The sequence below is a fragment of the Saccopteryx leptura genome, chromosome X (assembly GCF_036850995.1).
Source record: "Saccopteryx leptura isolate mSacLep1 chromosome X, mSacLep1_pri_phased_curated, whole genome shotgun sequence".
Taxonomy (NCBI): Eukaryota; Metazoa; Chordata; class Mammalia; order Chiroptera; family Emballonuridae; genus Saccopteryx; species Saccopteryx leptura.
In genome coordinates this window covers 30,177,236-30,465,593 of record NC_089516.1, presented here as the reverse complement: position 1 = coordinate 30,465,593, position 288,358 = coordinate 30,177,236, and the positions used below count along the sequence as shown (strand labels likewise).

The 288,358-nt window shown below is 39.3% G+C and overlaps 1 protein-coding gene and 3 pseudogenes across 3 annotated transcripts; 2 read left to right on the top strand and 2 right to left on the bottom strand.

The window, feature by feature from the left end:
* LOC136386280 (dnaJ homolog subfamily B member 6-like) overlaps window positions 1-4,577 on the top strand; it is a 6,801-nt pseudogene extending 2,224 nt beyond the window's left edge.
* A 31,240-nt stretch (window positions 4,578-35,817) lies between these two features.
* LOC136385551 (dnaJ homolog subfamily B member 6-like) lies at window positions 35,818-36,502 on the top strand (annotated as a pseudogene).
* A 29,806-nt stretch (window positions 36,503-66,308) lies between these two features.
* LOC136386279 (ferritin heavy chain pseudogene) lies at window positions 66,309-66,848 on the bottom strand (annotated as a pseudogene).
* A 20,938-nt stretch (window positions 66,849-87,786) lies between these two features.
* On the bottom strand, window positions 87,787-208,659 carry PRRG1 (proline rich and Gla domain 1). 3 transcript variants are annotated; one of them, XM_066356579.1, is made up of 4 exons: window positions 208,558-208,659; window positions 163,645-163,698; window positions 105,223-105,383; window positions 87,787-91,930 (listed from the first exon to the last, which is right to left on the bottom strand). In XM_066356579.1, exons 2-4 carry the CDS (start codon window positions 163,652-163,654, stop codon window positions 91,445-91,447), a joined length of 657 nt encoding a protein of 218 aa, XP_066212676.1. In that variant the 5' UTR covers window positions 163,655-163,698; window positions 208,558-208,659; the 3' UTR covers window positions 87,787-91,444. The 3 variants fall into 3 exon arrangements, with proteins under 3 accessions (XP_066212676.1, XP_066212677.1, XP_066212678.1); XM_066356580.1 differs by having other exon boundaries at window positions 208,549-208,627; XM_066356581.1 differs by lacking the exon at window positions 208,558-208,659 and adding an exon at window positions 168,875-168,953.
* Between the last annotated feature and the right edge of the window lie 79,699 nt (window positions 208,660-288,358).

Below are 288,358 nucleotides of genomic sequence, written 5' to 3'. Positions count from 1 at the left end.
TGCTAGACCAGCAGTGCTCAAAACAGATGTCAGTAACAGGGTGCTGGAGAAAGGAGAAAGGACAGCGCTAGGAGCCCCCGCAGTGCAGGAACCAGGAGACTGGGACACCGGGCAGCCTCCTCGTCTGCCACTGGTTCCCTTACCTCAACCCCTTGCAACAGCTGGTTAATTCTTGGTTCATTGCTATGAAGTTGTAAGCACTAAAAGATCTGTCTCAGCCAAGCGTATTTAAGAGGTACCACAAACTGGCACTGAAGTGTCGTCCATGTGAATATCCAGAGTATAAGGTAGAAGCAGAGAGAAAATTCAAAGCCTTCAAGGCATACGAGGCGCTATCAGATGCTAATAAACTGGACATCTATAAAAAAATGGCAAAGAATGATTAAGTGGAGGAGGTGCAAGTCATTTGGACAACCCAATAGAATTCACCTTCACAGTCCGGAAGCCAGATGATGTGTTCAAGGGAATGTTTTGGTGGAAGGGACCTGTCTTCATTAGACTTCTTCAAAGACACGATTGACAACTTCCTTGGGAATCTGAGAGTCCCCCAAGCAAGCAGGGGCCGTGGAACAGGCTATTCTTCTCTGCCTTCTGTCTTTTGCATCTTTTGCAGGAAGGTTTTTGTTGTTGTTGTTGTTGTTTTTTTGAGTCAGGATTTAATGCTCTTGGGTCGTTAGATCATAGAAGCCTCACTTCATTTTCTTCCATTGCAAATGGTGGTATTGGGTTGGGAAAATTCAAATCTGTTTTGTGCTATCACAATAGTTAATGGCAGGAAAATCACTACAAAGAGAATTAGCGAGACTGGTCAAGAAGTAGGGACATTGAAGACGGCCCGTTAAAATCAATGACAAATGGTAAGGAGCAGCTGCAGTGCTTACATATCAATAATTTGAGGCAGGAATCTATCAGAAATGTTAACTGGAAGAAGTCTCATTTGAAGATTCATAGGAACATTTTTTTTTTTTTTAAGATTTCAAAGGGACTTGGATTTCCAGATAGCCATACCCAATCTAGAGTGCTTAAACACAGCTCATTGAAGCCAACTGTCATAAACATTTAAGTTGATCGTTGGGACCAGAGTATAGAATGTTTTTTTCTTCTTGTCTTTAAAGTACTAAATCTCTTGCATGACTGGGCGTTGGCACAGTGGATGGAGAATCGGACTGGGATGCGGAGGACCCAGGTACAAGACCCCGAGGTCGCCAGTTTGAGTGTGTGCTCAATGGTTTGGGCAATAGCTCACCAGCTTGGACCGAAGGTCACTGGCTTGAGCAAGGGGTTACTCAGTCTGCTGAAGGCCCATGGTCAAGGCACATATGAGAAAGCAATCAATGAACAACTAAGGGGTTGCAATGAAAAACTGATGATTGATGCTTTTCATCTCTCCCGTCCTGTCTGACTGTTCCTATCTATACCTCTCTCTGACTCTCTCTCTGTCTCTGTTAAAAAAAATTGTAATCTCTATATTCCCTTTGCCTTTTTATTAACTGTATTCCAAGGTGGGCATTACATCCATACACTAACACCAGCACGGACCTTCTTTCTATGGTGTCTGAAATGTCAGCCATGTAGTGTCAGCCTTCTGTAAAGTTCATGTTGTGGGGACAAATCCTCTACAAAAGTCACTTCAATTTTATATCAATATTTATCCATGAAACATATTAATGCATCAACACTGGTACATGTCTGCTTTAATCTAAATCAGGGGTCCACAAACTTTTTACACAGGGGGCCAGTTCACTGTCCCTCAGACCTTTGGAGGGCTGCCACATAAAGTGCTTCTCTCACTGACCACCAATTAAAGAGGTGCCCCTTCCGTAAGTGCAGCAGGGGGGCCTGATAAATGGCTTCAGGGGGCTGCATGCAGTCCACAGGCCGTAGCTTGGGGTTGCCTGAAAATTGAGGATGTTGTCTAGATGTGCATGAAGCCAGCTGTGGGGAAAGAAGCTGTGAGGCTTGCTTGCTTGCTGGTTTACTCGCTGCAAGCACTTTAGGCAATTAGTGTGTGAGCATGTGGCAAAAAGCCACGTGTGTGTCTCTGAAAAGCTATGGGTGCTACAATCAGGGGTCATTCTCCCAGACCACATTGCCGCCCCTGCGAGGTGCCGTTTTCCTGATCCATTGCCCTCCACTGCAAAAGCAGGTTTTTCTTTGTGTATTTGTTCATCTCTCTTTGTAAGCCTCCAATAAATGGATATATCCCTATACTTTCCATCTAAACAGCTCCTCTATCATCTACCAGAATTAAATGTGAACCTGCCTGACCTTAACCACCCACACTACATCTGGCTACTTAGTAAGTTTTGACAATTATTTGAATATAGAATGTTAATCTTAGGTTTAAAAGGTATAGCTGATAAACTGGCTCTTAGTCCAGAGCCAGTTTACCAGCTATACCTTCCTGAAACAAAGGAAGGAAAAAAAAGAAAAAAGAAATCATAGTGACAATGGAAGTGTTCTACATTTGTGCAACCCAGTACAGAAGCCAATAGCTATGTGCTGCTATTGAACACTAGAAATATGGCGAGTGCAATGGAAAAATTACATCTTAAACTTCATTGACATTTATCTAATTTAAATCCACAAAGCTACATGTGACTAGTGCCAACCCTATTGATCCATTTTGCTTTGAATAATCAAACATACTAATGCTTTGGTTATGGACCCACCTCAATTGCAGTACTACCTCTGTTACTGCCCCCACGAGACTTCAGATGGGGTACTTGGTTTTCCTAATCCTCAGTATACTCATCTGTAGAATGAGGGATGATAAGAGTCACTTCTTAATCTTGATTTGAGTATTTTACTGAATTAATGAATGCAGACCACTTATCACAGATTCAGACAGTAGTTGATATTCAAGAAAGGTTTCTTTCCTCCCAGCCCTATGTGGTCATCTTTAAATTTTGTGACTTCCAAGCAAGGACTGGGTTAGAGATTTCAGATGATTTAGTAAACTGTGCCCTGCATTTCTCACTGCAGTTCAAAGGACCTATTTCAAGGCAGCAGGACCATCATTGCTACTATCTGCAGAGTTTTTTTTATAGTCAAACTCAGAGAAATATTCATGACCATGTTTCCAAGAGGAATGTGTATCCAAGCACTGGCTCAGCCCTTATAAATATAGATAAAGACCACCTACCCACACTCAATGTTTTTGACTTGTTTCTTAGAATCAAGTATATAAATTTGATCTTTAGGGAAAAGTATGCTTTATTTTTATCTTTCCCCCCAGTGAATAATTCATTGGTTTTCCTCTACTGGTATCAATATTACATTGTATTGTTACATATTATTTGTTACTTTAACTTATACTTTCTCTCAACATTTTATACTTCTGTATGTTTCTAATATGTCTTAAGATGTGAACAGAGTGGTTTCCCAATATGGCCATGGAGTAGGTGGACATTCCAACTCCCACATCCCAGAACCAAAGTGGATTACATCTTAATTTTGAGAATAGTCATCTTGAAAGACAAAATATGGACTAAACTAAGAGGATTCTACAGCCAAGGACCACCAAAGAACCCACACTGAGACTGGTAGGAAAGGTGAAGTAGTGGAAAGTGCTGCCCATTCCCAGCAGCGCGCAGCAGCCCGGAGGGACTCTTGTCATGGGGAGGATTGCATAGCCAGTTGTGGATTGTGGGTTTTCTACCCCAAAACTGGAGTCCCAGCCTAGAGCCCTGGAGCCCGGAAGAGGCAAACAAACTGTATTTGACAGAGAAAGGAGCCTAGATACTGAATGAGAGGAGACAGAACCCTCAGACCAGGCTCCATATTAAAGGGACCACACGGAGTACCTTTCTCACAGCTATCTGTCCAGGGCTCTGGGAGTGGGGAACACTGGGTGGATGGAGTTGCCTAGGGAGAATGTAGTCTTGGAAACAGAAGGGGAGACACTGAGAGGGATGGACACTCTAACTCCTGGGATGAATCACTCCCACATCTAAAGAGGACATTTTTCCTTGGAGCAGCAACACCAGCAAAAGGAATAAATTACCACTCCCACCAGAGGCTCTCCTGCTCCAGTCAGAACAGAGAGGTGCTTAGAGGCATGGCAGCACTTTAGGGACAAAGGTAGTGACTCCTGAGGTCTGAGCTATACCTTCCCCCACACTGCTGAGTGCCTGCTGGGGCGGGCGGGCCAGCAGTGGCGGGGCACGGTAGCAGAAGTCAGGGCAGTCCAAGTGAGTGCATGCCAGCCCTCCCACAGAAGCAGAGGCCACAGCAGGTGCTGCGGAGGTCTTAGCTCACATGCATACCTGCCTGTGGCGTGGGTCAACCCCTGGTGGCACCTGAGGACTGGGTGACAGTGAAAGTGGTCTGAATAGGTGTGCATGGGTCTGCCTGTGGCCTCTGGAGGGCCACTACGGAGTTCAGAGCTCACACGCAATCCATCTGCTGTGTGAGCCCACCTTTGCTGGCAGCTGGGGCACAGGCGTCCTCAGGGGTGGTCCAAGCAGGAGCACGTGAACCCACTAGGGCTGGCGAAAGCAGCAGAGGTCTCGGAGGTGGGCTTTCACCAGCAGCACCTGAGCCAGAACAGCCAGAGGTGGCAACAGCCATGGTGAGGGGCCAGTGGGCAGACTACACATTGCGAGCACAGAGACTACACTCACTGGACCCCTGAGAACACACTCTTCTGATTGTGGAAAAGAAGGAAAAAAACCAGAATAAAATAAAATAAATAAAAAGTCTGGATAGAAAGACATCTGAGGTGAAGGGGCAAACCACCTCCAATATTGTTCCTGATCACTGAATTACAGTACTAAGACCAACAAGGAACCAGCAATAATAGGCAGCAGAAAGAAGATCTCAGGGGAACTTGAACTTTTAAAGGAACTTCCCCCAGACAAAGAGTAGATAAAAGCTAGCCTATGAGTCCAGCTACTATTTACAATGGCCCTTTGCCCCAGCAATGGCCGTCAGAAGATCTGGATCACCTGTGGCTTCAAAAACATTGATAAGAGCAAGTCATAGGCAGTGACACCCACTGATCTGTGCCAGCATCTGGCCAGGGAGGTCCAAGGAAGGTACATCCAGTGGCCAGATATGGAGAGCATCAGTTCATGACCCAACAACCCTTGTTAGAGTGGTAGCTTAAGGAAGGGCTCTGTACACCTGACCTAGCTAAGACATAGACAATGGCAACACAAATAGCAAAAAGAATAGTGATAGCAGATAAGTAGCCCACAGCAGATTACAAACAACAGCTAATGCTAACCCAAGAAGACCTAAAAACAACACAACTGAAAATTGGAGACAGACAGTACCAACTCTAAACTGAACTAGCTACACAAGCAAAATAACCAAAGGAAAATTGTATACACAGACAAAATGGGAAGACAAAAAAATGTAATCCAAATGAATCAACAAGAGAAATCCCCCCCAGATGACGTCAGAGTAATGGCGGGGTAGGAAGCGATACCGATAAATCTCCCCCAAACCTCAACAAGATCTTCAACCAGAAACAGAAAAACCTATCCTTGGAGCCTCCAGATGTTTCGCAATACACCCAAAGGTATGATCGAGCAAAAAATTGGCTAAATATATAACCAAACCCCGAAGGAAATAGGGAGTAAGAAATGCTCCGCCTTCCTCACTAACCTAAACAGGGCGATTTTCACTGGAAACTGAGAATATAGAAACTAAGGCGGGCAAAGGGGGTGAATAGATCCAGGCCGCAGCACAGACGGCCGAACCAGGCTTTGGCACGGAGATCCAAGCCAAGGAAAAACTGTTCCTGTGACAACCCGGGCAATACAGCTAACACTCGCGCCAAACTCAGACAAAGAAAGACAAGCGGGGCAGCCATTTTACCTGATCCCCTGGTAGGCGCATAGTGGGCGAGAGATTCCTTCCAAACCCCCTGAGGGTGCGCCCATGTTACTCCACAGAGAGGCAGAGTCAGAGGCCTTTGTGTGGGCCGAAAGCCTCCGGGCTGCCCCAGCACCCGGGGAGAGCCGCACACGGGGAGGGAGCGAGAGCTAATTCCAACACTGGAACTTTTCAGTGCGGGCGGGAGGTTTCACTCAGAGGGCGAGACTCCAGCCTCACATCCTGGTCTGCGCGCACAGAGAGTGGGCAGGAAACTCCTCCCAGCACCTCGGGAGTGGGAGCCCGTGTTGTCCCACGGAGGGGCAGAGTCGGGGGCCTTTGTATGGGCCGAGGGCGGAGTCAAGGGCTGCCCCAGCGCCTTGAAAAAGCCGCACATGAGGACGGAGCGTGAGCCAATTCCAACACTGGAACTTTTCAGCACGGGCTGGGGATTTCACTCAGAGGGCGAGACTTCCGGTCTAACATCCTGGTCTGCGCGCGCAGACCCGCCCGTGTTACCGGACAGAGTGGCAGAGCCAGAGGTCTTTGAGTAGGCGGAAGCCCCGGCTGATTATGCTAGCGGCTCTGACTGACTGAGCCTTACCCAGAGCCCTGTGCTGAGTGGGAATAGAGTGGGGAGTTGCCAGCTCTTTGAGCCTCTTACTATCCAGGCAGAGGCAGCAGCAACCCCATAGCTGGATTCTCAGGCTACTACTTGAGGAAGGAAAGAGTAGGAGAGAGGCTCCTGGAACACGGACTCTCTCACTGTCGGAGCCTATAAATGCTAATGAGCCTCAACTGCCAACGAGACTGAAGCACAATACATGACATTGCCATAGAGACTTATCAACTGCAAACCTCTACCTGAGCGTGCCAAAGGGGCAGAACCCGGGGTACAGAGTCACCGACCAGGAAGAGGGAGAGAAAAGAAAAAGCAAGAAGATAACCTCTCAAAATCAGAATAATCCGCAGACTTTATAACCTATCCCATTTTATTATATTTGTTCGTTTGTTTCTCTTATCTTCATCCTTGATTTTTTTTTCTTTTTTTTTTCCTCCTCCAATTTGGTCGTTTAACTCCCTACCGGTCTTACTCTCTCCTCTCCTTGAAATACACTACCCATAAGTGTTACATCTCCCATTATCTTTTCTTTCCTCTTCCTTTCTCTCTATGAGGGTTGCACTCCAAAACCCTTAACTTTCTCTCTCTCTCCTCTTTTTTCTTTTTTCTTCTTTTAGTGGTTCCCTCTTTTTTTCTCTCTCTCTCTTTCTTTTCTCCCTCTATATTAGTTTCTTCCTTTCTCCTTTACGTCTCCTCTCATTCAAAACTCAATAACAAACAAATTATTTTATCTGGGACTCAAACTTATGTTTGTGGCATTTTGGGGGTTTTTTACTTCACCTTTTTAACTCACTAGCAGTGCTGCCATCCCTGGCTCTCTATTTTATCAAGCTCTTGTTCCACTAAATAAAATAGTAATTTTTTAATTTGTCCCCCCATTTTCCTGTTTCCCTCTTACTCCTCTCATCATAACTCTTAGTCAACCAACACCTAAAAGCAAATCATATTTTTCTTGATCCAAATTTTTTCATTATTTGCTTTTTGTGGGTCCATACTCGCCCCCTTTTTTAATTTATTGTTTATTTTTTTATTTTTTTTCTTGCCCCTTTATTACTTTTCCCCAATTCAGGCCCTCCATTACAGGCATTGTTTGTTCTATTAAATACAATATAATTCACAGTTCACAACAAGATTTTCTCAGGAAAGAGGGAAGAGGAGAGGAGAGAAAAAAAGGAGGGGGGGAATAATTTCCTTTTTTTTAATTTTTATTTTTCTTTATTTCATTATTAATTTTTAAAAAAAAACAACTTTTTTGATTTTTTATTTTTTTAACTTTTTATTTTTTATTAAATCTCATTAATACTACCAACAAAACCACCCTCAGATGCCATTAAGGAAGAGAATATCGAATATCATGGATACAAAAGAAAGAGAGGTAACACAGATAGATGAGGAAAAATCTATGGAGAAAAAATTTAATATATTGGAAACCTTGGAGTTAAATGACAGAGAATTCAAGATAGAAATCCTAAAAATACTCAGAGATATACAAGAAAACACAGAAAGGCAATTTAGGGAGCTCAGAAAACAACTCAATGAACACAAAGAATATATGTCCAAGGAAATTGAAACTATAAAAACAAATCAAACAGAGATGAAAAACTCAATTCACGAGCTGAAAAACGAGGTAACAAGCTTGGCTAATAGAACAGGCCAGATAGAAGAGAGGATTAGTGAAATAGAATACAAGCAACTTGAGGCACAACAGAGAGAGAAAGAAAGAGACTCAAAAATTTAAAAAAATGAGATAGCCCTACAAGAATTATCTGACTCCATCAGAAAGAATAACATAAGAATAATAGGTATATCAGAGGGAGAAGAGAGAGAAAATGGAATGGAGAACATACTCAAACAAATAATAGATGAGAACTTCCCAAGCCTGTGGAAAGAACTAAAGCCTCAAATTCATGAAGCAAACAGACCTCCGAGTTTTACTAACCCAAACAAACCTACTCCAAGGCACATCATAATGAAATTGGCACAAACCCATGGCAAAGAAAAAATTCTCAAGGCAGCCAGAAAAAAGAAGAATACAACATATAAAGGAAGGCCCATTAGATTATCATCAGATTTCTCAGCAGAAACTCTACAAGCTAGAAGAGAGTGGACCCCAATATTTAAAGTCCTGAAAGAGAGGAACTTTCAGCCACGAATACTATACCCATCAAAGCTATCCTTCAAATATGAAGGAGAAATAAAAACATTCACAGAACAGAAAAGATGAGGGAATTTATCATCAGAAACCCCCACTCCCGGAATTACTAAAGGGGGTTCTCCAATCAGATACAAAGAACAAAAAAAAAATAATAAAGCCACAAGTAAAAGCTCCAGGAAGAACACAATAAAACCAAATTTATACTGTGACAACAACAAAAAGAAAGGGGGGAGAGGATGGAGATTAACAGTAGCAAAGGACGATGGAGTGCAAAAGTACTCACAAAATAGTGCGCTATAATGAACAGGGTAGGAACCCTTTTCATTACCTAAAGGTAACCACCATTGAAAAAACCACCACAGAAGCACATGAGATAAAAAAGATAGCAACAGTGGAAAGATGTATGGAATGCAACCAAATAAAAACAAAAGATAAAAAAACGAAAGAGAAGGATCAAGCAAGACACAAAACTAACAGAAAGCAATCTAAAAAATGGCAATAGGGAACTCACAAGTGTCAATAATTACACTAAATGTAAACGGATTAAACTCACCAATAAAAAGACACAGAGTAGCAGAATGGATTAAAAAAGAAAATCCAACTGTATGCTGCCTACAGGAAACTCATCTAAGTAACAAGGATAAAAACAAATTCAAAGTGAAAGGCTGGAAAACAATACTCAAAGCAAATAACATCCAAAAAAAAGCAGGCGTAGCAATACTCATATCTGATAATGCTGACTACAAGACAACAAAAGTACTCAGAGACAAAAATGGCCATTTCATAATGGCTAAGGGGACACTGAATCAAAAAGACATAATAATTCTTAATATATATGCACCAAACCAAGGAGCACCAAAATATATAAGACAGCTACTTATTGACCTTAAAACAAAAACTGACAAAAATACAATCATACTTGGAGACCTCAATACACCGCTGACAGCTCTAGATCGGTCATCCAAACAGAGAATCAACAAAGATATAGTGGCCTTAAACAAAACACTAGAGCACCTAGATATGATAGACATTTACAGGACATTTAATCCCAAAGTGACTGAGTATACATTTTTCTCCAGTGTACATGGATCATTCTCAAGAATTGACCATATGTTGGGCCACAAAAACAACATCAGCAAATTCAGAAAAATCGAAGTTGTACCAAGCATATTTTCTGATCATAAAGCCTTGAAACTAGAATTCAACTGCAAAAAGGAGGAAAAAAATCCCACAAAAATGTGGAAACTAAACAACATACTTTTAAAAAATGAATGGGTCAAAGAAGAAATAAGTGCAGAGATCAAAAGATATATACAGACTAATGAAAATGACAATACAACATATCAGAATCTATGGGATACAGCAAAAGCAGTGATAAGAGGGAAGTTCATATCACTTCAGGCATATATGAACAAACAAGAGCGAGCCCAAGTGAACCACTTAACTTCACACCTTAAGGAACTAGAAAAAGAAAAACAAAGACAACCCAAAACCAGCCGAAGAAAGGAGATAATAAAAATCAGAGCAGAAATAAATGAAATAGAGAACAGTAAAACTATAGAAAAAATTAATAGAACAAAGAGCTGGTTCTTTGAAAAAATCAATAAAATTGACAAACCCTTGGCAAGACTTACCAAGGAAAAAAGAGAAAGAACTCATATAAACAAAATCCAAAATGAAAGAGGAGAAATCACCACGGACACCGTAGATATACAAAGAATTATTGTAGAATACTAAGAAAAACTTTATGCCACTAAATTCAACAATCTAGAAGAAATGGATAAATTCCTAGAACAATACAACCTTCCTAGACTGAGTCAAGAAGAAGCAGAAAGCCTAAACAGACCTATTAGTAGAGAAGAAATAGAAAAAAACCATTAAAAACCTCCCCAAAAATAAAATTCCAGGCCCTGACGGCTATACCAGCGAATTTTATCAAACATTCAAAGAAGACTTGGTTCCTATTCTACTGAAAGTCTTCCAAAAAATTGAAGAAGAAGCAATTCTTCCAAACACATTTTATGAGGCCAACATCACCCTCATACCAAAACCAGGCAAGGATGGCACAAAAAAAAAAAAAAAAAACTACAGACCAATATCTCTAATGAATACAGATGCTAAAATACTAAACAAAATACTAGCAAATCGAATACAACAACATATTAAAAAAATAATACATCATGATCAAGTGGGATTCATCCCAGAATCTCAAGGATGGTTCAACATACGTAAAACAGTTAACATAATACACCATATCCACAAAACAAAGAAAAAAAAAACACATGATCTTATCAATAGACGCAGAAAAGGCCTTCAATAAAATACAACACAATTTTATGTTTAAGACTCTCAACAAAATGGGTATAGAAGGAAAATATCTCAACATGATAAAGGCCATATATGCTAAACCATCAGCTAACATCATATTAAATGGCACTAAACTGAAGGCTTTCCCCCTTAAATCAGGAACAAGACAGGGATGTCCACTCTCTCCATTGTTATTTAATGTGGTACTAGAGGTTCTAGCCAGAGCAATCAGACAAGACAAAGAAATAAAAGGCATCCATATCGGAAAAGAAGAAGTAAAGGTATCACTTTTTGCAGATGATATGATCCTATACATCGAAAACCCCAAAGAATCCACAAAAAGACTACTAGAAACAATAAGCCAATACAGTAAGGTCGCAGGATACAAAATTAACATACAGAAGTCAATAGCCTTTCTATATGCCAACAATGAAACAATTGAGAATGAACTCAAAAGAATAATCCCCTTCACAATTTCAACAAAAAAAAAATACTTAGGAATAAACATAACAAAGAATGTAAAGGACTTATATAATGAAAACTATAAACCATTGTTAAGAGAAATTGAGAAAGATATAATGAGATGGAAGAATATTCCTTGTTCTTGGTTAGGAAGAATAAATATAATCAAGATGGCTATATTACCCAAAGCAATATACAAATTTAATGCAATTCCCATCAAAATTCCAATAACATTTTTTAAAGAAATAGAGCAAAAAATCATCAGATTTATATGGAACTATAAAAAACCCCGAATAGCCAAAGCAATCCTAAAGAAAAAGAATGAAGCTGGGGGCATTACAATACCTGACTTCAAACTCTATTATAGGGCCACGACAATTAAAACAGCATGGTATTGGCAGAAAAATAGACACTCAGACCAATGGAACAGAATAGAAACTCCAGAAATAAAACCACATATATATAGTCAAATAATTTTTGATAAAGGGGCCAAGAACATACAATGGAGAAAAGAAAGCCTCTTCAATAAATGGTGCTGGGAAAACTGGAAAGCCACATGCAAAAGAATGAAACTGGACTATAGTTTGTCCCCTGTACTAAAATTAACTCAAAATGGATCAAAGATCTAAACATAAGACCTGAAACAATAAAGTACATAGAAGAAGACATAAGTACTAAACTCATGGACCTGGGTTTTAAAGAGCATTTTATGAATTTGACTCCAATGGCAAGAGAAGTGAAGGCAAAAATTAATGAATGGGACTACATCAGACTAAGAAGTTTTTGCTCAGCAAGAGAAACTGATAACAAAATAAACAGAAAACCGACTAAATGGGAAATGATATTTTCAAACAACAGCTCAGATAAGGGCCTAATATCCAAAATATACAAAGAACTCATAAATCTCAACAACAAACAAACAATCCAATAAAAAAATGGGAAAAGGACATGAACAGACACTTCTCCCAGGAGGAAGTACAAATGGCCAACAGATATATGAAAAGATGCTCATCTTCTTTAGTTATTAGAGAAATGCAAATCAAAACTGCAATGAGATACCACCTCACACCTGTTAGATTAGCTCCTATTAACAAGACAGGTAATAGCAAATGTTGGAGAGTCTGTGGAGAAAAAGGAACACTCATACACTGTTGGTGGGAATGTAAAGTAGTACAACCATTATGGAAGAAGTATGGTGGTTCCTCAAAAAGCTGAAAATAGAACTACCTTATGACCCAGCAATCCCTCTACTGGGTATATACCCCAAAAACTAAGAAACATTGATACGTAAAGACACATGCAGCCCCATGTTCATTGCAGCATTGTTCACAGTGGCCAGGACATGGAAACAACAAAAAAAAACCCGTCAATAGATGACTGGATAAAGAAGATGTGGCACATATACACTATGGAATACTACTCAGCCATAAGAAATGATGGCATCGGATGATTTACAACAAAATGGTGGGATCTTGATAACATTATACGAAGTGAAATAAGTAAATCAGAAAAAACCAGGAACTGCATTATTCCATACGTAGGTGGGACATAAAAGTGAAACTAAGAGACATTGATAAGAGTGTGGTGGTTACGGGGGGAGGGGGGAAAGGGAGAGGGAAAGGGGGAGAGGGAGGGGCACAAAGAAAACTAGGTAGAAGGTAACAGAGGACAATCTGACTTTGGGTGATGGGTATGCAACATAATTGAATGACAAGATAACCTGGACTTGTTTATCTTTGAATATATGTAACCTGATTTATTGATGTTGCCCCATTAAAAAAATAAAATTATAAAAAAAAAAGAGAAATCCCCAGAAAAAGAACTGAGTGAGATGGAAATAACCAATTTACCAGACGCAGAGTTCAAAATAATGATTGTTAGGATGCTCAAAGATCTTAGAGCAACAATGAATGCACATAATGAACACCTAAATAAAGAGATAACAAGCATCAAACAGGACATTGAAATCATAAAAAAGAACCAGACAGAAATGAAAAACACAATATCAGAAATGAAGGAATGAAGACTACACTAGAAGGAATTAAAAGCAGGCTGGTTGAAGCAGAGGATAGAATCAGCGACTTAGTGGACAAGATAAGTGAAAGCACAGAAGCAGAACAGCAAAAAGAAAAAAGGATGATAAAGTCTGAGTAAATTCTAAGAGAGCTGTGTGACCACATGATGAGAAACAATATCTGCATAATAGGGGTTCCTCAAGGAGAAGAGAAAGAACAAGGGTTAGAGAACTTGACTGAAGAAATTATAGCTCAACATTTCCCTAAATTGATGGAGGAAAGAGTCACACAGGTTTAAGAAGCAGAGAGAATGCCATTAAAAAACCCCAAAGAAACCCACACCAAGACACATCATAATTAAAATACCAAAGCTAAGAGATAAAGAAAGAATACTAAAAGCTGCAAGAGAAAAACAGTCAATCACCTACAAAGGAACCACCATAAGGATGGCATTTGACTTATCAACAAAACACTTGAGGCCAGAAGAGAATGGCAGGAAATATTGAAAGTAATGCAGAACAAGAACCTACAACCAAGAAGGTTATCCAGCAAGGCTATCGTTTAAGTTTGAATGAGAAATAAAAAGCTTCCCTGACCAAAAACAAAAACAAAACAAAACACACACACACACAAAATAACAACTCAAAGAATTCATCACAACAAAATCAATGCTGCAAAACTGTTAAGGGGCCTGCTATAGACAGAACAAAGCAGGAAAAAAAATCTAGTAAAAAAAGAATTTACATTTAGAGAAAAATATGGCAATAAACAACTACATATCAATCATAACCTTAAAAGTATGACTAAATGTTCCAATCAAAAGAAATATGGTAGCAGAATGGGTAAGAAAATGGGACTTGTACATATGCTGTCTACAAGTGACCCACCTCAATACAAAAGATACACATAGACTGAAAATAAAAGGATGGAAACCATATTTTATGTAAATGGAAATGAAAAAAAGCTGGGGTAGCAATACTTTAATCTGACAAAATAGACTTGAAAACAAATACCATAGTAAAGAATAAAGAAGGTCACTATATAGTGATAAAGGGAGCAATCCAACAAGAAAATATAACCATTATAAATATCTATGCACCTAATAGAGAAGCACTTAATATATAAAGCAGTCTTTCATGGATATAAAGGGCGAGATCAACAGCAATACTATAATAGTAGGGGATTTAAATACTCTACTAACATCACTGGAAAGATCCTCAAGAAGGATAATTAACAAAGAAACAACAGAATTAAGGGAAACACTAGATCAACTGGATTTAATAGATATCTTCAGAACCTTTCACCCTAAAGCAGCAGAATATACATTCTTTTCAAGTGCTCATCATACATTCTCTAGGATAGATCGCATGTTAGGGCACAAAAGTTGTCTCAACAAATTTAAGAAGATTGAAATCATATCAAGCATTTTCTCTGACCACAATGGCATGAAACTAGAAATCATCTGCAATAGTAAAACTGAAAAACACTCAAACTTGGAAACTAAACAGCATGTTATTAAATAACGAATAGGTGAAAAATGAGATCAAGGAAGAAATAAAATTTTCTTTGAAACAAATGAAAATGAACATACAACAATTCAAAATCTACGGGATACAGTAACAGACCTGAGAGAGAAGTACATAGCATTATAGGCATACCTTAAGAAGCAAAAAAGAACTCAAATAAACAACTTAATCCTGCAACTAAAAGAACTAGAAAAAGAACAGCAAGTAAAGCCCAAAGGAAGTAGAAGGAAGGAAATAATACAGAACAGAGAAAAAATAAATGGCGTAGAGTAAAAAAACAATACAGAAGATCAATGAAACCAAGAGCTGTTTCTTTGAAAAGGTAAACAAGATAGATGAACCGTTAACCAGACTCGCTAAGAAAGAAAGAGGATTCACATAAATAAAATTAGAAATGAGATTGGAGAAGTACTGAAGTACTGACACAGCAGAAATACAAAGGATTGTAAGAAGATACTGTGAAGAACTGTATGCCAAAAAATTAGACAACGTAGGTGAAATGGACAAATTCCTTGAAAAATATAATCTCTCAATAATCAATCTGGAAGAATCAGAAAACCTACATAGAGAGATTACAACAAATGAGATCAAAACAGTTATCAAAAACCTTCCAATAAACAAAATCCCTGGGCCAGAGGGCTTCACTAGCGAATTCTACCAAACATTCAGAGAAGAACTCACTCCTATCCTTCTAAAGCTATTTCAAAATATTCAAGAGGAGGGAAGTCTTCCAAGCTCCTTATATGAGGTGAGCATAATTGTGAATCCAAAACCAGGCAAAGACAACTCAGGAAAGGAAACTATAGGCCAATATCCTTGATGAATTTAGATGCTAAAATCCTCAGTAAAATATAAGCAAACCAGATCCAGCAATACATGAAAAAAAGTATTACATCATGATAAAGTTGGATTTATTTTAAAGAGGCAAGGTTGGTTCAATATTTGCAAATCAGTCAATGTAATTCATCATATAAAAAAAGGAAGGAGAAAAACCATATGATAATATTAATAGATGCAGAAAACACATTTGATAAAATCCAGCACCCATTTCTAATCAAAACTCTCAGCAAAGTGGGAAGATAGGGAATATACCTCAACATAGTAAAGACCATCTATGACAGACCCACAGCCGGCATCATACTCAATGGACAAAAGTTAAAAGCAACCCCCTTAAGATCAGAAACAAGGCAGGGGTGCCCCCTTTCACAACTCTTATTCAACATAGTTCTGGAAGTCCTAGCCACAGCAATCAGACAAGAAGAAGAAATAAAAGGCATCCAAATTGGAAAAGAAGAAGTAAAACTATCATTGTTTGCTGATGATATAATACTGTACATAGAAAACCCTAAAGACTTAGTCAAAAAACTACTGAACCTGATAAATGAATTCAGAAAGGTGGCAGGATATAAAATTAATACTCAGAAATCAGAGGCATTTTTATACATCAACAATGATCTGTCTGAAATAGAAATTAAGAAAATAATCGTCTTCACTACTGTAACAAAAAAAATAAAGTACTTACGAATAAATTTAACCAAGGAGACTGAAGACTTGTACTTGGAAAACTATAAAACATTGATTAAAAAAATCAAGGAAATTATAAACAAGTGGAAGCATATTCCATGTTCATGGGTAGGAAGAATATACATCATAAAAATGTCCATATTACCCAAAGCAATTTATAAATTCAATGCAATTCCTATTAAAATACCAATGACATACTTCAAAGATATAGAACAAATATTCCAAAAATTCATAAAAAAACAAACAAACATTAATAGCCTCAGAAATCTTGTAAAAGAAAAAGTGGGTGGTATCACACTTCTTGAAGTCAAGTTATACTACAAGGCCATTTTTCAAAACAGCTTTGTACTGGCATAAGAACAGGCATATAGATCAATGGAACAGAACAGAAAACCCAGAAATAAACTCACACCTTTATGGACAGTTGATATTTAAAAAGGTGGTACTAGAAGACACTAGATTAAAGACAGTCTCTTTAACAAATGGTGTTGGGAAAATTGGACAGCTACCTGATTAAAAATGAAAGTAGACAACCAACATACACCATTCACAAAAATAAAACTCAAAATGTATAAAAGACTTAAATGTAAGTCGTGCAACCATAAGCATCCTAGAGGAAAACATGGGCATGTAAGCTCTCTGACATCACTCACAGCAATATATTTGCTGATTTATCTCTATAGGCAAGGGAAATAAAGGACAGGATAAACAAATGGGACTATATCAAACTAAAAACTCTTTGCACAGCTAAAGACAATATGAACAAAATAAAAAGTCACACCACACAATAGGACAACATATTTGAGAATACAACTGATAAAGGTTTAATAACCAAAATTTATAAATAACTTGTAAAACTCAACACCAGGAAGATAAAGAACCCAATCAAAAAATGAGCAAAAGAAATGAATAGACACTTCTTCAAAGAGAACATATAGATGGCCAATAGGCATATTAGAAAAATGCTCAACATCACTAACCACTAGAGAAATGCAAATTAAAACCACAATGAGATATCACCTTACACCAGTCAGAATGGCACTCATTAACAAAACAACACATCATAAGTGCTGGCAAGGATATGGAGAAAAGGGAACCCTCCTGCACTGCTTGTGGTAATGCAGATTGGTTCAGCCACTGTGGAAAACAGTATGAAGATTCCTCAAAAAATTTAAAATGGAACTGCCTTTAGACTCAGACATCCCACTTTAAGGAATATATCCCAAGAACACCACATCAATGATTCAAAAGGAGAAATGCACCCCCATGTTAATGGCAGCATTGCTTACAATAGCCAAAATCTGGAAGCAGCCCAAGTGTCTTTCAGTGGACAAGTAGATTAAAAAGCAGTGGTACATATACACAATGGAATACTATGGGACCATGAAAAAGAAGGAAATCTTACTTTTTGCAACAACATGGATGGATCTGGAACCTATTATGTTAAGTGAAATAAGGCAGGCAGAGAAAGAAAAATACTATATGAGCTCATTCCTTTGAGGAATCCAATGAACAATATGAACTGAGGAAAAAAATTGAGACAGAGGTGGGGTCAATGTGTCCAGAGAAAAGCTGACACAGGGGAAAGGGATGATAGCAGAAAAACAAAACCAGCAAAAGAGCTTTGCGGGGAGGAGGACAAGGGGAATGTGGTGGGGAACACGGTGTTGGTGGGAGGTATTCGGGAGGACACTAGAATCTATGTAAACCCAATAAATTAAAGAAAAAACAGATGTGACCAGAAGCTCTGAGAAAACTATAGTCTTTTACCAACGAAATTCCTTAGTTACAACTGATATGGGCTGAAAGGGTCCCTCCCAAAATTTCTATGTTGAAGTCCTTGAAGTTTTTTCGCCCATTTCCTCAGAATTAAATTAAAATGAGGTGATGCGTGTTAGCCCTAATTCAATATGACTGGTGTCCTTATAAGAAGAAGAGATCAGAATACAGACACACAGAGGGGAAAGACCTTGGGAAGACAAAAGAAAAGATGGCCACGTACCAACAAAAAAGACAGGATTAGAACGAAACCAAACCTGCTGAAACCTTGATCTTTGTCTTCTAGCATCCAGAAGTGTGAGATAATAAATTACTGTTGTCTAAGCCACCCAGTGTGTGGCTCTTCATTATGGGAGCACTAGCAAACTAAAACAGCAATTTTTATTGCCATGTGGAATCTCAGTTTATATGTATATCATATATATAATGTCCAGGTATAATTTATCAGATACTCTAACTCAATTTCTGAAGATTAAATTAAAATGTACTGGTTGTGGAAGTTGATTGCACACTTCTGTGTGAGCCAATAATGTGAGGAAAAAATTAAAAACTATAGCACAACCTGTCAGTAAATGTGCCATAAACACTTTATCCTCACAATATAGGAAGCCAAGACACCTCTCCTTTCTTATCCAGTCAGACCACACCAGAACATCATCTCAGGTCCATGGACCACATTTAAAAAGGGAGGTAAACTCATGCATCATGCAGGTACCCTGTCAAACACTGTATTATATGCATTGAGTACCATTCATCATCCCACCACCAAAAGAAGTAGGTATTAATACATCTTTTCCATTTTACAGATGAGGAAACTGAGACTAAGAGAGGTTAAATAGGTTGCCTGTAGTTAGACAGCTGATAAGTAGAGAGTCTGTATTCAAACAAATTCTATGTAACTTAATTAAACCTCTTTCGAAAGATAGGAGAGTTTTCCTCCTGGGTAGCTTAAGAGGATCCAGAACTATGCCTCACCTCCTTTGCTTTTTCATTCAGGAATCTTCACTTCTGCCACCCTCTTCCATAGCCATCTTGTGGACTCAGTCATCTCTCAGAAGTGCATATATTTAAAATCTTCACCTCAAACACGCCTCTTCAGATGACTACCACCTGTTCCACTCTTCTTCATTCACTTGTGTGCCAGATAAGTGTCCAGCCTCATCAAGAACTTTATAGTTTCTTTTTGACACTTCAGATAAATACAAAAAATAAAAAGTGTTCTTTTGGTATATAACAGAAGGTAAAATGATTGCTCAGTAAACAAAAGTCTGCAATATTCTTTCTGCTGAGATAATGGCCTACGTCATTTGTAGCTTAGGGTAAATTAATTAAAGGAATTCCTTTCTCTCCTGACAAAGGATTGTGGTGGTAGAGAAAATGAAGGTAAAAGTGTAATGAGTATGCATAACATATAAAAATAATTGATGTGTTAAAATATTTGGTATTTTAGGAAAATTAAGTCCATGTTAGTATAGACAATGGTCATCTCAACATTTCAAGAAAAGACAAAATATTAAATATTTTAGGCTTTGTGGGACATATGAACTTTGTCTCACCTACAAACTGTCATTGTATTGCACACTCAGCAACAGAATATATGTAAATATGTGGTCATGACTCAGTTCCAATAAAACTTTGAATATTTGCTAGTTCAATAATCACTATTGAAGAAACAGTAAAGTTTTATCATGTTTTCTTCAGAACTCACATGAGGGTACAGATGAGTGAGTGTTTATGTGGAGCCATCTGTGTTATTTTCCAGCGACCGAGGTGATTCCAAGCTGCAGACCTATTTGACAGCCAGGATGTCTAAAGCTTGTTTCTCAGAATGCAGTGGCCGTATTCACAACTTGGAGTCTTCTTAAATGTACATTCTGATTAAATAGGTCTGAGGTAAGGCTTATGACTATTATTTTTCTAGCAAGTTTTAAGTGAGGTTGATGTTGCTGGTTCACTCAACCCACCTTCTGAGGCCAGTTTTAAATGCTGGACATGTTTAAGTCCTGCCATACAGATTGATGTAATTGTTCTGCCATATGCTCAAAGCATTGAGAGTTATAAAAACCCTGCAGGTGATTTTAATTCACAGTAAAGTCTGAGAATCTCCATGCAAAGTGCACGGTTATTTATCAATTTTAATTATTGCCTCATAAGTAGCCCCTCTGTATCCTCTTCCCATTTCTCCACACTCTGACTGACTCATCCTTTTACTGGGTCCAAACATCTGGATAATTTGGGGGTCAGGATTGGCATTTTATCCTTTCACCCTTTCCCACCTCTGAGGAGTGCAGTGTAGTTCAGGATGGAAAGAGGGGCTCAGGAACTGGGTTTGGGAAGAATAAGCAAAAAGCGTTCTGGGGGCAATTTAACGGGAAGGCTGGTTGAGAGAAATGGGCGATTGCACGGACAGACAGCTGTCACAGGAAACTCACCTCTAGACTGAGGTTGGGGCAGCAGAAACAGCAATGTGCCTGAGTCCTGGCAGCACCTGACAACCAAGCAGCTTGGAAGGGTTTTTCCTTCTTAAGATGCTTGGTGCAGAGTTAGGTGAAATACAAGGGATCCCTCTAGTGGCAAAGTGTAGACATGAACTCTCCCCCAAAAATAGACACCACAGAGGAACCTTAGAAGAGAGTCGATGATGATGATGATGCTAATGAAGATAAATGATGGCTTACAAATGATATGTCTACTACTATATGTGCCAGGCACTGGGATTAATTAAAATTTAAAAATATTAAACTTTTTAATCTTCTCAGCAACCAATGGTATTACCAGTTTTATTATCCCTATTTTCTATGTGAGGAAACTGAGGCAGACAGTGGCTGAAGAACATGTCCAAAGTCACCCAGTTTAAGAAGTGATTAAACTGGGGATTGAACCCAGGCAATGAGGGTTAAGAAAGATCATCACTGTGTAGCTAAGCTTTTCTACATATTAGTAAATGTTCAAAGCAATCTGAAAATTATAAAGAGACCCAAGCTAGCCAACTATCATTGATAAGTTATGTAAATCTGCAACTTTTAACTTTACCTTTGTGTCCATCACAGGTATAGAACAAACATGTGTTTATTATTTTTCCCAGGCCAGGACAGCCTTATGGTTTACTAGGTAGACATTTAATATGGTCAAAAACAGTGGGCTGAGAGAAATGCTAAGTTTTTAAAGAGAAAATTAAAAAAAAACACTAGAATTATAATTTCCTTAAGAAAATTAAAAAACAAAAACCTGGGAAATCATTTCTTTCTACCCATGACCATGAAGACAAGGTAATAGGCTAACTCATGCCCACTCATCCTGCATGGAGAAACCAAAGCCCACATTGTGGTTAGAAACTGGCTGGTTTTGGGAAAGACTCTGTGGAGACACAATCTAGAATGATGTCATGGTCCAGGTGGGGCCAAGAGCAGCCTGGCTGTTCCAACACCTCAACCCATCCTCTAGGCTTGGGGCTGGTTGGGCTGTACTCTCTCTACACTCTCTTTCTGGTGAAATTATCCAGTTCCATAACCTCAACACCATCTATTAATATAGCTGATGTCTCCCATGTGGGCATTACCAAACCTGATATCCAACCTGAGCTCCAGATTCCCTTTTCTGGCTACTTGCATGCCATTTCCACTGGCATCTTTATTATATGCGGCTTAAGTGTCTGTTTGTCACTGATAGCTTATTGGTTGCTTGCGTAACTGTACTAGCCAATGGGGTGAAGTTGCCACAGCATTCAAATAGTCCCGCCTTCTGGCATGCCACCTCACAAATTGAGGTTAAAGATTGGAGCAATTATTATGCTGTTAAGAAATCTTAACATCAGAAGGGGTCTTTGCAATGGTACAAGACTAGAGGTTCTCCAATTGAAAAATAATGTCATAATAGCTACGTATTTGACTGGCTCCTCTAAAGGTGAAATACATGTCATTCTAAGAATTGATTTGGCTCCATCTCAAACAGGGTTGCCATTTCAATTGAGACGTAGACAATTTCCTGTAAAACTTGCTTTTGCTATGACCATCAATAAGTCTCAGGGCCAAATACTTAAGCGTGTTGGCATTTTTTTACCTGAGCCTGCATTTGGACATGGTCAACTTTATGTTGCCTGTTCAAGAGTTCATGAAAGAACAGATGTAAAATTAAAAATAATTGATGGTCCTCTGCAAGGTGAGCTTAAAAATGATGGAAAGATCTACACAAGAAATGTTGTGTACAAAGAGATTTTTGACATGTGAATTAACATTTTATTATTTAAATCACCTTTATTTATTGAGCTAGTGGTGGCTCTTAAGAAATGTACCGTCAGTGGTTTCCTTCATTGCACTCTACTTTAAGCAATTAAGCAAGTAGAAGGGGGAAACCCCGTGGGGCAGTAAGCAAAGGGGCGTCTTCGTCGCCTGCCCTGGGTAATTCAGTTTGAATTAGACACCTTTGCACAAATCATTTTAATTACAATTTATAATATCTAGAACAGCGGTCATTTCGTATGACCGCTGGGCTTTCTAGTATCTCATAGGCATCTCAGATTTTACATACTATGCTATTCGCACTCGTCTGCTCCTCTGGCCCAAAGTTCCCAAATTAATAAATATCACTGCCATCAATTCTGGTATTCAATTGTAAACATTAGAACCTAAATTATTTTCTCATTTCTCATTCTTCACCTCTGGTCTGTGAGCAAGACTTTTCGGCTCATCCAGTGCATCTGGAATTTGTCTGCATCTCTTTCTTTTCTCAGTCATCACCACAGTCCAAGCCAGCACTGTCTTTTATGAGGACTAGCTACAAGATCTGTTTACTGGTTTCCCTGCTTCAGTTGTTCCCCAACCTTACATTCTTCAAAGTAGTGTGTCACTGGCAATATTCAGGGGAATTTATTCTTCTTAATAGTCAATATCAAAATTTGACCTTGAGCCTTGACCTCATATTCAATTGTTTTAGTGAGATAATTTGGGGTTTAGGGTACCGTGATACCTCAAAGAAAGAGTATAATTGAAGCAAAAAACTATACAAGGATATTTTCTAAGGGCAACATGCATGTTCAGCATGGTGACCATGGGAAGTCATTCCCAAGTTTGTGGGAATGGGAGCTAGCCTAAGTCTCAGCTATGGTGATCAGTGTTGCTGAGGGTGAGGTTGTCAAAGAGGTACTATGCCAAGATGTTTTCAGGGGTCTCCATCTTGTAACCCAGAAAATGTTAAGAAACATTAATATTTGCATCTTTTAGTAAACAAGGAATTTTCAGGTCAAATGTAAGAACCCTTTATTTTAATCATTGCCTCATCCCATTCTCTTTACTCTTTCTCCAGAAGCATACCCACTTCTGATTTTAAGGCCACGTTTTATAATTTTAGCATGAATGTACACCCACATTCACCAGGGCCACACATCATCCACCTCACCCCATCCCCATATACCATTGTTTATAAGGGGAGATTAATTTTGTGTTTTCTGAGCTCACAGGGAGTACCTGCTCCATAAATCCAGGGTCCCATAGAATACCTCCATTCTCCAATCAGGGTTCCACACAGTAACTCTATCCTACTTCCAGGGTCCCCACGATAACTCCTCCTCCTTCCAGGGTTGCCCACAAAAAAATAATAAATAAATAAAAATTAAAAAAAAAAACATGGTTGACCAGGCGGTGGTGCAGTGCATAGAGCATTGACTGGGATGCCGACCTAGGTTCGAAACTTCGAGGCCGCCAGCTTGAGCGCAGGCTCATCTGGTTTGAGCAAAATCTCACCATCTTGGACCCAAGGTCGCTGGCTTAAGCAAGGGGTTACTTGGTCTGCTGCAGGCCCGTGGTAAATGCACATGTGAGAAAGCAATCAATAAACAACTAAGGTGTCGCAATGCGCAATGAAAAACTAATAATTGATTCGTCTCATCTCTCCGTTCCTGTCTTTCTGTCCCTGTCTATCCCTCTTTCTGACTCTGTCTCTGTAAAAAAAAAAACAAAAAACAAAAAAAAACAACCTCCTCCTCCATCCAGCGTCCCGGGCAATACTTCCTCTGCATTCCAGGGTCCCCCATAATACTTCCTCTTCCATCCAGGCTCCCCCACAAAACCTCCTGCTCCATCCAGCTTCCCCCGTAATACCTCCTCCTCCAAACAGGCTCCCCCACAAAACCTCCTCCTCCATCCAGGCTCCCCCACAAGACCTCCTCCTCCATCCAAGGACTCCCATAATACTTCCTCTTCCATCCTGGATCCCCCACAATACCTCCTCTGCAGTCCAGGGTCTGTGCTAAAACTCTCCCTCCATCCAGGGTCCCCCGCAATACCTCCTCCTCCATCCAGACTCCTGCGCAATGCTTCTTCCTCCATCCAGACTCCTGCGCAATGCCTCCTCCCTCCCACCAGTCCCACACAATACCCCGTCCTTCCCTCCCACCAGTCCCACACAATACCTTGTCCTTTCACCCATGCAATTCCCGAGCTGCACGTGGTTGGAGTATGGATGGTTGCAAGATTCCTGGAAACCTGTTTAAAAACTTAAAAGATGAAGGTTTTGCACACACAAATCAATGAAAGACCTTTATATTTACGAACCAACAACTTTATTAGAAGAAATGTTAAAACTTGAACATAAAAACTTCAGTAAACTTTTAGCAAGGGTAATAGAACAACATGCATGCTCTCATGGTGAGGAGGAACTGTCTCTCCATGACTATCGGGAAGGCAGTCCAGACTCAGTCCTTGCTGTCATCCAGGGTGAGCTTGCCAAAAAGGTGTTCCTCCAGGCCGGGTTCTGGGGCTCCCATATTGCGCAGGCTGGTGATGTGGTCCTCCAACTCTTTGTTGAACTTCTGCTGTTCCTGCAGGCAGTCGCTCTCCAGGAAGTCGCACAGAAGGGTGTCCTTCTTCTCGGTGGCCAGCTGGTGCAGACTGAGAAGGCTCTGCTTCACCTTCATGGACAGACGCAAGGCGCTCTCCAGGACCTTCAGGCTGTTCCCACAGAAGACTCTGTGATTGCTACGGAAGTCGTGCAAGCGGGTGTTGCTACCGCGCCAGTTCACCAGCTGGATCAGCCAGTCAGCAGTTGCCCTCTCCTTGCCTGACTGCTCTCGGAAGAACTGGGAGAAGGTCTTTGAGAACAATTTATCAAAATAAAAAGCCATGGAACCGTAGACGTACGCTGCGTAGAGCTCCAGCTGGATCTGGTCAGTGATGGCGGCCTCACAGTCAGGGTGGTAGGTCTCGCTCACTAGTGAGGGTAGTGAGGTCGCCATGTTTGGAGGTGCCGGCGTGGGTGGGCAGCACTGAGGATAAGGAGGCGCGGTGGGGGCTGCAGGACAGGCAGCGGCAGGACGAATGCGTAGGTTACCGGGCGTGAGAAGGTCCCCGGAGTAGGTGGCCAGGGCTGTCAGAGGCTGAGTCAGCAGCAATGGCGGTGGGACCTCCTTGTGCCCCCAGAATTGAAGAGGAAGACAACACTGTTGAGTTCCGGTTCCGGGGTGAAACGGAAACTCTGTAATAAAAGAGGAGGACCCCTGCTGGTGGGTTTTGGGGCTGGTGAAGCTGGGTGACGGCACCGGAAATGAGGTCTGTTACTAGGTCAAGGGAAGGGTCGGAGTCAGTTAACATGCAGGTGGACTGGGAGGAGGAGGGGGGCAGGGGAGGGGAAAAGGGGGAAGGAGGGGGAGTGGAGGGGGAGAAGGGGTAAGGAGTGGGGAGGAAAGGGGAGAAGAGGAGAGGAGGAGGGGGGAGGAGGGGGACAGGAGAAGGGAGGAGGAGTGAGAGAAGCGGGAGCACTATGTTTTAGGTGCCATCAGAGCCTGGTGAGGCCAAAAACTTTGCGCTGAGCACCTGACATGTTCTGAGTCTTTAACTTGGCAATGTTTCTACTTTCAAGAAGTTTCTATTGTTTTCTACTTCCCTTTAATAACACCATGTTCTCATTTTATTTCATTTTTATTTTTTTATTTTTTGGATTTTTCTGAAGCTGGAAACGGGGAGGCAGTCAGACAGACTCCCGCATGCGCCAGACCGGGATCTACCCAGCACTCCCACCAGGGGGTGATGCTCTGCCCATCTGGGACGTCGCTCTGTTGCGACCAGAGCCACTCTAGCGCCTGGGGCAGAGGCCAAGGAGCCATCCCCAGCATCCAGGCCATCCTTTGCTCCAGTGGAGCCTCGGCTGCAGGAGGAGAAGAAAGAGACAGAGAGGAAGGAGAGGGGGAGGGGTGGAGAAGCAGATGGGCGTCTCTCCTGTGTGCCCTGGCCGGGAATCGAACCCGGGACTTTTGCACACCAGGCCGACACTCTACCACTGAGCCAACTGGCCAGGGCCCATGTTCTCATTTTATAAACCCATTTTCTTCCTGAAAATCTTGAGAATATTAATTCTTATTTCTGATACATGTATCATTTTATTTAAAGAAATGTTTTTTCATCATCATGATCTCCTCTTTCACTTTCCTGTAATACTTAAAATGTTGTGCATTCATATTGAAGTATAAGGGGCACATTTGTTTAGCTTTGGTAATTAGTATACTGTACATCTTATCTATATTTCTGATGGCAGGTCACTAATAGACTTCCGGGAGGGCAGAGTATGTCAATTAGGGAGCACTTTTCTCTTCGAAATACAGGGTATAGGGCTTGTAGATAAGGTAAAGACCATCCCAAATTTCAAAAGCTTGGCAATTTTCTGAGGTTTTTTTTTTTTTTTTTTTTTTTTTTTGTATTTTTCTGAAGCTGGAAACGGGGAGAGACAGTCAGACAGACTCCCGCATGCGCCTGACCGGGATCCACCCAGCAAGCCCACCAGGGGCTACGCTCTGCCCACCAGAGGGCGATGCTCTGCCCCTCCGGGGCGTCGCTCAGCCGCGACCAGAGCCACTCTAGCGCCTGGGGCAGAGGCCAAGGAGCCATCCCCAGCGCCCAGGCCATCTTTGCTCCAATGGAGCCTTGGCTGCGGGAGGGGAAGAGAGAGACAGAGAGGAAGGAGGGGGGGTGGAGAAGAAAATGGGCACTTCTCCTATGTACCCTGGCCGGGAATTGAACCTGGGTCCCCCGCACACCAGGCCGACGCTCTATCACTGAGGCAACCGACCAGGGCCGGCATTTTTCTGAATTTGAAAGACTTCTGTGTATTCCTCTTCTAGGAGGATGTATCCATTTGTTTTATTTCCCTTCTCTTGTGCAGGTGTGCAATTTTCTCGAATCTGCTCTAATATAGGTTCCCTCCTTGAATCTTTGAATGAATGAGTAGCATGTCCTCCATCACCTGTACCAGCAATGTGCACGGGAGCTGTGAAAGTACAACAAATAGTAATGTCCTATGTTAAGCCAGTAAATCTCAAATGCTTGTCACAGCAGTTAGTCTACCCTGACTAATTACCCAGTGAAAGGAGTTCTGGACCACTACAGGTTAACCTCCCCTAAACCCCTGTGCTCTTGTATTATATCCTCTTGGTAGAAATGCATATTCAGAAGAAAAATATAGATAGCTAAATCATTATGGTCTATTTCTTTTGCTAAATTTATCAGTAATATATATCAGTATTGCTCCCTTTTTTCCTCATGGAGAATGAAATGAAAAATCCCTCAAGCACATATAAGGACAAAGGAACAAATTTTTCCATTTCTCTCAATTCTGGAGAACAAAATCAGGCTGGTTCTTAGGTGCCTGACTATAGCCAACAACAGAAGTCACACAAGGAAAAGGGACCATGACTGGCTGAACTGGGAGACTTGATATCATCTCAATATTTCCAAAAGAAAATTAATTTCATGTGAAAATATCATCTCCTTCAATAGGAGTATGATTTGATATCTAATACTAGTAAATGCCATCATGTACTAAACTAGCACTGTCTATTAGGTGGCAGCAACAAAGGACATGTGAGTACTGAATACTTGAAATGATCATAGTTTAAATTGAGATGTGCTACCATTAGGAAAATAGCTGTCTTAGCCTTGGTCGCTTGCACTTTGCATGATTAGTGCATGAATACATGGCACAGCCACGTGTGTATAGCTTCTGTAAGGCTACAGGTGTTTTCCTTTGGTGGAGATTGCTTGCCCGCTTTCCTGCCACAAGGAGGGGCCATTTTCCTGTTACTTCAGCTTCTGCTGGGATGAGTGATTTTGCTCCTTGCTCACTCACTGATGTGAGAAGTGGTTGTCCCCTGTTGGTTTGCTAGCCCGATGTCGCAAATCTCTAATAAATGAGAATATCCCTATGCTTTCCGGCTCCACAGTTCCTCTAGCATCCGCTCAAATCCAGAGTGAACCTGCCTGGCCTCGGCTACCCGCTGTGCTCAGGGGGATTGTGGATGCGTGGATCGCCTGCCCACCACTTTGAGGGGCCAGTTTGTTGTTTCTTTGCCTGAGAGGCAGTTTTCTCTCGCTGTGTGCTTGTCTGCCATTTTGAGACTTTATTAAATGGAAAGGCCTAACGCTTTACACCTCTGCAGTGTTTCTACCAACTGCCAGAATCCAGTGTGGACCTGCCAGGCCTTGGCCACCGGCATTACACAGCAACAAAACACATGATTTTGAGAAACTAGTGCCAAAATATCTTATTTTTATATTGCTCTATTTAACAATATGTTGGATATATAGGTCTAAATAGAGGGGTGGGAAAATGAAGGGTAAAGGGGTCAAGTATATGGTGATAGAAGAAGATTTGATTTTGGGTTATGGCACATAATGCAGTATTCAAATGGTGGATCATAGAATTGTATACTTCAAACCTATACAATTTTATTAAAAAATGTGACCCCATTTAATTTAAAAATTTGGTCACCTTTTTAAATCACATTTTAAATGTGTCTATTAGAAAACTTAAAATGTCATTTGTGGTTTGTTTTGTGCTAGAGAGTGCTACGCTGGACACTTGGATGGATAGACCATGAACACATACTCTTCTACTGAGAATACCAAGTGCCTCAAAAAAATGCCTTGCTTTTCATATGGCATTTCTCTCCCCTCACGTCAGGTAAATTGTATTCATAGTAAGAACCTGTACTCCTCACTCCATCATTTCTGTATTCAGAGTGAATATCCTGAGCAATGGGAAAATCGTTTTTATAGAGAGTGGTTCTGATATATTTCTTCCCATTAGAATCACCTGAGGGGCTGAAAAAGCTTTTGAAGTGTGCCTACACCCCAGACAAAGTAAACAGTAATGTGTGGATGTGTGACCCAGGTGTCTGGGTATTTTCAAGTTCCTCAGGTGATTACAATGTACCTGGGTTCACGAGGATTCCAAAATCTCACTTTATAAGCAAGGGCAGGTGCTAGGGAACTAACAATAGGTGAATGTTTGATCAAATACATTTCTCTTAAGGAAGCAGGGCCATGGATTTCCTCCGTTGTGCTCAGGTATCTGAATAAAATATAGTTTCTTTATATTCTATAATGGATTTAAACTTCCTCATGATTTTCTATCACTGTTCTGAAAAACAACAACAACAACACCAAAACCAACCAACCAAACAAACAAAAAGACAAAAACCAACTTTGTTAAGTGTGGTGTTTCCATCTCGGCTAAACAGAATAGTGTATATGGAAAAAGTGCACATCTTAGACTTAAAATGCTCTTTTTTAGAATGCTTTGCCACCATATTCCCTCACCTGAGTGTGGCACAGGGACTGTGTATGACCTCATGGCAAAGGAGGAGGTGGACCTCCTTGCCTGAGGCTGGTCTTGGGGCCATGTCAGGCCAGTGTTCACTCACCTCTGAGCTCTACACATCCTGCTGGAGTCTGCAGCCAAGGTCTGCAGCTGGTGCGTCCTGTCCTCAGCTTGTCTCCTTGGCCTTGCTCTGCTCACTGCCAGCTGCAGAGGGCGGAGCCCACACTGTTGTCTCTTGGGAGAGGGCACAGGGAAGGTTTTCGGCCCAGCCACACATGGCACCTCCCCTAGGTAACACTGGGCTTCTTGATCCCTGCCCTCTCTCTGTCGGCCCTCTCCTCCTCTTTGGTTATGAGTGATTCAGTGTGGCCCTAAACAAGTGTCCCTCTGAGTCCCAATGGGAGGATGGGAAAAGTCCCTGAGCCTTTGGTATTCTCTCAGCTCATTGAACATGATCCTCTTCAGGCTTAGGGCAGGATGCAGGGGCTCCCTCTCCCCACAATCACCCACGACCCACTGCCTACTTCCTCTCCCTCATGGCCAACCTTTATCTGGGGCAGGAAGTCTCCTGTTCCAGATGCCCCATGCGAAAGGGTGCCCTCTCTGCTCTGTGAGAGCAATGTGCTCTCAACGCTCGAGATTTGATTTTAATGTGAGTCAAAGGAACTTTGAGAATGGTTCTCCCACAGCAAAGCCTGGCATGCAACATCATGGCTTCAAATCAGAAAGCCTTCTTTTAGCTAACCTCAAATGGAAACACAACCTTCTCTCGGATTTAATTCAAATTACAGCCCTCCATTCCCTCTTCCAAGGTTGATGCTGCCTCAGGGTGAGTAGGGACAGGGTCAGCCACATGGAAATGCAAAAGAGAAAAGCTCATAAATATGCATTTAAAGGTGTGCTTATTAGTCTTATAAGTGTACAGGAACAGTTTACTGAGTTCCAGTAGCAATTCTGTGTGCTTTACATGAATTAAATCATCTTAATCCTGATAACGAACTAATGAAGAAGCAGGCACAGAGAGGTTAAGTAAGTTGCCCAAAGTCACACAACTGGCAAGTGTACAAGGGATTTTATCTAGACCAGCTCCAGAGTCTGTGGTCTGAGCTCTTCTCTCCTCCCACAAGGTGCTTTCCCCTGCATGCTCCCCACTGCTCTTCCTGGGGGTCACAGGGATGAACTGCTGCACGAGGAATTCTTTTGACATGTGATTGCCAGGAGCTCTCACTACTGAAGAGCTCTATGGAAGGGGTTGGAGTGCAATATTTAAAAAGCAAGTAACTGTGCAGGAAGAAAACTACACGAGTTTAGTGCTAGTCATTAGAGCTTCCCTGCCACACTGAGTAATTTCTCACTGTGGGGTTCAGGTACTTTATTTCAGGCTCACTTGTATTCTGGGCATTTACATTAACTCAGTGTGGCTTGTTAAAGACTGAGCCCAGCCCCACACCTTAGCCTTGCTGATTGCTGCCTACTATTTTCTTCTCTTTAGCAATATTACTCAATCCTGCACAATTCACACCATCTTTGGATGCAGTTTTATGTTTCTTTCTAATTCTGTCCTACATGTGTGCTTTATTTCCTCAACCTCAGTATGAACTCTCTTTGGGAGGCGACTGTGCCCCATATTAGACTCTCAGCGCCCACAGGTCCTAGCACAGCAGGGAGTGCAAAGTTGTCGCCTAGGAAATACTTGTGGAGTGATTCACTTGGGGAAAGATACATTACCGTCTCCACGTCTTCATTATTAATTCATCTCTTTTCCCTACTTACTTGCTGCACAAATCCTAAAAACTTACATTCAATCGTTGGCTTCCTTTATATTTCAAATACGTGCACTGGGCTCTAGCTGCACTGCCAGGGTTGAACTTAGAGCAGCAATGTGTGTTCCTTGCTGACTGACTTTGGGATATGTGCATTCACACCTTTATGCCTTGGTCCCCACAAATGCACTAGGGGAATATAATTGTACTATTTCATAAGGAGGGTGTGAGGACTAGATGAGATAAATCACATTCATGGTTAGACTAATGCCTGGCAGGTTGTAAACACTCAGTAAATATCAGCTACAAAGAAAGGATGCGTGTTCCTCTTGACGTTTGAATCTCTTCTAATACCGCCTGGTTTTTATACCTAAATCACGTTTACACAAACATGGAAAACACACATTTCACGTCTTTTCTTTTTTATGATTTTATTTATTCGTTTTACAGAGGCCAGAGAGAAAGAAAGGGGGGCCTGACCTGTGGTGGCGCAGTGGATAAAGCGTCGACCTGGAAAGCTGAGGTCTCCGGTTCAAAACCCTGGGCTTGCCTGGTCAAGGCACATATGGGAGTTGATGCTTCCTGCTCCTCCCCCCTTCTCTCTCTCTGTCTCTCCTCTCTCTCTGTCTCTGTCTCTCCCTCTCCTCTCTAAAATGAATAAAGTTAAAAAATAATTAAAAAAAGAAAGGGGGGAGGGAGGAGCAGGAAGCATCAACTCCCATATGTGCCTTGACGAGGAAGTCTGGAGCTTTGAACCGGGTACCTCAGCATTAGAGCTCAATGCTTTATCCACTGCGCCACCACAGGTCAGCCCTCAAATATAGTCAATTGTTTATCCATTCACTCATTTCCTCACATTGTTCAGAGATATGACTTCCCATCTGACCCTTCGACAGTCACACTCTCTTAGGACACCAGGAGGCAGTGTTTGCTCAGCCAAGTACATAGTATTGTCAGTTTGCTTTGCCCTGGGGTCCAGCCTGAGTTAAGGATGCTGTTTTGAGAACTCGCACTTGTTCTACTTTACTCCCTCTCCTGTTCTTTCCTTATTCTGTGACTGCCTGTTTCTTTCTTACCACTTCTTTCTCCTTCCAATCTTGACCCAACGCCGTTATACATCTAAGCTCTTCCTCAAATATGCCCCTTGCAGAAATGCGGTTGAGGTTTCTGAATCATTCTCAACAAAACGTTCCATGAAATTCCTGGTAGCTAACAAGCCAGCAAGACAAACCTGTGTTTGCCATCCCAGGCACAGCAAGATTCTGGGTTCGAATGTGGCTTGACTGTCCTCCATTCCCACGGTTTTGATTTCCATGATTTATTTCACTTACTCCTGGTCAACAAGAGTCTGAAAAAATTAAACAGAAAATTTCAGAAACAAACAATTCAAAATCTATTTTGAAGAGAGAGACTATATTCAAATAATTGTAATAAATGTTCTATTTAATTATTAATTATTGTTAATCTCTGAATGTGCCTAACTTATAAATTAAACTTCATCATAGTTATGTTTATAAAGGGAAAACATAGCATACATAGGGCTCGGTAGTATCCATGGTTTCAGGCACCCACTGGGGGTCTCAGAACATATCCACCGAGGACAGGGAGGGACTACTGGCTATGGGTGCTCCCCAGGCTTTCCATCCTGCGTTTAGCTGCTTCCTAGAGGCACTGCCCAGGACTCTCCACCATTTCCTCTTCCTGGATATGAGAACAATAGCCAAGTGTAAAAAGCAAACAGGAGCTATCCTCAGAGAGCCCATTCTGAGTGCTAGGCATTTTGTGATTCACGTGCATCCTCTCATTTCATCTTCAAAACAGGGCTGAGAAGTAGCAGTTACACATGTGGAAACCATGGCTGATGTTAAATAATCAGTCAAAGTCAGGCAGCTAGGACGCCGAAGAGCTGGGGTTCAGAACTGGCCCTCTGATTTTAACACCCTTGCTCTTAACCTCCCACTCCCTTGAGGCCCTCCAAAACATCACATGTCCTTGCCTCAGCAGCTAGAAAGAGAACAATGCCATCACCCTCTTGGCCACCCACACCCACAGTTCCCAGGTGTCACTCCCTCTCAACACCCGCCAGTCCCAACTCTGCTGGACAATCAGAGTTGGAGACTTGACCTGCCAGCCTGTCAAAGCTGTGGTCCTTTCCTCTGGGGTCCCATCTCCAACAAGCAGGGAAAGGCCCCAATAATACCCAGATAGTCAAGTCAACCCAATGGCCATGGGCAGTTGAGCATATGGTGAGGTAGGTGACTCAGGCTGTCTGCAGTGCTGAGCAGCCAGATGAACATGGGCATTGGGGGAAAATACACAGCGTGACTTAGGAGGGAGCGTGTCCTCTGATTCAGAGCTGAGGTTTGGTTTCTCCCAGTCATCAGCAATTCCCCCACACTGCGGGGAAGGGCCAGCTCAACAACTCAGAAATAAAGAACTTCTCCTTTGAGCAGCTGTGGAAGTAAGTATAGGGGCCAGCTCTTATGTAGCCTGGGTGAGCTACATGGATAAACCATTTCTGGGACATAAGGCTTCCTGCAGAGACAGGTCGATATTCTCTCTGAGAGCACTGGAAACAGATCCGACATTTCAGTTGTTTCAGTTTTTGTTGCGTTTACATGCCCTTCCAATGAAGAAGAGAGGACGGAGCTGATTGCCCTGATAATTCTGGTTCTCTGCATGGTCAGTTTTGTTGGACTGAAAATGGGTAGTCCTGGAAACCGTGGGAGGCTTTTCCTGGAAGGGTCCCACTAATCTGGTTCTGGGATACATGATTTTCGTAACCCACATGTGTATTCCATCAACTGTGGGTTACAAACTGTTCATGGGTTCCAAAATTAATTGAGTGAGTCACAAGCATAATTTTCTTTTAAAAAGGAAGTAGATTGAAGTTGAATACAATGGAAAATACCAGAGTTCCTTATATATATCACGTCATTATCCCTTAGGAATTTTTTTCAGTTTTATACATTTATGGCTGTATTGTGTCACAATGTAAGATGTCGTCAAATTATGGCTGAGAACAAATGTTTATAAACCACTGCTAATCCGAGTCTCATTTTGACAGAATGGAAAAATCATCTTTTTCTCACAGGGCATTGGAATTAGTCAAACACTGATCACAACTCAAATAGCCATCAAGAGCAGAAGAGAAAAGTAAAGTGAAGCATAATTATACGATGGACATACTATATATTGTATTTCCCCATGTATAAGAAACACACTTTTTCAAAAATTTTGTGGTCTAAAAATACAGTGGATCGTATACAGCAGTTGTAGATTTTTTTTACTTGCATTTCCTGCTTTCTCAGACTTGTTTTTGAGCTGATTCTTGAAGACAGTGAATCTTCATCAGACACAGAGGAGGACAAGCTAATGGGATGAGAATTTTGACAGTGGTGAGGACTTGTATGAATTTTATGATGAATGAAACTCAAGTATGTAACTTTATGTAATATTTTGTTTTCCAAAATTAAGACCCCAAAATTAAGGTGCGTCTTATATGTTGTAGCGTCTTATACATAAGGCAGAACGGTATACATAATACAGCAAAGAAAGTGAATGAACTACAGTTATATGCAGCAACATAGATTACTCTTAGTAACATTGTTTTGAACATAAGAAGCAAGATGAAAAATTAATGCCTCATCTATGAGCAATTTATATAAAAATTTAAAAGGCAAAATTAAACTCTATGACTTAGTTATGAACCCACAGTTGGTAAAATTTGAAAGGAAAGTGATAGTTACCTGAACCCAGGCTCATGGTTACTCCTGGAAGGCAGAGGTGGGCGAAGAATCAGGAAGGAACATGCCAAGTGGAGGATACAAGGGAACTGGCTGTGTTGTTTCTTAACCCTGCTGGCGACACATGGGTTTCAGTTTAAAATCAGTAGTTAAGTTACAGTCTATGTTATATGGACTTCCAGCTATGCATGTTTCATAAGTTTCAAGATTTTAAAACACAGTTATCAAGTTTGTATCTATTCTCCCATCTACATTTTTATTAGTTGCTCCTAATCATCCCCTCAAGGAAAGGTTCAGAGAAACGATTATGCAAATGAACTGTCACGGCCTATTACTGCTAGACCAGCAGTGCTCAACACAGATGTCAGTAACAGGGTGCTGGAGGAAGGAGAAAGGACAGCGCGAGGAGCCCCGCAGCCCAGGAGCCAGGAGAGTAGGACACTGGGCAGCCTCCTCTTCTGCCATTGTTTTCCTGTCCTCAACACCTTGCAACAGCTGTTTAATTCTTGGTTCATTGCTGTGAAGTTGTAGGCGGGCAGAGATCTGCCTCAGCTGAGCATATTTAAGAGGCTATCACAAACTGGCACTGAAGTGTCGTCCATGTGAATATCCAGAGTATAAGGTAGAAGTTGGGAGAAAATTTAGAGTCTTTCAGGCATATGAGGCACTATCAGATGCTAAAAAAAACGGGAACATCTATCAAAAAAATGGCAAAGAATTATACAATGGAGGAGGTGCAAGTCATTTGGACAGCCCGTTTGAATTCACCTTCACAGTCCGGAAGCCAGATGATGTGTTCAAGAGAATGTTTTGGTGGAAGGGACTTTTCATTATACTTCTTCAAAGACACGTTTGACAACTTCCTTAGCAATCTGAGAGTCCCCCAAGAGAGAAGGGGCTAGTCCTTCTCTGCCATCAGTGTTTTACATCTTTTGCAGGAGGGTTTTCTGAGTCAGGATTTAATTCTCTAGGTCATTAGATCATAGAAGCATCGCTTCATTTTCTTCCATTGCAAATGGTGGTATTGGGTTGGGAAAATTCAAATCTGTGTTTAGGTCTATCACAATAGTTAATTTCATAAAAATCACTGCAAAGAGAATTAGGGAGACTGGTCAAGAAGGAGTGGATGTTTAAGATGGCCAGTTAAAGTCAACTACAAATGGTAAGGAACAGCTGCTGTGCTTGGATATCAAGTAATTCATCCCAGGCGTCTATGAGAAATGTTAACCTTAACAAGTCTCATTTGCAGATTCACAGGAACATTTTTTTTGGAAGATTTCTAACGAACTCAGCTTTCAGGATAGCTATACCCAGTCTAAAGTGTTTATACAGAGCTCATCGGAGGCCTTTGTCATAAACGTTTGAGTTGATTTTCAGGACCACATTATAGGAGTTTTCTTTGTCTTTAAAGTTGTAAATCTCTATATTCCCTTTGCCTTTTATTAATTGTATTCCAAGGAGGCCATTATTTCCATACACTAACACCAGCACGGACGGGCTTTCCATGGTGTTCGAATTGTGAGCCATGTAGTGCCAGCATGCTGTAAAGTTTGCGTTGCTGGGACAAATATTCCACAAAAGTCACTTCAATATTTTTTACAATATTTAGCTATGAATCATATTAATGCATCAACGCTAATACATTTCTGCTTTAATATAAATTGAGGGTGTTGTTTAGATGTGCATGAAGGCGGTTTGGGGAAAGAAGCTGTGAGGCTTGCTTGCTTGCTGGTTTACTGTCTGCAAGCACTTTGTACAATTAGTGCGTGAGCAGGTATCAAAAAGCCACGTGTGTGTCTCTCAAAAGCTGTGAGTGCTTTCAATCAGGGTTGGTTCTCCCAGACTGCTCTACTGCCACAGCGAGGTGTTGATTTCCTAATCCCCTGCCTTCCACTGCAAAAGCAGGGTTTCCTTTGTGTATTTGCTCACCTGTCTTTGCAAGCCGCCAATAAGTGGTTATAGTCCTACACTTTCCAGCTCCCCAGCTCCTCTATCCTCTACTGGAATTAAAAGCGAACCTGCTTGGCCTTAACCACCTGCACTATATCTAGCTACTTAGTAAGTTTTGATAATATTTTGAATATAGAATGTTAATCTTAGGGTTAAGAGGTATAGCTGGTAAACTGGGTCTTGGTCATTTGCTGAAATAAAGAAAAGAAAAAAAAGGAACATTCAGTGGCAGAGGCAGTGTTCTACATCGGTGCAATCCAGTACAGAAGGCAATAGATATGTGTTGCTATTGAACACTAGAAATATGGTGAGTTCAATGGAAAAATTACATCTTATACTTCATTTACATTTATCTAATTTAAATCCACAAAGCCACATGTGACTAGTGGCAACCCCATTGAACATACTGGTCTAGATCCATTTGCTTTGAATAATCAAACATACTAATGCTTTGGTTATGGACCCAACTCAATTGCAGTACTACCTCTGTTACTGCCCCCCAAGACTTTAGATGGGGTATTTGATTTTCCTAATCCTCAGTATACTCATCTGTAGAATGAGTAGTGAGAATAGAGGCTTCTTAATCATTTGTTTGTTTGTTTTTGTTTTTTTAATTAAGTATAATGGGGTGACATTGATAAATCAGGGTACATATGTTCAGAGAAAACATCTCTAGGTTATTTTGACATTTGATTAAGCTGCATTCCCATCACCCAAAGTCCAATTGGCTTCCGTCACCTTCTAAGTGGTTTTCTTTGTGCCCCTCCCTTCCCGCAACCTTCTCCATCTCCTCCCACCCCACCCTGTAAACTTCATACTCTTGTCCATGTCTTTGAGTCTAATTTTCATGTCCCATCTATGTATGGAATCATATAGTTCTTAGTTTTTTCTGATTTACTTATTTTTCTCAGTATAATGTTATCAACGACCATCCATGTTGTTGTAAACGATCTGATGTCACCATTTCTTATGGCTGAGTAGTATTCCATAGTATATATGTACCAAAGCTTTTTAATCCACTCATCCACTGACGGACACTTGGGCTGTTTCCAGATCTTCACTATTGTGAACAATGCTGCCATAAACATGAGGGTGCATTTCTTCTTTTCAAACAGTGCTATGGTGTTCTTGGGGAATATTCCTAACAGTGGTATAGCTGGGTCAAAAGGCAGTTCGATTCTTAATTTCTTGAATAATCTCCATACTGTTTTCCTCAGTGGCTGCACCAGTCTGCATTCCCACCAGCAATGCAGGAGGGTTCCTTTTCTCCACATCCTCGCCAGCACTTATTCCGTGTTGTTTTGTTGATGAGCGCCACTCTGACTGGTGTGAGGTAATATTTCATTGTGGTTTTAATTTGCAATTCTCTAATGATTAGTGGTGTTGAGCATTTATTCATATGCCCATTGGCCATCTGTATGTCCTCTTTGGAGAAGTGTCTATTCATTTCTTTTGCCCATTTTTGATTGGATTGTTTGTATTCCTGGTATTGAGTTTTACAAGTTCTGTACAAATTATGGTTATTAACCCCTTATCAGACGTATTGTCAAATATATCCCCCCATTGTGTAGTTTGTCTTTTTATTCTGTTCTTATTGTCTTCAGCTGTGCAAAATCTTTTTAGTTTGATATAGTACCATTTGTTTATCCTGTCGTTTATTTCACTTGCCCATGGAGATAAATCGGCAAATATATTGCTGCGAGAGATGTCAGAAAGCTTACTGCCTATGTTTTCTTCTAAGATGCTTATGGTTTTACGGCTTACATTTAAGTCTTTTATCCATTTTGAGTTTATTTTTGTGAATGGTGTAAGTTGGTGGTCTAGTTTCATTTTTTGACAGATAGCTGTCCAATTTTCCCAACACCATTAGTTGAAGAGGCTGTTTTTACTCCAATTTATGCTCTTACCTCCTTTGTCAAATATCAGTTTTCCATAAAAGTGTGGGTTTATTTCTGGGTTCTCAGTTCTGTTCCATTGATCTATATGCCTGTTCTATGCCAGTACCAGGCTTTTTTGAGTACAGTGGCCTTGTAGGATAACTTGATATCCGGAAGTGTGATACCTCTCACTTTATTCTTCCTTTTCAAGATTGCTGAGGCTATTCGTGTTCGACACTACTTAATCTTGATTTGAGTATTGTATTTAATTCATGAATGCAAACCACCTATCACAGATCCTGACAGTAGTTGATATTCAAGAAATATTGGTTTCCTCCTAGACCTATGTTGCTGTCTTGAAACTGTGTGACTTCCAAACAAGGATGGGATTAGAGAATTCAGATGATTTAGTAAACTGTGCCCTGCATTTCTTTTTTTTATAAATAAATTTTTATTAATGTTAATGGGGTGACATCAATAAATCAGGGTACATATATTCAAAGAAAACATGTCCAGGTTATCTTATCATTCAATTATGTTGCACACCCATCACCCAAAGTCAGATTGTCCTCTGTCACCCTCTATCTAGTTTTTTTTTGTGCTCCTCCCCCTCTTCCTTCCCCTCTTCCTCTATCCCGTCCACCCCCCCCACCTCCAGTAACCACCACACTCTTGTCAATGTCTCTTAGTCTTGTTTTTATGTCCCACCTACGTGTGGAATAATGCAGTTCTTAGTTTTTTCTGATTTACTTATTTCACTCCGTATAATGTTATCAAGATCCCACCATTTTGTTGTAAATGATCCGATGTTATCATTTCTTATGGCTGAGTAGTATTGAATAGTGTACATGTGCCACATCTTCTTTATCCAGTCTTCTATTAAAGGGCTTTTTGGTTGTTTCCATGTCCTGGCCACTATAAACAATGCTGCAGTGAACGCGGGGCTGCATGTGTCTTTACGTATCAACGTTTCTGAGATTTTAGGGTATATACCCAGTAGAGGGATTGCTGGGTCATAAGGTAGTTCTATTTTCAGTTTTTTGAGGAACCACCATACTTTCTTCCATAATGGTTGTACTACTTTACATTCCCACTAACAGTGAATGAGGGTTCCTTTTTCTCCACAGCCTCTTCAACATTTGCTATTACCTGTCTTGTTGATAATAGCTACTCTAACTGGTGTGAGGTGGTATCTCATTGTAGTTTTGATTTGCGTTTCTCTAATAACTAATGAAGATGAGCATCTTTTCATATATCTGTTGGCCATTTGTATTTCTTCCTGGGAGAAGTGTCTGTTCATGTCCTCTTCCCATTTTTTTATTGGATTGTTTGTTTGTTTGTTGTTGAGTTTTATGAGTTCTTTGTATATTTTGGATATTAGGCCCTTATCTGAGCTGTTGTTTGAAAATATCATTTCCCATTTAGTTGGCTGTCTGTTTATTTTGTTGTCAGTTTCTCTTGCTGAGCAAAAACTTTTTAGTCTAATGTAGTCCCATTCATTTATCTTTGCCTTCACTTCTCTTGCCTTTGGAGTCAAATTCATAAAATGCTCTTTAAAAACCAGGTCCATGAGTTGAGTACCTATGTCTTCTTCTATGTACTTTATTGTTTCAGGTCTTATATTTAGGTCTTTGATCCATTTTGAATTAATTTGCGTACAAGGGGACAAGCTGTAGTCGAGGTTCATTCTTTTGCATGTGGCTTTCCAGTTTTCCCAGCACCATTTGTTGAAGAGGCTTTCTTTTCTCCATTGTGTGCTGTTGGCCCCTTTATCAAAAATTATTTTACCATATATTTGCGGTTTTATTTCTGGACTTTCTATTCTGTTCCGTTGTTCTGAGTGTCTATTTTTTTGCCAAAGCCATGCTGTTTTGATTGTTGTGGCCCTAAAATATATTTTGAAGTCAGGTATTATTATGCCCCAGCTTCATTCTTTTTCCTTAGGATTGCTTTGGCTATTCGGGGTTTTTTATAGTTCCATATAAATCTGATGATTTTTTGTTCCATTTCTTTAAAAAATGTCATAGGAATTTTGATGGAAATTGCATTAAATTTATAAATTGCTTTGAGTAATATGGCCATTCTGATTATATATATTCTTCTTCTCCAAGAACAAGGAATATTTTTCCATCTCATTGTATCTTTTTTGATTTCCTTTAACAATGCTTTGTAGTTTTCGTGATATAGGTCCTTTACATTCTTTGTTATGTTTATTCCTAGGTATTTTTTTGTTGTTGTTGCAATTGTGAAGGGGATTAATTTTTTGAGTTCATTTTCTAATATTTCATTGTTGGCATATAGAAAGGCCATGGACTTTGTATGTTAATTTTGTATCCTGCAACCTTACTGTATTGGTTTATTTTTTCTAGTAATCTTTTTATGGAGTCTTTGGGGTTTTCGATGTATAGGATCATATCATCTGCAAAAAGTGATACCTTTACTTCTTCTTTTCTGATATGAATGGCTTTTATTTCTTTCTCTTGTCTGATTGCTCTGGCCAGAACTTCTAGCACCATGTTAAATAAGAGTGGAGAGAGTGGAAAACCCTGTCTTGTTCCTGATTTAAGGTAGAAAGTCCTCAGTTTTATGACATTTAATATGATGTTGGCTGATGGTTTAGCATATATGGCCTTTATAATGTTAAGATATTTTTCTTCTATAAACATTTTGTTGAGTGTCTTAAACATAAAGTTGTGTTATATTTTATGGAATGCCTTTTCTGCATCTATTGATAAGATCATGTGGTTTTTGTTCTTTGTTTTATTGATATGGTGTATTACGTTAACCATTTTACGTATGCTGAACCATCCTTGAGATTTTGGAATAAATCCCACTTGATCATGATGTATTATTTTTTTAATATGTTGTTGTATTTGATTTGCCAGTATTTTATTTAGTATTTTAGCATTTGTATTCATTAGAGATATTGGTCTGTAGTTTTCTTTTTTTGTTCCGTCCTTGCCAGGTTTCGGTATGAGGGTTATGTTGGCCTATAAAATGTGTTTGAAAGTATTGCTTCTTCTTCAGTTTTTTGGAAGATTTTGAGTAGAATAGGAACCATGTCTTCTTTGAATGTTTGATAGAATTCGCTAGTATAACCGTCTGGGCCTGGACTTTTATTTTGGGGGAGGTTTTTAATAGTTTTTTCTATTTCCTCCCTACTAATTGGTCTGTTTAAGCTTTCTGCTTATTCATGACTCAGTCTAGGAAGATTGTATTGTTCTAGGAATTTATTCATTTCTTCTAGATTTTTGAATTTGGTGGCATATAGATTTTCATAGTATTCTACAATAATTCTTTGTATATCTATGATGTCTGTGGTGATTTCTCCTCTTTCATTTTGGATTTTTGTTTATATGAGTCCTTCCTCTTTTTTCCTTGGTAAGTCTTGCCAAGGGTTTGTTAAATTTGTTGATCTTTTCAAAGAACCAGCTCCTTGTTTTATTATTTTTTTCTATAGTTTTTCTGTTCTCTATTTCATTTATTTCTGTTCTGGCTTTTATTATTTCCTTTCTTCAGCTGGTTTTGGGTTCCCTTTGTTCTTCTTTTTCTAGTTCCTTAAGATGTGAAGTTAAGTGGTTCACTTGGGCTCTCTCTTATTTATTCATATATGCCTGAAGTGATATGAACTTCCCTCTTATTACTACTTTTGTTAAATTACAGAGATTCTGATATGTCGTATTGTCATTTTCATTTGTCTATATAATATCATTTGATCTCTGTGCTTATTTCTTATTTGACCCATTCATTTTTTAAAAGTATGTTGTTTAGTTTCCACATTTTTGTGAGTTTTTTTCCCTCTTCTTTGCAGTGGAATTCTAGTTTCAAGGCTTTATGATCAGAAAATATGCTTGGTAAAATTTCAGTTTTTCTGAATTTGCTGATGTTATTTTTGTGGCCCAAAATATGGTAAATTCTTTTTTTTTTTTTTTTTTGTATTTTTCTGAAGCTGGAAACGGGGAGAGATAGTCAGACAGACTCCCGCATGCGCCCGACCGGGATCCACCTGGCACGCCCACCAGGGGGCGACACTCTGCCCACCAGGGGGCGATGCTCTGCCCCTCCGGGGCGTCACTCTGTCGTGACCAGAGCCACTCTAGTGCCTGGGGCAGAGGCCAAGGAGCCATCCCCAGTGCCCGGGCCATCTTTGCTCCAATGCGGCTGCGGGAGGGGAAGAGAGAGACAGAGAGGAAGGAGAGGGGGAGGGGTGGAGAAGCAGATGGGCGCTTCTCCTGTGTGCCCTGGCCGGTAATCGAACCCGGGACTTCTGCACGCCAGGACGACGCTCTACCACTGAGCCAACTGGCCAGGGCCCATATGGTCAATTCTTGAGAATGTTCCATGAACACTTGAGAAAAATGTATACTCTGTCTCTTTGGGATGAATTGTCCTGTAGATGTCTATCATATCCAGGTGCTCTAGTGTTTCATTTAAGGCCAATATATCTTTATTGATTTTCTGTTTGGATGAACGATCTAGAGATCTAGAGCTGTCAGCAGTATATTGAGGTCTCCAAGTATGATTGTATTTTTGTCAGTTTTTGTTTTTAGGTCAATAAGTAGCTGTCTTATATATTTTGGTGCTTCTTGGTTTGGTGCATATATATTAAGGATTGTTATGTCTTCTTGATTCAGTGTTCCCTTAATCATTATGAAATTACCATTTTTGTCTCTGAGTACTTTTGCTGTCTTAAAGTCGGCATTATCAGATATGAGTATTGCTACACCTGCTTTTTTTGGGGGGTGTTATTTGCTTGGAGTATTGTTTTTCAGCCTTTCACTTTGAATTTGTTTTTATTCTTGTTGCTTAGATGTGTTTCTTGTAGGCAGCATACAGTTGGATTTTCTTTTTTATTCATTCTGCTACTCTGTGTCTTTTTATTAGTGAGTTTAATCCATTTACATTTAGTGTAATTATTGCCACTTGTAGGTTCCCTATTGCCATTTTATAAATTGGTTTCTGTTAGTTTTGTATCTTGTTAGATTCTTCTCTTTTGTTTTTCTAACATTTGTTTTTGTTTGTTTGTATTCCATACTTCTTTCCTTTGTTGTTTCCTTTTTTAAGTCATGTGCTTCTGTGGTGGTTATTTGAAGTGTGGTTACCATTAAGTAATGAAAAGGGTACCTACCATATTCATTGTAGTACCCTATTTTATGAGTGTTTCTGCACTTCATTGTCCGTTGCTACTGTTAATCTACATCCTCTCACCTTTTTTTGCCTTTTTTGTCACAGTTTAAAATTGGTTTTATTGTGTTCTTGGTGGAGCTTTTACTTGTGGTTTTGATTTTTGAATCCCCCTTTAGTATTTCCTGGAGTGGAGGTTTTCTGATGATAAATTTCCTCATCTTTTCTGTATTTGTGAATGTTTTTATTTCTCTTTCGTATTTTTTTTAAGTTTTTTTTATTTATTGATTTTTTTTTTTTTTAGAGAGAGGAGTGAAAGAGAGAGAGAGAGAGAGAGAGAGAGAGAGAAGGGGGAGGAGCAGGAAGCATCAACTCCCATATGTGCCTTGACCAGGCAAGCTCAAGGTTTCGAACTGGCGACCTCAGTGTTCCAGGCCGACGCTTTATCCCACTGCGCCACCACAGGTCAGACCTCTCTTTTGTATTTGAAGGATAGCTTTGATGGGTATAGTACTCTTGGCTGAAAGTTCCTCTCTTTCAGGGCTTTAAATATTGGGGTCAACTCTCTTCTTGCTTGTAGAGTTTCTGCTGAGAAATCTGATGATAATCTACTAGGCTTTCCTTTATGTTGTATTCTTCTTTTCCCTGGCTGCCTTGAGAATTTTTTCTTTGTCATTGGTTTGTGCCATTTTCATTATGATGTGCCTTGGAGTAGGTTTGTTGTGGTTAAGAAAACTCGGTGTTGGCCCTGGCTGATTGGCTCAGTGGTAGAGCATCAGCCTGGTGTGCAGAAGTCATGGGTTTGATTCCCGGCCAGGGCACACAGGAGAAGCGCCCATCTGCTTCTCCACCCCTCCCCCTCTCCTTCCTCTCTGTCTCTCTCTTCCCCTCCCGCAGCCGAGGCTACATTGGAGCAAAGATGGCCTGGGTGCTGGGGATGTTCTCCTTGGCCTCTGCCCCAGGCGCTAGAGAGGCTCTGGTCGCAACAGAGCAACGCCCCGGAGGGGCAGAGCATCGCCCCCTGGTGGGCGTGCCGGGTGGATCTCGTTCGGGCGCATGTGGAGTCTGTCTCACTGTCTCTCCCCGTTTACAGCTTCAAAAAAAAAAAAAAAAGAAAAAAGAAAACTTGGTGTTCTGTTTACTTATTGAATTTGAGCCTTTATTTCTTTCCATAGGTTTGGGAAGTTCTCTTCTATTATTTGTTTGAATATATTTTCCATTCCATTTTCTCTCCTCCTTCTGATATACCTATTATTCTTATGTTATTCTTTTTTATGGACTCAGACAATTTCTGTAGGGCTTTCTCATTTTTTTTTAATTTTTGAGTCTCTCTCTTCTCTCTGTTGTGCCTGAAGTTGCTTGTCTTCTATGTCACTAATCCTACCTTCTATCTCGCCTGTTCTATTAGCTAAGCCTGTTACCTCATTTTTCAGTTCATGAATTGAGTTTTTCATCTCTGTTTGATTTGTTTTGTTTTTTTTTTCTTTCTTTTTTCTTTTTTTTCTTTTTTTGTTTTTTTTTCTTTTTTTTCATTCTTTTTTTATTTTAGTTTTTCTTTTTTATCTTTATTCTTGTTTGATTTGTTTTTATAGTTTCAATTTCCTTGGTAATATATTCATTGTATTCGTTGAATTGTTTTCTGAGCTCCATAAATTGCTTTTCTGTGTTTTATTGTATATTTCTGAGTATTTTTAGGATTTCTATTTTAAATTCTCTGTCATTTAGCTCCTAGGTTTACAATATATTAAATTTTTTCTCCATAGATTTTTCCACATCTATCTGTGCTAATTCTCTATCTTTTGTATCCATGATATTTGATTTTTTTTTTCTTAATGGCATCTGAGGGTGGTCTTGTTGATAGCATTTATGAGAATTAATAAAGAATAAAAAGTAAAAAAACAATGGAAAAATTTGGAAAAAAATAATTTATTATTTCCACCCCCTTTTCTTTCTTCTCTTCCCCTCCTATCCCCTCTTCCTCAGGGAAATATCATGATGAACTGTGAATTATATTATGCTAAATGGATCACAAACTGCCTATAATGGAGGGTCTGAGTTGGGGAGAAGTGTTCAAGGGGCAAAAAAAGAAGTAGGGACCCACAAAATGCAAAAAAGGAAAAAATTTGGGTCAAGTATAAAATGATTTGCTTGTACGTGATGGTCGATTAAGAGATATAATGAGAGGGATAAGAGGGAAACAGGATAAGGGGGAAAAATTACTATTGTATTAAGTGGAACAAAGACTAAATAGAATGGAGATCCTGGGTTGGGAGGAATGCTAACGAGTTAAAAAATAAAGTAAAAAGGCACCCAAAATGCCACAAAAAAAAATTGAGTCCCAAATTAAATAATTTGTTCGTGATTGAATGAGAGGAAAAGTAAAAGGAGAAAAGAAAAAACTAATAGACAGAGAGAGAGAAATAAGCAAAAAGGGAAAAGGAAAAGAAGAAAAAAGAAAAAAAAAACAAAGAGAGAGAGTTAAGTATTTTGGAGTGTTAAGGAAGAAGAAAATAAATAAAGTGTAACACTTATGGGTAGTGTAGTTCAAGAAGAGGACAGAATAAGATGGGTAGAGAATAAAAGTACCAAGGTGGAGGAAGTAATAATAAAGGCAAGAAGATGAAAGAAACAGAAAAGTAGTGAAACAAGTTATAAAGTCTGTGGATTTTTCTTGATTTTGAGAGATTAACTTCTTCCTTTTTCTTTCCTCTTCCTCTTCCTGGTCGGTGACTCTGTACCCCAGGCTCTGCCCCAGTGGCATGCTTAGGTAGAGATTTGCAGTTGATGAGACTCTATGGCAGTGTCATATATTAGGCTTCAGTCTCGTTGGTAGTCAAGGCTTGTTAGCGTTTGCAGGCTCTGACAATGAGAGAGTCCGTTTTCCCGGAGCCTCTCTCCGAGTCTCTCCTTCCTGAATTAGCAGCCTGATGATCCAGCTATGAGGCTGCCGCTGCCTCTGCCTGGGGAGTAAGAGGCTCAAAGAGCTGGTAAATCCCCACTCTATCCCCACTCAATGCAGTGCTCTGGGTAAGGATCTGGCAGTCAGAGCCGCCAGTGTAATCAGGCAGGACTGGGAGCCATTTGCTCTCAAGTTGACTTTCTATGAAACTCCAGGCCTGTTCAGCATGCCTAGCACTCTGTGGGACCACTCGCCCCAGGATTTTTGCACTTTGTAACCTGTTTTGGCTGGTAAGAAGATGCCCTAGTCGCTGCCTGCAGTACAGGAGGTCTTAACATCTGCCAAGTCCCTCTTTTTAGCATATATCCCTGAGTATGAAAGCTCTGCCAATCAGAAGTTGCCCCCACCCCTTTATCAAGAGGCACTAAAACATCATGCCTTTTGTTTTAGATCGCTGAACTGAGAGAGATCTTGTCAATTAGAGCCATATAGGTCAGTTGGGAGGTGAGCAGACTGTGAGTTAAGCTAATTTCAGTGATTGGATCCGATGATCTGCTCCAGAAAGGACTGCAAGCTGCCCGTGCGCCCCTTCCACAATACTCGATTGTTAGCTTGAATGACTGGGTGAGGCACCCCGCCCGTCCAGAGAAGCTCTAGCGTAGGGAAGTTTGCTTTGGCGCACTCCCCGTGCGCCACTGGCAACTGCTGCTTGCGGCGCAGGCATTTGCTTGCGTGAGCTGATTCACCACAGGCACACTCGTTCCTCACCTTGAATGAACATCGGTGCTGCAGCCTAGCTTCCTCCACACCCTTAGCCCCCCCCCCCACCGACTCTCAGTTCCAAGTAAAAGCAGCCTTTGCTCAGGTTAGAGGAAGGCAGAGTGTTCCTTTGTCTGACTTATTTTCTTCAGGGTTGATTATATATTTAGTCAATTTTTCTCTCGATCCTATCTTCGCATTCAGTGTGTGGAACTACCGAACGCTCCAAGGATAGATTTTTCTGTATCTGGTTGAAGAACTTGTTGAAATTTTGGGGATATTTGTTGATCGTGCTCCTCATGGTGACATTTCTCCGATGTCACTGCCCTGCATTTCTAACTGCATTTCCAGGGACCTATCTGAAGGCAGCAGGCCCATCATTGTTACATTTTACCAGAGCTTTTCCATAGTCAAACTCCAGAGAAATATTTATGACAATGTTTCTGAGAAGAAATGTGTATCCAAGCATGAGTTTAGCCCTGATATATGATATATAGATAAAGACCACCTACACACAGCCAATGTTTTTGTCTTGTTTCTGAGACTCAAGTTTATACATTTTATCTTTAGGAAAAAAGTTGCTTTATTTATATATTTTCCCAGTGAATAATTCATCAGTTTTCCCCTATTGGTATGAATATTATATTATATGTTTCTGAGACTTATACTGTCTCTCAACATATTTTACTTCTGTATGTTTCTAATGTGTCTTAAGATTGACCAGAAGCTTTGAGAAAACTACAGTCTTTTACAACTGGAATTTCTTAGTTACAACAGATATGGGCTGAATGGGACCCTCCCAAAATTTCTGTGTTGCAGCCCTGAAGTTCTGTGTCTCAGTTCTGCAGAATTAGTTTAAAATGAGGTGATGATCGTTGGTAATAATTCAATATGACTGGTGTCCTTATAAGAAGAAGAGATTAGAACACAGACACACACAGGAGAAAGACCTTGTGAAGACAAATGAAAAGATAGCCATGTACCAACAAAGGAAACAAGCTTCAGAACGAAACCAAATCTGCTGAAACCTTGATCTTGGACTTCTAGCATCCAGAACTGTGAGAAAATAAATTACTGTTGTCTGAGCCACCCAGTGTGTGGTTCTTTGTTATGATAGCACTAGCAGATTACTATAGCACCCTTTCTTGCCATGAGGATTCTCAATTTATATGTATATCATATATATAATGTCCAGATATTTTTTATCAATTACCCTAACTCAGTTGCTGAAGTTTAAATTAAAATGTTCTGGTGGTGGAAGTTGATTGCACACTTCTGTGTGAGCCAATAATATGAGGCAAAACTTTAAAAGGTAGCACAACCTGTCTGTGATTGTGCCATAAACATGTTATCCCCACAATGTAAAAAGCCAAGACACCTCTCCTTTCTCATCCAGTCAGACCACACCAGAACATCATTCTCAGGTCCATGGACCACATTTAAGAAGGGAGGTAAACTCATGCGTCATGCAGCTACCAAGTCGAACACTGTGTTATGTGAATTGTGTACCATTCATCATTCCACTACCCAATGAGATAGGTATTAATACACCTGTTCCATTTTACAGATGAAGAAACTGAGACTAAGAGAGGTTAAATAGGTTGCATATATTTAGACAGCTGACAAGTAGGAAGTCTGGATTCAAATAAATTCTCTATAACTTCATTAAACCTCTTTCCAAATATAGGAGGGTCTTCATTTTGGGTAGCATAAATGGATCCAGGATCTTGCCTACTTTTCTTTGGTTTTTCATTCAGGAATCTTCAGTTCTGCCACCCTCTCCCACAGCCACGTTGTAGACTCAATCATCAGTCAGAAGTGTATCATTTAAAATCTTCACCTCAAACGCCCCTGTTCAGACCACCACCTCTGTCCCACTCTTCTTCATTCACTTGTGTGCAAGATGAGTATCCAGCCTCATCAAGAACTTTAGTTTCTTTTTGACCCTTTGAGTTTGCTTCATTCTTGTGTTCACTTCTTGGTCTTGTATCCACGTTAGACTACCATTCATTACTGCTGCCATTCTCTTGCACATTTCCCAAATTCCCTCCCACACTGTCCTTCTGTACCCTCTGCCAGGTGCATCCCGGCCGTGATCACTTCAACTGCCTCCTTCCTCTGCATTAGCACATGGGTAGCAAAGGGTAGCTAGGAAAAATATGCATAGATTTATAGCACCACTGAGTTATGATCTCAGTCTCAAATGGGTCCTTAGGTCTGTTTGGAAATCTTTTGGCTTCTGCAGCCAAGCCCCACTTCCCAAAAGCAGAAACAAAACTGAAAACTTTCTTCCTTTTCCTGAAATGTTCAACAACCAATTCATTTTTAACAAATGACCTTTTCTGCTCTCTCATAAAGAAAATGGAAACCACAAAGAGGAAGTTCCTCAACCTCTTGCCACCAGCCTTACAAACTTTCCTGCATCTGCCCTCTCTGTGCCTTATTTTACAGGAGAAGGGGCCCTCCTCCTGTCTAGGGCTCCTTCCAATTTCTTCCTTCCATGTGCTCAGGAAGCATGCTCTATCAAAGGTCCTGCACGCTTAGCCTCTCCCTTTGTCATAGCTTCATCTCAATAACATTTACAGACAATTATTTAAAAAAAAAATGAAACCAAATCCTTCTGGTGCCTGTATTTTTTATTCCAGCCAAGTTCTCTTTTCCCTATCAAAGCCAGTCATATTTTGATAACTGCATTCCTCATATTACCCCATTAACTTCTGGCTTCCCTCCCTGTTGTCCACTGGAATCTCTTTCTGAGGTTACTACCTTCTTTTTGCTGAACCCAGACGCCATTTATGAGTCTGTCTCATACTTAACTCTCAGCGTCAGATGACTGGTACCTGAGACTGCAGTGGCCGCCATGCCCCGTCATTGCTGGTCACCCTCTTTTCTTGGAATGGTTTTTTTTCCTTTTCATATCAGGCTCTCCTTCTTCCTCTGTCCCTCAAACCATGGTCTACAGAAACATCTGCCCCAAACCGCCTTCTTGCCACTGCACCCTCCCATGACAGTTTACCTTCTACCCACTGATGACACCTACACCTGTGTCTCCTGCGAGGCTTCATTGTTGAGCTCCACATCTGTACACCCAACTAACCAGCCAACACTTGTTCTCAGAGATTTCACCTTCATAACGAACCCAGAGTCAGTCCTGTGAAAAACCTAATTCACCACCTTCCTCCACATAATGGTTGTTCTTCCTGTGCGTTTTCTCATGACGTTTCATTACCATTAACGCACCTGCCCAAGCCAGAAACCACAGGTCAGCCTTGACTCCTTCCTGTCCCTCATCTCATCCTACCTTACTCCTCAGTCACCAAATTCTGGCAGTATTATTAATTTTATATACCTCTTTTTTGGAATTCTCTCTAGTTGATTGTAGTCTAGTCCAATTCACATTACTGTGCTCTCTCAGAGTGGTGGTATAATGTATATTTGATGTATTGTTTGAGAATATTCGATTCTGCAGTAAAAGACAAGGAAAACGGGAAGCATGGAATTAATGTGTGATAGGCCTAGAGAAATAATTTATTAACATAGAAAACGTGTAAGCTAAGAGAATGTGTAGATCAAAATATGTGTAAACATGAAAAAGGATGGAAGGACCAAGAAAACGCAAATATATATATATTTTGCGTTTTCTTATATATATATAATATATAATATATATATAATATATATATATTATATGAGGCACGTGAGGATTATGAGGCACTCTAGTTTAAGATGTCTTACTTCAGCCACCACTGGTGATACCCATCCTGGTCCCATGGGTCCTCCTCCTAAGAAATACACTAAAACCCTCAGCTTTTCAACTAAATTATTAACAAACAGCAGCTGTGCCCAGGTATATTTGTCTCTGCATCTGTCAGAAGAAGTTTGTGCCATTGTTAGATCCCTGGCTCAGATCTCAACTCTTCTGCTTATAATCACACCATCAGCAAGGAAGGGTGATAAAGGGAGGCCAGCCTACTGTCTATTCAAGGATTCAGGCAATGTGGTCCTTCTACTTACTCGCACACTGTCTTTAGTGTATAAACCTACCTCAAGTCTTTCCTTTACTTTGTGCTGTGTGTTTTAAAATGTATTTGATAAACTCTGGGATTTAAGTTTTTCATATTCTTTGTGGGTCTTTTCCTTCAGACTTCCTATATAGTATGCCTGGTAGTGTGCTTGGATACCACCATTGTTTCATGAGGGATAGAATCTTGAAAGACATATAAGAAGCACTAGTGTCCTTAATTCTTCATCCCTCCCTATATGCATAACCTTTGTTATGTGGCTTTACAGCTGCTCCCATTAAGGGACAAAATGTTTTGTCTTGCTCTTTGAAATGGAGCTCAGCAAGATGGTGTGTTTTGCCCAATGGGGTGTTAGCAGACATGATGCTAGCAGAAGCTTGAAAGAGCACTTATCTGTTTAAGATGTGTCTGAGTTTGCTTTCTAGCTTGTCTGGAGGAGGGTAAAAGAGACAGAATGGCACCATGGCAAGTCAAATCCAGTCTAGGTCGCTTGAGTCCCAGTGGCTGTAGATGAGTGAACCCAGCTAAGGCCAGTGGATCTGTTTACCTCAACTCAGCTTAGATTATCCAACATCCAACCGACCTGAATACTCATGAAAAATAATACTTAGATTTATTGTAAGCCACTAGGTTTTGGGTAATTTGTTCCACAGTAACAGTCAATATATATACTTATTTAGATACATTTAGTAGCCTTCTAACTTGTATTCCTGACTGTAGTACTTTTTTCCAATACTTTTCATACTGAGGTCATAGAAATCTTCTAATCTACACATAGTTGGCCCCATGGTTATTCATCTAATTACACTGAAATATTTACAGCTCACTCACTGATTCATTTTCTCTCTCGCCTCCTTTCCTTTCCATGTGCTGTTTTCTCTACAGGAAACAGTCTTATAGCTGGCCTTTTCTAGACATAAACTCTCCTCATTCATCAGATTATAACCTTGAAATCAGTTATTCTAAGAAATCTCTTGTTTTCCAAACTTAGTTTAGTGCCACATACAGGTAGTACCACATTGTTCTGTGCTTCCCCTATTATACCAATTAATTACATGTTAATTGCCTGTAAACACATCTGCACCATCTGACTATAAGTTCTATAGAAAATGGTAAAATGACGTCACTATTGATTCCATAATACTTTATTTAGTATATTGATTGCATTAATGGTAACAAGTAGTAGTGTCTTAGTTGTTCAGTCTGCAATAAGAAAATAAAATAGACTGGGTGGCTTTGAAACAACAAATTTATTCTCACAGTTCTAGAGGTTGGGAAGCCTAAGATCAAGGTATCAGCAGATTCAGTGATAGATGATGTCCTGTTTCCTGGTTCATAGATGGAGCTCTTTTTGCTGTGTCCTCACATAGTGGAAGGGAAAATGGAGCTCTCTGGAAATTCTAGTCCTAGTCTGCCCTCGTAACCATGATAACCACCTCTCAAATACCTCACCTCCAAGTGCCATCATATTATGAATCAGGTTTCAACATATGAATTTTGGAGGGATGCAAACATGCAGTCCATAGAAAATGCTTTCCATATAGCCTTACCTTCTGCATATAACTCTGAAGTCTCCTCTTACTCTAGCTTTGGACCTGGCCAGGTGACTTGATTTACCCGAGAGAATGTTCGTATAATACAAGCAGAGCCTGAACTGGTGGTGGCGCAGTGGATAGAACATTGGACTGTGGTGTGGAGTGCCCAGGTTCGAGACCCCGAGGTCCCAGTTTGAGCATGGGCTCAACTGCTTTGAGCAAAGCTCACCAGCTTGGACCCAAGGTCAATGGCTTGAGCAAAGTGTTACTCGGTTTGTTGAAGGCCCACAGTCAAGGCACATATGAGAAAGCAATCAATGACCAACTAAGGTGTCACAATGAAAAACTGATGATTGATGCTTCTCATTTCTCTCCGTTCCTGTCTGTCCCTATCTATCCCTCTCTCTGACTCTCTCTCTCTGTCGCTTTAAACAAACAAACAAACAAACAAACATAACATTAAAAAAATAAAGCAGAGTCTTGGAAAGTCTGTGCATATTTCCATTTGCCCTATTGCATGATTGGTTTTGCTCACTCATTCACCTTTTCCTCATCATGAGAGACTGTCCAAGTTAGCTTGCTGGAAAGTTAAGAGAAGCACATGGAGAAGAGGTAAAGGCATCCTACATCAGCCAAAAGCTAGATGACATTCAGACATGTGAAAGAGTCCAATAAAGGCCAACATAATGGCTTCCCAACTCAGAATGACTACAGATACATGAGTGATCCTGGTCAAGACCACATGAATCACTTAGTCAATTGACGGACTTAAGAGCAGTAATAAATGGTTGTTATTTTAAGTCATTGATTTTTGAAGTAATTTGTTATGAAACATTTTTTTAGCAAGAGACAATAAATAATGTATCTCTGTACTTCCTTCATGCTGCTATTTTTTTAAAAAAATCTTTAAAATGAGATTTATCAGCCAAAATTGAAAGTGATAACTTCTGCTTGTTTTTTTATTTTCAAGACATTCTTTACTTCATTTATTTTAGTCCACTTTTCTCTTGATCATCTCCCAGAACTTTTCAACTAATGGGCCTTGAAACTCTGACTCTACCTTCATTCGTTCCTACTTTTTAAATTTCTTACCTCTTTTCAAATCATTTTGGCAAATATCATTTGGCCATTTTAATTTGCATCTTACATCCTTTTTCTTTCCTTTTTTTAATATATATATCACCCCTATTTATTGAGTGGTATCCTAGAGCCAAGGTGTACTGACTTGCAAAAGCTAATGGTTACATTTTCAGGAACTTTGTGAGGCAATTATTTTTAAAAATGTCTTTTAAATCAGCCATGGTAGAATTATTTACACCACAGAAATCATCAAACTACAAATCAGACCTCTTTTCCCACCTACAGAGATTTGGTTGTTAAATATTCATTAGCACACCATATTTTATTGCTGGAACTCACTGCTTCTAATCTCTGTCAGGGGGTAGATACCGTGCCTATGGGTCTGGCGTTCTAAGGGGAGACAGGTAAAGGTGCTCAAGTCTCTAGCCTTTGTTTTCCTATTCATCTGTGTCCCATAAATGCAGGGATTTCTATAGCACTCTTTCTGTACACTATCTTCTCTTTACTGGAGAAGGCAAACTTAGTTGGATGTGACTAAAAATCTAGCAAAACCTTTTCTTCCTTGATGCTATAATGAAAATCAGTGAATCCGTAGCTGTGCAGCCTTCAAAGACCTTTTTAGTTAAAGAATTGACTAGCAGTATACCAGAAGATGAAAAACTGAAATAATTATTTTCTTTTATCCCTGGAAGCTGGAGAAAAAAAAAAGAATAACAATAGCAACAACAACAAAAACAACTTCAAAACAATGAAATGGTCTCAGGACTTTATATCTGGAGGTAGTGATAAGAAGAATTAGAAGAATTTAGAATTTATTTTACTGCCAGTGTTGGTGGGAAACACCACTTACCCAGATGCATTCCTTTGGCATCACTTTGGCTTTCTGACACCCCAGGTTCTCCCTGATTTTCCAGGCAGGGGGCAGCCTTGAAGACAAATACCACTGCCACCCTCTTCGACACTGCCAGCTGATCTGAGGCAAACTTTTGCCTTAGTGGACAAGTCCATTGTGCCTGTTCAGTCTTTGTGGTTCATTGTGAAGTAGTGGCCGGCACAATAGCACGTAAAATACATTTTTTCACACCTTTCCTTGCCTATTGTATTTTTTATTTCTCTCCCTTATTGCTTTGGGTTCACACCTTCTAACTAAATCAACATTTTAACAACAATGAAATTGAGTCTCAAGCTCTGTCTTCTAAGGATGAAGGCTAAAATTTACATATTAGTTCTCAGAATTTTCCAATCTATTACATTCTTTGCTATATATTACTTATATTTTTGCACATATTTTCTATTTGTTACTTTTTTGAGAATTTCCTCTCCTCTATATTTTATTCTTTTCAATTACAGTTTATATGTGATATTATTTTTATTAATTTAACGTGTACTATATAGTGGTTAGACACTCACACTTTATAAAATGTCCCACTGATATATCTCCTCCATTTTTCTGAAAACCTATTAACATGTTGCAATTTCTGTAATCTCTTAGTCCTAGTTTAGTATGTTTTGGGAGGATTACTTTATTTAATTTTGAAGCTGATTAAATTGCTCTTCAGCAATCTCATTCAGTTATTCAGTCCATTGATTGAACATTTTATTTCCAACAATTAATTTTTTAATTTCTGTGATCACTTATGATTTTGTGGATGCAATATATTTTTACTGAGGGGATGTTAAATATGCTTATTCCAAAGTTGTATTATTACTCTAATAATGCTTTATCTTTGGTTATAAGTGGGGGTCTTGGCATGCTGGAAAATCAATAGTCTACTGACTAACACGTTATTTTCTTTGTAAAAATAATTTAAGGAAAGCAAACATTTGTTTTAAAGGATTAAAAACAAAGCTTAGGCCAAAATGTAATGACAAAACTAATTTGTTATTCTGTTGGTAGTAATTCAATTAGTCCACAATTAACTCAGTTATTTGACACCCAATAGTGAAGGTATTAATTACCATCCCCACTTGCAAGTGAGGAAAGAAGGTACAGAGAGATTATCTTATAATAAACTCAAGGCCACTTAACTTGTAATTGTGGGAGCTGGGATTTAACCTGAGAGTACTGGCATCAGAGAAAACCAAAAAGCATACGGAGTGAAATAAGTAAATCAGAAAAAAACTAAGAACTATATGAACCCATGCTTAGATGAGACATAAAAATGAGACTCAGAGACCTGGACAAGAATGTGATGGTAACAGGGAGTTGGTGGAGGGGTGGGGAGGGGGCGAGGAAGGAGAGGGAGGGGGTGGGGGGAGGGTAGGAGCACAAAGAAAACCAGATAGAAGGTGGCGGAGGATGATTTGACTTTGAGTGAGGGGTATGCAGCATAATCAAAGGTCAAAATAATCTGGAGATGTTTTCTCAGAACATATGTACCCTGATTTATCAATGTCACTGCATTAAAATTAATAAAAGTAAGAAAAAAAAAGCAATCAGCCTTGATGTATAAGACATCTTGAACCTGTTTGGCTCCTTTCCTAGAAAATTCTCTCTTCCCATCATGTTAAATGTGTAGTCAAAGGTAAGCTGGTTCATTTTACAGATTAAATTAACAATGATCTGAGTAAGATAATGACAGATTTACTTCTTTGGGAAATAGACTACTTTTCGCCCGGAAATCAGTATGTCAGCTGAAAATTCACTTGAATATTATAATTAGCATTCAAACAAATAAATCCAGTTTATGTCACTGTATGCCATTGAAAGTGTTCTCTATCTCACTGAAAAAGCAGCCAAAAGAATGATGATTTCAAGACTTGGTAGAGCAGTGCTTCAGAGGGAATAAAAATTAGCGGTTGACTATTATGCTCACACTGGTGCAAATTTCTATGTGCCTAATCAGTTACTTCTATAAGCATTAAATCACATTTTTACAACAAGTGAAGCATAATATAAAAGGTTTGTTTAATGAAGAAAGAATCATTAACAGATCTCACTCGTTTTCTATCAGAGTAAAATTATACAAATGATAAACATAAACTGAACTGCCAGAGAGGTCTGAGAGTTGATTCAGAGGTCAGTCTTGAGAGGTACTATTTTCACACAGTAGGTGGGTTTTAGAACAAAAATCAGTGTGTACCAGAATTTATAAAATTATGCATTGCCCTCTTATCAAATTTTGGATGTTCTGTTTCATGTTTTCTCAACAAAATTTATGAATAGAATTTGAGTGACTCAAGGCCTGAAGGACACTATGCATAATTCAGAGTAAGGCCAAGAATGTTTTATAATCTTTGATTAGTTAGTGTAGAACCCTGCAAAGTTTGGAAGTGGGTAATGTTTCTAGTTGTGTTGCTGAGAAGGGCCCAGCAGCATTTATGTTCAGCACTCATGTGGCTTCTTTCTTTCCTCCAACAACTATGACAGGAAAGGAGCAGAAAAACTACCAGGCAAAGATTAAGAACCACCATCTTAACTCCAAAAGCTGCCTGCATTGTTCAGGGACAAAGGTAGAAATACCTGCATGTTGAAGCACTCAACTGAGAGGTAATGGTATATGTACATCTTCAAGAGGAAGTTGTTCAATATCAATAAAATTACCATCCACTTGGATATTCCTGTAAATAATGGCTGTGTTAACATACAACACACTTAATATCTTTAATTTCTTCATCTGTATAATTTTATTATCCAGTGTCACCCCAATAAATTCAATAAAAATTTTTTAAAAATCTTCAATGATAAAGTAAGAATAGGAAGCTCAAACTTCTGGAGAAAATAAAGAGAACATATGCAAATTGGAAAGTGCTATACTAGAAGTGAAGTATTATATTGAAAACTGTCACTAGGGGATGGATGCTTTGCTGAGGAACAATATTTATGCTGTGCATTGCCAGTGCTAATTTAATTTATTTTACTACCAGTTGAAGATGATATAGTGAGGGGAAGAAGAAGAGGGCAAAGTCTGGTTGCACATTGTTATCTCAGATACTATTTTTTTTTGCAAGGTGGCACACAGTTTATATAAAGTAAAACCTCTTTAGGTGAAATTTATTGTAAAAATGTTAAGGTTTTTATTATAAACATTTAAATGAAGCCATCCAAGTAGTCATGAATTGGTAGCTTTCTTGTCATAAGAGGCAATAAGGAGAATCTCAAATACCAAAGTACCCTAGTGACCAGTTGTAGAGGCCCTGAATAGGACCATAGAACAGGCACAGTTCAGTGCTCTGAGGCAAAACCACAGTTGAGTCACTGACAGAAAGTACTGAGCACAGTACCATACTGAACACAGCACAATAAGAATGGAATTAGCAAATCTGATTAATCAAGAAGTGGTGTAAATATCACAAAAGTGAGCTACTTCCCTTGCCCTTTTGTCTTCTCTAAAGAACTTCGCTTTCCTGACTTCCTCATTCTAGTCCCTCCTATTTTGTCTGTATCCATAAATATTTATAATGACTGGGGGTCAGGTCCATCTCATGAACTCAGTATAGGGGGTTGTGAGGTGAGCTCCCCTAGGGCCCTTGTGCACTCCATGTGGTCTCTGAGAAGTTATTGTCTCCACGACAACCAATATGTAAAACTGACTGTTAAAAAGTTGTTATTTCATGTTGCTAAGGAGAATAAAAGCAAAGTAGAAGATCCTAAGTATTATACTATATTTAGATAAAGGTGTTATATATCTATATATGCTTTCTATACATTAAATGGGTGTTTGTGAAGATATGCAGAAAACTTCCAGGAAGTTACCTTTTAGAAGGTGGAGAAAATTGAAAAACTAAAGAACAGTGTTAGGAAAAGGTTTCATCATAAATTGTTTTATATGTTTTGATTTCTGAACCATGTGGATGTTATTAGTAATTTAAAAACTTAGCATCCCTTTCTAGATAGAAGTCTGGCTACAAATTTAATGTGAGAGAGCAACAGGATTGATACGGATGAGATATAAGGACCTGCATACTTAGTGAATATAAAAGGGAAAACAGGTCATTTACTGCTGAGCACAACAGAGAGAGCTTGGACTCCGGGTCTGAATACCAGGAGGAACACGCAAGCACCGCCCACAAACATAACTGCCAACTATTTACAACATTGGAATAAAGGAACACATCTCACAGGTCTGTAACTTAAATTAAATCACCTATGTAATGTGGATCACATACTCCCTGAAAATGAGATGACAAAAGAGCAGAAGTCATGTAAAGATATCACCTCCTCTGAAGCCAGATGATTCTGACTTCATCACTTACTAGCTATGTGTTTTCAGACAGTGACACTACTCTAAAACCATTTTGTTCGAGGTAAATTAGGAAAGATTCATATCTCACAGGGTTGTTTTCAAAATGACACAGAAAATATCTAGAAAGAATCAGAAAGAGAACCTCACATATAGCATGCATTTGACAAATACTAGGTATTTAAAAACAGGGGGAAAAGATAAATTTAATTGTTTAATTTTTTTAAACTCTAGTTTATATTCAATACAATTTTGTATTAGTTTCAGGTTTAGAGCATAGTTGTTAGACAATCATATACTTTACAAAGTATTCCCCCTGATATTCAGTATGATATAGAAAATTTCTTTTTGTCTTTATATATCTGTTAGATATCAAAAGTATGACTAACAGAATGTTTAAAAAAGTGCTTAAGCAATAAGATTAACTGTATTAATTAATCAAGAAACTAGAGATGGGTTAGCGAGGAAATGTCATAGTTCATGCCTCTCATTCAGTTATAACTGGCTCTATACTGGGTAATATAATTCTTTTGGCTCTATCTTCATGGTTATACAGTGGCTGCACTAGCACCTGGCATCACACCCTCATACCAACATCACAGCCACAATGACAAGAATGAGGGCAAAATGACTTCTTTTCACAAAGCTCATCATTTTATCAGGCAAGTAAAATTTTATTAGAATTTCCGGTTACTTCTACTTATATCTTAAGTCAAAAACCAGTCACATAATCAATACTATCAGCAGGAGAGACTACAAAAACAAGCATAACAGTCCCTGGATGGTTGGCTCAGTGTTAGAGCATCAGCCCAACATTTGGATGCCCTGGGTTCGATTCCTAGTCAGGTCACACAGGAGAAGCGCCCATCTGCTACGGCACCCTTCTCCCTCTCTTCTCTCTCTCTTCCCCTCCTGCAGCCAAGGCTTCATTGGAGCAAAGTTGGCCCGGGCACTGAGGACGGCTCCATGGCCCCCACATCAGGTGCTATTATGGATCCAGTTGCAACTGAGCAACGCCCCAGGTGAGCAGAGCATCACCCCGTGATGGGCTTGCTGGTTGGATAACTGTCGGGTGCATGCATGAGTCTGTTTCTCTGCCTCCCCCATTCTCAATTCAGAAACATACAAAAAAACTAAACAAAACAAAACCCAAAAAGTAAAACAAGCATAACATTCAATTTTCTTAAATAAGAAAAAGAAAACTTTCATGATTGATTCAGACTAATTATGTCTTGTACAAGGGAACTAGACACGTTGTCAAAACACAAATTTAGTGGCCCTAGCCAGATGGCTCAGTGGTAGAGTGGCGGGCTGGTGTGTGGAAGACCCCATTTGATTCCTGGCCAGGGCTCACAAAAGAAGCACACAAGAAAAGTGCCCATCTGCTTCTCCAACCTTCCCCACTCCTTCCTCTCTATCTTACTCTTCACCTCCCACAACCAAGGCTCCATTGGAGCAAAGTTGGCCCGGGACCTCATGGTCTCCACCTCAGGTGCTAGAATAGCTGGAGTTCCAATGGAACACGCCCCAGATGGGCAGAGCATCACTCCCCGGTGGGCTTGCCAGATGGATTCTGGTCGGGCACATGCAGAGTCTGTCTCTCTGCCTCCCTGCTTCTCACTTCAGAAACATACAAAAAGGAAAATATGTAATAGAAGGTAAAATGATTGTTCAGTTAGTAATGAAAAGTATGTGGTACTCTCTTTGCTGAGACAATGGGCTAAGTCATTAGTAGCTTTGTGTAAATTAATTAAAGGAATTCCATTCTTTTCTGCCAAAACATTGTGGTGGTACAGAAATTGAAGGTAAAAGTGTAATGAGTATATGTAACATATAAAAACAATTGAGATGTTAAAATATTTGGTATTTTAGGTAAATTAAGGCTGTGTTAATATAGACAATGGTCATCGCAACATTTCAAGAAAAGACAAAATATTAAATATTTTCAGCTTTGTGGGACAAACAAAATCTGTCTCACCTACTAACTGTCATTGTATTGCACACCCAGCAATAGAATATATGTAAATATGTGGTCATAGCTCAGTTCCAATAAAACTTTGAATATTTGCTAGTACAATATTCACTATTGAAGAGACAGTACAGTTTTATCATGCTTTCCTCAGAACTCACATGAGGGTACAATAAGTTAGTGTTTATGTGGAGCCAACAGTGTTATTTTCCAGCACCCGAGGAGATTCCAAGCTGCAGACGTGTATGACAGCCAGAATGGCTCAAGAGTGTTTCTCAGAATGTAGAGGGCATATTCACAACCTGGAGTCTTCTTAAATGTACAGTCTGATTCAGTGGGTCTGAGATAAGGCTTATGACTATTATTTGTCCAACGAGTTCTAAGTGAGGCTAGTGTGGCTGATTCACACAACACACATGGTGAGGCCAGCTTTAATTGCTGGACAAGTTTAACTCCTGCCACACAGACTGATGTAATTGTTCTGTGATATGCTGAAAGCATTGAGAGTTTTAAAAACTCAGCAAGTGATTCTAATTCATAGTAAATCTTGAGAATCTCCATGCAATGTGCATGTTTATTTATCAATTTTAATTCTTGCCTTATCAGTAGCCCCTCTATATCCTGTTCCCATTCCTCCACACTCTGACTGATTCATCCTTTTTCTGGGTCCAAACATCTGGATAATTTGGGGGGTCAGGATTAGCATTTTATCCTTTCACCCTTTCCCACCTCTGAGGAGTAGAGTGTAGTTCAGGATGGAAAGAGGGGCTCAGGAACTGGGTTTGGGAAGAATAAGCAAAAAGCGTTCTGGGAGCAATTTAACGGGAATGCTGGTTGAGACAAATGGGGGATTGCACGGACAGACAGTTGTCACAGGAAAATTCACCTGTAGACTGAGGTTGGGACAGCAGAAACAGCAATGTGCCTGTGTCCTGGCAGCCCCTGACAACCAAGCAGCTTGGGAGGATTTTTCCTTCTTAAGATGCTTGGTGCAGAGTTAGGTGAAATGCAAGGGAGACCTCCAGTGGCAAAGTGTAGACATGAAATGTCCCCCAAAAATAAACACCACAGAGGAACTTAGAAGTGAGTACATGATGATGATGATGATGATGCTAATGAAGATAAATGATGGCTTACAATGATATATCTACTATATGTGCCACAGTCTGGGATTAATTTAAAATTTTAAAATATTAAAACTTTTAATCTTCTCAGCAACCAATGGTATTACCAGTTTTATTATTCCTATTTTCTATGTGAGGAAACTGAGGCAGACAGGGGCTGAAGAACATGCCCAAAGTCACCCAGTTTAGAAAGTGATTGAACTGGGTTTGAACCCAGCAATGAGGGTTAAGAAAGATAATCACTGTGTAGCTAAGGTTGTCTACATATTAGTAAATGTTCAAAGCAATCTGAAAATTATAAAGAGACTCAAGCTAGCCAACTATCCCTGATAAGTTATGTAAATCTGCAATTGTTAACTTTATCTTTGTATTCACCCCAGGCACAGACCAAACACGTGTTGATTATTTTTCCCAGGCCAGGACAGCCTTATGGTTTACTAGGTAGACATTTAATATGGTCAAAAACAGTGGGCTGAGAGAAATGCTAAGTTTTTAAATAAGAAATTAAAAAAAACACAGATATATAATTTCCTTAAGAAATTTTAAAAACAAAATCCTGGGAAATCATTTTTTTCTCCCATGACCATAAAGACAAGGTAATAGGCTAACTCATGCCCCTCATCCTGCATGGAGAAACCAAAGGCCATATTAAGGTTAGGAACTGGCTGGTTTTGGGAAAGACTCTGTGAAGACACAATCTGGAGTGATGTCATGGTCCAGGTGGGGCCAAGAGCAGCCTGGCTGTCCCAACACGTCAACCAATCCTCTAGGTTTGGGGCTGGTTGGGCTGTACTCTCTCTCTACTCTCTTTCTGGTGAAATTAACCAGTTCCATAACCTCAACACCATCTATTAATATAGCTGATGTCTCCCATGTAGGCATTAGCAAACCTGACATTTAACCTAAGCTCCAGATTCATTTTTCTGGCTATTTGCGTGCCATTTCCACTGGCATGTCTCATAGGCATCTCAGATTTTACATACTATGCTATTCGCACTCGTCTTCACCTGTGGCCCAAAGTCCCCAGATCAATAAATATCACTGCTATCAATTCTAGTATGCAATTCTAAACATTAGAACCTAAGTGATTTTTCTCATTTCTCATTCTTCACCTCTGGTCTGTAAGCGAGTCTTTTCGGTTCATCCAGTGTATCTGGAATTTGTCTGTATCTCTTTCTTTTCTCAGTCATCACCACAGTCCAAGCCAGCACTGTCTTTTACGAGGACTAGCTACAAGATCTGTTCACTGGTCTCCCTGGTTCAGTTGTCCCCCGACCTTACATTCTTTAAAGTACTGTGTCACTGGCAATATTCGGGGAAATTTTTTCTATTTAATAGTCAATATCAGAATTTGACCTTCAGCCTGGACCTCATATTATTCACTGTTTTTTGTGAGATAATTTGGGGTTTAGGGTACCGTAGTACCACAAAGAAAGAGTACAATTGAAGCAAAAAACTATACTTCAATGTTTTCTAAGGGCTACGTGCATGTCCAGCATGGTGACCATGGGAAGTCATTCCTAAGTTTGTGGGAATGGGAGCTAGCCTAAGTCTCAGCTATGGTGATCACTCTTGCTGAGGGTGAGGTTGTCAAAGAGGTACTATGCCAAGATGTTTTAAGGGTCTCCATCTTGCAACACAGAAAATGTTAAGAAACATAGGCCCTGGCCGGTTGGCTCAGCGGTAGAGCATCGGCCTAGCGTGTGGAGGACCAGGGTTCGATTCCCGGCCAGGGCACATAGGAGAAGCGCCCATTTGCTTCTCCACCCCTCCGCCGCGCTTTCCTCTCTGTCTCTCTCTTCCCCTCCCGCAGCCAAGGCTCCATTGGAGCAAAGATGGCCCGGGCGCTGGGCATGGCTCTGTGGCCTCTGCCTCAGGCGCTAGAGTGGCTCTGGTCGCAATATGGCGACGCCCAGGATGGGCAGAGCATCGCCCCCTGGGGGGCAGAGCACCGCCCCTGGTGGGCGTGCCGGGTGGATCCCGGTCGGGCGCATGCGGGAGTCTGTCTGACTGTCTCTCCCTGTTTCCAGCTTCAGAAAAATGAAAAAAAAAAAAAAAAAAGAAACATTAACATTTGCATCTTTTAGTAAACAAGGAAATTTCAGGTCAAATGTAAGAACCCTTTATTTTAATCATTGCATCAACCCATTTTCTTTACTCTTTCTCCAGAAGCAAACCCACTTGTGATTTTTGAGGCCACGTTGTATAATTTTAGCATGAATGTGCACCCACATTCACCAGGGCCACACATCATCCACCTCACCCCACCCCATATAACATTGTTTAATGAGAGATTAATTTTGTGTTTTCTGAGCTCACAGGGAGTACCTTCTCCATCCACCCAGGGTCCCACAGAATACCTCCACTCTCCAATCAGGGTTCCACACAGTAACTCTTTCCTACTTCCAGGGTCCTCACGATAACTCCTCCTCCTTCTAGGGTTCACACACACACACACACACACACACACACACACACACACACACTCTCTGTCTCAAACACACACACAAAAGCCTAACCAGGCGGTGGCGCAGTGGATTGAACATCGGACTGGGATGCTGAGGACCCAGGTTCAAAACCCTGAGGTTGCCAGCTTGAGTGCTGGCTCATCTGGTTTGAGCAAAGCTCACCAGCTTGGACCCAAGGTCGCTGGTTCGAGCAAGGGGTTACTCATTCTGCTGAAAGCCCACAGTCAAGGCACATATGAGAAAGCAATTAATGAACAGCTAAGGTGTCACAATGCGCAATAAAAAACTAATGATTGATGCTTCTCCTCTCTGTTCGTGTCTGTTTGTCCCTGTCTATCCCTCTCTCTGACTCTCTCTCTGTCTCTGTGAAAAAAAAAACAACAACCCAAAAACCTCCTCCTCCATCCAGGCTCCCCCATAAACCTCCTACTCAATCCAGCATCCCCCGCAAGACCTCCTCCTCCATCCAAGGCCTCCCATACTTCCTCTTACATCCAGGTTCCCCCACAAAACCACCTCCTCCATCCTGGATCCCCCACAATACCTCCTCCTCCGTCCAGGGTCTGTGCAAAACCTCTTCCTCCATCCAGGGTCCCCGGTAATACCTCCTGCTCCATCCAGACTCCTGTGCAATACCTCCTCCCTTCCACCAGTCCCACACAATACCCCGTCCTTCCCTCCCACCAGTCCCACACAATACCCCGTCCTTCCCTCCCACCTGTCCCACACAATACCTAGTACCTCCACCCATGCAGTTCCGAGCTGCACGTGGTTGGGGTATGGATGGTTGAAAGATTCCTGGAAACCTGTTTAGAAAATTAAAAGGGGAATGTTTTGCACACACAATTCAATGAAAGAACTTTATTTACGAACTAACAACTTTATTGGAAGAAATGGTGAAACTTGAACATAAAAACTTAAGTCAACGTTTTGCAAGGGTAATACTGCAACATGCATGCTCGCAAGGTGAGGAGGGGCTGTCTCTCCATGACTAGCCGGAAGGCAGTCCAGACTCAGTCCTTGCTGTCATCCAGGGGGAGCTTGCCACAGTGGTGTTCTGCCGGGCCGGATTCTGGGGCTCCCATCTTGCGCAGGCTGGTGATGTGGTCCTCCAACTCTTTGTTGAACTTCTGCTGTTCCTGCAGGCAGTGGTTCTCCAGGAAGTCGCACAGAAGGGTGTCCTTCTTCTCGGTGGCCAGCTGGTGCAGACTGAGCAGGCTCTGCTTCACCTTCATGGACAGATGCAAGGCGCTCTCCAGGACCTTCAGGCTGTTTCCCCAGGGGACGCTGTCATCGCCACTGAAGTCGCGCAAGGGGGTGTTGCTACCGCGCTGGTTCACCAGCTGGATGAGCCTGTCAGCAGTTGCCCTCTCCTTGCCTGACTGCTCTCGGAAGAACTGGGCGAAGGGCTTTGAGACCATCTTATCAAAATAAAAAGCCACAGACCCGTACACGTAGGCTGCGTGGAGCTCTAGCTGGATCTGGTCAGTGATGGCGGCCTCGCAATCGGGGTGGTAGGTCTCGCTCACTAGTGAGGGCAGTGAGGTCGCCATGTTTGGAGGTGCCAGTGTGGGTGGGCAGCACTGAGGATAAGGTGGTGCGGTGGGGGCTGCAGGACAGGCAGCGGCAGGACGAATGTGTAGGTTACCGGGCTTGGGAAGGTCCCCGGAGTAGGTGACCAGGCCTGTCAGAGGCTCAGTCAGCAGCAATGGCGGTGGGACCTCCCTGTGCACCCAGAATCAAAGAGGAATAAAATGCTGTTGAGTTCCGGTTCCAGGGTCAAACGGAAACTCTGTAATCAAAGAGGAGGACCCCTGCTGGTGTGTTCTGGGTCCAGGGCGAAGTTGGGCGATGGCACCGGAAATGAGGTCTGTTGCTAGGTCAAGGGAAGGGTTGGAGTCAGTTAACTGGCGGGTGGCGGGGGGGGGGGGCGGGGAGAGGGGTGAAGAGTGGGGAGGAGGGGGAGGAGTAGGGGGAAGCGGGAGCAGTATGTTTTAGGTGCCATCAGAGCCAGGTGAGGCCAACAACTTTGCGCTGAGCTCCTGATGTGTTCTGAGTCTTTAGTTTGGCAGTGTTTCTATTTTCATGTAGTTTCTATTGTTTTCTAGTTCTCTTTAATAGCACCCTGTTCTCATTTTTTTTCATTTTTGTATTTTTCTGAAGTTGGAAATGGGAGGCAATCAGACAGACTCCCACATGCGCCCGACCGGGATCCACCGGGCACGCCCACCAGGGGCGATGCTCTACCCACCAGGGGGCGATACTCTGCCCATCCTGGGCGTCGCTCTGTTGCGACCAGAGCCACTCTAGCGCCTGAGGCAGAGGCCATCTTTGCCCCAATGGAGCTCCGGCTGGGGGAGGGGAAGAGAGAGACAGAGAGGAAGGAGAGGGGGAGGGGTGGAGAAGCAGATGGGCGCCTCTCCTGTGTGCCCTGGCCGGGAATCGAACCCGGGACTTCTGCACGCCAGGTCGATGCTCTACCACTGAGCCAACTGGCCAGGGCCCCTGTTCTCATTTTATAAACCCATTTTCTTCCTTAAAATTTTGAGAATATTTGTATTTTTTGATATATGTATCTTTTTCTTTAGAGAAATGTTTTTTTATCATCATGATCTCCTCTTTCACTTTCCTGTAATACTTAAAACTTTGTGCATTCATATTTAAGAATAAGGGGCATATTTGTTTAGCTTTGGTAATAAGTATACTGTACATCTTATCTATATTTCTGATGGCGGGTCACTAATAGACTTCTGGGAGGGCAGAGTATGTCAATTAGGGGGCATTTTTCTCTTTGAAATACAAGGTAAGGAGTTTGTAGATAAGGTAGAGACCATCCCAAATGCCAAAAACTTGGCATTTTTTTCTGAATTTAGAAGACTTCTCTGTATCTCTCTTCTAGGAGGATGTATCCATTTGTTTTATTTCCCTTCTCTTGTGCAGGTGTGCAGTTTTCTCGAATTTGCTCTAATATGAGTTCCCTCCCTGAATCTTTGAATGAATTGAGAAGCCTGTCCTCCATCACCTGTAGCAGCAATGTGCACGGGAGCTTTGTAAGTACAACAAATAGTGATGTCGTATGTTAAGCCAGTAAATCTCAAATGCTTGTCACAGCAGTTAGTCTACCCTGACTAATTACCCAGTGAAAGGAAGTTCTGGACCACTACTGGTTAACCTCCCCTAGACCCTTGTACTCTTGTATTATTTCCTCTGTGTAGAAATGCATATTCAGAAGAAAAAATATAGATAGCTAAATCAGTATAGTCTATTTTTATTTGCTATATTTATCAGTAATACATGTCAGTACTGCTCCCCTTTTTCCTCATGGAGAATGGAATGAAAAATCCCTCAAGCACATATGAGGATAAAGAAACAAATTTCTCCATTTCTCTCAATTCTGGAGAACAAAATCAGGCCGGTTTTTAGGTACCTGACCTTAAGCCAACAACAGAAGTCACACAAGGGGAAGGGACCATGACTGGCTGATCCCTGAGCCACTCAGCTGTGGTGACAGAGATGTGGGTCATGCCAGAGCAAGGAGCGCCCACTGAATCCACATAATTGGAGTGAGGACAGTTCCCCAGAAAAGGAGATGCCATTTGAAAACTGGTAAGAGGGCTAAGAAGATGGTACAAAGAATAGTATTATTTAGTTTTCCCTATTGGACTGTGAAGTCCATAAAATTAACCTGAGACCCATATCTGTTTGTGTTTGCCACATCATACAGTATGCCAGGACTTTAGACAGAAAGGGGCAACCTAAATGGGCATAGACAGCAGAGGTACAGCCTGTTTGAGGCATCCTTGGGGAATGGAAAATGGCTTCAGTTTCAAATACAGACGCCAAATGCCTTCAGGCACAGTTGTCTGGCAATGCTGTCCATGAAGCTCAGGGTTCTGAAGCCTGGCCACAGTGAGCAATGGTTAATAAAGGTGACCAGGGCGCCAGTCCCAGTTCCCTCACCAGATAATAAATGAAAGATTTAATCAGTCCTTAGCAGACTAGGGGATTTCCTGTATTGCTGCTAATCCTCACAATTCTGTGAGATAGGTACTGTTTTTATCACCTCTTATATGAGGAAACTGAAATACAGGCTATAAATTACTTGCCCAAGATGGTATAGAACCTGGATTAAAGTCAGATCCTGACTCTTAACTCTACCCCTAGTGAACTCAGTCACCTCTTTCATAAAATTGGGTACAAACAGGGCACCGGGTCATGTAATTTCTTGAGGTCTCTCCCAGCTTTAAGTAAAGTGAGAACAAGAGGTGCAGGTACAACAGCAGAAGGTGTTATCATTGTGGAGCAGCACAGTGTTTATTCCCAACCCCTAGCTTCCTTGGCACAGTCTTAAACCTTGGCAAGGCCAAGTTTCTCCTGCCGAACTACACAGAATACTCTGTCCTTGTTCACTTTCTACTAGAAAATGAATTTAAGTAATTTTTTTTTAAGTCACATAGGGCCACAGTTTGAGATTGAGCAAAACTTTTCCTCAGTGGATTGCCAAGCCTCTGAGCGTGGCTGGGATGAAGGAGTGTTAATTCCATGTCACTTGTCTGATGGACTGGCTAACTCCCTTCCACTTGGGTTGCTTTTATTTAAATTCTGCTTTTCTGATTTATAGGTGACATTTCCTCATAAGGTTGTGGTCTCTTGTCCTTTTTCAATGGGAGTAATCAATAGAACAGGTACTTGGATTGCCTTTCCTCATAGCATTAAAATTAATTTTCTAGAAAGTTATTTAGCACCCCTCTCTTCACCAAAATATTGTCCTTTGGTCAGTGTTCAAATAACCATTGATATTTGTTCACTCTTATTTCCAACTAGACTGTATTTTGTGAGGTTTGTAAAGATTATCTCCCCTTTCTATCTTTCATATATATATGAAATAATAATTCCATTCCTCATGGAGAATGGAATGAAAAATCCCTCAAGCACATATGAGGATAAAGGAACAAATTTCTCCATTTCTCTCAATTCTGGAGAACAAAATCAGGCAGATTTTTAGGTGCCTGACCTTAAGCCAACAACAGAAGTCATACAAGGGAACCAATTATATATATTAAGTATATATATTCTGTGGCTTAACTAAACTTAACTTCTCAAATGTGGACCATAATTGTTCAATTGCTCATCCTAGATTTTTTAATCTGGGGTGAGTAGTGGGGTGGTATATCAGATAATTTTCAGGGTTCATGTTCTGTATTTAGTGGTCAGCAACAGGCTCACACCTGTTTGTTGTACTAATGCAGAAAGCAATGCAGATCATCACTGATCCTTAATGCTCTCATAACAGTTATTTTATGATTGAGCACATGTGGTATAAAATCCTCAGTTGCAATTTTTATTCTAGAAAAAGTTCAAATTATTTATCTGTTATATGTATCCAAAGACTGTGACTCTCTTGCGGAGAGTTTTAGTCTATCAGTGGTCCCAGAGACTACTTTCTACTGATCAAAGTACTAGATTCACCTAAGGAGGAGTATGGAAGAACCATTACAGGAGGAAGGTGAATAGTGGAATTCTTTGTGTTGTGGGCTGCTCTCTGTGGGTCTCAGCCTATATATAGTGATGCTATTTCCTACAAATGCCTGGGGTACTCAGGTATTCTACTTGTGGCAAGCCCCTCAAACATTTCCCCTTTCAGAACCAATGCTGTGTCTGGACTGTCCTTTGTTGTTCTTGCTATGACCTCATGATGGACCTTAGCAACAACCATCAGGCAAATGAAAAGAAAACGAAAACACACAAATTTTATTACTCTCAGGTCCTGTAGGGTATGTGCCATGCCTAAGGACACACAGGGAGATTGTGGGTGATAAGGGAGAGAAAACAAGCAAGAGAGTGCATGCACATGAGCTTGCGGTTCTATTATTGGGGCCTAGGGTGGGGTGCCTAGAGTTTCATGGATTCACTCTTTATTGGTGAATTTAAAGCCTAAGGGTAGGAATTAAAATGCAAGAAGGGAAAAAGACTGGTCAGATGGCCAGTTACCTAGGCTAGCCAGAGATATTTGAAACAAAGAAACTTCAGGGGTGGGGAGGTGTGGTTCTTTATGTAGTCTTGTAGCTGGCAGTGTGTTTATTCTAGATAGCTGTCTTTGAAGTAGATTCCTTGGAAATTAAAATCTTGATGTCAGGTATTTGTGTTACAATAAAAAAAAAATCAGGTGTTTACACGACAATCCACCCTGTGATGCAGAGGCATCAGAGTTAATGGTGAGATTATTAACAGCCTGCAGTATGTTTAGGCAAGGGAGCTATGTAGTTTCCAGTGCACATTTTGGCCTACCAGGATGGGGAAATATGCCATAATGCTGCCCTGCAGTGTAGGGTAAGAGTCAGCCAGCAAGCACCTGGCAGATTCAGCAGAATAATATTCTATCAGGGCAGTATATTTAGTCCATTATTCCCAGAAAGTCTTAGTTCCCATTGTGGCATTCTACCAAGTTTGCTGTAAACTGGGAAGTCAGGCTATATGGATGAGTGGTGAGGTATTTGACATGGTGATATGTCCCTGGGATATCATTTCCAGTATAGGAAGGTGTAGGCATCTCCAGTGGCAAACTCTTAGGCTGGGGCAATGTTGTTTGATATAGTGTCTTCTCCAGCAATGGGTCCATATGACTCAGGGATAAGGTCTTCTGGAGTGATGGACACCCAGGGGAAGGTAACCCTCTACCACTGTTCAGGTGGGGTATTGGTCACTGGCTGGGGGAAGACTAGCCTGACATATCTTGGTGGCTTCCCTGAGGACTGACCTGCATATCTGATGACTGCTTGTAGTGGAATTGTTGAGTGCTCTCTCGTCAGGGTCATCAGGGGGCATATTTAGCAACAGAACAGGTAGCTTCCCTTTCATTCACCAAGAGTCTCATCCAAACATATACACATTTGCATCCCAAGCTAAGGGAGAGCTTATGGATGCTATTTAGTCATTCTAGGGACTGACCTGTGAGGGCAATGGACAAATCATGGAAGTATAGTTCCTGTAACAAATGGGTTTTATTTATGAGCAATCATAAGGCCGGGTAGCTTATAGTATTATTTCATGTACAGAAATTGGGGGGCAATATCATTCAGACATTGCTTCCAGAGTGCACACAGGTTATAAAGGGATTTTATCCCTTTACTACCCAGACTTGGTGCCATGCTGACCTACAGCCTTCTAACAGGGCTCTCCAACATTCCCCACTTTTCCACCCTGTGGTGCAATTGTGGGTTGGATAGTGTTGTTACAGCATTGCATCTGTGTGACAATTAGACCCAAGGGATTTACCAGTAACCCGATCACCCAGGCTGTTCAAAACAATAAGAATAACCATAGCCATAAAAAACATTGACATTTGTTTATTTCCAAGTTCCCAACCATTTTATTTCCTTACAGTTATTGTTATATTGTTTATAATATTTTTATAAAAATAGTGTTATGACAAATAGTTTATTTTAATAAGATTATTATAATAATTAAAAATTTTATATTACCAGGTTTTTAAATTTTTTTCTTGATTATTTCCCCTGTGCTGTACTTTACATTCCCATGACTATTGTGTAACAACCAATTTGTGCTTCTTAATTCCTTCACTTCCCCCCCCTCAACTCCCCTTTCATCTGGCAACTGTCAAAATGTTCTCTGTATTTATGAATCTGTTTCTGTTAAGCTTGCTCATTTATTTTTTTTAGATGCAATTGTCGGGTTTTTTTTGTGTTTTTTTTTGTATTTTTCTGAAGCCAGAAACGGAGAGACAGTCGGACAGACTCCCGCATGCGCCCGACCGGGATCCACCTGGCACGCCCACCAGGGGGTGACGCTCTGCCCACCAGGGGGCGATGCTCTGCCCCTCAGGGGCGTCGCTCTGTCTAGACCAGAGCCACTCTAGCGCCTGGGGCAGAGGCCAAGGAGCCATCCCCAGCGTCCGAGCCATCTTTGCTCCAGTGGAGCCTCGGCTGTGGGAGGGGAAGAGAGAGACAGAGAGGAAGGAGAGGGGGAGGGGTGGAGAAGCAGATGGGCACTTCTCCTGTGTGCCCTGGCCGGGAATCGAACCCAGGACTTCTGCACGCCAGGCCGACGCTCTACCACTGAGCCAACTGGCCAGGGCCTAAATTTTTTATTAATTTTAGTTTATTGTTTACATGGATTCAAGTGTCACCCTAATATATAATATAACTCCTTCACTCCCCACCCCATGTCCTTCTTTATACCCCCCTTGCCTTTCTCCCCTCAAAACCCTCCCCCCTTCCATCTAGGATTTGCTGTCCTGCTATCTATATCTCTGTGTTACGTATATATAATTTCATGAATCCCCTTACCTTCTCTGATCCCATCCTCTCATCCCCCTTGTTGATAGATATGTATTTATCACCATTTTATTGTTCACATTTTTGTTCTTCTTCTTCAAGAAGACCCTTTAACATTTCATATAATACTGGTTTGGTGGTGATGATCTCCTTTAGCTTTTTCTTGTCTGGGAAGCTCTTTGTCCTTCGAGTCCAAGTGATAGCTATGCTCAGTAGAGTAATCTTGGTTGTAGGTCCTTGTTTTTTAGCACTTTGAATATTTCTTGCCATTCCCTTCTAGCCTACAAAGTTTCTATTGAGAAATCAGCTGACAGTCTTATGGAAGTTCCCTTGTAGCTAACTGCTTTCCTCTTGCTGCTTTTAAAATTCTCCTTTTTTTGTTTACCTTTTGCATTTTAATTATAATGTGCCTTGGTGTGGGCCTCTGAGTTCGTCTTGTTTGAGACTCTCTGGGCTTCCTGGACTTGTGTGTCTGTTGCCTTCACCAGTTTTCTGTCATTATTTTTCAAATATGTTTTCAATTTCTTGCTCTCTGTCTTCTCCTTCTGGCACCCTCATGATGCGAATATTTGTATGCCTGAAATTGTCCCAGAGGCTCCTTACACTATCTTCATTTCTTGGGATTCTTTTTTTTTTTTCCTTTTTGCTGTTCTAATTGGATGGTATTTGCTTCCTTATATGCCAAATAACTGATTTGATTCTTGGCTTCATCTACACTACTGTTGATTTCCTGTAAATTATTCTTCATTTCAGTTAGTGTATCCTTCATTTCTGATTGGTTCTTCTTTATGATTTCTATGTCATTTTTTAATGCTTATTATATCTTTGTTGAAGTTCTCTCTAAGTTTCTTGAGCATCCTTATAATTAATGTTTTGAACTCTGTATCTGGTGGATTGCTTACCTCCATTTTATTTATTTCTTTATCTGGCTATTTCTTCTGCTATTCAATTTGGGACATGTTTCTTTGTCTCCACATTCCCTTCTGCTGCTTACCTCTGTTTCTACATATTAGGTTTTCTGTGTTTTTTTCTATTTATTAGGTAAAGTTTCTATGTCTACCAGATTTGGTAAAGTGGCCTTGTGTAGTAGGTGTTCTATAGGGCTCAGTGGCACAGCCTCCACAGTCACCTGAGCTGGGTGCTACGGGCCCTGCGTGGACTGTGAGCACTGTCCTGCTGTGGTTGAGCCTTGACTGCTTTTAGCATTAGTGGGAAAGATTGATCTCCAGGCTGCTGACCTTTGAGGAATGGCTGCAACAACAGAAGAAGAGCTGTTGTATAGGAGTCTACCCTATGGAGCAGGATTTGCTTCAGTGGGGCTCTGATGCTCAGTAAGTCTGCCCCTTGAGTTTGTACTTATGGAGGTGGTAGAGTTGTAATTCAGCATGATCTGAAGCTGTCCACTGGGCGCACTGACTCTAGGATCTTCCAGGAAGAGCAAGGTCAGCCACTGCCTTTATCCTACCTGGGGTCACCTGGCATGGGTTACAGAGTGATATGCAGATGGCAGCTGCTTGTAGTGAGCTTGGAGGTGCCCCAGAGAGTCCAAGCTGTGAACCAAAGCTGGCTGGTGCTAGTGCCAGGCCTGAGACCACTTAGCAGGAGGTAAGGGGTATGAAGAGGCCACATACTGCTTGTTTGAGATTTTAGCAAAGTCCAATGCATGAGCCAACACAGACCATTTGTATAGAAAAGCCACTGGAAATGGCTTAGGTGAGCTTGCAAGTTGGGTGAGATGTGATCTCAGGTAATCACCTGAGTGGGTCAAACAGTGTGAGCCAGGTTGATGGAAACTCAGCTATGGCACCTGCCTGCAGCTCTGTGTGTGAATGTAGGGGGCGGTGGTCTCAGAAAAGGAACAATGGCCTCTGCTAGCGTTTTTGTCTGATAGATAGCTACCCACCTCCATAGCTCTTGCCATGATATTCAGCAATCCAATTCCTCCCTGTTATATCACTGGTGCTTTTCAAGCTGCTCTTCCAGCGCTGGAGCTCAGAGGGAGCAAGTCTGAGTATGTCCACACACAAGCCCTTTAAGAGGAGCTGCCTGGGACTCTCACACCTCTCCCTCTCACTCAGCCACAATCCTGCTGGTTTTTACAGCCAGATGTTATGGGGACTTTTCTTTCTGGCACTGCAACCTTGGGCCGGGGGCCTGGTATGGGGCTCGGACCCCTCACTCCTTAGGGGTAATCTCTGCAGTCAAGGTATGCCTCCTGATTTTAATCCCGCACATATGGGTGTGGGATGAACCCGTTCTCATTTCTGCCTCTTTTAGCAGTCTCCATGTGACTTCTCCTTTAAATCCCTAGTTGTACTTTAAAAAAAAAATCCCTAGTTGTAGGACTTCCATTCAGCCCAATTTTAGGTGGTTCTGAATGATGGTTGTTCTGGAGTTTAGTTTTAATTTTGATGGGGTTGTGGGAGGACTCAAGCAAGTACCATGTTTACCTACAATACCGCTCTTGTCCGGAAGTCAGAACACTGACATTAGAATGAGCTTAGATGGGATTCCTTCTGGCTGAGCTCTTTGTATATTGATTAATGGCTGAATGGGGTTGATTTCCTCAAGAAAGTAGATTATGTCATCTAATGTGAGGTAAGGCTAAGTATGAATGGAGCTTTCTCACCATACTATCATTGACAAAAATGTCCTGTGTCTACCAAACAGAGAATTTCTTTCCCTCTTATAGGCACCGAAACTCTGCTACTGACTAGTCCTGGTCCAATGATTTCTACTTCCTGTAAATTAGTAAGGGTATTAGTTTTTTTTTTTCTTTGTTTGTTTTTTGGGGGGTGTTGTATTTTTCTGAAGTGAGAAGCAAGGAGGAAAAGAGGCAGACTCTCACATGCGCCCAAGGAGGATCCACCCAGCATGCCCACTAGAGAGTGATGCTCTGCCCATCAGGGGTGTTGCTCTGTTACAACCGGAGCAATTGTACCACCTGAGGTGGAGGCCAGTGGAGCCATCCTCAGTGCCCAGTCCAACTTTGCTCCAATGGAACCCTGGCTGCAGGAGTGGAAGAGAAAGGCAGAGAGAAAGGAGAGGGGGAAGGGTGGAGAAGCAGATGGACACTACTCCTGTGTGCCCTGGTCTGGAATTGAACCCAGGATTTCCACATGCCAGGCTGATGCTCTATTGCTGAGCCAACTGGCCAGGGCCAGTAAAGGGAATTAGTTTTATTAGGCAGCTCTGTCGTCACTGGGCTCAGGGAAAAGAGCCAGCATGAAGATGGCTCTTTTTGGAGAGTCCTCACTATTATCAGGGTTTTCAAAGAAATGATCTTGCACTAATGTGGTGGGCATTTAGCCTAAGAGGCATTCAATGATGAGGGGATCATACTGGACCACCAGCCCTCACTCAGATCGCCAGTTTAAAGCAGATGGTGAGATGATCAAAAAATAATAGCAGAAGGGGGAATCTGAGTCAGAAGACAATAAAAAGAACATTGTCTTGGAGGGAAAAAGCTTTAGAATTCCAGAGATGGCAAAAGTGGAATTTGGAGGGGGGACGGGTGTACAATAATTGGTATGTGGGGTATGAAGGCCTAGGGATGTGAGAATTAAGCAAGATGAAGGTCTGGGGCAAGAGTTATATCCATTTGAGGTACCAATTGTCTGAAAATAAATAGTATATTTTTTCTTCTCTTTTAAGTGAGAGGAGGGAAGATAGACAGAATCCTTCATATGCCCAACCAGGATCCACCCACCAACCCCCATCTGGAGCCGATGCTTACAACGAGCTATTTTTAGCACCTGAGGTGGAGGTTCTATGGAGACATCCTCAGTACCTGGGGCTGATGTGCTCAAGCCAATTGAGCCATGGCTGCGGGAAGGGAAGAGAGAGAAAGAGAGAGAGAGAGAGAGAGAGAGAGAGAGAGAGAGAGATAGGGATAGGGGAGCGGGAGGGGTAGAGAAGCAGATGGTCACTTCTCCTGTGTGCCCTGACCTGGAATCGAACTCAGGACATCCTCACACCAAGCTGACACTCTACCACTGAGCCAACCAGCAAGGGCCAAATAGTGTCTCTTTAAAAAGGTTATTATGATGCTCAATGAGGCCAGCCACCTGGGAACAGTAACCTAGATGAAAAGTCCAAAGATTACAGTATTCCCCTTTAGCTGTAGTTTTGCATTCTGAGATTTCAGTTGTGATAACACAAGGTTTGAAAATAAAATATTAAGTGGAAAATTACAGAAATAAACACCTAATAACTTTTCAATGGTGTGCCCTTCTGAATAGTGTGATGAAATCTTGCACTGTCCAACTCTGTCTCCTCTGGACATGAATCATCCATTTGTGCCACATATCAATGCTTTATACACTCCCTGCCTGTTAGTCATTTAAGAGTCATCTTGGTTATCAGATCTTATCATATTGACTGTCCTGGTATTGCAGGGCTTATGTTCAAATACCACTTATTTTACTTAATACTGCCATGTTCACATGACTTTTCTTAGAGTATATTGTTTAATTGTTCTATTTTATTATTAGTTATTGTTGTTAGTCTCTTACTGTGCCTAACTTATAAATTAAACTTTATCACAGGTATGTATGTACAGGAAAAAACAGTATATATAGGTTTTGGTTCTATCTGCTGTTTCAGGCATCCATGAGAATATTGGAATGTATTCCCCTGTATTCCCCTGTAGATACAAGAGACTAGTATATTATGTTGGAGCACCCATTGTTGAGTCTACTGAGAGGTAAAGTGGGCACCCTGTTCAGAGTTATTAACATCTGATTATCTAAAGGGACTAAGAATATATTTAGTAAAGAAAGAGATTACCTATTTTGAGCAGGAATTGTGGGTAGGAGTCACCAAAAGTTGTCCTGTGTAAATCAAAGATTGTAAAAAAAAATATGTATTGAAGATTGTGATGGCAATCTGGAATCCCCAGCAGAAGGGGGCAGTAGCCGATAAAATCAATCTACCAGTGAGAACATGGTAGGTCTTTCAGGAAATGTGTTCCCATCTGGATAGTCTCTGTTCAGTTTGGGATGAGAGAACATGCTCATCTATCACAACATTGGTTTCCACTGAGGAGAAGAAGTCACCTTGTTTGAGCCCAAGTTATTATATTAAGGCATGAATTCCCCAATAAACTGAGGTTGTGTGGGGCCATTTTGTGAACTGGTGGAAAAAGCCAGTATTTTGAAGTGTCTGTACTGAGCACTTCAGGGCTGCATAAGGGAGTCTGCAACATTGCTGAAAATGCTTTAAGGTGTAGAATGGTTTGTGTGAGTGGAAACATAATGATGAGAGGAAATGGGGACTGTGCTAATTCCTTCCATATCTGAGCATCCCAGATGGGCTTGCCTTGTATGAGAAAATTAACCCTTAGCCATTGACCAAACCGAACTGCAAGGCTGTTAGTAATAGTCCAGGAATCTGTGAAAATGTGAATCTGTGATAGGCCATCTCATGGCTTCTTTAAGGGCTAGGTGAACAGCTACATGTTCTGCCAGTTGCACTGAGCCAAGAGTGCTGTCCTTGAATAAAGACATGCTTAAGCTAGATGGAATGTTGTGGCTTTCCAGGAGGCAGCTTTGTGTATAATAGTGGCATTGGTGAAGAACGGAAATTATCTGTCTGTCCTCACGTAGTTGGTCCCAAGTGGTTCTTCAAGTAGCTAGGGGAGAAGGAAGCAGGAGCACCGTTATCAATTCCACAAGGCTCTCAGGCCAGGAACTGAGCATGCAGGAAGCCACATCCTTCTGTAATTTGGAAAAGTCTTTGATATCAGGTTTAGTGCTCTCTCTCTCTCTCTTTTTGTGACAGAGACAACAAAAGGGAGCTAGAGAGAGAAGGACAGACAGACAGGAAGGGAGAGAGATGAGAAACATCAATTGTTCCTTGGGGCACCTTTGTTGTTCATTTATTGCTTTCTCATATGTGCCTTGACTGGGGAACTACAGCAGACCGAGTGACCGACCCCTTGCTCAACCCAGCGACCTTGGGATCAAGCCAACAACCTTGGGTTTCAAGACAGCGACCTTTGGGCTCAAGACAGCAACCATAGTCATGTCTATGATCCTACACTCCAGCTAGTGACCTTGGGCTCAAGCTGGTGAGCCTTGCTCAAACCAGATGAGCCTGAGCTCAAGCTGGCGACCTTGGGGTTTTGAACCTGGGTCCTCAGCATCCCAGGCTGACTCTCTATCCACTGTACCACCTCCTGGTGAGGCTGAAGTATCTTTTTGATATTCTGCTGAATATTGTTTGATACTATTTTACTGAGAATTACACTTCTAAATGTATCATTGATGTTGGCCTGTAATTTTATTTTATGATAGTTTCCTTCTGTTTTTGGTATCAGGGTAATGCTGGCCTTATTAAGATGAGTTTGGGAGTTTTCTTTGCTCTTCAATTTTTTGAAAAATTTTGGGAAATATTGGTGAAAATTTCTTAAATATTTGCTAAAATTCAACTGTGAAGCCATATGGTCCTGGGCTTTTCTTTGGGAGCTCTTTGATTAATGATTGAATATCCTTACTAGTAATTGATCTGTTCCAATTTTATTTTCTTCCTGATCAGTCATGGTAGATTGTATGTTTTCAAGAATGTTTCCATTTCTTCTAGGTCGTCCAGCTTGTTGGCATAAAGTTGTTTATAGTAGCCTCCTATGATCCTTTGTATTTTTGAGGAATCAGTTGTAATGTCTATCTTTTCATTTATAATTTTGTTAATTTGGCTCTTCTTTCTAACTTGGTTAGTCCAGCTAAAGATTTGTTTATTTTGTTTGTGTTTTCAAAGAAACAAGTCTTAGATTAGTTTATATTTTGTATTGTTTTCTTTTTACTGAATTTCTTTTATTTCTGAAATAATCTTTATTATTTCCTTCCTTCTGCTAACTTCAGGCTCAGTTTTTCTTCTTTTTCTAGTTCCTTAAGGTAGAGTAGATTGTTTAATTGAGATCTTTCTTGTTTCTTAATGTAGGTGTTGATTGCTATGAACTTTCCTCTTAGAACAGTTTTGCTGCATCCCATAGGTTTGGGTATGTTGTTTCTACTTTTGTTTATTTCAAGATATATAATCATCTCTCTTTTAATCTATTCTTTGCCCCATTGGTTGTTTAGGAGAGTGGTTTTTTTAATTTCCATGTATTAAAATTTTCCAGTTTTCCTCTTGTTATTAATTTTTAGTTTTGTACCATTGTGGTCAGAAATGATACTCAGTATAGTTTAAGTCTTCTTAAATTTAACACTTGTTTTGTGGCCAACCATATAGTGTATCCTACAAAATGTTTATGCATGCTTGAGAGGAATATGTATATAGCTACTTCTGCTTTTTTTCTTGTATACCATTTACTTGAAAATTTTTTTTACATCATTTACTTTCAGTCTATGTATGTCTTTAAAGTTAAAATGAGCATCGGGCCCTGGCCGGTTGGCTCAGCGGTAGAGCGTCGGCCTAGCATGCGGAGGACCCGGGTTCGATTCCCGGCCAGGGCACACAGGAGAAGCGCCCATTTGCTTCTCCACCCCTCCGCCGCGCTTTCCTCTCTGTCTCTCTCTTCCCCTCCCGCAGCCAAGGCTCCATTGGAGCAAAGATGGCCCGGGCGCTGGGGATGGCTCTGTGGCCTCTGCCTCAGGCGCTAGAGTGGCTCTGGTCGCAACATGGCGACGCCCAGGATGGGCAGAGCATCGCCCCCTGGTGGGCAGAGCGTCGCCCCATGGTGGGCGTGCCGGGTGGATCCCGGTCGGGCGCATGCGGGAGTCTGTCTGACTGTCTCTCCCTGTTTCCAGCTTCAGAAAAATGAAAAAACAAAAAAAAATTAAAAATGAGCATCGAGTAAGCAACATATTGTTGGATCTTGTTTTTTAATCTACTCAACCATTTCATTTATTTTGATTGTAGAATTTATTTATATTTGCAGTAATTATTGATAAGTAAGGACTCACTATGGCCATTTATTCATTCATTCATTTTTTTGTTCATTCATTTATTTATGTGTTTGCTGATGTGTAGAACCATTATTTCTTTATTCATAACCTGCTCTTTTTTTTTTTTAACCTGCTGTCTTTTTTATGTGTGTTTTGATGTCTTTGGGTATCAGTGTAATTTGACTTTTTCAAATCATGCTCTTTTGTGTAATTACTGGAGGTTTTTCCCTTGTAGTTACCATGAGGCCAACATAAACTATGGTAAAATTATAATATCCTATTTTAAACTGGTAACAACTTGACCTTCAACAGAATTCCTAAATTTTATTATTTTACTTCTCCTACCCCTTATATTTTATGGTATTGACATTACAATATATATTTTAATATTGGGTAACTAGTAACAAATTATTTAATTTAAGGTAATTGTTATTCCATTTGTTTATTAACTTTTACACTAGTGTTGTTAGTGAATTACATACCACCATTACCATATTACAGGATCTAATTTTGACTATGTATTTACTATTACCAGTGAGTTTTACACTGCCTTATGTTTTTTATGATACTAGCATCCTTTTACTTCCATTCAAAGAATTCTCTTTAGAATTTCTTATAAGATAGGTCTAGTGGTGATAAACTCAACTTTTTTGTTTATGAATGATTTTTATCCTTCCTTCATTACTGAAGGACAGTTTTGCTGGGTATAGATTTCTTAGCTAAGTCAGTTTTTATTTCAATATTTTGAATATACCATCCCATTTGCTCCTGGCTGAATCAGAAATCTGCCCATAGTGTAATGGAGATATACTTGGGTGTGACTTCTTGCTTTTCACTTTGTGCTTTCAAAACAATTTTTTTAATTTTTATTTATTGATTTTAGAGAGAGGAAGGGAGAGAGAGACAGAAACATCAGTCTGTTCCTGTATGTGCCCTGAACAGGATTAAACCTGTGTGTATTAGGATGATGCTGTAACCAACTGAACTATCTGGTCAGGGCACAAAATTCTTTGTCTTTGACATATGACAATTTAATTATAACATGTCTCAGTGTAGCCCTATTTAGATTCAACCCTCTTGGGATTCTTTGGCTCTCATAAATCTGTATATCTATGCATTTCTCTTCCCTAGTTTGGGACTTTTTCAGCCATTATTGCTTTAAATATACTTTCTGACCCTTTGTCCCCCTCTTTTCCTTCTAGAATTCCCCTAGTGTAGATATTGTTTCTTATTATTGTGTCCTGTATGTTCTATCGGCTTTATTCATTTTTTCATTTTCACTGGGTAATTTCAAATATCCCGTCTTCTAGTTCACCAATTCTTTCTTCTGAATATTGAGTCTCCTTTTGAAGCTCTGTATTGAATTATTCAGCTCAGTCACTGTATATTTTAGATCTACAATTTCTGTTTTTCAAATTGTTTATATTTCTTTGAACTTCTCATTTATGTATTGTTTTCCTAATTTTATTGCCAGTGTCTGTTTACAGTTCACTAATCTTTAAAAAAGGATTATTCTGAATTCTTTGTCTGATAGTTCATAGATCTCATAGATCTCCCATTGCTATAGGGTTAGTTGTTACAGGTTTAGTAGTGTCCTTTGGTAGTGTCACATTTATTTGATTTTTTTATGATCCTTCATTCCTTTTGTTAGTGTCTATACATTTGTGTAAGTAGTATCCTCTTCCAGACATTCCAGGTTTGCTAGGTTTGCTTTGGAAGAAACAGTTTTTCATCAGGAAGCTCAGTTTGGATTCCTGGGTACATCTACTGGTAATGTCCTTGGGCAGGTGGGCTTGCTATCTATCAGGGTCTATTTTTTAGGTATGTCCACTGCCTGAGTGCTGAGGTTGGGAGGTGTGTCCTGCTGGTTGAGTACAGTTGAGTAAGACTACTGGCATAGTTCCCTGCCTAAGTAAACACTGTAGGGTGGGCTCAATGGTTGCCTGGGTTCTCTGGTCAGGCTTCCTATATGTTCAGGAGTGGGACCTAAGCAGTAGGTAGGGCTTTTTATTAATATTATAGAATCTCAACTTTGGAAATCAGATTCTCCCTTCTCAAGATTTATTTTTACTACTTGTTCTAATTGTTTTATGTTGTTTTAATGACTTTTTAACTCATTTTGTAGTCTGTATTCCCTGTTATGTGTGGCTACTGAAGTCTTGTTTCTATTATTGTTGTTGGAAGCTAGTGGTCAGAGTTCTTTAAACTAACCCCCCCCAATGATATCCTAGTTTTTGCAGATGGTTTCTCTGTGTTGGGGAAAATCTTCAACTTCTAGCCAGACAATATGCAATTCTACCATAACCCTTACTTCCTGTTTATGAGGAATCTGAAGATCAGACAAAGGTGAGAGTTTAGAACCTTAGGTATTTCTTTAGAGCATGTGCCCAGCTCTAGATATGTGCTTGGCCTTCTTGATTCCTAAGACTATGTGGGAGCTTTTCAAGTCCTTATTCTCTGTATTTCCCAGTATTTCTTCCTAAGATTTTCAATTTGTTCATTATTTACCTCAACTGTTATCCCTTGTCTAGGTGGTAGAAGATAATATAATACATTTAAGTATTTTTAACACCCCTCACCCCCATTGGTGGTTGCCTCCAACTTGGGAAAGTTCCAAATAAGGCAAAATGGAGGAAAGCCCTTTGTTATGGTACTTCAGAAAACCAAAATACTGGACTAAACAATCTACCTCAATTCTTGGAATAAGGTCCATTTTGCTCCCTCTAGTACTAGAAACCTATACCTTGGAATGTAGAGTGTTTCCAAGATGCTACTGAGGATGAAATGGGATAAGGCTGGGTTAAGTAAAAAGTTTTCTATTTTCTTTTTTGTTTTTGTCTGGTTGCTATAAAGTTTAGTTTCCACAGTTCTGATGAAGTAGATTCTGAGAGATTTGCATATTTATTTGCTGCTTTTGTGGAAGAATATATTTGTCAAATTCCCTACATATTTTCATTGACATCATTTTATGCTTAGCTTTAAATATAATTTATGAGTATATTAAAACCATTCCCTACAAATGCAAAAGGTTTAAGAATTGAAAATGTAGCAAGGCCCTGGCCGGTTGGCTCAGCGGTAGAGCATCGGCCTGGCAGGCGGGGGACCCGGGTTCGATTCCCGGCCAGGGCACATAGGAGAAGCGCCCATTTGCTTCTCCACCCCCCCTTCCTTCCTCTCTGTATCTCTCTTCCCCTCCCGCAGCCAAGGCTCCATTGGAGCAAAGATGGCCAGGGCGCTGGGGATGGCTCCTTGGCCGCTGCCCCAGGCGCTAGAGTGGCTCTGGTCGTGGCAGAGCGACGCCCCGGAGGGGCAGAGCATCGCCCCCTGGTGGGCAGAGCTTCGCCCCTGGTGGGCATGCCGGGTGGATCCTGGTCAGGCGCATGCGGGAGTCTGTCTGACTGTCTCTCCCCGTTTCCAGTTTCAGAAAAATACAAAAAAAAAAAAAGAAAAAAAGAAAATGTAGCAAGAAGTATGGTGATGATGGAAACGATGTAAACCGGGGTAGTCAACCCTTTAATACCTACCACCCACTTTTGTATCTGTTACATTTTTAAATGTATTAGTAACATTTTCTAACCGCCCACCGGTTGCACAGTAATGGTGATTTATAAAGTTGGGAAGTAACTTTATAAAATTTATAAAGCAGAGTTATAGCAAGTTAAAGCATATAATAATAATTACTTACCAAGTACTTTATGTTGGATTTTTGCTAAGTTTGGCAGAATAAATCTTTTTTTTTTTTTTTGTATTTCTCTGAAGCTGGAAACGGGGAGAGACAGTCAGACAGACTCCCGCATGCGCCCGACCAGGATCCACCCGGCACGCCCACCAGGGGCGAGGCTCTGCCCACCAGGGGGCGATGCTCTGCCCCTCCGGGGTGTTGCTCTGTGCGACCAGAGCCACTCTAGCAACTGGGGCAGAGGCCAAGGAGCCATCCCCAGCGCCCGGGCCATCTTTGCTCCAATGGAGCCTTGGCTGCGGGAGGGGGAGAGAGAGACAGAGAGGAAGGAGGGGGGGTGGAGAAGCAAATGGGCACTTCTCCTATGTGCCCTGGCCAGGAATCGAACCTGGGTCCCCTGCCCGCCAGGCCAACGCTCTACCGCTGAGCCAACCAGCCAGGGCCAGAATAAATCTTTATAAAACAACTTACTATAGTTCAATCTATCTTTTTATTTATTCTTTGGTTGCTCTGCTACCGCCCATCATGAAAGCTGGAATGCCCACTAGTAAGCAGTAGGGACCAGGTTGATTACCACTGATCTTAACATTCCATGGTTCTTTCTTCAAATATAATTTTAATAGATAGTGTATGTTGGTGGCCAGTATGTTGTACTTATAAGTTAAGAAAAATTGGGCTAACAAGAGCATTTTTCACCCTGAAGTATTCTGTTAGTGGAGGAGATCTGGTAGGTGTGTCTCTGTGTGTGGGTGTGTGTGTAAAGATGAGTGACTATGAAGTTGGACTTCAATAGATGTTATATATTACAGTCGTTTCCCCAAATATGTTTATCAAATTTTAATGTTTACAGAGGTGACTTGGACTAGGGATTGATTTAAAAGGTCACAGATAGTGAGATTCTAAGTTTCCCACTTTTTAAGTTAACCACCACAGTCTCATCTGTTTAATATATGTATTAGGTATTTATGAAAATAAGGTTTCCATTGCTAAAAACTTATAAAAAATCACAACATAGACTGATATACACAACAGATTGTAAATACCATTGGACTCTGGACAAAAAGAATCTCTGTGCCCTAGAGTGGAATTAGGGTTACACTAAATTAAATTAGGTTATCCCAGATTAAGAAATCCCTAGGGACAGGGCTGTAGGCACCATTGTTTTCTAATCCACAGAATTTAAGCACTTGGTAAATATCTACTAGGCTATGGAAGGAAATATGACCAGATAAACCTGTGGGACCAGATTATGGTGAGTTTTGAAGTCTAAAAAAAGAGAGAAAGTAATAAAGTGATTAAAATTACTCTGAACAAAATGTCATCAAAGTTTAAAGAAATAGCAGGTGGCAAGACTTACAGCATAAAGAAAAGCATTATGAACATCAGCCAGAAAACTGATGTTTTGGTGAATTCAGTCTTAAAAAGCCCTCACTTTCAAGTATATAGTTGATATATTTGGGAAATGGAATTTAAATATTAAACACAATTTTTTTTTAGATTTTTATTCATTTTTAGAGAGAGAAAAAGAGAGAGAGAAGGGGAGAGGAGCAGCAAGCATCAACTCCCATATGTGCCTTGACCAGGCAAGCCCAGGGTTTTGAACTGGTAACCTCAGCATTCCAGGTTGACGCTTTATGCCACCACAAGTCAGGCCTAAACACAATTATTGCCCTCAAAAAGCTTCAGGTATGTACAAAAGGCCTAGAGAGATGAATAGGTGATTTCCAGGGGGGTCAAGAGATGAAGAGCAGCTCTGGACTTTCTAGCTTGAACTTTTCTGAAATTCCTTAAGAATGTAAAAAAAGGAAAAGAAGCCAGTCCATATGGCCACAGCCAAGTATGAAATGTTAAAAACTGAGTTATTATATGTGAGATTAGTGTTATCTTTAAGGATGAGGAATGAGGGAGCATTTCTGGGGTACTGGAAATGTCTTGATCTAGGTATTGGGTTTCACAGATATATTTAGGAATATGTAATTTATATGTTTTAGAAATTGCTCTTTTTTACAGTACTTATGATATTTTGGAGAACTCTCAGAGGACTAATGCTTACAAAATAGATACTTAAGACAATTTATACTGAAAATTCCTCCTTAAATATAATAATTTAAATTTTTATACCATAAAAATCAAGTCATATTTACATTTGCTTGGCTAATGACAAATGACATCAGCTTTTGGTTTTGAGGTAACTACACTTAAGAAACCTCCCTGTGGTTACAAGTGTTTCTATCTTGTGATTTCCTTCCCAATCTTCTAAATGTCAAGTGCAAGCTATTCTGCTAAGTAGGAAAAATCAGCTGCTTGATACCTGCAGACAATGTCATTCCCAGTACTTGACAAACTACCCTATTTCAGCAAGTTCAGTCTATCCCTGTGGAGCAAATACGCCATTTTGTGTCATGCCAGCATCATTCCAAAGTAGTACAGAAAGTTCTTTCTTGCTGAGAACACCCTGAGGTTATCACCAGATAATTTCTGATTTATTTACTGAGCAATATTCCCAAAGAAAAATAGTAAAATAATTTTACCGTGTTAAAAAGACCATAATTAATAAAAACTTATGCTGAATTTTTATCAACTAATCATAATATAAATAACACATGGTAGGAGAAATCTCTTGGGTTTAAAAATAGCTTTATTTAGCATACCAAAAACATAGAAACATAAGAAAAACCTTACCTAGTATAAACATAAAAATAGTTACATACCATAATTTAATGTAAACCAAGTGTTTAAAAATGTGAAATATTATAACAAAAATACATGCTATTTACACAGAACCAAGTTAAAACATCCTCCACAGTTATCAGATCATCAATCTTGAAGTCATAATTAACAGTGAATCAAGCACAGCATCAGTATTAGTATTGTTCAATAGGAAAAAAGAAATCATCTAATTTACTTTAAATGGGTACAATTCATTGTTATATTTAAAGCAGGAAGGCAGATAGTCCTAGTTCTAGGATTCCAGACACAACCACTGCATGTGGAGGTTTGGAAACCATTCCACTGGAAAACCTACCATTAAGCCCATTTTTCCATTTAAATGCAAACTGGTTGATTCAATTTAGTTACTGCTTAAGAAAGGTACTAAATATATTTGCAAAAATAAACATTTATTAAAAATGATCAAAAGTGAATGTAATATCAATCAGGTAAGAAAGCCAAAAGCATACAAATATATATCATTCCAGACAAGCCCCTTTAATTATAACAAATGTTAAGAAACTCAGTTTATAAAACCAGATGGGGTAGCAAATGGGTTTTTAAAATTGTATAACCCAAAGCAAAATCAAACTAAACCAACCAAACAAACCTAAGAGAATGCTTCTTGAAGAAAGCAGTAATTGGTTTATCCTGTTATCATGATGTCAGTGCTGCCAGGAGACCAGTGCTAGATGTCAGTTATCACTATGAAGTAAATGCTGTCTGTTTGACCAACAGTCTAAACAGCTGTGGTCATTGATGAAGCATTTGGCTTTTGTTTCAAAGATCAACATTCATTCATATACTGCAATCCAGGTGTCTCTAAGAGGCAGAATTAAAGTCAATATCAGGAATTTAAAATTAAAAATAAAGTTGCAAGAATATAAACTTAGTAATAGAACATTCTGCTCCTTTGTCTAATATTGTAATTCTCAAACTTTTGGTCTCCAGACCTCCTTATACTCTTAAAATTTACTGGGGATCTAGATGCTGAAAAGCTTTTGTTTATGGAGGTTACATCTATCCATATTTGCCATATTAGAAAATTAAACTCAAAATTTATTAAGTATTCATTTAAAATTTAAAAGTCCTTTATATATTAGCATAAATAATATTTTTAAGAAAATAGCCATATTTTCTAAAACAGAAAAAAAGATCTGTGAGAAGATGGCATTGTTTTACATTTTCAACTATTTTGAGAAAGAGAGTGAAAAGACAAATATGTCTTTATATTATAATGAAAATAGTTTTGATCTCACAGATCCCCTGAAAGGCTCCCAAGGACTCCCAGGAGTTGATAGGCCACACTTTTGAAAATTGCTGGTTTAATCTAAGGCCTGATATTAATGACCTAATTTTTTTTCCACAAAAGGAGCCTTAATTTTCATTTTAAAATAAACCAAAATATCCACACAGAAACACATAAGTCACTGTATGAAACACTTCCACTTTAAGCTTTAACTAGAAGGCAAAGATCATCGTGTACTCATGAACAAATTCAAAACAATATTGTAATTTCTGCTGAGTTCAGGGTCAAGATTTATTAATTTTTAGTCCATGAAAGCTACACAAAAACTGTTAACTAAATACACACATTTTATTTACCTTTATAGTATTTGCTTAATCCTGTTTGTGCTGAATTGGCTGTCATTGTTAACTTGGCACAGTCCTGGTACAGACCAGAAAATGACAGGAGTTTAACTAAAAGTCTTGACCCTCAGATTAGGAACATGTTAGCCATTTATGGAGTAGCTTACTCTATTTCTATGTGAAACTTTTGATAAATTTTAGGGAAATGGGAAAGTTCTCCCTTAAGCACAATAAAACCAATGCTATAATCTTACTGATAGATAACTCTTCACATCTTACAAATTACTTTCATGCACATCTCATCAGATCCTTTGAAGCCACCAAAGGGAAGCATGAATGATTTTACTGCTTCAGAGTTAAGAAATTTGAGTTAGATATGGGTCTTTCCCAACATATCATGGCAACTATATTGCAAAAAGTGATTAGAATTCATGTCACCTGACTTCTAGTTCAGGATTCTCCCCAGCATTCCCTCTTCCTTTGGTTCCAGGGCAAGATTGAGGGAGGGGTCAGAGGGGATGGAGATGGAGGCAGCAGTGTATGGCACTTCTGAAATCTGGAGTCCATTACCTCATGCACTATTTTACCCTACATCAAGGAGGCTTAGGAGTGGCAGAGGCATCTTTCTAATGGATATAATGAATTTTCCACCAGTGCATATATATGGAACTTTATACAGAAAACAAGTCTTACTTTTTCTTTCTCAGCCAGTTTATTTTGGCAATTCATTCATAGCCTGTTTTCTCTTTTTAAGTGAAAAATAAAAATCCTGTAGTTAAAAAAAATGTGATGAAAATACAAAATGAGATAGCAATAATAATGAGATATCTAGGAAGCTACCATAACTACATTTATTGTGCACCTGGCACAACATAGACTTTGTAATCTTCCTCCACCAACTGGAGAGCAGTATAAAAATCACAGTTCTTAATTTAATGGAAAGTTGCCTCAATCATCTTGAGGCAAATACTTCAGTCTGTACAAAAACATTAAGAAAATAATTTTAAGAATTTTATTTCAACTAAATTTTTAGGTGCTTGAAGATTCTGTGGTAGTAGGTGAGGGAATAGACAGTAGAGTAAAAGGCAATGAAAGAGTGAGAAGAAAATAATTGTCAGCAAAGAGCAAAAGAGAAATCTTTATCTATTCCCTGTCATTAATATATATATATTAATATATATTAATATATATATCTACTTTAGAAATTATTCTGTTGAAAGGAAAACCTCTCCACCAAGATATTAATATAAATAGCATGAGACTTTCAAAGACAGTAAGCAAACACTGTTTAATTGGGGGGGGCAGTCACCATAAAAAATACTCCCTTCCTACAAAGCTAGACAAATGTCGCTAATGACCAATAATTTTCTTGCTATACACTATAAGCAAGTTATTGTTTACTGTGCCTTCCCTCTGTCTTTCTGAGATGTTCTGAAAATCAAGATGGACTACATGCATTTATTTTTATTTTAAGGTAATTGAAGAAAAAGTGTTAATAAAAGCCAGTAAGAATTAGAAAACATCCTAAATTCATCTTATTTTCAAAATTTAACAGCATACTGCTATCTGTTACACAAATTGATGGTGCCATTTCTCCCCTCCCCCCAATTTTGGTAAGTAATATTCTCTTTACAGGTGATTTAGACAAAAGTTAATGGCTTTTTAAGAGAGTTGTACAAATGCTGGGCTAATGTACACACATGTGTATATGCATATATGTATATATACATGAATATGCACACACAGATATATGTATAACTTATCACATTACATCTTCATGTTTTTCCCTCTTCACATTTCCCTTAGCTAAAATGAGCATGGATAATGATTTTATAGTAGGGAAAAAACTAATGAAAAATCAGAAAACGTGAAGTGGTATGCCATCAGAGTCCAATAAAACAAGTCAATGCACATTTATGTAGTGGTAAAGTGCTAGAAAGTTCTTTCATTAGTATTCTAAAAACAATTATAGTAAAAAGAAGTTTGCAGTTTCACTTGATGGTGGTGACCACAGGCACCATAGCAATGGCACTGGCTGAGTTGGAGTTGATGATGTCCTCATACTCTGGGGGTGGATCTAAATGAGGTTCTGTTTCACTCCTCTGAAGGTTCACCTGGCCAGTGGCTTCCTCATAGGTTGGTGGAGGGTCACAGTTGGACAGGCGAGTGGAGACAGAATCTGAGCGCCCAACTACATATTCGAGAAAGCCTGGTGACATTCCACTGCTATCAAACACTTCATCTGGTGGGGGAGGTGTAGTAATAATATTAAGGTGCTGAGGGAAAGGAATGTGACCTTCAGTCACTGTCTGTCTGCGAGTTTTGTTTCTTAGAAAACATCTCCAGATTAGGAAAATGACAAGGAGGATAATAAAGAGGCCAAAGATTAATGGAAAGGTAAGGTAAAATTGAAACCAGTCACTTCCTCTGTTACTCTCTCCTTGTTGTGCTTTTGTATAGGTGTTCCAAAACTCTTTCTGAAAATAAAAGACAGAAGAAATTTAAAATAAGTATGATCAAAAGATATGAAATATCAAATGAACAAATGTCTGGGTTCTATTAACATAATGAACAAAAACCCAAAACCAGATTTCTTGGCTTAAATGACGTACAGCCTACATTCCCCATGACAAGAAATTACAATTAAACCATGGTGCTCACTCTGGATCCTCCCCTAAAATAGTCAGAACATGAGTCTTTTTCAAGACTTGGAGTTATTTATATTTTCAGCTATGACATTTTTTTTTTTTTGCTTACAAGTTTTCAAAAAAAATCTTTCAGTTACAGTTGACATAAAATATTTTATTAGTTTCAGATGTACAACATAGCAATCTGACATTTATATAACTTACAAAGTGATCACCCCAATAAGGTTAGTACTGATCTGACCTACCACATACAGTTATTACAATATTATTGGCTATATTCTCTATGCTGTATTTTACATTGCTGTCACTGTTTTTATAATGGAAATTTATACTTCTTGATCTCTTCATGTTTTTCATGCACCTCCACCCCCCTCCCATCTGGCAGTCATCAGTTTGTTCTCTAAATCCATGACTTTGTTTCTGTTTTGTTTGTTCATTTATGTTATTTTCAGATTTCACATATAAATGAAATCATGTAGTATTCGTTTTTCTCTGACTTATTTCACTTAGGCTAATACCCTCTAGGTCTATCCATACTGTTATAAATGGCAAGATTTCTTTCCTTTTTCTGGCTGAGTAATATTCCACTGTATATGTATACCAATTCTTCATCTGTTTGTCCACTGATGTACATTTAGGATGCTTTCATATCTTGGTTATAGTAAATAAAGGTGCAATGAACATAGGAGTGCATATAAAATTTTGAATTAGTGTTCTGGATTTTTTTCAAATACCTAGAAGTGGATGTGCTGGGCCATATGGTAGTTCTAGTCTTTTTTTTTTTGAGGATTATTCATACTACTTTTCATAAGGGCTGTAATAATTTATAATTTACATCTCCACAGTGTATGAGAGTCCCCTTTTCTCCATATACTCTCCAACACTTCTCATTTCTTCCCACTTTGATGACAGCCATTCAAACAGGTGTGAGGTGATATCACATTGTGCTTTTCGTTTCCATTTCCTATTAACTCATGATATTGACTATCTATTCACCTGCCTGTTGGCCATGTGTATGTCTTCTTTGTAAAATGTCTATTCAGATCCTCTGCTCATTTTTTTTTTTTTCATTTTTCTGAAGCTGGAAACGGGGAGAGACAGTCAGACAGACTCCCGCATGTGCCCGACCGGGATCCACCCGGCACGCCCACCATGGGGCGGCGCTCTGCCCACCAGGGGGCGATGCTCTGCCCATCCTGGGCGTCGCCATATTGCGACCAGAGCCACTCTAGCGCCTGGGGCAGAGGCCACAGAGCCATCCCCAGCGCCCGGGCCATCCTTGCTCCAATGGAGCCTTGGCTGCGGGAGGGGAAGAGAGAGACAGAGAGGAAAGTGCGGCGGAGGGGTGGAGAAGCAAATGGGCACTTCTCCTGTGTGCCCTGGCCGGGAATCGAACCCGGGTCCTCCGCACGCTAGGCCGACGCTCTACCGCTGAGCCAACCGGCCAGGGCTCTGCTCATTTTTTAATCAGGTTTTTTGTTTTTGAGATGCATGAATTCTTTATATCTTTTGCGTGTTAACCCCTTATTGAATGAATGATTTGCAAATTATATTATCCCATCATTTTAATGATGGTTTCCTTTGCTGTGCAGAACCTTTTTAGTTTTGTGTAGTCCCATTTATTTTTGCTTCCCCCCCTTGCTATAGGAGTCAAATCCATACAAATATCATTGATACCAATGTCAAGAAGTTTACTATGTTTTCTTCTACGTATTTTATGATTTCAAGTCTTCTGTTCAAGTCAGCACCATGTATTAGAGACTCCTTTCTCTATTGTATGCTCTTGGCTCCTTTGTTGTAAATTAGTTGTCCATATAAATGTGGGTGTATTCCTGGGCTCTTAATTCTGTTCCATGGACTGGTCATTGTGTTTCGTTCTCTTCCAATACCATACTATTTTGGTTTCTGTAGCTTTGTAGTATAGTCTGAAATCAGGGAGTGTGATACCTCCTGCATTGTTCTATTTATTAATTGGTTTGGTTCAAGGTCTTTTATACTTCCATAATATTTTAGGATTTTTTGGTTCTATTTCTCTGAAAAAATGCCATTGAGATTTAGACAGGAATTTCATTGACTCTGTAGATTGCTTTAAGTAATATAGACATTTTCTAGGAGCGTGGGTTATTTTTCCATTTATTTGTGTCTTCCTCAATTTCTTTCAACAATCTCTTATACTTTTCAGTGTACAAACCTTTTACCTCCTTGGTTAAATTTACCCCCAGGTATTTTATTCTTTTTGATGCAATTGTAAATGGATTTGTTTTAATTTTTTTATGATTTTTTGCTTTAGTGTATAGAAACACAACATATTTTTATACTGATTTGGTGGCCTACAACTTTACTATATTTGTTTATTATCTCTAACAGTTTTTTTGGTGGGGTCTTTTAGGGTTTTCTAAAGGTAAAATCATGTTATCAGCAAACAGTGACAGCTTTACTTCTTCCTTTCCAATTTGAATGCCTTTTATTTCTATTTCTTGCCTGACTGCTCTATCTCAGACTTCTACTAAGATGTTAAATAAGAGTGCTGAGAGTAGGCATCTTTGTTTTGTTCCTGACAGGCGAAACACTTCTTTTTCACAGTTAAGTATGATACTAGCTTTGGGTTGGTCACATATGGCATGATTCCACTTCCTCTAGATTCATAGTTTGTTGGTGTATATCTGTTCATAGTAGTCTCTTACGATCTTTTACATTTCTGTGGTATTTACTGCACCTTCTCCTTTGTTTCTGATTTTAGTTATTTGACCCTTCTAGGATTTTATTTTTCTTAGTGAGTCTATGTAAAGGCTTATCAACTTTATCTTTTCAGAATACCACCTCATAGTTTCATTGATATTTTTTATTGTCTTTTTGGTGTCTATTTTATTTATTTTCACTGATTTTTATTATTTCTTTTCTTCTACTGGCTTTGACCTTTGTTCTTTTTTCTAGTTTCTTAAAATGAAAGGTTAGATTGAAGTTTTTCTTGTTTTGTTTGTTTGTTTTTGAGGTGGGTCTGTACTGCTATCAGCTTCCTTCTGGGTACATTTTTTACATCTCATATTTCATAATTTCACCTTCATTTGTTCAGTATATTTTTAAAATTTGTGGTTTTATTTTCTTGTTGACCCATTAAGTGGTTCAGCAGCATGTTCTTTAATATACATATATATATATATATATATATATATATATATATATATATATTAATTTTTTCAGTTTTCTCCACACAGTTGAATATAGTTTCATACTATGTATTATGGTCAGAAAACATGCCTGAAATTATTTCATTCTTAAATTTGTTGAGACTTGTTTTGTGTCCTAACATCTAGTCTACCCTTGAGGATGTTCTGTGTGCACTTGAGAAGAATGTGTATTATGTTGCTTTTGGATGGAATGTTCTATTAGGTACCTCTGTTCTAATTACCACTTAAGGCCACAGTTTCCTTGTTGACTTTCTGTCTAGATGATCTATCTACTGATGTAAGTGGGGTGTTAAAGTCTCCCTACTATTATTGTATTCCTGTGAATCTCTCTCTTTAGGTATGTTAATAGTTACTTTATGTCTTTTTGTGCTATGTTGGGTATATACATAATAAATATTATGTGTTGTTGATGGATTGTGCCTTTTATCATTATATAATGTCCATCTCTGGCTCTTGTTACCTTTTTAACTGAAGTCTATTTTGTCTGTTGACTATCATTTGCTTGGAGTATCATCTTTCATCCCTTTGCTTTGAGCCTATGCTTGTTTTTAGAGCTCAGATGAGTCTCCCAAGGCAGCATATAGTTGGGTATTATTTTTAAACCATTCTGTGACTTCTAATTTGTCAGTTCATTCCACTTGCATTGAAGGTAATTATTGATATATGAGGTCATTTGTACTGTCATTTTGTTTTGTTTGCTCTATATCTCCATTGTTTATTTTCTCTTGTGTTTCTGTCTGCTATTTTAGTTTGGTGACATTCTATGATATTTTTCAGTTTCTCTTTTTTATCTTTTTTCCGTCTTTGTGCTAGATCTTTGTTTTGTGGTTACCATGTGTTTTGTATAAAATGTCCCATAGATAAAATAGTCCTTTTTCTGCTGATAGCATCAGATCTTATTTTTAATGTGTTTCTGTCTTTAACCTTTATGTTAAATGTTAGTGATTACCATCATATTCTGAAGTAGCTTTGCATTCTCTGATTCCCTCTATTACTCAAAATTTTGTGTACTTTTGCTTTTTCATTTTATGTGCAAGAGGTACTTTCAACATTTCTTGAAAGGCTGGTGTAGTACTGGTGAACTCCCTCAGCTTTTGTTTGTCATAGAAAGTCTTTATTTCTCCTTCATAACTGGAGATTAAGTTTGCTGGATATTCTTAGCTGGTGGATTTTATCTTTCAATAGTTTGACTATGTCATTGCTTTTTCTCCTGGCCTGTACATTTTCTGCTGAGTATCTGCTGATAACTTAATGGGGGTACCTTTGTTGGTTACTGAATTATTTTCCCTGGCTCCAGTTAAAATTCTTCATCATCAACTTTTGACCATTTTATTATAATGTGTATTGGAGATCTTTTTGCACTGAGACAATTAGATTTTCTGTTAACTATTATTTCTCTAAATAAGCTCTTTTCCACCTTTGCCCTCCTTTTCCTTCTGGGATACCCATTATCTTTATGTTGCTTTTCCTAGTGAAGTTGAATACTTCTCTTAAGAGATTCTTCATATTTTTAAGATCTTAGTTCTCTCTTCTCTTCCACCTGAATAATTTCTAGATTTCTATCTTTGAACTCACTAATTTTCTCTTCCTTATGGTGAGCTCTATTTCTATTACTTTCTTATTCATTCTTCATCTCATTTATTGAATTCTTCAGCTCCATAATTGGTTTGGTTCTTTTTAGAGTTTCAATCTCTTTAGTAAAGTAATCTTTATGTTCATTAATTTTATCCCTGGGCTCACTGAACTGTCTTTCTCAATTTTCTTGTGGTATGTTGAGTTTCTTCATAACAACTATTTTGAATTACATATCAGTTAGATCACAAACTCCCATGACTTTAAATTTAGTTTCTGGAGAATTGTCAACTTCTTTTGGTGGCACCACATTACTATACTTTTTCATGGTGCCTGATGAATTGTTCCTCTTCCCGCACATCTGAAGTAGTAAACACCTTTCTGAGTTGAGTCTAGCTATATTTTAGAGCCAGCACTTTGCACCCTCCACTGCTTTTGCCATGGGAATCACTGCTGCCCTCATTCCTGCTTGTGCTGCCAAGGTTTCTGGTGCCTTGCTGCTGTCACAGTGTTGTGGATGTCATGCCTGCTCCTGTAGCCTCAGATCATAGACACAGTTGCTACTGTGGGCACCAGGGCCTTAGATGCAGCCCCTACAGCTGGGATAGCTGAAGTTATAGGAGCTGTCACCATGGGGTGGAATCTGGGTTGTGGTCACTGCTATAGTTAGTAGAAACTCAGGTCTCAGGTGCTGCTGCCGCCAAGGGTAACAGGTTCTTAGATAGAGACCCCAGTGCTAGGAAGAGCTGAGGTTGCATTTGCCACCACTGGTGTATGGGAGCATGGATCTTGGGTGCCACTGCTGTTCCTGGGGCCCACAGTCATGAGCTCTCCCACTACTATTCCTCTGGTTCCATTTCCTCCCATGAGGTTCAATCCACCCACCTTCAGATGTATGGATTTTTCAGGCATCCTGGTGTGTTGTGCAGAGGGTCCTATGTTGGACTATGGATATCCTACTTGTTGTGATATAAAGGGAAAAGACAAAGGAATGATTAACTTCTCCATGATGCTGACATCACTCTGGGGAAGGTAATTTGTGATCATGTACTTATGGAGATCTATCAAGTATTTCATTTGTCCTTAATTTTCTTTTATATGCTTTAATGTATAAGACATTTCAATCTATTATGTTAAATTTTAGTCAAAAGTGAGCTGGCTCAGTTTATGAATTAAATATTTTCAATTAAAGTAACATTGATCTGATAAAAAGGTACTTACAGATTTTCTTTGGGAACTAGACTTATTTTGTTCTTTAGTGCAGAGAATCAGCTGAAAATTCATGTGAAATCAAGACTATTATAAAAGTCATTCAAAAAAATAAACAGCTATATCTCCACAAGCTATTTAAAAAGGTCTTTAGCCTGACCAGATGGTGGCACAGTGGATAGAGCATTGGCCCGGGACACTGAGGACTCAAGTTTGAAACCACAAGGTTGCTGGTTTGAGCGCAGGCTCATCTGACTTGAGCAAGGGGTCACTTGCTTGAGCGTTGGATTATAGACATGACCCCATGGTCAGTGGCTTGAACAAGGGTTCACTGGCTCAGTTGTAGCCCCAGTCAAGGTACATATGAGAAAGCAATCAATGAACAACTAAGGTGCCGCAACTACAAGTTGATGCATCTCATCTGTCTCCCTTCCTGTCTGTCTGTCCCTCTGACGCTAAAACAAATAAAATAAAATAATAAATAAAATAAAATAAAATAAAATAAAATAAAAAGTTCTTTAGCCTGACCAGCCAATGGCGCAGTGGGTAGAGCACTAGTGTGCAACACTGAGGATAGCCCCTTGGAACCTCCACCTTGGGTGCTAAAAATAGCTTGGTTGTGAGCATGGCCCCAGGTGGGAAAAGCATCTGTCCCAGACAGGGTTTGCTGGGTGGATCCCTGTTGGGATGTATGCGGGAGTCTGTCTCTCTATCTCCCCTCCTTTCACTTGAAAAGAAGAAAAAAATAATAAAAGAAAATAAATAAAGTTCTGGTACAGTACTGCCGTGGCTGAAGGGAAACTTCACATTTGGCTCCTCCCCCAGCAGGTTCTGGGATGGGTGTAGGGAATGGAAGGTGTGGGAAGATTTGAATGGAGATGCATAGAATATGGCTGAGAAATCATCATAGTGCCATCCAATGATCACTTCACATATGTCTATGCCCATATCAACTCCCAATTCCCTTCCTTCCTGATTTCCCTCATCCTTTAAAGGGCAAAGTACTGAATCAGTGGCTAGTGCCATCAATGGTCTTGGGAAGCTAAGTAAACTAGGAGTTTCCCTAACAATGCCAAAGAATCTGAGTTTCTGCCTGTACAAATGATGAATAACCTGCAGAAAATTAATGACCAAGTCTTAAATACCTTGGACATCTCTTGTATCCACTTGTAACCACTCTCTACCCACAACTGTCGACATGCTAGTTCCTGCCATGGGCTCTGAACTCAGAGATTTCCAACATAGATTTTGTAACATATCCTTGTATGAAGGGGCACACATATCTCTTTCTTCAATTTCTCCTTTAATTTCCACAATAAACAAATTTAAATAGTAATACTGTGGAATGATAGGTATTATCTAAAAAGGAATCTCTGGACTTATATCTAAAATCTTTGGCTATCATTAACTCAGCTTCTAAAATACAAGCACACCTGGGGGTAGACTAGAGCACAGAGTGCACAGGAAATAGGATAAAGATTTGGGATGATGCACCTGACATACCACCCACTGCAAAGCTACTTATTTACTTATAATTGAATTTGTCAGGGTCCAAGTCTAAGTGTGCAACTCAATAAAACATCATCTGCTTTTTGAGTATTCTAACTAAGCATTTTAGTTAAACCATTTGCTTTACAATTTAACAAAATATTATCTGCTGATTATCTACATTAAAATCCCTGAGACAGGTCAACAAAGCAGATTCCCTGGCTCCATAGAAATCTGTAGACCCTGGACTGTGCATTTCTAAAGTAAACATTTTAAAAATTTTGGAATAAGTTTGGATTTACAACAAAGTTACAAAGATATTACAGATCATTCCCCTGCCCCCCCTCACCTAGTATCTCCTAATTTTAGTATTGTACATTGGGATGGTGCATTTGTTATAATTAATAAACTAATAATGGTCCATTACTATTAACAATTGTCATGAATTTTCTCACTAATGGCCTTTTGTTCCAGAATTCAATCCCTATTGCATTTAATCATCATGTCTCTTTAGTGTCCTCTGGTCTATGACAGTTTCTTAGTCTTTTCTTCTTTTTCATGGCTTCGACAGTTTTGAGGTGTCAAGTGTTTTGTAGAATGTCTCTTAATTTGGCTGTCTTTGGTGATTTTCTCATGATCCACCTAAGATCATAATATAGGGTTTGGGGTGGGGGAATACAACAGAAGTGAAGTCCCTTCTCATCACATGACATATATGACTTTATCACAGATAATACTAACATTAATCGCCTGGTCAAGGCAGTGTTTTCCAGTTATCTCCACTGTAAACTTATTTCCCCCCCACTTTCTGCACTCTATTCTTTGGAAGCAGATTTGTTAGTCCAAACCTCACTCATAAGAAGCAGGTAATTAAGTTCCTCCTGGGGAGAGGAGTATGTACATACATAATTTGACATTCTTGTTTACTGTAGACTCTCCTCTCTCATTCATTCATTCATTCATTCATTCATTCATTCATATCGTTATGGACTTGTATATTTATTTTATGATTTAGGTTATAATTCAATACTATACTACTATAATCCAATGCTCAAATTGTTCCAGCTTTGGCCATTGAGAACTCCTTCAGGATGGCCTTCCTCTCTGGTACTACATTATGCTCCATCTCATCTTGTATTCTTCTCAGCCCAACCTAGAATCAGCTGTTTTCCCAAAGAGTGTGGGTTTCTTTTATTGTGCAATGGTATTGGAAACCCAGATCTGGCACTATGCAGTTTTTAAAAAGATTTTATTTATTCATTTTACCGAGGAGAGAGAGAGAGAAGGGGGGTAGGAGCAGGAAGCATCAACTCCCATATATGCCTTGACCAGGCAAGTCCAGGATTTTGAACCAGCAACCTCAGATTTCCAGTTCGATGCTTTATCCTGCGCCACCACAGGTCAGGCAATGCAGGTTTGATAAGTGGGACTGAGTGAAACTATGCAGTTTTGGTAAGTTTTGACAGCCATTTTGGAGAGTCAAGTACAAAAAATAATAATTTGTAAAGAAAAGTTCTGAAATAGTTGTCTTTAAGGATTACTATTATTTGCTTCATGTTACTTCAAGATTAAGTTCCAAAATGCAAAAGAAACCCTCATGAGACCATTGAGAGGAAGAGAGAGAACAATGTTAGAGATCAAAAAATGATTCCAAAATAAAGTAGCTCTAAATTTAGCACCTAAAAACTAGAACAAAATACATATATGTATTGAAGGCTTCTGTGAAAGGCATTAAAGTGCCCAACCCCAAACCAAATGCTGTAGGTTTAATTTTCTCTTTTAAAAGATACAAAATTTGAAGCTTAGAGAGGTGAAAAGTTTCACAAGCAATACAATCAGTGGGTGGCAGAGCTGAGAGACCAAATCAGGTTCATCTGATTTTCAAAGCAGAGGATTTCGTCATGGTATTCTGATTACTTTGGCTTACATAAGCCTTTGTGTGTAGGTCTGCTGCCTCTACCAGATCTCAGATACCATGAGGAAGCGTCAGCTTATTCAATGTTGTAGTTCCTGTGTGTGTTATAGTACTCAGTAGATAATATCTGAAATCTGACCAAATTTCTATGTGGTGAAAAGGAGACCTACAAAGTACAATACATTTTCTCCCACCATATAATGTAAATTAGACTTCTGTTCCAAATTGGGTAAAAAATTACAAAAAAACACCCCAACACATTATACTGGAAGCAGACTTCTAAATTCACACAATCTAGATTTAGGGATGATGAACATGTACATGTTTCAGTAAAGCTCTGTGTAATAAATTTTACTGAACAAAAAATTAATAAGTACTCTAAGAGTTGAAATAAAATACGAGAAGCCAATCACTTTCTTTACTGCCAGGATTAATCAAGCATGAACTTCAAAGATGAAACTTTGTTATTCATTGAGTCTTAACACACAGCCAATCCTTTTTAATATGTAGCAAATACAATTCTGAAATATTTGTTATGAAATAGATCAAGTATCAGAATGGCATTTCTTTTTTCTTCCTTTAGAGAGAGACAGGGAGAGAGAGACAAAAAGGACATTGAGCTGTCTCTTTATGTGCCCTGACTGGTGATTGAACTGGCAACCTCTGTGCTTTGGGATGATACTCCAACCAATTGAGCTATCCATTCAGGGCTCAGAATGTCATTTCTATTACACTTATGAAACCAAAAGCCCTTGGTCACACCTTTCTTCAATTATATGGATTTAATGGCATAAAGCAAACTCAGATGATAGGTTTTAAACCATAAATAAATAAGTAACATAAAAATAATAAAAAATTAAGTCTACATCTGTCAGCTAACTTGTGAACAAGTTTTGAATCACTTCTTCCCATGAATTAAATATACTTTGTAATATGCCACTCCATTCTATCATTCTTCATTGATTCATCAAATATTTAATTCCTATTATGTGCCAGTACTGTTTTATATGCTAAAGACCATAGCTATGAACAAAACACACAAGAAATGCTGTTGTCATACAGCTAACAGTTCTTGGAAGAGAACAACAATGAACAAATACAACAAACAGATGTCAGATGGTGATACATGCTGGAAAGAAAAATAATTCACAAAAGGGGCAAAGGTTGCATTTAAGGTAGGATAGATGAAAGAGGCATGGTGGCCTGGATTTAAAGTGGTGACAAGTAGAGAGACTGATAGGAGCCTAGATTCTAAATATACTTTCATGTTACAATCAACATTATTGTCAGGTAAGACATGGAGTATGAAAAAGGGGATAATCAGGGATGACAACAAGGTTTAGGCTTAGCAAAGAGAGGATGAACAGTTACCACTATATCAGGCTGTGGTAGGCTCAGAGTTTTGGAGAAGGGTTCCAAATTGGTCTATGTTTAGATTGAGAACCATATTCAATTCAAACAGTAGATACTTAGTGAGCAGTTAGTCTACAGGTCTGCATTTCAGGGTAGTCCTCCAGGATATAAATAAATCTTGAAAATACTAGCATTTCAGGCCCTGACACTAAGAAAACTCACCATTGTATGAGTATAGAGAGAACAGTTTGAAGAAATTAGGTGGCTGCTGGAGAGGGGTGTGAAGTCAAAAGTATTTTCTTTATTTTTATTTTTTTCCCTAAACAGTGTGTCAGATATTGAGAATGAGTCTATACAGAGGAAAAAGTGAGCTGAAGAATGCAGAGAATCACATGAACAATTGATGAAGTAGTTTTAAAGACTACTGAAATGCAGCATCCTGTCTCTGCCAGTAGCAAAGAATACATAGAAGCATTGAGATGCATAAATGTCAGAAAGGTAAGCATTGAAAACACTATTCACCTTGAGAGTCAATGATTATAGACTCTATACTCTTCATATAACATCAGGGTGGTTAAGTCTTTTGCAGACTGCCATGAAATTTCTGAAGGACCATATTGGTCCATGGACTGGAGGTTGAAAAACATTGACTTGGACTATGGGATATTTTAGAATTCAAGTCAAAATAAATATATGGCTCTTTAATTTAAGAAATTAATAGTGGTCATAGCAACTTTTTAATAGCCCCAAATTGAAAACAACCCCAATATCCATATATATGCAGGTACAGTGATACACTACTCAGCAATAAAAACAAATGAACTGTTGGTACATGCAATATGGATGCACCTGAACATAGTTATGCTGAAAGAGGGCAGATAAAAGACAATAGATAATATATGACTTCATTTATAGAAAATTCCAGAAAATATAAACTAATCTCTAGTGAGAGAAATCAGATCAGTCATTGACTGGGAGTTGCTGTTTGTGGGAAGAGATGAGAAGAGGAAATTATATGGGGCAAGAAGGAATTTTGGGGGATAATGAATTTGTTTACTATCTTGATTGTAGTGATGGTTTCATGAGTATATGTATGTCAAAACTTACCAAATTGTATACATGAAATATGTATGGATAATGGTATGTCAACTTTAATTCAGTAAGGTTTAAGAATTCAGTAGCTTACACAAATAATAACCAGTCAGAATATATCATGGAAAAAAACACCTCATTTACAATAACAAAAGAGCAATACTTAGGAACCAAACTAAGAAATGTATAAAACCTTAAAGTCTTAAACTCTGAACTCTTTCTTCTTACTACTGGGTCCATCTCTATCAATTAAGAGGTCAAACCCCTTTTATTTTTTTAAAAAAAAATTATTTATTTATTTTTTTTGCATTTTTCCAAAGCTGGAAACGGGGAGGCAGTCAGACAGACTCCTGCATGTGCCCAACTGGGATCCACCTGGCATGCCTACCAGGGGGCGATGCTCTGCCCATCTGGGGCATCGCTCTGTTGCATCCAGAGCCATCTTAGTGCCTGAGGCAGAGGCCATAGAGCCATCCTCAGCGCCAGGGCCAACTTTGCTCCAATGGAGCCTCGGCTGCAGGAGGGGAAGAGAGAAACAGAGAGGAAGGAGAGGGGGAGGGGTGGAAAAGCAGATGGGCACTTCTCTTGTATGCCCTGGCCGGGCAAACCCCTTTTCTTTAAAACTTCTGAAAAAAAATTTACTTCTTTAATAAAATTTGATGCTCCTCTAGCACATCTGACATCCCTTGTTTAGCACCTAGTGTTATTTTTTTGGTACAGAGGAATGAGTCTTTATATAATGTCTGCCTCTGCTAATGCAATTTACAACTGCAAAGCAGTTCTGTAGAACTTTTACCACTGTCTTTTGCTTTCCGATTCCTGATCTTCTTGAATAGCATGCAGACTAAAGAAAGGTGAAGAAGACTATTCTCAAGGAGGGTGAGAGGGTTCAGGTATGTCTTTTCTTTTATAGGAAAAGTAAATCATTTTAAAGTAGTCTCAACATCTATTAGCTTTCTCCACACTTTCTCTCTGATTAGGCAGAGTAAGGGCATAAAGTTATCATAACATTCCCTAAACAAAGTTTCCTATGAAACAAATGCTTCCCCTTGCTAACATGACAAATCTCACTTCAGCAGACTCCTATGGAAACGGGACCCACAAAGACAGACCAACACACAGGGACATGAACCTAGCCCTCTTATCCACATGGACTTTTTAGTTAGATGCCACTTTCAGAGTTCTTCACAAGGGTAATTTTCAATTGATAGCAATACACACCATTTGGGAATGCAGATTTCAAACATACATCAAAATATGTAGGCAAATCTGTAAAAATTTTTCAAAATTATCAATATACTTACAGTTTTTTCATTATTTTCAAAAGCCTCTCTTGCTTCTTCGAATGTGCATCTTTCTTCTCTGCATTCACGCTCAATGTTGCCCTGTCTTATTTCTTCAAAAAGCCCATTGGCTCTTGGGTAGCGTTTTAGTACTGAGTTGGCTTTTTCTCCAGTGAGGAAAACTAAATAAGACATACAATAATAAATATAAAATTGTAACAAAAATATATGGAAAGTTCATATACAAGATGAAAACTGCTATATGCTCTTTATAAAACAGAGCCAACATCCTAAACCCTTTTCTGTGAGTCAGCAATGAAGTAACATTTACATTTAGCTCCAAACCACCACATGTGCCATCTTCCTCATCACATGAGCATGTATGAGCTTTTAGTAGCAATTGCCCTGGGCAGGGACAGTGACATAATTAACTATGTTATATTCAGACTTCAGCACATTCCTTCCAAGTGTGAGTGTTTAAATATAGTAACAATGATACTGCCACTTATACCTATTATTATAAGTGAATACCCCTAGGCATTCTGCTTTTGGACTGCAGCAAGCAAATCAAAATCCAGTCTCTAGGCCATCAGTCTTTGTCCCCTAACTGAAAACAAATAAACTCCAAATAACCTAATAGTATAAACCCAGAGGACCCTAAAAAGAAGAAGTGACAAAACAATATCAAGAAATTAAGATAAATTTGGTCATAATTCATTTCAAGGAGCACTAATAATAATTTTGTTCTAAATTCACTTAAATATATTGTAATACTTTAATATATTTAGCCTCATTTCACTGCCCTTCAGAAAAAAAATTCTGCATGACTTACAGAGGCATTTCATATAAATATTCAATATGCACATTTATGATACCCAATAAAATAAATAAGTTATATGCAGTTATAGGAAATTATTTTTATCTTTACATACAGAATTCATTTTAAACTCTACTTCAGTTACATTTTTTAAAAAGTGTCCTGCTTGTTTGCAGAGATAAATATAAAAGTACTAGAAATTAATCTCTATTAATGTAAAAAAAATAGAAAATTCCCTAATCTGCTAGACTTCTGGCATGGACAAAGGCACATTATAAATCCTTCAAGTTGTTTTTAAAAATCTATATCTTGCAAAGAACATTTTGAAGTAAATGAAAATCAGTAAATACTCTTTTAAAAATGGCAACAATAGCAATAAATTTAAGGTTTATCTCATTATAGAGATGTGTCTTTCACTTTATACAAGATACGGATTTATTACTGAGGATTCCTTAAAGTATCCAAACTGACACCAGCTATATTCATCTGTATTAGGTTGAAAACAATGGTGGCCTTCCATAAGTGTTTCCTTCCTTTTGTACCTCAGAAGGGTAATCATCTATAAAAAGGAATCACAGAGGGATAAAATATCATTAGAAAAAATCTTAAAAATAAAAATTGTGGTAAGTACTATGAAGGAAATTAAAAGGGTACAATTGAGTTGAAGAATACCACTGGGATTTTCTAGCAGTGCTTCTCATAGTTTAGCAGCATCAGAATACCCTAGAGCAGGGGTCCCCAAACTGCGGCCCCCTGAGGCCATTTATCCGGCCCTCGCCGCACACCCGGAAGGGGCACCTCTTTCATTGGTGGTCAGTGAGAGGAGCATAGTTCCCATTGAAATACTGGTCAGTTTGTTGATTTAAGTTTACTTGTTCTCTATTTTAAATATTGTATTCGTTCCCATTTTGTTTTACTTTAAAATAAGATATGTGTAGTGTGCATAGGGATTTGTTCCTAGTTTTTTTATAGTCCGGCCCTCCAACGGTCTGAGGGACAGTGAACTGGCCCCCTGTGTAAAAAGTTTGGGGACCCCTGCCCTAGAGGACTTACTATCACATAGATTGCTGGGCTCAGCTCCCACAGTTTCTGATTCCATAGATCTAAGTGGGCTAAGAAGTTGCATTTCTATTAAGTTCCTAGGAAATCCTGGTGCTGCTGGTCCTACTACCACAGTTTGAAAACCACTACTACTCAAATGTGAGTTCCTTAGAAAACTAGTGCTGAGGAAAGTATTTATAGACTGCTGGGATTAACATATTTAAAAAGATATTTTATTATATGACTTTTTAGGGTCCTTAATATATATATATATAATATATTTGTAAATATCCAGAAAAGAAACATTACACATGCATTTGTCATATTTATTTGACTGTAGCACCCTTTTTTGAGGGATATTTTACTGAATCAACTACCTCGCCATTAATCTTATTTATGCCCTCTGAAATGACAGAAAAGTCTCCTCTATATAACAAGGCCAACTAATAAAGATAGTAACTGATTTCCCTTGAGTCTTCTATTTCCCAGGATAAGCACATTTAGCTCCTTCATCTATTGGTCATATAAAATGTATAGGAGTCTTTGCATCATCTTTATCTCATAAAATACAGTGTCCTACATTGAGTGCAACAGTCTTTAAGTATGGCCTGACAGGTGCAAAACTGAATGGGAGTATCTGCTTCCTTGTTATAAAATACAATAGATATGTTAAGATACCTGTGGCTTTTGGGACAGTTTTCTTGAAGATGAACCAAACAACAATAATGTATTTTAAGTTTTTAAGAGAAAAAAAATGGAATTCTCCTAAGAGAAAGTAATTTTCTTATATGCTATCTATAAGGAAAAGGGGAATCAAGGAATGTAGCCAACTCTTATAACCAGAAAGCAGACTGATTTAGATTAAGCAACTATAAGATAATGTAGCATGCCACACATCTTTTCATCTCAGCCTAATCGCATTAACAAGAGCGTGCCACAGACACTTTCAGTGTATTTCTCCTACTGGGAGGCAAAGTAATCTAGGTAATGTAATAGTGAGAACTCTACTTAGATTAAGCTGGCAAGTAGATTTTGTCTTATTTGCCAAATCTGGTCAATTAGAAGACACTACCTGGAGTAAGACTATGGCCAGTAGGAAATATATTGTTATAGATTAGTTATGTCTGCTATATAATAGGAAACAGAAAGTATTTACCAGTGTTTATTGAAGTATTTTATAAATCTAATGGATGATAACAGAATTAGGGTATTTTTAATGTGGAAACAAAATAAGGGGGTAAGTGGCAACTTGGAACTATAGGATAAGATTATGCTATCTCTTTGTAAAACACTAGGTAATTTCCATGATGTAAGAGCTTCTTTTTGACTTCTAAAATTAAAGCAATGATGTTTGAAACTAAAGTTCATCACTGCCCTCTGCTTCCTTTTAATCAAATTGTGTGTTAGTCTACAAAATGTGGTCCTTTGGCCACTACACCCACCATTAAGAATCATGTGTATGCCTTCATCAGAGATTACACTTTATACTATATACATCAGAGTGAATATACTTTGAGAACACAACACTGAGGTTTTATTAAAAACATGTACTTTTCTCGTTAAAGGAAATAAAGACAAAAGTAAACTTTTCTTTAGATACAGTTAGAAAACATCCTTATTAAGTTAGTTATTTAAAATCTAAGACTGATGCACACACATATACCCACAAGATAATTATATTTACTCAAAAATATTACTACTTTTTCATAATTTCAAAATAAATAGCTGTCACCTATGCTTTCTCTTCAAAACAAAAGAATAAAAAGAATAAATAAAAATGGTTTCTCATCAAGGAAATCCCTAAATTACTGCCTTACACCAAACCATGCAGTTGTATAATATATTTTTAATGTGTTGCAGGATACAAAAACTCATATTTTAATGAAAAAATCTTTAGCCAAGTGAAATCCATCCTGTCCATACATTTGCTGAAAAACAGCAGATGATAAGGTCTGAAAATAAACAGCTGACTTGGAAAACTCTCTACTATAATTATCTAATCAGTTTTCTCACCTTGGGTCTTAATTCAATAAAGCAGCAGTCATTATTTCAAGTTGCACCTGTTTACATTTTTCTTTCTTGTAATTTATTTTTATTTAGACAATTAAATTTAACAGGGTGACATTGGTTTACGTTTTTCTTTTAAGTGAACAAAATTTTAAGAGGACTGTGTACAATGAGATCCTGACAAGTCACAAAGGTGAGAAGCAGATGGCCTCTGCCCTCAAGGTTCTTAAGTGCAAGAGATAGTGAAGATAAATGATACACAAAGAGCTCTAATGCAAAATGAACATGGTAGATGCTTTCTGAGGTCAAAAGGCAGGCATATTTCTACTGGATAGGTGTGTTTAGGGGTGGGAGAGAGACTTAAAGAAAAGCCCCTAAAAAGGGCATTTCAGCTGGCCTTTTAAAGATTGGCAAGATTAAGACGAGGAAAACCATTTTAGGAAAACAAAACAGTAAGTGAAGGCTTAGAATTGAATAAAGGAAGAGTCATAAATAAGGAACAGTGAGCTGGTTGGTAGGTGCAAGATTCAAAATAGGAAGAGTGGGAAATTAAACTGGAAACAGGCCAACAGCCATGTCACAGAACCACTTAATGCCAGGGTAAGATATTTAAACTACAGCATTCAAGATTTCAGGCCAATTCTTCAGTGAGAATAACCTAGAAAAAAAAATATATCCCCTCATCCTAACCCCAAAAGGAGGGGAAAAGGCCTGGTAAAAGGCCCCTTACAATAGACAAGATTATGAAATAATGAGATCATGCACTACAATGGTGGCAACAGGAATGGGAAGAAAGGGACAAACGTGAAGGATGCAGATATTGGGTAATTTCTTTGGTTACTACATCCACCGTGCACCATATTCCTCAGTCAAATCAGAGCTTACCATCCTCAGAACAGACTCTTTAATGCCTCTATAATACTTCTTCTGTCTAGTGATTCTTATTCCATTCAGATGTAACATCCCCAGTGTGTACTCCCCACTTCATTAGATAGAGCTGCTGTAGACTCTCAATATTTACATATACTTAAATTATAGCAATTAATTAAACTGTATTTGATTCTTGGTATGCCTATCTGGGTTCCCCCCTCAAGAGTAAGCTTCTTGAAGGCAAGGCTCACGTATTGAAAGATAACACCTGGCAAAGAACTTGATACAGAACAGGATTTAATAAGTATGGAATAAATGAAAAAGCAAGCAGAATGGGAGAAACCTGAAGACTGGACTAGGAGCTGGGAAGCAGTAGACTATGCCTCTAATTATGAAAAAGCACTACAAACTTACTATATTATTGTGATATAAATACATTGGCAGCAAAGTCTTAATGATGAAACACTTGCATATCCTATTTTTTTTGCAAAAGAAACTACCTTTTTTATTAATTTTAATGAAGTGACATTGATAAATCAGGGTACATATGTTCAGAGAAAACATCTCCAGATTATTTTGACATTTGATTATGTTGCATACCCCTCACCCAAAGTCAAATTGTCTTCCGTCACCTTCTATCTGGTTTTCTTTGTGCCCCTCCCCTCCCCCACCCCCTCTCTCTCCTTCCTCGCCCCCTCCCCCCACCCCACCCCTCGTTACCATCACATTCTTGTGCATGTCTCTGAGTCTCATTTTTATGTCCAAGTGTCCGTCAGTGGACAAGTGGATTAAAAAGCCTTGGTACATATATACTATGGAATACAATTCAGCCATAAGAAATGATGACATCGGATCATTTACAATAACATGGATGGACCTTCGTAACATTATACGGAGTAAAATAAGTAAATCAGAAAAAACTAAGAACTATATGAATCCATACATAGAAACTACCTTTTGAAATTAGTAGAACACTGCTATTTGTGCTCCCCTTGGAACAGATATATTTTTGTTCTGTAAGAACCATTTGATTTCATGTTTTTCAATTGCTGGTCCATCAGAAATTTCATGCCAGTCTGTGAAAGAGTTAACTACCCTGATGTATGAAGACTATAGTCTATGGTTAACATTCGTGGACCAACACAAAATTTCTGTTAACTTTTTTGCTGATCAGCACAAAATTTCTGGTGAACAGGCACTGATTCACAGAGCTGTGGTTGAAAAGCAGCTGTACAGAGGTAGACTAGCTGAACACCTACTGTTCTGGGAAGAGGACAGAGCCAGATGCATTTTTGGCTTAGCAAGGAAATAGCACTTTGATCCCCAAAGTGTGTAACAAGCTCCCTCCCCGAGTGCTGCAGCAAACTCATAAAGAAAGAGCAGGATATTTTACATTTTTGAAGGGAATGCATTGGTATTCAATATCTGTTGGACACCATACAAACTACTAGCCTAAGGTAGCTCACAGTGTGAAAGAAAAACAGCAAAATGGAGTTGATACTGTTTAGAGAGATATCTAAAATGAAACCAGGAGGCCTCTGGGAACCTAAGCTAACTCACCCCCCCTTTCCCACGTGAAACTGAACTTTTAAACTGTGCTAAACCAAACACCTACATCCTGATACAGTTCCTGGAACTGGTTTTGCCTCACTAAACTCTGTTAAAAAATAAAATTTTCACCTAGTAGTAGACATAAGGAATTAATCATGTAGAGCACAGCATTAAGTCTGCTTGCCAGTTTCAATCACATATCTTTCAAAGCAACTTATGCAGCCCTTTTGAAAGCACTCCTTTTTCTGCCTTTATAAACTCTGTCCTTTTCTCTGTGTCCCCCTTGGAATACAGTTGGGGTTTCTACCAAACATTGTTTCCAGGATTGCAGTTCCTAAAAAGGATCCCCCCAAAAGCTTTTATTTGCCTTGAAGTTCTTGGTCAAAATTGATTGACAACAGTTTAGTCATTAGATAATTCTATATTCATTTCCTTTGTGAAGCTGGATTTTTAGCTGTGATTAAAAAAAACTGTGGCAAATAAATGTAGAATAGAAAATGAAGGTAGTATCCTTCTATAACTAATATTCTCCACTATCCAATTGGATCCCAAGGTTTGAGAAGTTGTGCAGTGCCCATTAGGCACATACATCCTATTAGTAAGTAACTCCATGGCTACTTAAGGTTGAAATAAAAATATTGCTTTCTTGCAATTTGTTTATATTATTTTTCAAATGGCTACTAAGGTATCAGGATATAAATATTTATTAAGTTGTTTAGACAACTACTTAATAAACAGAACTATTAAGTATTTCTTTTGGTCTATAGCTGCTTTGAAAACAAATCACTGTGACAACTAAAGGTACTGTAAACTCAGAAAGTTTGAGAACTTCTGACCCAGGGGTTCTGGAGACAGATGTTGTCTTGCTACTCTTTCCCAAATATGGACTTTTGGCACATCAAGCTTGAATGGGCTATGAAAGTCCTATGAGAAAGGAGACCATGATCCCTTTTGGAAGTTCCAAGTTACCAAAACTTGTCAGGAGGATTCAGGTGGGTTAATCCTGTCCTGATTATTAAGAATACTAGGAAAAGAACACAGTATAGTGTGCTACACTATCATGTTACATCACTCAGTTGTTGGTTACACTCAATTAGCTACTTTAGTTCTATGAGCTTGGGGAAGAGACCAGAAATATGAAAACTAAAACAACAGGGCCACCAAACAGCTGAAACATTGGGAAATCAGGCCTAATTATGGAGTGAGCACAGGTGAGTGAAATGCTAGGTACAAATGTGCCCTCCACTTTTCAAAGCCCAGCTGAGGCAACTTATGACTCAAGTTACTGTAGTGATTCCTTTAGTGTCTTTGACACTGTCTGGGTACCAGAAAGCCTAGTTTGGGCTCTGTAATACCAGTGGCCAACACCAGGCAGGTACACATGGATTTGGGCAGATGGTAGAGGCACTGTGGAGCCAGAAAGCATTGGACCATTTCTGTTTAATAGATTCTCCCAACGACAGATGAGCAAACAGGCAGGGGAAAACTGCTTCTTATGGCAGCAGGTGAACAAACAGCAAAATGGTCCCTCACAGTGGCAGACAGGCAATCCACAATCTTCCCTGGGAGCAAGCACCCATAGCCTCATATAGAGCATACACACATGGTACTGCCACGTGCTCAGTCACTGATCTAGTGAAGTGCAAGTGAGCAAGCCTAACACAGCTGTTTTCCAAACAGGCTTACTAGTTTTGATGTAAGACGATATACCAGCAACAGTGGCAAAAATATCAAGAGCAAGAAAGAATGTGGATTTTCTAGAAATTAGCTGAGCATTTTATTATATTTTCTTTCATGCAAGAGTCAGGGCCTACTCCTCTAGACTTAATATGCAACCCTAAAGTACTTTGTATTTCTCATAGGAATTGGCTTGGTCAGGGAAGGAAGAATGATATTCTTGTATTTCCAAGGGCTATGGTTCTTTAACTTGAGAAACAAATGTAATCTCTTTGGTATTCCAAGCTTGTTAAGTGATGCATGTCAGTTATACATTTTAATAGTAAGAAAAAGAGTTGCTAGAGCATGAGTCCACCAAACAAAGACTGGGAATCATAGTAGATCCATCTAATACAATGAAACAAACACAAAGAGAAAGCCAAAGTGGGAAAAGAAACAGGCCCCAAATGACAAAACAGAAGAAATCTCCAGAAAAAGAGCTAACTAATAGAGTTCAAAGTAATGGTTATATGGATGCTCAAGGATCAAAGTGAGAATATCAACAAAGAGATAGAAAGCATAAAAAAGGACATAGAAACCATAAAAAGAAACTGGTCACAAATGAAGAATGCAATATCCAATGCCAAGGAAAAAAATGAAAGGAATAAATACTAGGTTGGATGAAGCAGAGGATCCAATCAGCGATTTGGAAGAAAAGGTAGGGAAAAACACACATTTAGAGAATAAAAAGAACTTAAAAAGAATGAGGAGCATGAGCAGGTAGTGGCAAAATTGAAAGAGCATCAGCCTCGGATGCTGAGGACCCAGGTTTGAAACCCCAAGGTTGCCAGGTTGAGTGCAGGCTCACCAGGCTTGAGTGTGTGGTCACCAGCTTGAGAATACAGTCACCAGCTTGAGCATGGAGTCATACATATGACCCTGTGGTTGCTAGCTTGAGGCCAAAGGTCACTGGCTTGAAGGTCGAGTTTGCTGGCTTGAGCAAGGGGTCACTGGCTCCAAATAGATGCCCCAGGTCAAAGCATATATGAGAAAGCAATCAATGAACAACTATGACTTGATGTTTCTCATCTCTCACCCTTTCTGTCTGTCTCTCTTTCACTGAAAAAAAAAAAAACCAGTATGAGACATCAGAGTAATGGTGGTGTGAGAGATACTCTTAAACTCTCCCTTTGAAATTTCAACAAATTGAATAGCTATAACTTAGCAATGGAACCCTAGCTGGGCCCTCAGACTTGCCTGAAAGATCTGTGCATTAAATTGACTAAAGGTGGGAAGGGTAGAGGCAGTGGTAAAAGATAAGAAGCACAAATGGTCATGCTCTGAAGAGGAAAGAAGCCCAACTGTCTGGATATTTTCCTGCTGTGGCTCCAGAGAGAGAAAAATCCAGAGTCTCTGGGTCGCCTTCTGCCAGGAGGAGTGAATAGATTGGGGAAGAACACTTAAGAAGTAATAAACCAGGGCACGGCAAGATGATGATGTAGTCGGCAGATGTACCAACTTCCACCTCCCAAAGTGGATTACAACTTAATTTTAAGAACCATTATCTGGAAAAACAAACTCTGGACTAAACTAAGAGGACTGTTTAACCAAAGAACACTGAAGAAGCCACATTGAGACTGGTAGGAAAAGCTGAAATGTGGAGAGGGCTGCCCAGCTGCCAGGAGTGAACGGCAGCCCGGAGGGACTCGCATGGCAGGAAGTGAGTTTAGTGGAGAGGGGAGGGTCCTGGGCTCCAGGAACAAAGCCCCAACCTGCAGCCCCAGAGCCTAGAAGAAGCGTATGGACAGCATTTAGCTGCGAAACAAGTCAGGATACTGTTTGTGAGAAAGAGACAGATTTCTCAGACCCAGGATTCTTCTTAAAGGGACTGCACAGAAAACCTCTTTCACAACCACTCACCCGGGATTCTGAGAGAGTTGAGAGGACCGGAATAGCAGGAAGAGAGTGTAATCTAGGAGGCACAGGGAGAAACACTTTGAGTGACAGCCACCCTAACTCCTGGGCTGAGTAACCCCTCAAATCCAAAGTGAACATTTTCCCTGGAACAAGCAATACCAGCAAAGGGAAGCAGGACACCAGCCAAACAAGCTCTCCTGTTGCACTCAGAGCAGAGTCGCTTAGAAGAAGAGAGCATTCAGGAATACAGTATTGAGTGCTTAGGTCTGAGTTGCAGCACCCCCAAACAAACTGCTGACGGCTCACCGGAGGGCTCGCGGGGGTGGGATGTAGAATCATGGTCCCATCAGCGGGGGCAGAAGCTGGGTGGGCCAAGACTGAGAACTGCAGTGAGCTCAGTCTCCTCCGGTGGGGGCAGAAGAGGCACATGCAAGCAGTCCAACCCAGCTGTGGGCCAGGTGAGCAAAACTGGTCCTGCCTGCAATCCGCCCACAGGGGAAAGGAAAAAGCTGGGGAACTACAGAGACCCGCAGCTGAGCACCAGAGCAAAGCCTCACCCAGCCCGTGGAGCTCCTGGAGCTTGTGGCCTGATGCATGAGTACAGCTCCGCCCAAAGAGGTGGGGCAAAAACTGGGGAACAGGTGGAGATCCGAGGCTGAGCGCTGGTGCACGGACCCGCCCAGCCTATGGAGGCAGTGCTTAGGGCCAGCACACGAGTGCAGCTCCGCCCACAGGTGTGGGTCGGGGAATAGGCAGAGACCTGAGGCTGAGCATAGGAGTGCAGCCCTGATCAGGGTGCCAAGGAGTGCGGCAGAGGCGCAGCCCCACCCATGGGGGCAGGGCAAAGGCCAGCCCCAAGGCTTGTAAACCTAGACATGTGAACACAGCCCCTCCCATGGAGGAGAGGTGGAAACCACAGTGACTGCTGCAGCAGGACGGCCCCAGCAATGCCCATACCTGAACTGCTGAGGCAGCAGCAAACGGGGTGGCAGGCCTGCAGACAGACCACACCTAGGGAACACAGAGGCTACACCCATTAGATTCCAGTGGCTACACATTTCTTATACACAGAGAAAATGGGAAGGCAGAAAGATGCAACCCAAATGAATCAAGAGAAATCCCCAGAAAAGGACTTGAACAAGTCAGATATAACTAAATTACCAGATGCAGAGTTTAAAATAATGATTCCTAGGATGCTCAAAGATCTTAGAATAACAATAGATGGACATAACAAACAAATAAAGAGATAGCAAGTATAAAAACAGACATTGAAATAATAATAAAAGAATTAGAAATGACAAATACAATATCAGAAATGAAGACCACAGTGGAAGGAATTAAAAGCAGGATGGATGAAGCTGAGGATCGAATCAGCGAGTTAGAGGACAAGATAAATGAAGGCATGGAAGCAGAGCAGCAAAAAGAAAAGAGACTCAAAAAGTCAAAGGAAATTCTAAGAGAGCTCTGTTGACAACATGAAAAGAAATAACATCCACATCATAGGGGTATCTGAAGAAGAGAAAGAACAAGAGATAGAGAACTTGTTCAATCAAATCATAGCTGAAAACTTCCCTAAATTGATATAGGAAAAAGTCACATAAGTTCAAGAAGCACAGAGAATTCACTTAAAAAGAGAATCAAAGAAATCTACATCAAGACACATCATAATTAAAATATCAAAGCTAAGTGATAAAGAGAAAATATTAAAAGCTGCTAGAGAAAAAAAGGCAGCTTTTTTTATTTTCACCTACAAACGAGCCCCCATAAGGATGACATCTGACTTCTTCTCAACAAAAACACTTGAGGCCAGAAAGGAATGGCAAGAAATATTCAAAGTAATGCAGAACATGAGGCTACATCCAAGACTAACTTATCCAGCAAGGCTTTCATTTAAAATTGAAGAAAAAATAAGCTTCCCAGACAAAAAAACAAAACAAAAAACTCAAGGTATTCATTACAACCAAATCAATACTGCAAAAAATGTTAAGGGGCCTATTGTAAACAGAGCAAAGAGGGAAAAGAATATAATAAAAGAGGAATATAGATTTAAAGAATAAAATGGCAATACAAAACTATATATCAATAATAACCTTAAATGTAAATGCATTAAATGATACAATCAAAAGACATTGGGTAGCTGCATGAATAAGAAAATAGGACCCATACATATTCTGTCAACAAGACACACACCTCAAAACAAAAGATGCACATAGACTGAAGGTAAAAGGATAAAAAAAATATTTCATGCAAATGGAAATGAAAAAATGCTGGGGTAGCAATACTTATATCAGACAAAATGAACTTTAAAATAAAGGCTATAATAAGAGATAAAAATGGTCACTACATAATGATAAAAAGAGAAATGCAACAGGAAGATATAACCATTATAAATATCTACACACCTAATATAGGAGTACCTAAATATATAAAGCAGACTTTGATAGATATAAAGGGTGAGATCAACAGCAATACTATAATAGGAGGGGATTTCAATACCCCACTAACATCACTAGATAGATCCTCAAGAAAGAAAATTAAAAAAAAAAAAAACCCAGCAGACTTAAAGGACACACTAGATCCGTGATGATGAAACCTTTTTATACAAACCATCCACTTTTGCAGTGCTGGTCAACCTGGTCCCTCCTGCCCACTAGTGGACATTCTAGCTTTCATGGTGGGCTAATCATGGTGCCGTTCATTGCTTCACTACTGCCCACCATGAAAGCTGGAATGCACACTAGTGGGTGGAGGGACCAAGTTGACCAGCACTGCAAAAGTGGGAGGTTTTTATAAAAAGGTTCGCCATCATGGCACTAGATCAACTGGATTTAATGGATATCTTCAGAACCTTTCACCCTAAAGCAGCAGAATATACATTCTTTTCAAGTGCTCATGGTATATTCTCTAGGATAGACCACATGTTAGGGCACAAAAGTGGTCACAACAAATTTAAGAAAATTGAAATCATATCCAGCATTTTCTCCGATCACAATGGCATGAAACTAGAAATCAACAACAGAAAAACTGAAAAATACACACTTGGAAACTAAATAGCATGTTATTAAATAAGGAATGGGTTAACAATGAGATTAAGAAACAAATTAAAAATTCCTAGAAACGAATGATAATAAGCATACAACAACTCAAAATTTATGGGACACAGCAAAAGCAGTCCTAAGAGGGAAGTTCATAGCATTACATTCATACATTAAGAAGCTAGAAAAAGCTCAAATAAATAACCCTTCATCCAAAAGAACTAGAAAAAGAACAGCAAGTAAAGCCCAGAGGTAGTAGAAGGAAGGAAATAATAAAGATTAGAGTGGAAATAAATGACATAGAGGCTAAAGAAACAATACAGAGGATCAATAAAACCAAGACCTGGTTCTTTGAAAAGGTAAACAAGATCGATTAACTTTTAACCAGATTGAACAAGAAAAAAAGAGGACTGAAATAAAATTAGAAATGAGAGTGGAGAAATATTAATAACAACTGACACACAGAAATACAAAGTATTTTAAGAAAATACTATGAAGAACTGTAAGCCAAAAAATTAGACAACCTATATGAAATGGACAAATTCCTTGAAACATAATCTCTCAAAAATCAATCTGGAAGAATCTGAAAACCTAAACAGACAGATTACAACAAATGAAATTGAAACAGTTATCAAAAGACTCCCAACAAACAAAAGCCCTAGGCCAGATGGCTTCACATGTGAATTCTGCCAAATATTCAAAGAAGAACTAACTCCTATCCTTCTCAAGCTATTTCAAAAAATTTAAGAGGAAGGAGGACTTCCAAGCTCCTTTTATGAGGTGAGCATAATTCTGATTCCAAAACCAGGCAAAGATAACACAAAGAAAGAAAATTATAGGCCAATATTCCTGATGAATTTAGATGTTAAAATCCTCAACAAAATATTAGCAAACCGGATCCAGCAATACAGTGTGTTTGTAAAGTCATGGTGCACTTTTGACCGGTCACAGGAAAGCAACAAAAGATGATAAAATGTGAAATCTGCACCAAATAAAAGGAAAACTCCCAGTTTCATACCTATGCAGTGCAGTTTGATGTGGGCTCATGCACACATTTTTTTTTTAATTTTAATAATTTTATTTTTTTAATGGGGTGAAATCAATAAATCAGGATACATATATTCAAAGATAACATGTCCAGGTTATCTTGTTCAACTATGTTGCATACCCATCACCCAAAGTCAGATTGTCCTCTGTCACCTTCTATCTAGTTTCCTTTGTGCCCCTCCCCCTCCCCCTTTCCCTCTCCCTCTCCCTCTCCCCCCTCCCTCCATAACCACCACACTCTTATCAATGTTTCTTAGTCTCACGTTTATGTCCCACCTACGTATGGAATCATGCAGTTCTTAGTTTTTTCTGATTTACTTATTTCACTTCGTATAATGTTATCAAGATCCCACCATTTTGCTGTAAATTATCTGATGTCATCATTTCTTATGACTGAGTAGTATTCCATAGTGTATATGTGCCACATCTTCTTTATCCAGTCATCTATTGATGGGCTTTTTGGTTGTTTCCATGTCCTGGCCACTGTGAAAAATGCTGCAATGAACATGGGGCTGCATGTGTCTTTATGTATCAATGTTTCTGACTTTTTGGGGTATTTACCCAGTAGAGGGATTGCTGGGTCATAAGGTAGTTCTATTTTCAGTTTTTTGAGGAACCACCATACTTTCTTCCATAATGGTTGTACTACTTTACATTCCCACTAACAGTGAATGAGGGTTCCTTTTTCTCCACAGCCTCTTCAACATTTGCTATTACCTGTCTTGTTGATAATAGCTACTCTAACTGGTGTGAGGTGGTATCTCATTGTAGTTTTGATTTGCATTTCTCTAATAACTAAAGAAGATGAACATCTTTTCATATATCTGTTGGCCATTTGTATTTCTTCCTGGGAGAAGTGTCTGTTCATGTCCTCTTCCCATTTTTTATTGGATTGTTTGTTTGTTTGTTGTTGAGTTTTATGAGTTCTTTGTATATTTTGGATATTAAGCCCTTATCTGAGCTGTTGTTTGAAAACGTCATTTCCCATTTAGTTGGCTGTCTGTTTATTTTGTTATCAGTTTCTCTTGCTGAGCAAAAACTTCTTAGTTTGATGTAGTCCCATTCATTAATTTTTGCCTTCACTTCTCTTGCCTTTGGAGTCAAATTCATAAAATGCTCTTTAAAACTCAGGTCCATGAGTTTAGTACCTATGTCTTCTTCTATGTACTTAATTGTTTCAGGTCTTATGTTGAGATCTTTGATCCATTTTGAGTTAATTTTAGTACAGAGGGACAAACTATAGTCCAGTTTCCTTCTTTTGCATGTGACTTTCCAGTTTTCCCAGCACCATTTATTGAAGAGGCTTTCTTTTCTCCATTGTGTGTTGTTGGCCCCTTTATCAAAAATTATTTGATTATATACATGTGGTTTTATTTCTGGGTTTTCTATTCTGTTCCATTGGTCTGAGTGTCTATTTTTCTGCCAATACCATGCTGTTTTGATTGTCGTGGCCTTATAATATAGTTTGAAGTCAGGTATTGTAATGCCCCCAGCTTCATTCTTTTTCTTTAGGATTGCTTTGGCTATTCGGGGTTTTTTATAGTTCCATATAAATCTGATGATTTTTTGCTCCATTTCTTTAAAAAAGTCATTGGAATTTTGATGGGAATTGCATTAAATTTGTATATTGCTTTGGGTAATATGGCCATCTTGATTATATTTATTCTTCTTAACCAAGAACAAGGAATAGTCTTCCATCTCATTATATCTTTTTTGATTTCCCTTAACAATGGTTTATAGTTTTCATTATATAAGTCCTTTACATTCTTTGTTATGTTTATTCCTAGGTTTTTTTTTTTTGTTGTTGTTGCAATCGTGAAGGGGATTATTCTTTTGAGTTCGTTCTCAAATGTTTCATTGTTGGCATATAGAAAGGCTATTGACTTCTGTATGTTAATTTTGTATCCTGCAACCTTACTGTATTGGCTTATTGTTTCTAGTAGTCTTTTTGTGGATTCTTTGGGGTTTTCGATGTATAGGATCATATCATTTGCAAAAAGTGATACCTTTACTTCTTCTTTTCCGATATGGATGCCTTTTATTTCTTTGTCTTGTCTGATTGCTCTGGCTAGAACCTCTGGTACCACATTAAATAACAGTGGAGAGAGTGGATAACCCTGTCTTGTTCCTGATTTAAGGGGGAAAGCCTTCAGTTTTGTGCCATTTAATATGATGTTAGCTGATGGTTTATCATATATGGCCTTTATCATGTTGAGATATTTTCCTTCTATACCCATTTTCTTGAGAGTCTTAAACATAAAATTGTGTTGTATTTTATCAAAAGCTTTTTCTGCGTCTATTGATAAGATCATGTGGTTTTTGTTTTGTTGATATGGTGTATTACGTTTACCGTTTTACGTATGTTGAACCATCCTTGAGATTCTGAGATGAATCCCACTTGATCATGATGTATTATTTTTTTAATATGTTGTTGTATTCGATTTGCTAGTATTTTCTTTAGTATTTTAGCATCTGTATTCATTAGAGATATTGGTCTGTAGTTTTCTTTTTTTGTGCCATCCTTGCCTGGCTTTGGTATGAGGGTTATGTTGGCCTCATAAATGACGCACAGATTTTTTAGGGCTCCTTAGGTAGCTATCCCATATAGCCTCTACATGTGGGTGGAGCACAGAGCACATTCCTAGCAGCTGCAGCTGATGCAATGTTGTGAGAATACTCCAGCTCCCAGAATACTCCTGGGTATATCGAGGAAGGAAGCTCACCCGCTATAAGGAAGTGACTTAGCGCCAACCATGCAGCTCCCTGATCTTTTTAGCCATTGGCTTTGAGGACACACTGTAACACTGTATAGGCTGAAGCTGTGTATACAAGCTAGCATACTTCCTGAATAAAGTGGATTTGCATCACTGAACCTGGTCCCTGGAGTCAGGTCTTTGAGTCTCTGTCGTCCTCACCCCCAGCAGGACTTGTCCACAACTGGTGCCCAATGTTGGGCTTGTCCACAACTAGCGTCTGAACGTGGAGCAGGGATCTAACCAGCATCCAAGGGACGGGTGAGTGACCTGCTGCAATGGGAAACCTTCTTCTCCCCCACTCTCGAGCCCCGCAGGCTCAAGCCCTGCATGCCCTATTGCATAGTAGGTGAGTTAAAGTTTGTGAAAAGGATCTCTGTATTTACTGGGAGATTCTCTCTGGTCTCAATGCCTGGATTGAAGATGTGCTGCTCTGGGACCCGGGGACTTGGGCCCGAGCTCTTTGACGCGTTTGTTGGGCTGAGGTGCATGGGGGGGAAAACCTTCCCTCTTCAACTCACTCCTGCCTAATTGGCAATACGCATCTGTTTGACTGGTGCTCCTGCTGGGGACCTTCCGTCAGTCCCTAAGGTCCTACAGGCTACTCCTCTTTCAGAGGAACCCCTATCTTCCTATTCGCCCCCCTCCACTGAGGAGGAAAGTAGTTTAGCCTCCAAGTTTGCGGCTGAGCGCGCAGAAATGAAACTAACCGAATTGCTAACTGCCCCATGAGCTCCACCACCGGGAAAAGCAGAAGCCTCTACTTCTGCATTCCCTGGTGGGGCTCAATGCCCCACCCCAGCCTCTCGGACGCCATTTTCTCCAACACGTGTTCATGCTGCAGACCCATGGGCCAGCCTATATGTCCCCATGTGTCAATGAAGAGACATTTCCCATGCAGCATTAGGATTAGAGCCCCTTCACCTTTTTCCGGTCAATATTAACCCTGCCGCTGCAAGACCTCAAGCATGGTATCCACATGACCAAAAAACAGTCGTTACTCTCAGAAAAGCTATCCAGGAAGATGGCCTTCATTCCTCCTATGTTCAGCAATTACTTAAAAATATCAGTGTTAATTTAAATTGTCCCCATAACTGGAAAACGTTAGCCTGAGCAGTCCTTACCATGGGTGACTTAATACAATAGAAAACTTTATACAATACGCAATGTGAAATAATAGGTGAAAGAAATCAAAGGGTTGGTATTCTCTTCCCCCCAGAAGCCCTCAAAGGAGAAGGGCAATTTGCCTCCCCTGCCGTACAGGCTACTGGACCCCCTCAGTATTTTAATCAAGTACGTCTATGTGCCACTAGAGCATTTACTCAAACTAATGCTCATGGAAGGTCCTTAAAGCTTTCCAAATTGCTTCAAGGTCCCAATGAACCGTTTTCAGATTTTCTAGGAAGGGTCTAGGAAGCTATAAAGCGTAAAGTTACGTACACTGATGCGGTCGATGCTCTAACTAAAGAATTGGTGTGGGTGGCCCTGGCCGGTTGGCTCAGTGGTAGAGCATCGTCCTGGCGTGCAGAAGTCCCGGGTTCGATTCCCGTCCAGGGCACACAGGAGAAGCACCCATCTGCTTCTCCACCCCTCCCCCTCTCCTTCCTCTCTGTCTCTCTCTTCCCCTCCCGCAGCCGAGGCTCCATTGGAGCAAAGATGGCCCGGGCGCTGGGGATGGCTCCTTGGCCTCTGCCCCAGGCGCTAGAGTGGCTCTGGTCGCAACAGAGCGACACCCCCTGGTGGGCATGCCGGGTGGATCCCGGTCGGGTGCATGCGGGAATCTGTCTGACTGTCTCTCCCTGTTTCCAGCTTCAGAAAAATACAAAAAAAAAAAAAAGAATTGGTGTCGGAAGGCACCAGTGGACAGGCAACAGGGCCAATTAGAGCTGCAGCCCTAGATGATTGGGTCCTTGCCTGCCGAGATGCAGGCAGCAACTCAGCGGCGGCCCTTGCTACCGCTCTTGCAGCCCAGTTTAGTGTCTCCCATCAGGGAAGCCAGCTGACACAAGGATCCTGCTTTGACTGCAAGGGCAGAGAACATTTTGCAGGGCAGTGCCCTAATAGGAAATGAAAGAATGATAAAAAGCCACCTTCTGTGCCCCCATTGTAGAAAGGGATTTTACTGGAAGCGAGATTGTTGCTCAACCACCACCTCGGATGGAAAGCATCTAGAGTCTTTAAATGAAAAGTGCGGCAGCTCTCAGCCCTGCCCAGAAGAGAGCAACTCCACACAGGAGTCTACTGGACCTTACCCTTAACCCAGAATAAGGCCTTTCTAACCCTGCGAGTAGAGGGCCATTCCATCCTTGGGCTCGTAGATTCTGGTGCTGATGTTTCTGTAATCAGAGAGGAAGATAAAAAGGAAGGCTGGGCCACGCGGCCTGGACCTTTAGTACAAGGAGTTAGTGAAGTACAACTGGTCCAACAATCCATCCGGCCACTCCATTTGACAGATCCTGATGGGGTGACTGGAGTTTTCTGTCCTTTATTTATGACTGAATTGCCACATACACTTTGGGGATGGGATATGCTGTCTTTAACTCGTGTCTCTATTACCAGCCCCCCCCCCCCAATTCTAAAGGCCACTGCTCAATTAAAAACTCTGGAATCCATCAAACTTACATGGGATACCAACCAACCAATTTGGGTTAAGCAGTGGCCTTTAGCCTCTAAATTAAGAGTCACACAAACTAGTTCAGCAACAATTAGAAGCCAAACAATATTGAGCCTTCCACTACTCCTCATAATTTGCCTGTTTTTGTAATTCAGAAAAAGGCATCTGGAAAATGGATATTCCTTCATGATTTAAGGGCTATTAACAAGCACATTGCAAAGATGGACACTTTACAACCAGGCTTGCCACATCCCTCTGCAGTGCCACGGGCTGCCCATATTAAAATTCTAGACATCAAAGACTTTTTTCTCAATCCCCTTCCATCAAGAGGACAAGCCTTATTTTGCTTTTACTGTGCTTTCTATTAATCATACCCTTCCAGCTCAAAGGTATCAATGGGCAGTCCTACCGCAAGGCATGAAAAATAGCCCCACCGCCTGACCTGTGGTGGTGCAGTGGATAAAGCGTCGACCTGGAAATGCTGAGGTCGCCAGTTCGAAACCCTGGGCTTGCCTGGTCAAGGCACATATGGGAGTTGATGCTTCCAGCTCCTCCCCCCCTTCTCTCTCTTCTCTCTCTCTCCCTCTCTATCTCCTCTCTAAAAATGAATAAAAAATTAAAAAAAAAAATAGCCCCACCATTTGCCAGAACTATGTAAGCACATCAACATCTACCATTATATGGACGACATATTAATAGCTCATGTCAATCCTATGATCTTAGAAGAATGTTACCAGCAGCTCTTAACTAATCTGAATGCCATTAGGCTCTCTGTAGCACCAGAGACAGTACAGACCTTGCCGCCTTTTAATTTAATTTTAATTTTTTAATTTTATTTATTTATTCATTCTTTTAGAGAGGAGAGGGAGAGACAGAGAGAGAGAGGAGAGACAGAGACAGAAAAGGGGGGAGGAGCTGGAAGCATCAACTCCCATATGTGCCTTGACCAGGCAAGCCCAGCGTTTCGAACCGGCGACCTCAGCATTTCCAGGTCGACGCTTTATCCACTGCGCCACCACAGGTCAGGCCAGCCTTGCTGCCTTTTACTTTCTTAGGGTACTGCACAGGGAAAGAAATTACACCTATTTCCTCTATGCCTGCAATGCCTCAACAATGCTCTTTACATGAATTATGAGAGCTATGCAGCCAAATAAACTGGATACGTGGATACCTATCTATTTCTACTGCTGAATTAGATCCACTATTCTTCCTCCTTGAGGGCGACATAGAGCCTACTAGCGTCTGCCATCTAACTACAGCAGCAAAACAGGTTATAGCAAATATCAACACTGCTATTGGCTCTGTGTCAACAGCTAGATTAGAACCTGATCAGCCAATCTCAGAATTGTCTTAGCCACAAAAGACACTCCTACCGGTGTCCTGTTTCAAAACAAACCCCTTTATTGGGTACATTTAGCATATAGTCAGCTATTTAAATCACCTACAGCAAGACTGCAATCTGCATTCTTGGCTGGAAGCTGCAGCAAGCTTGTGTCACCTTGTATGGCCAAGAGCCTGATGTACTTATTCTGCCAATTTCTCTTGACCATATTCAATTTCTCTTAGCCGATGATTTAGAAATACAGACACTGTTAGCTAACTAAACTGGACAAGTAGACAATCACCTCCCCAACGATCGATTCTTACAGACCCTACAAAGAATCCCCCTACAAACCACCCCTCATTCGTATCCAGCATCTACCCCTCTTCTGCACAGCATGTTTGCGTTTACAGATGCCAGCAGGTCCTATTGTGGAATAGTGTTCAAAGCACAAACAGAAGGCACTAAATTCCACAAATTTAATTATGAGGGATACGTACAAGTAGGTAAACTACTAGCCATTTACTATGTGCTACGCCTTTGGCAACATGGCCCCCTTAACATATTTTTAGATAGTGCTTATGCAGTACAAACGGTTAAAGGTCTTGCCCATTCCACCTTCCGGCCCAAGCAGACATTACTAGATAGGGCTCTCAGCAAGCTTAAAGAACTTTTAGAGGAGCGTCAACACCCTTGGTATATTCAGCATCTTCACTCCCATTCTGGCTTGCCTGGCCCCCTAGCGGCAGGCAACACACAAGCTGATCGTCTAGTTTTAACAGTCTCCCCTATTGAACAAGCCAGACAACTTCATGCTCGGTTTCAGATGTCTGCCCATTCTCTCAAATCTCTCTTTCCCCATCTCACTCATGCAACCTGCAAACATCTTGTTTTCATACGTAAACAGTGCGGGTCCTTACTACCCTTAGGCCCCCTACAACCACAGGGTATCAACCATCGAGGCTTATAGCCTAATGCTGTATGGCAAATAGACATCACTTATGTCCCCCAATTTGGCAAACTCTGCTACATACACGTAGCAGTAGACACCTTCTCCGGAGCCGACTCAGCCACGGTCCTAGCAGGAGAAAAAACTACACATGCAATTCGTGCACTTTGATAGGCCATACTTTGCCTTGGTGTACCTTGGAAAATTAAAACTGACAATGGGCCCTGTTATACCAGCAGCCAATTTAAAGCCTTTTGTTCCCAACGGCAAATCACACACTGCCTTGGCATTCCTTATAATCCCCAAGGACAAGCCGTTGTAGAACAGTGACAGAGACATTAAGCTTCAAATTCAAAAAGAAAGGGGGGATATGCCCCAGGCCTCACCCGGAGAAGTGCTCCTCAGTGCTGTATTCACTCTCAATTATTTAACTTTTGATTCTGAAGGAGTAACTTCTGCTTATAAACATCAGGGAGGCCGTCATAGCCACCCAACCCCTTTACCGTTAGTACGCTAGAAGGACCCAGCCATAGCTCAGTGGCAGGGACCGCACCCTCTTCTAACACAAGGGAGAGGTTATGCCTGTGTTTTTCCAGAAAATGGCCCACATCCAATTTGGATCCCAGGAAGGAACGTACGGGCCACTCCCGGTGTCCCAAGATGACCCCACCAACAATGCCTCCAACACCTGTGAACCCTCCAGTTTTGGAAGCTGAGAGACGGAATGCAACTATATGCAGTATGCAGTCCACGGCAAGCCAACCGTTCCGTGTTTGGACTATGGGACTTTTGAGGGAAGGGGGCGTGCATGGACCTATGTCCATTTTTTACAATCAAAATGGAACTGTGTTTAACAGCACCCAGAAGGTCTCTGAACACAATGGAAGGGAAATGACATCCCGACCCCTAAGAGGAATCCCCTGTTTAAGACCTCCATTCTATTTCCTAACTAGCCAAACATTACAGAAGCTTGCCTCATTGTTTAATCCAGCTAATCTATTAGCATACAGTATAATAGGTATTATAGTTGTTTCAGTTCTACTAGGGTTCCATTGCATAATGTGTAGCGTTCAGAAGCTACAACAGCAAGCTGTCATTCATCAAGACCAATTGGCATTAATTAAAAGAAAAGGGGGAGATGTGGGTGGAGCACAGAGCACATTCCTAGCAGCTGTGGCTGATGCAATGCTGTGAGAATACTCCAGCTCCCAAAAGCCTCCTGGGCATACTCAGGAAGGAAGCTCACCTGCTACAAGGAAGTGACTTAGCACCAACCAGGCAGCTCCCTGATCTTTTTTGCCATTGGCTTTGAAGGACACGCTGTAACACCCTATAGGCTGAACCTGTGTATATAAGCTAGCTTACTTCCTGAATAAAGTGGATCTGCATCACTGAACCTGGTCCCCGGAGTCGGGTCTTGTGTCTCCGTCGTCCTCACCCCCAGCAGGACTTGCCCACATCTGTAAACTCGTCACTGACTGATAGCCTACCAGAACAGGGTTTCTCCACCGACCTGCCGGTTTCCTTCACTGCTTATCCCACTAAGTAATGTTATTCCTATATGGTGGCCCTTTGTTATAAATGCGCCAATATTCACATTGCACTTTGTTCACGAATTCGAATTTAGCGAGCCACAGAACACACTGAATGTTCCTCTGTACCGTCTACATCTTGACTGGTATGGCCATGGGCTGCTCCGCTGTATACACGGTGTTACGTCATCATCCTACATAAATTGGGAGGGGTTTCCTTTTATTTGGTGCAGATTTCACATTTCTATCGTCTTTTGTTGCTTTCCTGTGACCGGTCAAAAATGCACCATGATTTTACGGACATACTGTATATGAAAAAAATCACATACCATGTTCAAGTGGGATTTATTCTGGGGAGGTAAGGCTGGTACAATATACAGAAATCAATCAATGTGATTCATCACATAAACACTAGGAAGAAGAAAAACCATATGATAATTTCAATAGATGCAGGAAAAGCATTTGATAAAATCCAGCACCCATTTTTGATCAAAGCTCTCAGCAAAGTGGAAATACAGGGAACATACTTCAATATGATAAAGGCCATCTATGACAAACCCACAGCCAACATCATGCTGAATGGGCAAAAATTAAAAGCAATCCCCTTAAGATCAGGAACAAGGCAGGGGTGCCATCTTTCACCACTCTTATTCAACATACTTTTTAGTCCTAGCCACAGCAATAAGACAAGAAAAAGAATTAAAAGGCATCTAAATTGGAAAAAAAGAAGTAAAACTATCATTATTTGCAGATAATATGATACTGTATATAGAATACTCTAAAGTCTCAATCAAAAAACTATTGGACCTGATAAATGAACTAAGCAAAGTATCAGGATATAAAATTAATACTCAGAAATCAGATACATTTTTATACACCAGCAATGAACTGTCAGAAAAAGAAATTAAGGAAACAATCCCCTTCACTATTGAAACCAAAAAAATAAAGTATCTAGGAGTAAATTTAACTAAAGAGATTAAAGACTTGTACCTGAAAAATTATAAAACATTGATAAAAGAAATCAAGGAAGATACAAACAAGTGGAAGCATATTCTGTACTCATGGTTAGGAAGAATAAACATCATTAAAATGTCTATATTACCCAAAGCAATTTATAAATCAATGCAATACCAATTAAAATACCAATGACATACTTCAAAGATATAGAACACATATTCCAAAAATTTATATGGAACCAAAAAAGAACACGAATAGCCTCAGCAACCTTGAAAAGGAAGAATAAAGTGGGAGGTATCACACTTCCTGATATCAAGTTATACTACAAAGCCATTGTACTCAAAACAGCTTGGTACTGGCATAAGAACAAGCAAATAGACCAATGGAAAAGAACAGGGAACCCAGAAATAATCCCACACCTTTTTGTGTAGATAGAGCACAGAGTGCATTCCTAGCAGCTGTGGCTGATGCAATGTTATGAGAACACTCCAGTGCCGTAAACCCTCCTAGACACACCCAGGAGGGAGCTCACCCACTGTAAGGAAGTTACTCAGTGCCAACCAGGAAGCTCCCTGATCTTTTTAGCCATTGGCTTTGAAGAACACGCCGTAACACCCTATAGGCTGAACCTGTGTATATAAGCTAGCATACTTCCTGAATAAAGCAGATCTCCATCACTGAACCTGGTCTTCGGAGTTGGGTGTCTGCGTTTCTGTGTCCTCACCCCCGGTGGGCCTTGTCCACAAGTGGCACCCGAACAGGGACCCAACCAGCATTCAAGGGATGGGTGAGTGACCCTCTCACCCCCGAGCCCCACAAGCTCGAGTCCTCCATGCCCTATTGCAGAGTAGGCAAGTTAAAGTTAGTGAAAAGGATCTTTGTACTTACTGGGAGATCCTCTCTAGTTTCAATCCCTGGCTTGGGGACTTGCCTCTGTGGGACCCAGACACTTGGGCCAGAGCTCTCTGACGTGTTCATTTGGCCTAAGTACATGAAGGACAAACCTTCCCTCTCGGCCTCACTCTTGCCCCATTAGCAATACATGCCTGCCTGACCGGTGCTCCTGCTGAGGACCCTCCACCGGTCCCTAAGGTCCTACAGGGTACTCCTCTTTCAGAGGATCCCCTACCCCAATATTCACCTCCCCCTGCAGAGGAGAAAGGTAATTGGGCCTCTGAGTTTGATAAACTTGTGGCTGAGCATGCAGAAACAAAACCAACTGAATTAATAACTGCGCCATCAGCTCTGCCGCCTGAAGAAGTGGAAGTCGCCACTTCCGCAGTCCCTGCCAGTGCTCAGTGTCCCACCCAAGTTCCTCAGACTCCATTTTCTACCCCAGCTATAAATCCAACCTGTGTCCCCACTGTAGACCCATGGGCCAGACTATACACCCCTTTGTGTCAGCAAAGAGATATTTCTCATGCGGTATTGGGATTAGAGCACTCTCACCTTTTTCCGGTCAACATTAACCCTACTGCTGTGCAGCTACAAGCTTGGTATCCTTATGACCAAAAAAGTCGTTACTCAGAAAAGCCATCCACGAAGATGGCCTTCACTCTCCCTATGTTCAGCAATTCCTTGAGAATATCAGTATTGATTTAAATTGTCCCCATGACTGGAAAACGTTGGCCCGAGCAATCCTCACCGTGGGAGACTTAATTCAATGGAAAGCTTTGTATAACGAGCAATGTGATAGTAGGTGAAAGGAATCGAAGGGCTAGTATTAACCTCCCCCCTGAAGCCCTCAAAGGAGAAGGGCAATTTGCCTCCCCTGCTGTACAGGCTACCTGACCTCCTCAGTATTTTGATCAAGTACACCTATGTGCTACTAGAGCATTTACCCAATGAGCCTTTTTCAGACTCCTTAGGAAGGGTCCAGGAAGCCATAAAGCGTAAAGTAACGCACGCCAAAGCAGCAGATGCTCTAACTAAAGAATTAGTGTGGGATGTCGCCAATGGAAAGTGTAGACAGGCAATAGGACCTATCAGAGCTGCGCCCTTAGATGATTGGGACCTTGCCTGCCGAGATGTGGGCAGCAACTCAGCAGCTGCCCTAGCTACCACTCTTGCAGCTCAGTTAAGTGTCTCCCGTCAGGGAAACCAGCAAACACAAGGAGCCTGCTTTGAATGTAAAGCCACAGGACATTTTGCATGGCAGTGCCCTAACAGGAAAAGGAAAAATGACAAAAAAACCCTCCTTCTGTGTGCTCCCATTGCAAAAAAGGGTTTCACTGGAAATGAGACTGATACTCAACTATTACCGCAGATGGAAAGCCCCTGGAGCCTTTAAATGGGAATCGGGGCAGCTCTCAGCCCTGCCCAGAAGAGAGCAATTCCACACAGGAGTCTATTGGACCTTACCCTTAAATCAGAATAAGGCCTTTCTGATCCTACAAGTAGAGGGCCATCCCATCCTTGGTCTCAGAAACTCTGGTGCTGATGTTTCTGTAATCAGAGAGGAAGATAAAAAGGAAGGCTGGGCCACATGGCCCGGACCTCTTGTACAGAGAGTTAGTGGAGTGCAACCAGCACAACAAGCTGTACAGCCACTCCATTGGACAGATTGTGACGGGCGACTGGAGTTTTCAGTCCCTTATTTCTGACTGAATTATCACATACACTTTGGGGACGAGACGTGCTATCTATTCCGTGTCTCTATTACTGGCCAGCTCCCCCCAATTCCAAAGGCCACTGCTCAGCTAAAACCCCCAGAACCCATCAAAATTACATGGGATACCGACCAACCAATTTGGGTCGAGCAGTGGTCATTAACAAAGACAAAACTAAAAGAGTTACACAAGCTAGTCCAGCAACAGTTAGAGGCCAAATATATTGAACCCTCCACCAGTCCTCATAATTCACCTGTTTTTGTGATACAGAAGAAGGCATCCGGAAAATGGAGATTCCTCCATGATTTAAAGGCAATTAATAAGCATATGGCAAAAATGGGCACTTTACAGCCAGGCTTACCACATCCCTCTGCAGTACCACGGGCAGCCCATATCAAAATTATAGACATCAAAGACTGTTTTTTCTCAACCCCCCCCCCTCCACCCAGAGGACAAGCCTTATTTTGCTTTTACTGTCCCTCCACTAATCATGCCCTTCCGGCTCAAAGTTATCAGCGGACAGTCCTACTGCAAGGCATGAAAAATAGCCCCACCATCTGCCAGCAGTATGTAGGCACTGCAAACCTTTACGGAAGCAATACCTCATATACCATTATATGGGTGACATATTAATAGCTCATGTCGATCCTACGATATTAGAAGAGTGTTACCAGCAGCTCTTAACTAATCTGAATGCCACTGGACTTTCTGTAGCACCAGAGAAAGTACAAACCTTACTGCCTTTTACTTTCTTGGGCTATAGCATAGGGGAAGAAATAACACCTATTTCCCCAATGCTCACAATTCCACAGCAATGCTCTTTACATGAATTACAAGAGCTATGCGGCCAAATAAACTGGATACGTGGATACCTATCTATTTCTATTGCTGAATTAGACCCCTTATTCTCCCTCCTCGAGGGCAACACAGAGCCCACTAGCGTCCGCTGTCTCACTGCAGAAGCAAAACAGGTTATAGCAAATGTTAACAATGCTCTTTGTTCTGTCGACAGCCAGACTAGAACCTACTCAGCCAATCTCAGCTGTTGTCCTAGCCACAAAAGGCACTCCTACCAGTGTCCTGTTTCAAAACAAACCCCTTTACTGGGTACATTTAGCATATAGTCAGCTGTCTAAAATCACCCCCAGCAAGACCGCAATCTGCATTCTTGGCCAGAAGCTACGGCATACTTGTGTCACCTTATATGGCTGAGAGCCTGATGTACTTATCCTGCCAATTCCTTTTGACCATATACAATTTCTCCTAGCCAATGATTTAGAAATGCAGATGCTCTTAGCTAACTATCCTGGACAAGTAGACATTCACCTCCCCAATGATATACTCTTACAGACTCTGCAGAGAATCCCATTGCAAACAACACCTCATTCCTATCCAGTATCTACCCCTCTTCCACACAGCATGCTTGCATTTACAGATGCCAGTTGGTCCTTCTGCGGAATAGTGTTCAAAGCACAAACAGAAGGCACTAAATTCCACAAATATAGATATGAGGTGTCAGTACAGTAGGTAAACTGCCATCTACCTACTATACTACGCCTTTGGCAACATGGCCTCCTTAACATCTTTTCAGATAGTGCTTATATAGTACAAACAGTCAAAGGTCTAGCCTATTCCACCTTCCAACCCAAACAGACGTTACTTGATATGGCCCTCAGCCAACTTAAAGAACTATTAGAGGAGTGTCAACACCTTTGGTATATTCAGCATCTCTGCTCCCACTCTGGCTTACCTGGCCCTCTAATGGCAGGCAATGCATAAGCTGATCGTCTAGTCTTGACTCTTTCTCTTATTGAGCAAGCCAGACAACTTCACACCTAGTTTCATATGTCTGCCCATTCTCTCAAATCTCTTTTTCCCCATCTTACTCATGCAGCCTGCAAACACCTTGTTTGTACATGTAAACAATGCGGGCCCTTACTACCATTAAACCCCCTACAGCCACAAGGTGTCAACCCTCGGAGATTACAGCCTAATACTATGTAGCAAATAGATGTCACTCATGTCCCCCAATTTGGCAAATTTAGCTACGTGTATGTAGCAGTAGACACCTTCTCCAGAGCCATCTCGGCATGGCCCTAGCTGGAGAAAACACCAAACATGCAACTTGTGCCCTTCGACAGTCATGCTTTGCCTTGGCATATCTTGGGAGATTAAAACTGACAATGGGCCCTGTTATACCAGCGGCCAATTTAAAGCCTTTTGTTCACAATGGAAAAATCACACACCGCCTTGGCATTCCTAACAATCCCCAAGGACAAGCCATTGTAGAATGGCAACACAGAGACATCAAGCTCCAAATACAAAAAGAAAGGGGGAATATGCCCCAGGCCTCACCTAGAGAAGTGCTCCTCAGTGCTGTATTCACTCTCAATTATGTAAGTTTTGATTCTGATGGCGTAATTCCCACTTGCAAGCATTGGGGAGGCCTTTGTAGCCAACCAACCCCATTGCCATTGGTATGCTGGAAAGACCCAGCCACAGCTCAGTGGCGGGGACCACAGCCTCTTCTAACGCAAGGGAGTGGTTATGCTTGTGTCTTTCCAGAAAACAGCCCACAGCCCATTTGGATCCCGGGATGGAATATCCAACCAATTCTAGTGTCCCAATATGACCCCTCCAATGAGCCCCCCAAATCAGGAGATGGCGAACCTCGCCCTTGATGAATGGCTGCCTGGAGGAGGTCCTCAGTGCTCCAAGAGAAGACCTCACAGCCAACGTGCACACCCCATCACCTGGGGGGATATTAAGGCTTTAGCAGAGCAAGCCCAGAGAATGGCCCCTGACAGACCCCCAGGCCCTGGTACTCTGCTCTTGCTTATGTGTGCTACAATAAATGCTAACTCCCAGGCTCAGGCAGGCCCCCAAGTCTGGGCTGCTTTTCCCCACCCTGGCATTATCCTGCCCGTAGAGACAACAAGAGCAAACTATCATTAATCAAGTCCAACTGGCCCTAATTATAAGAGAAGGGGGAAATGTAGGTAGACTACAGAGTGCATTCCTAGCAGCTGTGGCAGATGCAATGCTGTGAGAACACTCCAGCACTTGTAACCCTCCTAGGCACATCCAGGAGGGAGCTCACCTGCTGTAAGGATGTGACTCAGCACAAACCAGGAAGCTCCCTGATCTTTTTAGCCAGTGGGAAAGCTTTCATTCAGAAGTCAAGCCTCATTAGACACCACAGAAGTCATATTGGCTTTGAAGAACACACTGTAACATCCTATAGACTGAACCTGTGTATATATAAGCTAGCTTACTTCCTGAATAAAGCAGATCTGCGTCACTGAACCTGGTCTCCAGAATCAGGTCTCAGCATCGCATCTCTGTCGTCCTCATCCCTGATGGGCCTTATCCACATTTATGGACAACTGATATCTGACAAAGGAGGTAAGAATATACAATAGAGTAAAGACAACCTCTTCAACAAATTGTGTTGGGAAAATTGGACAGCTACCTGCAAAAAATGAAACTAGACCACCAACTTACACCATTCACAAAAATAAACTCAAAATGGATAAAAGACTTAAACTTAAGTCATGAAACCATAAGCATCTTAGAAGAAAACATAGGAAGTAAGCTCTCTGACATCTCCTGCAGCAATATATTTGCTGATTTATCTCCATGGACAAGTGAAATAAAAAGATAAACAAATGGGACTATATCAAACTAAAAAGCTTTTGCACAGCTAAAGACAATAAGAAAAGAATAAAAAGGCAAACCACACAATGGGAGAACATATTCAACAATACATCTGATAAGGGTTTAATAACCAAAATTTATAAAGAACTTTTAAAACTCAATACAAGGAAGACAAACAATCCAATCAAAAATGAGCACAAGAAATGAATAGACACTTCTCCAAAGAGGACAAACAGATGGCCAGTAGGCATACCAAAAAAAATGCTCAACATCACTAATCATTAGAGAAATGCAAATTAAAGCCACAATGAGATATCATCTCACACCAGTCAGAATGACGCTCATCAACAAAACAACACAAAATAAGTGCTGGCGAGGATGTGGAGAAAGGGGAACCCTCCTGCACTGCTGGTGGGAATGCAGACTGGTGCAGCCTCTGTGGAAAACAGTATGGAGATTCCTCAAAAAATTAAAAATCAAACTGCCTTTTGACCCAGCCATCACAATTTAGGAATATATCCCAAGAACACCATAGCTCTGTTTCAAAAGGAGAAATATACCCCCATGTTTATGGCAGCATTGTTCACAATAGTGAAGATCTGGAAACAGCCCAAGTGTCCGTCAGTGGACGAGTGGATTAAAAAGCAGTGGTACATATATACAATGGAATACTACGGGGCCATGGAAAAGAAGGAAATCTTACCTTTTGTGACAACATGGATGGACCTGGAAACTATTATGTTAAGTGAAATAAACCAGGCAGAAAGAGAAAAATATATGACCTCACTCCTTTGAGGAATCCAATGAACAATGTGAAATGAGGAATGGAATTGAGACAGAGGAGAGATCAAAGGGACCAGAGGAAAAGAGGACAGAAGGAAGGGGGATGATAGGATGGGATAAACCTGAAGGGAAGAAGGGAGGGCACTATGGGGAGGGGGGCAAGGGAGATGTTGAGGGGAATATGGGGGATGGAAGGATGCATTTAGGGCAACCGTAGTATCTATGTAAACACAATAAATTAAAATCAATAAAAAAAAGAAGTACTAAACCAAAGCAGTGTCTGAGAGCGGGAACTCTGACAATGTACCTATGGTCTGCCTATAGCCTACCAAGGTCTACACTGAGAACAGAGACAGAGAAATACAATGTGCCTCCCAGATCCTGCCTCCCTCCCCTCCTGGGTTACAGAGAGTACTAGTAAAAACCCAGAACAAACTCTGGAGAACCAGTTTTCCCCAAAGAGCAGGGATGCTTTCTGTCCCTGGTCTCTTCGGGTGCAGGCAAGTGGAGGCTTTAGATCGCCATTACAAAGAATGCCCTAAAGTCCTCACAGTACACCCCCACATAATCATCACTACTGCAGCTCCATCTCCATGACCATGACTGCAGTTTCTCCGCAGAGGACATCTTGGGGAATTCACAGAGCTAAAAATTGCAATCCAGTGCCACCCACTAGAAAATAATAGAAAAAACTCTTACAAGTGCATAACACACTATTTTTGTTTTGTTTTCTTACTGTTTTTGTTTTGTACAGTCCTGTGGGGTTTTTTTTGTTTATCTGTTGTTTTTTCTCTTTTAAAATTTTTCATTTTTATTTTATTTTTTTATTTTTGCCATACTCTTGGGGTTTTTTTGTTTGCTTTCTTAACAATACCAATCTCAAATCACAAAAGGCAGAGCAAACTAATATCACCAATATCCAAGAAAGACACAGATCAGAAAGAAAATGGAACATCTCAAGAAATCAATCTCAATCATATGGAAACCTTGGAGTTTAATAATAGAGAATTCAAAATTGAAGCTCTGAAAATACTCAATGAGATGTGAGAAAACAGTAATAGACAACTTGATACACTTATATAAACATAACTGAATGAAACGAGTACTTCACTAAAGTGATTGAAGCTTTCAAAACAGAGATGAAGAGCTCAATACATGAACTGAAAAAATGAGCTAGCTTGTTTAGCTATTAAAAGAGATCAGATCGAGGGTAGAATCAGTGACATTGAACATAGGCAACTAGAGGTGATACAGAGAGAAGAAGACAGAGACTCACAAATTTTTAAAAAATATGCCAAAGCTTGACAAGAATTGTCTGAATCCATCAGAAAGAGCAATACAAGACTAGATAAATCAAAAGACGCTCGACTTATGACCATGATTGGTTCCAACAGACAGGTCGTAACATGATTTGGTGATAAGTTGAGTAGGCTATATGTACAGTACTGTGAAATGATGTTATAAAAATCTTTAAGTCATATTTTATCATAATTTTCTTTCATTATTGTTATATATCATAATATTCTTTGTTCATTTTATGCCATTTGTATCATCTCTACACCATTTTGTTTCTTATTTTTACATTCATCAGGTTTAATTAAAATACTGCATTACTAGTACAACTAGTTTAATATTTGCAAAGACAATTCCCTCTTGGTAGACATCTTGAGAGGGGTTTGATGAAAAATATCTAAGACACAAAACACAAATTGCTGTACTGAGTCCGGGATAACAGTTGAAATGGTGCACACAGCAATGGTGGTGCTGCTGGAAGCTGGTCCGCACTGTTGTACACCCAACTGGGCAACGATTGCTCTGCTAGATGTGGAGTAGTCGTGGCTAGCGATTGTGGTCGTAAAGTCAAATGGTCGTTAAGTTGAATAGGTCATAAGTCGATCAATATTTGTACACACTGTCTACAAAAGACCCACCTAAGGATGAAAGATAAGCACAGACTAAAAGTAAAAGGATGGAAAAAGATACTTCATGAAAACGGAAATAGAAAAAAAAGCTGGGGTAGCAATAGTTATTGATACATCTGACAAAATAGACTTTAAAAACAAAGGCAGAAAAAAAAAACAAAGGCAGAGAAAAAAATATCATATGATCTCACTTATATGTGGAATCTAATGAACAAATTGAACTGAGGAATGGAATAGAAGCAGAGGCGGGGTCAAAGGGACCAGAGGGACAGCTGTCAGAGGGAAGGGGGATGAGGCAATGGGATCAGGGAAGGTAAAGGAATTAGTGAAGTTATATATACATAACACATAGATACAGATAACAGGACAGCAAAACCTAGAGTAAAGGGGCAAGGGAGCCAGTGGAAGGGGGGCAAAGCAGGTGTAATGGGGGGTATGGAGGTGGAGGGTTATGGAGTTATATTGAGTGGGACACTTGAATCCATGTTAACACAATAAATTAAAATTAATAATTTTTTTTGAAAGACAAAGGCTATATAGTAAGGGACAAACAGGGATACTACATAATGATAAAGGGTGAAATCCAACAACAGAAGGTAATGCTTGTAAACATTTATGCACCAAACACAGAAGCACCTAAATATGTAAAGACAATCTTGATGGGTATAAAGGGAGAAAATTACAGCAATACAGACTAATAAGGGATTTTAGCACCCTGTTGACATCAGTGGCTAGATCTTTCAGACTGAACATCAACAAGGAAACAGTGGCCTTAAATAACACATTAGTTCAGCTATAATAGATTCAATTGATGTCTTCAGAGCATTTTACTCCAAAGCAGCAGAACACAGTTTCTTCTCAAGTGCACATGGTATGTTTTCTAGAACAGACAACATGTTAGGATACAAAAAAAGTCCTGTTGGTCAAATAAGTTTGTAAATATGATCATATACATATATATATATATATATATATATATATATATATATATATATATATATATATATACACACACATACACATACATACATATATATATTATATATCTTTGCTCGCTTATAGTTTGCATTGGGTGTGGGGACAGGCTGTAAGCAGGCAGGGTGGTTATAGCCTAAGGTTTAGTTTTAAGACTAAGCTTTCCCCCACACCCTTGACTGATTGCATGATGTGGGGTGGTGCACTCTCATGAGGAATCCCATTGTGCCTCATATAATTGACTTTGTATCGGAGCCTTCCTTGTTTGTATATTGGATTAAAGGTTTTGATTTCTACAATATAAAGTGGGGCAGTCAGGAGCTTGCTCTCTTGGTTCCTGAGATTAGCATTAGAGGAGAGAGCAGATAAAGGTCACGTGGAGGAGAGGAAAAGCAGTCAAGATGGTGGAGTGCTGAAGGACAAGCCAGTTTGTGTAGAGCAGGGGTAGTCAACCTTTTTATACCTATTGCCCACTTTTGTATCTCTGTTAGTAGTAAAATTTTCTAAACACCCACTGGTTCCACAGTAATGGTGATTTATAAAGTAGGGAAGTAACTTTACTTTATAAAATTTATAAAGCAGAGTTACAGGAAGTTAAAGCATATAATAATAATTACTTACCAAGTACTTTATGTTGGATTTTCGCTAAGTTTGGCAGAATAAATCTTTATAAAACAACTTACTATAGTTAAATCTATCTTTTTATTTATACTTTGGTTGCTCTGCGACCATCCACCATGAAAGCTAGAATGCCCACTAGTGGGTGGTAGGGACCAGGTTGACTACCACTGGTGTAGAGTTTGTGCTGAGAGAAGGAGATGGGAAACAGAGGTGAATAAGGCTGGTGAGGTTGATTCTAGGAAACTCAGATAAGTCAGTAGCTTTGTTTTGGGCAGATAAAATATATTATGCTCACTTTGTTAAAGATGGTGCTGCCCACATGGAAGCCCGTTGTCCAGGTGATGGTATTGGTTGCCCTTTTTGCTTGGGATGGGCGTGATTATATTAATGTGTTGGGGGCGCGCTGTGGGCAGGCAGGATCCTTGTAGCCTGGGGCTTAGTTTTGGGACTAAGCCTTTCCCACCCTTTTTGATGTGGGATGGTGCACTCTCATGAGGAATCCCATTATGCCTCAGATAAGTAACTGTATCAGAGACTTCCTTGTTTGCATATTGGGTTAAAGGTTTTGGTTTCTACACTATAAAGTGGGGCAGACCAGGAGCTTGCTCTCTCTCGGTTCCTGAGATTAGCATTAGAGAGGAGAGCAGAGAAAGGCCACGTGGAGGAGGCCAAGAGAAGCAGTCAAGATGGCGGAGTGCTGAAAGAGAAGCCAGTTTGTGCAGAGTGTGTGCAGAGAGAAGGAAGGAGATGGGGAACAGAGGTGAATAAGTCTGCTGAGCTAGAAACCTTTCATTCTAGGAAACTCAGATAAGTCAGTAGCTTTGTGAGCCCTGAATGAGTGGGTTTTGGAGCCCAGTGTGTGTTTTTACTTGCCTGCCGGGTGCAAGCTAGGATTAAAGCTGACGATGGCTCACCAGTTTTTGGCTCCATTGTTTCATTACCATCTGTCCGAATCTAATGCAAATTTGCATGGCCCAGGTGGCTCTGATGGTGGCAGTGGCTACTGGCTTTACAAGTCCCAATAATTTTAAAAAGATTGAAATCACATCAAACATCTTCTCTGACCATAATGGTGTGAAACTATAAATCAATCACAAGGGTAAAAATGGAAAAACATACAAAGAAATGGAGGCTAAATAACATGTTACTAAACAATTAATTGGTTAACAATGAGTCCAAGGAACAAATCAAAAGATATCTTGAAACAAATGAAAATGACAACACAACAATCCAAAAATCTATGGAACACAGTGAAAACAGTCCTAAGAGGAAAATTTAAACCATTACAGGCCTACCTCAAAAACAAGAAAAATCTCAAATGAACAATCTAAACTTAAACTTAAAAGAACTTGAAAAAGAACAACAAACAAAGCCCAAAGTGAGTATAAGGAAGAAAATAATAAAGAGCAGAAGTAAATGAAATAGAGACAAAAAAGAAAATCAATGAAACCAAGAGCTGGTTCTTTGAAAAGATAAACAATACTGAAAAACATTTAACTAGACCACCAAGAAAATAAAAAGACTGAAATAAAAAAAATCAGACATGAAAGAAGGGAAGTAACAACAGACAACAAGGAAGAACAAAGTATTGTAAGAAAAAATTACAAACAAGTATATGCCCACAAACTGGACAAGCTGGATGAAACGGATAAATTCCCAGAAACATAAAATCTTCCAAAACTAAATCAGGAAGAATCAGAATCTGCATAGACAGATTACAGACAGTGAAATTGAAGCAATAAAAAAACTTGCAACAAACATCTGAACCAGACAGCTTCACCAGGGAATTTTACCAAACATGTAAATAAATACAATATTAACATCTACCCTTAAACTATGCCAAAAATTTCAAGAGGAGGGAAGACTACCAAGCTCATTTTATGGATCCAGCATTATACTAATTCCAAAACCAAATAAAGACACTGCAAAGAAAGAAACTATAGGCCAATATTTCTGATAAACATAGACGCTAAAATCCTCAACAAAATATTCGCACATTGGATCAGCAATATTTTATAAAAGTCAAACACCATGATCCAGTGGCATTTATTTCGGTGATGCAAGGTTGGTACAAATGCAAATCAATAAACATAATGCACCACATAAACAAAGTGAAGTATAAAAGTCACATGATGATATCAATAGATGCAGAAAAAGAACTGGATAACATGTAGCACCCTTTTATGTTAAAAACTCTAAGCAAAGTGGGAATCAAGGAAAAATATTTCAAGGTAATAAGGGCCATATATGACAAACTGACAGCCAACATCATACCTATTCAGCAAAAACTACAAGTGTTTCACTTAAAATAAGGAACAAGACAGTGATGTCCACTTTCACTACTCTTATTCAACATAGTATTGGAAGTGCTAGCCACAGCAATCTGACAAGAAGAAGAAATAAAGGGCATCCAAACTGGAAAGGAAGAAGTAAAACTGTCATTATTTGTAGATGGCATTATACTGTACAAAGATTCCACTGGGGGGGGGGAACTAGATCTGATAAATGAATTCAGTAAAGTAGCTGGATACAAAATATTCAGAAAATAGTTTCATTTTTATACACCAATAATGATGTATTAGAAAGGGAAATTAAGAAAACAGCCCTGGCGGGTTGGCTCAGCGGTAGAGCGTCGGCCTAGCGTGCGGAGGACCTGGGTTCGATTCCCGGCCAGGGCACACAGGAGAAGCGCCCATTTGCTTCTCCACCCCTCCACCGCGCTTTCCTCTCTGTCTCTCTCTTCCCCTCCCGCAGCCAAGGCTCCATTGGAGCAAAGATGGCCCGGGCGCTGGGGATGGCTCTGTGGCCTCTGCCTCAGGCGCTAGAGTGGCTCTGGTCGCAACATGGCGACGCCCAGGATGGGCACAGCATTGCCCTCTGGTGGGCAGAGCGTCGCCCCTGGTGGGCGTGCCAGGTGGATCCCGGTCGGGCGCATGCGGGAGTCTGTCTGACTGTCTCTCCCTGTTTCCAGCTTCAGAAAAATGAAAAAAAAAACAAAACAAAAAAAACAAAAAACAAACAATACCATTCACAATTGCTTTAAAAGGAATAAAATACCTAGGAATACATTTAAACAAGGATGTAAAAGACTTGTACTCAGAAAAGAGAGAAACTGAAGAAGATACAAATAAGTGGAAGCATATTCCATATTCACATATAGAAAGAATTAAACATCATTAAAATGTCCATATTACTCAAAACAATCTATAAATTCAACACAATTCCAATGAAGATACCAACGGTTGCCTGACCAGGAGGTGGTACAGTGGATGGAGCATAGACCTGGAATGCTAAGGACCCAGGTTTGAAACCCCAAGGCCACCGGCTTTAGCATGGGTTCATCAGCTTGAGATGGCCAGTACATACATGAAAAGATGTTCAATGCCACTAATCATCAGGGAAATGCAAATTGAAACCACACTGAAGTACAGTGGTATCTTGACACGTGAGCACTTTAAATCACAAGCAATTTGGAAGCAGTCACTTGCGGGATTTTTTCCTTTAAGTCACGAGTAAATATTTGAATCATGAGGGTTGGGCAAATGGATTTGTAAAATTTGTGTTTTTGAGTTTGCTTACTTTTACTGTTAAAACTGGCACTGGGTAGCCATGTGTGTGCTTGCCCTCAGAGCAGGGCAGTTGATTGCAAATTGTGGATTACCTTCTTGCTTGAAAAGGGCCATTGTTATGCTAATGATGGCTGGAGGAGAGGTTTTGGTGCAAGAAGAGTTTTAAAAAGGAGAGAAGAAGAAGGAGGAAGAGATGACATGATGGCAAAGTGAGAACAGAGAGGATGCAGAATGCTGAAGGAGAAGCCAGTTTGTGCAGAAAGGAGAAGAGAGAAGGTGTGCAGATGGGGAACCAGAGGTGACTGAGACTGGTGGGGCCTTTGATTCTAGGAAAAATTGGAGAAAATTCTCCTGGTTGTGGAACCAGAGAATGTATAAGTGGCTTTGGGAGTCCTGCGTGTATTTGCTTGTTGGCCGGTACGAGTCTTGAATAAAGGAATGGCCCACCATTTTTTGGCTCCACTGTTTCTTTACTGTCTGCCAGAACCTAACGGGAACCTGCATGTGCACGGCCACGACATCCAAGACTACTGGCCATATATTTGGAGTAGTTTGCAGCAGAATTCCGATCAGATTGTTATGGAGCCGCCACCACCCTAGAGGGGTGGGGTAGAGGACTGGTTGCTGTTATGGTTTCCCATGGCTGTCCTTTTGGGGACCTTGGGCTGGCTGATTTTTACAGCCCTGTGAGAGAAAAACAAGAGCTCTGTGCAGGAGGCTGCCCGAGGCCTACAAACTGAGAAGCGGAAGGAGTTGGAATGGCTACTAGAGAAAGAGATGCAGATCCTGGAACTGGAGGAAGCACTGGAGAAGGAGGCCGACCGGGTTCGCGAGTTGCACCTGGAAATGGAGCAGTCTCTGAAGAAGGAATTAAAGGTTCATGAGTTGCAGTTTTCCCTGGAAGTTGTGGAGAGCCGGCAGCCGCAAGAGACTAAGCTGGAGCCATGCCAGTGGAGTGGTTCTGAGTTGGCAGGAGCAGGCATTTCCAGCTCCTCTTCTGAGGATGAGGAGACTGGGGCTGAAGTTGCCATCCGAAGACTCCAGAAGGTAAAAGCCCAGCAGAAAAGAGTACCTACTAAATCCCTTGTAGGTTTCCTACGGTTATGGGACATAGGGGTGGATGGCAGCATGATCTCTGGAGCAAAGGTGGAAATGTTGGCTGCCATTGCCATGTGCTTCCCCTTGGAGCAACATCTTAAGAGCTGGCAGGACTGCAGGGATGGGGGGGGGGGAACCTGAGGCACCATGTCTGTTGACTGCCTTTTGGACTGCAACCAGAGGGGGCACCAGCTTCCTTGTTGTATGGACATGCGGCTTTTGGACAATATGAGAAACCCTGATGGAGGGGGGCGCAGGTCTGCCTAAAATTGTAGGACTTATGCTGTTGCTGTAATTTGTTTGTGTGATGTGCCTAATTCCTTGCACAGGAATGCCTGTGGTGTGAATTGCAAAGTGAGCAAAAGGGGTGAAATGTTGGGAAATGAGTTTGTAAAATTTGTGTTTTTTGAGTTGAATCACTTTTATTGTTAAAAATGGCTCTGGGCAGCTGTCTGTGAAATTGCTAATTACCTTCCTGCCTGGAAAGGGCCATTGTTATGCTAATGTCTCCTCCCCTTCTGCCAGCATCTTCGCCTGACCTTGAAGGTAAATATACTTCATAAACCAGTTTATTTCATACATTCTCTCTTATTGTGTGCATGTATATGTATGTGTGTGTTTGTTATTTATAAAGTATATTTTCTTATTTAAAAGCATACAAAACAAGAAATTCATGTGGTTTTGGGGGGCCAGAACGGATTAATTGCATTCCCATTAATTTAAATGGGGATATTTGATTTGACACAAGAGCAAATTGAGTCACGAGGTGTCCATGAAAACGAATTACAGTCGTGTGTCAAGGTACCACTGTATTACCTCATACTTGTCAAAATGGCTATCATCATCAAATCAACAAAAATAATTATTGGCAAGTATTTGGAGAAAAGGGAACCCTCATGCACTGTTGGTGGGAATGCAGATGGTATAGCTGCTATAGAAAGAAATACAGAGTTACCTGAAAAAACTAAAAATGAAACTGCCTTATAACCCAGCAATTCCACTTCTGGGAATTTATTAGAAGAAACCCAAAACACTAGTCCTAAAGACAATATGCCACCCTGTTTCTTGCAATCTTATGTACAATAGCCAAGATCTAGAAATAGCCCAAGAGTCCAACATTAGATGAGTGGATAAAAAAGCTGTGACACATTAACACAATGTACTACTACACGGCCTTAAAAACAAAGGAAATCTGACCTTTTGTGACAGCATGGATGGACATTATGCTAAGTGAAATAAGCCAGTCAGAAATAGACAAGTACCATATGATTTCACTCATATGTGGAATCTAATGAACAAAATGAACTAACAAGTAAAATAAAGACAGACTCATACATAGAGAGTAGGCTGACAGCTCTTGGGGAATGGGTTGGGGGAAGGAGGTGGAATGATTGAGCAGAAAAGAGAAAAAACTCATAGACATGGACAACAGTATGGTGATTGTGGAGAGAAGTGGAGGCAGTTATGGATGAAGAGTTGACTTAGGTGTACAAAGATGTGTTTATAGAATCAGGTTCCTGAAACCTGTATAATTACGTTAACTAGTGTCACCTCAATAAAATCAATTTTTGGCCCTGGCCGGTTGGCTCAATGGTTTAGTGTCAGTCCAGCGTGTGGATGTCCTGGGCTTGATTCCTGGTCGGGGCACACAGGAGAAGCACCCATCTGCTTCTCCACCCCTACCCCTTTCACTTCTCTCTTTCTCACTCTCTCTCTCTCTCTCTCTTCTGCAGCCATGGCTCAACTGGAGTAAGTTGGCCCCAGGCACTGAGGTTGGCTCCATGGTCTCTGTCTCAGGTGTTGAGAAGAGCTTGGTTGCTGAGTAAAGGAGCAATACCCCAGATGGGCAGAGCATCGCCCCCTGGTGGGCATGCCGGGGCGGGTGCATGTGGGAGTCTGTCTCTGCCTCCCCTCCTCTCACTGAATAAAAGATAATTTTTTAAAAAAGCCTTATGAGAGCCTCATAGTTCTTTTCAATTATCTAACATTGTGTAGTAGCTACTATATATTTTAATAACTCATAATTATTTGCGGAATATCATGAGATTTTAAAATTTCAGAAATTTTTGAGGAAATATGTAAGTTAAGGCCTATTTCTTATTTCAGTCAAATTCATGTTGATAGGCTATTATCATTAGAATTTTAACATTATATCACAAAAATGTTCTTAAGGACAGGTTAAGAAAAGTATGACATTTTTGTTTAGAGAAGCATGAGTAGCTACAACAAAATACATTAAATAATAATTTTCTAATGATTATAGATATTAATGAGTAATACATCATTATGCAGAGCCACTCAAATAAACCCAGTATCATGAACTTAGAAACAAGAGAAGACCAAGGTCATGCATTATAAGTTATCTTATGCTTTATCTACAGGGAAGCTCCAACTCCCTTAGACTAATCAAGGATCAATTTATTTAATCCTCATTCACAAGTCTGGCTATGAGAGTGGTAGCCTTATTGCACATTATTGCTGAAAGTTAGAACAGCAAGGATGGGCTAAATTAGATCAACACATTGACAGCAACAAGATGTGGAAACGGTGTAATCTGAAGGCAAAGGAAAAGAGAGTCAGAGACCCTTGGAGAGTTATTTAGAGCAGGCTCTACTTACCATCACAGCTCCCAAAGCTGCAGGCATCAATAATTATGTTCAAAATGGTGAATCTGAGCCACCAAGAGAGGACCATATGATGTTCAGGATATTGTTTAGGAAGACAGTAAATTATATGATCTATGTTAGAACTATTTCCATAAAACTAATTTTTAAACGCTTTTAAACTTTTATTTAAAAGGTGAGCATGGCCCTGGCCGGTTGGCTCAGCGGAAGAGCATCGGCCTAGCGTGCGGAGGACCTGGGTTCGATTCCCGGCCAGGGCACACAGGAGAAGCGCCCATTTGCTTCTCCACCCCTCTGCCGCGCTTTCCTCTCTGTCTCTCTCTTCCCCTCCCGCAGCCAAGGCTCCATTGGAGCAAAGATGGCCCGGGCGCTGGGGATGGCTCTGTGGCCTCTGCCTCAGGCGCTAGTGGCTCTGGTCGCAACATGGCGATGCCCAGGATGGGCAGAGCATCGCCCCCTGGTGGGCAGAGCGTCGCCCCTGGTGGGCGTGCCGGGTGGATCCCGGTTGGGCGCATGCGGGAGTCTGTCAGACTGTCTCTCCCTGTTTCCAGCTTCAGAAAAATGAAAGAAAAAAAAAAAAAAAGGTGAGCATGAACACTCTGCAAAATGTATTCATTCAAATGGAAATTCTATTCCTAGACGTTGTATAAATGTTGGTGCATCAGAAAATCTATGAGTCCAAACACTAACCAGGAAGCTGCTTTTCCTTCCTGAATAAATCTCTAATATCTTGTTTAGTTGTGAATTTCTCAGAAAGATTGCAGAACATGTTAATTTATCCACTTATTTTAGCCTTGTTTGTCACATGAAAACTGCCTTTTGAGACTATTTTGCTGAAGTCTCAAAAAGCCAGTATCTTCACCACTTTTACCAACCCTGTGCCGAAACAAATGAAAGTGCAGGAAAAGAAAAGGTGAAAAGGTCCTGAATTTGTATTCAGAATATGCAGATTCTTGTTCCAGCTCCAGCACTAAACTGGCTAAATGATTCTTCATTTGTTACTTAATCCAGGCCTGTGTCCTAATTTGTGGAGCTAAGGAGTTGTATATGATTTCTTATGTCCTTGCAGTTGTAACTGTGAAAAGTTTTATAACTGGAAATATATTTTTTTCAGTACAAATATTGTATTGTATCCAAATTCTTTTGGGATATGAATACACCATTTTTCAGCCAAGCCACTACTATCTCCCAAAACAGCAACAACAAAAAATAAACAAGAAAAAATTAACAAGGTACATTCTCCCACCCAACCTTATGCTCAGGTTTATATTTTAAAATATTATGAAATGTCACACTCATAATTTCTTGTTTTCTTCTCCTAAGCCATTTTGATACTATTATTTACTCAGTTGTGTATGCATACAATACCTTCAGGTTTTTAAAAACTGAAATAGGTATATAATACGTACTTATCACAGATTGATGGAAAAAGCTTTCACTAGAAAAAACTTCACATTCTAAAGTGATATTTCACTTACAAGAAGATGCTATTTGGATCATCATCTTATTACTTAGGAAGGTGGATATAGAATATCTCCCTATTGTACTGTATTTCCCTATGTATAAGAGGCACCTTTTCCTGAAAAATTTGGGGTCTAAAAACTGGGTGCATCTTACATAGTGGTTGTAGATTTTTTACCTTGCATTTCCCGCTTTTTCATGCTTGTTTTTGTGCACATTGTTGAAGACAATGCTTCGTCATCAGCCACAGATGAAGACAAGTGAATGAATGGATGGGAGGTTTGATAGTGATGAGAAGTTGTATGAATTTTATTTTATTCTATTTTATTTTATTGACAGAGACAGAGAGAGGGACAGATAGAGATAGACAGACAGGAAGGGAGAGAGATGAGAAGCACCAATTCTTTGTTGAGACACCTTAGTTGTTCATTGATTACTTTCTCTTATGTGCCTTGACCGGGGGGATACAGCAGATCGAGTGACCCCTTGCTCAAGCAGCGACCTTGGGCTCAAGCTGGTGAGTCTTGCTCAAATCAAATGAGCCTGTGCTCAAGCTGGCGACATTGGGGTTTTGAACCTGGGTTCTCTGTGTCCTAGTCCGATGCTCTATCCACTGAGCCACTGCCTGGTCCGGCTGAATTTTATGATGAATAAAGCTTGAGCTCAATAATTTTACATAGTACATTTTTTCCCAAATTTTAGGCTCCCAAATTAAGGTGCATCTTATACATGGGAGCATCTTATACATGGGGAAATACGGTACTTCACCAGTGTAACCTATTTATGAAAAATAAAAGTTAATTTTTTTCATAGTAGGTAGGCTTATAAATCAGAATTTGTTGGTTTGTGCTCATGTACTCATCCAGGTTATCATAAATTTACAGTTTAATTAGGACGGTATGTAGCATGTATTCACAGCAATTAGGAAGCTGAAACATATTCAAGAACTCAGCTATTTCAAAATAATTTATAGCTAGAGGACTGAGTTAGTGTGAGTAAGAAGTCTCAGGGTTTGAGAGAAGAAATAATTGTTATTAATAACTTTAATATCCTTAACCTTCTTCTTAAGAACAATGTGGTAATTATTATCACTAAGACTTTTTTAAAAGGATGTCTTTATGCAATGAAATGCCAGATGATAACAGACAGGTTTCTGGGAATAAGTGTGGAGAATATGCCAGAAATTGATTTCTATAGAAGAGAAGACAAAGGAGGTAATGTACAAAGTCAATATTCTTTAAAAAAAAATACATGTCCCCCAGGGTGAGTCTTATTAACTCAATATGGTTTCTTAAAAGCTAAATTCTGTATAATATATTCAGATGCCTCTTATCTAATGATTTTTGCTCCATAAGGAATAATGAGATACAGAAAAATGGTCTAATAATTTCTTCCACAAAGGAAGATAAAAGGCCAAATTTTCTTTGACAGAGTCCTACAATTTATAACTCCTTATCAAAAATAATTCTTCATAAAATGGTAGATGACAGCAATCAAGTTGCTAGCAATGGCAACAACTGATTTAAATGTATGGTACTCCAAGACATTATTTATGGAGTAGGGCTGATATCTTACTCACAAGGAACAAACAAATATGGAATTTGCAAATGGTCTAATTTGCACAAAATTAAGCACAGAATCAGGTGGAATAGGAAAAACATGAAAATTCCCAAGATGGGTATTTCTCCTGCGACTATTGCCTCAAAGATATCAGCAAGAATATCATTAGTCTTAGTGTTTATAGTGGTTACAACCATAAATGGTTCTTTTTAGTTTATGGATTCTATCTACATGAAATACCATTCTGTCTGGAAATATCTGTAACTAATAATCACTATTTAATGGAAGAAAAAGCAGACAGAACTCACCAAAATGAAATATAGTTTTAAATATAATTATATATAACTCTATGTTATAATGAATGTTTAACAACTTGTGAACATAGAGACTCTTGATATTATCTATGTGATAGTTCATTGTAATCTAGACTCTGGGAGTGGATACTTATCCTGATAGAACACATACTATATTTAATAAAAAAGCCACATTCCAGAGGTGGCTATTAAGATAGTATTCAAAGATAGTTTTTAGGTTTCTCTCCTGCTTTCAATAGCGAAGAACATAAAGGATGTAACAAATGGAGTCCCATGGAAAAATTAGCACCTTCGTTAATTAGCACATGAATATCAGAAATGACTTTTCACTGGCAAAATCTGTTATTTTGTATGTGAATTTGGCTTTAGAAATTAGAGAATTCAAACTTTGGCTTGCTCTGTCTGAAGGTGAGTTGCTACATACTAGGAGCACTTCACTTTTCCTTCCCTCATGGTGGCTCCCTTTAGAAAACCTGGGGCTTCAGTGAGTACAATGGAAACCACTGATCCATTTCAATTCCTTCATTTTATTGACAAGAAAACTGAAATCCAGAGGTTATATTACTTATCCAAGGACACAGCTATTTGATTATATGGTTTTTCAGAAATATATAATGTTCTTCTTTATACTCAAATTACTTCAATTTAAAAAAAAAAACACCAAAATTGTAATATTTGAACCCCAGCTTATCCTTTATTCCAAACCAGTGGTTCTCAACCTTGGATGATCTTGCATTCCAGAGAACATTTGGAAGTGTATAGATACATTCCGTATTGTCACAACTTGGAGGGGTAGGTGCTATTGGCAATCTAGTGGGAAGAGGCCAAGGATGCTGCTAAACACCTTGCAATGCACAGGACAGGCGCCCCCCCCCCCCCAACCAAAGAATTATCTTGGCCAAAATGTCTACAGTCATTCCTAGGTGTAGATCCCAAAGAATTGAAAACAGATATTCAAACAAAATTGAACATCAGTGTTTGTAGCAGAACTATTTACTATAGCCACAGGGTGGATATAACCTAAACATCCATTAACTGATGAATGGATAATCAAAATGTAATATAATCATACGATGGGATATTTCTCAGCCATGAAAAAATAAGGTACTAATACAACACGGATAAACCTAAAAAACATATGCTAAATGAATAAAGCCAGACACAAAAGGTCACATGTTGTATTACTGCATTTATTGAAATATTCAGAATATTTATGCATAAAGATAGAAAGCAGACAACATGTTATCAGGGCCTAGGGAGAGGGAAGCATAGTGACTGCTTAATGGATACAGGGTTTCCTCTGAAGGTGATGAAAATGTTTCAGAACTAGATGTTTGCACAGTATTGTGAATATACTAAATGACACTAAATTAATTATACACTTTAATATGGTTAATTTTATGTTATGTGATTTAATTTAGATTTAATTTATTTATTTTTAGAGAGAGAACGGGGGAGGGAGGGAAGGAGGGAGGGAGGGAAGGAGGGAGGGAGAGAGAGAGAGAGAGAGAAAGGTAGTAGTTGCTTCCTGTATATGCCTTGAACAGGCAAGCCCAAGGGTTTCAAACCTGCAACCTCAAAGTTCCAGGTTGATACTTTATCCATTGTGCCACCACAGGCCAGATGACTTTTGACTCAATTTAAGAAATGTACAGACCCTAGTGGGATTGGCTCCGTGGTAGAGCATAGGCCAGGTGTGTGGATATCCCCAGTTCAATTCCTAGTCAGGGCACAGGAGAAGCAACTATCTGCTTTTCCACCCTTTATCTTCCCCTCCTGCAGCCATAGCTCAATTGGAGTAAGTTGGCTCTGGGTGCTCAGGATGGCTCCATGGCCTCGCCTCAGGCACTAAAATAGCTTGGTTGCCCCAGATGGGCAGAGCATTACTCCACAGGGGGGCTTGCTGGAGGGAGTGATCCCAGTCAGGGTGCATGTGGGAGTCTGTCTCTATGCCTCCCCACTTCTCACTTAAGAAAAAAAAATGCTAATAATGCTAAGGTTGAGAAGTCATTCTAAATGTATGTGCCTAAGTTTATTTCCGTCTTAAGTAGATAAAAATCAGAGAAGATTGCATCAAAGACAAAAAGCATCAAATTATATAATTAGTTTGCCATTCTTTTTAAAGTAGCCTGACCCTTAAAGAGTTAGTACATTTCTTTTTTTTTTTTCTGGTGGGAAAGACTTGCCAGGAAAAAATAATGGCTGTTGTCAGTCCCAAGCAGATTTTACATCACTGCTATAAAATTACGAAAATAAGGATTTACAATAAATTGGTGACATCATCTAAACAGCAGAAGCATGAACATGCTACTGTAATAAAGAGATTCTAAAATTTAACATAGGCCAGAAAGTGAAATAATTGTCTTTAAATGTGTGCCTTCACTTGAACTATAAACCACAGAGCTGTCAAATAAAATTAGGCAGTGCATTATGAGACAGTCACTTTAAAAGGCTTGTCAGTGTGAATACTCATTCTCCATTTGAAAATATGGAGCTGTATGCTCAGAGTTAAGTTCAGGATTGGCCTCAACTGAACAGTAGTTTGGCAGTGAATCAAAGAGCTTAGAGATTCACTCTGGTAACTATAAACCATCTTTCCTTCCACAAAGTCTTGATAAATGGCAAGGACATGTTTAGGTTCCTTGTGTTGAAGGAGCCAAGCACATCCAGGGACGGAAAGGAATTATGCTGCTATGTTTTAATAAAAAAAGAAAGACTGTGCCTGGCAACACTGCCAGTGTTTCTCTAGCAGGCGTCCCCAAACTACAGCCTGCGGGCCGCATGCGGCCCCCTGAGGCCATTTATCCGGCCCCCGCAGCACTTCCGGAAGGGGCACTTCTTTCATCGGTGGTCAGTGAGAAGAGCACTGTATGTGGCGGCCCTCCAATGGTCTGAGGGACAGTGAACTATGGGCCTGTGTAAAAAGTTTGGGGACCCCTGCTACAGCATGGCTGTATGTTCATGCATATTACACCATCAAGGGCATGTCACCATTAAGTATGGAAAATAAAGATGGAAACTAACTTTGAGATCAACTGCTAAGTTATCTTCATATTTTTATTTTAATTATTCTCTACAAATAAAACCTGCTAGCTTGCTATCATTCAGCTATTACAGACTTTTTTTTCTATTAAAAATATAAAATTAATCTTTCTTTTGAAGATGCATGGCTAAATATTATTCCTCTTGTAAAAAAGGAGTAGGAACATCATGTGATTAGATATCATTGAAATAGCATGATGAATTTCTTCCAGAAGCTGTGTTATTAAGTTAAAGACAGTGAAACTAGCCATCAATAACTGCATATTAGGCTATTAATTACCACATTTTGCTGATAAAGCAATAGAATATGCAATAAGAGAAGTGTGTTCTGACACAGAAAAAAATCAGATGGAAAACACATACATTTTAAAAATCAAATTCTATTCAAATATTGAAACAAAAACTAAAACCCCAAAATTTTTTAGCAAGAAAACTTAAAAAAAAAGACACTGCTTTGTGGATTACCGCAATTTTTTGTCGTGAATATACCAGTTGCTCGGGCATTGGGGGGATGAAAAGATAGACTAAAGTTTTAATTTCCATCTGAAGATGATTAAAAAAACCTCAAGTATATACATAGATATTTGTAAAATCCTCACATTCTCTTTGTGAAAATGTTAACTCTCTACTAAAATCTTACTCATAATTTCTATGCATGTTGTTCTTTTTTGAAACAGCATCACTCCTTGTTATCTATTAGTTTAATGTTCCATGATGATATTCTTTGTGTTAAGAAAAACCACAAAGATAAAAACCTATTGATGAAGAAGGGTGACTTTCACAAGTTAAGTAAGTGTCTTAGGCCCCTTACTTTAGCACCTTCCACTGTGAGTTGTGTACAGCAAGCTTCTGAGTTGAATTATCTTGTTCTTTACTTTGGTAACTAATTGCTAATCACTGCTACTGCCTTTGCAGCCATGGACCCCCACTGCTCTAAGACTTTTGATATTTTAGGTAATCTACTATCTGTTATACATGTGTTTTAGCTGTTACCATAAATGGTGATGACTGCTAAGCCATTCCTCTTTGTCTACCTGTTCAGTCCCTATGCCAGGGGTCCCCAAACTTTTTACACAGGGGGCCAGTTCACTGTTCCTCATACCATGGGAGGGCCGGACTATAAAAAAACTATGGGCAAATCCCTATGCACACTGCACATATCTTATTTTAAAGTAAAAAAAACAAAACGGGAACAAATACAATATTTAAAATAAAGAACAAGCAAATTTAAATCAACAAACTGACCAGTATTTCAATGGGAACTATGGGCCTGCTTTTGGCTAATGAGATGGTCAATGTGCTCCTCTCACTGACCACCAATGAAAGAGGTGCCCCTTCTGGAAGTGTGGCGGGGGGCCAGATAAATGGCCTCGGGGCCGCATGCGGCCCGCGGGCCGTAGTTTGGGGACCCCTGCCCTATGCTATAAGAAATATTTGAATATAATCATATTTTTTTTAAGTGAGAAGAGGGAAGATAGTGAGACACACTCATGCATGAGCCCCAACCGGGATTCACCTGGCAACATGTCTTGGGTTGATGCTGGAATCAAACAAAGCTATTTTCAGTGCCTAAGGCTGACACTCAAACCAACCAAGCTATCCTCAGTGCCCGGGATAGTGCTCAAACCAAATGAGCCACTGACTGTGGAGGGGAAGAGGGAGAGAAGTGGGAGAGGAAGGGGGAAAGAAGCAGATGGTCACTTCTCTTGTGTATCCTAACAAGAAATTGAACCTAGGACGTCCATACACCAGGCCAATGCTCTATCCACTGAGTAAAGCAGCCAGAGCCAATATCTTAGAAAATATTTTTCCACACCTTTCACAGCAACAGCTCCTAAATCTTTAATAAATAAATATTGATCAACTTACGACCTATGCAACTTAACGACCATTCGACTTTACAACCACAATGGCTAGCCACTATTGCTATGTGTCTGGCAGTGCAAGCATTGCCCAGCTGGGCGTACGACAGTGCGGACCAGCTTCCGGCAGCACTACCATCTCTGCATGCACCATTTCAACTGTTATCCCAGACTCGGTACAGCAATTTATGTTTTGTGTCTTGGATATTTTTCATCAAACCCCTCCCAAGATGTCTACCAAGAGGAAATTGTCTTTGCAAATATTAAACCAGTTGTACTGGTAGGTAATGCAGTGTTTTACTTAAACTTGATGAATGTAAAAATAAGAAACAAAACGGTGTAGAGCAGATACAAATGGCATAAAATGAACAAAGAAAATTATGATATATAACAATAATGAAAGAAAATTATGAAAAAAATATGACAAAGATTTTTATAACATCATTTCACAGTACTGTACACAGCCTACTCAACTTATGACCAAATCATGTTACAACCAGTCTGTCGGAACGAATTGTGGTCCTAAGTCGAGCACTAGCTGTACTTTTACTTTTTTAAAACTATTTTAATTTTCAATTACAGTTGACATACAATATTATATTAGTTTTAGGTGTACACCTAGTGATTAGACATTATATAACTTACTAAGTGATCGCCCTGATACTTTCATACCCATCTGACACCATACACAGTTATTAGAATGTTACTGTTTTCTCTATGCTGTACTTTACATCCATCCCCATAACTATTCTGTGACCAATTTCTACTTCTTAATCTCTTTACCTTTGCCACACAAAACCCTTCATCTCTTTACCTTTGCCACACAAAACCCTTCCTCTCTAGCAACCATCAAAATGTTCTCTGAGCCCTGGCCGGTTGGCTCAGCAGTAGAGCGTCGGCCTGGCATGTGGGAGACCCGGGTTCGATTCCCGGCCAGGGCACATAGGAGAAGCGCCCTTTTGCTTCTCCACCCCCCATCCTTCCTCTCTGTCTCTCTTTTCCCCTCCCGCAGCCGAGGCTCCATTGGAGCAAAGATGGCCCGGGCGCTGGGGATGGCTCCTTGGCCTCTGCCCCAGGCACTAGAGTGGCTCTGGTAGCGGCAGAGCGACGCCCCAGAGGGGCAGAGCATCGCCCCCTGGTGGGCAAAGTGTTGCCCCTTGTGGGCGTGCCGGGTGGATCCCGGTTGGGCGCATGCGGGAGTCTGTCTGACTGTCTCTCCCTGTTTCCAGCTTCAGAAAAATACAAAAAAAAAAAAAATGTTCTCTGAACCTATAATTCTGTTTCTGTTCTGCTTGTTTGTTTATTTTGTTTTTTTAGATTCAATTCTTGATAGATATGTATTTATTGCCATTTTATATTTGTATTTTTTTATCTTTATTTTTTTTATTCTTCTTTAAGAAGACCCTTTAACATTTCATACAGTACTGGCTTGGTGTGATGAACTCCTTTAGCTTTTCCTTGTCTCAGAAGCTCTTTTTAAGTCCTTTGACGCTAAGTGATAGCTTTGCTGGGTAGAGTAATCTTGGTTGTAGGTCTTTGCTTTTTATCACTTTGAATTATTTCTTGCCACTCCCTTTTGGTTTGCAAAGTTTCTTTTCAGAAGTCAGCTGACAGTCTAATGGGAGCTCCCTTCTAAATAACTACAGTTATCCTTCACCATATCGCAGTTCACTTTTTGCAGTCTCACAATATCGCAGATTTTTAAATTGTATATATCTAATTTTGGATTTTTTTTGCTATATCATGAGATTTTGTGGTGTATAGGTACTTTTATATATTATTTTAAATATTTTTGCAGTAAAATAAACATTTTCTAGCCTAAAAGTTGAAAATAAAAATATTAATTAAAAGAATATTAAATCAAAATAAAATACTTAGCATACGATAGATGAGCTGTAATGCTCTTTTTGGCTATGCAGTACATTCATCTCATCGTCATCTCCTTCATTATCATCAGTACTGCATAGCTAATTCATCATCATCTTCATCATTCAAGTTGTAGTATAATTTTATATGTTGTTAAAATTACATAAGTTTAAGAGTACAGAAGGTGTTTAAGAGCATAGGAAGTGTTTATAAAAGTGTGGGAAAGGTTTATAAGAGTGTGGGGAGGGTTTATAAAGCCTTAAAATATATATAAATAAAAAATATATATAAATAATAATATAAATATAAGGTACTACTTTGTGGATGTTTGCATATCGGGGTGGGGTGGTTTCTAGAACCTAACCCTTGCAATAGATGAGGGATTACTGTAACTGTTTTTCTCTTGCTGCTTTTAAAATTCTGTCTTTAACCTTTTGCATTTGAATTATGATGTGTCTTGATGTAGGCCTCTTTGGGTTCATCTTGTTTGGGACTGTCTGTGCTTCCTGGACTTGTATGTCTATTTCCTTCACCAAGTTAGGGAAGTTTTCTGCCATTATTGTTTCAAATAGGTTTTCAATTTCTTGTTCTCTCTCTTCTCCTTCTGGCACCACCATGATACAATTATTGGTATGCCTGAAATTATCCCATAGGCTCCTTACACCAATGTTGTTCAACTGCCAGTCCATGGACCAGTGCCTGTCCACAAAAGAGTTAACCATCCTGATGTTATATGAAAATAATAGATCCAATAATCTTAGTAAAAATTGGCTTATACTCAGGGTGATTGACACTAATCAGCCTGTATCAGTGATGAAAATACTACTGAAGTTGTCTTAGATATCTCTGGAAATTGTAGGCTTGTTCAAATAACATTTGTGCTGTGCAGAGCATTTAAAAATCATGCACAATAGACAAAAAGCATTCAGACAAATTTAGGTAGTCTTCAATGCACAGTAAATATGAAGCCTGGAAATCAAGCACTAACTTATTAGACAAAACTTTATTTGTTGTGCATTTCCATTTCCAGCAGGGTAGGTCACAGTTTCCCAAATGTAAAAAGAAAACCAGATAGAAGGTGACGGAAGACAATTTGACTTTGGGTGATGGGTATGCAACATAATTAAATGTCAAAATATCCTGGACATGTTTTCTCTGAACATATGTACCCTGATTTATTAATGTCACCCATTAAAATTAATAATAATAAAAAAACCACTGCTTTATACTATTTTCATTTATTTGGATTCTTTTTTCTTTTTGCCATTTTGATTGGGTGTGTTTTGCTTCCTTATCTTACATATCACAGATTTGATCTACTTTATTTTTGATTCCTTGTAAATTATTATTCATTTCAGTTAGTGAATCCCTAATTTATGAATAGTACTTCATGTTTTCTATGTTCTTTTTCATGCTTATTCTTTCTTTGCTGAAGTTCTTATTAAGTTCCTTGAGCATCCTTACAACCAGTGTTTTGAACTCTGTTATCTAGCAGTATGCCTGCATCCATTTTGTTTAGTTCTTTTTTTTTTTGCATTTTTCTGAAGCTGGAAACAGGAAGAGACAGTCAGACAGACTCCCGCATGCGCCCGACCGGGATCCACCCGGCACGCCCACCATGGGGCGACGCTCTGCCCACCAGGGGGTGATGCTCTGCCCATCCTGGGCGTCGCCATGTTGCGACCAGAGCCACTCCAGCGCCTGAGGCAGAGGCCACAGAGCCATCCTCAGCGCCCAGGCCATCTTTGCTCCAATGGAGCCTTGGCTGCGGGAGGGGAAGAGAGAGACAGAGAGGAAGGCGTGGGGGAGGGGTGGAGAAGCAAATGGGCGCTTCTCCTGTGTGCCCTGGCCGGGAATCGAACCCGGGTCCTCTGCACGCTAGGCCGATGCTCTACCACTGAGCCAACCGGCCAGGGCTGTTTAGTTCTTTTTCTGTAGATTTCTCCTGTTCTTTCATTCGAGGCATGTTTGTCTTCACTGCTCGGCTTCTTCCCTGTGTGTTTGTGTGTCCTGGACTCGACAAAGTGGACCTATGTAGTAGCTGTTCTATAGGGCCCAGCAGCACAGCCTCCCCAGTCACTCAAACTGGGTACTCTAGGTATGCCCCTGTGTGGGCTGTGTGCACTGTCTTGCAGTTGAGCAGCCTTATTAGTTGCTGGTGTCACTGGGAGGAACTGACCTCCAGGCTGATGAGCTTTGAGGACTGGTAGTGACTACAGCAGAGGAACTGTTGTACAGGAGTTGACCCTACGGAGCAGGACTTGCTGCTTGGGGCTCTGATGCTCACTGAGTCTACCCCTTGAATGGGTGGCTCATGGAGGTGGTAGGGCTGTAATCCAGCTTGGTCTGAAGTTGTCTACTGGGTGCACTGACTCTAGCACCTGCCAGGAAGTGCAAAGTCAGTCACTGCCTATGCCCTGCCTGGGGCCACCTGGTATGAGCTACAGAGTGAAGTGTAGATGGCTGCTAGTTGTGGTGAGCTTAGAGGTTCCCAAGAGAGTCCAAACTGTGAACAAGGTTGGCTGCCGCTACTGTCAGGCCTGAGGCCACTTAGCAGGAGGCAAGGGGTATGAAGAGGCCAGATGCTGTTTGGTTGAGATTTTAGCAAAGTCCAATGCATGAGCAAAGACATACCATTTGAATAGAAAAGCCACTGGAAGTGGCTTAGGTGGACTCACAAGTTGGGTGAGACAGGATCTCAGGGAATCACCTGAGTGGGTCAAATAGTGTGAGCCAGGTTGATGGAAACTCAGGTATGGCACCTGCCTGCCAGCTCTGTTGTCTGAGAGAAAGCTACCTGCTCCCACAGCTCTTGCCTTGATGTCCAGCAATCCAATTCCTCCCTGTATTTCCCTGGCACCTTTCAAGCTGCTGTCACAGCACTGGAGCTCAGAGGAAGTGAATCTGAGTACTGTATATCCATGCACGGGTCCTTTAAGAGGAGCTATCTGGGACTCTCACACTTCTCCGTCTCACTCAGCCACAATCCTGCTGGTTTTTACTGCCAAAAGTTATGGGGACTCTTCTTTCTGGCATTGGAAATCTGGGCTGGGACTCTGCACTACTCAGGTGGAACCTTGCATTTGAGGTAACTCTTCCAATTTTAAAGTTCCACAGGTGGGTGTGGGACCAGCCCATTCGGCGTTTCCGCCCTCCTTTCCAGTCTTAATGTGGCTTCTTTTTTAATTCCCTAGTTATAGAAATTCCATTCATCCAGATTTCAGGCAGTTCTGAATTACGGTTTTTCCGTAGTTTAGTTGTAATTTTGATGTAGTTGTGTGAGGAGGTGAGTACTGTGTTTATGCTGCTATCTTGACCAGAAGCCCTTAATCTACTTTTATATACTACTATTGATAAGAGTATTCAAAACATGGTTTATTGGAAGAAAATAAAAATTAGATATTACATAAGGTGACCTAGGTTTGCATTTGAGCTCCCCATTTATAGGCTATTGACTTTGCATAAGAATTTCTCTCACAAACCTTAGTTTTGTAATAAAGAATATAAATAGAATAGTCCCTATTTATATCACAGGGTTTTCATACAACTCAAATAAAATAATGTAGAAGAAGTATCTATATAATGTGCTCTACAGATACTTGTTAATGTCAAAGTAATTTAATTTCTTAAGAGTCCTAAATACTAAGCCTTAGCTTAGTAAATGGGATTTCAATGCCACATACAATGGACACTGATGGTGGCACAATAAGAAATTAAATATACAAGTCCGTTCTCATTCCAACCCTCCCACCATTTTTAAGACCTTGTTTACAATTATTCATGTCACATAAATAAATGACTCATCTAACACATATTTATATTTTCTTCATCCAGTTATCAAATACACAAAAAAAGTCACCTCAATTTTAATTTTTCACCTACACTGTCCAGTTTTCCAGCTGTTGCTTTTGTGACTCCTTAATTAATGAGGATTGTGCCATGTTGTGTTATTTTCCTGCTCCCTTTATATGACACATTGAGCTATGTTTGTGAGAAGCTTTAACAAATTCAGTAAGAATGTCATTGTACATTGCCAGAAAAGAAAAAGAAATAAGGAGGGCACAGTAACATTTTTTTCACTAATAGCTTCAGCAATTAACAAGTATAATCAGGCTAATGAAGTAAAATTTGGAGAGTAAAAGATAGAACCTTTGAGATTCAGGATGTTAAGGATGATTTAAAGTGGTCCCTTTAAGACAAACAGTTGACCATATTACAAGCTTCTGTTTGTCTGTAAAAGTAGCATTTTTTGAAGCACTTCCCTTATCGCATCTGTAGGTTGGAAGCACGCCCATCTTGCAGATTATATTACCATGCCCTGTTGTGCTACCATTTAAACAAATACTGAGGTACCTTTTAAAGGAAGCATCTAATGATCTCCTTGCTAATGACCTGATGATTATTCTGAAAAGCAAGAGAGGAAACAAAAAGGAATGTGTTGTCCTGTCTCAGTGTTGTTCTTTTCTTGAAATCTACCTGAAACTTGAGATTAGGTGAGTACCAAACCATAGTGAGTACTCTGGAAGCTTCTGCGAACAGCTGCCTTGTGGTTAGGACACGGCATGAATTAGTCTCAATATTTTAACAAGTTTTTTAAAAAAATATATGCATTTTTTTAATTTCAGAGATTGGTATCTTTTGAGATGTTTTGGAAAGAACCAGAATCACTGGGGTTAATCAATCTCCAAGGAAACATCTGGGGGGGAAAAAACAGCCAAAATCTGACTACAGGTGTACGAAGATATTTTCCTATGATTAATCCAGTGCTTTCCAGGGCCCATACTAAGATGGGGCAAAAAAAGTGCCTAGAGCACAAAACATAAGGAGGCATTCTCTGTCATTTGCGCAACTCCAGTCAGCCCTGCTGATCCCATAACTTCATTTTAACTATTAAAAGACAAAATAAAGATATACTTATTCAATAAGGATAGAAATGAGCAAATACCACTGCATTCTTCCATTGTGCTTTTTACAGTTCTGAACATTCTTTCCCTATATATTATCATGTTATGCAACCTCAACTTCCTGAGGCTAAAAGTATAGAATGTATTAATCCCACCTCAAATATGAATAAACAAGTTTAAGGGAGCTCTAGGATTTAGTCAAGGTAGTAGTGGTAGAACTTGAATTCAGACTTCTGATTCTCCATGTCCAGTTCTCTTCTTACTACGCTCACACAACACCAAGTCCCCCTGTGAGGTCCTTTCTAGTATCTGATTTGATAGTCTACATTGATTAGGATTATTTATAAAGTCACTAGTGTCTGGTTCATATTAGCATAAAAACAAAATGACCTTAAATTTATCTATTAGTCACTTGCCATAAATATAGCTTATGAGAAAGGAAAAATAAACAAAAGGAATTCATCTAATGCAGTGGTTCTCAACCTGTGGGTCAAGACACCAGCGGGGGTCCAACGACCAAAACACAGGGGTCGCCTAAAGCCATCGAGAATACATATTTTATTTAAAAATGTATTGTATAATAAATATGTATTTTCCGATGGCTTTAGGCGACCCCTGTGTTTTGGTCGTTCGACCCCGCCAGGGTCATGACCCACAGGTTGAGAACCGCTGATCTCATGGTTCGTGTGTGTGTGTGTGTGTGTGTGTGTGTGTGTGGCAGAGACAGAGAAAGAGAGAGGGACAGACAGACAGGAAGGGAGAGAGATGAGAAACATCAATCATTAGTTTTTCATTGTGATACCTTAGTTGTTCATTGATTGATTCCTCATATGTGCCTTGACCAGGGGGCTACAACAGACCAAGTGACCCATTGCTCGAGCCAGCGACCTTGGGCTCAAGCTGGTGAGCCTTGCTCAAACCAGATGAGCCCACACTCAAGCTGGTTACCTCAAGGTCTTGAACCTGGGTCCTCCACATCCCGGTCCGATTCTCTATCCACTGCACCACCACCTAGTCAGGCTATCTAATGGTTCTTAATACCAGGGTTCAAATTTTAGGTGAAATTGAAACCATTTATAAATAAACTTCACAGATAAAAATTTTAACACTGTAATTGGTTGTATAGTAGAATCATTTTTGTTGTTTATATTATTATCAATAAGACTTAGAAGCCACTGGGCACATATGGGTAATTTTGTTAAGAGTTGTAAAGAACCTGGGATTAGGGCAGTTCTATATAGTACTGTACCAAGTTTGAGCCTTCTCCCCTTGTAATGGGAGATGTCCAGAAAAGAGCAGAAGAAAAAAGAAGACCCTTGCCAGTGAGCAACATGTGATCTGTTGGTCTTTCTCTGCCTAGCCCTGCTTCAGACACAAACTTTCTAACACTAACCAGAAATACAATTTAGGTGTCCACAAACAAACCTATGAGTTGCAAATCTAATTTCCTGGATACAGTGGATTAATATGTAGAGAGTCTAAATTATTTAAAAGTGAAGAGAAACTTACTCCTCCCCATGTTTTCTTGTGGTCTCCAGGAGGTCTCTGGATGATGATTCCCCCCTGTAAAAACACAGCACATACACAGAGGCTGAGTCACAACATCAAATGTGTTCCTTTAAAGCTGATGAGGTATATATGACCATTTCATTTCAGTGCATTCTAATCTTGCCCCTTTACATAGACATTTTCTCCATCACAAACAGATATTATACTTCACAGTACAGAAATAAAGTATTCTGGAAGCATAAGGTCTATATAAACTTACTATGACCTTGTTTATGTGGCATTAGTTTCTTCCCTTGCTAAATAAAACTCATCCAATTGGTCACATGATTATCTCTTAGGAGAAGGAAGTGTTATCAATAAAAATGGTGGGAAAAATGCCAAAAGGCCTAATTTTAATTTTTTTTTTTTTTTTACAGAGGCAGAGATAGACAGGGACAGACAGACAGAAACCGAGAGAGATGAGAAGCATCAATCATCAGTTTCTCGTTGCGCGTTGTGACTTCTTAGTTGTTCATTGATTGCTTTCTCACATGTGCCTTGACCGCGGGCCTTCAGCAGACCGAGTAACCCCCTGCTGGAGCCAGCGACCTTGGGTCTAAGCTGGTGAGCTCTTTGCTCAAGCCAGATGAGCCCACGCTCAAGCTGGCGACCTCAGGGTCTCGAACCTGGGTCCTTCCGCATCCCAGTCCGACGCTCTATCCACTGCGCCACCACCTGGTCAGGCCAAAAGGCCTAATTTTAATAAACAGGTTATCGTGTTATTAGTTTGCCTATCCCTGGCTTCTCTTCAATGTCATTCTGTGACAAATCCAATACCCTTTATACTGTAACATTTTCCTGAATGGTGTCAAACAGCAGTGCCTCTAATCAAATAATCTCTGAGGTAAAGCAGCCCACAGAGTTATTATCCATAAACAGTATGAATCAATAACCACGAACTACTGACAACAAAAACTTTGGAGGAAAAAAAAAAAGAAACATATTGCAAAGGCAAGTATGCATGAAGGAGCAGCAATTCTGCTTTTAACAGATTAAAATACCTATGCAGAAGCTATTTCATTCCACAATGCTTCATTTACTTACAGGTTTCAATCATAGAATCACCACACATTTATTGTTCACCTGCAATATTTCCAATACGGAGCTAAGTATCAAGAGAGGCAAAATTATAACACATAATCTACCAGTCCATTAAGGAATGCATAACTTACTTAAAGCTAAGCACATAGGGGAAAGTGATGTTATCAAGATGGCAACATAGGTGTTCTTCATAAGCCAACTTTAGTCCCTCACACAGGAAGACCAGCTAGCAACTATTCATAGGAAAAAACAAACAAAAAAATAAAACACTGTGAAAAGCCCACACTAGAAGGGTAAGAAGAATACATACACTCTGACCACACTGACACAGTGCCACACCAAGAAGGCACCCCAAGCCTGTGGTTTCTAAAGTTGGAAAAGAGAGCCTGAGGTGTATGTCCAACTCTCCCAGCACATGAGACACTTCCCAGAAGGCCCACTCAGGTCTTGCCTCATATTAGTCACTCATTGAAGGAATCTGTAGGGCTTTGATAGAGGTGGATAAGGAGTGTGGGTTATAGCAAACAGTGCTTAGGTCTTAGCAGACAGCATCCCTGCTTGCAGCAGTGCTGAGCAAAGATCCCAGCCAGAAGCTCTGGCCATCTGCAGAGCTGAGCTAGTGACCCCTCTGGCTAGGAAGCTAAATGGGCGGTTCTACCTGATTTGGATCTCTATTCAGTAGGCCATATGGGCAGTGGAGCCTGTTCTACCACCCTGCTCAGGAAAGGAAGCAAATTCCAAGCCCCACCCAAGTGCTGAGCATAGCTTCCAGTTCTGCTTACCCAGGAGTCCTGGACAGAGAACTAAAACAACCATGAAGCCCAATGGTAGAGCCCTGCTTGCTTGGGAAGACGAACTATCAGCCCCGCCCGAACATTAATCATAGCCTCTGGCCCTGCTTAACCAGAGAGTCCAAACAGTGAACTTGTTCAACATAGGAGCCCAGGATACAGTACACACAGCCAGAGAGCCCAGTCTACAACCCTAATAAGCAGAGGAGGCCAGCCTATAACCCTGACCAATTGCTGAACATGACTTATGGCTTTGCCCAGGCAGGAAGGCCAGCCAGGAACCCTGTCCAATCAGGAGCATAACATCCTGCCCCAGCCAACAGAAAAGCCCAGGCAGTGATCGTGTATATCAGCATAGACAACAGCTTAGGTGAACAAAAAGGCCAGCATAGAGCCCCATTCAACTTCAGAGTATAGTCTGTTGCCCTGCCTGATCACAGCCTGAGACCACATCAGAGTACTAAATCCTGACAGAAGCCCCACTTTAAACACAGAGTCCAGGCACTGGCACCATCTCATTATGGAACACAGTCTGAGATCCTACACAATCAGGTTGACTGCAGAGCACAGCCCTGCCCAATTGTGAAGTTAAACCACTGGTACCATCCTGCCAGTGAACATTGGCCTGGGACTTTACCCAACCAGAAGTTATTTCAGAGATCAGCTAGTGGACTACAGAGCACAACCAGTAGCCCTACTCAAACGGGGATATATTTTCCCAGTGGTCCTGCTTGAATATGGCTCACTCAGTTCCAGAACCCAGCCACAGGCATCCCTTCAACCTCAGAGCACCAGCAGTGGTTTCACACAAATACAGAACCCAATAACAAACCATGAATGCCTATGGAAGCTAGCAAATGACCTATTTAGTACCCCCAAGCTGTAGTGACTAGTTAATATGTAAAGTCTTTATGAGGAATACACTTAAATGCACAAATACCAATGCAAGGAATCAAGGATTACAAAGAAACAGGTAAATATTACACCACCAAAATAAACTAATAAAGCTTCAACAATTGGCCATAAAGAAATGGAGAACTATCTGAAAAGGAATTCAAAATAATCCTCTTAAAGAATTTCAGGGAACTAAGAAACAGACATCTAAACAAAATAAGGAAAATGACACATGAACTAAACTAGAAGTTCAACAGTGAAATAGAAACTTTAAAAAAAAGACACACTAAAATCTCAGAGATAAAGAATATAGTGACTGAAGAATTCAACAGAACAAAATGACAACTGTAAGTGATTACTCATCAATAATTACTTTAAACATAAATGGATTAAATTCTTCAATCAAAAGAAAGCATGACTGAATGAATAAAAAACAAGATCCAAAGGACATGCTGCCTACAAGAGATTCACTTTATCTTTAAGGATATTTACAGGCCTGACCTGTGGTGGCACAGATAACACATTGGCCTGGAATGCTGAGGTGGCCAGTTGGAATCCCTGGGCTTGCCTAGTCAAGGCACATATTTCTCCCTCCTCTTTCTCACTTCCTCTCTTCCTTCCTCCCCTCTCTCCAAAAATCAAAAACAAGTATACTTATAGAATGAAGTAAAAGGATGAAAACAGATATAACAAGGAAATGGTAACCAAAAAAAGCAGAAATAGCTATACTTATATCAGACAAGACAGATTTTAAGTTAATAATGGTCACAAAAGACAAAGAAGGCCTATATATGATATAATAAAAATGGGTCAATCAATTCATCAAAAAGATATAACTGTAAATATGCACAATTTTGGTGCACCAAAATATATAGAATACTAACACAGCTAAAAGAGAAATAAACAGCAATACAGTAATAGTTGGGGACTTTAATACCCCACTCTCAACAATGATCATCCAAATAGACTCTCAATAATGGATATATCATCCAGATAAAGAATCAGTCAGGAAACTGCAGATTTAAGCAACACTATAAATAATATGGACAGAACAGACACACACAGAACATTCCATTCAATAACAGCACAGTACACATCCTTTTCAAGCTCACTTGGAAGCTTTTCTAAGATAGATTATCTAGTAGGCCACAAGACAAGTCTCAACAAATTCAAAAGGATAAAATTATATTGGATATATTTTAAAACCATGATGGTACAAACTAGAAATCAATAATGAGAGGAAAGCTGAAAATTCTCTAAAAATATGAAAATTGAGACATTCCTGACCAGCTAATGGACCAAAAAAGAAATAAAAATATATTTTAAGACATACAAAAATAAAAACTCAAGATAAACAAATGGCATGCAGTAAAAGCAGTTCTAAGAGGAAATTTTTTTTTTTTTTTTTTCCTGAAGCTGGAAACAGGGAGAGATAGTCAGACAGACTCCCGCATGCACCCGACCGGGATCCACCCGGCATGCCCACCATGGGGCGACGCTCTGCCCACCAGGGGGCGATGCTCTGCCCATCCTGGGCGTCGCCATGTTGCGACCAGAGCCACTCTAGCGCCTGAGGCAGAGGCCACAGAGCCATCCCCAGCGCCCGGGCCATTTTTGCTCCAATGGAGCCTTGGCTGCGGGAGGGGAAGAGAGAGACAGAGAGGAAGGCGCAGTGGAGGGGTGGAGAAGCAAATGGGCGCTTCTCCTATGTGCCCTGGCCGGGAATCGAACCCGGGTCCTCCGCATGCTAGGCCGACGCTCTACCGCTGAGCCAACCGGCCAGGGCTCTAAGAGGAAATTTTACAGCAATAAACTTTCAAGAAAAAAGGAAGGTCACAAAGAAATAACCTAACTTTATACTTCAAGGCATAAAAATAGATACCATATTTCCCCGTGTAGAAGATGCACTTTTTTTTCAAAAAATTTGGGGTCTAAAAACTGGATGCCTCTTATACAGTGATTGTAGATTTTTTTTTACTTGCATTTGACAGTGATGAGGAGTTGTGTGAATTTTATGATGAATAAAACTTGAGTTCAATAACTTTACGTAATACCTTTTTCAAATTTCGGGCCCCAAAATTAAGGTGTTCTTATACATAGGAGTTTCTTATACAGAGGGGAATATGGTAAATAGATCAAAGGAACAGTATCCAGGACCCAGAAATAAACCCATGCATATAAATTCAATTAATATTTGACAAGGGTGGCAAGGAACCTCAATGGGGATAAAATAGTCTGTTCAATAAATGCCCTTGGGAAAACTAGACACCATATGTAAAATAATAAAACTGAACCTCTACCTTAAAATATTGACAAAAATTAACTCAAAATGGATTACAAACATAAAACTCCAAAAGGAAACAAAGGAAAGCTCCTTGATATTGGTCTTGGAAATGATATTTTTTGATATGACAACAAAAACACAAGCAACAAAAGCACAAATAAATAAATGAGACAAGCCTGACCTGTGGTGGCGCAGTGGAAAAAACATCAACCTGGAAACACTGAGGTTGCCGGTTCAAAACCCTGGCTTGCTTGGTCAAGGCACATATGGGAGTTGATGCTTCCTGCTCCTCCCCCTTCTCTCTCTCTCTCCCTCTCTCTCTCCCCCCCTAAAATGAATAAATAAATAAATAAAAATTAAAAAAAAATAAATGAGACAATATCACACAAAGTTTTCTGCATAGCTAAAGATAATCAACAATTGAAGGAATGGAAAAGTATATTTGCAAACTACATATCTGATAAGGGATTAATATCCAAAATATACAATGAAATTATTACACTAAATAGTAAAAAACAACTAACCAAATTTAAAAATAGGTAATGGACTTGAGTAGACATTTTTGTGTGTGTGTGACAGAGACAGAAAGACAGAGAGAGGGACAGTTAGGGACAGGCAGACAGACAGGAAGGGAGAGAGATGAGAAGCATCAATTCTTCATTGCAGCACCTTTAGTTGTTCATTGATTGCTTTTTCATATGTGCCTTGACTGGGGGCTACAGCAGAGTGAGTGACCCCTTGCTCAATCCAGTGACCTTGGGCTCAAGCCAGCGACCTCACACTCAAGCTGACAACTTAGGAGTTTCAAACCTGTGTCCTCTGCATCCCAATTCAATGCTCTACCCACTGTGTCACCACCTGGTCAGGCTTGAGTAGACATTTGTTAAAAGAAGACATAAAAGGGCCAAGCGGTACATAAAAAGGGGCTCAACATCACCTGATTTGCATCAGGGAAATACAAATGAAAACCACAATGATGTATCACCTCACATCTGTTAGGATGTCTATTATCACAATGACGAGACATAACAAATTTTAGCGAGGATGCAGAGAAAGGGGAATCCTTGTGCTCTGTTTGTGGAAATGTAACCTGGTATAGCCACTATGAAAAACAGTATGGAAGTTCCCCAAGAAAATTAAAAAATAGTACTAGCATATGATCTAACTATTCCACTTTGGGAATATACCTGAAAGAAATAAAGTGACTATCAGGAAGAGATTTCTGTACTACTATGTTCATTGTAGCATTGTTTGACTATTGTCAAGACATAGAAACACCTAAAGATATATATATGCGCACACACACATACATATCACACACACATATACTATATACATGTATACACAGCCACACATTTGAATATTATTCAGCCATAAAAAAGGAAATTCTGTCATTTGTGATCAAATAGATGAATCTTGAGGGCACTATACTAAGTGAAAAAAGTCAAACATTAAGAGGACAAATACTGTACGATCGCATTTACATGCAGAATCTAAAAAAACAAACAAACAAATTCATAATCACCAAAGACTAGACTAGCGGTTGCCAGGTGTGGGGGGAACAGGTGAAGGTGGTTAAAAGGTACAAATGTCCTAAGATATAATGTACAGCATGGTGACTACAGTCATCAATATTGTACATTTGAAAAATGCTGAGTAGATCTTAAAAATTCTCAACGTACACACAAAGAATTATAACTATGTAAGGTGATCTGTTAACTAACTTAGCAGTAGCAATTATTTCCCAACATATACCTGTATATTCACATCATATACCTTAAACTTATACAATGTTACATGTCAATTATATCTCAACAGAGCTTATGTCATTATATCATATATGTTCATCATATATGAACAGAGACAATGAGGGAATAAATGAAACTGAGACCTGGTAACACTCAAAAGTCATTTTCTTTCTTTTTTTTTTTTTAAAATCATTTTCTATCTCAAATTCCTTGTAAAAAGAGGGCAATGTACTAGATGAGTTTTCCCAAACTGACCTCTGCAGGATGTTAAAAGGTGCATTATTCCAAAACAGGACTCTGATCAAATAAATGTTAAGAAATCCTATTTTAAAGGTAAACAGGTTATCTTTATTACAAGACTTTTCGGAGCCTCAAAAATACTAATTAGTGTCTCAGTGTATTTGACTATGTAATTCTTTTTGTAAGCAATCAATATTTCTCAGGAGTCCTATTCTTCGGAGCTCAGTTTGGGAAACTGGACAAGATAACCTAAAACCTCTTGAGTTCTGAAATTTCATTATTTTCTAACAGGGCATTAATTGTATGGAATAAAATGAACATAATGTGAATCAAGAAATAATTTAAATGAGGTTGGATTCTCAGAGAATTTTCGAGCCAAAAGAAACTCTAGAAAACATCAAATGACTTCTCATGTCCTCACCTTTTATTTAAAGCAGTAGACCATTCCCAAAAATTCTTATGCAGAACACAAATATAAATATATAAACATAGGTATAAAATGGGTTAGTACTGAATTACTCCGGTTGATTTGAGATGGGAGGCTATTGTCCCAAACAGTGAGATTTTCTTCTTGCTGCAGCCTAGATATATACTTCATCAGAAACCCAGCACCATAGGAAACAGTTTGAAATCCGGTGACCCAACCCTTCAGATGAAGCTATTCTGGGAAGGCCTTAGGACAAGCACTGGAACTCTCATACATATTCACATGAAGGTCCTATACTGTTCCCAGGTATCATCACAATTTAAACTAACCCCTCTGAGTCAGATAAATAAAATAATAATTATATAAAGAGAATTATAAAACATTTTTCACTCTAGGAAAAAACATAAAGTTAATACACTAAAATACAATCCTATATAAATGGGAAGTTATGAAAGAGTTAAGCAAGGGAATGATAGCTAAATTTTTTTTAGAAAATTAAATTTAACAGGATTACATTGATCAATAAGAATACATAGGTTTCAGGTAAATATCTCTAGTATAATGTTCTCAAGGTCCATCCATGTTGTTGTAAATGGCAGTATGTCATCATTTCTTATGGCTGAGTAGTATATTTGTTGTATGACATCTTCTTTTCCAATCCTCTATCTATGGACACTTTGAACATGGGGGATGCATATGTCTTTGCATAGCAATGTTTTTGAGGTTTTTTGGGAAATACCCAGTAGAGGAATTGCTGGGTCATATGGTAGTTCTATGCTTAATTATTTGAGGAACCACCATACTTTCTTCCACAATGGCTGTACCAGTTTACATTCCCATCAGCAGTGAATGAGGGTTCCTTTTTCTCCACACCATAGCCATAAGAAATGATGACATATTGCCATTTGCAACAACATGGATGGGCCTTGAGAATATTATACTGAGTGAAATAAGTAAATCAGAAAAAGCTAAGGACTCTATGATTTCACACATAGGTGGGATATAAAACTGAGACTCATGGACATAGATAAAAGTAAAGTAGTTACCTGTGGGAGAGGGTTGAGGGGGAGGGGATGGGGGTAGAGAAGTAAAGACAGACATTTATATGGTGATGGAAAATGACTTGACTTTGGGCAATGGATACAAAACATAATCATAAGTTCAAATACTATAGAAACGTTTACCTAAAACTTATGTACTCTTATTGACTGATGTTACCCCATTAAATTTAATTTTCCAAATAAAAAAAGAAGGTATCTCTGGCAGCAATAGGGAAAGGAGATTTGACTGGTGAGAGAGAGTACAGGGATATCAGAGATACCAGCTAAATCTGGTAGGACTTCTTGCATTTTTTGTTTTACTTTTTTTTTAACAAGAGAGAGAGAGAGACAGACAGACAGACAGAAAGAGAGAAAGATGAGAAACATCAACCTGCAGTTGCAGCACTTTAGTTATTCATTAATTTGCTTTCTCATATGTACCTTGACTGCGGGGCTCCAGCTGAGCCAGTGACCCATTGCTCAAGTCAGCAACCTTTGAGTTCAAGCCAGCGACCATGGGGTCATGTCTATGATCCCATGTTCAAGCCTGTGACCTCAGGATTTTACCCTTGGCTCCTCAAAGTCCTAGGTTGATGCTCTATCCACTCTGCCATCACCTGGTCAGGTGTTTCATTTTGTCTTTTTACTTTTTAATATGTAACAAAGTCTTTTTGAAACGAATCAAGGCATCCTCAGTTATGTCAGGGGAACCACAAAGGAATTGGACAGTGAGAGATACTCTAAGCAGTATGTACATCTATATGGGATAGGACCGAAGTTCCATATTGTAGGAGTGTTCAAAGAAAAAAGAGATTACTTACTGTTCAGGTAATGAAAAAAGCTTCACTTCTGATATTGAAGGATGACTGAAATTTTAGAAGGTATAGATAATGCAGAGGAAAAGAGCAGAGGCATAGAGTTGGAACAATTTAAAGCATATTTAGCCTGACCTGGGGTGGCACAGTGGATAAAGCGTCGACCTGGAAATGCTGAGGTCGCCGGTTCAAAACCCTGGGCTTGCCTGGTCAAGGCACATATGGGAGTTGATGCTTCCAGCTCCTCCCCCCTTCTCTTTCTCTGTCTCTCCTCTCTCTCCCTCTCTCTGTCCTCTCTAAAAATGAATAAAATAAAAAAAAAAGCATATTTAAGGGATAAGTAGAGGCCGGTTTGGCTAAAGAGTGGTATAACTGTTAAGGAAGCTGGAATCTAGTTATAGAGTATTTAATGCCAGGCTGGATAAATCCGTGCAACAGTGATTTTTTATTTCCTAATGTCTGGCTAAAAGCTGCTTTGTTGTTGTTCTTGTTTTTGTTGTTGAGTGTGTTGGTCATTACTAGAGAAATAATATTCAGTTTGGGATGAGGACATCAGAATCAAGATTGAGGAGTACTCCTGCTTAGTTAAAAACTAGGATGAAAACACACACACACAGACACACTAGCTGAAAGAAAGAGAGAGAAAATAGAGCAAAAGGGGATCAGAATGGAAAGAGCAGAGTAAAATCATCTTCTATATCTGTATCTAGTTTGTGCAGGGCACTGGAACATCCCTAATGAGGGTTCTAGTGGCCTACACAAACCAGACTTAGGGGAAATTCTCATACCAAATGTGTTCAGGATGCATTATGCTTGCCTAAGCTTCCCTTAGTATAGATCAGCGAATCAAACTCCAGTCATTTACATACCACCCTAATTAATTTACTATTTTTGCTAAATGTACATGCTGTCTATACTTACTTAACGTTTCTTTCAATTAAGTTATTTTCTTTTTACTTCACTATGCACTTGAGCCTTGTTCTATAAAATAGTATATGAAGCATGGGTTTGACATATTTTTCCAATGTATATAAAAAAGCATAACTATTAAAGATCTAGGATTTTTTTAAGGTTCCCTCTAATTATTTTGCATAGCACAAGCAGTACACTTTTTGGAACATAGCTCATTCCTATCTTCAGAAAATTTTTTAAAAATTGGTGAGTATATTTTACTTGCTAGGCAGTGTCCTTATTCTTTAGGACAGTTGTCAGCTGGGGGCAATTTTCTCCCCAGGGGATATTGTCATGTATAGAGATATTTATTATTGTCACACCTGGGGAAGAGTGCTACTAGCATTTAGTGGGTTGTTGCCCAGGATATTGCTACACATCCTACAATGCACAGAATGGGCCCCAGCAAAAAAGAATTATCCAGTCCAAAATGTTAACAGTGTCAAGGTTGAGAAACATTGCTTTAGAGAAATGATGGCAAAAAATGAGAAATTATCTCCCTTTTTTGGACCTTACAGTCCAGCAACAGAATGATGCTCTCTTCCATTATATTCAAATAAGATTCATCAGCCTACAGTTTTCAGAATTTTTCTGTATTTTTTTGTGTGTGTGAGAGAGAGAGAGAGAGAGAGAGACAGACAGACAGACAGGAAGGGATAGAGATGAGAAGCATCAATTCTTTGTTGCAGCTCCTTAGTAGTTCATTGATTGCTTTCTCATATGTGCCTTGACAGTGGGGCTACAGCAGTCCGAGTAACCCCTTGCTCGAAGCAACGACCTTGGGCTCAAGCTGGTGAGCCTAGCTCAAACCAGATGAGCCTGTGCTCAAGATGGTGACCTCAGGGTTTCAAACCTGGGTCCTCTGCATCCCAGGCCAATGCTCTATCCACTGTGCCACCACCTGGTCAGGCTGTATTTCTTATATACATATATGGAAGGCACTTGGGGACTAAGCAGATTTCCAATACTGTGGCCTCTTAAGTAATGGCAAGTTATATACATCCTAACAAGAGCTGCACCAACAGGTCAGAGTATGGGCTTTGCCACCATATGTACCAGGGTTTGAGGTCTGCCCTGCCAATTACTATCTGATCTTGACCAAGTTATTTAAACTCTTTAAGTTTTTTCATTGATACTGGGGTAACTTCAAAGAAGGATTAAATGAGAAGAGTTAGAACAGTTCTTTATAACAATAAATGCACAGTAAGCAGAACTTACGAGGATGATAATAAAGATTTTCTTTCCCCAAAATGTCTTGTTTCAATCTAGTTCAGGTGATTTATTTTCTAGTTGGTCAATCTGGTTCAGTACATTACATGTAACTACTACTACTTAAGACAGAGGGTAGTAAAAGGTATATTTTATAAGCTGAATTTCTTAAATAAAATTTAATTTTAAGATTTTTAGCTTTGTCTTTATGGACTATTTATGCTTAAAATGTATACCATCAGTTCTTTCAGAGCTCCCTTTCCTATTTTTTATTTCCCTTACATGCACTTGCCCCTCCCTCTTTTTCCAGTCTTCCAGTGACAATCACAGCCTGCAAACTCCAAATCCTGGCAGTGATTATTCTTCCAGTAATCCTATGAGATTCAATTATATCTAGTTCTTTATTAGTTTTGAAACACTGCAGGCTACATTTTAATTTGCGGAGAAGCACTTTAATGTTGGCTTTATTTTTCAGCCACATGGCTCTGCCATGGCTGGTTAGGTAGGTCAGTCACTTCACTGTCCTCCACTGTGCTCACATTCACTATTATAGTAATTTGCCGTTCCTTGTCTCCTGCTCTTCCTCAAATGCCATGGGCTTTCTATTTTTAAAGTTAGGGGGCCTATGCACCCTGTGGCAAATTCTTGAGATGATAAGGAGTTCATTTTTTTCTTCATGATATGTCTAAAACCCCAGCTCTCTTCAGCTGCTTAGGACCCTTCTGGAAAAGACAGTTTTATTCCACTAGGTTTCTGAGTACATCCCTGCTACACCTTCTCTTCTTCCACATCCTTCAAATAATAGATTCAACAGGTATATGTTGTTTATCTACACCATTAAGACATTTTCACATACATCACCTTATGAAGTGACTTTATGAGGTTGATTCAATAGATGATACTGATTAATGATAAAACTAAATTTCAGAGAAATTAACTCACTCATGTTCACATAATTAGAAAGTAAGGGTATACTAGCATTGTTGTTAACTTATCAACATAGTTACATCAAAAGTGCTCATGTTATAACTATAACATTTCAATGACTTCACCAACACACCTGTGAAACTAGCAACCAGATCAACATTCAGATCACATTCCAGGATTTTAACCTAGGGCTGCTGATACCAAGACCAGGGCTCTTTCAATCATGTATGTAGTCATTCAACAACTATTTATTTATTGCAAAATTTCAGTAATTTTATTAACCACTGGGGATTTGATGGCAAATAAGATAGTTGTGATCCCTGCCCTACTAGAGCTTAAAAACTATGGAAAAGTAATACTATTTTTTAATTATACCTAAATGAACTTAAAGTATTAAAGGGATATAAAGAAGTTCAGTATGGCTTCAGCATGGCAACAAAAAGAAGAGATAGAGGTTGTAGACAGAGACAAATGGTCAAATCACATAGGGCTTTATAGGGAGAAAAGTTTGGATTTTATTTTAAATGTAGTGGAAAACCACTAAACAATACCCCTGCATTCATAAAACAACCTATTGCCAAAGAGCTTGCTTAGTTCTTCAACTACCCTAAATTTTAGGTACTTACTATATGCATTCACTTTGCTAGGCACATTAACTTCAATTTGCAAATATAATAACTAACATAAAGGCTTGAGAAATAGATATTTAAATATAGAAATACTACACACTAATATAAACATAAATTAATAAATTATAAAATCAGGATATGATATCAAATCTAAAAATTAACATATGTAATAATATGAATATTTATAGATGATTGTTGCATGTATTTATAACTCATTCATTCTCAGAGCTGATTCCATGTTAGGTATATACCCCCATTAATGTATTCATTTTACTACTGATGAACATTAGGGTTATCTCAAGTTGAGCATTAATGGACTCATTTTACTACTGATGGACAATTGGATTGTCTCTAGTTTAGGTTTATGACAAACAGTGCTGTGAACATTCTTATACATGTCTTTTTCTGAAACTATATACCTTATTTCTATTGTATATGTGCCTACAGCTGGAATAACTGGGTCATAAGGATGCCTATATTCAGCTCTACTCATTATTTGATAAATAGTTTTCCTATTTGGTTGCACCAGTATACACTCTGAGCAGCTGCAGAGAGGACTTCCATTTGTTCCACATTCTTTCAGACTCTTGGTATTATCTTTTTCATCTTTGCTATCACATTGTACATTTTCCTGATTTTTGTATGTTAATTGGCATTTCAACATCTTTTGTGAAGTGCTTGTTTCAAATCTTTTGTTCATTTAAGCAAATATTACTTTTAATGTTTTTAAAGTAATTTTACTTTTCTCTGTGGTAGTGTGAAAACAGTGCCTCGGCAGACCAACATTATGAAAAAGAAAAACAGGTAGAACTAACAACAGGAATACCGTTAAGTGTCTCTTTTAAATCTAGAACTATTTTGAGAAGAGAAATAAGAAACGCAGTAAGGCAAAAAGAACCCTCAATATAAGAATGAAACAAAAAGAGGCCATTATGAAGATAATGCAGGTGGGTAGGATTTGCTTGTTTTTGATGTATGGGAAGTATAGCATACACAGGACATAGCTCAAAAAGCAAGATAGCCATAGTCACCGTCCAGAAAAAATTTTCTGTGGAAAACAAGATGCACAGATGGGATTTTTAAACCTATTATATAATGCTGCATAATTCAAGGCAGTTCAGTGCTAAAAGGAAAAACAGTAAATATTCTGCAAGTAAAAATGTATATATATAACCTATAAGTATGGTATCATTATATCATACTTCTCAAGAGAAGAAAATAGGTAATTTAAACATACCTTAGAATAGCGAGTAAATACATATTCACCTTCCTTTAACCTCACAAGCTTACATTAGGCTTTACTTTCTTTTTTTGTTTTTTGAGTTAACAGAATGCAGTACGGCATTAGCAGTTTATTTTTAGTTTACTGATTAAATTTTAATAAGAATCTTCAGAGAACAGAACATCTGTTAAATAAAGTTAATATTGCTGGACAAAATCAATGCATAATGCACACACCATGTTTGAGAAAAGAAGTAAAGGAATAAACAATGTGGCTTTAGTTGCATTATCTTAGGCAAATGCAGCACAGAATTTTTGCTCCAAATGTAACAAACTGGTGCTTTAAATGTGATCATATAAGAAGTTCAGATATTATATATTTTTAATTAAATAAGGTCAGATACACCAAATAATTTCAAAATTTCAACACTTATAAATCAACTGGAAAAAAATAGGTTCTCAAATTTTTAATTCTCCCACTATTCTATTCTGCATGTACATTACACACACAAAAATGTCATTGAGAAGTCATCACAAATTGTATATAGAACAAATATGATACACTTCTCAGGCTTTAGAAGGAAGATTTCTATGACATGTAATAATGTTGCATCACTACCTAACAAAGCATAACACTGAAATAACCATGTTTCAATGGTATTACATTAAAGCTACTGGGAGAACCAAAATTTAATGATCTGACACAGACAATTAAAACATTAACCTTAATTCTACAGTAGATATATTTTTGAGGATGAAGTTCTTAAATAAACAAAGTTTATAGCTTCTTCCATAAAAACTATTTCTAAGTATAGGTACATTTCCTATAAGTATATTTCAAAATTTCCAAAGGGAATTTGTCTCAAGAGCAAAATTAAGTTGATAATTCTACACAACAATAAGATTACATTCTATAAAATCATGAGTATGGGTTTGTGTGTAAGGTAAAATAAAAGGACTGTGCAGAAATGCTTTTCTTTCCTTTGCAAACTAATATCTTCAAGATGACAGGAAATGCTAGGCCTGAGTTGTCTGTTGGTATTGTTTTTAAACTCTACTGATCAATATACTTGAAGTGGAGAGCTATAAATTCTCAGACAAAAAGCAGATGAAAAATGAATCCAAGGACCTGAAGAGTCCACAAACTAGAAAATTAGCTTAATCATATCTGACTAGATATCATCAATCCCCAAAGGGATATTTAATTTCATAAGGATGTCTTATTTTGTTTAGTGCTGCCAGGGATCATGTACATCTTGTCTGATGCTACTATATCCTCATACTCATCACTATACTTGAGACATACTAGACATGCAAAATTTATTGAATAAAAAATTTACTGAATATTGTATTTTAACAAGTTGAGCTCATATGATATTCTATTTTTCTTTTTTCATTCATACACTGTAATAATCTTCCTACAAAATTAATACTTCATAAACATAATTTTAATGGCTGAATTATATTCATGTAACCATTACCTAAATGTTTTATCACTTAGAAATAAACTATTACATCCATACAATAAAAAAATTATGTAGCTATTAAGAATTAATTCTATTTTTACTATCACAAATAATGTGGCAGTAGATATTTTAAATTATAAAGTGTTATTCTCACATTTGATCATTTCAAATAGGAGACCTGGATTTAGACATCTAGAGACAGAGCATTCTTATTCTTTAGGGAAAAAAAGTATATCTTACTGGGAAAATTAGGAGTTGCTATCAGCTCTTCACACATGTGTAAATTAATTTAATCAGTTTGCTTCTTAATACAAAGCTGAAATAGAGTACAAAAATTGGACTTTTCCTATGTAAAGTAGAGATGGCATGGCATTGAAAGAGTTGGTGTAGTAAAATTGATCCTGACTAGGGAATATACACAGGGCTAGTCATTCATTCTATTACTTCATCCATTGTGATACATTTTCAGGAAGCTTTTTCCTTGCTTTCCTATAAAAGGCTTCTTAGTCAAACAAACTGAGACTCCGAAAAACTTGAGAGTAAAGAGCCAAGATATAACCTGTGCATACACTGAGGTATTCATTGCAGGTGTTATTGTAGATATACGATTACTTGTTGCTTTACCTCTCATGCTGTCTTACCTAAAAGTTCAATTGTTATGTACATATTTGGCACCCTAATCATCACCAAATCATGATAAACAAACAAATGAATACCATTCAACACATTACACATTTCATTATAAAATTAATTCTATTTACTCATATCATACCTAGTTCTGGAAAAAACTGTAGATAACAAAATCAGATAATGAAATAATATAAAATAAAAGTAAAAAGTAAAAATCATTTGAAGAAAATGTGACAAAGGGAAAATAAAGAAAAGTTTCATTATAATACAATCTGAATAGAAAGGACTCAGATTTGCATATAAAAATGCTGAAAGGTTCTGTTTCTTTGTTAAAGGAACAGATAAATCTCCTAGTTTCCAATGCCAAGAAAAAAAAAAAAAACACAATTAGTTACATGAGCCATGGTGTCCCTAAAATAAAAACAAACCAGTTGCACAGAAGCTTAATTACTTAAGATTTTCAGATTAGAGAGAAAAACTATCTCTAGTATCCATAGAAGAAAAAAATGTAATGAACAGTATTATCAACATCCATATAGTAAATACAAGGCATTCTATAAAACTATTTCTCATAGCTAAAGCACAGAAGCAATGTACCATATATTTAGAGATTGACTCACTACATTGGCTTCCTAAAACTGCCTAAATACGATTGAAAAAAATAGCAGGCCCAGTGGAATGTCTGTGCCAAAGGAAACTCATTGCACCTGGTTGATCCAGACAAATATCCTGATGAGCACTCTATAAACAAAACATAAAAGATCTGACTCACTCTGCTGGGCCTTCTCCAAAAAAAGAACAGCAACCCTGAAAGAAATGCTGATAAGCAATCCCATGGGCCAAGAGAATTCAGAATATCATTTCATTCTAAATAATTAAGGATGAGGGACTACAGTTCACCTGGGGATAGCCATGGGTCCCTAAGAATCACTACTCCCTGGAGTACATTGGGAAAGCTTGCCAAGCTGATTTATCAAATTAGTATAGCCTTGGAAACAATCAGCCAAAAAAAACAGAAAAATGCTTGATATGATATAGGGATGGCTAAAAAGTGAACCCAAAACCTTATCCTGGAGTCCAGCTGTCTGGAGACAAAGCACTAAAGATTCTGGTACTGGGGGGTAGGAGGCATGTTTCTGGACTTCTGTCACTTAAGTATTCAATTTTCAGGTGGGTTCAAATTTCTCTATAAATCCTTTATTTCCCCTAGTTACATATCTTTTCATTAGAATTGAGGTAAGGGCCCTGGCCAGTTGGCTCAGTGGTAGAGCGTCGGCCTGGCATGCGGGGGGACCTGGGTTCGATTCCCGGCCAGGGCACATAGGAGAAGCGCCCATTTGCTTCTTCCTCCCGCCCCCCTTCCTCTCTGTCTCTCTCTTCCCCTCCCGCAGCCAAGGCTCCATTGGAGCAAAGATGGCCCGGGCGCTGAGGATGGCTCCTTGGCCTCTGCCCCAGGCGCTAGAGTGGCTCTGGTCGCGGCAGAGCGACGCCCCAGAGGGGCAGAGCATCGCCCCCTGGTGGGCAGAGCGTCGCCCCTGGTGGGCGAGCCGGGCGAATCCCGGTCGGGCGCATGCAGGAGTCTGACTGTCTCTCCCCGTTTCCAGCTTCAAGAAAGATAAAAAAAAAAAAAAAAAAAAAAAAAAAGAATTGAGGTAAGGGAGCACAGAACACAGAGGGGGTTTAATCTAAAGATTTTTTTTGTTGTTGTTTCTCTAAGGACTGCATCAAGAAGAATCTTTACATCATTTTACTTGATCTTTACATTAGAAACCCTGTGAGTCCAGTAAGGTAAATAATACAGTAATATACTTGTCTTACAGATAAGGAAACCAAGGCTTTTGTTTGGTTATGGAGTGGCTACCTGGTAGAACCTATATAGCACATTCCACATGTGAGTCTCATTCTTATCCTATTTCCACTATAGTACTGAACGAAGAATGGAAATTTTTCAGATCTCAGCTTAATTTCCTGTCCTACACTGAGTTTTCTAATATTAAACGGTCATTTTTGCAACTTGTAATTAAAAACAATAACTACAACTGCATGCAAACCTGAATCAGAGGTCCTAAAACAAGGTAGACATTGGCTGTGTTCTAGCCCCCTTTATTTGCTTTTCCATTCTAACAAGAAATCTACAAATCAAGTCAAGCTAGCTCTATATAAATTGTATATATTGTACTTTCCCACTTTCAAGACTTTGTTCACACCATCTCCTTTAATTTAAATATGATGTCCTTTATTTTGGCTTCCTTGAATCCTATTGCTATTGTTAATGACAGCATAATCTCCCATCCTTCTTAGAAATATATCTCTATTGGCCCTGCAGGACCTAATTTCTCTGTCCTCTGGATATCTTTAGCATTCAAATATGTAGTATTCAATTGTTAAGTATTACTCACCCAATTTTTCAACTGTGTGTGCACTATGTCCTCAAGGCTGCAAGTTCCTTGAGGAACAAGGCTATCACTTGGCCTTTCTGCACTGATGATAGAGTCCAGTACACAGCTGGCACAGAGAAAACACTATAAATGATGGCTAAGACACCAAGTCCCCTGAAAAAATCTAAACAACCCAGCTGACTACCTCACTGTCATTCTTTTATTATAAACTCAACCGATCCTATATCCCATTTCTCATTTACCATTCTTTTCCTATTTTATTTGTTCACAACACAAAACCAAATTATAAGTTTTAACACTGGATCCATTACAGATTCTTGTATACCATGTATAGGAAATATTTTGTATTCAAGAAACTGATATATACTTAAAGCAGACAATTTGAAGATTTCATAAAATGTTCATTACTGCTTCATAATCCATTATATACATACAATTTATTCAGTCCTCTATTGGTATTTAAGATGGTTCCATTTCTTCCTTATAAATAATTCTGATAAATGTAACTACCTAAATTGTATGCACATCTCATTATTTTCTGATATTAAATTCCTCAGATAATTGATACATGTTACTAACTTGTGCTCCAGAAAGTTTGAAGCAAGTTCATTTTCACAACCAGTGTACAGAAGTGCTTATTTACAAAGTGGTTGCCTCAGGTTGGCTTTAGATGGAGTAACAATGAAGGAAGGAAAGAGGAAGAAAGGGAACCAGATTGGGAGGGTTAGGCATTTAAAAAAAAAGATTTGAAACAAAATGGTGGACATAAATGTTTGTATTATATTGGTTTCTATACTTTTTGGTATGCTTCATCTTTTATAATAACTTAATAACAAACTTTTAAAGACTGTCAATTCCCCATACTCATTAGTGAGCAGAGCATTTTGTTTTTCAAATTTGTAAATTCAAAACATTAAAAATAATATCCCATTGCTTTAGTTTACATACAAAAGGTTGAACAGATAATCATTAATCATACATCATACATCAGGTTGAAGAGATAATATGTAATGTATGTATAAGCTAGCCATATTTCTTTTGTGAATCTATATAGTTTTTAGTTAAAATTTCATGCTCTCTGTTCTTTATCCTTGTGTGTGCTCTGTTCTTAATTTCAGAAGCATGCATAAAGACCATTTTCTCTCAGAAATAAAACTCTTACCCAAAAGAACTATCATCTAAGTAAGATCTTTACATGTGTGGTCCTTATTTTATCTCTTCCTCCATATATATATGGCCCTCAAAGAAAAAAGTTTCTCCACTACCAAAATGGACATAAATTTCCCAGACACAATTAAAAAAGAGATGCAATTAAAACATTCAGAAAATTTCCTGCCTTTGCTGGAACAATTAAATGGAAAAGCCTGTGGAGGAAAGCTTGGTTTCTAAGGAAATGAATTTGTCTAAAAGTTATGACTATAGGGTTTTCCTGTTGATAGGGTAAGGACAAGAGAATGTATGGCTGAAAACGAATTCTCTGTATTCAGATAAAGAGACACTAAAATTCACAACTATCTAGAGAATGCAGTAAGGGACATATGTAAACTCATAAATCACAGGAAGGAAGACCCTAAGAAGGCAATAGATTATAAGACAAGGGGACTGCAGTTAAGATTAGAAGATTCTAAGGGTTCCCAGCTGCCCTCAGCTTCATTCCATCCAGCTTAAAGAGAATACCCAGAAACTCTTTGTTGGTATAGAAATTTAAATAAACTCATATTACTAACACAGGAATCCATCAAGTGCTGCAGCCTCTCCCTCTATCAAATACAATTCACCACAGAAGGAACTGAATGCTGAAGATAATACCTAGAAATCGCGGAACCCTCAGAAGCAGACAGATGATTTGTGGAGTCCATTGCTTACAGAATCAAATGGTTTCCATACTGCTGGGGCCAAGTTCCTGGATCCACATTCTCTTGTACTGCTGCTTACTTCCATCTCTGACCAAATCTTACATCATAAAAATGCCCAAAGTAAGTTTAATTTGAAACCATGAGCCAGACCACACTTTTAAAATAGACATGAAGAACCTAAGAAATAGCAAAGAAACAGATTTTTGTCCTTGATACTTAGATGGTAAACCTACTGCTAAAATATATATGTTCAATATGTGACTTAATCAATTGCACATGTGCTAGTACATTTTTTTAGGGAGACCCCAATCATGAATATAACATTGTAGACTACTTATGCAAATACCAGCCACAGTGCCTTTGCCCCCTGCCTTTCTATAGGAGAAGGGCTGGAAAAGTTTTCAGACTCCCTTGCAACTAAAGGTGGCCATGTGACCCAGTCTAGCCAATGTGATATAAGACGAAAGCCTTTTTATCAAGAACATACTTCTGGCAAACCCTTCTGCCGTTTTTCCTTTTTCTTTCTGCATGGAATACAGATATGAAGTGTGGAGTATAGCTGTTGTATCATCATGAGAATAAAAACCACATGCTAAGCTTGGTGAATTGGAAAAACAGAAAGGTATGTGAAAACACACATACTAAATTGCCTCCTCCCAAACTTATTTTGTGAGATAAATGCATCTTTGTCTAAGCCTCTATTAACTAAATTTCCTGCTACTTGAAGTTTAGCTCATTCTTAATAAGATGCCGGGGTGGACAAATAGAAAATGAGTTCTCCACTGTGGTAGACAGAGGCAGAGACTCATAAAAATGCAATGCACATGTCATAGATGTGATAAAAGAAGTGAAAGATATTTTATAGAAAAAGGGCTTAGGTCTGCTATACCCAGAAAAGATATGAAGGCTTCACAGACAAGGCAACACTTAGGAATTTTGAAATATAAAGACTGTTTTACCAGGAGCAGAAGGGAAGGACTATCCTGCCCTGCTTTCTGTCCAACACTGCCACCTCTATTCTAAAACAAGTGAAGAAACCTAGGACATAGCAATATAACATAATTCCCATTCTTCCAACAAAAAAGGTATGAGATTCTACCACAACCAAACATTGCACTAAGACTTAGTGATTACTAAAATAACATAAAAACCTGTCCTTATGTTGCTTACAGTCTAATAGACATTTTCAAGGCTATCTCAATAGAACAAGTAGTTACAACTCAGTGGCTACATAGCTGTGTCTTAGATATGCTGCTGTATTTGGCTTATAAGAGGTCTGATAGTCCAAACTAAAACCTAGTCTTGTTCCATATCATCTAGGAATACCCTCTTTCCAGAGCAAAGGGAAGAACTTCATGTTGTGATCTGTGATCATTAAAAATCTCAGTGCAATTATGAACCTGGCAAAGATCCCAGAAGATCAAATCAGTCTATTTTGTAACTCACAGCTTCTAAGCCTCCAGAGACGATTAGGATCCAAGTACTTAAGAAAATTACCTCACTATCTATTTAGCTCCTTGTAGCTGCTTCTGAAACATCTAGCTTGCAGCTTGAGCTACCAAGCCAATCTTACGGAAGACTCCTCCCATATACCAATTCAGTTACTGATTTGAGGAGAAAATTCTCTTTGAAAAAGCATTTCACCAAATTTCATATATGTTTTATAGGATTTTAATACCTTGTGTAGCTTATTCTAAAACAGACTTTCTCTCTGACCTTTCTATCATACACACACTGTGAAACATGAGAAAGTTACCTTGAAAATGTAATTCCTTACCTCGCATTCACTTGAAATATTCATCTACCTCAGAGATGTGAGAATAGCAAGACAAAGGATAGTAATTAATGTGGTCTGGCACAGAACCAACAGGAATGCATCTGGGTGTTTAGAAGAATCAAACTAGCTCATATTTTATTTAAAATGGCTTGAAATGTATTAGTTATGTATCTACGTGAGTTCAAGAAGAAAATGTATACAAATTTTTTTCTTTAATCATCTTATTTCTGAGATAATCAAATGAATCTTTCAGAATCATCTGGAAAAAAAACTGAATCCTGCTAGCAACATGCATGAATATCCATGAAAATATTCTTTGGCCTTACTTTGCCTTGTTATTCTGGCCTATAATTATTTTTACAGTTTTAGTGTTTACTCATGAAATTAAAGCCTCAAAGCATCTTCAGGGCACTGGATTTCAATCCAAGTTACCTGAATAAGAAAGAGGCTGCATATAGAGATATTCATAGTTCGCGGTCACTGGAGCCAACAGCAAATAGCTACCTACCACTGCCCCTTAGAAGTCCTAAACTCTCTCAGGCTTCACCAGTCTGCCTGCAGCACTGAGTAAATGGAGACATAAGGTAGAGAATTAAAGGGAGTTTTTGAGTTATGATGTTGAATGCTGGGATTAATATCAGGAAATAATTCTATACTATATAGCTTTTACAAAAATCACACACTGACAAGTCAATGCCAAATCTCTAATTTTAGTGACAAACATGGCTGCTTTGATCTCATTCCCATTCAATAGTGAGTAGCACCTATAGTAAGTCTGTCAGTTATCATAATGATATCCAGGCCACATGTAACCACTTACATGTGAATTAACAAGAAGGTAATAAGGCAAAAGTGCTCTAAGTTGTATTTCAATTAATTTTATACTTTGTGTGTAGACATACAATCCAGAACACTTTAATCCCAATATTAAAGACACTTATATTCTTTGCTATTCTAAAGCCTAAATTCCTTGATAATCTCTATAAACATCCTAATTACTATATACATTGTTAAGGTGTTTGTAGGGCAGATAAAATATATTATGCTCACTTTGTTAAAGATGGCGCTGCCCACGTGGAGGCCGTCGCCCAGGTGATATTAATGTGTGTTGAGAATCCTTGTAGCCTGGGGCTTGGTTTTGAGATTAAGCCTTTCCCACCCTTTTTGATGTGAGGCGGTACAATCCAATCATGCCTCAGAGAAGTGACTTTGTATTCGAGACTTCCCTATTATGTATATTGGATTAAAGGTTTGGAATTCTACACTATAAAATAGGGGCAGAATAGGAGCTTGCTTTCTTGGTTCCTGGGATGATTAGCATGAGAGAGCAGAGGGCACAGAGCAGAGAGAAGAAAGAGGCCATGTGGCCAGGAGAAGCAGCCAAGATGGCAGAATATTGAGTGAGAGGCCAGTTTGTGCAGTTTGACGCTGGAGAAGGAAGGAGATGGGGAACTGAGGAGAATAAAGCTGGTGAGCTAGAAACCTTTGATTCTAGGAAACTCGGATAAGTCCGTGGCTTTGTGAGCACTGAATGTGAGTGGGTTTTGGAGCTCAGTGTGTGTTTTTACTTGCCCGCCGGGTGCAAGCTAGAATTAAAGACTATGGCCCACCAGTTTGTGGCTCCATTGTTTCTTTACCGACTGTCCGAATCCAATGCGAACCTGCATGGGCCGGGCTGCTCTGATGGTGGCCCTGGCCTCTGGCTTTACAGTGTTCAAGATAATAATCTAACTTACTTTGCCTATCCTATGATATAGAAACTACACAATAAACTTTATTTAATTACTCAGCTCATTATTCCCTACAGTCTTTCAACAAAGTAGTTAGAATAACTATTACAGAAAATTACCCCCCCAAATTCATTTATATAGCACTATATACTAAAAGTATATCATGGACAAACTAATATTTTATTTAAAATGGCTTGAAATGTATTACCTATGTATCTACATGAGTTCAAGAAGAAAAAGTATACAAATATTTTTTTCTTTAATCATCTTATTTCTGAGATAATCAAAATGTTCACTTTTATCAAATTTATTCATGGTAAATAATCTATTATGATAAATACCTATGATAGGCATTATATTAAGCAAAGTAGAATGTAGTGTTTGGCTCAAAACAGCTGTATATAAGTTTTTTTTTTTAATCCGCAGCCTTTGTGCAAGGTTATTATGACATTGTATCGGTTTCTCAGAGCTCCCAAATGATCCTGCTTCTCACTAAATGTCGCCCCTCTCCTACTCCCTTTTGTATGGAAAATAAGAGGCTAGAAGATCACAAGATTCTACCTTACCAACATTCACTAAAGAAACACATTTATTTGTTTCTAAGAGGTTAGTTCTTAAAGTAAATTATTTTTTTGTTGTCCTCACAGAACTACTCTTCAAAATTTTCCATTTCTGTGTATGATAAACTCAGAATCTAGAGCATTCTCTCCTTTCTCCACACACATGTACATACTCACAGAAAACAACTACAATGCCTGGATTTAATAGAAAGGGAAGTGAATTTAAGGTACTGGATAGTGAACAAAAGCATAAAGACTCACAGAGAACTCAAAATGGCTAGGAGAAATAGAGATAGGGAACTATACAAATAGCTTTTCATCACCCTGACCTTCACTCTGGGGCTAAGTGCAGCACTTGAAGTAAACAACAACTAGTAGAGGAGGGGACACACATGGGGGGGGATCATTATTCTGGCCTACAGAACCAGAAAAGTTGAATTGTTAAAATGCTGAAGGAAGTTGGAAAATCCCAGGAGGAAGAGAGAAGTAGAGGGAAGCCCAAATCTCTGTCTACTCACATCTCTAACTGAACCCTGAGCTGTGCTGGCATAGAGCAAATGCAAAGCAAAAGAATACATTCTGAATTAATACTCTAGCTGCCACATAGAAGGTGCTGATGAGCAAAGAGAAGCAGACACACATTGGCAGAGTGTGCACTCACTTGAAGGATAGGAGATGGTGTGCCTTTTAATCTGGGACTAGGTGCAGTCCAAGTGCTCACAGAAAAGTAAATGCATATGGAAAAAAAATCCATTCATTTAGGCCTGGAAAAACAGATATAAGAATCCAGGAAATCATGAGCATTTAAGAGAAAGAGCCACAGAATAGATGCATAAGGTCTGATAACCCACACCTCTGACTAAACTCTGAACAATGCTTGCACAGACTAGACTCTTAGCAGCCCATCCAAAAACAACAGATCTCAACAAAGATAAGAGCTACTACATAAGAAAGAGTTAGCTGTTCAAGCCCAGCCAAGAAAACTAGCTGCTGAAACAAAGGAAATAATACTTATTGAATAAAAATAACATAGTTCAGAATCTCCTCAATTTAACATTCATATTATCCAAGATAGAATACAACAGTATCCAACACACAAATCAAGAAAATATAACCTATTATCAGAAGAAAAGAAAGTCATTCTAGTCCAACTCCAAGATGAACCAGATATTGGAAGTAACAGACAAGAATGTTTAAGTGGCTATCCTAAATGAAACACAGGAGGCATGTTTTCTTTATATATATTTAAATTTAACAGAGTGACATTGATCAACAAGAGTACATAGATTTCAGGTAAATATCTCCACATAACTTGAACAGTCAATTATGTTGTATATCCATCACCCAAAATCAAATCATTTTCTATCACCTTATGTTTGTCCCTCTTTACACCCTTCCCCCAACCCCTTCCCCCTCCCACTCCCCAACATCCCCTCCCTCTGGTAACCACTGCATTCTTATCTATGTCCATGAGTCTCAGTTGCATGTTTTCAATTCATATAAACCTGATTTCTGGTTTCTGGTCTGACATACAAGGACCTTGGAAGTCATCATTCCCATTCTTACAAGAAAAAATGATTAACACACTGAAAATCAACAATTATTCCCATATCCAATGGAGAATTGAGCTCACAGGGCAAACCACTGACCCCAAAAGTGCAGAGATAACAGATGGACATAGAAAATCCAAATTACCAAAGCAGAAGCCCAGGAACAGAAAACTCCAGAACTAGTATCAGGGTAGGAAAACCTAAACTGGCATTGATTCCTAGATGCTCAGTGTGGACAAGTTTGAAGTTAAAAACTCCATGGAAGCCCAGTCTTTTTTTTTTTAAGTGAGAGGAGGTGAGATAGTGAGACTCCTGCATGCGCCTGGACCGGATTCTAGCTGGCAACCCTGTCTGGGGTTGATGCTCGAATCATTAGCGCCATCCTCAGCATCTAGGGCCAATGCTCAAACCAATCGAACCACTAGAGGGGAAGAGAGAAGGGGGAGATTAGGTAAGAGAAGCAAATGTTCACTTCTTATGTGTGCCTTGATGGGGGATTGAACCCAGGATGTCCACATGCCAGACCTATGGTCTATCCACTGAGGCAATTGGCCAGGACCAAGGGAAGCCCAGTCTTAGGGAGACTTTAACACTTTGATAACTTTTACCTAGAGGAGCCCTACTAGGTCCTCACAGTGAGGATCAATGAAAAATTCCCTCAGACTTTCAGCAGGGGGAGGGGAAAGGTAGCCATTTCATAATATGCCCAGAACATTCTCTTCTTCACAAGGCCTGCCCTCAAAAGAAACTACCAGAGCCTAACCAACTTTGGGGAAGTGAAATACCCAAATTGGCTTAAAATACCCAAATACCTAGGTGGCTCTAACTCCCCTCTAGCCTTTGATGTAGAGTAAATACCCAATTGCAGCCCCCCCATTTAGCCTCCCTGCCTCACCTAAGGGGGAAAAATAAAACAAACTGAGAAGCACTTGTGAAGGTTACAGACTAGGGGCACAGGCTCAAACCCAATCATAGGATTATAGAACACTTCTCTTGCCCCATAACTTACCACCACATCAACAGGGCTCCTGTAGAGTGAATACAACTGAAAGAACTGTACATCTCAGACCTTATCTAAGAATAAATCCCTAGGAGAACCCAAAAACAACAGGGGAGTCAAAAACAAAGACACCAGAGGTAATTAATTTTATCCTCTGACAGCTACAGCTACTGCAAACAATAACCACAGCCTAACCTCTAGCCAGATACACATCAAACCTCACACTAAAAGCTGATTTATCTCAATCCCTTTTATCCAGTACATTGTGTCCAGTCTTCAACAAAAATATTAAGGCATAATACTGCCCCCCCTATAAAACAGTGATGCAACAGAGAAAGATCAGAACCAGACTCAACTATGGCAGAGATGTGAGAATGATCAACTAATGAAAACCTCAGCAGAGAAATTGGAAGTTTCAAAAGAGAAACAAAAACAATAAAAAAAATTTAGAATAAAAAATATGTAATTTCTAAAACAAACAAAGAAAAACTAGATTGTCTTAATAGCCAAATGGACGTGACAGAGGAATGATTAAGTAAACTTCAAACTTCAAGACAAATCAATGGAAATTTTAGAAGGTGAACAATATAAAATTTGAAACAAAAAAAACAACAGAAGCTCAGAGACCTGTTAGTTGATACTAAACAGTCATAAATAAGTATAATAAGAATAAAGAGGAGATAAATAATAAAAAGATAAAGAGGAGAGAACATATTTGAAAAAATGATAATGAAAATTTCACAAAATTGACAAAACAGAAATTCACAGATACAAAATACTAACTGAATGCAAAGCAGAATAAACACTTAGAAGCTCAGCTAAAGGACATAATAAACCATTACAAGCCAAAGATAAAGATCAAACCTTGAAACCAACAAGAAAAAAAAGATACATCACAGTCAAGAGAACAATTATCTACTGGTTAACTTCTTATCAGAAATCATGGAGGACAGAAAAACTGGAACAATATCTTTAAAGCTTTGGGGGGAAAAGAAATGTTAACCCAGAATTCTTTATCCAGCAAAAATATCACTGAAGAGTAAAAACAATATAAAGATATTTTCAGATAAAAGAAAACTAAAAGCACCAGTCACTGGCAGACCTGTACTATAAATGCATTTGTTGGCAGCAAACTTGCAGTGTATGAAATGCTAGAAGTTATTTAGATCGAAGAGAAATGATACCAGATGGAATTGGATAATCAAAAATAAATAAAGAGCATGAGAAATGGTAAATGGCTGAATAAATGCAAAAGACTTTTTTGCTTTGTTTCTGTGAATTTCTTTATAAACCAATAATTGTTTAAACTAAAATAATAACAGTGCCTTTTGGCGGTATACTTATAAGTCTATAACAAAAAGGAAAGACATATAAGTTTGTAAGATTTTCATGTTTTACTTGAATACATTATTAACTAATATACTAAGTATAAGTAGTACATTATTAACCAAGTGGACTATACAGTTATGTTCATATGTTTTTATTCATAGCACAGCAACTAAAAATAGCTACAATAGAAAAAAATAAAAATAAAATAGAATTATGAAAACATATTCAAATACTCTAAGGAAAAACAGAGAAGTATAGAAAAGAAAACAAAATATTAGGCCTAAGCCCAATCACAGCAGTAAATACATTGAAGGTTACTGGACTAAACACTCCCATTAAGAAGCAGAGATTGTCAGAGGCAAAAATAAAACACACACACACACAAGTATACATTGTTTACAAGATATTCATCTTAAATAGAAATACACAGACAGGTTACAAGTGAACAGATGAAGATATATACCTTGAAAAGAGTAAATAAGCAAAAGCCTGGTATGGCCTTTTAAAATCACAAGACAAATTTCAAAATAAAATGTATTCCAAGAGATAAAGGCAAGGCTCTTCATAATGATAAAAGTGTCAATTCAAGAGGAAGGCATTATCACAAAAGTGTATGTATCCCACAACAGTTTCAAAATATATGAAATAAGATTGACAGACATGAAGGGAGAAATAGAGAATTCCCCAATCATAGCTGGGGACTTTAACACTCCTGTCTCAACAATGGACTGAACTAGGAAAAAAAATCTTCAAAGACACAGAAGATCTGAATATTATTAGCCACTTTACCTAATTGATATTTATAGAACAATATACCTAACCATGGCAGAATACACATTTCTTTCAGGTTTATATGCTATACTTAGCAGGAGAGACCACATTCTAGTTTATAAAACAAATCTAGATAATTTTAAAAGAAAAACTGAAATCATAGCATATGCTCTCTGACCACAATAGAATTAAATTAGAATACAGTTTTAGGACACATAGGACCATGCTCAAGTTTGTGATTCACAGTAAGTTATTCTCATGGCTAAGATTAATTTATCATAGCAAAGGGTATACGGTAAAAGCAACAGGAAAATTATATGCATTGGGTGGGGTTCAGATAGGTCAGACACAAGCTTCTTACACATGCTTGCTTTCTTGTAGCAAAACACAGGGATATGTACAAAACATCTCTGCCCCAGTTGAACCAGAAAGAACATTTGTATCTCAGTGTCCATAGCTTCAAGATTGGTCAAGTAGGCATATCTTGCTATGCAACCCCTACAGTCAGTAACTAAAAGCTCAGGACTCCAACAATGAAACCAAGTATGTATCATCAATCTGAATGTTTATACAAAGCAATCCTGACAAACACACACAGCATGGTTTATTGCTCCTGGTATATAAAACAAAATCAGCCATTAACAGAAAAACATTCAGAGGGCTACATTCCAAGGGGTTGACCAAGAATCAATCATGTTTCCAGGTTTCCTCAGAGATGTGAAGGTATTAGCAATTAGACCTGCTATGTTAACATTTTCCCCACTAATATCAGTATAGAAACCATACATTTTTAGAAAATAAAATTCTAAATATTAATCAATGGAACAAAAAAATAAACTACAAGAGAAGTTAGACAATTTTTTATGTGAGAGCAGGGGAGATGGAGAGACAGACTCCCACATGCGCCCCGACCAGGATCCACCTGGCAACCCCCATCTGGGGCCAATGCTCAAGTCAACAGAGCTATCCTCAGCCCAGAACTGACACTTGAACAAATCGAGCCACTGGCTATGAGAGGGGAATAGAGAGAGAAGGGGGAGAGAGAAGAGGAGAGAAGCAGATGGTCACTTCTCATGTGTGCCCTGACTGAGGCTTGAACCTGGGATATCCGCACACTGGGCCGACACTATCTACTAAGAAAACCGGCCAGGGCCTGAACTAAATGGTAATGAAAATACAACAATAAAAATCTGTGAAATGCAGTTAAAAGTAGTGCGTAGAGGAAAATTTATACCTTTAAATATCTAAATTTTCAAAGGTCATAATGTAACATCAACAAGTACTACAGAAAAGATTTCAAAAATATGCAAGTACTAATTACCTTCCACATTGTCTTCTATTTTTCCCAGATCTAATACCAGAATAGTAATGTTCTATAGAGGATTGTATGGTAAAACATTTGTTTTCTTTGGAAACCAAAATGCCACAGACTGAAGAGACCATAGGATCTATGACAAAGGAGGCAACCACTTCCTGAGTAGGAATGCACCATTAAAGTGTACCATTCTGAGTGTCCTAAAAACTGATTAAGTTTTGTTTCCTACCATACTTCCATTCATGTGTAGTGAAGAGCTTCAGAATTTGTGTGGTCTTTCTAGTTGTACAAATAAGATATCCTAGTGAACAGGGTTTGCTTCTTTCATTAGCCTTGCAATGTGAGGAAAGGATAAATCCAATAGAAAGCATTGGTTTCTTCTGTCCACCTACAAACTGGGGGGGGAGGGGCCGCTTTGCCCAGACACAAGTAGAAGGTTCAAAGAGCATGCTATGGTACATATAGCAGCTGAGTATTTGGCCAGTGAAAGCCCCACTGTGTCACTAAGACAAACATTCCCCAAGCAGCAACACAGTAGCTAATGGGGCCACAAGTATTTCTGCTACAGCTGTTAAGTTGGTTTAGCACATTTCCATAGTTTTGGCTGGTAAGGAGACAATGAACTCAAATGGATTCAGCTCATTTATTACTTACACAGACAGCAAAAGTAAAATCAGCATGGTGTCAAGGCATTAATTCTCTAGTCCCACTTGATGACATCAAATAGGAAGGACCAGATAACAAATTGGGGATGTGGCATGCTGCTGTCAAATGATCCACTTCTAAACTAAACCCAGGCAGTTTTGCAGACTTACAGATACCTGAAGTTGTACCCTACAGTGTACAAGTTGGAAAGTCCTGCACTCAACTGAAACTAGGAGATGAGTGAGAAATGGCCTTACAGCAGTTTCCAATAAGATATGTTATGAGAAACTGCCTCATGGCAGCTGTTTTATCTCCCCTTGCTCTAAGAGGAATCATAGGGGATTTTGCCAAGACTTGAACCAGACTCAGGTCAAGTACTGCCCCAGTGGCCTAAATGAAGATGGGCAAGGCTGCCAGGGTGCTGCACAGAAAAGCTTTTCTACAATGTGAACGTATTTGCTTGTCTATAAACCAGAATTACTGGAATGATATTCAATACCAAGATTTTTGAAGCACTTAGTAAGAGGTGACACTCAATATTTCAGCTGGGCCCTGAGTTAATTAAAATAAAGTGATGGTGGAGTAGGGTAAGTGAAAATTTTAAACAGAATATCCTCTGTCATCTACCCATACAATCTAATAGAATTAAGCACTCCAAATACAGGCACCCTTGAAGCAAGGGGGCTGATTTGTGGGAATTATGTGTTGTGCATAATAAAGGAACCACTGTATTAGGTATATGACTTATCTAACCATGTACATTTGGTCGAACAGAAGGGTCTGGTAATATTCCCTGAACTAATGTTGCTGCTTCTGGTCTAACACAGTAAGGTCAGGTCAAAGGCTATGGCTCTAAAACAACCAAGGGCACTATAATCAGAAACATCTACCCCAGACAAATAGAAACTCAAGCTGTAAAGAAATGCATGTCAGTGCTCTCTGAAACAGTCTCCTTTAGTCCTATCTAGTTAGGGAACCTATAACAAAGTGAATTCAAACTATATATATATATTTTTATTCTGACATGGACAGTGAATGATCATATAAAGACTAAGATTTACCATATTTCCCCATGTATAAGATGCACTCTTTTCTGAAAAAATTTGGGGTCTAAAAACTGGGTGCGTCTTATACAGTGGTTGTAGATATTTTTTACTTGCATTTCCTGCTTTTTCATGCGTGTTTTTGTGCTCCTTGTTGAAGACAGTGGTTCGTCATCAGACACAGATGAGGACAAGCTAATGAATGGGAGTTTTGTCAGTGATGAGGAGTTGTATAAATTGTATGATGAATAAAACTTGAGTTCAATAACTTTATATAATACATTTTTTTTTCAAATTTCAGACCCCAAAATTAAGGTGTGTCTTTTTTTTTTTTTTCTTTCATTTTTCTGAAGCTGGAAACAGGGAGAGACAGTCAGCCCGACCGGGATCCACCCGGCACGCCCACCAGGGGCGACGCTCTGCCCACCATGGGGCGATGCTCTGCCCACCAGGGGGCGATGTTCTGCCCATCCTGGGCGTCGCCATGTTGCGACCAGAGCCACTCTAGCGCCTGAGGCAGAGGCCACAGAGCCATCCCCAGCGCCCGGGCCATCTTTGCTCCAATGGAGCCTTGGCTGCGGGAGGGGAAGAGAGAGACAGAGAGGAAAGCGCGGCGGAGGGGTGGAGAAGCAAATGGGCGCTTCTCCTGTGTGCCCTGGCCGGGAATCGAACCCGGGTCCTCCGCACGCTAGGCCGACGCTCTACCGCTGAGCCAACCGGCCAGGGCAAGGTGTGTCTTATACACAGGAGCATCTTACATGTGGGAAAATATGGTACTTATGAAAAATGGAGACTAGAAGTATATTAACTTTGGGTCATCTTAATAGATTCCAGTTTCCATCAATACTACAGAAGGAGTGATAGTAAACATTTACAGAATAAAAAAAAAATGAAATACTAGTTATAAATTTCTCTTTAATATGACTAAATTTACGACAGGAATGCTTAAGATTTTGTGCCAACATGATACAGAGACAACATCTGACTTAAGGCTGTTGGAAGACAATTCACATACTGTTTTAGACAAATAGGTCCTGCCCAGTGTCTAAAAAAAAGAAGAAAAACCACATGCCACTGTAGTAACGTAACAGGAAAAACACAATACTATCAGTTGAAGTCCAGTAACTATAGCACAAAAAGGGGAAACCATAGAGTGGCCCAAGAAGTAGGTAAGAGTTACCTGTACAGTATCACTGGGCAGGCCCCTTGTGAAGACTAGAAGTAACAAAAAAATATAACTCACAAAACAGTGTACTGTTTATTATCCTGCTGGGACAGAAACAGGCTGTGGAGGAGGGAAGATGGGGATCCACAAAAACCTTGAGAGAGTTCTACAATTGTGAAACTGCAATGAAAATTCAAGATAATATAATTGTCTTCATCAACTAAGGGCTACAGAGAGACACTAGGATAAGCTAAACCAGTAGTAGTCAACCTGGTCCCTATGGCCCACTAGTGGGTGTTCCAGCTTTCATGGTGGGCGGTAGCAGAGCAACCAAAGTAAAAATAAAAAGATAGATTTAGCTATAGTAAGTTGTTTTTTAAAGATTTATTCTGCCAAACTTAGCAAAAATCCGACATAAAGTACTTGGTAAATAATTATTATATGCTTTAACTTGCTGTAACTCTGCTTTATAAATTTTATAAAGTAAAGTTACTTCCCTGCTTTATAAATCACCATTACTGTGGAACCGGTGGGCGGTTAGAAAATTTTACTACTAACAGAGATACAAAAGTGGGCGGTAGGTATAAGAAGGTTGACTACCCCTGAGCTAAATCTATAATGTAGTATAAACTCTAAAAGTAATTTATTAAGTTATATGATTATTATAGCCGATTAAATGTTATATGAAAAGATTTTAATACCAAGACTTGTATTTTAGATAAAATTAAATGATAATCAGAGTATATTCTCTCATACATGATGTTTGAGTAAAGAATGTAATGAGAAAAGAGAACACTCTCCTGCCATCCCTGCTTGCATTAGTAAGGAGTAGTAGAAAGTCAACTGACACAGAAAAGCACTGAAAGACAAAAACACCTTTGGAGGGGGTGGTACAGACTACTGTAAGCTCTTTAATTTTAGAGGCCTTAAACTCTAGGATGAGGACTCTGATTTTTCCAATGAAATGGGTAAGGGAACCTCATGTGGTCACGTGTGTGCTTATACTCAGGCTGCTTTTTACACCAAAGTCTCCATTCTGAATACAGAACTTCCATCCCCTTTAACAATATGGGACACAAAGGAGCAGCAGAAGATATATACATGGGGAGTGGGCAGAGAGAGAAGTTTTTTTTTTAAGACATTTTAGTTCAAGGTAAGATAGTCATTTAAAGGACCCTGGATCTTTAAGGAAAAATTATGACTGATTGGGGCTATGGGAATTGTCAGTGGGCAGAATGAAACTGAAGTCACGGGACTGGATGGCATTATCCAGGGAAAGAGAAGTCAAGGAAGGACTTTTAGGGAGTGAATAAGTAAGAGGTCCAGTAAGATAAAGTGGGTAAAGGAAGCTTTCTTCTGGAAGTGCAGTTCATCCTACAATATCAACTATTCTTTGGAGGAATGCAAAGGGAAAAACATCCATTAAAACCCACCTTTTCTTCACCAGATGACTAGATGTATGATTCAAACACTTATATTTATCATCACCTGTTTTAATAGAAGAGTACAATGGATAATCTAATTAATTCAATGACATCTGAATGGATATCTCATCAATTCAACAAATATTTCTGAGGGCCTACCATATGCTTGCCTCTGTGTTAAGCACAGGGAGATTATCCATTCTAACTAATTTATATGGTATCCTCTCATTCATTTATTCATTCATTCATTCTACAATTATTGAGCACTTAATGCTTGCTAGGCCATATTTGATGCTTGAAATGCAAACATAGTGTTTTATACATACTTTATCTTCCTAAACAGAGTTCCACTGTGTGTTTAACTGTGTCAAATGAGACTGGGGAGAGGCAATGCAAAAACATACTTCATGTAATGCGGCTTCTTGAAAAAATTCCAAGATTTAGTGTAAGAAAGACCTAGATTAGAATTCCAGCTCCACCACATACCTCAAAGTGACCTGGGGCACTTAACCTCTTTGAACTATAGTGTCCTACCTATTAAGTAGGATAAACATCATATACCATGTAAGGTAATAACAATATTGAAAGAAAAATATCTGGTACAATTTAGAAGGCCTGTCATTGCTATTGTTGCCATTATTAAGGAAGATAATCCATGTGTATAGTTTCTTGACAGATGAGAAAAAATAATAATTTTGGCCATCTTCTGAATAGGTAACTCACTATACTCCTATGAAGGACAGAGCTGCCAAGCTCTGTATTTGGATTCCAGAGGAAAAAAAAAAAACCATTCTACATAGGATTTTCCACAGTCCCCTTCCTGGCCTTCTGAGGGCTCTTCCTCTTATCATCCCAGATGAAGTAGACTAAAGTCCACCTTACTACAGTGGCAGGGGGTCCAGGAATATTTAGCATCCTGATTCCTGGTGCTGGGAGCCAGGCAGAGACCAAGCAGATAAAAACAATATATATGCTCTAACCCATTGCTAATAAGGATGAGAATCTGGCAGAGAACTATTCCCAAATAAATGGTTAAGAACTGAAATGCACGTAAGGAACACAAACAGAAAGAGTAGAATCCAACTCAGAAAGGTTAAGCATATATAACTTTTGAGAAAGTGAATAGTTAGGTCTATAGAGGTGGATAGAGCTTTCTAGAAGCACTGTGAAGGGTAGTACCTGCACGTTGGAGGCTTTGAGTATCTGTGGATGGGCATATTTGGGTTAAGGACTGGTAATGAATGACTGGAGAGACCAGTGAAAAGGACATGATTATAGGGTGAGGAAAGAAGTAATAAATCCTGAACTTGGTCAACAGCAGTTGGAATGGACTACTTAAAACTTTGTAAAGGTCAATTCTATAAACTGGATGAATATTCATAGTTTAAAGAAAGAAATATAAAGTAAGTGCTAGTGATAAATATTAATGTCTACATTTTAATTTTATTATTTTATTTTTTCTGGAGTTGGAGATATTTATTTACATTTTTTTACTGAATTTACTGGAGTGACATTGGTTAATAAAATTATATGTTTTAGGTGTACAATCTATAATACATCATCTGTATACTGTATTATGTGTTCACCACCTCAAGTCAAGTATCCTTAAAGAAACTTTAAAATTCAAAGAACATATTGATTTTTGCAATACAGCTCATATGATTACAACAAAAACATTTGTATGTTCAGACTGATTGCTTATAAGCCTAAAGAAAGAGTATTTTTACTTCTATATGTAATAATATTTTTGTGATAAATCCTAGGGAAAATGAATGAGATATTAAAGTATGATAAAATTACATAGGAAAGTAAATATATCCTTGCCAAAATCATTATTCAGGTCTCATGAGTAATACTAACACAGAGTAAAAAACTAGGAATATATTCCATTAACTGTATTTTGCAGTGACAGCAAATTTTAAAACTAGTCATATGTTTCTAGCTTTGCCAGCTTTCTCCCTGAAGCAAACATGTCAGAGAGGATTACTGTGGCAAGTTAGTCATATGGATTTTTTTTTTTTTTACAAAACTGGAATGCATAACATTAGAAACCACACCACAAAGTAGAGCAGGCACACTGGAGACAGATTGGAGCACATACACAGAACATACAGTGCTTTGAATAACAAGGCTTTGCTACTCAAATGGAGGAGTTTGGTCACCTACCACTCCAGAAAATAACACATATCTTCTAAAGACACAGTTTTAAGAGAAGGGGAAAAAAAAACAGAAGGAACTTAGTCAGGAATGTAAAATAAAACATATTGTCCTAAAAAAATTCTCTGTTCTAAATTCTGAGGCACTGAAAAATATGCCTAAGAAGTTCAAATCCTTATTTAAATTATGCCCCACTGAACTGCCAAAACTTTCAAAAAGATAATGAGTACTATTAAACATTCATCATCATAAGCTCTAAAAAAAAAAATCAACACCTGTAACCAATACAAAATAAAATTAAAAGTAAATTGTAAAAAAAAAAAAAAGTTTGTTGTTGGAATGTTGTTATTCTAAGTGACCCCCAGGGGTGAGTACTTTGTAAGGTATATAAATAATCACTATGTTGTACACTTGAAACTAATATAATATTGTATATCAACTATAATTTAAAAACAAATATAAAAAATAAAAATTCTCCATCAGTATATGAATGAGCTTGAAAGTAAATATATCAGTTACTACCATCAATAATGGAGAACATAAAGCAACCACTGAACATTTTGAAGAGTTCCGATTATCCCTGCCTTGTGTTACTCTCTCACTTCATTGTGCTCAGTAACATTCTTAAGAAGTATGTATGTTTCTACTTTTAAAGGGGTAAAGCTAGTACACACACCCCTTTCACAGCAAAGGTGTTCAATAAAGACTGAGTTAAAGCTTCACATGTATTGTATATAGCTCTTTCCTTAGGAGACTGTAAAAGTCAACTTGCACTGAAAATATTATTTCTGTGGTCTCCAAGGTTTGCTGGATTACCAAATAAGTCACTTTGCCATTGTAGGAAAGGTGTTGTAATATCAAGAGGTTCTCTTATAAGCACTCTGAATAGGAAAAGATCTCAAACACTGCACTTAACTATTTCCTGTCAAAAGCCCTAAAAGAAAGCTTTATATCTTGCCTGATATCCCAATACATATCTAAGTAAGCACACACTTGTACTGACTTGTCCTTTTTAATTTTGCCTTCTCTAAAAATTACCTGTACAAAATAGAGTTGACAAAACCTTACCTACAATTAAAGATGCAATATGAAAAATTTTATAGAATTATATGCTAATATTTTATTCAAAATTCTCTTCAAGTTACTATATTGATGACGATATCAATTTTAAATATGAAATAAGCTATTTCTTCCTAGCTCCCAATTCTGGAAAATGATACTTGACAATTAAAGGGTTGTTTTCCATATTTTTTCCTCTTCTAGGCGAAAACTCATATAGTTAATTACCTGAATTATTCAAAGCATCTTAAGCAATTGAAAATAGAATGAACTAATGCCTTATTATTACTCCAAGAACTGTCCATGGAAGAGCAACACCAGCATCATATTGGACCTTGTTAGAAAGGCATAATCTCAGATTCTACCTCAGACCTCCTAATTCAGAATCTGAATTTTAACAAGATTACCAAGGAATGCATGTGTACACCAGTGTTTGAGAAGTATCAAACTAATGCATTTATCCCACAAATTCCATGAAAAGGAAAGGAAATAATGTATATATGGATGATCCTATTTATATAAAGTTCAGAACAGGCAAAAATAACATATTTACAGGGAGTTAGATAGTAAAAGTCTCATGAAAAGCAACCAGGGACATCAAGTTTCCAATCTGGCATGTAAAGAGCTTAGAAGTCACAACTCTCCCCTAACAAGTAAAAAATTGACCAAACTGGAAAAACAAACAAACAAACAAAAAAACATTTCTTCTCAAATCCATCAGAGAAGTGAAGTCACAGGGCAAATCCTGCAACCCAAACTGTGGACAGACATGCAGATACAGAGAATCCCAATTTAACCAAGCAGAACCCCATGAGTAGAAACCTCTGAAGGAGCCACTGCCAAGGGAGGAAAACATGAACTGTAATTAAATTGCCAAGGCACAGTATAAAGTCAGAGAGTTAAACTCCTTAGCTAGACCCAGTCATGGGAGGCCTACATTTTTGTGAGATTTACCTTTAGGAGATGAACCTGGTTCTCACATTAAATATTCAAAAAAAATCCCCACCTGCTTCTAGTGGGTAATAGGGAGATAAAGTATTTTGAAATACACCAGAACAGTCTGTTCTTCTTAACAAGGAATTCCCTCAGGGGAACCTATTTTCCCCAGCATAACAAGCTAAGGTAGTATCATAGCCTAATCTAAAGGAGAAGTGAAATATACAACTCCAACCTCCTCTAGCCATCCTGTACCACTTACAGGGGGAAACCCCCCTCCCAAAAAAAAACAAACAAACTGAGAAGCATTGGTAAAGTTCAAAATCCAGAGACACAGGCTCACCAAACACTGAGATCAAATCATAGGAGAATAAAATACTTCTCCCCCACCCCTACACCTTACCACATTACTGAAGACCTATGTACTGCAGTTCCTTTTACCCAGTACATCATATTCACTATTCAACAACAACAAAATAAAACTGCAAGGCATACAAAAAGGCAAAGAAAGCAATTTGATGAGACTAAACAAACATCAGAACCAGAGTCAAATATGAAAGGAATGTTGAAATTATCAGATCAGGAAACTAAAAATACTAGGATTAGTATGCTATGGGCTTCAATGGAAAAAGTAAACAACATGCAAGAACAAGAGAGATAACAAGCAGAGATGAAGATTCTTAAAAAATAATAAAAAAGACATGCTACCAATCAAAAATACTATAACAGAATAAATGTCCTTTGGAGGGATTATTAGCATACTGAGCATGACTGAGGAAATAATCTCTAAGCCTGAAGATATGACACATCCAAAACTAGAAAGACAAAACAGACTATCCATGAACAGTGGGACAATGATAAAAGGTATAATGTATGCATAATGAGAATACCAGAAATCGGAAATAGAGAAAGGAAGAGAAGCAATATTTGAAGCAATAATAACTGAGAATTCCCCTAATGAATGTCAGATACCAAACCATAGATCCAGGAAGCTCAGAGAATAGCAATCAGAATAAATGCTTAAAAAAAACAACAACAACAATATCTAGACATATCATAGTTTATCTGTAGAAAATAAAAGATAAAAAAACCTTGATCCAGAAAGGAAAAACAACACCTTATCTATCGAGGAATAAAAATAAGAATTACATCTGACTTCCCTAAAGGGGTCAATTCTCCAAGAAGACATAACAATCTTTAATGTGTATGCACATAACAAAAAGTCTCAAAATATGTATATGTATATGTGTCAAAAAATGACAGAATTGCAAGGAGAAAAAAGATGAATCACCTATTACAATCTTACACTTTAACACCTCTTTAATAGAAATGCAGAGATCAAGCAGCTATAAATTCAGTAAGTACATAGTTGAACTTAACAACATCATCAATCATTGATTATAATTGATATCTATAGACTACTTTATCCAACAAGAGCAGAATTCACATTTTTATCTGGCTCAACTGAATATTCACAAAAATAGATGACATTCTGGGACATAAAACACACCTCAATAAAATCACGTAGTGTCTGAGAGCAGGCCACAGTGGAATTCAACTAGAAATCAATAACACAGTAAGATAATTGAAATATCCCAAAATACATGGTGATTAAACAACTCACTTCTAAATAATACATGAGTCAAAGAACTCCCAAGAGAAATTTAAAAAGATTTTGAACTAAATGAAAATACAATTTATCAAATACTGAGGTATGTAGTGAAAGCACTGCTAAGAGGGAACTTTATAGCAATGGTTTCCAACCTTTTTACGCTTGGAGACCAGTGACCTAACTGGCTGGAAATGGAAACATGCAACAAAGTTTTATTGTACTGTGCATAACAGTGCAACAGTACAAGCTGGTGCTTGATTTCCAAGCTCCATACATATAATGCATTTAATACTACATAAGTTTGTCTGAATGCTTTTTGTGTAGGGTGCATGATTTTTAAATGTTCTGCACAGTGCAAAAGATTATTCTAGGGAGCCTACAAATTCCAAAGATATCTGGATATCTGAGACAACCTCAATAGCATTTTCATCGATAATATAGGCAGATAAGGGGCAATCACCCTGATAGTAAGCAAATTTAACTAAGACCACTGGGTTTACGATCTTCATACAACATCAGGCTGGTTAACTCTTTCATCAACTGGCATGAATTTCTGGCACACTGGCACCAGTCCATGGACTGACAGTTGAAAAACACTGCTTTATGGCATTGAATCCAATATGAAAAGAAGAGATCTAAAATCAACAATCTAAGCTCCCACCTTAGAAAACTAAACAATTTTGGCCCTGGCTGGTTGGCTCCGTTGTAGAGTATCAGCCTGGCGTGAGAATGTCTCCGGTTCAATTCCCGGTCAGGGTACACAGGAGAAGCAACCATCTGCTTTTCCAACTCTCCCCCTCTCCTTCTCTCTCTGTTTCTTGCTCTTTCTCTCTGTCTCTTGCTCTTTCTCTCTCTCTGTCTCTTCCCCTCCAGTAGCCATGGCTCAGTTATTTGAGCACATCGGCCCTACGTACTAAGGATGGCTCCATGGAGCCACTGCCTCGGGCACTAAAAATAGCTCAGTTGCAAGCACAGCCCCAGGTGGGCAGAGCATGGGCCCCAGACGGGGGTTGCTGGGTGCATCCCAGTCACGGCTCATGTGGGAGTCTTTCTCTCTATCTTCCCTACTCTCACTTGAAAAAGAAGAAAAATAATAAAAATAGCAAATTTAATTCAAGGTAATCAAAAGAAAAGAAATAATAAAAATTAAAGCAGATACCAAAAAAATTTAAACAAGTAATCAATAGAGGAAACCAACAAAATGAAAACTTGATTCTACTATCTATAAAATAGGTAATCCTCTAATCAGGCTAAGGGAAAAAAACCCCCACAAATTAGTTTCTTTTCTCTGCTTTTACTCCTTGACCAACATTGCTCAAAGAAGTGGTTCTTAACAAAAATGGTCATCAAAATCTCCTAAAACTTTTTCATGTCCAGATTCCACACTCTGAAATTCTGGTTTAATAGGTTTATATTAGGGAAATGAACACTAAATTTAAGTGTATTGGTGCAAACAACTCCCTAAGAGAGACTAGTGCACACCTCAGATTAATAACCATTATCTCAAATATCTGTCATATGATTTTCTGGTCATAATAATGACTATGTTCCACCAATGGGGGCGTGAAATTAAATCAACCCTCTGCACCTGACACATACCAAAAACAAACAAAAAGACTCCTGGTCACCAAATCCAATTGTGTTCTCTTAGATCTATCCTTTTCAAACTTTTTATGAAATCTGATACAATCAGGTTTAAGCACATTCCTCTCTTCAGTAAATTTTTGGCCTTTTGCTCTCCCCTCCCTTCCTCCTGACAACTTGTCTGAATTCCATTTGATCAGTGACATCATTCACTGTGACCTGAGGGCCAGCAGCTATCATTTGGAAACTTGTTAGAAATGAAAAGTCTCAGGCCTCATTCCAGACCTCAGAAACTCTGGGGGGGGGACTAGAAATCTGTACATTCTTGTAATTATTGTGCACAATGATGTATGAAAACCACTGTGCTAAGCCACTTGTTAAAAATATATGGGAAGAATCTACAAATATAGGTCTGGGGCTCGAACAGGGTAGGAGATGTCAATACATCCAAATTTTGAAGGTAGGTGCTACTGAAATTGTTCCTTATAAGAAACAGCAAAGAAAAAGCCACCACTTTTAGGTATTATACCATATTTTGATATTATGGTAAGCTCTTAATATACTTGATCTCAGTTATCAGGTAAGTATTATAATTACTATTTTACAGATGAGGAAACTGACACTTGAAGAAAAAAGTTTAAAATATTGCCTCCAAACTCCATGTCACTGACCACCATATTACTGTCTTATACAAAAAATGGGAAAGAAAGTCTTGGACAGAACCCTAAGAAGACTTGGTGGAAATGACTGATGTTGACTGGTCAAAGAATTAGAAGAAAACCTAGAAATATGGGGAGGATGTTTGGATAAGAAAAATTTTAAGAAGCTATAATCACAGTGGATTGCAATTTTTTTTTCAGTAAGTCTAAAGAGCACTGGGAATGTAGAACTTTAAGAAAAAGGTGACATGAAGAAAAAGTACTTTTACATTTAAGCGGAGAAGTGATAAATTAAGTGAGGGAAAAATAGAAGTTACTAACAGCCAGAATAGGCTCTGTTCATTTCAGGCACAGAAACCTCTTCACTTCATGCTTGGGTTGGGGGGTGGGGTGGGGAGGGGATTATGTCTTTAAATACACTTTAGACCTGAAAATAAATGTTTATATAACAGAATTCACAATCAAGGGAAAGGGATGGAAGAGGAGGAAGTTCAGTTTTTGTTGTATTAAGTTAAACAAGTGATGCCTGACCTGTGGTGGCACAGTGGACAAAGCGTCAACCTGGAATGCTGAGGTCACCTATTTGAAACAGTGGGCTTGCCCAGTCAAGGCACATTCGAGAAGCTTCCCATCCCTCCCCCTGCCTCTCTCTCTCTCTCTCTTATCTCTAAAATCAGTATATATATAATTTTTTTAAAAAAAGTTAAACAACTGAGTAAAAAAACAACATCCATGCTGAGAACATACATATTATTTTTCATAAAGATCCTAAGTTTGAAAAGGAAAACCATGGAACCGTATCAAATATTACATTTGCCAAGGGTTTTATATTCCTAGTATCAATGTAAGGGTTCTAAAATGACTCTGCCCAAGAACCTGGCAGCACTTACAAACACACATCCAATAATCTATTCTTTATTGGAACAATCAACAGTACCTTAATCAACTTTTCACTTAGCTTTACTTGAACATCTTCACATCCTTCAAAGTCTGGCCTTATTATTATAACTAATACAAGGCACTGACTTAGCTCTAAGTTTTGACATTCCACTTCTTCACCTTAAGAGGTTCAATTATTTCCTCTTAAATACTATCAGTTTTGCATTTCTCCTGAAGGAATACTTAAAGAATACATCAACAGCCTAATTACAAAGCCAATGGCCGTAGCCAGAGTCTGAACACATAAATTTCCAATCAGATCCTTCTCCAGGCTGTTCCTATCACTGATCAACATCAGCGGACCAGGAAGAAAGAAAACACTGAGGCAAGAAGGTCGTTTTCTTCCTCCCACTTTCCCCCTGCCTGCCCTTCTGCTTCCCCGCCCCCAGGGCCACACCGCGACCTCGTACGACCCCCTTCCACCGACCCGCCCCTGCTGTCACCCGCCACAGCTTAGAAAACAGTCATCGCCTTTGTTAAAATGTCCGTGAGCACAATGGACCAGAAGACGGACACATCCCCTGGGGGCGGGTGAAGTAAAGTCGCACAAACGCCACGCCCTCCTTGGCACTAGCTTGGGATGACAGCCCATGTCCCCTAAATCCTCTCCTCTGCGAAGAGGAACGTTCCTAGCTATCCTGTGCCCTGAGACGTCAGCACCGAGGAAGAGATAGCCCGGGACGCTGCTCAGGGGCACCAAGCGGGGGTTACTGAACTTGAAGCTGGGACACCCTCCAGCGCCCTCGGCAAGTCTCGCCGTTCTGCCAAGCCTGAGTACGGACTTCCAGCCTCCGGAGCCTTTTCCTTCAATTTTTCTCTTCACACACACCATCACCGCTCCCGCCACCAAGCACTCCGCTTCCCACGCGGCCAGGGCCGCCGGACACCCTCAGGCAATGCGGCCAACCCTGCTTCCACCCGTCTGGCTGATTTCTTGTTACGGGACCCTACGCTCCCAGGACAGTCACCCGCACACAACCCACGCCCTCTCCGAACGCTCGACCCTAACCTAGTTCTTCATCTGCCAGCCCCGAGCTCCCACCTCACTCACCGCGCCCCCGGCGCCGCTACTCCGCTCCCTGCAAATCACCAACCGCGCCTGCGCGCTCCCAATGCTGCGGAGCCCAGTCGGAGCCCGGAGCCCGGAGCGGATGGGCAGGGCAGTGGGAAGCGGCGGGGATGGGGCCAGGGCGGGGTTAGGAGAGGGGTGGGGCCAGGCTGGGTGGGAAACGGAGGGGCGGGACCTCTGCCGCCTTAGCCCGGAAGACCAAGGGCTCACAGCACTCTGCTAGAACTTTGAGGTCTGTACATAACATTGGAAGATAAAACTTGGAGGTACATCGGGGCATCTCCACACTCACCAAGAAATCCTGGCTTGGCTAGCCAGCCCCCTGGGCACCAAACCTTTACCTGGAGCCACCTTGTGCCCTCCTTAGACTTGCATTCATTTGCATGCCTATCTCCCCACACCTCATACACACCAGCCCAACCCATCCCAGGACATTTCAGCACAGTCTTCAGCCCTCCAGATGTGAGAAGCTTGGAGATTTGCCATCCACAGATTGTCCGTGCAAGGCATCCTACTTAACATATCTCTGCTGTGTGCGAGCCCAGAACATGGTTGGTGACTGTGCAACAATAGCTCACAGTTATAACTCAGCTCTGACCCTTAGAACAAACTCTATTGCTGCTATTTCTGGACTTTTGGTGACAACAATCTGCTTTTATTAAAAAAGAGTCTTCAATAAACATATCCGGATATCTTAGGAAGAACGTGGGTTGTCAAATAAGGTCCATTCTTGACTCTGATTTTTAGTTAACCACTGTTGGTCAAATAAGTTTGTAAATATGATATAAGGTTTGCTCGTTTATAGTTTGCCTTGGGTGTGGGGGACAGGCTGTAAGCAGGCAGGGTTGTTATACCCTAAGGCTTAGTTTTAAGACTAAGCCTTTCCCACCCTAAATAACTTTGTATCAGAGACTTCCTTGTTTGTATATTGGATTAAAGATTTTGATTTCTACACTATAAAATGGAGCAGACCGGGAGCTTGCTCCCTCTCCATTCCTGAGATTAGCATTAGAGAGGAGAGCAGAGGAAGGCCATGTGGAGGAGAGGAGAAGCAGCCAAGATGCTGGAGTGCTGAGGGAGAAGTCAGTTAGTGCAGAGTTTGTGCAGAGAGGAGATGGGGAACAGAGGTGAATAAGGCTGGTGAGGTAGAAACCTTTGATTCTAGGAAACTCGGATAAGTCAGTGGCTTTGGGAGCCCTGAATAGAAAAGGAAGTATTTTCCCACTGTGTGTATTTCTTGCTGGCTGGATTCAAGCTAGGATTAAAGCTAATGGCCCACCAGTTCTTGGTTCCGTTGTTTCATTACCGTCTGTCCAAAACAAATGCGAACCTGCATGGACCAGGCAGCTGTGATGGTGGCCGTGGCTACTGGCTTTACAACCACCTTAAAATATGTCTTCTAAAAGCCCCTCTGAGAAAGAATTCAAGGCCTGTGTTCTTGTGTGGACCTTGACCTAATGGTTTCAAGTTTTCTGCCATTTAGCATTTTAAGAAGCCTAACTTGATTATTATTCCATGCTGCATGTGTGCTTAGTTTTAAGTTCTATGCTTTTCTGCTTAGACTCTGGTCAGCTGTGGGATCTCACATGCCTTCAGATCAGCTATTAAAAGAAATACAAGTGAATCCAAAGTGAATTGTCCTGTGGGCCTGAAGTGGTATATTCCAAATTATTTCCCCTCCTTTTTATTTTAGTTAGGATGGAATTGAGAAATACTTGGCTTACTAAGAATAAAGGAATTGCCACAGGGCCACACAAATAGTCCTTCCAAGCCTAGTAATTGTCTTTAAAGATCTGAATATCTTGAAATTCTTCCCATTATACCTTTGTGGTCCTTCTATTGGTGTATTTTACGAACCAGACTTTCTTGAACTCATTTCTATTTCACATTTGTCAAATAAGCATAGGAGGGTTAGAATGAGGACAGATTGCAAAAGGGTATTATTATACTGGTAAATGTAGCCACAGACTAGAGAATGATGAATGAATCTATAAGCACCAGGAAGTAGGGCCATGGCCTATTCATTTCACTAATAAAATGTCTCACATACACAAGGTGCTAAAAAAACCATTATGTTACAGATATTTTTTGCTTTCTTAATAGATGTGTATGTTATGTTTGTTAACTTTCCATTGATCACTGAGTTTATTTTCTTATTTTATGTTTGAGTTTGTTAGGATATTTTATGTGAAGTGACCAAAAGTAAAATGAAATGGCTTAGGCAAAAAGTAAAAGTTATTGTGTAACCCAACTTGCAAAAGGCCAAGTCTATGGTGGCCTTAGAAATAAACTGAACCAGTAACTAGAATGCTTCAAATTCCAGGTTAGGTTTTCAACCTGGCCTCTCACAGCAGGATCATTCTTTTAGGACCTCTGAAAGTCATGTCCTATAGACTTAGAACCATGATTTATGACAAATTATGGGCTCACATCTACCAAGTTGTTACCAGACAGAATGTACCTTGCTTCCCTCAGTTCCAATTTCTCTACCAGCAGATAAAGAGCCCGACTGGATGAGACTAACAACCATTGTTAGTGAAAAAGTGCAAGAGTGACATAAGAATGATACTCCTAGTAGAACCATACAGTTGGAGAAAAAAAAAGAGAGAGAGAGAGAAAATTCCTAAATGAAAACAGAGTGTAGGGGGAGGTGCTTTTTCAGAAAAAAAGAAAAGTGCTGGACAAGAAAAAAATATTCACCATGGAACACCTGTATTTAAGGAATATAGCCTTGGTATTGCCTTTTATATCTCTCTTCTTCAAGTATTAATCAGTCTTCTTAATAATGTCTATGTATTGGATTTCTGTAGCCACTCTGAAAATATTACCACAAACTTGATGGCTTAATACAACACAAATTTATTATAGCTCTAGATGTCAGAAGTCTTAAAAGGGTAATACTGGGCTAAAATCAAGGTGTCAGAAGAGTCGAGTTCCTTAATGGAAGCTCTAAGGGAGAATCCTTTTACATTAGTGGTCCCCAACTCCCGGGCCACAGAGCGGTACCAGTCCATGGGCCATTTGGTACTGGTCCACAGAGAAAGAATAAATAACTTACATTATTTCCGTTTTATTTATATTTAAGTCTGAAAGATGTTTTATTTTTTAAAAATGACCAGATTCCCTCTGTTACATCCATCTGAGACTCACTCTTGACGCTTGTCTCGGTCACGTGATACATTTATCCATCCCACCTTAAAGGCTGGTCCATGAAAATATTTTCTGACATTAAACTGGTCCGTGGCCCAAAAAAGGTTGGGGACCACTGTTTTACATGACTCTTCCACATTCTAGAAGCCACCATTTTCCTTAGTTCATTGTCTCCTTCCATCTTCAAAGCCAGTAATTAAATTAACTCTGACACTGAGAATTCTGCCCACTTCTCTAGATTTAAAGACCCTTGGGATTATAATGGACCCTGTATGGCCAGTAACCGCGGGCACCATCACAGCCGCCTGGCCAACGCAAGTTCATATTTGATCCAAACAGATCCTAGAGAAAAATTGAGCCAAAAGCTGGTGATCCATTGTCCTTTATTCCAGCTCATACTCAGTAAGTGAGTAAAAACACACACTGAGCTCCAAAACCCATTCATTCAGTGCTCACAAAACTACTGACTCATCCGAGTTTTCCTAGAATCAAAGGCTTCCACCTCACTAGTCTTATTCACCTCTGTTCCCCCTTTCCTCCAAGAACTGGCTTCTCCTTCCCCCATTCTGCCATTTTGGTTGCCTCCTCCACGTGGCTTCCCTGCCCTGCTCCAGACTGGGTTCCTCCTCCCTCAAGAAGGTGGCATTCTCCCCAAATGGCCTCCTAGCTCCACCTTTTAAAACTTTTTGGCGTCAAAAGCCCTCCCCCAACACATATTAGCATAACCACGCTCATTCCAAGCAAGAAGGGCATTCAGCTGCCCCATGTGGGCAGTGGCCATCTTGAACAAAGTGAGCATAATATATCTTATTTGCCCAACAGACCCATTCAGATAATCTAAAATAATCTCCTTTTGTTAAGGTTAGCTGATTAACAACCTTGAATACATCTGGAACTTTAATTCCCCTTTGCCATGTAGCATAATATTCTGCTCACAAAAATTAGGGGATACTTTAAAATGAATATAAAGCAATGAAATATTCCTTAATTTTTGTAAGCAGAATTAGGGGATATTTCAAAATAAATATGAAGTGATAAAATATCCCCTAATTTTTATAAGAAGAATTAGGGGATATTTTAAAATGAATATGAAGCTGTAAAATATCCCCTAATTTTTGTGAGCAGTATGTAAAGTATTTCCCATCAAGGAAGAAAGAAGGATGTAGCCACCAAGTGTGGACGAGCAAAAGTTTTATTTAGAGTGCATCCCGGACGAGGTTCACTGGTCCGCAAGACAGGGGCCAGGGAAGTTGCGCAGCTTCCTTCACTCGGGGGTAATTTATAGTTTAGGTAGGGTGGTGGTGGGTTGATATGTTGTGGCGAAATTTCATTGGCTGACAGGTTTTTTCAAAATGTGCCTGGGCCGTTTCTTTTGGCAATTATGGATGTGGATGGTTTCGTCCAAAGTCCCCAGACCTGGTTCCTCATGTGACCTTCCCCCATTGCCAACTGACCTCATTCCAACCTTTTATGTTAGATAGTGATGCCATTATTCGTCTGGCTACTTCCTGCTCTTAGGGGTGTGGTGGAGAAGGGAGGTCAGAAGGAGGTGGCTCTGAGGGGAGTCGTGTATATGGGTGTAGGAGCATCTGGTTGACCGTGACTCGAGAAACCTCGCAGATGCATCCCTGTAAGAATCTGAGAAAATGAGGAGCAAACATGACTAATATTCTGATAATTAGAAGAGGACCTAGGAGAGGGGCAACCCAGGTGAGGATGGGTGACTGCCATCAGGAGTTAAGTGGGTTGTAGTAAGAGAGATCCTTGTACTCTTTCAGATGGTGGAGGACATTGATGTTTTCTTCCATCAGGCCAGTCTCATTGATATAGTAACAGCATTGTTTCCTGCTTTAATTCACACTGGTGGCAGGTTCTCGGTGGGAGGGACAGGAGTAACAGGAGGATCTGCAGGGCCCAACCTTTTGGTGAGCCAAAGATGGGTGAGGCCCAGTGGTTCCAACTGCCAGCGGTCTGTATGGGGTCCCATCTACCTGGGCTGTAGGGAGCCAGGCTGGAGCTCCCTCAGAAGAATCCTGTCTCCTGGCTGGAGGGGGAACGCTGGATGTGCTTCATCTGGACCCGCTATGGGAAGAAGGGTCTGATCCACATGTTCCCTGAGAAGATGGTGGAGTAAAGACAGAAAGGAGAAGTATGTGGCAAGAGGAGGGGGTAATAGGTAAGTTGTGATTAATTAGGAATGGTCTACCATAAACCAGCTCAAAGGGGCTGAGTCCAGTGGGGTTTCACGGGGTTGCTCTGATTCTGGTGAGTGCCAGGGGGAGGAGGTTTGGTCAGGACAGTCTGGTCTCTATGAAAAGTTTGGTTAGCTTACCCATCAGGATGCCATTAGCCCTCTCCACCTTACCTGATGATTGAGGGTGAAAGGGTATGTGGAGTCTCCAGGTAATGTTGAGAGAGGTAGCAACCTGCTGGACTATTTGGGCAGTGAAGGCCAGGCCGTTGTCTGAATGAATGGTAGCTGGCAGTCCAAACCACAGGATGATGTTTTCAATGAGAATGGAGGCAATGGTGTCTGCTGTTTCTTGAGAGGTGGGAAAGGCTTCTATCCATCCTGAAAAGGTATCAACAAAAGTTAAGAGATAATGGAATTTTTTGTGAGGGGGTATGTGAATGAAGTCAATTTGCCAAATTTGGCCCGGTAAATGCCCCCTCAGCTGATGAGTAGGGGAGTGGGGGTGGAGTCCCCCTGTTTTGTGCCCTGGACAGTGGGTGAGGGCCACTATTTCAGGGGAGTAGGCTCCTGCATTGTTGGGGTGAGGGTTTGAACCTCACTTTTGTTAGTTTTTAAGTCTTCTCCTGATGGCCCCTCTCTGACTGTACCTGTCTAAGGTTGTTCCTGCCTTCAGGAATCTCACCCATCTTTGACTAACCAGCCATCTTAGGGGCCAAAGTTATATGATTGAGATAGGAGTAATGTCCCTTCTGAAATGCTTAGTTTTATTCATTTATTTTAGCAGCTGACGATGTTATCTTACATTTCCTTTCTAATTTCTAGAGTTGATTGCTATGCAAAGGCTAAGTTGACTGTTTCCATATTTTTCTTGATTTGGCTAACAGAAATTGGTGTAAAGTGTCCAAAATTTCCTTACTTTTTTGAATGCTAGAAACTCACTTAAGCTAGGCAACCAGAAACATTTTCTTTTGGTAGTTTCAATTGCTTAAGTGTGGCAGTGTATGTACAGTACATATTTTAACAGTCCTGTTAGGGCTTGAGGATTTTCTGATAAAGGGAATTCTGAGTTTTCTAATTCTATAGGTTAGTTGGGAAAAAAGGATTTAAATTATTTCTTAATATTTAAACCAAGACTTCAACATCACAGGGCTATGAAATAGCAAATAAAAAGGAGAATTAACAAAAGGCTCTTGAAATAACAAATACATTTCTAACATGGAAAATACTTTTTACACAACAAGGAATTCTTGGTACAAAAAGGAAGTCTTTGGATTTGGTGGACTGTACAATTCTATATGCCTTATCGTTAGTACAATTTATAATAAGAGGATTGTAAACTACTTCTTCAATGAACCACTGATTTACTGAGAAAAATAAGGAATGGTAAAAATGCACTCACTATTTCCTAACTACTCAGCTGGCAAAAAGATGCTAACCCTTTTCTTGGCCCACAGTGCTTTACACTATTAAGTCAATATAAGGAAATCAGTAAGGGTATCTGGGATTTCAGGTGCCAGAGGGTAAGCAGGCACTGGGAGCTGTGAGAGGAGCCTGCCTCTTTTATTCCCCCCCTGCACTGGTTTTCATGCAGCCATTAGCAAAACAATGGCTCCTCCCAAACAGGAATGTAATCCAATCTGCCACCTGCAAACCAACTTCCACTCAGAGCAGCTGCCCATTGCCATTTCCCATAACAAAAGCAGTAAACCAAAACAAACAAACAAACAAAAAAACAAATTTTACAAATTCACCTTCCCAATAGTGGAGTACTCTAGCCCATATGAGGTTTTCAATTTCCCCACAATTTCCTGAGAATTCTCTCTTACAATTTGTTATTTTATGGCTAAAGCAGTGGGTCTTCCTCATGAACCCCATGCCTTCACGTCAGACAACATTCATGCCACATGAAGGAACTGGGGAAGTGTAGGGGAAACTTGGAGGGGACCCAACACCCACCTTGTCCCTGTCAGTCTTAAAGGTTCAGAACCTTAGAACTTCCCTTGGCTTTTGCCCTCTGGTTTTAAGCCAGAAATTTCCTTTTTTTGGTATTTTTCTGAAGTTGGAAACAGGGAGGCAGTCAGACAGACTCCCGCATGCGCCCAACCAGGATCCACCCGGCATGCCCACCAGGGGGCGATACTCTGCCCATCTAGGGCGTCACTCTGTTGCAACCAGAGCCACTGTAGCACCTGAGGCAGAGGCCACGGAACCATCCTCAGCGCCCAGGCCAACTTTGCCCTGGCTGCAGGAGGGGAAGAGAGAGACAGAGAGGAAGGAGAGGGGAAGGGGTGGAGAAGCAGATGGGCGCTTCTCCTGTGTGTCCTGGCTGGGAATCGAACCTGGGACTCCTGCACGCCAGGCCAATGCTCTACCACTGAGCCAACCAGCCAGGGCCTCCATTTTTTTTGTATACAAGAACTTAATTCAGGCTGTAAAAACAGACACATTTAGACATTAAACAAAGACTTCACATACAAACACACAAATTAAGAAATTTAAATGAGTGCACTTTACTTATTCTAATTATACCAGAGGTTTTCCTGACAAACAAAAAGCACTTAAAAAACAGACAATTTACTATTTTACATTTACACTTGACTTTTAGGCATAAAGTTCAACAGATAAAGGAAGTGGTTCCCTGTCAGCGGCCTCTCAGATGCTCGCCTAGCCGCATTCCTTCAGACCTTAGGCTCACTCACCAGAGATCTTCACTCACACACCAATCACTCAGGGGTTTTAGACAGAAACATTAAAAGCAAAGAATGAGATCTTGACAAACACAAAGGTGTCCCTGGAAGTCCAAGGCAGGACTGATTAATTCAGTCCTACTCAGGTCTCCTCCTGAGAGCACCACCAAATGACCCCATTTAATAGTTTCAAATTGACTAGTCCCAAACAGAATTTGGCAAAGCAAAAGATTTGCTTTACTTACCTCATCGATTTTTCTGCTGAATTGTTCGATTTGGGGACTGGGGGTGTCTGCTGAAGAGCTGTCTGAACCCCACAGGAAAACAGGAGCCCTGGAACGTCTCAGATGGTGCCTCTCCTTGAGATTCCAGCAGGATCAGGCAACCCTCTGGAGAGACCAGCCGATTCGGGTGTCTTTATCCAGTGACATGGAACACCGGCATTCTGGACAAGTCCCCAAATGTTGCAAAGTAGCGTTTCATGGGTTTATGTAGAGACATCAAGGCAGGATACAGAAGAAGTTTTAGAAAGATACTTGGATGGGACATGCAGTAATGGCACCACACAAGGGAAAGGAAAAGAAATAAAAGAAGAGAGTTCCTCAGGGGAGTCGGCAAAGGAGGAAAGATCAGGAATGGAGGGTTTAGCTGAGGTTTCTCTGGCTAAAAGGACCTATGCCATAGAGCAGGTGGCACAGAGATTAGGATGGGGTGCATATACCAGAAGTCCTGAATGTAAGGGATTTCCGACCATTTCCCAGTTTTCTGGCAATAGTTCTGTAAATCGGTGAGGATGTTAAAGTCAAAAGGCCCTTCAGGAGGCCACCTGTTTTGATTGTCTAATAGGTACTGTGGCCCAGCCACAGTGGAGAAGAAGATCAGTTTCTTCTTCTTTACAGAGGGATCAATGTTTGAGAGATTCCGATAAGGCACCCCAGGGGTGTTTTTGAGTCTGGTTTAGATTCCTGTGCTCCCATGGCCATCCCCAGCCTCAGGGTGATCAGAGATGAGAATTGGCATCCCACAACTCAATCTCTGGCCACCGGACAGTCAGGTAGAGTGAGAATGTCCGGGACATCTTCAGGGGCACACACGCACTCAGAACAGGTAGGAGGTCCCTGACACAGCTGCGATTATGGACAGGGAGTCTAAGAGTTGGAAAGAACTGAGAGGAGGCCTAAGGCAGGGGACTTACCACACCATGTGCCAAAGTGGGTGGGAGGTTGGAGGTCCCTGGTCTTCCTCGGAAGGGAAGGGGAGAGAGGAGTGGCCCTTTCCAACTCAAGCTCCTCCCAGGTTTTGGCACCAAATGTAAGGTATTTCCTGCTGAGGAAGGAAGAAGGACGTAGCCACCAAGTGTGGATGAGTAAAAGCTTTATTTAGAGTGCATCCCGGGCAAGGTTCACTGGTCCGCAAGAGAGGGACCAGGGAAATCGCACAGCTTCCCTCACCCAGGAGTAATTTATAGCGTCAGTAGGGTGGTGGCAGGCTGATATGTTGTGGAGAAATTTCATTGGCTGACAGATTTTTCAAAATGCTCCTGGGCGGTTTCTTTTGGCATTCATGGGTGTGGGTGGTTTTGGCCAAAGTCTCCGAACATGGTTCCTCACGTGACCTTCCCCCATTGCCAACCAACCTCACACAGTACTTCCATAGGTTTTGAGTATTAGCACATGGACACTGGTGACAATTGGGTATTTTTATTCCTACAGTCTTTTTATTTTCATAAAATAACAGAGTGTAAATCATTGGTTCCCTAACTGGAGCACTTGTAAAAAGAAAAAATCTTGATACCATCCCTATATATTATTTAATTGTCCTGGAGTCCATTCACCCTCAGAACACACACACACACACACACACACACACACACACACACACACACACACAAATAACAAAACAAAAAACCAAAACACTTGACTAGATCAGAATAAAGCATCTCACCCATGCTGGGTCAATCAGAGAATTTCTATGGGTATTTATAATGGGAAGGGGGAACTAGTAACACCAAGTTTCTGGAACTATAACATATCAATGTATGGGCTTATGGAATCAGTATAAGTAAGAAAAAAAAACACATGTGGGGTGGATGGAAGAGACAAAGAAAAGAGGTAGACAGATTGGAACTGTGCTTAGATCCTCAATGATTATCTCCTGGTTACAGTACTTGGGATTCTTAGAGGTACCACTATGTACTTAAAAAGTCTGCAATTTTACTGAAGCTAGTTCAAATTGTTTTCTCCTGCAGAAACTCCAAAATGTTCTAATTAATATATTATGCGAGCTTAATTTTCCCTTGTTACTTTTTTACAATACGATTTTTTATTTGAGAAATAAGGGAAATTTAAGAACCAAACTGTCAGACTTTGTATTCCAAATATGTGTACTTCACTAGCACCCCATCTCCTGGTTATCCTACATTCTTCCACTCATCCTTCCTCTTAATAGTTACTCAAAGATCCAGAGGAGCCTTACAAATTATTTTAACTTAATCCTCATTCAATAGTCCAGTTTCTCTAAAACACACAAGTTGGGGGTAAATCCAGTTCTCTGCTTGACTGATGTCAAGTAAATATCAATGGCCTGCAAATCAAATCTCTTAGTCACATCCTTTTCTTGTCTTCAGTTCTATAGTTACAGATCACTAATGGATGATTCCTTCCCAATTTATAAGAAACAAAACTCAAATTCTCTTCCAAACTCTGCCTTTCTTCCTGCATTTTCTCTCGTTCTTAATGAAACCATTATGCTCCCCATGACACATATTAGAAATGGCAAATTTGGCCCTGGCCGGTTGGCTCAGCGGTAGAGCATCGGCCTGGCGTGCGGGGGACCCGGGTTCGATTCCCGGCCAGGGCACATAAGGAGAAGCGCCCATTTGCTTCTCCACCCCCACCCCCCTCCTTCCTCTCTGTCTCTCTCTTCCCCTCCCGCAGCCAAGGCTCCACTGGAGCAAAGATGGCCCAGGCGCTGGGGATGGCTCCTTGGCCTCTGCCCCAGGCACTAGAGTGGCTCTGGTCGTGGCAGAGCGACCCCCCGGAGGGGCAGAGCATCGCCCCCTGGTGGGCAGAGCATCGCCCCTGGTGGGCGTCCCGGATGGATCCCGGTCGGGTGCATGCGGGAGTCTGTCTGACTGTCTCTCCCCGTTTCCAGCTTCAGAAAAATACAAAAAAAAACAAAAACACACACACACAAAAAAAAAAAAAAGAAAGAAAAAAGAAATGGCAAATTCACTCATGATTTCTTCTTTTCTATCTTCAGTTGCTGACTCACCTTACCTCATACATGTATCACATATTAATTCCTCTTTCTTGCTTCACTTCAGATTCATCATCAATCATCTGACCTATATATGGTCTCCAAACTAGTTTTCATTTTTAGTTTCTCCCAGTTACAATCCACCCTTCTCAGATCTGCCAGATATCATTATAAACACAAATATGATTAATCCACTGTACTTCTTTAAAACATTGTATGACTTGAATCCACCTTAACATAAAATACAAACTCCTTGAACACAAATATTTTAATTATCTGGCTATAGAACATCTTTGCAAACACATTCTCCTACCCATCATATGCATTCAAAGCTGTAATTGCCTTATACTTTCAACTTGATAGAACTTTTCTATTCTCTCTGATGGCAGACACATTCTCAAAGACCCAGTTCAAAAGACACACACTGTGTAAGGTATTCCTAGTGCCACTCCATGTAAAGTAAATTAGTTTTTGCTACTTCCCTTGCTATTCTAGTACTTGCATCCTCCTTATTCTTAAGGCTTACGCCTTACTGCATTTATACCTGAATATTCTTCTACATTGAGATCTCTTTGAAGGGAAGGAAAGTGTAGCTCTAATATTAATCACAAAGTCTGACACATACTAGATCAGGAAAAAGCTCATGTGGGGGAAAAATGAAAGATAATTCATGCTGTCTTCTGTTCATGATTTGTCAGATCCTTTTTTATCCTTTGTGTTAACAATCATTTCACTTATTAGTTTTCCAACTTTCAATCTAATAGTTTATATCCAACACCTGTTTCAAGAATTGGTTTAAACACTCATGTCCAGAAAGAGTGTAGGGGTGTACACCCTAATTGAGCCCTTTCTCTGACAAATACTTTCCTTTAGGACTTTTCATCTCCTATGTGTTTAATACATACTGATGATATAATTTTAACTTATCATGACTTTCTCATAATGTTTTATGTGTTTACATTTTATTTATTTATCCATGTATTTACAATTTAATCCCTATGTGGTTGGTAAACTTCAAAAAAGAAAAATTTAATTTTTGTATGTATTTTGCATCTTCTAAAAAAGTCTTGGTAAACATATAGGCAGCATGATACATTATATGATGGGCCATAAAACCAGAGTCAATAAATTTAAAGGAATTGAAATTATATAGGGTATGTGTTCTGACTACAATAAAATTAAATTAGAAATAAATATATCTAGACAAAATCCATATATTTCAAAATTAAATAGTATAAAAAGTAGTTATGTTTTATATGCTAGCTCACAATTGGAAAATAATATTTAAAAATAATTTGATTAACAATCATTTCAGAAAGTATAAAATGATTAGGAAAATATTTAACAGAATATAGGCAAGCCCTCTTTAATATAAACTGCAAAATACTTGCCTGACCAAGTGTTGCAGTAGATAAAGCATTGACCTGGAATGCTAAGGTTCCTGGTCCAAAACCACAAGGTTGCCAGCTTGAGCGTGGGGTCAGCAGCTTGTGTATGAGATCATCAACATGATCCCAAGGTCTCTGCCTTGAACCCAAAGGTAACTGGCTTAAAACCCAAGATGGCTGGCTTCAGCCCAAGATTTCTGGCTTGGGAAAGGGGTCACTGGTTTGGCTTGAGTCCTCCAGTCAAAGCTCATATGAGAAGCAATCAATGAACAATTAAAGAGAAGCAACTATGAGTTGATGCTTCTCATATCTCTCCTTCCTCTCTCTCTCCCTTCCTGTTTTTTTTTCTCTCTCTCTTTCCCTCTAATAAGAAAGAAAGAAAAATAAACTACAAAACATTGCTGATAGAAATTCATTAAGACCTAACTAAATGGAAAGACATACAATGTTCATGAATTAGGAGACTCAATAATGTTAAGATATTTCCCCCAATTTTGACTTTAGAGGCAACATGTCCCTGTTCATAGTCAGATGGGCCCTGGCTGGTTGGCTCTGTGGTAGAGTGTTGGCCTGGTATGTGGAAGTCCCAGGTTTGATTCCTGGCCAGGGTACACAGGAGAATCGCCCATCTGCTTCCCACCCTTTCCTCTCTCCTTTCTCTCTATCTCTCTCTTCCCCTCCTGCAGCCAAGGCTCCATTGGAGTAAAGTTGACCCAGGTGCCGACGATGGCTCCATGCCTCTGCCTCATGCACTAGAATGGCTCCTGCCACAATGGAGCAGTGCCCCAGATGGGCAGAGCATCGCCCCCTGGTGGGCATGCCAGGTGAATCCCGGTTAGGCACATGTGGGAGTCTGTCTCTCCACTTCTAACTTCAGAAAAATAAAATAAAATAAAGATAGTCAGCCTGACCTGTGGTGGCACAGTGGATAAAGTGTTGACCTGGAATGCTGAGGTTGCTGGTTCAAAACCCTGGGCTTGCCTGGTCAAGGCACATATGGGAGTTGATGCTTCCTGCTCCTCCCCCCTTTCTCTCTCTCTCTCTCTCCTCTAAAATGAATAAATAAATAAAAATTAAAATTAAAAAAATAAAAATAGTCAAATCAGTGTACAATGCATATAGAAAAATAAAGGCATACAGAAATACAAAGGAAGAACCTAGATCATCCAAAGCTGTTTTGAATAGGAAAAACAAACTTAGAAGACTTAGAATAACTGACTTTTTTTGAGAGAGGAGCAGGGAGAGATAGACAGGAACATTAAGCTGCTCCTGTATGTGCCCTGATCAGGGAATCAAACCAGAAACCTCTGCCCTTTGGGATGACACTCCAACAAACCAAGCTATCAGGCCAGGACTTAATTTTTTATTATTGATTTTTTAGAGAGTCAGAGAGAGGAAAAGAGAGTGATGGTTTGGAGAAGGGAAGCATTCATTTGTTGTTCCATTCAGCCGTACATTCACTGGTTGCTTCCCTTGTGTGCCCTGGCAGTGGATGGAACCCACAACCTTGTTGTTTTGGGATGATGTTCTTAACTGACTGAAATAACCAGCCCAGGCAATAACTGACTTTTAAGAACTACTGTAATGTCATAGTAATCAAGACAGTGTGGCATAAAGATCAATAAAAATATCAATAGAATTGAATAAAGACCCCAGAAATGTCCCCCCATTTGTATGGTTAATTAATATTTGACAATGTAGCCAAAGGCAATCCATTGAGGACAAAAAAGCCTTTCCCAAGAATAGTGCTGGGAATACTGGATATTCATATGTAAGAGAATGAAGTTTAATTCCTACCTCACAGCATAAACAAAAATTAATTTGACATGGAACATAGACTTAAATGTCAAAAGTAAAACTATAAATATTTTATTGAAAACAGAACATCTTTGTGATGTGAGATAGGCAAAGATTTCTAACATAGGACAACAACAAAAAAAGCAATAACCATAAATGAAAAAATTGTAAATTAGATTTCTTAAACATTTTTAAACTTCTGTTCATCAAAAGATATCATTTAGAAAATTAGTGAACAATCTTCAGGCTGGAAAATTTATAAAACACATGTATCATAAAATATTGGTATAAATATATGTATAGAATTCTGGAACTCAACAATAAAAGAGAAAAAAAAAAGCAATTTAAAAATGAACAATGGCCCTGGCTGGTTGGCTCAGTGGTAGAGCGTTGGCTTGGCATGTGGAAGTCCCAGGTTCGATTCCCAGCCAGGGCACACAGGAGAGGCACCCATCTGCTTCTCCACCCCTCCCCCTCTCCTTCCTCTCTGTCTCTTTCTTCCCCTCCCGCAGCCGAGGCTCCATTGGAGCAAAAGATGGCCCGGGCACTGGGGATGGCTCCTTGGCCTCTGCCCCAGGCGCTAGAGTGGCTCTGGTCGCGACAGAGCGACGCCCTGGATGGGCAAAGCATCGCCCCCTGGTGGGCATGCCAGGTGGATCCTGGTCGGGCACATGCAGGAGTCTGTCTGACTGCCTCCCCGTTTCCAGCTTCAGAAAAATACAAAAAAAAATTAAAAATGAACAAAAAAATCAAGTAGAACTCTCACAAAGGAAGAGTTACAAACATCCAAGGAATACATGATCACATGTCAAACATCATTAGTCATCAAGGAAATGCAAAATAAAACCACAATTAGCTAAAAACTATACCTACCAGTTTGGCCAAAATTGAAAAGACTAACACTACTAATTGTTAGTGAAGATATGGAGCCATTGGAACATTCATACATTGTGAGAGTGATACACAGTACAACTACTTCAGAGAAAGATCTGGCAGTGTCTTCCAAAACTAGACAGACATGTGCCTAATCCAAAACCCAACAACTCCTCTCATCAGTATTTACTCAAGAGGAATGGAAACAAATATATACAAGAAAAAAATCTAGTACAAAAAAGTTCATAGCAGCCTGAAATTGGAAAAAAGAGGTTTCCATCAATAAGAAAACAGAAAACAAACTGAGGTAGCTTCATACAATGTGATATTACTCAGCAGTTAAAAGAAATGAACTACAACGTAAGGAATTGTTACATTTGAGAACACAAAAATGAATATGAAACAAGTAGCAATGTAGGTGAATCTGAAAACAATATGCTAAGTGAAGAAAGCTGAATGAAGAAAATAGTATGTACAATTCTATTCACATCAATTTGTAGAGCAGGCAAACATCATCAATGGTGAGGAAAAAAGAAAATACCATTTTTCTTTGGAGTGTTGGAAGATTGAAAAGTATTGGGTGAGAGCACAAGATAACTTTATGACATGATATTGGGTTATGGTTATACAGGTTTGTTAATTTATGGAAACTACTTAAGATGTACACTTAAGATATTGGCATTATACAGAAATTCTACTTCAGAAATAAATACAACCTTATATTAAACTCTAATTAATTCCAGTATATTTTAGGGAAAATACACTGATATATACAATGTACTTTTAAATGCATTAAAATAATTTGCACTGATGCAAGAATAGAGAAAAGGATGGTTGGATAGATAAATATGATAAAGCAAGTAAAATTAAATGTTAGTTGAAGAATCTAGTCAGTGGTAGTCAACCTGGTCCCTACCGCCCACTAGTGGGTGTTCCAGCTTTCATAGTGGGCGGTAGCAGAGCAACCAAAGTATAAATAAAAAGATAGATTTAACTATAGTAAGTTGTTTTATAAAGATTTATTCTGTCAAACAGCGAAAATCTGACATAAAGTACTTTGTAAGTGATTATTATATGCTTTAACTTGCTGTAACTCTGCATTATAAATTTTATAAAGTAAAGTTACTTCCCTACTTTATAAGTCACCATTACTGTGGAACCAGTGGGCGGTTAGAAAATTTTACTACTAACAGAGATACAAAAGTGAGCAGTAGGAATAAAAAGGTTGACTACCTCTGATCTAGGTGGTAAGTGTTCATTGTACAATTCTTCCCCCTTTTCTGTATGGTTGAAAAATTTTACAGTAAAATATTCAAAAAATATTTAGCAAAGTGTGGCATACTTAGCAGATGTTAAAGGAATATTTTTTGCTACTCATATTTTTGACTGCAGAATACCAAAGTTACTTACATAATAACTGTGACTGCTTTTTATGTGGAGATGAACTTATTTAAATCTTTATGTTTCTTACAATATCTTGAGATGAATTTAAAATTCCAGTATGTACCTGCAGAATTCAGTCTGTCTGTCCATATATCTCTGTGTGGCTTTATATTTCTAATGTTCATGACTTGTTTGGATTAAAGCTTTCATTATATCACAGAATAACTCAAAAACAGTCTTGTTCATTTTCCTGAATTCAGTAAAAAAGGACACATAGAAAACATTTCCTTTTCAATGAGTGTTTTATATATCTCACTGATGTAAAAGCTATATTATAAATAATCCTTTGTCACATTCAGGAACTGTGAGGTGATTCTTCATTTATTACAATTGGGCAGTAAGAGCCTATTGAATATACTTGGCAATAGGAATATGATCCTTGATCTTTATCTTCAAGGAACCTGAAAACTCATAGAGAATGCTGTTTTTGTATTTTATATGTGCTTGCTATAACACAAATATGACTTCAAAATTATGAATTATAACTCAATGCAAAATATGAGTGAAATTTTATGGCTGGGTACCTCAGCAATTTTAGATAAAAATCTAAAACATTATTGTTACATTTGAGAACACAGAAATGAATATTTATATAAGTGCCTCTAAAAATAAAGTAAATCAACCTTTCAATAAATGTATTTTAAAATCCTTTACTATAATTTATAATTTGTTATTTAATATTAGCTACTCAAGAATTAGGTAATATATATTCAAGAAACTGTTTAAAAGCTTTAAATAATAAAACTTTTAAATTATATAAGGGCTTGGAAAAACTCTTATTATAATAAAATGTATTGGGGGAATGTATATTATTTTAGCTCTATTTGGCAGCCATTCAGGTGTACCACTCAGAACTGCCCTCAAGAAAGAAAACTGTGCCTGACCTGTGGTGGCGAAGTGGATGGAGCGTCGACCTGGAATGCTGAGGTTGCCTGTTTGGCACCCTGGGCTTGCCTGGACAAGGCTTATATGGGAGTTGATGCTTCTTGCTCTTACTACCTTCTCTCTCTCTCTTCTCTCTCTAAAATGAATAAATAAAAAATGTAAAAAACAAAGAAAAGAAAAAAAGGAAAGAAAACTGTTTTTCAGCTACAAGGAAGAGTGTTAGGTGGCAAACTCCAGCAATATGACCTTCAGGACTCACCTCAACTTGGGAGAAAGGGGCTATGCATGTTTTCCAGGCAACCCCCACAAAGTGATTAAGCATGGTGGGGCAGCAGCACCTGACTACTCCTGCTCAATGTAGGACTCCTTTAATGGAGCAATCTTTGCTCTGGATCTCCCTCTTGGGTTAACTGAGACTTTATCATCTCTGCATTTTGGTCTGGGGTTTCCCCTGACCTGCTTCCTCCTCACTTTCCTTTCAAAAGTGTCAAGTCAGCATCTCAGGCTTAATGTTTTCTCTTCCCAATCCTGCTTTCTCTTCCATTTATTTTTGCAGAGATATTATGTCTCCTTCCTCCCTCCAAACCTCTTGTAATTCTGATTGCCTCAGAGTCTGCTTCCTGGAGGACCCACAAAGGTACTCTCTAAGCCCTAACCTCATTGAATTTGGATAATCTCTTTGGTGGATAAATAGTTCTCATTTGTTGGGGAAAGATAATCAATATTTACACCATATTTCTAATATTAAAATTAAAGATAAAATAGTTACCATAAACATAAAATATATTTCTGCAAAATATTCTCAAGGTTAATTGTTTAATTTATGATTAGACAAAATGAGTAGTACACAAAATATATTCTAAGACCCTGGACATTAACATAAAAGAACAAGATCTATGATGAGACATTTGATTGACTATGGTGTGCTCACCTGTGACTCTGCCCTAGGATACCAACAATTCTTTAGAGGTTGAAAAAAATGTAAATTATAATTTAAAAAATGGTTCCTTTTCAATGAGCTAATGCCACTAATTCTGACATTTATTACTTCTACTTGTCTCCCTAACCTTCTCCCTAACAAATGAGTAAATAAATTACAGCTAAAATTTACTGAGATTTGTATGCCAGACACTGTGCTATTATGTTCTTTTACATATATTATTCCATGTAACCATCACTTCTACCCATAAGATTTTAGTTCTGTTTTACAAATAGTAAATCCAAAGCTAGGAAAAATTAAACACTAGGCCCAAGGTCATGGCTGGTAAGGGCCAGGGCCTAGATTAGAACCCAACAATTGTCTTGTCTCAGTTTACTCTGTGAGGTGAAATGTCTTCACTTTAATACATGGTGGGACTGGGACTAGAATCTAGGTCTTACTTTCTTTCCATGAGTATCTCTTTTAATGATAAAAATTATGACTCTTAATTTAATATTTTTTATCAACTCCTGAATTCCTTCAGCCAAACACCAAGCTTTCGGACAGAAAAATAGAAGTAACATTTAGTAAATTTATATTTGCTCTCTATTTAGTCTGAATGTTTATTGGCCATTTGTCTTCAGCTCTAATATATCTTTAGTTTCATCGCAATGTGAGTGGATTTTCTTTTTTTTAAGTTTTATTTTTTTATTCATTTTAGAGAGAAGAGAGAGAGAAAAAAAGAAAGAGAGAGAGAGAGAAAGGAAAGAGGAGCAGGAAGCATTAACTCCTATATATGCGTTGACAAGGCAAGCCCAGGGTTTCGAGCTGTTACCTCACAGAGATGCAACAACACTGAAAGCAAAGGCAAAAGTAATCCCTCATACCAGCCAAAGAAGGCAGTCTCAAGTTGAAAGGGCCTTGGTTCTTATTACCAAGATGACCAATGCATGGACAATAAAGAGCAGAGCCAGAGTGATACAGAATGCTGTGGGCCATAGGCAAATTGTTTTATTGTTTTAGATTCTGGTTTTTTTTTTTTGTTTGTTTGTTTGTTTGTTTCTGAAGTTGGAAACAGGGAGGCAGTCAGACAGACTCCCGCATGCGCCCGACCGGGATCCACCCGGCATGCCCACCATGGGGCGAAGCTCTGCCCATCTGGGGCATCGCTCTGTTGCAACCAGAGCCATTCTAGTGCCTGAGGCAGAGGCCACAGAGCCATCTTCAGCGCCCGGGCCAACTGTGCTCCAATGGAGCCTTGGCTGCAGGAAGGGAAGAGAGAGACAGAGTGGAAGTAGAGGGGGAGGGGTGGAAAAGCAGACAGGATTCTCCTGTGTGCCCTGGCCAGGAATCGAACCCGGGACTCCTGCACGCCAGGCTGATTCTCTACCACTGAGCCAACCGGCCAGGGCCAGTTTTAGATTCTTTATCTTAAAAAAAAGTATGTGAAGAAAGGATTGAAAAAGTGATAATTATAAGATTTGGATTATATATATATATATATATATATATATATATATATATATATATATATATATATATATATTTAAGCTAATGATTCCCAGAAAAATAAACCAACCTATAGAAGAATATCTCATCAGAAGCTATTAGGATTGGAATTGGTTTGTTAATTGGAAATGTTGGCTAAAGTGGAGAATTGAAAATGTTATTTTAACATAAAACTACATTTGCATTCATTAGCCTTTTGACAAAAAGCCCAGAACTCTTCTTTGAGTATGGCTTTACTAGAAGATGGTCCAGATAGTCTTTTTTTATATATATATAGAGAGACAGACAGATGAACAAGAAGGGAGAGAGATGAGAAGTATTAACTCGTATTACAGCACTTCAATTGTTTATTGATTGCTCCTCATATTTGCCTTGACCAGAGGGCTCCAGCTGAGCCAGTGACCCCTTGCTCAAGCCAGCAACACTCGGTTCAAGCCAGTGAGTTTTGGGCTCAAGCCAACGACCATGGGGTCATATCGATTATCCCATACTCAAGCCAATGAACCTGAGTTCAAGCTGGTGAACCTGTGCTCAAGCCAGATGAGTCCACACTCAAGCCAGAGACCTTGATGTTTTGAACTTGATACTTCAGCATCCTAGGTCGATGCTCTATCCACTGTGCCACCACCAGTCAGGCTAAATATTCATTCCTGAATAATTCCCATTATATAGTACTAGCAGTAGTAGAATTAATAGTAATAATTGAGCACTTACTATGTATCAGTCACTTTTAATCTTTCCGGTACCTCTCTGTGGTACCGGTACTCAATTATCATTCTCATTTTACATATGAAGTTAAGAAATTTGCCTAAAATCATACTCAGTAAATGGTAAAGATAAGGTTAAAACACAGGTTGTCTGGCTCTCAAGCTTAAATGCTTAACCAGCACAATATCATCTCTAATTTCCATTTTTGGATGTCCATAGAGAAGGGCTTTTAAGAAACTAAAAATATTTATAAAGCAATCTAAGTAAAGAATCTTTCCAGATTTTTTATGATTTCCCCCCAAACTTTTAAGCTGTCTCTACTATACATACTTTAACATCAATTTCATTAGCAATCATTTGCATTAAAACTTTCCAAAGTGTTTTCATGAAAACAGGTCTCTTTTCCAATTTATATTTCATCAGTTTATGACATACTTTGTCAAATTATGTAATTAAACTGTCCATGTAAAATTACATTATGTGATCAAGTTATGGCTGTTTAATCGAAATAAAACCATTTGGGAACAAACTTAGCTATTCCTAGAGCCAACAATTTAACTGGTGGAATCAGAAATAAGCATGACTAGTATTGCCCAGGGTATTTAATATGCTGTGGCATTGGTTAGTATACTTTACAACTGAAATGGAGATCATCAATTAATTTATAACTCTTTCAGGAAGAGGTCAGGTTAAGACAGTTTCTGCCATCTTTAACTTTCATCTGTGTTTTACCACAATCACAAGTGGTATAGTATTGTGTCTCAATCCTCAGGCTAAGATTGAGTGTAGTGGTATTGCATATCACAACAGTACCTTCATATGATTCCAGAAGTTCAGTATTTTCCATTTTTATTAAAAGTCTAACATACTAGATATTTGAATTCATATAATGTAGCTATTTATATGAATATACTTTTTATATGTGAATGTATCAATATCACTTAATATATATAGACTTTATATAATGATGTATATAAATATGAATGCATATATAACCCCTTTAATTAGTTTTCAGATCTATTCAAACTGGCTTGCTATATTAATTTCCTACCTTACTGTAACAAATTACCACAAATTTACTGACCTAAAACAATATAAAAAGTCTAAAATCATGTCATTGGCAGGGCTGTGTTTTTCCTGAAGACTTTAGTGAAGAATTTGTTTCCTCGTCTTTTCCAACATTTGGAGGTCAATTGTATTGCTTGGCTAGTGGTCTCTTCCATCCTCTTCCTCAGGTCATTCCAATCTCTTGCTTCTCTTCAACCTCTTGCTTTTATTTTCTCATTTCCTTTTCCGTTGCCAAATCTCCCTCTGCCTTCCTTTTATAGGAACCCTTGTGATTACATTTAAGGCCCTCTTAAATAATGCAGGCTAATCTCCCCATCTCAAAATCCTTAATTTAATCACATCTGCATAGACTCAGTTACAATTGTAGATAATATATTCACAGGTTCTTGGGATTAAGATATGAATATCTTTGGGGGTCATTATTCAGTCTGCCACACTTGGCTTAATTAGAGACTAAAGAACTAATTTCCAAAAGTAAACTGAAGAACTAATCAGGTCAGTGTTTTAAATAGGGATGTCTAAAATGACTCAACTGTAAGAAATTAAACAGTAATTTAACTTTCAAAAGCCATTTAGGAACCTTGGTAATGGAGATTTTCAGATTGAATTTGGTAACTTAAATTAGCTCATTCCTTTTCAAAATAAAATCTATTTAAAGATTAAGAAAAAATCCTGCCTCCCATCTACCTTCCCTCTTTCCTTCATCTGCTTGTATCTTCTTTCCAGTCTTTTCTTTCTTTCAGTTATATTCCTCTTAAAAATTATTTAAAGATTCTTTGGATGATGGGTATACAACATAGTCAAAAGTACAAATGCTCTAGAAATGTTCACCTAAAACCTATGTACTCTTATTGATCAATGTCACCCTGTTAAAGTTAATTTTCTAAATAAAATAAAAAATATTCTATATTAGTTTTTGAGCTTCTATGGTCATTTCTTATTTAATTTTGAGTTCAATAATAAATAAATGCCCTTCTTGCATGTGAGTCTATCTCTGTTATCAATCATAAACAGGACAGTACTTATTGAAAAAAAGATGCTAGGCTTAAATATAAAATATATAATGAAAATAAATATAAACAGAATAATTTATTTTTCTTGCATATAGTGAGTAAATTGCCAGATCGTTCTCTCCAAACTTGGGCCATAAAATTAGATTAATTAGTTTTACCTCATGCTGTTAATTTCTGTCTGGAAGAACACTCTGAAGCACTTTGGCTACTCTGAAGTCCCACAGGGCTCTTAAGGCTAATGTTATTAGTCTTTGGGGTGACATCAGGTTTTCTGTATTGGGGACTTGTGAGTTGTCTTTTGATATTTTTCTTTTGAGGAACTAGCACTGTGGGTTTTTCTTATATAAGAAAATTTGCTTGTGGTTTACTTATCACTTCCTTTATTCCCCTTAAAAATGTTACAACTACTTACTTTTATATTACTTTTAGTACTTTTTCTTGATTTACTTGTTCTATGCTCTCCTAATGTCAATGTCTCAAATCTTCCATTCTCTTATTTTGGTCAAATAAGTTTGTAAATATGATATATATGTTTGCTCGCTTATAGTTTGCATTGGATGTGGGGGACAGGCTGTAAGCTGGCAAAGTTGTTATAGCCTAAGGCTTAGTTTTAAGAATAAGCCTTTCCTGCCCTTTATATTAAGATATTTTCAAAACTAAGCTTTTCCCCACACCCTTGACTGTTGCATGATGTGGGGTGGTGCACTCTTATGAGGAATCCCATTTATACCTCAGATAAGTGACTTTGTATCAGAGACTTCCTTATTTGTATATTGGCTTAAAGGTTTTGATTTCTACACTATAGAATTAGACAGACCAAAGCCCCCCCCCACCCCATTCCTGAAATTAGCATTGCATAGGAGAAGCAGCCAAGATGGCGGAGTGCTGAAGGAGAAGCCAATTTGTTCAGAGTTTGTGTAGAGAGAAGGAGATGGGGAACAGAGGTGAATAAGGCTGGTGATGTAGAAACCTTTGATTCTAGGAAACTCAGATGAGTCAGTGGTTTTGGGAGCCCTGAATGGAAAAGGAATTGTTTTCCCACTGTGTGTATTTCTCACCCACCGGGTGCGAGCTAGGATTAAATGTAATGCCCACCAGTTCTTGGCTCCGTTGTTTCATTACCATCTGTCCGAATCAAATGTGAGCCTGCATGGGCCAGGTGGCTGTGATGGTGGCCGCGGCTACTGGCTTTACATCTTCATTCCTACAGACTGCACCCTCAGCTAACCCACTGTTCATGAATTTGTAGATTTGATCTCTACCTACATACAAAATCATTGTTTTAAGTGTAAAAATTTTCTCAATTATAAATAGTAATTGACTGATGGGACTATGAGTGATTTTATTTTCCTTTAACATTTTGGGATATTTTAAAATATATTTTGTATTGTATAAATTCTAGAAAATACTATGTATAACATAATATATTAATTTAATAATTTATTGTAATGCAGTCTTAAAAGTATGTAATATATATAATTCTGGACAATATTACATTTTTTAAAATTTGCTAAAATTATTATAACAGAAAGATTGACTATTTCACAAAATAGTTTTGATAATTTCTGTACAAAAATACGGTATTGTATATAGAAATTTCTGTCTATTCTTGTATCTTTTAGCTTCTCTCCACTTCTCCTCTCTGTATATATTTTTGAAATAACCAAAAAGAATAAAACCAAGAATGTTAAATATTTACTTAGCAAAATTGAAGAGTTTAAATTTAGATACTTACAATATAACAAGAAACATACAAGATAAATTATGAAAGTTCAGTTAAGAAATTTCAAATTTTCTATAAAAAATTGAACCCCAACTAAAATAATAATAATAAAAAAAACTGCATAGTTAAGTCCAAAATCTAATACAGGAGTATTTTTAGAGAATCAATAATCAGTGGAGAACCTTTTAGACTTTGGTATTCCTGAAAGGATTAGATATTGGCTTCATCTACAAGTGTAGGGAATCACCAATCTAACCTTAAATCCTCTATGACTTGGATTGGGGAACTTTAGTTAAAAGCTCTGAGTGAATGTCTCTTGGATGCAAACACCAAGAAACTGTGTGAGTGAGTAACCTTTGTGCAGACACAAAGGAATGCATGTGAACAGGCTTTAGAAAATTAACCTAGAGGTTCTAGATTGCCTCTTCCTTTGTGCTTGTTAATTAGCAAAAGAAAAAAAATGTACTGACACAAATTAGCTCTTTTTCCATGTCAGAAAAATGGCCATTAGTCATTCTTTCCCCTTATCACCTGCTTACCTCCCTTGTAATCCTGTTCCTCTGTTCTGCTTCTGATAAATAAAAATTAAGGGAAAAATTCAGGAGATCTTCTTTTCCTCCCTTGGCAAGCCTCCTCCTCTTCCTTCTGACATAAGTTTGTGTCTTGAGTAGACTTCTTCCATGCAACACTGGTAGTTCCCAGAAGGCTCAAATACTACACGCAAAGTGTTGCAGAGAGCCCCAAGAATAAAAGATTGAAGCCCAGCCCTCCAGCCTCCCTGGGAATAAAGGACAATCAACATGAAGGCAGTCCCAGCCACCCCAACCTTCAGTGACAGGTCCCTAGTGCTCCTACCTTCCATATGGGCTATATATTACATTCTTGTATATAAAAAATACATGTAATATATCTTTTACTATACAACAACCACACTATATTGCCCGTGTAATATAGCTCAGGTTGCTAAAATGACTGAAGAAAAGGAGCAGAAATAACATCTTCTAAAACACCAGAAACCCTCCAAATACAATTCTGTCTATCAATTAATGTATTACTCTCCAATGTAAGTAGACCCCTTTGCTCCATTTGGATCAATTGCATAAATACTTTTCTGTGGTAATCTTGGTCCTATCAATATACCTGTAATGTGCAAGAAATAGCAACTGTGGAAAGAAAATAATCTTCTATTATAAAAAGAAATGTGGAGTTAGAAATAATACCTTTTTAATATAGCCTTCAAGAAACATTCCTAAAGAAAAGAACTCAGGTGAGTTCCTGGAGGTTAGTAACACTAAGCCCACCTTCCCCATAAAAACATCTCAGTGAAGCATTTGTGGTATAGTGGTGTACATAGGTGCCTTTCAACACATCACAACAAATTTGTAAGTTAGAATAAGCTAACTAATACACAGACAAAATTGGAAGATAAAGAAATATGCCCCAAATAAATTAACAAGAGAAATTCCCAGAAAAAGAATTAAACAAAATAGAAGCAACCAAACTGATAGATACGTGAATTCCAAACTGCCCTCTTGCTGTTCTGCTTATCTGTCAGACCTCACCCTTACTGGACTATTGACCCTGAGACAGAGGAATTCCAAAAAGTTGACAACCCGCCCCAAGGAGGGGCTCCGGACACACCAGGACTTTTGGTTCAACACCCACATGCTCGAAGCCCCCCAAGGAGGAGCATTCCGGACATACCAGGACTTTTGCCTCAGTATCCCCTCAGGCTCTCCCAAACACTATATAACTGGCCCCCTAGTCTGTAACCAGTGCTCTTCTCCCCCGGGAGAAGTGCCCGGCAGGGTTCCTTTCTTCCTTTCAATAAAGCCTGTTACTCTGGTCTTTCGGACTCCCATGGATTCCAACACAAACTACCAGACACAGAGTTTAAAATAATAGTTATTAAGATGCTCAAGGATCTTAATGTAAGAATAGATTATCTCAGTGAGAACTTAAACAAAGATAGTAAGCATTAAAAAAGACACTGAAACCATAAAAAAGTCAGAAATGACAAGTATAATATTTGAAATGAAGACTGCACTAGAAGGAATCAAGAGAAGCTTGAATAAAGCAGAGGCTCAAATCAGTGGTTTAGAGGACAAGATAAATATAAGCACAGAGGCAGAGCAGCAAAAAGAAGAGGCTCAAGAAGGCTGAGGAAACTCAAAGAAACCCCTGTGACAACATCTAGTGAAACAACATCCACATCATAGGGGTTCCTGAAGGAGAAGAAAATTAACAAGGGATAGAGAACTTGTTTTAAGACATCATAGATAAAAACTTCCCTAATCTGATGAAGGAAAAAGTCACATACAGAACATTCAAGGAGCACAGAGAGCCCATTAAAGATGAACCCAAAGAGGCCTATACCAAAACACATCAATTAAAATGCCAAAGATTGGCCCTGACCCGTTGGCTCAGTGGTAGAGCATTGGCCTGGCATGCAGGAGTTCCAGGTTCAATTCCCGGCCAGGGCACACAGGAGAAGCATCCATCTGTTTCTCTACCCCTCCCCCTCTCCTTTCTCTCTGTGTCTCTCTTTCCCTCCCGCAGCCAAGACTCCATTGGAGCAAAGTTGGCCCAGGCGCTGAAGATGGCTCTGTGGCCTCTGCCTCAGGTGCTAGAATGGCTCTGGTTGCAACAGAGTGACGCCCCAGATAGGCAGAGCATTGCCCCCTGGTGGGCATGTCGGGTGGATCCCGGTCAGGCACATGTGGGAGTCTGACTGCCTCCCGTTTCCAACCTCAGAAAAATACAAAAAAAAAAAATTCCAAAGATAAGAGACAAAGAATTCTAAAAGCTACAAGAAAAAAACAATTACCTACAAGCCCCCATAAGGCTGACATCTGACTTCTCAACAGAAACACTTCAGCCTGACTTGTGGTGGCTCAGTGGATAAAGTGTCGACCTGGAACATTGAGGTCACTGGTTCAAAACCCTGGGCTTGCACATATGGAAGTTGATGCTTCCTGTTCCTACCCCCACTTCTCTCTATATATATAAATAAATAAATAATTTTTAAAAATCTAAAAACAAACAAACAGAAACACTTCAGGCCAGAAGGGATTGGCAAGAAATACAGGGGATCCTTGCGTTACAACACTCTCAACAATATGATATTTCGAGTTTGTGACTCTCACTCCCATAAAAACTTTTAAAAATTGAGACATGAATGTTTCAGCTTACACAGTTAGTGTCATACTTATAGACTACATGGACAAACTGACGGATAGTTTGGTTGCAAGCACCAGAAGAATATGCAGTACAGTGTACAGTATAGTATCTTTATGTTCTTTTCCTTTTTCTGTGACTTAGTTGTGTTTTTATGGTTAAGATTATGATTTTACAACTGTGTTAAGATAGGTAAGTTACTTAGGCTAGAGTGTGTTTCGACTTACACCAAAATTCAGGTTATGTCACTGTCATAGAAACAAAAATCTGTTGTAACCCAAGGACCCCTGTATTTTAATTATACTCAGAGAAGTAAATAAAAATACCCTCACAATGAATGAAAAAGGTTTAAGGGTATATTGAGAGAAAAAGTAATGAGTAATTGATTTATTTCTCTTCCTTAAGAGAGTTTAAAGTCTTAGTAAAAAGTACTTTGTGACACTAAATCTACTCACTATTATGAGAAATGTAACAGAAATAAAAATGCTTTTATTTGTTACAAATGATTTATATATTCTAACTGAACTGAGAATATTAGGAAATAATCTTTTTTGACAATATTAAAATTCTTTGATATTTAATATTTGTTGCAACACTTATATTTTAATGACACATCATTTCAATGGGTTTACACATTACAATTAGAGTAACTCCATGCAGGTGATAAAAATCTATTGTCCTAAAACTATCATTCTTCCTACCTTTCTTCTTATAATCCAATCCTCTTGCAACTTTCTCTCAAAACGTTTTCTCTTAAGATCAGTCTTTTAACTTCTCTTCCTTCAATAAGTTATTTAGTTTGTATAGGGGGGAAAAAGTTAATTACAAAGCAGTGAGTAGCAAGGGGAAAAACAAAGGGTACAGGTGTTAAGGATGAATAAATGTCATAGGACTCCTAGAGCAAAGGAAAAGAGTTTTGAGCCATACTCTCAATAGAATAAATATCTTAAATTTTCACTCATTTTCTGGGAACACTCTGTGAAACTATATAAAATGTGGTTTATCCATACTGAAAAATCACACTGCTTTAAAACATAAGAAAAAATTATAGTGATGCTTAGAAGATGTACATTGCATTATTGTTTTCCAACATTTTGTATTGTATTACAGTGGCTCTTCATAACAATTATTTTATTTTATTATTTTATTTTATTGTATTTTTCTGAAGTGAGAAGCAGGGAAGCAGAGAGACAGACTTCTGCATGTGCCTGGCCAGGATCCACCTGGCAAGCCCACTAGGGTGTGATGCTCTTCCCATGTAAGGTGTTGCTCTGTTGCAACCCGAGACATTCCAGTGCCTCAGGTGGAGGTCATTGAGCCAACCTCAGTGCCCAGGCTAACTTTGCTCCAATGGAACCTTGGCTGTGGGAAGGGAAGAGAGAGAGAGAAAGGAGAGGGCGAAGGGTGGAGAAGCAGATGGATGCTTCTCCTGTGTGCCTTAGCCAGGAATCAAACCCAGGACATCCACACACTGAGTCGATGCTCTACCATTTAGCCAACTGGCCAGGGCCTTATTATGGAATAGGCATTGTAATCCCATATGATGTTAGGCAGTGACATGTTAATTCTATCTGATATCAGGTGTCTTTTAATGTGATAATCTCAATGAACACTCTGCTCTATTTTTTTTTTTTTGTTTTCAATTCTATTTCAAAATATACTGTGTGAATATTTTTCCTTCCTTTGTTCACAAATATTCAATAGTCCTCCAACAACTAAAAAGAAGACCAGACAAAATACATAGTGATGTTGTAGTAAAGGTAATGATACTGTAATTTTAAAATAAGACATTCATTAACAACATGAACCCTCTCTATCTCTGCCCACTTTCCCTCTCGTCCTATATTTTTGTAAGTCCACAGGAGATTTTTTCCACAGCTTCTTAGATTTCTTTCCTCACAATTCTCACAACAAAGAATAATTGTGACCAAGGTTAAAGGAACAATGATACTTCCGCCTATTTTTCTGTTGTGTACATTCACTACCTTCCTGATTCCGTTCCAGAGTTTCTTACTGTGTAAAATGTTTGTTGCAAGCTGATTTATTGAAATCACAGAATGGAAACATATTTGGAGTTTTATTTGTCTTAATCAGTACAGAGGCTAGACACCAAGTCTTTCCACAACTTTCTGATGAAACATATTAACTCAATTCTGCTTTTTAAGTTAAAGCCTGTGGAGGTAAAATGTCCATGAAAAATACCTGTGCTGGGCCGTGGCCAGTTGGCTCGGTGGTAGAGCGTTGGCCTGGCGTGCAGGAGTCCCGGGTTCGATTCCCGGCCAGGGCACACAGGAGAAGCACCCATCTGCTTCTCCACCCCTCCCCCCTCCCCCTCTCCTTCCTCTCTGTCTCTCTCTTCCCCTCCCACAGCCAAGGCTCCACTGGAGTAAAGATGGCCCGGGAGCTGAGGATGGCTCTGTGGCCTCTGCCCCAGGCGCTAGAGTGGCTCTGGTCGCAACAGAGTGATGCCCCAGAGGGGCAGAGCATCGCCCCCTGGTGGGCATGCCGGGTAGATCCCGGTTGGGTACATGCGGGAGTCTGTCTGACTGCCTCCCCGTTTCCAGCTTTGGAAAAATGCAAAAAAACAAAAAAAAACAAAAAAAAAAACAAAAAAACCCAAAATCCTGTGCTGTGATTTTGCAAGACCACCCTCATATTTGGAGATTCACTAGAAAAATGCACAGGACACAGTATGTAGTTGTACACATGGCTAATATTTATTAAAGTGATATAATATGGGTGAACAGCCAAATCAAGAAGGAAAAAAAAACCATAAGCAAAAGCTGGAGAAATCCATGTGTGGGCTTGCTTTTGCTCTTTTCTACCCATCAGGGGTCACTCAGAGCACAGACTTCCCCCAACAAAAAGAATGAAGCAACACATGTGTGATGTTTCTGCTTAGGTAAGCCCATTAGAAAGCAGCTAGGTTTTTTAATTGGGGCCAATCACATATATTCCCTCTGCCAATCAAATAACAAAATACCACACTCTCAAAAGGAAAGCAGAAGTTCAGCATAAACCAATTGTTTTCATAAACAGTTTAAAGACGATGAGCCAACCTTATCAGCTCTGGAAATGATGGGAACCACACTTTTGAAATCCAAGTTCCTAGATGCTAGCCAACTGTCAACCTTACAATCAGATATTATTCTTAGGAAAGAAGTCTTAGATATGGCATTTTAATTATTTTCTGCTCAGTGGCTAACCAAGCTAGCCTGGCAAATAGACAATTCTTGAACAGCAGCAATTTACCTAAAAATAAAGCCCTTTATATGGTAGGCTACTACCTCAGAAAAGTTATTGTAATAGCAATTTATTTTCTGGTTACAAATACGGATTTTCTTTATGAATGGAATATAAGTTGAAAAACCAAAATAGAGACAATTGACCTCACATTCTCCTGTCTGTCAATGGTTTTATTAATTACCTGGTCAAAGTATTCAATTAACAAGATGTTGGAATTAATATGAGTTAAAATGTAAATCCAAGAACAGAAGATCCAAAATGGCAGCAGAGTAGGTGGATGAACATTTCACTTGCCTCTTTCCAGGACCAAACTGGAGTTATAGCTAAAGAACAATCATCCTGAAAAACCAACTCAGGACTAAATGAAGAGAAGTCTATAACCTAGGATACACGAAGATGCCACATTGAGACTGGTAGGAAGTATGGAAATGCTAAAACGGCAGTCCCCACTCCCAGGAGTGAGTGGTGGCTGAGAGTCCTGAGAGACATACCAGCTGCAGAAAAGTTTTCCTGACAGGTGTGGGTCCTATGCCCCAGGCCAGGTGCTCCATCCTAGAGCACCAGAGCTTAGAAGAGGTGGCCACATAGCAGTTGGCAGTGAAAAGATGCAAGATTTCTGTCTGCCAGAAAGAGACAACAGTTCTCAGAGATGCAGGCACCCTTTAAAAGGACAACGTAAGAAATCTCATTCAAAGCCACTTACCCAGAGTTCCAGTGGAGAGAGGGCTGAGAGGACTAGAGTCACATGAGAGAAGTGTAAAATTGAAGGCCTTGGGATGACACAGTATGGGATGACCACTTGAACCCCTGTGCTGAATCATTCTCCAATACTGTAGTCACTATCTTTCTTGGGTGGAACAATCCACTCTGTATGCAATCAGTCTGGGGGAAGCAACTGCCCACTCTTAGGAGTTTCTCTTGCCCCAGCCTATGGAGTTCAGGCCTTGCTGAGAAGTAAGCAGCCTTGGCCAGGAAGCAGGTAACTGAAAAAACTCAGGGGGTGACAGTGACTCAGTAGTCTGAAGTTGAGGCCAGAACTCCCCTCTGACACACTTTCCTAAGGATATGACTCGTGCATAGGCTCCATGGGAGATTCAGTAGAAACTGTCCAAACTGTGGGCAGACTAAATCTCTGGGTTTTCGAGGCCACACCCACTGGATTCCTAGTGGCCACATCCCACTGAGAGGCCAAACCTAACAACCAGACATCAGACAGAGACAGCAGGAGGGATCTCTGGTAAACTTGGGCCATTTGCTGACTTGTCCCAAGGCCTGGCACTGGTAAAAGTCAAGGTGTGTGGGTTGGTTCTTCTGTGTGGACCTATGTCCAGCATAGGGAGTCACAAACTCTGGATTGCTTAAAGCTTCAAAAAGGTTGCTGAAGGCCAGTCACTGGCAGTGTTTTACCCTGGTCTGCACCAGGTTCCCTCCTAAGAAGCACAGAACCAACACATCCAGTGGCCAGCTACAAATAACATCAAAGAAGGATTCAACAAGCATTACAAGCAGCATATACAAAGGAGATCTAGCTGTCAGGCACCAAACACAGCTAAGCTGAATTCCACTTTCTGTGGTCAACACCTGCACAGGAGCTCATATGCACTGAATGAGAAAAGTACAACAGTCAGAAAACCCTACCCCTAGATACCCTGCCTGACTAGATTAAGTTCCACAGGGAGAAGGGATAGAAGTTTAGAGCTCAGACATCCAAAGTGTGAGTTACTTGGAGCCTATTGTTGGGACTGGTTGAGGTGTTTAGCCACATTCTGGTGAAGGCTCTCAATTAGTCCCAGTGGTAGACTCTCACAATCTTCCTCCTTGAGAACAGAACCCCTCAGCTGAAAGAAGTTCTTCAGAGGGGACAGTTGGCCCCACTCAACCTAAATCTGTTTTTTACCTCTCAGGGAGAAATAGAATTGGAGTATTTAGAAGTGGCTGAGAAATTAAGCTCTAGAGTAGGAGCCACTTTCCCCAAACCGAGCTCCTGATCAAGATATCTCCCAAGTAGGGGATCCCAAAACACTTTCTTCCCAATCTCAGTTGCCCTAATCCACCAAGCTTGCAACCTGTGGGGCAGTTGGTGGAATAAGGTCAGTCTGAGCCCACTCTGCATTCTGTACAGAAGACTCTGTGGGAATACCAGGCAGCTGCAAGAAGAGGTGGAGCAGCTAAAAAGTGGAGGCAAATCTTAAGGGACTTGGGCCCTTTTAAGGAGCTCTGTCAGCTCTAAGCAGATGCAAGTCAGTTCTTTTTTTTTTTTTTTTTGTATTTTTCTGAAGCTGGAAACAGAGAGAGACAGTCCAACAGACTCCCGCATGCACCCGACCAGGATCCACCCAGTATGCCCACCAGGGGCGACGCTCTGCCCACCAGGGGGCGATGCTCTGCCCCTCCGGGGTGTCGCTCTGCCGCAACCAGAGCCACTCTAGTGCCTGGGGCAGAGGCCAAGGAGCCATCCCCAGCGCCCGGGCCATCTTTGCTCCAATGGAGCCTTGGCTGCGGGAGGGGAAGAGAGAGACAGAGAGGAAGGAGGGGGGGTGGAGAAGCAAATGGGCGCTTCTCCTATGTGCCCTGGCCGGGAATCGAACCCGGGTCCCCCGCACGCCAGGCCGACGCTCTACCGCTGAGCCAACCGGCCAGGGCCTGCAAGTCAGTTCTTATACATAGGATGGCCTCTCCCAAACACACCCAGGCACAGAAAATGCAGACACAAACAGTGAACAGAGTGGTAGCTCCATACAAGTACCCCACAGTGGGTTACAATGTCTGAGATCAAACTGTACCTGAACCCTGCCTAGGAGGACCCAAAACCAATACATCCAATAGTGGGTTGCAAACTGCACCAATGCTAGACTCAATTAGCCACACGTGGCATGCCCAAAAGAAGAGTATAGCAGGCACCAGACCCTGCTGAGAATACTGATGCTCCAAAGAACAGGTACTGCACAGTGTCTAATATATGTGATCAAGGTAGACCCTTAGTACCTGCCAGCATAAAGGGCTAACTTCACCCATAAAAGGGCCAAAATTATCCAAGACTCACATAAAACAGGAGGGAAAATATAATTGTCAAGAAACACTTTTATAGCAAGGAGCTCAGGTGGCCTAGAGTTTATTACCACTAAGCCCACCTTTCTCATAAAAACATCACAACAAGTTTGAAAGTCAGAGAAGAGCTTCTTAATACACAGACAAATGAGAAGACAAATAAATATGCCCAAACAAATCAACAAGAGAAATTCCCATAAAATAATGAAATTAAATGGGAGCAACCAAACTACCAGATGCAGTGTTTAAAATAATAGTTATTAGGATGGTCAAGGACCTTTGAGTAAGAATAGATGATCACAATGAGAACTTAAACAAGGAAATAGTAAACATTAAAAAGGACATTTAAATCATAAAAAAGAACGAGTCAGCCTGACCTGTGGTGGCGCACTGGATAAAGCTTCAATCTGGAACGCTGAGGTCGCTGGTTTAAAACCCTGGGCTTGCCTGGTCAAGGCACATATGGGAGTTGATGCTTTCTGCTCCTCTCTCTCTCTCTCTCTCTCTCTCTCTCTCTCTCCTCTCTAAAATGAATAAATAAAGTTAAAAAAAGAACCAGTTAGAAATGGCATCTGTAATATTTGAAATGAAGACTGCACTAAAAGGAATCAACAGCAGGTTGGACAAAGCAGAGTATTGAATCAGCAATTTACAGGAGGAGATAAACATATGCATGGAAGCAGAGCAGCAAAAAGAAAAGTGGCTCAAGAAGGCTGAGTAAACTCTAAGAGACCTCTGCCACACATGAAGCTCAACAACATCTGTATTACAAGAGTTCCTGAAGGGGAGGAGAACAACATGGGATAGAGAATTTGTCTGAAGACATCATAGCTGAAAACATCCCTAACTTGATGAAGGAAAAACTCAAATAACTTCTTGAGCACAGAGACTCTCATTTAACATGAACCCAAAAAGGGCCCACACCAAGACACATCATAATTCAAATGCCAAAGATAAAAAACAAAGAAAGATCCTAAAAGCAACAAGAGAAAAGCAATTAATTACCTACAAAGGAGCCACCATAAGGATGACATCTGACTTCTCGGCAGAAACACTTCAGCAGAGAAGGGATTGGCAACAAATATTCAAAGTGATGCAAAACAAGAACATACAACCAAGACTAATCTATCTAGCAAAGCTATCATTTAAAATTGAAGAAGAATAAAGAGCTTCCCAGACAAAAAAAAAAAAAATGTTTAAAGAGCTCCTTACCACCAAGACAGTGTTGCAAGGAATGTTAAAGGGCTTGCTATATAAGAAGAGGAAAGAAAAAAAGAAAAAGAGTATTATAAGTTTAAAGAAAAAGCTGGCAATAAATAAGTACACATCAATATAAACCTTAAATGTAAATGGACTAAATGCTCCAATCAAAAAATAGGTTAGCTGAATGGATAAGAAAACAAGACCTATATACATGCTGTCAAAAAGAGACTGGCCTCAGAACAATTGATACACATAGTCTGAAGGTGAACAAATGGAAAAAATGTTCCATGCAAATGGAAATGAAAAAACCTGGGTTAGCAATACTTACAAGTGACAAAATAGTCTTTAAAACAAAGGCTATAATATAGTAAGGGACAAAGAAGGTCACTACATAATGATAAAGGAGTCAATCCAACAAGGGGATATAATCATTATAAATATTTATGTACCCAATAAAGGAGCAACTAAATATATAATGCTAATTTCAATGGACATAAAGGGGAAGATCAACAGCAATACGGTAATAGTAGGGGATTTTAACATCCCACTAACATTAATGATAAGTCCTCCAGTCAGAAAAGCACGAAAGAAACAATGGCTTTAAATGACACACCAAGTCAGCTGGATTTAATTGATATCTTCAGAACATTAGACCCCAAAGCAGCAAAATATATTTTCTTTTCAAGTGCACATGGTACATTCTCTAGGATAAACTACATGTTAGGACACAAAACAAATCTCAATAAATTTAAGAAGGTTGAAATCATATCAAGCATCTTCTCTGACCACAAAGTTATCAAACTAGAAATCAACTACAACAGAAAAACTGAAAAACATTCAAACACTTGGAGGCCAAATAGCATGTTGTTAAATAATTAATGGGTTAACAATGTGATCGAGGAAGAAATAAAAAATTTCCTTGAAACAAATGGAAATGATCATACAACAACCCCAACTCTATGAGACACAGCAAAAGCAGTCCTGAGAGGGAAGTTCATAGCATTACAGGCATACCTTAAGAAGCGAGGAAAATATCAAATAAGCAGTCTAATCCTGCAACTAACATGACTAGAAATAGGACAACAAAGAAAGCCCAGGGGAAGTAGAAAATCAGAATGGAAATAAATTACATAAAGGGTAAAAGAAATACACATTTCAATGAAACCAAGAGCTGGTTCCTTGAAAAAGTAAACAATATTGACCAATCTATGAACAGACTATCAAGAAAGAAAGAGAGAGGACCCAAATAAATAAAATTAGAAATGAAAGTGTAGAAGTAACAACTGAACCACAGAAATACAAAAGATTGTAAGAAAATACTATGAAGGACTATATGCCAACCATTCAAACAACCTGGGCAAAATGGATAAATTCTTAGAAACATACAATGTTCCAAACTGAATCTGGAAGAATCAGAAAACCTGAATAGACCGATTAAAATAAATGAAATTGAAACAGTTTTATATATATATTAGCCTTTATATATATAAAGGCCCCTGGACTGGATGACTTCACAGGTGAATTTTACCAAACATCCAAAGAAGAAATAACACCTATTTTCTCATACTATCTCAGAAACTTCAAGAGGAGGGAAAACTTCCAAGCTCATTTTACAAAGCATGCAGTATCCTAATTGTAAAACCAGGTAATGTCACCAGAAAGAAAAACACAAACTATAGGTCAATATGCCTGATGAACATAGATGTTAAATTCTCAACAAAATATTAGCAAACCAAATCCAGCAATATATTAAAAAGATCATACACCATGATTAAGTAGGATTTATCCTGGGGAGGCAAGGCTGGTACAATATTCACTAATCAATAAATGTTTTTCATCACATAAACAAAAAGAAGGATTAAAAATCACATGATCATATCAACAGATGCAGTTCAATCACATGATAAGATCTAGCACCCATTCATGATCAAAGCACTCAGCAAAGTGAAAATAGAGGGAAGAAACCTCAACACATAATACAGGTCTAATATGACAAACTGACAGCCAACATAAAAAACAATGGTCAAAAATTAAAAGCAGTCCTCGCAGTCCTCTTAAGTTCAAGAGCAAGACAGGGGTGTCTGCTTTCACCACTCTTATTCAACATAGTACTGGAAGTCCTAGCTATAGCAATCAGACAAGAAGAAATAAAAGAGATCCATATTGGGGAAAAAAAAGTAAAACTGTTATTATTTGCTGATGACATGATACTGTACATAGAAAACCCTAAAGTCTGTGCCAAAAAACTGCTAGACCTTATAAAAAAATTCAGCAAAGTGGCAGCATATAAAATTAATATTCAGAAATTAGTGGCTTTTTTAAACACCAATATTGAACTGTCAGAGAGAGAAATTAAGGAAACAATCCTATTTACTATTGCAACAACAAAACGATACAGTACCTAGGAATAAATTTAACCAAGGAGATAAAAGACGTGTACTTGCAAAATTATTAGACATTAAAAAAAGAAATCGAGAAAAATACAAGCAACTGGAAGCATATACCTTGTTCATGTATAGAAAGAATTAACAATTAAAATGTTCATACTACCCAAAGCAATCTAGTGATTTTAATGCAATTCCTATTAAAATACCAATGATATACTTCACAGATCTAGAACAAATTTTCCAAAAATTTATATGGAACCAAAAAAGAAACAAATAGCCTCAGCAATCTTGAAAATGATGACAAAAGTGAGAGGTATCACACTTTCTAATATCAAGTTACACTACAAGGTCATTGTAATCAAAACAGCCTGTTACTGGCATAAGTACAGGCACACAGATCAATGAAAAAGAACAGAGAACCCCGAAATAAACCCACGTCTTGATGGTCAATTTATATTTGACAAAAAAAGGCAATGGTATACAATGGAGTAAAAACAGTCTCTTTAATAAATGGCATTGGGAAAATTGAACAGGTACATGCAAGAAAATGAAACCAGACCACTAACTTACACCATTCACAAAAATAAACTTAGAATGGATAAAAAAATAAAAAAAACTTAAATATGTCATGAAACCATTAAATTCCTAGAAAAAAATATAGGCAGTAGACTTTGAGATGAATTTTTGCTGATACATCTCGTTGGGCAAGGGAAATAAAGGACAAAATAAACAAATGGGACTACATCAAACTAAAAAGCTTTTCCACAGCAAAAGACACCATTAACAAAATAATAGACAACTCATTATATGGGAGAACATACTCGCCGATAGGAATGATATAGGGTTAATAACCAAACTTTACAAAGAACTTGTAAAAATCAATACCGAGAAGGTAAACAATCCAATTTTAAAAACGGGCAAAGAACCTGAATAGATACTTCTCCAAAGAGAGCATACAGATGGTCAATAAACATATGAAGAAATGCTTAATGTCACAAAGCATCAGTGAAATGCAAATTAAAACCACAATGAGATATAACCTCACATCTACTAGAATGGCATTATTAAAAAATCATAAAACAAGTGCTGGTCAGGGTGTGGAGAAAAGGGAACCCTCCTACACTGGTGGTGGAAATACAGAATCATGTAGCAACTGTGGAAAACAGTATGGTTTCCTCAAGAAATAAAAAATGGAACTGTCTTATGACCCAACTATCCTACTTCTAAGAATATATCCTAAAAATTCTAAAACATTACTCCAAAAGAAGATATAAAACCCCATGTTCATTACAGCATTGGTTACACTAGCTAAGATCTGGAAAGAGCCCAAGTGGTATGTTTATACAATGGAATACTACACGGCCATGAAAAAAAGGAAAATCTTAACTTTTGCAATGGCATGCATGGATCTGGAGATAAACAAGCCAGGCAGAAAAAGACAAATACTATATGATCTCACTTATATGTGGAATCTAACGAACACAGTAAAGTGAGGAACAAAATAGAAACAAAGGCAGGATCACACAGGGAACAAACAGATGGATAACTGTCAGAGGGGAAGAGGGGACAAGATCAAAGAAGATGAAGGGATTAGTCAAATTATATATACATAATACATAATTGCAGACAATAGGGTAGTCATAGCCAGAGGGAAAGTGGAGGTGGAGGTGGAGGTGGAGGTGGAGGTAGAGAGATGGTGGGTGGGTGAGGGCAATGGAGATGGAGAGAGACTTTGCAGGGGGCATGGGAGGCCATGATGTAGTGTGTAGAATGTGTTGTATTGGGCGGGACACTTGAAACCATGTCAACATAATAAATTTAAAAGAAAAAATTAAATGGCCCTGACCGGTTGGCTCAGCAGTAGAGCATCGGCCTGGAGTGCAGGAGTCCCGGGTTCAATTCCTGGCCAGGGCACACAGGAGAGGTGCCCATTTGCTTCTCCACCTCTCCCCCTCTCCTTCCTCTCTGTCTCTCTCTTCCCCTCCTGCAGCGAGGCTCCATTGGAGCAAAGATGGCCCGGGCACTGTGGATGGCTCTGTGGCCTCTGCCTCAGGCGTTAGAATGGCTCTGGTTGCAGCAGAGTGACGCCCCAGAGGGGCAGAGCATCGCCCCCTGGTGGGCATGCCGGGTGGATCCCAGTTGGGCGCATGCGGGAGTCTGTCTGACTGCCTCCCGTTTCCAGCTTCGGAAAAATGAAAAATGAAAAAAAAAAAAAAAAAAAAAAGAAAGAAAAAGAAAAAATTAAAAATATAATTCTCTGATACAACTGAAAACTAAAAGTCTATTATGACTCTTTGGATACTATATGTCTCTTGACATGCCTGGATATTCACTGTTTAATAGATGAGTTGAAGCTTCTGCACATCTCTACATTTAATAAAGAATTCTTTGACATACCAATATGTTTAACTTATTTTTTTAGTTATTTTTCCTTTAACATGACATATTCAACTGCTTATCTTTAAGTAGAACTGTTTTTATTTTTATTCTTTTATCCTGACAATGCTGGTTCTTACTACTTATATACTTGAAATGGAGATATTGTATTGGACCCATTCTTCAAGAGGGTACATGATAAATGAACCTTTGAGGCAAGTAGTATCTACTCTTATCCCTCTTATCCCAAAACTATCCTATTTCGCTTTGAGGGTTTTTTGGGGTTTTTTTTTTGTATTTTTCTGAAGTTGGAAATGGGGAGAGACAGTCAGACAGACTCCCGCATGCACCTGACCGGGATCCACCTGGCACTCCCACCTGGGGCAACGCTCTGCCCACCAGGGGGCAATGCTCTGCCCCTCCGGGGCGTCGCTCTGCCGCGACCGGAACCACTCTAGCGCCTGGGGCAGAGGCCAAGGAGCCATCCCCAGCGCCCGGGCCATCTTTGCTCCAATGGAGCCTTGGCTGCGGGAGGAGAAGAGAGAGACAGAGAGGAAGGAGGGGGGGTGGAGAAGCAAATGGGCGCTTCTCCTATGTGCCCTGGCCGGGAATCAAACCAGGGACTTCTGCACACCAGGCTGACGCTCTACCGCTGAGCCAACTGGCCAGGGCCACTTTGAGGGTTTTGTTAGAGACTGAACTAGAGGAGTATTTACAAGCACTGACACTGGTGTCAGGAGTACTGGAATGTGACTGCTCACTCTGTCACTTATTGTGTGACCCTGCTTAAGTTCCTTAACCTATCCTCAATCTCCAAATATGTAAAATAGGAGGGAAATAATAGCTTCTCCTCTGAGTATGAAAAGGTTTACCTTAGAAATACATAAAACATTGTAAGTTAAGATATTGCTTTGATGAGGATGATAATAATGACTCCATGAATTCAGATTGGGCTCTAAATGCAAACATTGAATTATACAGCTAATATTATTAATGCTAAATTCAACAAAAAAATGTAGTCCATGCTTACAATGTAGTAAACTTGATAGACTTTCTCAAATATACTTCCTACTGAAAGTACATTTTAAGGAGTTATTTTGGATTAAAGGAATTTAAATACATATGTGCTCACATTTAAACACATCACAGACAAATGTACTTTAGGAGTTATATATCTATAAATTTGGAATAATACAAATTCACTAAGGAAAAAATTTCACTTATTTCTCTATCGTCCTAAAGTGGAAATGAGACTAATTTTTATTTTTATTGTATTTTATTTATTATCTTTAATTTTTATTGAATTGATTACAGTGACACTAGTTAACATAATTATACAGATTTCAGATGCCCAATTCTATAATACATCTCTGTACACAGTATTGTATGTTCACGCCCCACACCCAAGTCAAGTATTTGTCCATCATCATTGCCCCCTCCTGGCAATCATCTCACTGTTGTCTGTGAGTTTTTCTTTTTCTTATCAATTTTAATGGGGTGACATTGATAAATCAGGATACATATGTTCAGAGAAAACATCTCTAGGTTATTTTGACATTTGATTATGCTGTATTCCCATCACTCAAAGTCCAATTGTCTTCTATCACCTTCTAACTGGTTTTCTTTGTGCCCCTCCCCTCCCCCAAACCCCTCCCTTTCTTCCCCCCCACCTCGTAACCCCCACATTCTTGTCCATGTCTCTAAGTCTCATTTTTATGTCCCACCTATGTATGGAATCATATAGTTCTTAGTTTTTTCTGATTTACTTATTTCGCTCAGTATAATGTTATCCAGGTCCATCCATGTTGTAAATGATCCGATGTCATCATTTCTTATGGCTGAGTAGTATTCCATAGTATATATGTACCAAAGCTTTTTAATCCACTCGTCCACTGACAGACACTTGGGCTGTTTCCAGATCTTTGCTATTAAAATCGAACTGCCTTTTGACCCAGCTATACAACTTTTAGGAATATACCCCAAGAACACCATAGCACTGTTTGGAAAGAAGAAATGCACCCCCATGTTTATGGCAGCATTGTTCACAATAGCGAAGATCTGGAGCTTTTCTTTTTGTCCTGTTTTGCTCTATCCCTACAACTCCCTTGTCTAGTACCCCTGGCTCCCAGATAACTGCCAGCCTGCTCTCAGTCTGAATCTATCCTCATTTTGCGTGTTAGTTCATTAGATTTCACATATGAGTGAAATCAATGGTACGTGTCTTCTTCTGACTGGCTTATTTCACCTAGCATAATGATCTCCAGGCCCATTCATGCTGCTCCAAAAGGTAAGATTTTCTTCTTTTATATGGCCACATAGTATTCCATTGTGTAAATGTGCTGCAGCTTTTTTATCCAATCATCTACTGATAAGCACTCAGGCTATTTCCACATCTTGACTATTGTAAATAACACTGCATGAACATAGGGGTGCATATAATTTTTTGGAATTGGTGCTTCAGGCTTCTCAGGATTTAGTCCCAGAAGTGGGATCAGTGGGTCAAAGGGCAGTTCATTTTTAATTTTTTGAGATTACTTCATATGGCTTTCCACAGTGACTGTACCAATATACATTCCCAACAACAATTCACAAGGGTTCACTTTTCTCTGTACTCTTGCCAACACTTGTTGTTTAGCAGTTTACTGATGATAACATTCTGACAAGAGTGAAGTGATATCCCATTGTGGTTTTAATTTTTATGTCTCTGAAAATTAGTGATGTTGAATGCCTTTTCATATGTCTATTGGCCATCTGTAAATCCTCTATAAAAAAGTGTCTATTCAGGTCCTATGCCCATTTTTTTTTTTTTTGTATTTTTCTGAAGCTGGAAACGGGAAAAGACAGACAGACTCCCGCATGCGCCCGACCGGGATCCACCCGGCACGCCCACAAGGGGCGATGCTCTGCCCACCAGGGGCGATGCTCTGCCCCTCCAGGGCGTCGCTTTGCCGCGAACAGAGCCACTCTAGCACCTGGGGCAGAGGCCAAGGAGCCATCCCCAGCGCCCGGGCCATCTTTGCTCCAATGGAGCCTTGGCTGCGGGAGGGGAAGAGAGAGACAGAGAGCAAGGAGGGGGGGTGGAGAAGCAAATGGGCGCTTCTCCTATGTGCCCTGGCCAGGAATCGAACCCGGGTCCCCCGAACGCCAGGCCGACACTCTACCGCTGAGCCAATCGGCCAGGGCATATGCCCATTTTTTAATCGGCTTGTCTGTTTGTTTGTTTATTTGTTTGTTTTTTGCTGTTGACTTTTATAAGTGAAAGGCAGAAACTGTGGGCTGAACTGAAAACACGAGGCTAGTGTGTTACAAAAGCAAAATTTATTTTAAAAGTGCCTGGGTGCAGGTAGGCTGAGAACAACAAAGGATGTCAGCCTCGAGTGTAGGAAAGAGTGTTAGATACAGCGGTTTCTCCAGGCATTTGCTGGCATGGGGTTTGGTGCACCTAGACATGCTCAGATTAGCATATCTTGGTTTGTAGTCTTGGTCACTGACTTGACAATGTGCAGGAGGAGGGTGATTCAGCTGCAGAAACACCTTATTTCCAAGTTGTTGGTTTTTTTGTTTGTTTGGTTCCTGATGTAGCACAAGACTAATCAGCATGGTCCGATCTGGTGTCCTTGGTAAATTTTCAAGACAGCTGAGGTCCTGGTGCCTCTGGGCCTATGGCTAGTTTTTCACAAACAGCTACTGTGATTTAAACTCTCATAATTGTCAGGTCCCTCCCCAATGTAAGCTTTTCCTGGAATTCCTACAAAGGTAAACTTTTTGCTACATTTTAAAGCAAAGGCCATGAAGCCATTAAGAGACAAAATAGCAAGCAAATTAACTACAACTTTACAGTGGGGGATGAGAATGTTCTGTTTCCAGCCCTTCCTCCTCCTTTAGGCCTGCACTGATGGCATCTTCTGGATGGCAGCTGACTAGTCATTTTATCTATCAATAAGTTCTTTATAAATTTTGGATATTAATCCCTTATCAGATGTATTGGCAAATATGTTCTCCCATTTAGTGAGTTATTTTTTTCATTTTGTTGATGGTTTCCTTTGCTATGCAAAATCTTTTAAGTTTGACACAATCCTTTTTGTTTATCCTTTCTCTTGCTTAAAGAGTGTATCAGGGCCCTGGCCGGTTGGCTCAGCGGTAGAGCGTCGGCCTAGCGTGCGGAGGACCCGGGTTCGATTCCCGACCAGGGCACACAGGAGAAGCGCCCATTTGCTTCTCCACCCCTCCGCCGCGCCTTCCTCTCTGTCTCTCTCTTCCCCTCCCGCAGCCAAGGCTCCATTGGAGCAAAGATGGCCCGGGCGCTGGGGATGGCTCTGTGGCCTCTGCCCCAGGCGCTAGAGTGGCTCTGGTCGCAACATGGCGACACCCAGGATGGGCAGAGCGTCGCCCCATGGTGGGCGTGCCGGGTGGATCCCGGTCGGGCGCATGCGGGAGTCTGTCTGACTGTCTCTCCCTGTTTCCAGCTTCAGAAAAATGCAAAAAAAAAAAAAAAAAAAAAAAAAAAAAAAAAAAAAAAAAAAAAAAAAAAGAGTGTATCAGAAAAAATACTGCTACAAGAAATGTCTGAGATTTTATTGCCTATTTTTTCTTCTAGGATTTTTATAGTTTCTTGTCTAATATTTAAGTCTTAAACCCATTTTAAGTTTATTCTTGTATATGGTGTAAAGATGTGGTATACTTTCATTTTTTAACATGTATCTATCCCATTTTCCTAACATCATTTATTAAAGAGACTGTCTTTACTCCATTGTATACTCTTGACTCCTTTGTCAAATATTAATTAACCATATAGGAGTGTTTTGATTTCTGGGCTCTCTATTTTGTTCCATTGATATATGTATCTGTTTTTATATCAGTTCTATGTTTTTTTTATTTTGGGGGGGTTTTCTTTTGTTATTATGGCTTTGAAACATGGTTTGATATCAGGTAGCATAATTCCTCCTACTTTGTTCTTCTTCAAGATTGCTATTCAGGGTCTCTTATGGTTCTATATACATTTTTCAAACAATTTGTTCTAGTTCTGTGAAATACATCATTCACATCTTGATAGGAATTTCATAGAATATACTGAAATAATTGTAAATGTTTAATATTTGAGGAGGGGTGGAGGGACAAATGCTAAGTATTTTTAGTTATTTCTTTTGAAACAACAGTTATGGTGTTTAAAATGGGGTTTCAAGGATTTAATGTACCCCATTGAAGTATAGATGTCTAACTTGCTTTAGCCAAAGGAATGTGAACAGAAGTGACTCATTTCTGGACTACAGCCTTAAGCTAGTACATGATTTGCTTGTTTCTTTTTCATGTGCCATGGTGACAGTATAGCAACTCTCCAGATGCTGGCTGCTCTATTAGCCTAAATAAGCCAGAGATGAGATCTGTGGAGTAGGGACCCAGTCTCTCCTTATGAAAGACATGTTATGTTATGTGAGCAAGAAATAAGTACTTCTTGTTATACACTGCCATAATGCTGGGCTTCTTTTTTTTTACTGCACAAACCTTTGCCTATCCTGACTAATACAGTCTGTACATTTTGTTGGAATAATTTGAAATTTATTTTTGCTAGTTTCTAAGTTTTACATATCTAAATGCTAAAAGGCCACATATTTCCAGGTCATTAAACTAACTCTTTGTTATTCTTTACTTTCCTGCCATTTTGTTAATGTATCCATAGCCAATGAGAGATGATAGAGGGTACTGGACATACAGATGGGGTATGGCATTTTGGGGAATCTCAACGTTTATTTCACCTCCAATCAATCGCCCCTCTCTTCTTCCTTAGTTCTGCTTACTAGGCACATGGTACATATTAGGTAAGGGATGGGAAGTGTGTTAAAGAGAAAACCACAGAATAAAAAGGACATCACTTGTGCTAAAAGTCCATGATACCAAACTTAGATTTAATACCTGATCTACTTGCAGTTTCGACCTCTCCCAGAAACATAATATTGGGAGTCAGTTACTATTTAGCAAGTAAAAATAAAGAGGACAGTCTTGATTCCTTAAAAGCATAGTTTGGTACTCTCTTGTTAGAGGCCAGGCTGAAGTATAAATTCAACCATGTCCTTGACCTTTTCCACTCCCTCTGTCTCCCACATTCACTCACAATAAATTTGTTCAGTATCTAATGTGCTGGGAAGTTTGCCAGCCTCACATCCAAGTTCAGCCAAAGGAGAAATCACTGTGCAAAGAGGCAGTGTTTTTAGTGTTACTATTTAGACCCCTACTTTTATTCATCACTATTCATTTAGCAACTAAATTGGTAACACTCTACACTCTGGGTCACGAGTGAAGCACTGGCATATCTGAAGGACTTCACTTGAATGATTTAGGAATATATTTAACTCAGGTTGATAATTTGGGTGGAATGCTACAGTTAACCCTCTTTCCTTGGTGGCTTTCACCAAGAGGAGAGAAATGATAAAACTGATCAATATCTTTTGGGGGATATTTCAAAATTCAAATACTCCTGTCCTGGGGCACTAAGTATAACCTTAGATTACTGTAGATTTAAATGTCCCCAGAGATTCTAGGCAGTGAAAATTCATGTTATAGAGGAACTGTTCAAATATGGTGTTAGGAAATTATCTCATTTTTTTTTAAACTTCTAGAGGAAATAATTCTATATTCACATCTTATAAAATCATTCACACAGTGCTATGTGCAAAAAGTAATGAAGAATTTTTGATGTTTTTACATTATATCCTTACCTTCTTCACATAATGTATATCTTTCTGTTTATTGTGTAATACATTAGCATCAACAAAAGGTTATCCCACAACAGAAGAAACTGGTTTTTCCTTTCTTCCCATTATCTTTTTTAAATTATTATTTAGACAATTAAATTTAACAGGGTGACATTGGTCAACCAAAGTACTAGATTTGGAGAAAATATCTCCCCAACATCTGGACAGTCGATTGTGCTGTATACCCATCACCTGAAGTAAAATCATCCTCTGTCACCCTATATTTTGTTTCTCTTTAAACCTTTTCCCCTTCCCCAACCCCCTCCTTCTACTTCCTTTCCCTCCTTCTGGTAACCACTGCATTTTTATCTATGTCAATGACTCTCAATTTTGTGTCCCACTTATGTATGGAATCATACAGTTCTTAGCTTTTTCTGATTTACTTATTTCACTCAGTATAATGTTATCAAAGTCCATCCATGTTGTCGTAAATGATACTACGTCATCATTTCTTATGGCTGAGTAGTATTCCATTGTATATATGTACCACTTCTTCTTTATACAATCCTCTATTGAAGGGCTTTTTGGTTGTTTCCATGTCTTGGCCACTGTGAACAATGCTGCAAGAAACATGGGGGTTCATGTGTCTTTACCTACCCATGTTTTCAAGTTTTGGGGGTAAATACCCAGTACAGGAATTGCTGTGTCATATGGTAGTTCTATTTTTAATTTTTTGAGGAACCACCATACTTTCTTCCATAATGGTTGTACTAATTTACATTCCCACCAACAGTGAATGAGGGTTGTTTTCTTCCACAGCCTCTGCAGCACTTGCTATTACCTGTCTTGTTGATAATAGCTAATTTAACAGGTGTGAGGTGATATCTCATTGTAGTTTTGATTTGCATTTCTCTAACAACTAGTGAAGATGAGCATTTTCTTATATATCTGTTGGCCATTTGTATTTCTTCTTGGGAGAAGTGTATGTCTATGTCCTCTTCTCATTTTTTTTTATTGGATTGTTTGCTTGTTTGTTGCTGAGTTTTGTGAGTTCTTTATGTACTTTGAATATTAGACCCTTATCTGAGCTGTTGTTTGAAAATATCATCTCCCATTTAGTTGGCTCTCTTTTTTTTCATTGTCAGTTTCTTCTGCTGTGCAGAAGCTTCTTAGTTTGATGTAGCCCCATTCATTTATCTTTGCCTTTACTTCCCTTGCCTTTGGGGTTAAATTCATAAAATGTTCTCTGGAACTGCCATGATCCATGAGTTTAGTACCTATGATTTTTTATTTGTAGTTTATTGTTTCAGATATTAAATTTAGGTGTTTGATCCATTTTGAATTAATTTTTGTGCAAAGACACAAACTGTAGTTGATTTTCATTCTTTTGTATGTGGCTTTCCAATTTTCCCAGCATCATTTATTGAAGAGGCTTTCTTTTCTCCATTGTGTGTTTTTGGTTCCTTTATCAAAGATAATTTGACCATGTATATGTGGTTTTATTTCTAGGATCTCTATTCTGTTCCATTGTTCTGTGTGTTCATTTTTCTGCCAATACCATTCTGTTTTGATTATCATGGCTCTGTAGTATAATTTGAAGGCAGATATTATAATGCCTCCAGCTTCCTTTTTTCCTCCTTTGGATTACTTTGGCTATTCAGAGGTTTCCATGGTTCCATATAAACCTGATGACTTTTCTTCCATTTTTAAAAAAAATGACATTGGAATTTTGATGGGAACTGCATTAAATTTATATATTGCTTTGGGTAATATGGCCATTTTAACTATATTTATTCTTGCTATCCAAGAACAAGGAATATTTTTCCATTTCATTATGTCTTTTTTGATTTCCTTTAATAATGCTTTGTAATTTTCATTACATAGGTACTTTACATTCTTTGTTATGTTTATTCCTAGGTATTTTTTGTTGTTGTTGCAACTGTAAAAAGGATTAGTTTTTTGAGTTCATTTTCTGAAGTTTCGTTGTTGGCATATAAGAAATAAATAGACTTCTTTATATTAATTTTGTATCCTGCGACCTTACTGTATTAGGTTATTGTTTCTAATAGCCTTTCTGTGGAGTCTTTGGGGTTTTCTATATACAGGATCATATCATCTGCAAAAAGTGAAACCTTTACTTCTTTCCCAATATGATGCTTTTTATTTCTTTCTCTTATCTGATTGCTTTGGCTAGAACTTCCAGCACTATATTGAATAGGAGTGGAGAGGGGGGGCAGCCTTGTCTTGTTCCTTATTTTAGAGGAAAAGTTTTCGTTTTTTTGCCATTTAATATGATGTTAGCTGATGGTTTGTCGTAAATGGCCTTTATTATGTTGAGGTATTTTCCTTCTATACCCATTTTGTTGAGTGTTTTACACATAAAAGGATGTTGTGTTTTATTGAAAGCCTTTTCTGCTTCTATTGATAGGATCTTATGGTTTTTGTTCTTTTTTTTATTGATATAGTGCAGGGGGGTCAGGAAATATTTTGGCTGAGAGAGCCATGAACGCCACATATTTTAAAATGTAATTCCGTGAGAGCCATACAATGACCCGTGTACATTACACATTATCCAATAAAAATTTGGTGTTGTCCTGGAGGACAGCTGTAATTGGCTCCAGCCACCCGCACCATGAACATGAGTGGTAGGAAATAAATGGATTGTAATACAGGAAAATGTTTTATATATTTAACATTATTATTTTTTTATTAAAGATTTGTCTGCGAGCCAGATGCAGCTATCAAAAGAGCCACATCTGGCTCACGAGCCATAGGTTCCCAACCCCTGATATAGTATATTACGTTAACCATTTTATGTATGTTGAACCATCCTTGTGATTCTGGGATGAATCACACTTGATCATAGTGAATTATTATTTTTTTTTGTATTTTTTTTTCTGAAGCTAGAAACGGGGAGAGACAGTCAGACAAACTCCCACATGTGCCCGACCGGGATCCACCTGGCACGCCCACCAGGGGGAGATGCTCTGCCCACCAGGGGGTGATGCTCTGCCCCCCTGGGGCGTTGCTCTGCCACGACCAGAGCCACTCTAGCGCCTGGGGCAGAGGCCAAGGAGCCATCCCCAGCGCTCAGGCCATCTTTGCTCCAGTGGAGCCTCAGCTGTGGGAAGGGAAGAGAGAGACAGAGAGGAAGGAGAGGGGGAGGGGTGGAGAAGCAGATGGGCGCTTCTCCTGTGTGCCCTGGCCGGGAATCGAACCCGGGACTTCTGCACACCAGGCCGACGCTCTACCACTGAGCCAAACGGCCAGGGCCATAGTGAATTATTTTTTAATGTGTTGTATTCAATTTGCTAGTATTTTGTTTAGGATTTTTGCATCTGTATTCATTAGAGATATTGGTCTGTGGTTTTCTTTTTTTGTGTTGTCCTTGCCAGGTTTTGGTATGAGGGTTATGTTGGCCTCATAAAATGTGTTTGGAAGTATTGCTTCTTCTTCAATTTTTTGGAAGACTTTGAGAAGGATAGGAACCAAATCTACTTTGAATGTTTGGTAGAATTCACTAGTATAGCCATCTGGCTCCAGACTTTTATTTTTGGGAGGTTTTTGATAGTTGGTTTCATTTCCTCCCTGCTTATTGGTCTGTTTAGGCTTTCTACTTCTTCATGATTCAGTCCAGGAAGATTGTATTGTTCTAGGAATTTATCCATTTCTTCTAGATTGTTAAATTTGGTGGCATATAGTTTTTCAGAGTATTCTACAATAATCTTTTGTATATCTATGCTATCTGTGGTAATTTCTCCTCTTTCATTTTGGATTTTGTTTATGAGTCCTTTCTCTTTTTTCCTTAGTGAGTCTTGCCAAGGGTTTGTCAATTTTGTTGATCTCTTCAAAGAATCAGCTCTTTGTTGTATTAATATTTTCTATAGTTTTTCTGTTCTCTATTTCATTTATTTCTGCTCTAATTTTTATTATTTCCTTTCTTCTGCTGATTTTGAGTTGCCTTTGTTTTTTTTCTATCTCCTTAAGATGTGATGTTAAGTTGTTTACTTGGGATCTCTCTGGCTTTTTCATATAAGCATGTAATGATATGAACTTCCCCCTTATTACTGCTTTTGCTGCATCCCAGAGATTCTGATATGTAGTATTGTCATTTTCATTTGTCTGTATATATCTTTTGATCTCTTCTTTTATTTCTTCTTTGACCCAGTCATTTTTAGAAGTATGTTATTTAATTGCCACTTTTTTTTTTCCCTGAAGCTGGAAACGGGGAGAGACAGTCAGACAGACTCCCGCATGCGCCCGACCAGGATCCACCCGGCACGCCAACCAGGGGTGACGCTCTGCCCACCAGGGGGCAATGCTCTGCCCCTCTGGGGCGTCGCTCTGCCGTGACCAGAGCCACTCTAGCGCCTGGAGCAGAGGCCAAGGAGCCATCCCCGGCGCTCGGGCCATCTTTGCTCCGATGGAGCCTTGGCTGTGGGAGGGGAAGAGAGAGACAGAGAGGAAGGGAGGGGGGTGGAGAAGCAAATGGGCGCTTCTCCTATGTGCCCTGGCCGGGAATCAAACCCAGGTCCCCCGCATGCCAGGCCAATGCTCTACTGCTGAGCCAACCGGCCAGGGCTAATTGCCACATTTTTATGAGTGTGTTTACTTCTTTTTTACAGTTGAATTCTAGTTTCAAAGCCTTATGGTTAGAGAACATGCTTGGTGTAATTTCAATCTTTCTGAATTTGTTGGTGTTGTGGCCCAGCATATGGTCTATTCTTGAAAATGTCCCATGTATACTGGAGAAAAATGTATACTCTGACGTTTTGGGATAAAATGTTCTGTACATCAGTGGTCCCCAACCTTTTTTGGAGCACAGACCGGTTTAATGTCAGAAAATATTTTCATGGACCGGCCTTTAGGGTGGGACAGAAAATGTATCACATGACCGAGACAAGCGTCAAGAGTGAGTCTTAGACCAATGTAACTGAGGGAATCTGGTCATTTTTTAAAAATAAAACATCGTTCAGACTTAAATATAAATAAAATGGAAATAATGTAAGTTATTTATTCTTTCTCTGCAGACCGGTACCAAATGGCCCATGGACCAGTACCAGTCTGTGGCCCGGGGGTTGGAGACCACTGCTGTAGATACCTATTATGTCCATTTTTTTGCAGTGTTTCATTTAAGGACGATATTTTTTTATTGATTTTCTGTTGGGATAAACAATCTAAAGCCATCAGTGGTGTATTGAGGTCTCCAAGTATGATTATATTTTTTTCAGTTTGCACTTTTAGATCAGTTAGTATTTGTCTTATATATTTTGGTGCTCCTTGATTTGGTGCATATAAATAAAGGAGTGTTATGTCTTCTTGATACAATGTCCCCTTTATCATTATGAAATGTTCATCCTTGTCACTGGTTACCTTTGTTGTCTTGTAGTCAGCATTGTCAGATATAAATATAATTACTCTCACTTTTCTTTGGATGTTATTTGCTTGGAGAATCATTTTCCAACCTTTCACTTTGAATCTATTTTTATTCTTGTAGCTTAAATGTGTCTCTTGAAGGCAGCATACTGTTGGGTTTTGCTTCTTGATCCAATCTGCTACTCTGTGCCTCTTTATTAATGCGTTCAATCCATTTACATTTAGTGTAATTATTGACACTTGAGGATTTCCTATTGCCATTTTATATACTTCTTTCTGATAGCTTTGTGTCTTGTTTGGTTCTTTTTTGTTTTTCTATCATTTGTTTTATTTGGTGGTATTCTATACTTCTGTCTTCTGTTTCTTCTTTTTTTAACCTATGTGTTTCAATAGTGGCATTTTCAGGGATGGTTACCATTAGTTTATTTGAAGAAAACTTGACATATTTATTACAGTCCATTATCTCATGAGTGCTTCTGTACTCCATCCTCCTTTGTTACTGCTGATTTTTATCCTCTCTCCATGTGTGTTATTGTTGTCACAGATTATCCTTGTTTTTATTGTGGTTTTGTTAAATTTTTTTACTTGTAATTTTGTCTTGTTTTGTTCTTTGTATCTGGTTGGATAACCCCCTTTAGTATTTCCTGTGTGGAGGTTTTCTTGTGATAAATTCCTTCAGCTTTTGTATGTCTGTAAATGTTTTCATTTCCTCTTCATATTTGAAGGATAACTTTGATGACTAGAGTGTTCTTTGTTGGTAGTTCCTCTCTTTCAGTACTTTAAATATTGTGGTCCACTCACTTCTGGCTTGTAGAGTTTCTGCTGAGAAATTTGATGATAGCCTAATGGGCCTTTTTTTTTTATATATGTTATATCCTTCTTCTCCCTATCTGCTTTGAGGATTCTTTCTTTGTCATAGATTTGTGATAATTTCATTATCATGGGCCTTGGAGTAGGTCTGTTTGGGTTGAGGTAACTTGGCATTCTGTTTCTTGGATTAGAGGTTCTAACTTTTTCTACAGGCTTGGGAATTTTTCATTGATTATTTGTTTCAATATATTTTCCATTCTGTTTTTCCCTCTCTTCTTCTAATATACCCATTATTCTTATATTCCTCTTTCTGATGGAGTCAGACAATTCTTGTAGGGCTTTCTCATTTTTTTAAAATTCGTGAGTCTCTTCTTCTTTCTGTAGTATATCTTGTTGCCTGTCTTTTATGTCACTAATTCCCTCCTTTGGCCTGTTCTATTAGCTAAGCTTGTTGCTTCATTTTTCAGTTCATGTATTGAGTTTTTCATTTCTCTTTGGTTCTTTTTTATAGTTTCAATTTCCTTGGTTAAGTACTCTTTTTGTTCATTAAATTGTTTGTTGAGCTCATTAAATTTCCTTTAAGTGCTTTGTTATATTTCCTTGAGTATTTCTGGACTTAAATTTTGAATTCTCTGTCATTTAACTCCAAGGTTTACAAGTAATTGAAATTTTTTCCAGAGATTTTTTTATCTGAGCTATGTCTCTGTCTTTTATACCTATGATATTTGATTTATTTTTCCTTGATGGCATTTGAGAGTAATATTGTTAATAACACTAACAAGAGATAATTAAAAATAGAATAAAAATAAGAATTAAAAAATACAGTGAAAGGCCCTGGCCGGTTGGCTCAGTGGTAGAGCGTCGGCCTGGCGTGCGGGGGACCCAGGTTCGATTCTCGGCCAGGGCACATAGGAGAAGTGCCCATTTGCTTCTCCACCCCTCCTCCTTCCTCTCTGTCTCTCTCTTCCCCTCCTGCAGCCAAGGCTCTATTGGAGCAAAGATGGCCCGGGAGCTGGGGATGGCTCCTTGGTCTCTGCCCCAGGTGCTAGAGTGGCTCTGGTCACGGCAGAGCGACACCCCGGAGGGGCAGAGCATCGCCTCCTGGTGGGCAGAGCGTCACCCCTGGTGGGCATGCCGGGTAGATCCCGGTCGGGCACATGCGGGAGTCTGTCTGACTGTCTCTCCCCGTTTCCAGCTTCAGAAAAATACAAAAAAAAATACAGTGAAAATGAAAATTTTGTAGTGATAAGAGGAACAAAACCTACAGAGAACAAGGAGCAGGAACTGATGAAAAATGATAAAGAAGAAAAAATGAAGTAAAAATCAAGTAAAATGCCTCAAGGAAAAATATAAGTCCAAAATATAATAATTAGATGAAAAATGACTTTTGGATGATGACAAAAAAAGAGAGAAAAAAAGAAGAAATAAGAAGAAAAGGGAAGAAAGAAAAAACAGAATAAAGAAAGGAAAGAATAGAAAGAAAAAGAAAATAGAACAACAAAAAATGAAGTAAAGACTTCAGAAATGAAACCCTCACAAAAAACAAGAATGAAAAACATTAACAACTATGAATAATGCAGTTCAAAAGAAAAAAAAGAAAAGAAAAAAGAGAAAAAAGAAAAAGGAAAGAAGAAAAACTGACCAAAAGCATTAAAAATGTATTTTTTCCTCCTTGTTTTGAGAGGTAACTTCCTTTTTTCAGCAGTTGGCTCTGTACTACAAGTTTTGCCTTTGTAGGACTCTTGAGCAGAGTTCTGCTCATGTGTATCTGTGGTAATGACGTAGGCTGGGCCTCAGTCCTGTTGTTAGGCAGGGCTTGTTAGGGCTTTGCAATTTTATTGCTCTAGTAATGGCAGTCTCAGTTCTCCAGGTGTCCCCCTCCACATCCCTCCCACTGGAGCTAGTAGCCTGGAGACTTAGTGGTGGGGTCCGCCTCAGACACTGTCTGCACAGCAAGGGAAGCAATGCACAGCCAAGTCTTTCCTCTAGTACTGCTCAAAGTACAGTTCTCGGTAATGCAGTGGCAATGAGCACCACCAGCAGGAGCAGGCAGGGCAGGGCACAGATCGAAGATCAAGCACCTTTCTGCAACACACAGGCAAAACTTTCTGGCAGGCAGATCTAGCATGCCTCAGCATGCTGAAGGTCCTGTCTCCAGGAGCTTGTTTGGGAGCCCATGGTAGGTCATATGTGTGTCCGGCTCCCATGGCTCCAGCAATGCACACAGATGCTTGCACTGTTCTTCGCAATGCGCCCAGTGCCCGCATTCCCGGGCTAAGTACTCTGGCCCGAGTGCGTACCCAGCACCAGTGATCTCAGGTGGAGCCAGGAATGCACACAGATGCTCGCACAGGTCTGCACTGGTACCCAGTGTCAGCAGTCTTGGGCTAAGCACACTGGTTTGTGCACACTCCGAGCGCTGGTGATTCTAGGTAGAGCCAGGAATGCATACAGATGCTCACACTGGCCCACAGAGGCGCCTAGCACTGGCAATCTCAGGTTAAGCACTCTGGCCTATGTGTGCATTCAGGGAAGGTGATCTTAGGTGGAGCTGGGAATGCACACAGATGCCTACACTGGCCCACATGGATGCCCAATGCAGGTAATTTCAGGTGGAGCTCGCCACCTGTGTGCATGTCCAGCATCCACAAACTCAGGCAGAGCAAGTGTATTCTTTCTTTTGTTTGAGCACCTACCCTAACTCAGATCTTTCCCCTCTATCTAGATTCTCCACTTCATCTGGCACCAAACAAAAGTCCCCTTTCCACAGATAAGTGAGGAAAGTGAAATACCCCGTCCTCTGTCTTTTTTCCCTCTGAGTGGATTTTATCTTAAGCCACCTTTTCACCCAATCATACCTTTATCTGGTGTGTATATATTTCAGGTGCTTCTGAGATTTTTTTCTCTGTGTTCAGCTGTTGAATTTGTTGAAAATTCAAGGGGAGAGATTGGGAGTATCCCTCATGCCTCCATTTCTCTGACATCACCCCCTCTTTCTTTTGGTAGTAGATTGTTTTTACTTGCATTTCCCACTTTTTCATGCTTGTTGTCTTTGGGCTCATTGTTTTGCACTTATTACAGATATATTATGGTAGGTTACATTTTGCCCCGTTCTGCCTAGAAATGGCTCAGAAAAGTTGTTTGTACAGTGTTGAATTCAAGTTAAGTGATCTACTTTGCAAAAGTGAATGGAAATCATGCTACTGAACATAAGTTTGGTCCTCCTCCAACTGAGAAATCATTCCAAGACTGGCTACGGGAAGAAGAAACCCTATTGAAAATGCCACAGCAGAAGAAGGACATGAGAGGCAAGTCAGCAAAATGGCCTGATTCGGAGAGGAAATTGAAGATATGGGTTGAAGAGCAAAGGGCAATTGGAATTCCTGTGTCCACAAAGATGGTTCAGCCTGAGGCAAGAAGAAATGCTGATGAAAATGAAGTTACTGATTTAAAAGGAAGACACAATTGGTGCTTCAGGTTCATGAAATGGAATAGACTAAGCATGTGTACATGCACCAGATTTTCCCAAAAGCTGCCTGAAAGCTATGAGCAAAAAGTCCTTGAATTTCATTGTTTTGTCATTCAATGTCGGAAGACACATCAGTTTGAGCTGAGACAGATTGAAAACATGGACAAAGTCCCCCTTCAATTTGTTGTCCCAAGTAACAGAACTGTTGATAAGAAGGGGGTGAAAACTGTAACTGTGAAAGCAAGTGGACATGAAAAGAGCCATTATACAGTTATTCAAGCTTATTGTGCCGATGGAACCAAGCTGCCTCCTATGCTGATTTTCAAACACATAACCATGCCAAAAGAAGATATACCTCGAGGAGTAATTGTCTACATTCATCACATTGGTTGGATGGATGAGGATGGGATGAAGATCTGGTTTAAGAAAATTTGGAGAAGGAGAACAGGTGGGCTCTTACAAAAACCTGCCCTATTGGTGCTTGATCAGTTCAGGGCATACATAACAAAAACCACAAAGAAGATTGCTGCAGAGCAAAAAACAAAACTTGCCATCATACCTAGAGGCTTGACATCCCAACTCCAACCACTTGATGTCAGCATTAACAAACCCTTCAGAACTGTCACTAGAGACAAATGGAACCAATGGATGAAGTCTTCTGGGGACAATTTGACACCAGCAAGAAGAGTGAAGATACCAAGTAGAGGAAAAGTTTGTACCTGGGTGAAAAGATCCTGGGATAATATCAAGATTGAGATTCTTGTCAAGTCATTTAAGAAGTATGGCATTTCAAATGCCATAGATGGAACTGAGGATGAAGCAATATATGAAGACAATGATTTGTCATCAGACACAGATGAGGACAAGCTAATGGATGGGAGTTTGACAGTGATGAGAAGTTGTATGCATATTATGATGAATAAAACTTGAGTTCAATAACTTTATGTAATACATTTTTTTTTTCAAAATTCGGTCCCCAAAGTTAAGGTGCATATTATACATGAGGAAATAAGGTAAATATTCAAACTACTGAGAGAGAAATTACTAGCCAAAAATAATATATCCATCATAGTTATCCTTTATATATAAAAGAGAAATAATGAATTTTCCAGATATACAGAAGCTGAAGGAATTTGCCGGCAATACATCTCTATTACAAGGAATACTCAAGGGGGTTATTGTACCTGAAGCAAAGAACAAAAGGTCATAAAACAATAAGTAAGATTATCAAGAGTCAGATAGAAGCAAGATATTACAATGCTTTATGAATTAGGGTATACATACTTAATATCAGAAAAAAAGTTAAAAGAGTTAATAATATTAAAAAAGAGGAAAGTAAAAATAACTACTGCAATTCAGAAATGAACTCACAGTGTAAATAAGGGTAATTTGTGACAACAAAAAACATAAAATGGGAGGGAGGAAAAGTCTGAATTTGCAAAGGGAGATGGGGATTAGATTCATTCAGACAAGATTCTGGTTATACTCCATAAGGAGAAAGAAAATACTCAAATAATCAAAATCAGAAATGAAAGAGAAGTTATCACCGATATCACTGAAATACAAAGATCATACAACAATACTATGAATGACTATATGACACCAAATTCAACAACCAAGACGAAATGGGTACATTTTTAAAAAATATATAACCTTCCTAGACTGAATTATGAAGAACTGGAAAACCTAAATAGACAAATCAATAGTGAGGAAATTGAAACAGCCAGCAAAAACTTCCCCAAAAATAAAACTAAAAGTTTAGGACCAGGTTGCTTTACTAGTGAATTCTATCAAACATTCAAAGATTTGATACCTATCCTTCTCAAACTATTCCAAAAAACTAAAGAAGAGGCAGCACTTCTTAACATATATTTTATGAGGTCAATATAACCCTGATACCAAAACCTGGCAAAGATAACACACACACACACACACACACACACACTAAAGAAAAATACCTCTGGTGAATATAGATGCAAAAACCCTAAACAAAATACTAGCAAATCAAATACAGCAATACATTTAAAAAGTAATACATCATAATCAAGTACAGTTTATTCTAGAATCACAGAGATGGTTCAATATACACAAATAAATCAATGTAACACACCATATTAAGAAACAAAGGATAAAAATCATATATCAAAAGATGCAGAAAAACATTTGATAATATAATATGCATTTATGTTTAGAACCCTCAATAAAATGGGTATAAAAGGAAAGTACTTCAACATAAAAAGGCCATGTATGGCAAACCCTCAGCTAATATCATATTCAATGGGGAAAAATCGGAAAGTTTTCCCAAAGATCAGAAACAAGCCAACGATGTCCACTCTCATCACTCTTATTTAATATAATATTGGAAGTCCCAGCCTGAGCAATCCAGCAAACAAAAGAAATAAAAGACATCCAAATTGGGAATAAAAAGTAAAACTGTCACTTTTTGCAGATGACATGATTCTTTAATAAAAAATCCTAAAGACTCCAGCTCCTCCAAAATTACTCTTAGAAACAATAAATAAATACAGTAAAGTTGCAGAATATAATATCAATGTTCATTTTGATTAAAGTTGATTTTGTATATGAAGACAAACAGCATTCTAGTTTCATTATTTTGCATGTAGCTTTCCAATTTTTCCAAAATCATTTATTGAAGAAGCCTTCTTCTCACTATTGTATATTTTTGGCTTCTTTGTTGAAAATTATTTGTTTATATACATGCAGGTATGTATATGAACATGACAGACTTAAGTATAAGACCTGAAACAATAAATTACATAGAAGAGTACATGGGTATTAAACTTAGGGATCTTGGTCTCATAGAAAAATTTATTAATTTGACCCTAAAGGCAAGGGAAGTAAAGGCAAAAATAAATGAATGGGACTATATCAAACTAAAAGCGCTTACACAGAAAAAAAAAAGCCAACAAAAAAGAAAGGTAACTAACCAAATGGGAGAAGGTATTTGCAAACAACAGCTCTGACAAAGAGTTAATATCCAAATATTTAAAGAACTCATATAACTCAACACCAAATAAACAAAAAAATCCAATAAAAAAATTGGCAGAGGCCGAAACAGACACTTCTTTCCAGAAGACATACAAATGGCCAACAGATATATAAAATGATGCTCGACTTCACTAGCAATTAGGAAAGTACAAATCAAAACTACAATGAGATACCACCTAACACCTGTTAGAATGGCTGTTATCAACAAGATAATAACAAGTGTGAAGAGGTTGTGGAAAAATAGAACCCTCATTCATTGCTAATAGGAATATAAACTGGAATAGCCACTATGGAAAACAGTATGGAGTTCCTCAAAAAATTAAGAATAGAGGTACCACATTATTCGACAATTCCTCTTCTGGATTTCTACCAAAAAACCTAAAATAAATTATTTGCAAAGATATATGCACCCCTATGTTCATGGCAGCAATATTCATAGTGGCTGAGACATGGAAACAACTGAAGTCTTCTTTGATAAGTGGTTGAATAAAAGAAGATGTAGTACATATATACGATGGATTGCAACTTAGCCATAAGATGAAACACTGCCATTTGTGGCAACATAGATGAACCTTGAGAATATCACGCTAAACAAAACAAGTCAGACAGAATAAGTTAAGATCCATATGAGTTCACTCATATATGGAATATAAAACTGAAAGCAACAAATGAACAAACAAGAAAAACAAACAAAAACTCATAGATACAGAGAGCAGAAAGGTGGTTAATAGAAGAAAGGGAGGTTGGGGTGTTGTACAGGGTAAAGGGGGTCAAATATATGGTGATGGAAGAAGATTTGAATTTGGTTGGTGGACACAGTGCAATATACAAATGATGTATCAGAATTATATACTTGAAACTTATATAATTTTACTAACCAATGTCGCCCCAATATATTAAATATATAAATAAAGGGAAAAAAGAAAGAAAATTTTTTTTCTTCAAATTTAGGGACTGGCTACATGAGGAGATGTTATGAAATAAGCCTGCATGCTTGTGATCATTCATGATTCCTGCTGCAATGTTCAGAATAAAATTTAGAGACATTAAATAAAGACCACACTTGCTTTTACTTTGGCTTTTCATTCAGCAGGATTTAAACCACAGGCACAAGGGAAAATAAATTAATAGTACCACATGTTCAAGAATTTTAGAGTACAAAGAGACTCTCTAGATTTTCTGGTTCAATTCATCATCCAGTTTAGAGATACATGTTCATCCAGCAGTGTAAATATTTCCACTAATGGGAAACAAATTTTTGTCCAAGTTAGCTAATTCCATACTTCGGTTATCCTAACTCCTTTTTATGTTGTTTCTGCATCTGTTGCCTTAATGCTGCCAGAATTTGTCTCAATTCTGCCAAATGGAGCAAAAGAAAATAACCATGACTCATTTTAAAATACTCACAATTATTGTAAAAATTATAAGACTGCTCACATATTAGTGTTACTCTAATGACCTACACTACCCACTGCATTCCCTTATTTATTTATATCTGTATCAGAAAGAGGATCTTAGAAATGTATACATTTTCCAAATAATATTTGATCGTATCCAAATAATATGGGAGTTCAATGTCCACTGATCTGGACATGACACTCCCATTAATTTAGAATGAGATTCCATTAGTTTTTACAATGGCTAACTTAACACTGTTAATTCTTATTGAGCAACAACACCTGCTCCTCTAGGGTGTTTTTCACATTAGTTTTTTATCAAGCTGGGTCTCTTCCATTCAGTACCAGTAATCGATTTCTTTGGACTTTAATGCAAAGCTCTTGTTTTGCCTTAATAGGCTTCACCTTGTTGGTTTCACCTCATCATTCTACCTCATAGGGTTCCATAACACTTTTGATTGCATTATCTGAGGTCTCATCCAACTGTTCTCTGTAGAAAAGACTTAACATATCAAGGTTGAAACAGGTATACTTAAAAAGGCCTACTTGCAAATTTGGCCCTTGGCTAGTTTCTGGGAGCTGGTATTTCAGGAGAGTTCTTTAGACTCCTTAATTGATAAGGGTCTTTACTGTTGCTTATTGTTTGTTATAAAAACAATATTTTATTCTGAGCATTCACTTCCTTCTGGAATTCTGGCCTTTTGATAAGTGATAGGTAGAGAGTACCTATGTGACCAGCCTCTAATAAAAAACCCTAAACTGCAGCTCAAAGGGCTACCCTGGGCAAAAACATTGCACACTTATTGCTGCATTTTAATTGCTGGGGAAAAGAGATTATTTTTGTGACCCCTTATGAGAGGCAGAGAGCATAAGGATGCTTCCTCCAGACCCACCACTTTATTTTTCCCTTAGGATCTGGTACCGTATCCTGATTACATTGCTGTGATAAATCTTAGCCCTGAGTACTATTGTATACTAAGTCTCATGATCCTAATCCTTGTGTCCTTGAACTAACTCTTTGAATGTGCATGTGGTACTGAGGGACCACCTCTTGACTTTAAACTACCTGAAAATCTGAATTGCCTGATTCCAACTATCAAGCAAGGGTGGGAGATCAAGGATGACTATGACAGTCCACCCTTTATAAGCATAAGTCTTTAATTTCCCAAATAAAATTTAAAAATTAAAAAAATAAGCATAAGTTTGTGTCTTCACTCATTTGGTGTGATTAATAATGATACTGAATGTTTGATGGTGGTTTCCATCATTCAATAAAGTAGTATTTCCCAAATGTATTCTCAGAGCTTTCTTCACACAAAACATTCCTCAAATAAAAGGACCCTGATGTCAAGTAAATGAGGGAATTTTCAATACAATAGATTCCCCTGAGTCTTTCTCAGCACCCCACAGCAGGGTCCATAAGTGACACACCCTGACCAAAGAAGATGTAAAATAGTATGGGAGATTATATACCACCAAATTCAACAACCTAGAAGAAATGAATAAATTCCTAGAACTATACAATCTTCCTACACTGGGTCACAAAGAGGTGGAAAATCTAAATGGACCTATAAGTGGGGAAGAAATATAACCAACTATCAAAAATCTCCCCCAAAATAAAATCCCAGGACAAGATGGCTATACTTGTGAATTCTATAATACATTCAAAGAAGATCTGTTACTTACCTTCTCAAAGTCTTCCAAAAAATAGAAGAATAAGCAATATTCCCTAACACATAAAATGAGGCTAACATAACCCTCATACCAAAACCTGTCAAGGACAAACAAACAAACAAACAAACAAAATTACAGACCAGTATCTCTAATGAATACAGATGCAAAAATCCTAAATAGAATACTAGCAAATCAAATATAACAACACATTAAAAAAATAATACATCACGATCAAGTGGGATTCATTTCAGGAGCACAAGGATGGTTCAACATACATAAATCAATCATTGTATTATACCAGATCAACAAAACAAAGAACAAAATTCATATCACCCTATTAGTAGATGCAGAAAAGGCATGTGATAAGATACAACATCTCTTTATGTTTAAAACACTCAATAAAATCAGAATAGAAGGAAAGTTCCTCAACATAGTAAAGCCTATATATAACAAAACATCAGCTAATATCATACTAAATAGTGAAAAAATGAAGGCTTTTCCTCTAAAATCAGGAATGAGACAAGGTTTCCCACTCTCTCCACTCTTATTCAACATAGTTCTGGAATTTTTAGCCAGAGCAAGAAGGCAAGAGAAAGAAATAAAATGCATCCATATAAAAAAAAAAAGTATGGGTATCATTTTTTGCAGATGACATGATCCTGTATGTAGAATGCCCCTATGACTCCACCAAAAAATAAAACAAAACAAAAACAAAAACTATTATAAACAGTAAACCAATACAGTAAATTCACAGGATGTAAAGTCAATATATAAAAGTCTATTGCTTTCCTATATGCCAATGATAAAATTTTGAAAAATGAACTAAAAGAAACAATTCATTTTACAATTGCAACAAAAAAAAGAAATATCTAGAAATAAACTTAAAAAGGGATGTGAAGGACCTATATACTGAAAACTAAAAAGTGTTATTTAAAGAAACTGAAAAAGACACAATGAAATAGAAAAATATTCCATGTTCATGGATTGGAAGAATCATCATAGTTAAAACGGTCATATTGCCCAAAGCAATATACACTTTAATGCAATCTCCATCAAAATCCCAATGTCATTTTTTTTTAAGAAATAGAACAAAAAAATCACCAGGTTTGTATGGAACCATAAAAAAATCCACATAGCCAAACCAATACTGAGTAAAAAGAATGAAGCCAGAGGTATCACACAACCTGACTTCAAATTATACTACAGAGCCATGATAATCAAAACTGCATGGTATTGACATAAAAACAGACATACAGACCAATGGAACGGAATCAAGAGCCCAGAAATAAAACCACAAATATATGAACAAATCGTCTTTGATGAGCCAAAAACACACAATGGAGAAAAGAAAGCCTCTTCAGTAAATGGTGCTGGGAAAATTGGAAAGCTGCATGCAAAAGAATGAAACTTGACTACAGTTTGTCCCCCTACACAAAAATTAATTCAAAATGGATCAAAGACTGAAATATTAGATCTGAAACAATTAATTACATAGAAGAAAACACAGGTACTAGATTCATGGACTTTGATCATAGAGAACAATTTATGAATTTGACCCCAAAGGCAAGGGAAGTAAAGGCAACAATAAATGAATGAGACTATATAAAACTAAAAGCTTCTGCACAGCAAAAAAAACTGGCAATGAAACAAGTAGACAGTCAACTAAATGGGAAATGATATTTGCAGACAACAGCTCCGATAAGGGGTTAATATCTAAAATATATTAAAAATTCACAAAGCTCAGCAACAAACAAGCCAACAATTGAATTAAAAAATGGGAAGAGAGCCTGAACAGACACTGCTACCAAGAAGACATACCAATGGCCAACAGCTATATGAAAAGATGCTCATCCTCACTAGCTATTAGAGAAATGTAAATCAAAACCTCAATGAGATACCACCTCACAATTTTTAGATTGGCTATTATCAACAAGACAAGTAATAAGTGTTGGAGAGGTTGTGGAGAGAAAGGAACCCTCACTCACTGCTGGTGGGAATCCAAATTATTATAATCATTATGGAAGAAAGTACAGTGGGTTCTCCAAAAATTAAGAACAGCCTGGCCAGGTAGTGGCACAATGGATGGAGCATCAGTCTGAGACACAGACGACAGAAGTTCAAAACCGCAAGATCACTAGTTTCAGCACAGGCTTACCAGCTTGAGCACTGGGTTGCTGGCTTGAGCATCAGGTCATAGACATGACATCATGCTTGTTGGCTTGAACCCAAAGTCGCTGGCTTGGGCAGGGGGTCACTGGCTCAGCTGGAGCCCTCTGGTTAAGGCACATATGAGAAAGCAATCAATGAAAAACTAAGGTACCACAAGAAAGAATTGATGATTCTTATCTCTCTCTCTTCCTGCCTGTCTGTCCTTATCTGTCCCTCTCTCTGTCTCTTTCTTTTTTTGTCTCTCCCTCGCTAAAAAAAAAGAAAAATTAAAAATAAATCTACCATATGACCTAGCAATCCCTCTACTGTTTATCTACCCCCAAAACTTGAAAACATTGGTATGTAAAACATGCATCCCCATGTTCATCGCAGCATTATTCACTGTGGCCAAGGCATAGAAACAACTGAAGTGTCCGTCGATAGAAGATTGGATAAAGAAGAGGTGGTACATATATACAATGGAATACTACTCAGTCATAGAAATAACAACATATTGTCATTTGCCACAACATGGATGGACCTTGAGAACATTATATTGAGTGAAATAAGTATATCAGAGAAAGCTAACAACTGTATGATTTCACATATCAGTGGCATATAATACTGAGACTCATGGACACAGATCAAAGTAAAGTGGTTACCAAGGGAGGGGGATGTAAGGGAGGGGTGGGAGGAAGGCATTAAAGAGGAATAAATTTATGGTGATGAAAAATGATATGATTTTGGGTGATGGGTACACAATGTAACTAACAGTTCAAATGCTATAGAAATGCTTACCTGAAACCTATGTACTCTTATTGATCAATGTCACCCTGTAAAATTTAATTTTCTAAATATTTTTTTAAAAAGGAGGGGTTGAATAATTATTTAGGATTCTTTATAAAGGTGTATGGAGTAAGTTTTCTTTCTGAGCAACTTTATATGATAATTGCTTATCCCTTTGGTCTCATGAATTTTATTTTTTGTTTGTAGGATAGCTTTAAAATTGAACAAGTGAGTGCCCCTAAGGTTCAGCTGACTCAAAACCATGGTTAGTATAATAGTAGCAATATTAGAAGCACCTTGCATAGTTTAGCTTAAATTAACTGCTAAAAAAAAAAAAAAGAATACAACGGGGAAGAACAAAAGGAGACATGGGGGAGCTTGTGAAATACCCTTTCTTTCCAACAGATCCATATATAGAGAGAACATTTTGTTAAAGGTTTAGATAACATTTTTTCTTTATTTATTTTTAATTTAATTAATTGTGTTTACATAGATTCTAGGGTCACCCTAAATGCATCCCCCTCCCCCCAATTCCCCTCAACATCTCCCTTGCCCCCCTCCCTACAGCGCCCTCCCCCTTCCCTTCAAGTTTATCCCATCCTCTCATCCCTTTCCCTCTGTCCTCTTTTCCTCTGGTCCTTTTGATCCCTCCTCTGTCTCAATTCTGTTCCTCAGTTCTCATTATACCTTGGATTCCTCAAATGAGTGAGGTCGTATGATATTTTTCTTTCTCTGCCTGCCTTATTTCACTCAACATAACAAACAGTTATGTTTCCAGGTCCCTCCATATTGTTGCAAAAGGTAAGATTTCCTTCTTTTTCATGGCTCCATAGTATTCCATTGTATATATGTACCACTGCTTTTTAATCCACTCCTCCACTGACGAACACTTGGGCTGTTTCCAGATCTTCGCTATTGTGAACAATGCTGCCATAAACATGGGGGTGCATTTCTTTTTTTTTCAGTCAGTGATATGGTGTCCTTGGGATATATTATAGAGAGAATATTTTGATGGTTACCAAAAAGAAGAGGTTTGGGGGAGAATGGGAATAATTAGATACCTTCTAATTGCAACCCTATCTTTTTATGTTTTTTCTTCATGCAGTCCTCAGTCTTTTCACCACCCCGAGCATCCTTTTTCCTGAAGTCTTTTACACAGCCTTCTCCACCTACTAACTTCCTGTATCTAATCCTCAATTCCCCACATACTTGTTTTGTGTCATTAGACAACTTATTGAGCCTCTCAGAAACTCCATTTCCTCATCTCCAAAATAAAAGCACAGATCTATGTTTCTGTCTCTCTCTTTCTCACTTTCTCTCTCTCTAAAATTAATTTAAAAATAAAATATAGGCATTTAACACACAATATGTGGCACATGGCAAGCAGCCAATACCTGTCAATTTTTATCCATTTCCATAATTAAGATTATTTCTATTATTAATGGTAGAATTTCAGTTATTCATGATATACCTGTTTGAAGCTTAAGTATAGCTCTCAAATTAATTATGTGGGCAAATGTCAAGTAGGTTGGCTTCAAATGGTGTTCCAAGAATGGGGCCGTAGAAGCTGCCTGCCCCTTGCTGTAAGCAATGAGTGCATACAAAAATAAAATTTATTGACTATAGACAATTTAAAATGTGAATAACTGACTAAAATCTATCTGTATTTTGTGATCACAATGCAGAGTGAAAAACAGAAAGTAATAAACCTTCTTGTGGGAACAGATACTGCTACTGCCATCCCTTTGTAGAACACTGGGTTGTCATGAGGGGTTAGATTGCCTTTTTTCCAATGCAAGTTGAAAATAAACTGTGGTAGCCTGATAGTAAATTGAGGCCATTTTAAATATCAAAAACAAGATTTATATTGATTTGCCAATTTTGGTTAAGTATCAAAGATTTTGGTAACTGTTAAAGTTTAACTATTAAAAATAGTACTGAAATTTTTTCTGTAAAAATATTATTTTTCTTTGAATAATCCAAGTTTGTGTACATAAATAATGTTTTATAGGAACACAGCGACACCCATTTGTTTATGTATTGCCTATGGCTACTTTTGCACTATAATGAGAGAATTTAGTAATTATGACAGAGATCATGTGGCCTGTAAGCCTAAAATATTTACTATCCAAACCCTCACAGAAAAATTTACTGACCCCCTAATCTAGAGGAAATATGTATATATACATGTTAAATTAATGATGCCATTCTTGAGCTGAAAGAAGGATAATACATGCTCACATATAAGAATATAATAAAATAAAATATTTAAAAATTTATTTATTTTTACAGAGAGAAGAGGAGAGTGGGATAGACACAGGAACATCAATCTTCTCCTGTATGTGCCCTGACCTCTGCCCATCAGGATGATGCTCTTACCAACTGAGATATCTGGCCAGGGCAAAGGTATTTTTAAAGTAAAATTAACTACTTATTTAGACCTCTTTGAAACCTTTTCAAATATGTCTATTAATTTTAATATTCCAGCGGTCAAAATTTCCTCAGGCACACCATCATGTCTTATAGTCACTGTTGATTGTAATATCTCTCCATGTGATAATTTGATATGCATAGATTTCCAAGACTCCAAAAGTATGTAAGTTAAATGTGAGGTAAGGCAACCTGAACATGATAAAGAAAGACCAACTTTCTTCCCTATTGAAATGGCTATTAATTTAACTGGATATCCAAAAAAGTAGATTAGCCAGGAGACATAGTTTATATGTGCTTCATAATACTTTTTAAACATTTTCAATTGACTGCCTTTATATGGGGCCTACACTTGCTATTTTATTACCATCCTCATCATTTCTTAGTAAACCCTTGACTCATATTATACATTTAAATGACCTCCCTGACCCATGTGGATATTTATGTTTATAACTTTTGAACCTAAAAGCAGAGTGTTCCTTGGTTTAACTACAGTCTACACATTACTAAAACATTTTCATGTGAATCATTAATTTATGTAAATGAAGCTATTATTATCATTTTGCTTGTGAGCCCCCAGAAATACCTATATTTTGCTACTATTGTTAGCATTAATGTTAGAATTAAGAAATACCTATATGTTGCTGTTATTGTTAGCATTAATGTTAGAATTAAGTTAGGGAATAACAATATCTGATTTGTTGTAGAGGATGGGCATGGGTCTGCAATGAAAGTGTTTTTTATTGTCTTCTTCCCATTTCTCCCCCTTAATCATAGTTCTTCATCATCTCACAACCTTACACTAATTCAACCAAGCAGTTCTTATATCAAATATACTCTAGTTTGTATTTTCTCAAATTTAGATTTCCCAGGTTTCAGATTGAGAATATGAATTCCTGATATAAGATTTCCCTTTGACAAAATAAAAATAAACTTTAAATATTTTATACAAGCATTTTTATGCATAGCAACCAAACATCAATATGCTTTCCTTAAGTAAGCTATGGATGAGATTATTCAAAATGTAAAATCTCATCTCTTTCTTGGAATTTAAACTTGAAGTTTACTGTGAAAATCTAATAATACATAGCTTACTCAAATGTTTCACTATACTGATGAACAGATAAAGAAGATGTGGCATAATATGTAGACAGTAGAATATTACACAGCAATAAAAAAATAACATAACCTTGCCATTTGAGACAACATGATGGATCTAGAGGGTATTATGCTAAGTGAAATAAGTCAAACAGAGAAAGACAGATGCCATATGGTTTCACCTATATGTACAATCTAAAAAAAAAAAAAAACAAAGCTCAAAAACAGAACAAATAAATAAAACAACAAAAGAGAGTCGTAGAAACAAAGACCAAAGAGATGGTTACAAGAAGGGAAGGGATTTGGGGGTGAGTGAAAGGGTAAGGGAAATGTAGTCAATAATATTATGCAGAGAGTGAGCATTCCAGAAACATTCAGAGCCCTATCCAATTGAGCAGCTGATTATTAATTAGCTCATACTTATGAGGAAGTTACCTGAGGCCTGGAAAGTAATCACATAGAAAACTTATAAGAGTGCCTGGCACTTATCTCAGACCTGGAATAGTGACACTTCCTTCTAGCCAGACTAGAAAACTTCAAGATTCACAGGCATTGGCATAGTGTGTGTGGAAAGGTCTTGCCTCAGTAATGGGAAATAAATTGTTATAGATTAAACTCTACCCTGTTTTTGCCTAAAATATCTTAAAAAGGATCGCGAAGGATCAGATCATGTGTCAGCAACTTGAGAGTGAGCATCCAGGAAAAATGGTCAAGAATATGTATGAAAATACAAAGCACATAAGATTCACTATTTCTGACATCTAATAATAAATGACCAGGCTTTCAGTGGTAGTCACATGCTTCTCATAACAAAACTGAATTGATCAATCAAAACCAACCCAGAATGAACAGATGTTAGAATTAGCAGGAAAGGATACTAAACCAGTCATTATGTCTATATTATAAATGTTAAAAAAATCAATGAGAGATGTACAAAATCAAACTGAATAAAATTCTAGAGATGAAAATTTTAGTGCAAGATAAGAAAAAACTTTGTAAACTATTCACGAGAGATTAGATATTGCAGAAGAAAACATTTAGCAAGAGAAATGATCTGAAATGCAATATATAGAGAAAAGTCACAGTTAAACAAACATAGCGTCAATGAACTGTACAAAGCTTCAAGCAACCTAATACATAAATAATCAACAATGTAGAAGAGAGGGAAAGCAGGATGGGAAATACTTTTGAAAAAATTATGGCAATACCTCTTTCCTCCAATCCCCCAATCACACATGCAAATTTTATGGAAACCACAAACAAACATGCAAAATATTCAACAAACCCCAATCACAAGTAAAACTTAAAAATGATATCATGGCACATGATAATCAATTTGCTCAATAACAATCATAAAGAGAACTGCTAGAGGAAAAACAGACACATTAGGTACAAACAAACAAAAATCAAGGAAAGATTAGACTTCTCAACCAAAACAAAGCAAATGAGGAAAACAATGGAGCCATCTTTTTAAAGTACTACAAGAAAAGAAAAAGAACAAAACAAAACTATCATCCCAGACTTCCATACACAGAGTAAACTTTAAACAATCTTTAAAAGTCCAAGGCAAAATAAGAAAAAATTTAGATCTTCAAGAGAGGAACGAATCTATCACCAACGAGCATGTAGTACAATACAGTAAATTTTCCTGGAAAATTATATCAGATAGAAATATTGATCTACACTAGCCTTGTCTGTGGTAGTGACGTGGATAAAGCATCAACCCAGAATGTGGAGGTTGCCAGTTTGAAACCCTGGGCTTACCTGGTCAACATATATACAAGAAACAACTCCTTAGAAATACTCTTAATCCTTTCTGCCATGTGAGAACCCAGAACATTGCTGGCTAGAGACCAGATACAAAATCTGCCTGCACCTTGAACTTGGACATCCCAGCCTCCAGAACTCTTGAGAAACACGTTTTTGTTGTGTATGAGCCACCTAATCTGTGGTGTTGTTCTGTTATAGCAGCCTGAAAGGACTTAAACAGAAATTGGTGGGCTGTTGCTGTAACAAATACCTAAAAATAAGGAAGTTGCTTTGGAATTGGGTAATGAGTCAAGGCTGGAAGAGTTTTGATATGCATGCTGGAAAAAGCTTACATTAATGTAAACAGATTTAAGTACAGCACAACAATAGATCAAAGTTGGGAGGGGAAATCAATCAAATAGAGAACAGAAAAAAATTAGGGTAAGCAAGTGAAACAAATAAACAAAAACCTGTTTCTTTAAAGAAAGCAATATTATTCTCTAGCTAGTCTGATTTGTGAAAAAAAATACAACAAAAAAGAATATACAAATTATAAAACTTAACAATAGAAGAGGTGACATCACTCCATATTCCACTGATATTTAAAGGATATCAAGAAAATTATATGGACACTTTAAGGCAATAATTTAGACAGTATAGATTAAATATATTACTTGAAATACATAAACTCATTCAAGAAAAATTAGATAATCTGAATATTTCCATATCTATTAAAGAAAGCATTAACATCATTAAAATGTGCATACTACCCAAAGCAACCCATAGATTCAATGCAATTCCTATCAAGACATCAATGAAATATTTCACAGAACTAGGATAAATATTCCAAAAATGGATATGGAACTACAAAAGATCTTTAAGAGCAACAATGATCTTGTGAAAGAAGAACAAAATTTAGAGGAATTACACTACCTAATATCAAATTGTACAAGGCCATAGTAATCAAAACAGCACAGTACTGGCATAAACACAGATATGTATATCTCAATGCAATAAAATAGAGAAATCAGAAATAAACCCACAACTTTAGTCAATTAATACGTGATAGAGGTGGCAAATAACATACAATGAGGTAAAGATAGTTTATTCAATAAATAATGTTGAAAAAATTAAACAGGTATATGCAAAAAAAGAAACTGAACAACCTCCTTACACCATACACTATAATAAATTCAAAGTGGATTAAACACATATTAGACTGAAAACCATGAAAAGAATAGAAGAAAACATGAGCAGTAAAATCTTGGAAATTCCTTGCAGCAATATTTTTTTCTGATACAATCTTCCCAGGCAAATGAATAAAAAAATTAGACAAATGGGACTACATCAAACTAAATTTTTTTACAGCAAAGGAAATCATCAACAAAATGAAAAGACAACCTATTGAATGGGATAATATATTCACCAATGCATCTGATAAAAGGTTAGTAAGCAACATTTTTTTTTTCTTTTTTTTTTTTTTTTTTTCATTTTTCTGAAGCTGGAAACAGGGAGAGACAGTCAGACAGACTCCCGCATGCACCCGACCGGGATCCACCCGGCACGCCCACCAGGGGCGACGCTCCGCCCACCAGGGGGCGATGCTCTGCCCATCCTGGGGGTCGCCATGTTGCGACCAGAGCCACTCTAGCGCCTGAGGCAGAGGCCACAGAGCCATCCCCAGCGCCCGGGCCATCTTTGCTCCAATGGAGCCTTGGCTGCGGGAGGGGAAGAGAGAGACAGAGAGGAAAGCGCGGCGGAGGGGTGGAGAAGCAAATGGGCGCTTCTCCTGTGTGCCCTGGCCGGGAATCGAACCCGGGTCCTCCGCACGCTAGGCCGACGCTCTACCGCTGAGCCAACCGGCCAGGGCAGTAAGCAACATTTTTAAAGAACAGAAAACTCACCACCAAGAAAATCAAACAACCCAACTAAAAATGGGTAAAATATCTCTCAATAGACATTTCTCCAAAGAGGACATATGGATGACCAATAGACATATGAAAAGATGTTCAATGTCACTAATCAAAATGCAATATCACCTCACACCTGAGAGAATGATTTTCTTTAACAAATCAATGAACAACAAATGTAGGTAAGGAGAACAGGAAAGCCTTGTGTACTGTTGGTGGAAATGCACATTGGTATAGCCACTGGCAAGCAGTACGAAGCTATTTCAAAAAATTAAAGATGAAATTGCCTTATGACCAGTAATTCCACTTCTGGGAATTTATCCAAAGAAACCCAAAATGCTAATTTGAAAGAATATATGCACCCCTATGTTCATTGCAAGGTTATTCATAATAGATAAGGTCTGGAAACAGCCAAAGTGTCCATCAGTGGATGAGTGGATACCAAAGCAGTGGTACATTTACACAACGGAATACTACATGGCCTTAAAAAAGAAGAAAATCTTACCTTTTGCGACAGCATGGATGGACCTGGAAATCATTATGCTAAGTGAAATAAGCCAGTTGGAGAAAGACAAATACCATATGATTTCACTCATATGTGGAATCTAATGAACAAAATTAACTAATAAGCAAAATACAGACAGACTCATAGAGGGGAGCCTGACAGCTGTCAGAGGAGAGGTTGGGTGATGGTGGGAGGAATTGAGAAAAAAAAGACAAAAAAGAGAAAAAAATAACTCATGGACATGGACAATAGTGTGGTGATTGTTGAGGTTGGTGGGGGAGGTGAAGGAGAATATAGAGTGGGTAAGTGGTGAAGGATGGAGACTTAACTTGGCGGGGAGAACATATAATATGGTGTACAAAAGATGTGTTGTAGAATTGTGCAACTGAGAGCTATATAATTTTGTTAACCATTGTCACCCCAATAAATTCAAATTTTTTTGTATTTTTCTGAAGTTGGAAACGGGGAGGCAGTCAGACTCTGCATGTGCCCGACCGGGATCCACCCGGCATGCCCACCAGAGGGCGATGCTCTGCCCCTCTGGGGCATCGCTCTGTTGCATCCAGAGCCATTCTAGCACCTGAGGCAGAGGCCATGGAGCCATCCTCAGCACCTGGGCCAACTTAGCTCCAATGGAGCCTTGGCTGCAGGAGGGGAAGAGCGAGACAGAGAGGAAGGAGAGGGGGAGGGGTGGAGAAGCAGATGGGCGCTTCTCCTGTGTGCCCTGGCCAGGAATTGAACCCGGGACTCCTGTACATCAGGTCGATGGTCTACCACTGAGCCAACCAGCCAGGGCCAATAAATTCAATTTTTAAAAAGTAATATATCTTTCAAAAGAATATATGTATGTGTTTCACCATTATATCATCCACTAATATTCTTGCTGCAATCAACTACTCCCCTTTCACTCAATTTCCCTTTTATCATTGAAGTTTCTTAGTGCCTGAATTTTTGTTTTGCTCCCTGTGACTACTGTTTTTAATATTGTTGATGATTTAACTATTCACAGAGACCATTCATATTCTGGCATCAATTCTTTGAGCACCTTACCTCTACTAGTCTTGTCCTCAAATCACTACAGACACCAATCCCCACAGTCAGACTCTAGACTTCGTTACTGGCAATAAATATACCAATTTCTAATATAAATTTCAATTATGATGACTTTTTAAAAAATATTTTAATATTTTATTATTTATTTATTCATTTTTAGAGAGGAGAGAGAGAGGGAGAGAGAGAGAGAGAGGAGAAAGAGACAGAGAGAGAGAAGGGAGGAGGAGCTGGAAGCATCAACTCCCATATGTGCCTTGACCAGGCAAGCCCAGGGTTTTGAACCGGCGACCTCAGCATTTCCAGGTCGACGCTTATGATGACTTTTGATCCCTGCTTCTTACCTTGCTTACCACCACTTTTAATATTCCCACATCTCTAATTCTTCAATTCCAACATAACTTCCATTCCAATGAGCTTTACCACCCTTTCAGCATTAATCATGCCTTATATTTTCAATTCCTTACTTTCCCAGTTTAGATTCCATTGTCCACTCTCACTTCTTTGAGCATACTTTTAACTTCCTTGTCTTTCTTATCCTTAAATTCTTCTGATAAAATCCCAATGCTGGTTAAATCTTAATATCTGCTATTTTTGTACCAGTGCTCCAACAGTTAAATATGGCTAGAGAAAACCATAAACCACACTGACTGGTTACATATATGACATAAATCTTAAATGTCTTTACACTATCTGAAAGTTCTATACCATTTGTCTCACCAGTATGTTCTCCCAATTTTCAAAATGACCATTTTACTTCTGTCATCAATTACCCAAAATATTGTCTCTGTTCCTTCCTCTCAGAACATTGCTCTGAACTCACTGGTAAATAAAAATAGAAGAAAATTTTCTTTCCTCTCACTACCAAATATACCAGGCCAATTACATTGGTAGCCACATCCCTCATTCCTTCTGAAACAAAGGATGAACTCTATACTACCAAGGCAAATCTTTGATTTATGTATTAGAGCTTCTTTCTTTTTGTGTGACAGAGAGAGAGATAGATAGACAGGGAGAGAGATAAGAAGCATCAATTCTTCATTGTAGCACCTTTGTTGTTCATTGATTGCTTTCTCATATGTGCCTTAACTGGGGGGCTACTGTAGAGTGAGTGACCCCTTGCTCAAGCCAGAGACCTTGGGCTCAAGCCAGTGATCTTAGGCTTCAAGTCAGTGATATTTGGGCTCAAGCCAGTGACCATGAGGTCACGTCTATGATCCAACGCTCAAGCCAGGCACCCTTCACTCAAGCTGGTAAGCCTGCACTGTAGCCGGATGAGCCCGCGCTAAAGCTGGAGACTTTGGGATTTCGAACCTGGTTCCTCTGTGTTCCAGTCTGACACTCTATCTGCTGCGTCATTGCCTGGTTAGGCCTTATTTTTCTTTTTTGGAGGATACTTGCTATCATTAATAAACAAATAAAAATAACTTTAAAAAACTCTTACAACAAATCATCTGAAATAATCAAAACAAAATAAAAATTCTCTTTACAGATCTTTTCTCTCCAGTTACTAGTCTGTATTTTCTGTTCTATTTTACAGAAAAAAAATTGTTCTTTAAATCAGTTTCCTCTTCTTCATCTACCATGTTATCTTGAATTTATTCCAATCAGGATTTTGTCCCAATATCCCAGTGAAACTGTCTTGTCAAGGTCATCGATAAGGTGAACATAGCAAAAATACAACTAACATTTTCATCTTGTTCAAGAGCATTGAATCTAATAAGTAATTCATTCACTTTTTTTTTTCTGAAGTTGGAAATGGGGAGGCAGTCAGACAGACTCCCGCATGCGCCCGACCAGGATCCACCCAGCATGCCCACCAGGGGGCGATGCTCTGCCCATCTGGGGTGTTGCTATGTTGCAACCAGAGCCATTCTAGTGCCTGAGGCAGAGGCCACAGAGCCATCCTCAGTGCCCGGGCCAACTTGCTCCAATGGAGCCTTGGCTGCAGGAGGGGAAGAGAGAGACAGAGAGGAAGGAGAGGGGGAGGGGTGGAGAAGCAAATGGGTGCTTCTCCTGTGTGCCCTGGCTGGGAATCGAACCCGGGACTCTTGCACACCAGTCTGATGCTCTACCACTAAACCAACTGGCCAGGGCCAACTTATTCACTTTTGAAATATTTTTTAAAAATTGTTTTGTTCTTATAACACCACAGTTTCTGTTGTTCTGCTCTTTCTCGGTAAACTTTTGAAATTATTCTATTTTTTACCTCAGGGTTAGATTCATCCAGAACTCAGTCTTGGTACTCACTGCCAAGGTAACTCAATTATTATCACAATTTAGTTTATTATATACATTTTGACCACTAAATTTGTATCTTCAGTGGTGGACTCCAGACTGCTCTAGTCAGTTGCCTATAATGACACCTCTACTAGCTTGTATAATAAGAATTTAAAATAAAGCATGATCATAAGAACACTCATAATTTCCTCCCTCTAAATTTGTTCTTGCTATATATCCCATCTTGGTAAATGCCATTACTACTTACCAGGTTGCTCTGACCAACTTTGACTTCTCTACTTCTATTCTGAAGTTTGATATAACTTCACTATGTATTCCTAAGGTGAGTATTTCTCACCTTCTTCACCTTTACTGCTCTTTTTCGAGCCACTAAAATATCTTGAATGAGAATAGAAGGAGCCTTCTTACTATTATTGTTTCCATGCTATAAATTTTTTTTTAATTTTTAAAATTATTTTAATTGAATTTATTGGAGTGAGATTGGTTAACAAAATTATATGTCTCAGGTGTACAATTCCGTAATACATCATTTATATATTCTATTATTTGTTCATCAACTCAAGTCTTCTATCACCATTTATCCCCCTTATAACCTTTTCTACCCCTCCCCACACCCTTTCCTTCAGGTAATCACCATACTATTGTCTGTGTTATGAAGGTTATTATTATTTTTTGCTTAATCCCTTCACTTTTTACCCAGCCCTGCAAACTTCCCCCCGAGAGCTGTCAGTCTTCTATCTATGAGTCTGTTCTTATTTTGTTGGTTTATTTTGCTCATTAGATTCCATATATTAATAAAATCATATGATACCTGTACTTTTCTGACTGATTTATGACACTGATAATGCTCTCCAGGTCCATCCACGCTGCTGCAAAGAGTAACATTACCCTAGTTTTTAACGGTTGAGTAGTATTGTGTTGTGTAAATGTACCACTGCTTTTTTATTTAATTGAATTTATTGGGGGTAAAATTAGTTTACAAAAGTGTATGGTTTTCAAATGTACAACTCAATAAAACACCATCTGCACACTGCATCGTGTGCCCAACCCACAAAGCAAAGTCTCTTTCTGTCCCTATTTATCCCCCCTTTGCCCACCTTTGCCTACTCCCACCCCTTTTTCCCTCTGACTAGCACTACACTGTTGTCTATGTGTTATTTGTATAATTATATATGGGTGTTTTTTCCTCTTGCTTAATCCCTTCACCTTCTTTCATCTAGTCTCCAAACTCCTTGTCTCTGACAGCTCTTAGTCTGCTTTATACATTCATGCCACTGAGTTCGTTCTGCTTTTTAGTTCATTTTATTCTTTAGATTCCACATATGAGTGAAATAATATAGTATATTTCTTTCTCCGACTGGCTTATTTCATTTAGCATAATGCTCCTCAGACCATCCATGCTGTCATAAAGGGTGAGATTTCCCCCCTTTTTTTTTTGATTTCCCCCTTCTTTATGACCAGATTGTACTCCATTGTATAAATGTTCCTCAGCTGTTTTATCCACTCATCCACTGATGGACACCTTGGCTGTTTCCAGACCTTATCTACAATGAATAACCCTGCAATAAACATAGGGGTGCACCCCATGTTTATAGCAGCATTATTCACAATAGCCCAAGTGTCCGTCAGAGGATGAGTGGATTAAAAAGCTTTGGTACATATATACTATGGAATACTACTCAGCCATAAGAAATGATGACATCGGATCATTTACAATAACATGAATGGACCTTGATAACATTATACGGAGTGAAATAAGTAAATCAGAAAGAACTAAGAACTATATGAACCCATGCATAAATGGGACATAAAAATGAGACTCAGAGACATGGACAAGAATGTGATGGTAACAGGGAGTGGGGAGGAGGGGTAGGGAGTGGGCGAGGAAGGAGAAGGAGGGAGTAGGGGGAGGGTAGGGGCACAAAGAAAACCAGATAGAAGGTGACGGAGGACGATTTGACTTTGAGTGAGGGGTATGCAGCATAATCAAAGGTCAAAATAATATGGAGATGTTTTCTTGGAACATATGTACCCTGATTTATCAATGTCACTACATTAAAATTAATAAAAATAAGATAAAAAAATAAAAAATAAACATAGGGGTGCACATATTCTTTCAAATTAGTGTTTTGGGTTTCTTTGGATAAATTCCCAGAAGTGGAATTACTGGGTCATAAGGCAATTTCATCTTTAATTTTTTTGAAATAGCTTCATACTGCTAGCCAGTGGCTGTACCACTGTGCATTCCTACCAACAGTGCACAAGGGTTCTCTTTTCTCCACACCTTTGCCAACACTTGTTTGTTGAGTTATTGATGATAGCTATTCTGAAATGTGTGAGGTGTTATCTCATTGTACAATAGTTTAAATTTGCATTATTCTGATGATAAGTTACATTGAGCATCTTTTCATGTGTCTGTTGGCCATCTGTATGCCTTCTTTAGAAAAATGTCTGTTGAGGTCCTTTGCTCATTTTTTAATTGGATTGTTTGCTTTTTTTGCTAAATTTTATAAGTTCTTTTTTATTCATTTTTTTAATCTTTCTGAAGCTGGAAACGGGGAGGCAGTCAGACAGTCTCCCACATGCGCCCGACCGGGATCCACCCGGCATGCCCACCAGGGGGCGATGCTCTGCCCATCTGGGGCATCGCTCTGTTGCAACCAGAGCCATTCCAGAGCCTGAGGCAGAGGCCACAGAGCCATCCTCAGCACCCAGGGCTAACCCTGCTCCAATGGAGCCTCGGCTGCAGGAGGGGAAGAGAGAGACAGAGAGGAAGGAGAGGGGGAAGGGTGGAGAAGCAGATGGGCGCTTCTCCTGTGTGTCCTGGCCGGGAATTGAACACAGACTCCTGCATACCAGGCTGATGCTCTACCACTGAGCCAAACAGCCAGGGCCTAAATTTTATAAGTTCTTTAAAAATGTTGGATATCAACCCTCTATCACAGTGGTCCCCAACCTTTTTTGGGCCATGGACCAGTTTAATGTCAGAAAATATTTTCACGGACTGGCTTTTAGGGTGGGACGGATAAATGTATCACGTGTCTGAGACAAGCATCAAGAGTGAGTCTTACATGAGCTGCAAAGTATAGAATGGTGACAACAATTCCAGTGCCATGCGGACTTTTCCTGGATGTGGACTTTTCCTGGACTACTGCTCCCTGTGACAGCTCCTAACAGACTGAACTGTGGATGGGTTGCATTTTTCAGGGATTTGGCATGGTGATAGGGCCAACTTGGACTTGGTGAACATGTTAAGGACACTACTCTTTTATGGATTCTTGCTGTATTGGCCAAGAGTTGGCTTAAAGGCTTTTAATCACTGTAAAAAAAATAGAAGGCTGGATAAAGAAGATGGGGCACATATACACCATGGTATACTAGTCAGCTAGA

Coding starts and splice junctions, on each gene's coding strand:
- PRRG1 (XM_066356579.1), bottom strand. Junction 91,931..105,222: donor TTGAAAATAATGAAAAAACT/GTAAGTATATTG, acceptor TTTTATTTTCAG/AAAGAGTTTTGGAACACCTA.